We start from the raw sequence: 288,358 nt of genomic DNA on the forward strand, positions 1-288,358 counted from the left end.
TTATCAATGCTTTTTACAATTTTGAATGCTTGAATCAGATCACTGTGTAGTCTTCTTTGTTCAAGACTGAACAGATTCAAATGTTTTAGCCTGTTAGGGCATTTGAAAGTCTGAGAAGAAGATTTATTTGACATGTCTGAATTGGGGCTAGAAATGTAATACCATCAAGATTGTAACCTTTGTGTAAGTAGCAATTAGTTTGGTGATCTGAGTGAAAAGGGCACTGTGTCATTATTTGGTGCGTATACATTCAATATTATAATCGATTCATTACACAGTATACCTTTTATCAATACATGGTGACAACCTGTGTCTATGATAGTGTTCTGAAATGTAAAGGGAGTATTTTAATGCGTAAGTATTGCCACCCCTCTACTCCTACTGTTATAACAAGAATAAAATATTTGTCCCACCCATTTTTGTTTTAATTTCAAGGTTTTGCTTTCTGTAAATTTATCTCTTTTAATGCAATTTCTGCAGCCTGAGAAACTACAGGAGACTCCTCCTTCAAGAGCTCAACGTGGTTTACACAATTTATGCAAGTCACAGTGTACTCATGCACTCTCTTCACTTTTCTCCAGGAACTTGTCTTGCTTGGATCCCTGTTCATCATTTGAAAATACAGTACTCTATTTCAATTGAACAAAGTGGTGTCCCAATTAAACAACACAAATAGCATTGGTCTCCCAGAGTTGTATCCCATTTAAATAAAAATCCCTATTATCAGTATCCCGATTAGGCGGAGCCCACTATACTGCTCGCCTGCAATTCACATTCACTGGTTTGGTACACAAGTGAGGTATTTTTACAAATGTACAACATTTCCCCCTTGTGGTACAATATGCGCCATTGCATTTCTAAAAAGGTACATGCATTTTTTATTATAAATATAATGTTCCGGTATATTCTTGAAATATACGGTTTTAGAAGATACATTTTCCAAAAATATATTCCATAACATGCATTTTAAATATATTTTTGAAAATTATTATTTTTAATTTACAGAATGCTACAGTGTTTTTGTTAAATGCTTTAATATGTGTTTGGGTTGTTGGTTATTGTGCTTCGTAGTAGACAAAAATGAAACCCCACTATTTGTGAATATATTCTTATTATCACTGTTAAAAAAAAAAAAAACAGGTAAACTAGTCTACCCTTATACATGTTTATCATAGGGATAGGCATGGTAAAGCACAGGTAAACATTGTAAATGTGTGGTAAGCACAGATTAAAGATTTAGCAGAATTGACAGACTTAATAAACACGCCCTACAGAAAGATTGTGTGCACGCCATTAGTAGGGAGGAGAGATTCCAACCAGAAAGAGAGAGATAGATGGGTGACTGTTGGCCAAAACAGAAAGAAAGGACGTGCCCGCCGCACAGGGGCAACATCTCCAGAACTTGCTATGCCCATTCAGTACCAGCCTTTACTAGATATTGATCTGGACTCTGACAGTGCAGAGGAAACTGAAGGGAATGGGCCCTTGGTCACCCAGGAATTCACTACCCCCAGAAAATATGAGTCACTCTTAGAGGATGTTTCAGATGAAGTTAGGAAAAGATTTCAACCTCTTCGCCAACACGAGAACTGTGACACACCTAACAAAAAGATGCTCATAGTGGGAGATTTTACTATTAGAAATGTCAACATAACCTTTAGAAATTCTCAGGAGGTGGCAGTATGTTGCTTACCAGGAGCTGAAAATCACGTATCATTCATGCTGTAACAAATGATAGAAGATTCAGAGAATCCGAGATTCTAAAGAAAAAACACATTTCATTGTATCAAAAGGCTGAGTCATTATGTCAGAATGTACTTTTCTCTGGACCTTTTCCTTTTACTAACAGAGGATGTGAAGCATTTTGTCGACTATTTTCCCTAAATAGTTGGTTATCCAAACATTTGAGAGAACTGGGTTCTATCGATAATTGGGATAGTTTTTGGGAGAGGCTGGGGTTATACAAAAAAGATGGTATCCACCCAAATTGGAAAGGACTACTGAGATTAATAGAAAACACAGGCCGTTACTGTAACAATCTGTGACGTAGTGGACCATTGTTTGAGACTCAGTTACCAGAGCAGATTAAACAATCAGTGTACCCTATAAAAACAGTACCTGTCCCCCCCGTTACAGAAATGTTTTCTCTTTTACCCGGGGTGCATGTACTGAAAATGCAATTAGCATTAACACACAAGCAGGGAGTACACTGAAGAGTATTACACAAAACCTTTTATTTCAGCAACCTGATCATAGTGAGGTAGCTGTTGATGAGAGTAATAATAACATTGAAATCCTTATTGCAAGTTGTAGGGACTGTTCTGGTAGATCTAATCGAACCCGGGGGCGATTTCCAATAATCTTATTAAAGTTTATTTAAATACAGCTACTCCTTTATCACAGTGCAATAAAATGCATGTAGCTCTACTTAATGTGCGCTCCCTATCTAACAAAGCTCTTTTAATTAGTGATCTCATCACTGGCTACAAACTTGAATTTTTATTTCTGACTGAGACCTGGCATAGTGTGGATGATAATGCTTCTTTAATTGCAGCCTCACCCTTCAGCTATACGTTTATCCAGCAAGCACTTGCTGGAGGGCAGGGAGGTGGGCTAGCTAGCATTTTCCTTGATCTCTACAATTGTAAACAGAATAATTTGGGGGAATTTTTATCCTCTGAATCTTTATCCTTCATACTTGATAGTCGACTCCCTGTACTTATGGTAAATATTTATCGCCCACCTAAACCAACACAATCTTTCTTACCAGAATTTTCAGAATTCCTGTCTATAATTTCCATTAAGATAGGATTCTTATCCTTGGAGATTTGAATTTGCACACTGATATTATATCTGATTCGACAACCATGGACTTGTTAAGTCTATTCGATTCTTTTGAGTTTACTCAGCGTGTAACAGGGCCTACACAAAACCACGGTCATAGTTTAGATCTAGTCATATCTCAAGGACTAGAAATTATCATGTCCCCAACTATCGACCCTGCATTATCAGATCCTATCTTAATTTCATTTGAGGCTATTTTGCCTCAATGTAAAAAGACTGTAGTGAGTTCTGTTAAAAGGCGCATTATAAATCCTGCAGTTGTTCAAAAGTTTTCTGAAGTAGTTTGTCTGTGTCCATCTATCTCAACAAGTTCTCTATCAACTGATGAGTTAGTTGACAGAGACAACCATCAACTAAAAACTGCTCTTGATACTGTGGCTCCAGTAAAAATGAAAACAGTCTCTGTAAAACGTAGGACACTGTGTTATAATGATATACACCAAATAAAAAGAAATTGTGGCAAAGCAGAGCGTAAATGGAGAGATACAAAACTACAAATACATTGCGATATTTTAAAGCACTGCCTATCAAAAAATAATGCAGCATTAATGTCAGCACAAAGTGCTTACTTGTCCAGACTTATTGCAGAAAATAAGAACAATGCTAGAGTAAAAGCACTTGAAAAAGTCTTTTTTAAACAAATTAAGTTTCCTTGGAAATAATAACATCTTCATAGCGGTGGTAATCTAGAAGGAACATTCATCTCAAAACTTTGTCAAGTTGGGTCATAAAAGATCCAAGTGATTTTGCCTCAACAGCATGACTAGGTAACCAATTCCATACCCTCACCATTCTAGGTGAGAAGAAGTGTCTCCTTCCCTCTGTCCTAAGTCCATCGTAGTTATTTTATATGACACATAGAAGTTCAAACTGTGTTTTATTTTCGTGATAAACCATAGCGAGGCTGTGAAGCTTGGTCTCTTACTTCTTCGTCTCAACTTACTTTAGCTGGAGCAGCAACTCAACTCCACAGGGAGGCAGAGGCCTGCTGTCTTCCTTTCTTTTTTCTCCCTTACTGTACCTCCTTTCACCCCACCTCAGCAGAAGCAGCACCTTCACTGTTGAGCCTTGTTGGGCCTCTTGCTCACCAGTTGTCTTTCTTGTTTTGTTTTATTTTTATTTTACTCTATATCAGTAATTTTTTGGATATACAAAACTGAAGCTGCACCAGAGCCCAACAAGGAAGCGAGAACTTAGAAAATGGTAAAGTGGTGTTTGTTTACACTGATGAGACTTAGGGGCTGATGTAAGGTTACGTCCAAAGTGACCTTGCACCTCCTCTTACAAGGTGGAAACCATTGTAGAAGCAAGTAATTAAGAGCTGAATAAATCCACACACCTTCAGAGACCTGTCATTGGCCTCAGGATGGCTGCTGTGGTACACTTCCTGATGCGGCAACACTTGGCTCTTGTTGAGAACAGGCAGGAAAACCTTCGGAGGAGAAGAGTACGACAGAGAAGACCCTGCATATTCAAACCCAGGGTCACTTTATTTGGGGTGCTGGAGAATGCGGTGGTAAGGCATTAGCACCTCACTCTGCAGGTCATCCTAGACCTAATAGCTGAATTTCAGCTTTTCATTGCCTGGTTAACTGTCCTTCTGGTAACACCAACAGCACTGACTTTCTACACTATAGAGGATCACATGGCCTCTTTGGTAGCATAACTGATGTTGGCTGAGGCTTTTCCAAATAACTAAATTTCATGCTGAGTGACCTCAGCCGTAAGGACTCTCAGCTCTCCTAAGAAAACTTTTCTGTTCTTTTCCGTACACCAAGAGGACTTCGCTGCTTTTCCTCTGACACATTTTTTTGTTTGGTTTGGTTTTCGTGCTACACAAATCTCATAGAGAACCTACTGCTCTCTGCACCTCTGGGCTGTAAGTGCAACCGTTAAACAGCCTGACAGGCTCTCATTGCGACCCTCATTATCATGATTGCAGTGTGCACCCCCCTTGGACGTTTTAACAGTTTGTTGTGTTACAACCTGAAATCTTGATGCATTTAAATGGGTTTTTTTTTTCCTTTGATTTACACAACCTACTCAACACTTTCAATGTGTGAAAAAATTTTGGGGTGCGAGTAAAAAAACAAATCAATTAAAAATAAAAACCTGAAAAGTCTTCATTAGATAAGTATTCACACCCTTTGCTATGACTCTCCTAAATAAGCTCACATGCAACCAATTGTCTTCAGAATTCACACAATAAGTTAATTGGAGTCCATGTGTGCAATAAAAGTGGTTCTCATGATTTCAGACTAAATACACCTGTCTCTGTAAGGTCCCACAGTTGGGTAGTGCATTCTCTGAAAGACCTACAGCGTTCCATGGCTGAGATAGGAGAAACTGTGCATGTGTCAACAATGGCTGAGGTACTCCATAAATCTGGCCTGTATGGAAGAGTGGCAAGAAGGAAGCCATTTCTGAAAAAAGCCCATGTAAAATCCTGCTTGGAATTTGAAAAAAGTCATGTAGGAGACTCTGAAAAGATGTGGCAAAAGATTCTGTGGTCCGATGAAACAAAAATTGAACTATTTGGCCTAAATGCAAAGCGTTAAGTCTGGCACAAACCCAACACAGCACATCACCCAGGTAACACCATCCCTACTGTGAAGCATGGTGGTGGCAATCCTAACGAGAGAGCAATCCTTCAATAATCAATAATATGAGCAAGCACTTGGAGCGAAGCATTACACTCTTTAAAGCTTACTATACTTGCTGTATTTTTCACTATTAAATACCAACACTCAACATTGTGCCAGCTAGGTATTAACACATGTTAAAGCACTGGCCTATTAAAATATTTCAATCAAATCAAAGTGCAGTATGCCAAGCATGAATTTAGCCTGTGAAATACCTTACATAGTGCAGGTTAATAAAACTTATCAATTGTGTATTGGAGATGCATCATATAAGCCATATACAAACAGACATGAAATGCCAAAATGTTCCAATTTTTATTTCTCCAAAACAAAAAGTACTTGGACTTGTCCCCAGCTGAAGTGAACAAGTATCCCCACAATTCCAAGAAACGAGAGATGCACTATAAAGCACAGCTAAAAATGGAGGCAAATTAAATTATCGTTGTAAAAAAAAAAAAAAAAAAAAAAAAGATTTGCACTCAGTCAAATGGCCGTGCTAAAATCCTGGAATACAGACTTCAGCCACAAATTAATGAGTCTTCCTCTGACCACCCATACCATATTAACACCCATATTTTACATCACAGCCATGTTAGCGAATATATATATTTTTTAAAAAGCAAGTCTGAAACCCTCCACTATTCAGCTTGGTAATGGAGATTCAGGTTTTCAACAGGTCAAACCAGACGAGATCAGCCCCCTGGAAACAGGAGTCGACTTCGAGGCTTTGTGTTCATTTCTTTTTTGGTCCCGTCTCGAGGGGAAGCCCAATCTCCTTCCCACGAAGTTTGAGGCCTGGGGGGGGGGGGGGGGGACGGGGACGGGACACAAAAGAAAACTGTGACATCAGCACAACACTGTATACACAAGTGGAATTGGAGAAAAACACACAAAGCTATAGCCAAAAATATGTATAGCTTGCCTACACAAACCTGCTCAATAACTTTCAAAATGAACAAGCAAAACAGTTTTTCCATAATGTGTTTGTAGGCTGTATACTAAACCCCAAATACAGAGGTTCATTTGTCCGGTGCCTTTTCATAAACAGGTTTCCAAAAGATGAGCAATATATTAAAAACATTTTTTTTTTAAATGATAAATTAAAGCATAGCTTGGCAAAGCATGTAGCCACCGACACCAACAACAGGGCACCAAACCCAATCTGCAAGCAGATGTGAACATGAACTACTGTAAATCAAGGTCAGTACATATATAAACAAAAATGCTATCCACTCTCAATTAGAAGATCCAGTACCTTTTTAACCCCTGCCCAAATATACTCCCCGCCAGCCAGATGCGCTGTTTCTCAGCTTTCCAGATCACTTGAAATAACTTTCAGCACTTTTTTCCAGCATTATGAAGTGCTTCAGGCAACTCAGATCTATGCCAAGACATGGTGGTATTGTTTTCATTTTTGGAAAGTCTTAATTCTTTCCAGTCTGATGCCCCTATTCTCATTTGAGAGTAGCTGCTCAGATTGCCTTGATAAAGTCTGCCTGGCACCACATGGAGCAGTCACCTGGGATGAATGCCTATCAGAGTTACACACGTTTAACGATTACATTTTAGACATCTTTAAAACTTTTTTTAAATTTTGTAAAATGACACAGCAATGGTAATTGTATACTGTTAATTAAATACCACACTGGCTATGAACAGAGGCCAGAACCAGTGTTTGGTTGCCTTGTGCCCTTTTCCTTTAAGTTACGTTATTGTAATAGAAGAAAAGACTTACAAACATGTTTAAAATTACTAAAATAACAAATCTGAAAAACAGGCAACGCAAGTGTCGATCTCTTCCACCAACAAGGTGCAAGTATTTGAATGACAGGTCAGTTATGTCGCAGTGAGCAGGTAAATCTTGATTCCTGCAGCATATTGAAAATAAGTTGTGTTGTTTCAAGTTGCACTTTGCTGGCTGGAATTTAATTTCTAGGATGTAGATTTAAAAAATAAATAAATAAAAAATGCATAGATGTAAGCAGAGATGCTTATTGACAGTTACTCACCAAGGGCTCTCTCAATCTTGCCCATGACCTGATTGTTGGGAATGGCTCGCCCACACTCATAATCTGCAATGATCTGGGGCTTTTCATTGACTTTCTATCAAGAAAGGTAACAAAAAAAGAGATTACTACAAACGCAACTTAATATAAATGTTCAGTGCTCACGTAAAATCTTTAAATTGGTTTTAAGTTGACCGATAAAGCATATCAACCACCCCTTTAAATCAAACAAAGCCTGCTTAATCTCAAATTGTTATGACAAGAGATCTGATTATGAAAATATTGTTTAAAAGTTGTAACCCTGTGCACCCTACAAAACGCAGGGCTTGAAATGAACTTTTCCATGCAATAGCTCCCATATAGCTTCTGAGATGTGTTGGGCATCTTCCCTCTCCACAGACTATGCAGTTTGTGCACAGTCTGTCATACATATCCTAGCTCCTCTATGTACACACACTGAAAAATTGAGACATTAGTCTGGACAGTATGAGCTTGCCACTAGCCTGATATTCATTCACAAGTCTGAATTATTTTCTGCAGTTACCCCAAAAATGTGCAACATGGGAACAGTGATTCAAATGCTTTCTTTTTTTTGTTATAAAAAATAAAATGAGTGTACATTACAGATTGGAAAGATTCTAACAAGGTGTGGGCATAAAGAATGATTACTGTACCTAAAAAAAGATATGCAAGCCATACAAATAATGCAACAATACAAGAAAACCTTAGTTTATCTTCATTTGGTATATCTATAGAACAAATGATTACACTTGTATACAAGTTTTTTTTGTTAGTTGCTTTTTCGCAGCTGTTCCGTTCTCACACCACCCGTCTACTTTCAGGCTCGCTATTGTCGTTGGCAAATGGAAGACCAACAGCCTGCAGTGCAGTGTATTTTTTGCCACTCTAAAAATAAACAAGGAGTAATTCAAGACAAAAACAGAGAGCACTGCCAACTTTTTCTGTAGTTTTTTTTGCTGTTCTGTGGTTGAGTCACGGACAGAAAGGCAGTACTGTCCAAGACATCTTTGAGAGGGTTTGTTTCAAACCAGCGCCACTCAATCTGACAAGCTGCCTGCTATGCCCTTCACAGAGACATTTACCAAGTTATTTTCTTGATGGGATATCCACAAAAAATATTTTCCACATATTTTAATATTTGACTATTGTAAATCAATCAGAAAAATACATTTAAAATTTTGCTTCAACTAATTTGGCAGTAATCATTTACAAGTTCTCATTAACAGCAATTTACAAAGAATGACATATGATAATATTTATACTATCTTATTAACAGAAGCTGTTTATAAAAATCACTTTAGATTTAATTAAATATCCGAAACTAACCTCAATTCTTAAAAGTGATGTTGACAGACTCTACGGAAAACTAGTCCTATCACTTCACAGCGCAAGCACCGCCTGCTTCTCTGTTTGTTTGGTTGTCAGCAAGATCACTTTCATATGTGATTTGCTAAAAATAAATAAATAAATAAATAAATAAACTTGAATGACAGCATAAATAGACCAATCAAAAACAGAAGTTGTGGTGCTTATTGTGGTAACTTTTTTTCAAGTTTCTTGTTAGCCAACAGCTGTTCAACATGTTGCAGTCCTTTTATTTAGCGCCTGTCAGGCACATCCGGTCTAATTTATTTTCACACAAGCGGTTTATTTTGCACGCTCTGTTTAGAAGTAACTTTAGTCACAGTAAAACAGGTTTAAACATTTACTAAACAGAAAAGCGTGTCCCTCTGCCCGAGAAGCTTGTGGTTTGACACTGCCGTATACTCACAGTGGCCAGGTCTTTCTGTGTCATCCCTTTGTTCTGTCTTCCTTGCTGGATGACTTTCCCCACCTCTAATGGGACCCTCTGATGGTGAAGCTCTTCCGTTTCCCGGTCCAGCTTGGCTGTGTTTTTGGTCACCAGATGCTGTTTGTTTTGTCCTGCAGACCCTAAACATTAAGGTAATTTTAAATTACATGTACAAACAGCAAATCCTTCATGTAACAGAGGTTAGGAGTGCCCTCCCGCTATTACTTTGCCAGAATTCTCAGCGCCTTTCAGACTGCATTCACACTGGGTCACTTTCAAACCGACTCAGTCTGGTTCGTTTCGGTTGAAACAATGTATCAGTGTGCTTGCTGTTCACACTGCAAATGTAAACTAAAGTATGTTTTTTTGGTCCTTTTCCATTTCTTTTTCAGGACCGAGTCCGTTTATGTTCACAATGCAGTTTTCAAGCGCTTGTTGTCTGAACCAGATGTTTACAATATAGTGCAAGGCATATTGAAAGATGGCAGCTATTGATGTATTGCTCTAGCTTTTAATACAGCATGTTTTAGATTCTTACATATTGCTGTGAAAGAAAGCACTGGGGGAGCTCGTCACTAATTTAATTAATATTTATTAAATATGTATTAAATGCCAACAGTAGGAGAATAATGCAGTTTGCGCAATTCTGCATGGTCCAGTCGGCATTAAACGAAGTTATTTAAGAAACGACAAGTGTATTTTACTATTTTTGTCAAGTTCAGCTTGGATTTTGGTGACCAAGTAAATTTCTGTCAGAGCTTCAGTTTCTCCCACTGTCCAGATTTCCAGTGAAAAACTGAGACCTTTTTGTTTTTTCAATTCACGGATGCCGTAGCAACAATGAAACATGTTAAATGTACAAAACTCCAGATTACCATTTAAACATATGGCATGGTTAGAAACGAACAATATTGTGCTACTAGTCGAAAGGACTAGTACCTTTTGAAACTTGCTAAACCTGATGTAAATGTACTAGTCCTTACATGAACTGGAATCAACAACAGTTGGGGTCCCTAAAAATAGCTTACTTTTTTTTTTTTAACAAACGTTCATACAGATCGATCAATCGCCTGTTTGCACCTTGTTAATGAGCGACTACTGTACTGTGTGCTGAGAAACTGACACTGACTTTTTTCTAAACATCATTTGTGAATGCTTATTCACCACCCCTACACCCCATTAGAAAATGATTTTCCTACATGTTAACGCAAGACTGATTTAACAATCCCAGGAGGATTTAACAATTTTACATTTGACCGGGACTACAAATTAGGCTGAAACTGTGACAATCCCAGTTGTCACAGTATGTCTGGTAATCCCACTGTAGTTACTAAAGACATTTTTTGCTCTACTTGTTTCCTCCAACTATGAACTAAAACTACATGCAAAACATTTACTTCATAGTCAGGTTACCTTGTATAGTTTGTTTCCTATGTGCAGTGTCCAGCAGTTGTTCACATTGATGTTTAGCAAGCAAACCAGACTATGTGCATTTACCAAACAGATCGAAACCACCTCTTTTCGGTGGACTCAGTAAGATGTCTGCCCAAGTGGACCTGGTTGTTCAGACTTCAGAGCAAACCAGACTGAGTGCAGACCAAACCCTCTAAACGGACCCAGTGTGAACACACTCTTAAACTGCAAACTCTGCAAAGTGTTAAGCCAGAGGATCATTCATCAGCAAACTGTAAAACAAACAGCCTTACATGCAAGCCTTTTGAACACATGCCAGTGTCTAAAATAGGCAAGACAGGCTGCAGACAGTGACATTTTACTGTGTTAAGGTTAAAAATCCATTCAAACACTATTCCATATAGTAAGTATTTGTTCTTCTGCCTTTACAGAAAACAGGTCCCCCATTTATCCTGTTCTCATTTCATTCCGAATCCCTGGATGCAACAATATGCTACAGAATGTGTTTTCTTACACATGCTTTTAAAATGTATTAGTAAGATAGTCATGTAAGAAATAACCCAGGGCAGGGTGTAAGGTAAGACAATTCTTACTGCACGCCCTGGGTGCGTTGAGAGGCAGGAAGCCATTTCTCAGCTGGCTTTTGAATAAAGTGTTACTGCTACTGCTTACCTCAGTTCTTTGTTCTGTTCTGACTAAATACCACAGTATATTTGCCATTTTTTCTGCAATTCTTCATGACAGAGATTGAAAAAAAGGGGTTGGTGGGTGTTTTAAATGCTGTTTCAGTTGGATGTTGACATTTTTACCGGCACAAAAACTGTTTAGATAATTGTTACGATTAAAAGTGTAGTAATATTAACAGATCAAGTAAGTAAGCTGGTCTATAATGTCTTAGAATTGTCTTGATCTTGTTAAGCCAATCACAGCAATTTATTTATCCAAGCAATTTTATAAAACCCTGTGTAACTATGCTCACCAGTAATACTGGTAACACAGTAAATGTTTACAAACACAAAATGAACAGATACACAATCTTAATAAAAATATAGCCTGTAGTCATACTGGAGCAATTGTATTTCAGTCCTGGTAATGACTACCTAGTGTAACTAAACCCTTAAAAACTGTTTTTACAAAGCAATAATGTAGTAACCAGAGCAATTTACAACACTCAAATGATCTGGAAGCTTCTGTTTCCAGCACTGAAATGCATAATGCAACCCCATCCCTGTCTACGAGCTATTTCTGGGACAGGAAACCCCAATATAAACGTAATGACTAGTCCAAAGGATAAATTAGAAAAAAACAAAATCCAATTCAACACCAGAATAAATATTGACTAGACGCAACACAAGGTGTGCAATGCCAGTACTACTATGTGGCTGCTCTGTACACAGCACAATTTGAGAAGGGTAAGGCTGCAAATGCCAGACAGGCTCTCCACTACAGAGCAGCTTTATTTTAAACACTTATGTAACCATCTTTCAGCTTGAGTTCTGTCACCAAAATGAGGCTTTCTATGAAGGCAAGGTCAACTGTACACAATGTACAATTTATTGGTGTAAATACACTTGTTGTGAAAATATTAACCAATTGTTCATGTTAGCTGCTTTGTGATAGACCAATTTGTTTTGCAAACATCTGTTGTGGAGCTTGTATTTTACGTTAAATGTATAATTTCCGGTAGCTTTTCAGTTTTATTTTATTCAAAACTGTTAAACCTTTGCTGTACATATTTTTTATGCAATGCAGAGTGTGAATCCAACACTTAAGTACAGTAATGGGAAGGCTGCAGGTCCACCCTTTAACATATCCCCTTCAACTACAGTACATACATTTTTTGGTTGTTTCGAGTTCTTCCCCTCTTCGCTGTGCCGATGCGACTGCCTAAAAGAAAGGGAAAAGGGAATTACAAGAGTCCGCTAAATGCACATCCATGATGATCTTACTTCGCTTGTCTGGTTAAAGAAATCGTATTTAAAGAGTAGGCGTGTTAAAGTGTATTAAGGTCAGCTTTTCCAGGCCGTAGTTCTGGCCTTTATTTTGGGCATGTTTTGTGAACACTGCAATCAAATCAAACTGGTACGTAGCCAAGACTATGTCTGACTGTACGTGACGCAATATTAGCGACATGATAAATTTAAAAAAACGTAAATAGTCTGCTAAAAATGGCTCTCTACAATAGCGTACACACATATTTGCGATAGCACATGCTTAATTCTACATTCCACGGACTTTACGCCACCGCATTGCCACACGTAGGCCTTTATATTAATGTACAACTTGCAGTACTGCAGTAGTGTTTTGTTAACTCGTGTTATCAGTAAAGTTTTAACTGATCAAGTTGTCAACAACAACAACAAAAAAGATCTGGATTCTCAACCGACACATGCACTAACACAATCACCAACACAATGCATTGTAACTTCATTTGCTAAAGTCACGTCCCAAATATTCTGACATCGCCCACTGTATGGTCCCGAGGCCCACTTCTCCTATGAATCCCCGAGCTCCACTGAAACCTGGCAACCGAGCTAAGTGCAGTTTCCAAGCAGCGCATATTTTATTTTTTAAGTCACACTACCCTCATGTTTACCTGTTTGGACTTTGCCTGCGCTGCGGTCGGGCCTTTCTTCCTCAGGACGGTGACTGTATCCCAGTCGCTCTCTGCCATTGTATTGTATGGTTTTAATTCACTTTCGATTGTAAATGTGTATGTGTCTAACGTGACAAACTCATTCACAGCCGTTACCACCGATAGTTGGTACACGTTTCCTCCAGCTTTATTTAAACAATTTTCGTTAACACTACCAGACTACCTCAGGGGAGGGTCTTGTTTTATGCGTCATTTGGGGGAGGAACTAATAGAGTAGATATTATTGAGGTTGTTGAATCTACCAGAAACTTCGCAGCAGTGTACATATGGATGAAAAGTTCTAATCTACAGTCTGTACAAATGTGTGGAAAAAAATCTACCAAGTTATGCCATTATTGCTATCTGTCATTGTAAATTCTAATCTACAGCCTCTACAAAAGGCCCCCTAAATTATGGAACAATTTCTGTAAGGGAAGCACCACTCCTTGCAGCTTTTAAAATAAGACTGGACACACATTTTTATAATCTATCTTTTTTTATCTTAAAATGCTTGTTTTCTTTTATCGTCTATGGTTTTATTGTTAAGCTGATTGTTTGTATTTCCTTCTGTTTTATCTATTTATTTATGCATTTACTCTCCTGCTCATGTTTTCATTTACTGTGATTATTTTCTGTTTTAACCATGTAAAACGATTTGAGGCATTGCTTTTGTGAAAGGCGCTATATTAAATAAAGGTTGATTGACTGATTGATTGATTGATAATACTCCAGTGAAATGCAGCACACTGTTTAATACTACAATGATATGCATTGTGCAGCACAGTTTTGTGTAAATTGGCTGCCCCTCATATTTTTCTTACAGCCAGCTGCTCTCCAGCTTTGGCCACAATGAATAGGATTGCAATTGGTTGGCAAGATGACACAAATTACTGATATTTCATGAGAAACTAGCAACAGTGATGACTGGGGACCATTCTAGAGAACAGATTGCACTGTAAATCATTGAACAAAGGTCAAATATCATATCACTTACAAAATGTAAACACCTTGCAGACTTCAAATCAGTGCTGTTCCTTTATTTCTCTAGCAGAACATGCAATGTGAAGTTAACATCTAAACATTTACAGTTTTTTTTTTTTTTTTTTGGGGGGGGGGGGGGGGGGGGGGGTTAGCATATTTTCCTTTTTAAATTATTTTGCTGTTATAAATGACATGTATATTTGTTAACAAAAATAATTTGTTTAGGGGTCCACAAGTGGCTCATGTGTTAAAGGCAAGATTGCTTGGTGTGCAGAGTGAGTCATGTAGTCACATGTGCACAGGTTCATATCCTGGCTGTGTCAAACTGCAGATCATTGCTGGGGATACCACAGGGAATGTCGCATTGGCCTGGCACTCCCGTGTGTTGAGCAGACAACCAGTAAGGACAGTCTCACCTCACCATGCTACAGTGGCCCCCACTGGCCAAGTGGTTGGTGAGCTCAAGCAGCCATTTACAGGTTTGGCCTTTGTTCTCTTGGGAACAGTAGCTAGGAACCACATGTTGAGTTCTTGGGTGTAAAGAGGCGATTGGCTTGGCGGATCATCTTTAATTCTCCTGCTCTTATGTGGGGAGTTGCTACATAACTGGACATTCCATATTAGGCGATACACACAGGGGGAAATAAATGCACACTAAATTTTAATATATATTTTTAGAAATATTTTAATTGACATGAACTGCTAAAGCCCAACATTTTCTGCAGGAGTAGCTGAAAAAAGTTGTTTATTCGAGGCCGTACAGAAATTGGCTCCTGTACGATTCAGGATGGTAAGAGGCTGCTACCAGGCACAGGACATCTCGGAGGCCGTGTCACTGTTCCTGCGCGTGCGGACCGGAGACCAGCCCAATTCAGACTGCACATCATCCCCAAGGAGAGGCTTTGGCCAGCGGTTGTAACGCTTGGAGGTCTGCTTGGTGTTCCAGCTCCGGGGCTTGGTGTTCATCTGAAATGAAAACAGTAAGAACTGCATTAGCTTCTCCTCCACTTGGAGTCCCACTTTGGTTTGGGTTTGTTATGCCGGTTTTTACTCCAGGTTAGCTTGCAAAAGGAAAAGGTACAGCATTATAGAGCAGGCTTCTGACAAAGCTTTTTTTTTTTTTTTTTTTTTAAAATAGTGTCCCTTTCTTCAAAGAAGTGTTTATTACGCGGTGGACTAACGACGTGTGATTTTGACACCCTGCCCACTTAACTCAATGTAATTATGCTCTCTTTCTTTCTCTCTCTCTCTCTCTCTCTCTCTCTCTCTCTCTCTCTCTCTCTCTCTCTCTCTCTCTCTCTCTCTCTCTCTCTCTCTCTCTCTCTCTCTCTCTCTCTCTCTCTCTCTCTCTCTCTCTCTCTCTCTCTCTCTCTTTGATCCCTGGGAATTCTGATGGCCAATAAATATTTCCACAGAAAATAACACTGTTCAGCAAACAATCATTGGTGGAATTTGATACCTGCAGTCCAAAGATGATGAGACCAGTGAAGAGAGTACTGAAGCTTTAAGGGACTTACAGCTAATAATACATTTAAGTTCTCCTGAATTGCTATTTTATGCACACTATTTTATAAAACAATTTTTTATTATTAATAATAATAATAGTAGTGCTTGCAGTCAAGAATCTGATCCGAATCAGTACTCATTCGATGCCTAAACCACAAAGGGTGAGGTATCAGGACTCCTCAGACAGCTGTGCGTGTGTGTGCATGTTTTCAACATCTTATTGCACATCAAATGCAATAAGACAGGCATAACATAACACAGCTAGGAAAGAATGAAGTTCTTTAAGTCCTTCTAAATTAACATAAAAAAAGATAATAGCATTTAAGAACAAAAGACCTTTGCTCGACTGGTTCATAGCAGCTGATTGATCTGAAAACTGTCAAGTCAGATCTTACAGGATCCCAGTGATTCAACATCGACATGTCTAAGTAACCCATTTCATACCCTCACCACTCTCCTACCCTTGCACAGCTCTGATTTTCGGTTTCCAATCCAGACACGCAACCTGCTGCAACAATGTCTTCTTACCTGCGACCCGACCAGTTTTAATAAGACCCAAACCTATAACACAATGTAACACCATCTTCCTACCTGCAACCCAACACAACCAGACTCGACCAACTTTAATAAGACCTGCAACCTGACCCGAACTTGCAACCCGCTGCAACACCATCTTCTTACCTGCGACCTGACCCGACCAGCTTTAATAAGACCTGCAACCCAACCTTGACCCACAACCTGCTGCAACACCATCTTCTTACCTACAAGCCGACCCACCCTGCTTTAATAAGACCTGCAACCCGACAAGGGCCCGCACTGTTTGTCATTTAACTACTACCTGTGTCAACTGACTGACCATTCTCCACAGGTTGTATTTATACAATAGGCTATACAGCATGGTAGCTTTCTCAAGTGGTCTGCATATATTTTAACATTGTAACATATTAACTATCTCTACTTACTTTACTATAAAATATTTGTCTGTTTGTGACAGGCTGGCGAGTGGATAGAGGCCCAGAGACAGACTGCAGTTCCAAAAAAATACTACTTTTGTTATAAATAAACACAAAATAAATGGGCCAAAAGAAACACCAACACCAACACCAACACCAACACCAACACCAACACCAACACCAACACCAACACCCAACCACAACGCCAACCTGCTTCCTCAGCTCCCTCCTCTCAATGGGAAGCAGAGGCCTCCTTTTATGTCAGGTGGCTGGGCACTGATTGATCATTAATTATGCTAATTAACTAATCAACCCAAGCCACCTGAACACAATAAACCCAGGCATGTAGGGGAATTTAACCCCATAACTGACAATTTAAAAAGGGCAGAGCTGCTCGCTCTCGCCACGCATCTGCGGTGCGTAGGGGGGGGGCGGCGTATTGGCCAACTCCACCCCCACCCCGGGATTAGTCTGGTTGCACAAAGAAAGGCTGCTTGCCCTGTCCTTGCTATCAACTTTCTTACCTGGATGAAGACAGCGGTGTTCATTTGAAGGGTCTCCATTCTCTCGTTCAGCCTGGCCAGCCAATCCAGATGGTCTGCAATTGACAGCTTCAGGTCTGCATTGTTCTGCTGAATAAAATCAAACCCAGATTCACTGCTGGGAGACAGAGCCTGAAATTCAAAGGATGAAATGAGAGCTGTGCAAGTACAGTACAGACACAGCGGTTTACTTACTTGGCTTAAGTGGCACAGGTTTAATAACATTGTATATAGTAGCAACACAAATGTTACAATGACCATAGTAACACCACTAAAACTAAAGCACCTTGTTGTATATTGACCAGGCTTGAACACTGACGTGAATAATAAACAAGTAGTTGTATTTCTCCTAATAGAAACTACGTCAGATGCTATGCCTAATTTACTCTACTCTCTACATACATGCATTTGTATTGCACCCCGACAATCCCTCTCCTTCCCATAATCCCACTCTCTCTTAAAGGCAAACTGAACAATAAACTCCATCACCTTAAAGGCAACTACGGCAACAATAACATAACACACCTGTTAGCTGACAAAGGCTTTAACAAAAGCTTCAGACACTGAAAAAGACAGAAATGTTTACGAGATGAAGCAGTTTCTTCAGTTTTACTCCGATTTTATAACAGATTTTAAATGAGTTGCAAATAGGCCCTATTTTCGACAATGATATGTGATCACCTCGCAATAGTGATCGTATCGTATCGTTCCATGAATTGAATGACAAAAGTGTATATTTTAGGATACAACATCAACGGGTAAGAAAATTACCAAACCAAATGGTGAAACGTCAAAGAAATGTGTGCTTGTCACTCCTGTTCATTAGACCAGTCACCCTGCCACTGGTACTGTTCAAACCTGAAGATTATGTTAAAACATGACTAGGCAAAGGTGGGCATGCAGCTACCGACAGCAACAATAAGGCACGAAACCAACAAGCAGATGAGAACCTGAAGCATATATGGAAGCTGTAGCAAATCAAGGCCAGTACATTAGGTCTAGAAACAAAAATAGTGTCCCTCTTCCTGAATTATAAGATCTGGCACCTTTTTGTTTACAAATTAACCTCTGGGATAATGTATCACTAAACAACAAAATGCTCAGCTTGTCATCTTGTGTACAGGCCGCACTGTATTTGTTTCCAGTTAGAGGCCTGGGTTCTGCTATACAGTACAATTGGTTGAAAAGCAGGTAGATTCAAAGCTATAAGGATTATAGCTTTGAAAGGATTTTCCACTGCAGCCAAATAGCCCATGTCATACATTTATAATGGAAGGGGCTATTTATCTATACTGTAGTGGAAAATACAGACCACTGCATTCATACGAGTCTAATATAAACAAATGTAAGTACAGCCATACAGTACGTACGGATGTGATGTTGTCTTTCACTTCTGAGGCAGAAAGACGGAGGTGCTCGAGTTTATCAATCTGGCTTTTCAGGCGATCCTCCAGTTCCTTCATCAGGGCCAAATTATCGTCAACCTTTAACCCTTCCCTCAAGGACATTATGGGGTTCTGTAAAAAGGTAGGAAATTACTGATAGGTTTGCCTGACAGTTTTAAAAGACACTTACAGGACCATTTTTAGCCTTTCAATATTTCTGAAAGAAAAACAAATGCAAATATGAATTTGCTAGTGTTCATCAGCTACAGTGGGCCATGAATATCACATTAGATTTTCAGTAATTCTTAACAAGTCTGGACAGCTTGAGCTGTTTTCATTAAACCGTTTCAACGGAGCTGGTACATAACCTATAAATAAACTGAGTGTTCTGGATTAACATCTGAAGAAAGTGAAAGTTATATTTTATGATGTTAACTTTGAAGCAAGCAAAAGGGATGGTTTTATTGTATGTAATTATTTTCTTAAACTATATGTAATTGGAAAACAGCATCTGTTTGGTTTCCAGCTGCTAACATGTGCCAAGTTCTACCAATGCAACCAATGTTGCGATAATACTATAATATGAAATGTGTCTTTTTGTCTTTATATAATCATTTTTTATGCGTGTTCATTGCGTGGACCGCTCCATTCTTTGTGCTGTGTTCGAGTCATGCTGCGTTAGTTCTGCATGACTAGGCTGGCACTTAAAACTATGGGGCGCCATTTGTGACAAAATTATCCCGCCATTAATTTGTCAATTTGTTTGCCAACTCATGAATTGGTCCATTTGTCCAGAAATTCGTCCATAAATTTGGCAATTCATACAGTAATTCATAAGCTTATTTATTAACTAATCTAATCATTCACTCATTTGTCAATTCATTAATGCGAAAGGCTGTACAGACTTTAGTGTGAAGCGTTTGCTTGGCGCTTGGTGGACAAATGGGACCAATTCATGAACTGGCAAAACGATTGACAAATGAATTGACAAATGAATTGCTGGTTAGTTTTAGCAATAATGGCGCTCCATATAAAACACCAGGTTCTCTAAGTGACGTCTGCAGTGCCGACCTCTCATTTTAAATCATATAGTCTCGATGCATGAACTAAACCCAGTACACGCCACTGCTATACATAATACACTGTTTTAAAAATGTTGTACATATCGGTCAAAAACACGATAAACCAGAAAGCATACAAGCTATGTTCGCAAGGTTTATATATATATATATATATATAATATATATATACCGTCGATAACAAGAAACAGACCGATCTTCATAATGAACTCATACACTTATAGAAGCGATGTTGTTTCTTGCTCCTGCACCATAACCCACAACAATACGTTTATTTCTTCAGCAAACTTCTAATAACTTTCTCGGGGACTCAGAAACACAATACACAATATCCACATAGACTTACCAAATTACAATGCTTACTATAGTTTGGAGCTTGTAAATCAGTCCTGCTAATGAACAAGAGTTTGGGAAAGTTTTTTTTTTTTTTTCGTCTCACAAGAATCCTTGGAATCCCACTTTGTCCTGACGTCACCATCTGGGCTGCTTCCTGAGCCCGGCCTATAGAAAGTAGGCATATCTACTGTCAGAAGTACTGGCGTGAATCTTCTTGGAGCCCCGATTCAGTTTTCCTGAGGCCTTGGCACCGAGGCTTGTCAGGTACAGCATCGCGCTAAACCACCTGGCGGCGCACGTCAACACGGGGATGGAAGATAAGATTGTTGTTACAGGAGCCACGTATCTCCATGTTGAGAAGACTTCCAAACAGAGAAAACATTTTCCACAGTGACTGCCTATTTCTCTACAACTAACAAACACGTGGATATGTTGTTGTTTGTTTTTGTACGTTAAAAGAGTGATTCATTATATGCAGCAACAACAACAAAACTACACAACAGTTCTGTTACAGGAGTTGTGTGTGTGTGTGTTTTAACAATGGTACTATGTGTTTACCCTATATTACCCGCTAGTTTTGCCCCATTAGACGCCTTGCTCACTAAATATCTAGGTATCTCTAGATAGGTTATTGTCTCCTCTTTGCAAAAACACTAAATATTTTAGTGAACAAGTCGTACCCCACGAGCAGCAGCACCCCAAAGTGTAACCAATAAAGATGCATAGGAATCAGTTTGCTCTGACTTGTTGATAAACGGGGTCCAAAGTATGATGCTAAAGTTTGCTTATTTGCCAGCTTCGCTTTCCGCAAATGTACCACAAATTGAATAAGTAACTGGGGTATTTCAGGGGTTAAATCTTTTTTGGGCCACTTATTTCAAAGCTGATTCTCACACAGGGGGAACCAATGTATGTCTCCCATATGTTTGTAGCGTGCAAAGGAGCCGGCCCTTTATTACAGCGGTACAAAAGAGCGGTGTAGGGCGAGAGGTCCCTGGTTCGCGCCCGCCTCCTGAGGGGAACCGAGAACGCCAGAGAATACCTCCCAAATTAAATTAGCAGAATAAATACTTCGCAGACTGGTTCAGAAAATATACCTTTCGCATTAGGTTAATATACGCTAGCAAATGGACTGCAATAGGTGTGTATTTTTGGAGCAGGTGATGTTTTTGGACAACCACTACACTAACAGATTCTGGATGTGTTCACGACACACAGGGTGCGTTCACGGAGTATCATTCTGTGCAGAATCTGACCAATTTAGCCAACGGGTGCGTTCACGGAGATCATTCTTTAAAAAATCACTGACTAAATTGGTCAGCTATCTGCGCAGAATAATCTCCGTGAATGCACCTGCAGATTTTGCTAAATCTGCGCGGATTCTGCGCAAAACCTGTCCAAGACCTAAACCAGAAAAGACTTGACCAGGTCATGCATCAACGGGCTTCGGCGGCTGCACACCTGCGCAGCTTCTCAAGCGGTACTGCGCCGGAGAAGCCGCTGCTGCAAAATAATAGCGGTGCGTTAGCTGACAGAGAGGTGTGTTGCAATCATATACGACCCTCACTCCACATGCCACTGCCTAGGCAGGGAGTGTGAATCGCCTCTGAGTCATGCCATTTTCCTATGAATTACAAACTAGATATGGCAAAGTAATACATATACACAATTGTTTCAATTCTGAAACAGAACAACAATGAAATACTATGCGTAGATGTTTTAGTGATATATTTATGCATTATAACGTAATTATATTTACGTTGTATATGTTTTGTACCTGTTCTACTGTATACAGTTTTACAATGTAAACTCTGAATAGTTCATTGTGGGAAATCTGGAGCTGAGCCTTTGAGGAGAATGCAATGGAATATACACCAGAATGAAGATGCCAGGTCACTTTGTGCTTTAATTCAACTTCTAAAAGGAACACTTCTCAATAATCCCATGGATATTCTATTGTAAATAACACAGTAAAGACAAAATCGAATTTGCCTTAGCCTTGCTTATTATTACTCACACCAGCAATATATGCAGAAAGCGAGTGCGTCACTCATTACTTTATGTGACAGCACAACAAATACGTTGGTATTATTTCTTATAGCAATTACCATATTTTCGGACGATGGTGTAAATTATGAAGCAAGTGGAGCGCGAAGGAAGCTTCGATTGCATCCACTTCTGCAATTAGAATTTCTCTCATCTCCGTCTCCATGTGTGATTCGTCGACTGTCCACACACCGTCTGCACAGCCTGTGACGTAGGCTGCAGAGTTAAAAGTCTGCAATCTAGCTGTCGAAACAGTCTCATGAGCACACCCCTTGTGTCAACCTACCATCAACTGATCATTTATATCTGTTTAAACTGCAATAGCAGTCGTCTTGGGATATATATGTAATAATGCGTAATTTTTGTCAGCTGTTACGATAGTTGTTATTTGTTTAAAATATAAATTGATGTTGATTGGCGGGATAGTAGATTATGATTCGACCACCTGCACGGGATTAACATTTCAAACACTGACGGTCAAGCATGCCGTTTTAGCTGAACATTTTTATTACATGTGAAAAACATGTCTGGACCAAATGCAGATCCCAACGTTTCCATAGGAATAGACGAAGAAGAGGAGTTTAACAAAGAAGGTACATCTAAATTGTAGTTTTCTTTCTTGATATAATATATTCTATTGTAATATGATAAGGTTTATGGGTTATACCTTATTGATATTTATTGCTTTTGTTGAGAAATAGAAGGGCCTTGATTGGATTTAGGTCAGGGCTGACTGGGCCACTCAAGGACATTTACCTTTTTTTTCCTTAGCCACTCCAGTGTAGCTCTGGGTCATTGTCATGCTGAAAGGTGAACTTCTGTCCCAGTTTCAGCTTTCTTGCAGATGGCAGCAGGTTTTCCTCAAGGACTTCTCTGTACTTTGCTCCATTCATTTTCCCTTCTATCCTGACAAGTGTCCCAGTCCCTGCCGATGAGAAAAATCCCCACCACCATGCTTCACAGTAGGGATGGTGTTCTGTAGCTCTTGCAAAGTTGCCATTGGCCTCTTGGTAGCCTCTCTGACCACTCTCCTTGCTCGGTCATCCAGTTTGGAGGGACAGCCTGATCTAGGCAGGGTCTTGGAGGTGCCGTACACCTTCCACTTCTTAGTAATCGTCTTGACCATGCTCCAAGGGATATTCAAGGCCTTTGATATTTTTTTTATACCCATCCCCTGATCTGTGCCTTTCAACAACTTTGTCTCAGAGTTCTTTTGAAAGCGCCTTGGTGCTTATGGTTGAGTCTGGCCTTGAAATGCATTACCCAGCAGAGGGAACCTACAGGAACTGCTGAATTTATCCTGAAATTGGTTACACCCAAGCTAATTTAGGATTGCTATTATTTAAAAAAAAACTATTTTAATGCATTTTAATTCCAGGCTATAAGGCAACAAAAGGTGAACATTTTGAAAGTGGGTGTATACTTTCTATAGGCACTATAAATGTTTCTGAAGAAGCAAACCAAAATAAATATTATTTTTAGTTACCACTATGACCACTGTGGGCACCCAGTGACAAGGACATCAGTCATATAAAGATATAAACAAAAGATAAATATAATATATAATAAGGTGAAAACAACAATAGAACTCCACACACAAAAGGACAAAGAGAATATTCAAACTTTTATAAATTAAAATTCTTCAAATACAGCAAAATTAAAAATCCAAACTTTACAAACTGTTCTAAAAAACACACACACACATGCAAAATAAGTTATTTCCAGAAAATAAATTCTAAAAAAAGAACATTTTTTTTTTGTCAGCTTCTAAATTCTCATTCTTCTACATCCCCCCCCCCCCCCCCATCCTCTCTCCTGGCCATGTCTAGGGCAGTGGCTTAGCTTTTCTGTGGACCTCTCTACAGTCAAGTTTTACCACACCGTGCCTGACAATACAGTGCTTGTTTCAACATCAGAGCAGCACTTCAGCTGGCTCGCAGAGAAATAGGACCTCACTGCAATATACTGCATTCACTTGGACAATACACACTTTCAGAAGGTTCGTTTTCTCATTGGGGTTGTGATCACCAATTGTAGTAAACTAACAAATTGACAAATGTTTTTGTTTCAGACCCGCTATTTAAAATGCAGCACTTTCCTCACTATAGGAGGAATATAGCCATTATGACATTAGTTTGAGTAACACTACTTCTTGTAGCATATGCTACAAGAGTAAGGAACAGACATGGGAGAGGTTTCAAACATCACAAATAGGAACCGTTTACATTATCTTTTAGACTTGTCTAAAGGCCCTTTTATTAATTACAATTACAAAGAACCATCTGCTTAATTCAGAAGGTGAGTTTCTCACATGATAGTTTTCATTTTCAAAGTGTGTTTTCTCAGGCCAAAAGGAGTACTTTGGAACAGGATGCGAACATATAGAGAGCGAGATCAGTGGGGGGTTGGAGAGGAAACAGGCACCACTGGCAGTAAAGACATTAATTTCTATTATTTTGAGATATGCGCATGTGTGTTCCAGCATCAAGTGTTGCTAGCGAGGCTGCGTTTAGTATTGCCGCTCGCACAGTTGAGAATCAGCCACTTTTCTAGGAATAGCAATATGAAATGAAGAGCAAGAATATGGAACAAGGTTAATTTTGGTGCTCATGAAAGGTGTAGGATCGGCAGCAGTGGAGACTGGTTTCACAGACCCCTATCAGCACTAATCTTGGAGTACGCTATCTACAGTACAAGCATGCAGGGGCAGGGTTACTGTATCTACCCTACATTGCCTTGCAAGAATGGAGCAGTCTCCATATCGATCCAATTCCTGGCCTCCCTTATCTCAAAGGCTTACGAATTAACTGTACCATGTGAATGGTTTAAACCAGATGTTTTTCCAGATTTTTCAAACAAATTAAAAAACACCACCACTTTGGTGTTTTAACACTGATAAGATGCTTAAATGAGTACACTGTAGAAAGTGAACCCTGAAGTCTTGTGTGAGACGAGTGGAATATGATATGATGTGAAGCCATCATTCCAGCTGGAAATTAATTTGGTTTTAAAATATCTAGAAATGACCCCTTCACCTGCCTCCATTTTCACAGAATTTATCGAGATCTCCTAGTCCGTGTTGAGCGTCTCTTGCTAACGTTGGCTCCTGCTCCGCGGGGCTGCCACCCAGCTGGCCTCTCGCTCCCCTCCTCCTCCCCCTCTTTCTCTGCGCTGCTTCCCTCGCTTATCATGTTCCCTGGCTCCCCTGTTTCCCCTTCCTCCTCCACCTCAGCTTGGGGTCTGACCTGCTCTCCCTCTACATTGTCTTCATCTTGCTCCTGCACAGGCCACTCAGTCTGGGGAATGTCCTTGCACTGTTCAGGATTTCTATCCATTTGCTCCTCAAGCACTTCAGCTTCTTTGCTGATACAGTCATTAGGGGAGCTGCTCAAGTCTAAGGCTTGTTCCCCAAGTGCAGCATCCTCTTCCAACAGAAGGATGTTTTTTGTTTGAGAGAGCCCGTACAGACTGGCTGTACCAGGGCTTGGTCTCTTAGAGATTTTGACAGTGTTTGTGCTTTCACTATAACTTTTGACTGGATCTGGATTGTCAAAGACAATTTTGACAGGATTTGGGCTTTTAGAGCCTGTTCTATCGGAAGGCATGCTGTCTGAATTAGTAGTACCAGAGCCTTGCTCTCTATTGGTCCCACTGAAGTCTGCTGGGCCCATTTCCATTAGGTTGACTCCAGTCTCAGCTCCCAGTTCCTGCCCAGCCACCTGTATTTTGTTATCTGGATGCTCTTCCACTACAGTGCCAGGCTCCCGGGCTTCGGCTGCCTCAAGACTCCTGAATGCTCTATACTTCTGTCAGAAGAAATTAAAACCAGATTAGAAAACAAAAGAAAGAGATCTAACTCAGACTAGAAGAATCTCTTATAGAAAAGCTATAAGGTCAAAACTGCTATAAATCAAATAAGAACTGCAAAATTTCAAATCCTCCCTACATATAATACGGTTGATATTAAGTGAAAACAGACTTTTTTTTTTTTTTTTTTTTTTTTTTTTTTTGAGTATCAGGAGTTCAATTGCAGCACTAAAGCACTGCATTTGATATCAAAATAGAACAATTGCATGGAAAATAGTATAACAGGTCAAGCATTGAGGACTTTTCTTTGTGTACCACTGTTCAAGCTCAAAGCATAGAATAAAAAAGGTAGGAGGTTCTGACCTGCAGGTTCTGGAAATGCATCAGTGACTTGCAGTGAGAGAGCCTGGCCGTGGACTCGAAATGGTAGAATTTGTGGCACAACCTGCAGAGGAATCCAGCTACAGGGACCACGAAACTGGAGCCTGAGAAATGAGGGAAGGAAATTAAGCAACTTGTCAAATAGAATGAAAAAAAAAAGAGAAACCAAACCAAAAGCCATTTACGAGTCTATCCATTCTGTTACAAATAAAAAAACAACTCTACAGCTATGGCCAAATGTTTTGCATCACTATACAATTAACTCATTTTGCTTCATAAAGTCAAATTAGACCTGCTGAATAATGTTATGTTACCATATTGAATTACATACCACTTTGCAGTTTTCATAATATTCTTAATGGAAAAACTACAAGAAACTGAAATCTGACATTTCGAAATCTAAAATGAAGCACTGTGCTACTATTATGGCTTCCAGTAGATATTTACCATATCATTTTGTAGTTTCTTTGATTGCACAATGTTAAATAAAAAACACTATAAAAAGAACATAATTTAGATATTTTATTTATGGTTTAATTCTAAATTCAAGGAGATGCAAAACATTTGGCCACAGCAGTATCGTCTGATAGATACACAGGTAGTAAGGGGTATAGAAAACATCAGTTACTTTCTCCCAATTCCTGGATTCAGAATGCAGCCAGAGTTGCCTGGATCCAAAATGTGGTCATCCTCACTTCAGCACAGATGGCCACCAAAAATCTCTAAAATGGCACACCAGCTCATAGTTGTGGTATAAAGATCTGTTTGGTGTCCAAACGGGGGTTTTGAGGGTCAGGGATAATAAACATGTTCTTTTTTTAAGCCAAAGTTTTGTGTTTATATAATAATATATCCACAAAGGGAGCGGAGACTTGCACTAGTAAACAGTTAGCGTAGTGTTTTGTGTTTCAAAATTGTACTGCAGTTTTGCGCAGATCATTCTGTATCCTATGTGCCTCTCCTACAGTACAGTGTTGAATGTGGTGTAGCATTCCCATATCGATCAGCAAATGAAAAGCACCGAGCGCTACCAAGGTTACGTTTTGCGTACGGCATGGGACCCGAGGTTTCAGTCAAAACATTGTGTGCAGCCCGCCTTCCCACAGCGTCAACAACGGGATTTATAATTCCCCAAATAGTGCCATCCTTCCCAGTTTCCTAAATGCCTGTTCGTGCTGGCAATGCAGCTAGAGTCGCTGCCGTTGATACTGCTGTGGTTGAAGGAGTTGGCATGGCTGGCACGCCGGCAGCTGCTCCAGAAGAGGATACAGGCAAAGTGGCTGGCACAGCAGGGGTAAGCTCAGTGAGGGTAGAGATAACAGCAGGCTTCAAATTTAAAACACTGAATATTGTAGGTTATATTCAAAATAAAAACATGTACTGCAAAAAGGCTTTGGCGGTTCTAGGTGGGCGGGATTATAACTTTCTTATTTTCACAATCCTGCCTTTTAAATGCTGGCAATGAAACATCGTGTGACAGAGGAATGTCTGTCAATAGTCAATCCTAATGGAACTTGAGGCTTGCCACTCCTGCAGAGTATAGAGAAAAGCATGATGAGTCTGACTTCACATGGGCAGATTATGCTTACAAGCTTCCAAGATCGTCTTTGTGAATGATCCATATGACTTGCTGAAGCTTGGGCATCAAAATTAAGAAAAAGTCAACCCGAGAACACCCCCTGACTGTGATTCACATGATTTGAAGTGAGAGAACTGCCAGGTTGTGGCAGTGCGATTGCCCTGCACAGTGGTAAATTAGTGTTGGTGTGGTTTATATGTGGGAATGGGTTTATTTTGTGTCGTTTCGGGACTTGATTAGTTTGATTGTATTATTGTTTACAGACGGGCACTTGATTGAGACTTGCCACCTGCTATGCTTGGTTGGGGGAAGGGCAGCAAGTGATTGGCTGTGCTGGTTCTCAATCAGCAGATGGGCGGGTCTCGACAGAGTGTCCGTCAGTTTAAAAACATCCGCAGGAGATAGCTCGGGGCTGCTGCAAGGCCTGCCGTTTTCACGGCACCTTTTGAGTTATAGTTTGGGGTATTGGGTTTTATTTTGCACTTTTTGTAGTTTGCTGTATTTGTCCTCTGTGCGTTTCCATCGCTGGTAACGTCACATGACCGCCTTTATTTTACTTTCGTTTTTTGTTCGTTAATAAATCCTGCACGCCTGTGCCAGCGTTTCAACACCACCTCTGTCTCTCTGTATGCTTGAACAGCAGCTACCCACATGTGTGACCCAAGGAAGACCCTGTCACACAGATGTACATCTTCCTCATCTATGATGAACCCGATGCTCCACATGCTCTCCGATACACAAAGGCACTGCGACCAAAGTGCCTCACGGATATTGTAGCTCAGAGTATGTTACAACAGCAATAAGGCTTCGAACATTATGGACATTAGATAATTGTACAATCAGACCAATGTTACCAAACTAGAGCTTTTCAATTTTAAAAGTTACTAACTGTACAAACTAGATTTTGTAAATATAAAATATTTATTCTGATGGCTTATTCTGACACGCATTATATACTTAAGTTTGAAACACAAATTTCAAGTTTTGGGGGTGGGGGAATTTGGAATTAAGCAGCCATTATTCATTGTGTACATTTGAGAACATGTTGTCACAGTGTCTTTGGCTTCAAATAAGAACATTTGTATTATAAGAAATTCATTTCTTGACCCTCAAAACCATTTGGTGTCCATTTGGATACCAAACACGGCTTTACATGAGCTGAAATATGCCATCAGTTTTGACGGCCATTTTGAATTTGGCAATCTAGCAGCAACTGCTCACATTTGAGAGGGTCCCCACATACATCTTTTTTAGCACCATTTATTTATATAAAAACCAGCTTCAAACCTTTGTCCCCGAAAATTGGTCATAGAATCCTATTCTTTTTCCTTTACTTTAGCATTAATCCCGTTTACAGGGACACTCACCGTACTGTGTCTCCGAATCATACTGTTCATCCTCGGTCAGCTCCTCTAACATCACCTCCCTCTGCAGAGACACAATGAAACCCAGCATGCAGAGCACTCATTTAGGAATATTTTTGAACACATGTAAAACTGTATACAGGTTTTATTTTGGCCAGGAAGAAATCCCCCAAAGCATACTTTAACCCCCAATTAAGACTCTTAGAGGCTGTTATCTCATTTGCAGGATGAATGTTTCAATACCATTGTGACATAGAATCTGCAAAAACCTAACTTCAGTAACAACTGTATACTCAGAAGAGTCATATTACCCTGGTTATAACTTAACGTTTTACCCATGCTGATCCCAAAGAACACGGTATATAGTTTTAATGAAAATTATGACTAATCACTAAACAGAGACCCTTGCCTGCCGGCTGTATGCCCCGAGGGTCTCCATTGAAGATTCCTTCTCTTCCTCCTCCTCCTCACTGGGATCCTCCTCGTAGTCTTCCTCTCCCTCGAAGCAGCCGATAGCATCCACAGTGATCAGCTCCTCAGGGTTCTCGGGACCCCCGTGCTCCCGGGCCACGCTCCGCAGCTGCAGACAAGCACAGAGAACAGTCACAACCTGAGGAGCCCTTATTTATTGAATAACTTTACTACTTTGGTTGCTATATTCCTACTGGGCCTCTTAGTGTTGTCATCCAAGCATCACTCACTGTATAGTATATTGAGTATTGAGCAAAGACATACTTCACACACACACACACACACACACACACACACACACACACACACCACACACACACACACACACACACACACACACACACACACACACACACACATTCATTTTTGGGGGGTATGGAGTAACTTATTACATTAAAATCATGGTAACACTGGTGTTCCCTTTCAAGTACAAAACGTAACCTGCTGAAGACTCCTGAATACCAAATACTTTACCAATGCTACTCTTTGAGCCTGTGACACAATTTGTGACTGACACAATCAGTCACAGATCTCTGTGCCACACGGTACAAAGAAAGACCTACTCAGACAGACTTGTCTGAACTGAACAAGTAAATTCATGTAACTACGAAATATAATATATATATATAATATATATATATATATATATTATATATATAATATCTATATATAATATTTAATATTAATTTTTTTTGTATAAACATACATTTTGTATGTATAAGCAAATCGCTTATAAATTCGTTTAGCGCATATCTGTGTGCACAAAGGGTTTGTTATAACCCACTGCGACTTTGTGCACTGCGAGATGCCAGCGGCTTGAGTCGCTCCTTCCCAGGGGACTCAGCATATAAAATCAGCTGACTTTATGCTCTCCGCCCAGGCTGCATAGCTCTGGCTGAAGTTTATTTTCTCTCTCGTTTTTGTTAATTAGCGCGATAAGACATTTTATATTGTTTATGTAATTGTTACACAACAGTTTTTTGTTGAGAAAACCACCTTTTCTCAGTGTTATTTCTGTCTTTCAGATAATCACGCGCAGGCCTGTCAAACGTGGTGCTTGTACGCATATAGTAAGAGCTGCTGCTTGCTTCAGCAGCATTGCACAGGACCGAGATATTCGCTTCAGTGTTGTCGTTGGTTTGCATTACAACTACAGTATCTCAATGTCATTTTGGTGAACAGCTATTTTAGCATCACCCTTGCAAAGGCTGTCAGTCACTGACCCAGTGCAGAACTGAGCAATATCTGCGACCCGGTGGACAGCACCAAGGTCACAGACCCGTGCCGATCCCAACGCGGTACAGACCCGGTTAAAACTTGGTACCAATTCGGTATCAAAGCCACCAAACCAGTACTGAAGACGCCTGCAGTTCGCTTTTCAGGGAACCTTGTACTAGTTCATGTCTTGCCATTTGGCCTCTCCCTAGCTCCATGCGTCTTCCCCAAAGTGCATGGAAGCTATTTTGGCTGACACAAGAGTACTTAACTATCTGGATGACTGGCTAATCTGTGATGAGTCACCAGCACAGGTCGAGGCCCATATGGAATTCGTTACCGGCCACTCCATTTGGGCCTTACGGTAAATCAAGCGAAGAGCCAACTCACACCTTCCCAGACAGCATCCTATGGGGCAGTGTGCTCAGACTCCGGGTCCATACTGGCCACTCTGTTGGACAGCAGAGTGCAGAGAATAGCTGCCTGTTTGGAGCTCTTTCAGCTCAACGGAGCACTAACGGTAGTGACGTTCAAGAAACTTCTGGGCCCGATAGCAACAGCTTCACAGACCCTTCCATTGGGTCTCCTGTGCATGCGCCCTCTGCAGGCCTGGTTTAATCGCAGATCTTCCAGCCCACATTGAACCCCAACCAATGTGGGCTTCAAGGTTGCTGCGTTCATTAATTGCAGCAGGCTTGAAGGAAAAATGATACAGAGATCTGTGACTGCAATGCTTTTGATCCCTCAGTGGAGGTGTCAGGACTGTGTCACAGGTTCAAAGAGCAGCTTTGGTACAAAGTATTCAGGATTCAGAGATCAGTAATAGTTACACTTCTATTTCAGGGAACTAGGGTTACGATAATAGCCTAATGTTTTTTTTTTTTTCTTATGTGTGTGCAGATAGTATTGTTTATATCATGAGATGCACCCAATAAGAGAAAATCTCACATTCCAATACACAGGGTGTCGGTGGATGTTTAACTTGAACACTGGATGCAAAGAGTAGGCACTGCACTGAGTGTAGAAATGTTAAAACATATGCGCATTAGTCAGAATCATTGAGAAGTTAGACATGTGAACTTACACTAGAAATGTTGAGAGCTCCATCTACCCAGTTTTAAAACCCCAAAAGCTACAGTATGTCAATGAAGGCGAGTGTGAAACCCAAACATCAGACTGAGACTCAATCTGAAGATGCACTGGAATCATAAAGGAACTGTTCTGTGGGGCTATTTTGTGTTTTACAAGGAGCTTCGTAGGCAGTGATAATTCCCTCACAACACCCAGACAGATATCTCCTCACCTCCTCAACTTTGTGCTTGTGTTCCGGGGACTTCATGTGCTCCACGAACTTGCGTGGTGTCCTGAAGTGACACTTGCAGACCGTACAGAAGGGCCGGGACGAGTGCTTTGAAAGCTGGACACCAGAGGAAAACAACAATGGTTTATCAGAAAACGATACCGTCTGAATCTGTCTTGTCCCAATCAATGGGTTGTTTTTCATTATCATTAAGCAGTAGTCCTGGGACAATAACAAACTTACACTGCTTGAAATGTATTCAAAAATGACTATGTTCATATAACAGAATTAATAAATTACATTATAATGTCAAATTATAAATAATACACCAGTTCTACATTTTTTAGGTGGTTTACTGGGGTGCCACTGGGTTTATTACAGAAATGTATTTACTGTAATATGGTACATAGTTTAGAGTTAAATACAAAATAGGAAATGTTCAAACATAAAACATTATTATTAATACAACAAAAGAAAACCCAAAAATAGATCTATAGTCAAGAATCTTTCTGCTCCTGAAAGCTGATGGACAAATACATAGCAATTCCCCAAAACTGTTATTTGGTCTTTGGCTTTTTCAAGTTGGTAACAGTGTTGGACTGTGTGGTTCAGGGAACAACTGTTAACAGGTTTATAAAGACCACATGCAGATTTCACTTGTGATCCAATTTAAACCGAAGCCTCCAGATGTGTGTGACTAATGCATTACCCCAGCCTCTCTACACAGTCCCTGGTTACCTTGTGCTCCTTAGTTCTGCGATGTGCAATGAGATCTCCTGTGAAGTAAACCTGACAAGTGGTGCACCAGCGCTGCAGGGCATGTCTATTCTCTCTGAAACACAAGGTCAGGTGTTACTGCTGGGGGTGAAACAAAATGTCCTTGCATAGATGGTATTGTGATAGCTTTACTGCTTGCAGTCCATTAAATGCTTCTTGAATGGTGACTTAAAGTCAAGGTTTGACATTAAAAAGGCAATTTTTTTAGAAATTACTGCAACCGGGTCATAGTACTTCTCTACCACAGTTGCTAAACAAAAATAAAGTGAAACGAAAGAAAAGTAGATCACTGTGACCTACACTCATCCATTGAGATGCATCCATATACTAACACTTTTACATGCAGAATATGTAGAGAACTGCTTTATACAACTTTGTTTGGACACTCTTTAGAAAAGGTTATTGAGTGTATCAGAGTGTGGGTGTGCATGTAGGGTGTCTAAATGTCCAAATTACATTTTTACATGTGCACACAATGCATGCAGGCCATGGCGATGTGCCTTTTCCTACTTCATATCTGCCATACCAGGTGATAAATGTTACTGACAAATGTGTTTGACCAAGATTAAAATCACTTTTTATTACAAATACACTTAGGCATGTATTAATGCGTAGAGAAGTCGAGCACCAAAGAGATTGTCTACATATTAAAATAATTGCGAGTACTTGAGTAAACTCAGCACTAGTTTGCACATCTATAGATAAAACATTGATGTCAGTAGTCCTACAGTACCACACAGAAAGCTATATTACAGTTAATTACCCCTCGCATCCAGTTGCTGTCCACAAGCTTTTAATTAACAGCAATGATATTAAAATAATCACGTCTCTCAGAGTAAAAATGTATATGGATGATACAATCATTGATATTTTTTCGAATGATTATATTTTGTGTGCACAATTAAATCGATTGCTATCTGTAGGCTTAACTGACAGCCCCATTGCAGAACAGTTTGAGCAAGGTGAAGTTTCCTCTTTCTATAAACGTTATTCTTACCCATCTGTCTTGGACTGGCTGTGCCCCTGCAGTGACTCCTTCACTTTAGGCAGCAGGGTGACCAGGCAGGCGTTGCTCATGTGCTGGATCTCCATCATGCGCTGCTGGTGGGCTAGTCCATTCATGTGGCTCTGGAAATTCTGCAAGAGTACAAAGAGAACAAGGAATAATTGAATGGGGAATTTTGGTGCTGATAATTCATGCTGGCAGCACAGATATCTGATTTTGCCAGAGTTTCATCATTTTATAGTGACGCGTTCAAGGACTGTATTTTTGTAAGGCAATACAATTTTCATACATACACAGGGTTCGGAATTAACACCCACAAAACAGGGGTTAATTCGGTTTGTGGCAGGTAAATTTCACATACTTACATGCCACAGTGGCGGGTACATTTTTGTATACTTAACATCTCGACTGGCGATCACTGTTGTCATGTCGCCATGCAGTTTCTACTTTCTACCAGCAATCGATAGAGTCGATCATAAAGATCAGATGAAAAAGGAGAACGCATGGGTATCAATTGCTGAACAAATGCAATCAACTTGTGAGTACTTTAACCTTGCTGAAAGCAACCAGTGAAGTTTTAATTTTAATACAGTGACTGCTGTTTAAACATTTTGTATATTAAGAAGTGCCTCAGGTCCAACAGGTTATTATTATTATTATTATTACTGTGCTACAAGATTTTGATGTAGGATAGTACGTACAATATTTTTTGTTTTGCGTGCTACAAACTCTGAAAAAGGGACTCAAACGATTGCTAGTAAACTATAATGAAACCATGTTAAATGAAGCAAACTTATTTAATATTTACGATGAATAAGGATGCAATTGTGTCACAGAAAATGTGAATTTGAACAAGTGTGAAATCTTGGAAATGGATGTAAAAACACATTTGGTTTGGCACTGCCTTTATTTCCTTTAAAATGTAGTATGCCATGCATTGAAAATATAAATATGCGAGTGTCTGTAAATTGTTAGGTTGTGTAGCACACTGCATTTACGTGTAACTATGTAGGTCGGTGAATGAGATTTGTATCGGCTGAGCGAGCATGTAAATGAACAGATCGTAATTACTGTAAACTCTCGGTTGTACTCTTCACATGCATACAGCGCTTGTTCATTTATTTTTTAAACAAAAAGTGGGCTTGTATCTTCAAAAAATATAAATTAAATTTCGTGAAACTTCTTTTCATACAATGTAGCTAGTGTACCCAAGTATTCAGTTGACAATAAATACTTGCTTTCTCTAAAACTAAACATTTCTAAACAAAATACTTTAGATTACCGTTGAACATCTCTTATTTCCTGCAACCCGAGGTTTATCCGTTTCTGGTCTTTCTTCTGATCTTTGTGATGCCCTGTTTCTTAGACACATTGCTGCCTGTGTGATTTGACTTTTAAACTCTTTTTTGTTTTATGTTTATGCTGTTGGTTACTCAAACAACCAATTTAAAGTGTACCTTGAAGGTCAGACACACCAATACATTTCTGTTTAGATTTCATCAGTACAAATAAAACAAATTATGTGGTTACTTTATTAATAAACAAAGATACGATGGATTTTGTGTGGTGTATGGCCACACCCACTCAAAGTCACGCTGGCCGGAATAAAACCAGAAGTACGAAAAACACACATGGCGATTGCCGCTGAAAACACTGAAGATGAAATTGAAGTCCAATTCATTTTAGGGAACAATTATCACTCCTCCAGGTGTCACGGTGCGAGAGGCGCCGTTCCAGATCAGAGAAAGTCTGCGAGGTGGTGTTAGCAAAGAGGTACGGGCGATGCTCGAACTTGGGGTGATTGACCCTTCCTGGAGCGCGTGGTGCAGTCCGATTGTGATAGTCGCCAAAAAGGACGACACCAACCGCTTCTGCATTGATTTCCGGTAATCGCTATTGCTATCGCTATTACGTTTGATGCCTACCCTATGCCTTGGGTCGTCGAGCTTCTTGTTCATCTCAACTTTGGACCTGACAAAGGGATACTGGCAGATCCCATTAATCCCATTTTCTACTCCTGATGGTCTGTTCCATTTCATAACAATGCCGTTTGGGCTACATGATGTACCCACTGCCTTTCAGAGACTGATGGACCAGGTCTTACACCCACATCATGAGTATGCAGCAGCGTATATCGGTTACCTACAGCTCCACCTGGTGACAGCATCTGGCTACAATCACGGCCGTCCTTCAGTCTCTAAGGGTAGCCCGGCTGACAGCCAACTTCAGAAAATGTGCTTTTGTCAAAGCAGAAACTCAATATTTGGGATTTATTATGGGAAATGGCCAGTTGAAACCCGTTACCAACAAAGTCCAGGCTTTGATGAACGCGGCAAACCCCAAAACCAAGTCCCAGGTGAGGTCTGTATTTGGGTTGGCTAGTTATTACTAAAGATTCATCCCAGAGTATGCCACAGTGGTCAATCCCTTAGTCGACCTCACCAAAGAAATGACTCCACATTTGATTAAATGGTCAGGAGAAAGTCAGGGGGCATTTCACACTATCAAGCAGAGATTTTGCCAGGCTACCACCCTCATCACACCAGATTTTAACAAAAGATTCATCGTCCATACCAACGTTCGGATGTTGGCCTGGGAACGGTCTTGTCCCAAAAGGCAGACAGCGTAGAACATCCCATCATGTACCTCAGTAAAAAGATGCTCCCCCGGGAGTGCAACTACTCCGTGGTTGAAAAGAAGTGTTTGGCCATTAAATGGGTTACTCACTCTTTACGATATTACCTGCTGGGACATTCATTCGATCTCATCGCAGACCATGCCCCACTCATGTGGCTAAGCACAATAAAGGACAGCAATGTCCAGACAACTTGGTGGTATCTGGCATTGCAGCCCTTCATGTATCATATGATTCACCGTGCAGGGAAAGACCACCAAAATGCAGAGACCGATAGGAGCCGAGAAAAAAATAAAGGGGGAAGATCTGAGCAATACACATAGCCCCTGCATCACAGAGATAACATGGACATAAGCAAACAAAATAGCTGCTTCTGCATCACAGACATTTGCAGAGCTTTTTGACAGGTTATAGTAAGAAAATAATGACTTGAATCACATTATTGAGGACTTTCGTGGTAAAACCAGTGATCAGGAGTACTATGAAGAGGTATGTGATAAATACAGCAATCCCTACCTGCTGGTTGCAGCAAGTGATGTTGCAGATGTAACAGTAGTATTTGGATGATGCTTCTGCATCAGTGTCACTGTTCCTGACTGCACTCTCTGGTGACCTTGTGCTGATGGCTCGGCTTTCATTGCTCTGCTGGATTGTCACTTTGAGAGAGCCGCCAGCACTCAGGACCTGGGAGAGAAGGAGGGTGGAGTCATTATTACAATTATTACATTAAACAACATTAATATGAAGGTAAAATTAGACACTAGGTCTGGAACAAAAATCTGAATATTCAAACTGCTTGACCAGATCAAAAAGATATAAATGTATAGGAAACTAATGTTTAAATAAACCTACACATTTTGCAGTACAGAAGTGTTTCTCCTTCCTTTAATAGGGTTGTAACAGGTTTATTTTACAGTAAAGAGATTTTTACAATATGGTGAAAATTATACTTTTGTTTTTCAGCTAATTAAAAAATGAAAGAACATTCAAAGATTCGACTGTAAGAGTAAGTCAATAAACACTACTGTTCTCGTATACACAGTGCAAACATGTCTTGTTGTTTTAATGTTTATTACAAGCTTAGTATTTATGATGATTGTTTTCATTTACATTTTTTACTTGCATACATTTGGCATCTACATGAACTGATTTTATGGTTTAAAAATAGAATGCCAACGAAGCTTACCCCCATCTACATAATCTACCCCTAGACCCCTTTTCTCTTCCGTATGTCACCTCTCCTCTCTCCTCACCTCAGCAAACTCCACTGCCTCGGGTCCAGCTGCACCTACTCCATCTTCTGTAAGAATGCACTCTGTAGCCACTAGCAGTTTCAGAGGAAACAAGGCATGAGTTAATATAATGCAAAAGAGATAGGCTTTTGTTTCAAAAGGTTTTATTGTATTCATTTTAACTGAAGCGCAAAGTACGGTTCTTTCTGAAGTGGGTCAGGAAAGTGATGTTATCCATTTTCCTTTGGCATGCATCTTACATTGTATCTTGCAGGTGACATTATAAGATAGGGGTTGGAAGTAGATTAAGAGTTAAATACTATTACCAAATACATCTGCATAAGCACTTCTCACCTCCTGAATCCCTTTCTCCCTCTTCCCTGGAAGTTTCGTCTTCAGCATTCTGTGCATGCTGCTCATCAGCAACAGACTGCTCCCCTATTTGCTCTTCAGAGCTAGAAGATTAAATAACATGAAGCATCGACTTCTATTTGATTTTCTATCTAAATCACAGAACAGTGTAACAACTGTTTTATATGTAACATGAGATGCGAGAGACCCCCAGAGATGTATTGTGTATCACTGTACCTCTCTAGTCTTTGCTTTTTAAAAGCTGGTTCCTCTTGGTGTTCTGCTGAATGCTCAGCCTGGCTCTCTGGGTTTGCAGTCCTTTCATCTGTAGGCAGAGAAAACATAACTATGCCTGGGTTCACTCTTTTAAACTCTATTGAAGACAACAGAGGTCAGGCATAGAGAGGTCAAATATAGGTAAAAAGGATAAGTGCAAGATGAAGAATGAGAAATGGAGAGAAAAGGAGACTGAGGACAAGTCAGAATAGGAAACTTGAAAGAAAAGGAGACTGAGGATGGGTTTGACTGGGGCTTGGTAGATACCAATGGGATTTGCCTTTAACCTCTGATGCTGTTTTTTTGTAAAATGAGCCTTTACACTGCAAGAGCATGAAGTGTCCCAAAAGTGTGCTCCAGGACAGAGCTGAGTTACATCCCTTATAAAGGGCAGACAACTAGAACTGAACAGCAGCTCCTGAACATCTACTCTCTCTCTCTATGTGTAGAGTAGGTGGGGCTTGGCAGAGTCTATATTGGAGAAGCAACAGAATCCAGACCTACTGGATATGATTTCAAAACTCCATCAAATAGTAAAGGAGGGTAAATGTAAAACAAAACACTAAAATTACACAAAGCTACTTACAGGGAGTAAGGGATGAATGAGAGAGAGAGAGAGACTAAGTAAGCAGCACTATAAAGCACAGAGAGCTATGTTAAAAAGCATGGGGGGGGGGGGGGGGGGGGCTGCAAAATGACTGTGGTAAAACTTTATAAGGGATTAATGAAACAAAAAAATATTTTGCCAAGTATATAAACACATTACATACAGGGCATCGACACAACAGGGTGGGATGTCAGTGGGTGATTGGCTAGCACTGATTCAAGATAACATATTTCGGCTGACATAGCCTTTGGCACTAGAAGACCCGCGGCAGTCATTTTGGTGGTTTTTGGTTTTAAAATGTAACTTTCTCCAGTTGTGCAACACATATGGGGTTGTGCGTTCATGTACTTTTCTGTCCCTATGTATTAAATATTCTCACAAGGCATGAAAAGTGGGAGTGCAGAAATAAAGGAGATATATTACATTATACCTAAAAGCCCCGATAGCAGTCACATTGACGGCCACACCGAAAACAATTGTATTGTGATTATACAGAACGGTATTCTACTTTATTATTTTTATTTACTAGTCCACAACGTGCTTAGCTGTAATTGGATTAGTCTCTACTCTCTGCTCGAGTGAATGAATGACAGTCTATTGTTTTTCAAATCAGCCTTTTCAAAGGCTAGCACCTGCTAGCCAGCTGTGCTGTTTTGGTCAGTCGGTTAGTATAGGGATTAGTGAAAATAAATACCAGAGACCGTGGAGTTTTACAATGCACGAAAATATGGAGTTGATGTTCTGGATTATGGACTGCTGCAGGGCATCTAGTTATGTGTTTATCTCCAGTCCTTCTAGTGTTAGCCAATGAGTAGTTTCATCAAATATATGGATGCCTCCAATGTGTGCAAAACAGAAATGGTTCAGAACAGTCCCTCCTAAAACTAACTTCACAGCAGCAGGTACCTCGGTTTGCAGCTCTCTCGCTCTGCTCTCCCTCGGCTCCCCCTTCCTGCCTTGCATCACTGGCTCTGGCCTGGATCCTCAGATCCATCTCCCTCTTTCGGTCATGAGCTCTCGCAAAATCCTAGAGTCAATCAAACAGACACAATGTTAATTCAAATCTTAAATCTAGCTATCAGTCTAGGTGCTGTGGATCCCTTGACCAGATAAGATGGCGCCTTTTACATACCACAGTGGTTTACATGAATCCTGCATACTCTTCATCAAAAACTTCCTGCTTTTACTGCCACTCATACTGAAGCAAGCACGTATGTACCATACAACCCCCGCCCGCCCCCCCGCCACAGCTGTAACTGCAAAATCAGTGTGAGGAAAAAGATGATCATATATCAACCGTATGTGCAGAACAGTAAGAACCAGCAATAAAATGTCGATTGACAATATATTCAAATATTGAAGTGTACAACATATCACAATATGTACGAACAGACAGACCACCCCCCTATACCCACGCAATCTGATACTCTCAATAACGTAAACAAATGAATGTTAATATAAGTTTCATGAAAACTGGATAAGCGTTTCTCCAGATAAAGTTGCCACTGCTTAGAACGAGAGCGTTTGTGTGAACGTGATTCACCCACAGTAAGCGATGGACGGTATAAACACCCTCACGTAACGCGAGATTCAAAATGTCCCCAAATCGCCAGTACAGTAATCAAAACACACATGTATGCGGTTACAGAACTTTATTAAGACGTGCATTACCAGGGTTCTCCCCAGGCCGTTTTAGCTGGGCAGGCCGCCCGGATAAGTGACTGTTGATATTAGGAATGTCATGTTGTCATATTGACGGTATGGTAACAGTCAAAAAATACACCGCGGTTATCGTCATACCACTGTATAATGTCATTTTTTGTAATCCATTTTTAAATGGCTATTTAAAGAAATGCACCCCAGCCAATTCATTTTTTAACAAGAAAACTACGTTTATCAGTTTGGACAGCACCCTATTAGTTAAGAAAAGCAAAGTGTCACCTGGTAATAGCCAATCGAGCGTGTTTTAAGACATGCAGTGCCCGCCCACTGATCTTTCAGCAGAGTGAAAAACGTAATCATGAGATGACGGCGCCTGCAAACAGTTTTTTTCATTTGGAGTGCATGTTAACAGGAACGAACACAAAGGAAAGAAGAAAAGTTAAGGTGAGTATGACACCGCTGCAAAGATAAGCGGCATCTTGGGGACTTTTTTTGAAATGGGAATAAAACTGTATTAATTTTTTAATACATAAAGCCAAGGAGACGGCAACAATTTTACAATACCGTTTAAAATAAAAACAATAGAAATGCCTGTAGCATCTTAGACTTAGTTAAATAGTAGTAAACAGACCTTTTGATTATCTGCATTGGTGTGTGCTTACTGCGTTTCTCTTGACCAATACGACAGATAATAGCTACTGTTACTCCTTTGGTTTGGTAAATTAATAGGAAGGCAGTGATGAAAAGTTAGTAACTTATTCTTGCTGATATTTGAGTATTTGTGTTTCATTTACTGACAATCACGTTTGCTAGCAATCATTGTTTAGAAGGGCGGTTTATATTAAATAAGTGACTTATTTATAGCCTACTTGGATAATCTCATGCATGGCAGTTTTCAGACCTTGAGATGTCAGTTCATTAGTTAGTTCTAATGAACATAGTGGCTCACTGATGGACAAACTGTGAATACAAAAACACGTCCATATCAACTTTAACCATGTGAACTCAGTAATCATGGTTTAGAAAAATGGTTGCGGTTTCAAAACAGTGGCAGTTTATACTGTGGTTTACCGTAAAACCGGTATACTGTGACATCCCTAGTCATCACCCAGCTGAACAACCCCTACGCGCCTGTCTTAAAGATGCTACTGTGCCTTTAACGATAAGGACTGATCGCGCTGCTAGCAAACTAGATCACCTGCACGCATCTGTTTAGAGACAGGTTTCCTGTTGTCTGGCGAGTTGAAGGGGATAGAAAGTTACCCTGATGGTCTGCTACCGATGGTCCTGTGGATGTAGAAGCTTAGGGTTCTTCTGACATCTATAAGATGAAGTCAATCTGCTTCCTTTGATCTGTGAGGTTTTGCGTAGAAATCTGGAAATGTTATGGTTTGATTTATATGGAATTCAGTTACCACCTTTGGTAAGAACCGAGGATTAATCCTGCACACAATCTTGTTTTAGGACTGAAAATATGGCACGTCAATAACCAGAGCCTGGCGCTCGCTGATAGTTCTTGCCAATGTCACTGCCATCAAGAATGCCATTTTTCATGTCAGATTCCTCATGTCACAAGTTGCCATGGGCTCAAATGGTGGTCCGAAGAACTTATTAAGTACCAGACTGTGGCTCCATTGTGGAATAAGATGTTTACTCAGGGGTTTTAGATGGTTCACTCCCTTAATAAACCTGGTAACTACGGATGGTGATTATCACAGCCAGGTAAAATGCTGGAGATTGCAGCAACATGTACCTTAATAGAGGAATAAGTGGCTGAGGTAGGACAGAAATTCCGAAATGGGAATGTTTGAATGGTGCAAGGATTCTGATTTGCACCAGGAAACAAACTCCCTCCACTTACCTGTATAGGTTTGAAAGGTGGATGGTTTTCTTGAAGAGAGTAAGATGTTTACCACTTGTTCAGATAGCCCCCTATCCCTCAATTGTTGCCGCTGAATCTCCAATCAGCAAGTTTAAAAAGTGCTGGATTGTGGTGTAGTAGCCTCCCCCTCTTCTGAGATAACAGGTCAGGGTTTAGTGAAAAGTGCATGGGTCTTGTCTCGGTTAGTTGTAGAATCTCTGAGAACCAATACCTCTTGGGCCAGTAGTAGGCTACTAATATGAGACTCTCTTCTTACCTTCCTGAGTACCTCTGGGATTAGAGGTAAGGGCGGACATGCGTACATCAGGTAGTTTGACCATGAAATAGACAGACTGTCTGTTGTTACTGCTGCATCCTGGTGAACAAGGGAGCAAGAGTGGCAGCTGGGTATTTCCTGCTGTTGCAAACAGTTCTATTTTTGGGTGACCTAGTTCATTGGATACCCGCTCTAGGATGTTGAATCCTCCATTCGTGGGGTGCTATTACCCTGCTGAGTAGGTCTGCCACGCCGTTGTCGAGTCCTGGTAAATAAGTTGCCTTTATAGAGATGTCCTGTGTTCTGCACCAGTTCCAGATGCTCATGGCTACAGTCCACAAGTCCCATAATCTTGTGTTTTGCGATATGTCGGATTGTAGAAGCTCTTTCCTCTGTGAGGAAAACTCTTGCTGAGATTGTATTGAACTGTGCTGCCAGGAAGATTAGAGACTGTGTCGGGGTTAGAGACGACATCTCTGTTGACCAGCAAGCCCAAATCTTGAAAAAGGCAGAGTACCTTGTCTTTGTGTTCCAATGCCTTTTCTCTAGAAACTGCTGGAGCCTCTGCAATGTGGTCGCAGAATTCACAGATACGACTCTCTCCCTGCTGCTGTGGGAGTGTGTGGATTTTCTCATTCTTTCCTGGGAAGACAAAAACCTTTACCCTGTTCCCTGGGGCTGCCTTCTCTTTTAGAAGTAGAGGGTGTAGAAAAACCTTTATTGGAACAGTGGACCACCAAAGGGGAAGGAGCTTCCTTGTGAGTTGGAGTGACCGACATATCTACACACCTTAAACAAAATTGTGTTAGAAGATGGAGAAAGTGAGGAAGCACACTTAAAACAGATGGAAGGCACTGAAGCAGAAAATGGAGAAAAGGGGAAGAAAAAAAACCCTATAACTTTTTGTCCGAACAAAAATAAAGCACAACGCACATTAGTTCTTACCCAAACAATGCTGGAGAAATCTGGACGACCTGACTTGGATACGAGGTGCCTTTGTTATTGAAATCAAAGGGAATGGCAAATGCTATTTGCCCGATATAAACGCCTGCCTGCAATAACCCTGGACGGTGTAAGGGGTGTATACTATAAATATGCTAAAAAGTAAGCGTGACATACAGATGGGCCGATGTACAGACAGAAAGACACCCCCCTGTAATATTCCCCAGAATATTACTTACACTAAAAAATGTCATGACTATTTGACAGGCAGTTGACCAGATACATGGAAAAATGTGCGAGATATACATTACATACCAATACATCCCCGTTCGCAGGGGAATAATAAACCCTCACCTTGCTGAAGTTCCTGTTGTGTGGGTGGTAGTGGTGACCAGGAAAGCCCATACGTGGGGTCTTCACGGAGACTCCCATGGGAGCTGGTCCTAGAAGAGAGGGTCCTGCCCCAGTTGGGAAGAACTGCTGGAACTGCTGGAACTGTTGGAACTGCTGACCGTTGACGGCAAAACCGCGCAGGTTTCCTGGAAAACAGGGCACAGAGGAAGGGTGAGCAGGGCTGGTAAAATAGCGCACAGCACCAAACGCAGGTTCAACAGGGGTCAATGAGGATCGGAAAGTCAAAATGTCAGTACAACAAATCTAAAAACTATTTTGTATATTGATGCTACTATCTAACTTCACAAGTTCAAAAGATTCCTGCATGCTATACAGACAACCAACATGAATTATCCACCACAAACCCATTCATGCTAAAAACTTTTTTTTTTTTAAACTGATGTGTAAAGATTTGTAGACAAATACAACATTTTAAAAAGTCCTGCATAAAACTTGCTTCATGTGGCAATATATATACATATATATATATATACATATATACACATACACATATATATATATATATGTACATACACACATATATATATATACATATACACACATACATACATATATATATATATACATATATATACACATATATATATATATATATATATATATATACACATACATGTATATATATATATATATATATATATACATACATATATATATACATACATATATATACATACATAATATATATATACTACATATATATATATACATACATATATATATATTGATATATATATATATACACATACATATATATATATATATATATATACATACATATACATATATATATATATATATATACTCATATACATATATAAGATATATATATATATATACATATATTTATATATATATATATATATATATATATATATATATATATATATATTGTAAGTTATTAAAGTATGTGTGCATGATATGTACTCTACCAGCAAATTATGAGCTGGCAGATTGAGGGAAGAGACTAGAGGCGATGAGGTATCCTCTATGAAGGAATAGGAACTTCAAATGTTTCTGAACATGTAGCAGAAGATCAGGAGGTTGAGCCTTCCCTTAGCTATGATTTAATTATTTAATGTATTTGGTGCAATACATTGTTGGACAAAACCGTGCAACTACTGCATTACCATGGTGCGCAGTGTATGATGGTTTGAATTGTTCTTGCGGGATAAGTGAGCATTCTACAATGCTTAAAGGGTACCTGTAGTGGTAGTGACTATAGAATAACTTCACTAGAAAACACGTAGCTGAAAACCTAATAATTTAAAGCCCATGCTCAGCCACTTCACAATATAAAAACATTATAACAACTTTAAGCTTCTATGCATTGGGTCTCTCATACGGCGCACAGGATATGATCTCGGGTTGTTGATTTCTCCATTTCCAAACACTGCTAGTCTATAGCTGCAGCTAGCACGACAACTATTTGAGATGGCATTTATCGTATCACTATGGATGAAAAAAGTAAAATAGAAGGGTACTTATATGAACCGTTGAGGCCTGACTGCCACAGTTTAACTCTGTCAGGCAGCGATAGTGAATATTCAGACAAGGATAAGAGGACAAGTCTGCAACCAGCCTGCAGGGCAGGGTGTTTAAAAATAGTCTGGTAAAAAAAAAAAATGCACAGTGGAGCTTTCAGAGAGTAGTAACAGTGGTAACCCTATAGCCTCCATATTGACTCCGATTATCAAATTTAGACATGCGAATGTCAAGTATGGAGTAACATTATTTAATCTAATCATTTCTTTATATCTATGAAAAAAAAATTGCAGGTCTTCTGGCAAAATATTGGTATATGAATTATATGCAGTAAAAAGCACTGGTGAGTAAGGGTCAGTCACCACACGGATTTCCTATGGAGAAATAAGTTTTTAGGAATTTAGAAAAGTTCTCTACATCTGTGTACCTCAGTTACGCTGTGTTTTAAGCAGTGTCAGCCCAGGATGTCCATTTTTAACCACTTTTTTTACCAAGAACAAAGTATACAGAATGAGTACTTGAAACTTGCTGTTGAAGCTGACACCCTGGGATCCTTCAAGAAGCTGCTTGTTGAGAACCAAAACGAACAAGATAGGCCGAATGGCCTCCTCTCATTTGAAAACTTTCTTAAGCTGTTATATATTACTGCATTTTTTTTTTTTTTTTTACCTTTTCATAACCTCCTCAATGAAAATAATACTTAGTATCCATAGCTCCTTACAACGATATTATAACCTTTTTCGAGGGCTGCATAAGGCTTTTTTTTGGTAATATATATATATATATATATATATATATATATATATATATATATATATATCGATAGTGAAAAATTAGGCATTGCCCCAGCCTTACTTTTCAGTACAACAGATACTAACGAACAATAATATCACTCCAGTCAGAGTAAAATTGCAGCAGAGAGAAAACTACAATTTCTAGAGTGAAAACAGAGAAAACAGCATTTGAGCCTAAAGACATATGCAAAAACAGTGAAAAACTGGTGTAACAATTTAGTAAAATGGAAAATGATAATAAAGAGAAAGCAGAATACTTCTCTTTTTTCTAGAATTCATACAAGTGTTGTACTTTTTCAAGCTTTTGTAAACTTCTACAACTGACAAAAAATAAAGTAAATCAAAGTGTGCAATAAAAAGCCTCGCCCGGGGTTCTCAAACTCAGTCCCGGGGACCCCCTGTGTCTGCTGGTTTTCATTCCAACCCTTTGCTGTGTGACATTTTCTTCTTCTTATAAGCAAATATTGTTGGCATTGCATCAGGTTCAGCCTCGTCTTGCATTCATACCCCAGAAGCTCTGCCTACATGTTCCTTTCGTAGCATTCAGGTTCAAAGTAGTCCTCACAAACAAAAGAATTTCGACAGAATGGAAAGGTTGTCAGTGTATACCTCATTCTCAAATTACGTAGTCGTTTTTTTGTTCTTTTGCTACGATTGCCTGTTTTGAATTAATAAGCTTTGGCACACACAACAACTTTTTTTGTCTTGTTTTACACTTATTGTTCAAGCACCAGAAAGCTTTGCACTCCGCCATATCGTACGTTATGGGTTTTCACCGCTGTATCCCATCAACCCATGCACGCGACTTTTGGTTACCAGGGAAATCAATGACTTGACATGACGTCGCTGCCTGAAAGGCTCCAATATGTCAGCTGTCCCAAGTGTTACTTGACCCAGAAATTGGAGAAAAAAATTTAAAACATCGCTAAACACACGCCTTGTTAACCAAATCAGTGCAGAAAGAAGCACTTCTTGGACACACGAAGCACAAAGAGAGCTTTCTTATTTTTGGGTTCAGGTACCCTTTACGGTGAAGATGGAAATCTGCAGCAAAGCCTGTTCTCCGAAGAATCATTTCAGTAGTTTGTGTGCGCTCTTGCCTGCCAACTGAACGTCTACAAATCAGCCATCATAGCTACATAACACAGGCATTTAAAATGTGTACAGGGACAAATAGATATTTTATAAAAATAAAACTGTTACTGTATAGATGTGGTTGAGCAGACTAGGATCCTTATACAAACTAACAAGGCAGATGGACAGTACCTTGCATCTGCTGCATCAGCAGGGCACCCTGAAGCATGGGGTTAGCGCCGAGAAAGGCTGCCTGACTGGCAGAGCAGAGGTTCACCATGCGGGGGGGTGGAGGCTGATGCGGAGGCTGCATCGGCCTGAGAGAGACAAACCAGAAAGAAAGAATTAGAGAACCATCGACAGCAGAGCTGGAAGAAAATCCAAACTAAACAACTTTACTGCCCTCTGCACCTGCTTGGCTACCCTTGTACTGTGCCAAACGGTAGGGACATTGATAATGTCAGTCTGGATTAAATTTCATTATACCCCCTATAGTATATATATATATATAGGTAGATATATATATATTATATATGTATATATATATATATATGAATATATATATATTATATAATTAAAATTTTTAAAAACCTATGAGAACAAAAACAACAAAATTAAGTGAAACACCAAACTTGTCATAATTATAGCTTTATGTGTACATTATGTGTTCTCTGGGAACCTCTGTGAAATACACCCAAAACAAAATATGTGATTTAAGGCCTCTACACCCCCGGACGCGATGAAACAAACAAATGTGTCATACGACACACCGCACCACTACAACAAAATAAAAAGTATCCCTTTCTGCGATTTCAATCGGGCAGTGAGTGTGTGATGCCCGCTCTCAGGGGTGTTTTTTTTGCAACGCGATCTTCTCGAGAGAGATGAGACGATCGCATCGGGAAGTTTGTCCCCGGCTTTAATCTTGAACTTCAAAATCGGCCAGTTATATTGAATGTGTGGTGGAAGTGACTAGACAGAAGCAGGTTAATTAGTGATCCAATGGGTAAATGAGAAATACGTCAGTCTTACCGAATAATGAATTGAAACACAAATTGAAAAAACAAAAATCTGTACAGTAACTAACACCGACACGTTTGCTGTTTTTTTTTTTTTTTTAGCAATTACTAGGTATGCCACTGGTAAAACCAACAGGTCGTGTACAGCATAACTCTTCAAACAACAACAAACAAGCACACACTCACATCCAGTGTAGACCTCATAATATTTTATTATTTGTGTACAGCAGTAAGTACATCTCGCCAATCCACTTTTTTTTTTTTTTTTTTTTTTTTTTTTAATTTATTAAATTCCTGTTAAAGGCCTTGAATCCTGAGGCTGGATTTCGAGCTCTTCGTCTTACCGGCCTCCTTGGTGGTGGTGTTGGTGGTGATGCGGTGGTGGCTGTTGGAATAGATGCTGGAGCTGCCGCAGATGCTGCTGGTGATGGTTAAACATCTTTGTCTCTGTGTGCCAAGTTTTCCTTTAAAAAAAAACATTAAATTAACACGTTTTTAGTATATTATCCACAATAAAACTAAACACGCAATGTATGTTAGGTATCCTACACTCTTTAATTTGTTTTACAATTAACCACACATAGCTCAAGCCGGCTCCTTTCTTTAAACTGTAGCCCAGCAGTTTGTTGAATGGCACTTTCTATGAGCCAAACGAACACCCATTGCACAGAAGAATATATATTGAAAACAGCTGAGTAATATCTGATGTCAGGTCTGTATTAAAACTGCATATAAAATGACAAACAGCGTTGATTTAAAAACAATACGATTTCCCGTATATGGTCATTCATATACACTTCTTGCTTTATTTTTTCCATGCTTTCATTTTATACTCGATTAAATTACATGCATTTAAAGGGCTAGGTTTGTAACTTGCATTTCTCACGCATCAATATGCATTACATATTTTTAAAATTAACCTACGGCTGTGTCTCTCTTGTTGGTACCTTGTTCCTCGGGCTGCGACTTTGTTTGTACCTAAAAATACTGTAAAGACGACGTTTTCTAAGCGCTACAAACTTGCACACTGCCACCAGGAGGACTGGAGGAGGACTGAAGTCCTCTGGCCAGGTGCAGTGGACGAATTTCGTGAGGCTGGTTCGTACTTCTGTCGCAGGTGAACGTGCTACGTCAGGTGCAGACAGCTGTAAAAGCGACATTGTGGGTTCGTTTGTGTTCATCCATGTCTCACCCCACCCATTAGATAAGTAATGTAATTTGTTTTTAAATGTATTCTTTTTGTATGCTGTTGGCTGTAAAAAAATAAATAAGCAACTACTGTATTTGTTTTATTGATCTTGCCTTGTAATGCAAGTTACTATATTAGTTTTATTGATATTGCCTTGTAATGCATGTTTTACTTATCAGTATTAACTAACAGTAACACAGGGCAGTGGGGTCCAGTAATTTGTGTTGGTTGAAGGGTGTCACAGTACCACAGAGTTTGAGAAGCACTGTTGTAGAGACTGTTTGTTGCCTGGTTTAAAAAGTTCTGACAGCACATGTTTTTTTTTTTGGTTTTTTTTTTTTTCAGATGAGACTCACAATACAGTTAATATTAGATTTACAAATAATTATTTTCGAATGGAAGTTTTGGAAATTATTTTTCTAAAACAAAAAGAAAGCAATTAAGGTTGCAAAAATGTAAATAATCAGATTGTTTAAGACCTATGTTTTTCTTTTTAGTTTTGTATTATTTTTTGTTGTCAATCCAGTTTGTTTGTTTTGTCTATATTTTATGTTACATGTATTGTAAGGGAAACGGGTCACGCCGTTAGTTAGCACGGGAAGGGGGAGTGAATAAGTGTGTAAATGCATGCTGCTGCTGTCCGGGGAGGCACTGGCTGAGCCCATGCTTTATCTCTCCCAGTTTGTGGCAGGAAAAAGGGGGGCTGCAGAGCATGGGCTTGATTGATTGAGCTGGATAGCAAATGAGGAGAGGGTATATAAGGGGGTTCATGAGCCTGTGGGAAGAGCCAGTTAGAGAGACCAGCAAGAGTCTGTAGCGAAAGCAAGAGAGTGAGATCATAAAGGTTTATTATTTTTGGTGACGTGATTTCTGGCCCCGAACAGGAATTCTCTGTTGGTATCACAATAAACCTTGAATTCAAGAATTCACCACTGCCTCCCTGCTTTGGCCAAAAAAAAGTTACATTGGTGTACAGAAGCGGGATTATGGAGAACAAAGAGCCAAGATGGCTTGGATCTGGAGATCTGCCACGCACGCAGAGGATCAGTGCGTCATCAGCATCGATAGTGACAGTGAAGACAGAGCTGCACCGGAAATGTCACATTGGGGCAGAGTGGGACAGAGAACAGGGCACTAAACATGTCAAGGAGGACGTGACATCACCACGGGGCACAAGAGCGACAACAGCTGCAGGATCAACACCTCCACCTATGACGGTAAGGCCAACTGGCAAATGTTCCTAATTCATTTTGAATTGATGGCAAAAATAGAAGGATGGACAGATAAGGAAAAAGCCTTAGGCATTGTCACCAGCCTTACCATACCTCCTGTTTAATGATGTAGCTCACTGTGAACTCTATGAAAGCATGTTGACTAAGATGGGCTCTGCGCAATGACGGGATGCAGGGGGCAGGCCGAAGTATGGTAAAAGCAGGCCACTATGACGGGACATGGGATTACATGTCACACAATGCAACAAAGCCACACACCAAATGGTTTCCTTTTCCTGTATTTGCAATGGTGTTTTTTCCAGCAATTCGAACAAATTTAAAAAGCAAGAAGTCGTTTTCTTGTTGTATCCAGCAGCTGTGTTTGTTCCCTGAAGTTGGAATGTTGAGAGTATTGTTGTGTTGGTAGAGATTCAGTCCGATTGTTTACACATTGATGTTTTCGTGTAGCTTTTCCTATAAAGAGACAGCTTTCTTAAGATGTTTTAATTTTGAGATTCTTTTCTTTTAGAGAGTCAGCAATAGAGAGACTGTTTTCCCATGACTGCAAGTATTTAAATTAACTCAGAAAATGGGTAGCACAGTCATCGAACCACAGAAGAGTTCTCATTAGCATATTACTCATATTTAGTTCAATGATTGATTCTTTTAATTGCAAGCAGGATTACATCATAACTTCACTCTCATCTTCATTCAGACAAAGTGTCGTAAATCTTAGAAAATGCATTCAGTAACTTTTAAATCTTTTCCACCTCTGGGGTGCACCGTTTTTTTTTGTTTTTTTTTTGCAGTAGAAGGGGCCGTGACCCCAAATACCGACAGCGGTAAATGGGGTAGCACGCAGTGATTACCAACAATGGTATGTGTTTTTTTTTTCACAGCCTCAAATGCACTCGCAGGTGCTGAAAATAACAGATCAAAACCAGAAGGCGAAAGCAAAAAGGAAAATAAAACACAGCAACTAAACTACTAACAAAAGATGCTGCTCCTTGCAGTGTCTCGCAGCCTCCACTCTCTGGCACTTGTCAGGTTTCAGAGACACTTTGCTGGTCCCTCACTAACACTCATGGGATTGCCCAGACTTTCCCCCGCTAAACTAATAATGTGCCACTAGAGGTACGTAGAAACCAAGACACTGATTCTGTGCAGCGGCTGTATTCTTCCACCGGGCTTGCTTGCCCCTCTCTCTCTCTTCCAGACACTGACGTCCTGTTATGATTTGAAATCCAGGTTTCCAAACAGAGCTCCCACTATGGTTTCTCCTAGAAAGGGCAAGAGCGAGGGAACAGCAAAGCGTCACTTTTATTGGTCGAGCGACCCTCCCAAGAGCCGCCCCTCGACCACTCGGAGAGAGAGAGAGAGAGAGAGAGAGAGAGAGAGACGACATACCCTCACCACCCTCTTTCTGTCATTGCCACGATTGACAGGCATATCGCACAGGGCCCCCCCCCCCCCCCCCCCCCCCAAGCAGGATCATGTATGCGTCAGATAGCCAGCACAGACCTCCCCCTGCTACACTGCTAATGAAGGATAGATCCATTCATTAACTATTGTAGCACATTTCACGTCATTCCTGTAAATGGAAAAATCCCATCTCATTTTGTTTTTTACCTTGTATCATTTTGTACTGTCCATACTTTTACAATGCTATGCATTGAGTATGTTTTAGCATACAGTACTTGTTCTGATTGTTTTTGATTTCAGGACTCTGGACAGAGCCTAAAGACATGATACAGCACACAAATGCCATTTCAATTTCCTTATTACATTCCCTTTGCTGTTTTATGCTGTTTACAATCTGAGTGGATCTGGGATTTATTGCACCCATATTGAGATATTATAATTCTATTTCTCTAAATCTGCTTTTACCTGCTTTTACCTGCTTTGAGGGGCTTTGACCTAGTCTAGAGCAACAGAACCCAGAACCACGCGGAATTGCACACACATGAAATTGTGCAAGAAATTGAAAAGAAATTAAAATGACACTGGAAGCTAATGACTCTTTGAATATGTGTAAGATTTCGTTCAGCTCACTACCACATGCATTTTAACCTAAAGAAATTGTGTGTCAGTGACATGTAAACTCGATATGAGTGTTTCAGTGATTAAAAACAATCCACTAACATATTACAATGTCACTTCGGAATACTGGCGTAAATTTGTACCCTTGTGTCTCTTATAACACTGAAGTGCCCACGGGGAAGCCACATGACACATTTCAAGGTGTTTAAATTAAACTTTGTTATAACACGGCTCATGCTACAGCATATGATTAAAATGTAATATACTGCCATCACAGCTAAAACATTCAAAACTGTATTACGGTTAATACAGATTAATAACTATAAATAATTTATAAACGCCTGCATTTACTTATTGCAAGGGTAGTTTTCGTCAACAGACCTTATTTTGACGGAAGACTCCACCTAAAACTACAACTCCCAGAATGCTTTAAAGACTTAGGTGCATGCGTACTACTTGGACACCTCCTGGTGGCCAATGGCTTGGCTGCGCATTCACATCCATATCTGACAAGTACAGAGATCATCCCAATCCTAGGGAGACAGCAGAACCGTAGTGGAGTGGGAGGCAAGAAGCTGCATTTTACCGTGAGAGGATACTGTCAAAATATAATCAATGAAGGTGCTCACCAAAATCAAATAATCGTCGGCGCAAATAATTATAACAACCAGAGAAAAACATAGAACATAAGAAAGGCGTTTTGCAAGGGGTTTTCCCGTTAGTTTCACCACACACTGACAAAGAATAGGCTATTTTGCAAAGATGGGTAACCGAGGTATGGAAGATCTAATTCCCCTGGTAAATAAACTCCAGGATGCCTTTTCTGCAATCGGACAAAACGCCAATCTGGATCTCCCCCAGATTGCGGTGGTTGGGGGTCAAAGTGCTGGCAAAAGCTCCGTTCTGGAGAACTTCGTTGGGAAGTAAGTCATTGTTCTTATATATTTCAGTAACATTTTCACAAAGCAACAACCTTGTATCGTTTTTTCTAAATTGCGAATAATCATTAAAAAATAGCATTTTCAATTGATTAATAATAGAGGAAACAGCATTAACGTTATGGACTAATCTTGTTTTTGTCATAGGAATTATGATCATAAAAACACTTTATAGTGTTATAGACCAATAGAATTCGTGCTGAGATTAGTGCATAAACAATGTATCTTTACATTGGCATCTCCATTTTTGTAAATAATGTGGAGAATTAAATCACAAATATGTAAGTGTTTTCTGTTTGTGATTTTTATGTTATATGAAACTATATCTGACATTGGAATTATTTAGCTAGAAATTGCTATGCTTTATTGAGGGTTTATTTATTTATTTGTTTTTTAATACATTACCTTGCAATTGATTCAGAATCTGACTGTGCTGTAAGAGAATTCTGTTAGGATCTAAATGTATTCTCTTAGAATGACACTGGGTTATATAGCTTTGCAAATGGGAGCACGTAAGCGCCAATGGTGATTACCCGTATCTTTGATATCCTGTATTTTATGTGCTATACCGCCACCAAACAAAACAAATCCTTGTTTGTCCCCGATCCAATACAATCACAGGGGTACCATTTTCCATCTCAGGTACCCCCGAAACACGCACAGATAAAAGGACAAACCCCGAAGGGTAAACCGGATCATTTGGAATTGTGTACGTGGGCAGGTGGTCGAAACAATAATGGTCGAAATTAAGTCAACATGGTGTGTTTATATATGTTTGTCTTAAAATTGCACTGCACATTGTATTGATGCTATTCAGCATTTCTGTATGTCTTTATATAAAATGTCTATACGGCTCCTCAAATGCAATTACGCAGAAAAATAAACGTATGCAGAATTGGTTATGAAAAAAAGACGAGTAAAAAACATGAAGCAAGGTTTGTTTTTTCTTAACCTCGGATATCTGTATTAAGCATCACTTGTTATTGACATCGCCTCTGCTGTATACACTGCTATAACCTATTTAATGTATAGCTGCCATTTTGTTATATAATAGCAGACAGCTATTGAATTCCTTGTCCAGCTCTGACCTTCAGTGAATGGCAAGATGCGTAACAATTATCGTCGCGCTCTTGTTTAAAACGCGAATTGAAACGATTGTGTTCGTACATTTTCAGCAGCTGATTGCGGCAAACTGGCTGTGTTTGTTATTGGTATTATAACCGTAATGCCTCTGCATTCAGGGCTCCGTAACCTTGAATATCAGAGAGAGGGATGTTCCTGGCACTGTCACAGTGGACGTACCTTGCCGCAGCATCACGGAGTGTGTTGCTGTCTGCCAGAGTCACACAGGGGAGCTGTGTTTATGAGGCAGGAGCAGGAGAGCTCTCTAGTCCGTTAGCGAGAAAGGACAAAAAATACCTTTTTAAATGTTGCTCATAATTGTACACAAACGTGTGTTTATGTTTTGAATAAATATATCTTCGCTTAAACATGTAGCACTGAGTACCATATTGTGTTGCCTTTAATGGCATGTTATTGGTTTAGTGGTGTTTCTGTGCATTCTGTATGGTACTAAGGAATAGTGATACATTGCCAAATATACACCATACTATAACATAGCTATAAATCATTATTACCTAGTTATATACTGTTATATAAATACACAATCATAGCAGTGTCAAAAGAGATAGGGCCACTATGGCATTAGAGTCCTTTTGAAACTGAGAGCCTGCTGTATCCCCTCTCTCATCGTCTTATACAACACGCTGAGAGCCTGCTGTATCCCCTCTCTCATCGTCTTATACAACACGCTGAGAGCCTGCTGTATCCCCTCTCTCATCGTCTTATACAACACGCTGAGAGCCTGCTGTATCCCCTCTCTCATCGTCTTATACAACACGCTGAGAGCCTGCTGTATCCCCTCTCTCATCGTCTTATACAACACGCTGAGAGCCTGCTGTAACCCCTCTCTCATCGTCTTATACAACACACTGAGAGCCTGCTGTATCCCCTCTCTCATCGTCTTATACAACACACTGAGAGCCTGCTGTAACCCCTCTCTCATCGTCTTATACAACACACTGAGAGCCTGCTGTAACCCCTCTCTCATCGTCTTATACAACACACTGAGAGCCTGCTGTATCCCCTCTCTCATCGTCTTATACAACACACTGAGAGCCTGCTGTAATCCCCTCTCTCATCGTCTTATACAACACACTGAGAGCCTGCTGTATCCCCTCTCTCATCGTCTTATACAACACACTGAGAGCCTGCTGTATCCCCTCTCTCATCGTCTTATACAACACACTGAGAGCCTGCTGTATCCCCTCTCTCATCGTCTTATACAACACACTGAGAGCCTGCTGTAACCCCTCTCTCATTCTCTTATACAACACACTGAGAGCCTGCTGTAACCCCTCTCTCATCGTCTTATACAACACACTGAGAGCCTGCTGTAACCCCTCTCTCATCGTCTTATACAACACACTGAGAGCCTGCTGTATCCCCTCTCTCATCGTCTTATACAACACACTGAGAGCCTGCTGTAACCCCTCTCTCATCGTCTTATACAACACACTGAGAGCCTGCTGTAACCCCTCTCTCATCGTCTTATACAACACACTGAGAGCCTGCTGTATCCCCTCTCTCATCGTCTTATACAACACACTGAGAGCCTGCTGTATCCCCTCTCTCATCGTCTTATACAACACACTGAGAGCCTGCTGTATCCCCTCTCTCATCGTCTTATACAACACACTGAGAGCCTGCTGTAACCCCTCTCTCATCGTCTTATACAACACACTGAGAGCCTGCTGTATCCCCTCTCTCATCGTCTTATACAACACACTGAGAGCCTGCTGTAACCCCTCTCTCATCGTCTTATACAACACACTGAGAGCCTGCTGTAACCCCTCTCTCATCGTCTTATACAACACACTGAGAGCCTGCTGTAACCCCTCTCTCATCGTCTTATACAACACACTGAGAGCCTGCTGTATCCCCTCTCTCATCGTCTTATACAACACACTGAGAGCCTGCTGTATCCCCTCTCTCATCGTCTTATACAACACGCTGAGAGCCTGCTGTATCCCCTCTCTCATCGTCTTATACAACACACTGAGAGCCTGCTGTAACCCCTCTCTCATCGTCTTATGCAACACACTGAGAGCCTGCTGTAACCCCTTATTGGCACTGTAGTTAAACAGCATCGAGGAAGTGAATGTTTTCCTTAGTTAAGAACCATCAACCAAACACTGAAATGTTTTGAGAAAACATAAAAGGGTTCACCTGAGAGTGTTTTTTTGCTGTTGAAACAACAGACTGTGCTGTTGAGACACAGACACAGCTGCTTGTTACAGACAGGGGCACAGCCTGTTAGTAAACTGCAGTATCCAGGCTTTCACTATGCCACTCGAGCCTTTATGTACAATTTAACGTTAACCTTTCCAAAAAACTCAGTCACTGGCAACACAAAAGTTACGTAAAACATTTCTAAGATCGATAGAATCAGTCAGGTGTTTCTGAATATGGAGGAAGAGGAGGTGGTTTAAACGCTGTGCAGTTATATATTATATTTATATAGCGCTTTTCATACAAAAGTATCACAAAGCACTGTACGGTACATAACAGAAAAAAAGAACAAACCACAATACATTTGAATAGCATGTCACACATACAGCTGCCACAGTCAGACCATTTAAATAAGATTATACACATAATACAAAAGCAGCAATTTTAAACTTACATTAAAACCCTTAAAACCCACTAAGATAAGAAAGCAATTTTATAAAAGTGCTTTTTTAGTCTTGTCTTTTGTTGACCCTAGGAATAACCAGCAGCCCTGCATCTTTTGAAAAAAGGGTTAAGTAGTTTACATTTGGTATAGGAATACTATTTTGATGATATTTTCCACAGAGACTTATAAAGTAAGAACCATCTGAAATGGAAAAAATCATTTTAAAAAGGACGGGGTCCACGAGTGGCTGACATGGTAAAGTCATGCAATCAGATCATGTAATCAGAGTCATGCAATCAGTCATGCAATCAGTCATGCAATCAGGTGAGCACAGGTTTGCCACCCGGCTGTGCGAAGTCGTCGGTCTTCGCTGGGGATTCTGGAGGGAGCGTCACATTGGCTCTGGTGCTCCCGTGGGTAGGGAAGCAAAAACGTCAGGGACTGTTTCTCCTCGTCGCACTACAGCGGACTCTGCTGGCCAGGCATCTAGTAAGTTCAGACTGACACCTACAGGGCTGACCTTTGTCCTCCAGAGGCCAGTAGCTCGCTGACATCCGCTCTCGAGTTCCTGGGTGTAAAAGATGAAACTGACCTGGTCGTGGGATTGCATACAACCTCAGTAATTCATAATAACTGTTAATGAAGTAAGTTACTTGGTTACAGTGTGTGTTGATTCCCTATCAAGTACGAAATATAATCATTACTCATTTAACCCTTTTAGGACCGGGATCATGCTAACACGGTCAAACTGAAGTGAGCTTCTAGGACCACGATCGTGTAAACAAACAAAAAAAAACCCTTCGTTTTGATGATTTACAGGGCCACAGTACTTTGCAGTACAGGCTTGAAAGTTCACTTCCTGACATTTTTTTTTTTCGTGTGACGTCACTGAGAGGGGCACTTAGTGTTGAAAGGGCGGAGACAGTTTACAGCACCCAGTCAGGAACAAAAGCAGAAACAAAACATCAGAGGAACTTGTTTACAGTTAATAAAAGGGGAACAGATTCAGTTTTTTAAGCCTGTCTGCATATGACATGCCTTTTAAACATGGAGTAATTCTGGTCGCTCTTCTTTGCACTCTTTCTAGGCAGCAATATCTTTTTTGTATCGAGGTGACCAAAACCGAACACAGTATTCAAGATGAGGTCTTACTAATGCATTGTACAGTCTTAACATTACTTCCCTTGATTTAAATTCAACACTTTTCACTATATATCCAATGATCTTGGTGGCCTTTTTTATAGCTTCCCCACATTGTCTAGATGAAGACATTTCTGAGTCAACATAAACTATTGATAAACATAAAAGGTTCCCATCTATGAAACTTTTTCATAGATTCCTTCTTCAATTTCAGTATCTCCCATCTTTATAATGCACGTTTTTATCGCCTGCGTGCAGTACCTTACACTTTTCTCTATTAAATGTCATTTGCCATGTGTCTGCCCAGTTCTGAATGCTGTCTAGATCATTTTGAATGACCTTTGCTGCTGCTGCGGTGTTTGCCACTCCTCCTGTTTTTGTGTCTTCTGCAAATTGAACAAGTTTGCTTACTATACCAGAATCTAAGTCATTAATGTAAATTAGGAATAGCAGAGGACCTAATACTGATCCCTGTGGTTCTCCACTGGTTACCTCGCTCCATTTTTAGGTTTCTCCTCTAATCAGTACTTTGTTTTCTACACGTTAACCACTATCTAATCCATCTCCATGCATTTCCTTGGATCCCTACTGCGTTTGGTTTGAGAATTAATCTTTTATGCAGGACTTTGTCAAAAGCTTTCTGGAAATCTAAATAAACCATGTCATATGCTTTGCAGTTAAACATTGCCGATGTTGCATCCTCAAAAAAGTCAAGCAGGTTAGTTAGACACGATCTCCCTTTCCTAAAACCATGCTGACTGTCTCCCAGGATACTGTTACCATAAAGGTAATTTTCCATTTTGGATCTTATCCCAGGAGATTTATTTAAACTCCGAGGAACTCTGACAACATCCTGCAATATGAGAGATAAACATTTAACTGTTTGAAGCATAAGAAAAGATCAGAAAACAAATTCAAATACCAAATTAGCAATCAATTGAAACTCATTATCGAACAAGTATCAGTTAGGAAGAAATGTTTTTAGTGATAAACAACTCAAAGTGTGAATTGGTAAGATAATAATCCACAGTTTCTCCTGCCTAACAGCACTCGAAAACAGTGAATTCAACAACTATCAATTCAACATTGTTTATCATCCTTTACATAATTAATTACTTTAGGGCAGTATTTACCACTACAAGGTGATGACAATATTATTTTCCCATCTGCATTTTATAGTGCTGCAGTAAGCTATTGAAAGAGAAAAAAATCAATATGGCACACAAGTAATCCAAGACCATTGTTACAGTAGCCTTGGTATTGTTACAGCTCACCTCAAAAGAATCGGCAGTGATTGATTTAGATTGTGTTTTTTTTTTGTTGTGATGACCTTTTTACAGTGAAAATGAAGCCCTGAATCAGCTGTTTCCATGACAACAGGCCTGTTGAACAGGATGCAAAGACAGTACGGCAATCAGACCCCCTTCCGTTCTTATTCTCTCAAAGCTCCACTCTGGTAGTTGATCACTTGAACAGCTTCTAGAACCAGGAAAGTAAATCAGTGATAGAAAGAGAAGGGGGGGGGGGGGGCTGTACTCTTGATAGAATGAAGGAAGCCAAGTGTTGTCAAGCAGCGTATTATTGCACTGATACAGTAAAATTCCTAGAAGCTGCTTGATGAGAGTCTGGGATCAATAAGCTACTAACAACCAAATGAGCAAGATGGGCCGAATGGCCTCCTCCAGTTTGTAAACGTTCTTATCTGTGCAGGTTGTAATACTCTTAGCTGTTGAGATTGCTCCTGCTGTTCTTTCCATTTTATAATACAGGTATATGTTCAACAGCAGGTAAGATAGTTTGTGTAAATCCACTCATTTACATGAGATTAGAGCCAACATTCAAATAAAAACTGACAAGCTTTGCACAAATGAACCCAGGTTTTTAGCACATTTAGTCCATATACACCCTACCACCACTCTCACTCTCCCAAATCTTTTTATTTCCCCTCTCCCCCTCTCCACAACGTGGTTCACTTCATTGCAGACAGTAAGCACACATACTACATGGTGTTAAGCAGATATGATGAATGCAGGGCAAAAAGAGATCTTTTAAAAAGGAATTATCTCTGCACTGATAATTACTGCCGTGCTGAATGATGAAGAGGATTCAGACTGTGCTGAATATCTCCAAGTCAATTATTATCTGCGAGGTGGTGGTTTTATTCCTGGGAATGAAAGCTTGGCTCACACATGCTTTTGTTGAGCTGTATGAAATCAACCCAATTGTCAGTCAGTTTATTGGAGTTAAACATCAGTATCTGTGGCTGGGCACATGCCTAAGAGAATGTCTCAAACATCGTACAACAGTGTAGGTGGAATAAGTGAATCAGTTATTACATTGTGTGTAGACTCTCATTGTATAAGAGATGTCAGCTCATGCAGTTTGGGCGAGAGGACTACAAAGGGAAGCTGAGTGGTTCTGGCTGCTCAAACTGTGCAAGATAGCACAAGAAGCAAGGGATCGGCATTATCTGTGACAGCAGCTCTTCACCCTACACATTGCGCCCTGTTACATACACAGACTCACCTTGCTACCTTTTATACAGTCCCTCCCTTAACTCCCCAAACCACTTCCTGTCACTTCCCCGAACTTACCAGCTTCCTCTATTTAAAAAGCCTCCTAACCATTTGTTCAAATCAAAAGGGTTATTCAAATTAAGAACAAACAGAAGGGGGTTATTGACTTAATCCTTGTTGAGGTCTACTGTTGTTGTTCTAGGAATTTGGAGGGCTTTCAAAGAAAGAAATAGTAAAAAGTAAAACAGGCTGATTCCTTAACATTTCCTTTGCAATTGAATTGAATTCCAAGTTCCTGTTGTTCTAGCAGAACCTCTGAAGTCATTCTTCCAGAAGGAAGGCAATGTGCAGTGTGTCCGGCAAGCACAATTCAAAACTACAGAAAAGCAGCAAAGCAGAAAGCTTTATTTATTCAATTCACTTAATAGTTATTAATAAAAAAAATACTAAATTATATATAACTAAAACATTGGAAAGACTTCATTATTGTTTCTTGTATGGGCTGATCTTTGAATGGAGTGAGGTTGTAATAGTAAAGCAGCTGAAATGCAGTGCAATGTAGTGTAACATTAGGTTACTTACTGTAACCCTGGCTCCCTAAAAGTTAAGACCACCACCCACATATTTATGGGATATGCCTGCCTCTATATATCAGAGCTACCTTCCTGGGCCACAATCCAGTGCGAAAGATGCTGCTTCGAGAGGGCCTGTCCTAGAGTCTGTATACCATGACAGACAAAGAGCTGGTCAGGTGCAGAGCTCTTGTCCTATCCACATAACACCTCAATGCCTGCACCGGGCAGAGGAAGTTCAATCTCCTATCCTCCAGACTCCAGTTCCACAGACTGGTTCATGTGGAGGGCTGTGATCACCTTAGGAAGGTAAGCAGGATTTGGACGTAGTGACACCCTGCTGCCATCGTCCCAAATACGCATACAGGAGCTGTGCACTGACAGCACCTGCAGCTCACTGACCCTCTTTTGGAGGTGATAGCCAAGAGGAAGGCTGTCTTCATAGATAGATAGTTCAACTCTATGGAGTGTATGGGCTCAAGTGAGAGCCTCCAGTACAATATCAAGGGGGAGAACAACCGTTTTGGATGGAATAATAGCCAAGCAACCTTGAGAAAATGGGTTGCCAAGAAATGCACACCCTGAAATACAGAATCAGTGTAGAAGGTGACCTACCAGCATCAATCATTTCTTGCAGAAACTGCAAGATAACTGGCATAGGGCAAGAGACTGGGTTGTGACCCTTAGTCAGACACAAGTTCTGAAGATATCTCCATTTGTAGGCTTATAACCACTAGTGGAGCCTCCCCTAGCATTATGCAGCCTATCCACGAAGGGTCAGATAGCCCTAGAGCGCCACCACCTGAAGGAGTAGCTGCCACTGCGACGGATGAGTACCCTCCCTCAAGAGGAGGTTCGATGCCCAGTTTGCCACTCCAGGAAGATGCGTTGTCAGCAGGTTCCTTTGTGCCCAAGTCAGAAGCCGGAAGGCAATGCAATGTAACCCAGGGGACCGAAGGCCACCCTGGTGGTTGACATATGCCACTGCTGAATTGTTGTCCGTCCGGACCAACACATGTGCCCCATGTAGCACTGGGAGAAAGTGCTGGAGAGAAAGGTATACAGCCTGCAACTCCAGCATGTTTATGTGCAGGGATGTCCAACGGCCTGACCAGGTGCCGCAGACTCCTGTGCCTTATCAGACTGCCCCTGAACCCAAGTTGGAGTTATCTTCAGCGACAAGCCAGCTTTCAGCACAAAAGCAGGGGAACTACAGTTGACTTGGAGAAGGTCTTTCAAAAACACATTTAGTAACGCAAAGGTCTTACCTTACAGTAGGTGAGAGGCAAACGAGAAAATGGCTTCTGTTGGTTGACTGTTTAATTCCTCGGTAGACGGGACCGAGGACCTCACCCCAGGAAGGGGTCTATCGGCAGATCTGATATGAAGAGCTCAGTGAATACCTACCTAAGGCAGGCATATCCCATAAGTATGCTGGTATCGAATTGAAAGGGAACCTCTGCTTTCCACAGTACTCTGAGTTTGGTTAATTTTTTGACTGTCTGGTTTAACATCAACTGGATTATTACAGAGTTAAAGAATGATAATTTCGATCATTTAAAAGAGGTCCCTGTGCTTTCTCAGAGACTGAACCCTTGACTCACTGCCTGTCTTTCAAAGAGACTGAACTATTATTATTATTAATTTGTGTGGTGCCCCTTTGTATATTTTTATGATTTATAGTATTATTATTGCTTGTGCTGCAGATGAAAAGCCACCGCCATTATGTGTTATTGTTTTATTGTGATTTTAGAAATGCCGCTTCATAAATCTCATTTTAATATCACAGACTTCATTTACAAATGAGTCCCACCTACAATTTGCCCATGCAAATATAATTAAAGATTGACACACCTTAAAATGCATTAGTAATGTGTGGTGGAGCGCATTGCATGGTGCAGTGCATTTTGGTCGTGTTAACACAGCCTTAACTTGCCAAAGTGTCATGATACATACGGGGCAATTTTAAGGTTGGCGTAAACTCGGCGCTATGGCCTTAATGCCGTCACATACTCTTGATTCATGACCCTCAAAATACCTTGTGTGGGGGAAAGGGACTTAGGTGTGTGTAACTGTGTGTAAAACTGTGTCTAACTGTGTAAACTTTATAGTGAAGGCGAATGCCCAGCTTGTATTGTAGCCTGTATTGCATCACTTCCCTGCATCTTCTTGACTCTGAGTCTCTAATACCTGCTGGTAACAGCTTAGGCAGTGACGTCACCCTGTCACACAGACGCTTTTATCAAAAGAGTCTTACAGAGACCAGGGGGTTAACTAGCATCAACAACGGCTGCAGTCATTTACAATAGAACCTCCGTTTTACATCTCATCCGAAGGACGGTGCACAAGGAAGTTAAGTGACTTGCTCAGGGTCACACATAGCGAGTCAGTGGCTGGGTGGGGATTTGAACTGGGGACCAGATATCAAGCCCTTTTATTGAACCACTAGACCACCAAGTAGTTAAATAAAAGAATCCTTGACTCCTTATCTAATGTCATTCTCAGAGACTGAATCCTTGACTCCCTGTCTAATGTCTTTGTCTTCTGCAGGGACTTCCTTCCCCGTGGATCTGGCATCGTCACCCGACGTCCTCTTGTTCTGCAGCTCATTAACTGTCCCACAGGTAAATTTTATTAAGAAACAAAATAGTAGGATCCCTGAGTGGTAAAAGCTTGGCTGTGTGATGTGCAGAGTGAGTCAAACAGTCAAGGGAGCGCAGGTTTGTGTCCTGGCTGTGCCAAGTTGCTGGTTACTGCTGGGGATTCCAGATGGAACGTCACATTGGCTCTGGCGCTCTGCGGGTTAGGGAGGCAAAACCAGTTAAACTAATCTAGCATACAAAACCCTATATCAGTGTACAAACCCAAGCAGTGCTATCTGAAATACGGTCATTGTTCATTTCTTATTATTTTCAGCAAATATCAGCAGTTGCATAGTGGGTGGTAAAACTGTGACAGCTTTGCACATACGGCAAGCTCTATGAAGTTGCTTTGCCGTATGTGCAAAGTGGTACTGAATAGCTCAGAAGCAGAGCTTTCTAGCAGGGCTCTAACTCCAGGATACAGTTGTAAGCACTTGGGCTTACTTCTGTCTTCTTGGGTAGCAGTTTCAGATAAATGACTGCCCACTCAAGAGCTTGCCCTGTATAAATACCTTCACATAAAGTGGATGAAAGAGGTCAGTGCTCTATAGTTCATGAAGAATGGAGAGACACAGCGTCTCAGGAGACAACTCCAGAGTGGGGAGACACAGAGTCTTAGGAGACAGCTCCAGAGTGGAGAGACACAGCCCTGTTTTGTCGATTGTTGTCTGCCACTGAACTAACTGTTGATTTGGTGAAAGCAGAGGGCTGAGTTGCTCCCCGAGCGAGCCTATTTATCAGTTTATTCAGATATATTTACACAGGGAAAGCCCCCCACCCCACCCCCACTGTAGATGTTTGTGTGGATAGCTGCTATACAGTACACTTTTTTGATAAGTGAAAAAAAACATCTTTGAATTTGCAAGTGGGTTTCAAGAAGCAGCTTCTGTTTCATCTGCTAACAAGATGGAACAGAATTTAAATAGGACTGTCCAATCCTAAATAAATAATACATAACATTAGCAACTACATACAGTTCGCAAGGACACTGTCTGTTGTGTGCGCTGCTTATCAATCACCCTATTGTATCGTGGGGCATTGCTGGTACAGATTATGACCCCTTTCTCTAGAACCGCACTGCAGAAGAGCCAGACTTTAGACTCTGTGTGTTTATAGAGTTGATCTTTTTAACGTGTGTGTATCACATAGCACTGGGCAATGACAGCAATGTAATGAAATGGAGGCTGAGCGTGTACTGGCGTCAATGCATATTGCTAATGAACACCTGACTACTGTGTCGTCTACACTTGTGATCATAAAGCTTTAAACTAGGGCTGCCCAAATACATTTTCAGAGTAATTATGACTTCTTAAAAATGCATACATTTCACAACAAAAAAGCTCAATTTCCCTCATCTATTCAACTGAGTACTAATCAATGGCAATTCACTTTTTTACTGAGTGATTTAAAAGCTACTTGGAATAGAATTTTCCTTTCACCCAGGGCTGACATTTTTATTGCCGTTGTATTGTATACTGGGAGATGTTTTAGGTTGTCAAGTTTAATCAGAAGTTATATGTTAGCCAGGAAGGACTACAATCCCACAATTCACTGCAGATATGTTGCTCACAGTGGGAGATTGTAACATTTCTATCAAAATCTGAATAAAGATGAATATGGACTTAAACTGGAATATGGCAAAACCTACTGACACTGTTTCACAGCAGCTGGATTCATTAAGTCTCTCAAATTATAACAGAGCTTACTAGATATATCATGAAATCTCCTATGAAGGCAACACTTCTTGATGTTATTCTTACTAACACCCCTGCAAAATAGCAGTCTGCTGTCTTTTGCCAAGATCATTGTTTTATAGCATGCATATGAAGTGGATGTTCTGAAAAGCATCCTCTCATGATTATGTTTAAGCGTAATTTGAAAAAAATGAATGAACAGGCTTTCTTATACGATTTAGCATCAGTAAAATGGAGCAGAATTAAACTGATTCCCACTGTAGAAGATGCTTGGGTCTTTTATCACCAGTGAAAAAGTTTAGAACGAAAAATCGTTTTAGTCCCTGGTTTGATTCTGAGTTGTCTGTTCTAGCTCAGCAAAAGAATCTAGCTTGGCGTACAGGCAAGAGTTGACTTTTATAAGCAGCAATTTTCCTCTTTTAATCCTCTTTCTCTCAGTTACCCACATCTATTATTTCTGATTAAATTGTTGCTACAGAAAAATTGCGCATGGCTGATTTTTTTCAATCGTCGTTTCAAAGTAGGTTGCATATTTGATGCAGCTACAGTAAACACTATAGCTAGCCCCAATCTACCAAAACTTGATTATACTGATTCTGCTGTCTGTCCTTTTAGTGTTTCGTTACACACTATTACTGAAGCTGAAGTGTTGGAGGAGCGGTTCAGAGTTGACCCCAAAAAGTCAGCTGGGTCTGATGAGTTGGATCACTTCTTTTTAAAAACTTGTGCTTGTGTAATTTCTGCTCCTATAGCTCATTTGTTTAATCTTTCGATTCAGACAGCAGAGTTCCCTATGGCATGGAAATCTGCTGTCGTGATACCCCTTTTTAAAGGTGGCAGTAGATCTGATCCTAATAGCTATAGGCTAATCTCAATTTTGCCTTGTAAATAATCAGCTAATTAACTTTTTAGAGACTAATAATATTCTTTCTGATATGCAGTCTGGTTTTCGTTCTGGACATGGGTGTATTACAGCTACCTTGAAAGTACTGAATGATATAATAACTGCCTTCGACAACAAACAAGTTTGTGCAGCTATTTTCATAGACTTAGCTAAGGCATTTGACACTGTTGATAATTCTGTTTTATTAAATAGACTGAGTGACATTGATTTTGCTAAGGATTGTCTTGCCTGGTTTCAGAACTACTTTTCTGATTGGGTTCAGTGCGTGAAATCCGACAGATTTACTTCTCAACCACTAACTGTTACAAAGGGTGTGCCTCAAGGCTCTGTTTTGGGCCCTACCCTTTTCTCTATTTATATAAACAATGAGGCCCAAACAATAGGCAGCACCTTCATTCATCTTTATGCAGACAATGCAATTTTATCCTCAGTTGGCTCCTCCATCACTTCAGTAATGCACAATCTGCAGCTTAGTTTTGTTGATGTTCAACAGGCCTTTTCTGACCTTTGTCTTTTATTGAACTCTAATAAAACCAAATTTATGTTGTTTAATAGAAGGAACCCTGGTGGTGCAGGAAATCACAACATTGTAACTCGTGATGGGTCTGAACTAGAGCAAGTTCCATCCTAGAAGTATCTTGGAATCTGGGTGGATTATGTACTGACATTCAATATGCACATTAATAACTTCTATTAACAATCTGAAGTTCAGTCCAGACTTGGTTTCTTATACCCTGATAGGACTTGCTTTGCTCACTCGACTAAATATACTCCAGTTCAAATGACCATTCTTCCCTTTTTTGATTACAGTGATGTAATTTATAGAATGGCCCCTAGGAGCGCTCGCGGAAGACTTGACGTTCTTTACCATTCGGCCATTAGATTTGTTATTGGTGCACCATTTCATACACATCACTGCGATCTTTGTTCTTTCATTAATTGGCCTGCCCTGCACCCAAAGCATCTAACGCATTGGCATCTGTTAATTTACAGATGTAAGGTTAAGTTCCAACCAACTTGCATAATCTACTGCATGTTTATGTGCCTTCTTACAATTTACAATCATGTGACTTTACCGAGTTGGTAATAGCGAAGGTCTGTACAGTCTCGGTGTGGTTTGAGAATGTGCTTTGAACATTTTGCTTTGATACTGATTAATGCTGTGCAGCAATTCAGTTTTCACCAAATTTTATAACTAGATCTGTCTTTTATATTACTGATTTATTCCACATTTTTGTGCATGTCAAATTGTACTGAAACTCCAGCATTCTTTGGGTCTAGTTATAGAGAGTATGAAGCGTCTTGGGACATGTGGACTCCCCCTGTGTGTCCCTCCATATGTGTGAATGCCGTGCTTACACTTTTACATATATCACAGAACTGCTAATCCAGTTGACATGAAATTTAGTTCTTTGCAACTGATCTGTTGACATATAGTGATTTTCATGGTATCTGATAGCCTGGTATCTCTAATGTATATATTTATATGTATTGACTTAGTTTCTAATAAGTTTTCCCTTTCTATAACTTTCCAGTGCTTCTCCTTGTCTTCATGTGCAAGGCTTGATTACTTTGCATGCAGAATAAAGTACTAGAGGAGCCACGCTGTACAGGGGAGCACATCTACACCAGTATCATGTGTTTATGTTTAATCTCTCCCGTCCTTCCTTACAGAATATGCGGAGTTCCTGCACTGTAAAGGGAAGAAGTTTGTTGATTTTGAGGAGGTCCGGATGGAGATTGAGGCCGAGACTGACCGCATCACTGGGAGCAACAAAGGGATCTCCTCCGTCCCCATCAATCTGAGGGTCTCCTCACCCCACGGTAGGCCGGTTACCGAAATTATTTCCAAATAAGAAATTAAAAGGTGGAGGTCCACCTGGTAACGTCAGTGTGGTCTATAGGGTGAGTAATACAGTCAGGGGAGCGCAGGGGTCCCAGTGTCTTACCTGGTAAAGCACGGCAGTGTGGTGTGCAGGGTGAGTCATACAGTCAGGGGAGTGCAGGGGTCCCAGTGTCTTACCTGGTAAACCACGGCAGTGTGGTGTGCAGGGTGAGTCATACAGTCAGGGGAGCGCAGGGGTCCCAGTGTCTTACCTGGTAAAGCACTGCAATGTGGTGGGCAGAGGCCGGGAGCTCACTCACATCCGCTTTTGAGGTCTTGGGTGTAAAAGAGGCAACTGGCTTGGTCGTAGGATCGGAGGACAACCCACTGGACCTTCAGTCCTCCTGAGCTGTGTGGGGAATTTGCTGTGATGAGGGGAAAAAATGATTGGACATTTTAAATTGGGGAGAAAATCAGGGGTAAAATAATTGGGCACACAAAAAATAAATAAATAAATAAAATGAAAAGGCCTATAGATTAGGAGTCTATGAAAAGTTTGAAGATAAAAAAAATCATGTCAGTTCTATTTTTCATTTAAAAAATGATTCGCTGTAACATTATCAATACAGAAAGGCATTGACCTTCTGTCAATAGGTGGCAATGCTAAAACACAAACATACAGTACAGAGTTAGTTTAAATTGCTGTTTGATATCACAAAGTATTTAGTAATTTTACTACAGCATCCTTATTGAATTGAGGTCTGTGCGGAATGGAATTAACTTCTTTTACTCTTTGAAGGGTAAACAATTTGTCAAACTGATTTCTTAAAGATTTAAAAGGCCACTGAGCGGACGGGTGGATTTGATCATCAAAAAATATTTTGAGCTGCAGCCTGACCAAACTGAAAAAAATATCTCTGTAAAATGTAAACTGTGCCTGAGAATATAGTTTTCAAAGTAATCATTTTCTGCAATTAGTTACAATTAACTAGTAACTGTAACGGATTACTTTTCGAAAGTAACAACACTGGTGATAGAGAACTTTGGAGTAAGGTGTACTGCGTGGTTCTGGAGCTCTAGCACTTTGTCAGGGAAGCCATATTGCGTGCCAGGGGCCCGCAGCATTAAACACCTTAAGTTACCTTTCCCCTCAGTTTTCTTAAACTTTTTAATAAAGGTGTTGTATACAACCAGCCCCTGACTCTCAGAACCCTCATATATTCAGTGTGTGGATTTCACAGTGTCTGTCTGTTGTCCTGTCTCTCTCCCCTAGTCCTGAACCTGACCCTAGTGGATCTCCCTGGGATGACGAAGGTGCCGGTGGGTGACCAGCCACCCGACATTGAGCACCAGATCAGGGATATGATCATGCAGTTTGTCACCAAGGAAAACTGCCTCTGCCTCGCTGTGTCTCCCGCCAACTCGGATCTTGCCAACTCTGATGCTCTCAAGATTGCCAAAGAAGTTGACCCACAAGGTATGAAGGGAGAGGAGCTGGTACAGATGGGGTGTGTGTGTGGGGGAGAAAAAGTAATTAGAAGAGTGGGAGAGGAGGGGGAAAGAGGCATAGGGAGAGGAGTGGGGAAGAGGCATAGGGAGAGGTGACAGGGGGAAAAGCCCTCATTGGGAGGGGGGTGGGGTGGGAAGAGGCATTGGATGGCCCCCAGGAGGGGGAAGACATTTCTCCGGAACCCTCTACCCCCTCTCCTCACCCTTCTTCTCCGGGGGAAGAGGCATTGGGACTCCTAGGGATTCGTCCCCCCCCTTCTCCAGGATGGGGAAGAGCTTCCAAATTAGAGAGGGGAGAGGAAAGGGGAAGAGGCCCCTCTCCTCACCCCTCTAGGAGTGGGGTGAGAGCCCTCTGGGATGGTGCTGGGCATTAGGAGAGGGGGAGGGGAGGGGGGAAGAGGCACGGGGAGAGGAGGGGGAAGAGGCATTGGGAGAGGGGAAGAGGAGGGGGGAGGTATTGGGAGAAGGGGAGAGGAAGGGGGAAGAGGCATTAGGAGAGGGGGAGAGGAGGGGGAAGAGGCACGGGGAGAGGAGAGAGGAAGAGGCATTGGGAAGGGGGAAAAGCATTGAGAGAGGGAGAGGAGGGGGAAAGAGGTATTGTGAGAGGGGGAGAGGAGGAGGGAAGAGACATTGTCAGAGGGGGAGAGGAGTGGGAGAGGAGGGGGGAAGAGGCATTGCGAGAAGGGGAGAGGAGGAGGGGGAGAGGTATTGGGATAGGTGGGTGGTCAACAATTTCAGAAAAACATGGATAGTGCTGAAGAAGGCAAACGTTATACACAGAGGAGTGAGAGGGTGAGAAATTAGAGAAGGGAGAGATGATGTGGGAGAATATTTTAATAATAATTTAATTCCCAAATCAGATAGCTTTTACCATATGAGAGAGAGAGAGAGAGAGAGAGAGAGAGAGAGAGAGAGAGAGAGAGAGAGAGAGAGAGAGAGTTTATTTAAAAACAATCGCTACAGCGTGTTGGAAGTGCCAGTGCGATACTTGTTTAGTGTCCGTCCATGCCTCTTGTCTGTTTGTTTGGTCAACACGCCCTTTATTTTCAGTGTTGTGTGTTTTGTTTAAATCTTTTGTTTGTTTATTATTTAATAAAACGCTGGACGCCATAGTGTTTTGGTTTCTGTGTTCTTCCGGGTCTGACGTCACCACCACAGTCACCCTGGTCACATATGATGTCTGAAGAGGGATAAACCCAGCCTCCAAGTCAGACCAGGGAAGGACAGCGTTTTTTTGTGTGTTTTTCAAACAAAAAAAAAAACACTTTTTTGTGAGTGTGAAGTGTCCTTTTGAGGAAAAAAAAGGATTACAAATATTTTTCATAACAGTTCATGAGGTACTACTAGGAAATGGGAGGTGATGTGATAACAGTGGCCCTGTGGTGCAATAGATGAAGGTGTCTAACTGGAGTGTGTGTGTGCGTGTGCGTGTGTGTCGATCACAGGTCAGCGCACCATTGGTGTCATCACCAAACTGGATCTGATGGACGAGGGCACAGACGCTCGAGACATCCTGGAGAACAAGCTGCTGCCACTGCGGAGAGGTAGGTCCGGGACTCCCAATCCCCACGTCTCCCCTGCCCTGCAGGATTGCACTATACCAGACAACGAACCCTCTTCAAACAGGGGTTTGTTATCAAAAACCTGAAAGTGACTCGACTACTGTTGTAACGTTTGGAAAACAAGAAGCTCAACAGCGGAACAGCATTTTGTGACGTCAATCACCAGACACATACTGTTATAGAGGACCTTCTCAGGTGTCACCTATTACAGCATGTTTTATTATGCACCATGTTGTCATTCTCCAAGGATGAACAGATTCAGTGTAGAACGATGGCATGATTGGGCAGTTGTCTCCAGTGTAGCCCATTCAGCTCATTTTAAGAAAAAAACATAAAACAACATAAAAAAAAAAAGATAAATCGATTAAGACAGATCTTTTTCTTCTGAAGCTTCAACTGGATATTAAATGTGGTAATTAAAACTATGATAGCTGTGTGTGTTTTCCAGCTCAGGTTTGATGATTGGAAATATGTTTTAAAAACTTGTTGATTTCATAAAACTAGAAGTTCAATCCGGAAATTTTAATAATATTTAATTATAAGTACAGTTATATGTACACAAGAATTTGAGTGCAAATCCAATTAAAAAAAAAAAACAAACAAAAAAACATGAACCACAGTTTTCAGAATGTTATTTTTTGATTAACTATTAACAGATAACTAGAGGGCTGCCCTTTACAAGGGATCCCTTTGTGCCTCGGAGCAGGTTGCAGCATGGTCAGGGCTCCCATTTGCCCCACTTACATTTTTGTTTTAAGACAGATTACAAACCGAACTCCTGTACGAGCACTTCTCCTTGGTTTCCATTCATTGTTTGTTTATTAGTGTTTTCTCACTGAACACACAACAGCCCCCCCCCCCCCCCCCCCCCCCCAGCTGAGCCACTAATTATCCCACACAAGTGGATAAAGTAAAATTCCTGCTTAGTTTCAGTCACACATCTGGAATAAATGAACTGCTTTTATTTTGGTCTGTAAAATAAAATTGCTGAGCTGTGCAATAAATATTCTTGTGGGAAGCCATTTCATGAAAGGGTTTAAGGTTTTCCATTCTACCCAGGAACACTTCGTCATTCATGGTTTGTCCCCTTTCCATTTCAATCCATACTATATCCCCACATTCGGGTTCCTGTTTCTCAGTGGAAGAGTGTGGTATGTGTAAAGCTCTGATGAATGGAGCTCCCTGGATCACTGTGGTACTCAAGGGCTGTGTGTGCACGGTGAGCCTGACTGTGCTGCCTCCTGTCAGGGTACATCGGCGTGGTGAACCGCAGTCAGAAGGACATTGATGGGAAGAAGGATATCCAGGCGGCGCTGTCAGCGGAGAGGAAGTTCTTCCTGTCCCACCCAAGTTACCGACACATGGCCGATCGCATGGGCACCCCTTATCTGCAGAAAGTGCTCAACCAGGTAAATGACTAAACAGCAATATCAATTCAGTCCTGCAGTTTTGCTTTCATAGTATAGTATAGTATAGAAGCAGGTTGAGTCATTTCAATTAAGGGAGTCTGTAACAATGGTTTTGTGCTTCTCTCCCCCCCTCCCACAGCAACTGACCAATCACATCCGGGACACGCTGCCCGGGCTGCGCAACAAGCTGCAGAGCCAGCTGCTGTCCATCGAGAAGGAAGTGGAGGAGTACAAGAACTTCCGCCCAGACGACCCCTCACGCAAGACCAAGGCACTGCTGCAGTGAGTCCACACTGCTCCCTGGGGCAGCTTCATTCGCTCAAAACACCCTTCAAAACAATGAGCTTTCAATCTGGTTTCACAGGTGTAGCTATATGAGTTTTCAAAATGTTTTATGTCATGAAAGATTATTTTGCTTAATAACAGAGCTTAAATGAATCATTTATAACCCTGTAGGCTGTCGTGTATGTACAACAACAGTTTCTTTAGTGTGGGGCTGATGTTTTAGCCAAAATAGAGAAACTTCTCTTTTCTAAGCCATGAGGGGTCATTCAGAAGTCAATAAATAGGATAAAGGGTATGTTAGCTGGAGTATGCACTGTATCTTATTGCTGCCTGAGTTTCTCTCTGTATCTCCACTTCAATCTCCCTCTGCCCCTCTCCCAGGATGGTGCAGCAGTTTGCGGTGGATTTTGAGAAGAGAATCGAGGGATCAGGAGATCAGATCGACACCTATGAGCTTTCAGGGGGAGCCCGGATCAACCGCATCTTCCATGAGCGATTCCCCTTTGAGCTGGTCAAGGTATGACATCATTTACTGTGTTTCCACATCCCAAACCAGAGCTGGAAACCATTTTCAATGGACATTATCCAGTTCAGCGCTCTGGCTGCGCGCACGGTGCTGGCTGTGACTGTGACAGTGGAGCAGATTGTTGCTTTCGATCAGTTTGGTATCAGATCTGAGGCATGGGTGCAGGGCGAGTGGATTACCCTGATAGCTTGTGTTTCTCTTCTCTTTCAGATGGAGTTTAATGAGAAGGAGCTGCGCAGGGAGATCAGCTATGCCATTAAGAACATCCACGGTATCAGGCACGTATCCCAGGCTTCTTGGTCTCTCCCTGCCCCTCCTTGTCTTTCTATCTGGCTGTGAAAGAGTTCCCAAGGCTTTGTCACCAACTACAGGGCCATGTAGATAAAACTAATACAAGCTGGCCTCCAACCCCCTTTTGAGCATTGTTGTGCCTGGTCTGTATTTATATGGGATGCCTATAAGGAACAGAGAGTGATGTTGATAGCTCAGTAGAGGGCACCCTCTATTCCCTTACCCTGCATGTTTATTTGTTATTTTTAACCTTATGATTTAAATATTTTGAAACGAGGATCACCATGCCCTTCATGCGCATGTACGTTTGTAATGCCTCTCTATATACCCCCAGACTCTGATACTCACTATGCTAAACAATGCCCAAACCAAGCTTCTTTACAAATACGTGAGCGCTCCTCTAGATATGTATACAATGTAAGACAGACAAGACACAGACACAGGTCTATGCCAGTCCTATTCAGTACATCATGATAGTTCTGTATCCCCAAGCAGGCAATAGGAATAATAATAATAATAATAATAATAATAATAATAATAATAATAATAATAATAATAATAATAATAATTTTATATGGCTTTCAGTCTAGTTTCAGTGAATATTGAAAAGCAAAAGATTTCAAAGATCTCATATAACACCAGTTATTTTAGTTATTGTATTGGTTGGTAAAACCAGGGGAAAGCTTAGACAGGTTTTACTGTACAAAGTCATGTACAAAAGCAAATATACAAATCTACATATTCACATATTTCCATTCGTAATATTGGAAAATTGATCTTGCCTTTAGTCAGTTGTCAAGCAGGAATACACAGTTTAAACTTTACATAAATAAAAGCTACCATGTTGAATAAGATTGGGGTTATCATGAATTGGTGGTTATGCTATTCCAATTAAATAAGAAATATTCTTGTGTTCAATTGATTCTAAACTTATTATGAAACCCTATTGTAAAGTCTTTCCTTAATACTGCGACAAGCTAATGGTGGATCAGCGGGGTGTCCCTCCTGTCTCAGGGCTGTGTCTGGGGCTCCTCTAGCCCTACTGAACTCGATCTCTTGTAATGCATTCCAGTGAGTCATGGTGACATCACTGCACAGATTGGCCAGGTCCTCTGCTAGGGATTAGTGACAGGGATCAGCACAGTCATGAGCACGCTAACTATTAAACACCCAGTTTGGAATGTCCAATTATTATTCAACCTGGCTCATTGCTGCAGCCCCCAAAATCACTCGGGAGACACGGTCCGCTTCTTTCCACTCTACATGCCCAGCACAATACAATGCATTTGCTTTGAAAAGATCAAATTACAGCTCACTTTTTCGTATTTATTTATTTATTTTTGTTGGCCCCTACATTAATATGAACTTTCATGTTTATAACTCATTTTATATTCTAATTAAGTGATTAGTATTTCTTGGCTTATGACAGTATGTGCTTGGATAGTACATAATGCATACCCAAGGTTCTAATTACCAATCTCTGTAACAGTTCTACCGTACACATGGAATAATCCCATGACTATTTATTGAAACATTTCCGGCAATTTGTGGTGGAATAGACACAGGATATCAAACAGCCCTCTATAAACCTCCTCTTTGAAACACTGAGTGTGTATACAACTACAGTAAACCATGTCACTGTGGTTCTTCACCTGCCAGTTGACCTAGAATACAATGTGTTCCAATGCAAATGGAACAGGGCAGAGGCTGGGTGTGAACCAGAAACCTCACACATCACAAATGAGAGTTATAGAGTTTTTAACCTCATCACTTCAAGAGAGCCTCTTCACCACTGTGCAAGAGAGCCTCTTCAATGCTAAGCCGGGCTTGTTTCTTGTCTTGCTGACACAGGACAGAATCTGTAACAGTGCATCACACAACACTGCCATTTACAGAAAAGAGCAGCAACCTTGAATAAACAGCCATCTGTCCAAATGAGTTCCTTTGGTGACCAGTTAATTCAGTTTTCATTGCACATAGTCGGCCTTGCTTTATCAGGACGCATCAGGAGATGTAAAAATATCCTGAATATGCTGCTGTCCCAATTAAACGAGAGACACCTGAGATGACCTTAGTCACATTTTTTTGTTTCTAAATGAAAAGAAAAAGAATGAAATTATGATAAAATGTTAAATACATAATTTAAAATAGGAGTCAATAGTTTTTTTTTTTTATTTCTAACAAAACTAAGTGTTTTTTATTTCTACATGAAATGAAAAAAAAACAGAATCACATCTTAGCATAAGGAGAGACCCACGATGTTGACACGCCAACTTTCTTTGCAGCAGCAGCCTGATAAACCACAGGAGACTCCAATTGCTTCAAGACTTCAACCTACACACACCATAGCATAGTCACACACGCACAACACTGCGATACGCAAACCTGTCATGCTCTGAAACGCGATCTCCGGTCATCATTTGAAAATACTGTATCCCAATTAAACGAAGTGACATCCCAATTAAACGACATAAATAACACTGGGGGAAAAAGTCTCCCAGAGTTGTATATAAATAAATAAGGGTTAATCAACCATATGTAGGAGTCATTTGCACCATTTTGGGTGATGAAATTTGCCAATAAAGTGATATTCATGGTCATCACCTTTATAAAGGTATGCAGTGCCTCTAACATGGATGCACATTATGCTTCCTGACGCCCCCAAGTGGTACAGAAGTAGAGTCTTTAAACCTCAGCAGATGTTTCATCTGTGTTAGGTCTTAGGCCCCAGTGCTCCCCCTAGTGGATGACTTGGTTTTACTCCTAAAGCCCCCACCTAATTCTTCAGTCAATGCCTTATTTAAATTAAAATGCTGTACAAAGTTAAGAAATTAGAAGGAAGTGGTTCTCCTGTTATACTTTAAGTATTATAGTATTTATTTCACACTGTATATATTTAGTTCCACTCTAATAGAAGATCATTAATTAGAGATTAAAAGTAATTAGATGTTTTAAATATCAACTGTCTCTGCACTTCCAAAAGAACCTGATTAAGAATCACAAAGTAAGTGGGCACGGGAGTGGAACACCCGGGCAGCATAGCGGTTCAGCCCAGTTCTTACCACCCTCCTCGGCTGATATCAAAGAATGCACTTGGACAGGATGCAAGAAACATACTCAAAATCAAATCAGCAGGACCTGAAACCAGGGGCGGCCTTTTAAATAAGGAGTACAAAAATCAATTGGAGAATTGGTTTGAGTCGGTGTGGTATGTGTTAGTATTCTAGCTGTACCTTCACTTAACATAAACCATCGTCCAAAGACGAAAGACTTACATATTATTACTTTTTAAAAAAAGCAATTAATTAATGACCCGTATAAAAATATGACTGTGATTTTGACAGCAATAGGAATAGAGCAGCAACAGGGAGTTTCTGTTCTGCAGCACTTGAGGGTACATGGACCGTGATGAGGAGAAACAGTCCCTGCTGATTTTGCCTCTATAACTCGCAGGAGTGCCAGAGCCAATGAGGCACACCCTGTGGAATCCCCAGTGAAGACCGGTGACTTCACACAGCCAGGACACAATCTGTAGCGTGTTCTTCAATGTTTTAACCTTTTAGGCTGGTGTTAAAAGCTGCATATGCTATGTGTTTCCTTAAACAATTGATCTAAGAGATTGATCTAAGGAAAGTCTTTCTTGGATGTCAGATTTTTTATATAAGTTTAAATATCCCCCCACAGAACCAGCGAATGTTGTTAATAACCTCCAGATGCTGCAGGTGGTAGCAGTAACATGCCTATTTACTTCACAGAGTGACAGCATGGCAAAGGGCTTCAAAATAACATACTGTTGCCTGCAGCTGAAACTACTTATAGATAACATAAGTACACTGCAAAGATCTAGTTTCTAATGAATGTGCAGAAGATTAATTCAGACAGAACCTTCAAAATTTAAGAACTTGAACTGTAAAATTAACTGTAATTGTCTACAAGAAGTCTTGGTCAGCGTTTCTTTAAAATGTAAAACATTTGCCAAACTAAAGCAGGGGTAATCCTGCAGATAGCCCTCATAGTCTCCAAATCTAAATTCCTCCATTCTGATTCATCTTTCTTTATTTAATACAATTATGATGCCCATTATTCTTCCATCAGATAAGTCCATAGGTGCCAACCGTCCCTCATCAGGTAGAATTCTTGAGGGCGAGACAGTCCCTCGTTTTTTGTTTAGCATTATATTGGAGTGAATAGGGGATTTTTATAACCAAAAACCCAGTGAAATGTTCTCTTTGGTGGCTGCAGGGATTCTACATGAATATTTTGTTTTTGATTGAAACTCCATGATTTCATGCAAACACAGTTCTCACTTTGCAGTACCATGGAGATACTATAACCTTGTCGTGACACAACAGTTTTTGTTTTATTAAACTCTATATTTAAGTCGTTGTATAATTATCTGAATTCCCAACATTCTTTAGGAAATGTACCCCTACCGTGGAAGGCAAACAAAAAACAATTTTTGTGATGTTGAAGACAACGCCAGATTATAATTTAAATGACTACTAACCTTTCCTTTGATATTTCAGTAGCCTAATAAAGCGAAGAATACTGGAAGACTATTTAAATATGATTTAAAGTTTCCTCTTGATATCCTCGTCCTTGGGAAATGCAATTATCATGCTGCCATTTACACGTTGCTTTGTGTTGTTTTTCTGTTTTCACGTTTTCAAGTAACATCTTTCTTTTCCCTGGCCCTTCCTCCTGGCGATGCTAGAACCGGCCTCTTCACTCCGGACATGGCCTTTGAGACCATTGTGAAAAAACAGATTAAGAAGATAAAAGAGCCTTGCCAGAAATGTGTGGACATGGTCATTTCTGAGCTAGTCGATACCGTTAGGCAGTGTACCAAGAAGGTAACCCCCCCCCGCGTACACACCCAGTCTCCACCTGGAGTGCATGGGAGAGCGGCATGGCCTGTGTGTGCTGCCACAGGGACCATGTGAAAACTCCTTGCTTCACATGACGAGACGGGGACTGGACACTGCACTCATGTGGCGGCTGAATCTTACACATAAATTCATGAGGAGATTGTTTTTTTAAGTATAGTATGTAAGTCTTTCATCTTTGGATGAGGATTTATGTTAGCTAAAGGTATAATGTTGCTTCCTTATTTCACTAACTTAAAAATGTGAAATATTGGAAACAGAGAATAAGTCAGAAAATATAGGACTTTTACAATTTGCTGTCATCATGGCCTAACTGTGAATTGACCAGATTAATGTAGATGAAATTTCGAGGGAACCGGACTACCAGGGCAGTCCAGTTAGAGATAAGCAGTTGTTCAAAGATGCAGTGTGTGTGTTCTGTGGTTTTTAAAGCCAAACACATGAAAAGATATTCCTCACTGAGCTTTTAGTGTTACCCCTGCTACTGGTGTAGAAGGGGGGTCTGGGTCAACTCCAGATGGAAGAGGATGGCAGCCACATTAACAGCCACTGTCCAGTCACCATCTCCAGGAAGGACCACTGCTGCACCCCGAACGGGCAGCCCAATGGGCTAGAACCAGTCTGTGAATTCAAGCACAATTTCTGTATCCACATACATCTTAGAAAGACTGTAGGAAGTGTATTTGGGAGTTACATATGTAGCAGCTTAGCAGGGCAAAAGATCCAAGGAAGAAGCAAATCCTAAAATAAATTATAGCAGATTTTGGAGCATATGTCAAATCTGTAAGTGCAAATTGTGTCACAGACAGGATCAATAGCCCATTGGCTGTTTTTGTTTTTGAGTGACAGCACATATCTCTGGGCTCACAGCTTCCCGCTGTTGGCATCCAAAATAGGGGGAGCACAGGGTCACGATTTAAAGAAGGGGTAACCTTTGCCTCCCATTGAATAGCTTTTGGAGAAACCAATGTCTCACTTGCCTTTTTTTCTTTGTACTGTCTTTCCCTCTCTGTGTCTTCCCCTCTCTCTTTCTGTCTTTCCCTGTCTTCCTCCCTATATTGACACTGTGCTTCCCCCTTTCCTTTCTCTCTCTCCTGCTCTCCTGTGCCTCTCTCTCTTTCTGCCTGACTCCCCCTGCAGGACGGGACTCTTTACCCCAGACTTGGCCTTTGAAGCCATAGTGAAAAAGCAGATCCAAAAGCTGAAGGAACCCAGCTTGAAGTGTATAGATATGGTAGTGAGCGAGCTCACCTCTACCATCCGAAAGTGTAGCGAAAAGGTAACGACAAGGATGGGAGCCCTGTGCGTCCCTCTTAGGGTAGGGGTAGACCAATAGCAGGACATTCAGAGAGGGGGCACTCATTACACCCACCCCAGAGGCACAGACAACAGACCTGCAGCCAGAATGTCCCTTTAAAAGTTTCCCACAGGAAAAGCATAGTGTGGTATAGGATAGTGAAAGCATAGGTAAGCACTGTAAATCACAGAGGTGTATGGTAAAGACATTAAAAAACATGGCAAACCAGGGTAAGCTATGCTCAGTGCATTGTATAACCAGAGAAAAAGCATTGTAAAACTGCAAAATTACCATGCTATACTTTTATAAGGGGTCCCACACATCACAGCTATGGATTAGCATCAAATCAGAGTACCAGTTTAACACCTGTTATAAATATGCTTGGATTGCCACTTTGTAATTGTTTAATAGTAGCTGCCTTCCTCTTGTGATTGGTTCTTAATTTTAAAATTTTAATGTATTGCCTTTATAAAATAACTTATAAGCAATGTTTAGTATCTAAACAAGTAAAACACATTTACAACAAAATCATAATAATAAGTATATTCTTAATGTGTCTGTCTTTAGATCTATCTATCTATCTATCTGTCTATTCTATTCATAGTTAAATGTTGTTTAGAAGCTTTCTGTCTATCTATCTATCTATCTATCTATCTATCTATCTATCTATCTATCTATCTATCTATCTGTCTATCTATCTGTCTGTCTGTCTATCTATCCTCGTATCTGTCTGTCTAGCTTTCTAGTCTTTTACCATTTCTATCTCCCTTTCTTTATCTGTTGTGATATCAGTGGTCTATTCAATACTCATTTGTCAGATGAGAGACATATTGCATGAAATTATTTCATTTGTTTTCTTCCTGCTAAGGCACACCAATAACACACCTGATTATTATTGATAATGGGCTACATTCTCAAAGCTATTTATTTTAATATGTCATAGCTCAATTTTTCAGGAAAAATACTCCAAGTAATGTTAACAAACTAGAAAAAAACAACTAAGACACTTCTATTAAGAACATGTATGAACATGAGGTCGTTATTCAGCTAATCAAAGCTCGTCCAGCTCCTAGCGGCTGATTGATCTCAAAACTTTGTCAAATTGAACCAACAACAAGACAAGGAACCCCTGCCATTGCCACTTCTACCCTAATTCAGGGGCTTGTAAGTAGGTTGTTTCTTCTTAGTTATTTGTTATGCTAATGGAAATTGGGAATTACCTGCTTTGAGAATCTAGCCGCCTCTCTGACTAGTATTATTTTGAGCCAATCATGAGCGACCAGGGCAGGATTCAGTTTTCATTAATGAAGAGGATGTTCTTTTACACATTGCTTCTCATCTACATCACCAGAACAAAAGCCAGAACTTAGAATAGTGAATTATGCTAACTTTACTTTATTAGCCAATCGCCCATTGTTGTGGTGCACATCAGCCTAGTGGAACAAGATAGTCTGGGCATCTCCGTAGACAGCTATAGGTAAAAAAAAACAAATCCACACAGAGATTCATTTCATTGTACTTTGGTGTAACAATTTATACATCTCAGCCAATGTGAGTGTAAAGCTCAGAAAGCAATGCCCATGTTGGTACAGTATATACTGCCCTTCTGAAGATGGTGCATCTACTTGGCAATCTGACATTTAAAAAATCATGAAATAAAGAGAACAGTGAATTGGCTTAGGGCCCTTTTACTGGAACATACAGGATTTGTACAGCTTACTATCTAAAAGAGAGTTCACCAAATTAATGGATTATCAATAGTCAAATAGCGCTATACTTGATTTCCAATATAGAATACAAATACAGTGCCACTATTGCAGGTTCCCATATTCCTAAGCTACATCGCAGTGACCCCAACGCAGTTGTGTAGCTCAGACCCCAACTGAGAAGCAAGCCCAGGGGATTACAGTTCAAACACAGCTGCTATTGGTCTATCCCTACCACAAACTTATCTTTAGTTGTCATTTTACTTTACTGTTTCTTTTAAAACGAACACATATACTCAAACCCTTAAGCATTTTATTTTGCAGTTACTAAACATGCAGTTTTCTTTTGCTAAACTTTTTTTTTTTTACCCATTTCTGTCCATATCTATTCATTTATTGACGTTCTGGGAGATTAGTTTATCTCACGTTGACTAACAGAGGCATTTTATACACTATTGCTTCTTCACTGGGTAAAAGGAGTCATGTGATATCCTGTGGATTTTGATGAGAATGGCATTTGGCTACTGCTCATTAGTTAGGTACAAGGTGACAGCACAAGAGAAGGGAGTGTTTAGACTAGTTGCTTACCTTAATTAAGAACATGCAGACTCTTTCTGGTACACTTTTACTTCCTGTGTCAACCTCACGTACTTAAAACCTTGGTTAGCGCTCCTTTAAGGTGCAGTGTGACAGAGCTGGAGAGCTGAGATTGCAGTGTTTAGACTAGTACTAGTTATCAGGGTGCAGGGCTGGAGAGCTGAGATTGCAGTGTTTAGACTAGTTCTAGTTATCAGGGTGCAGGGCTGGAGAGCTGAGATTGCAGTGTTTAGACTAGTACTAGTTATCAGGGTGCAGGGCTGGAGAGCTGAGATTGCAGTGTTTAGACTAGTGCTCATTATCAGGGTGCAGTGCTGGAGAGTGGAAGATGGAGTAATTAGTACTTATATTTAAAGTGCAAAGTGACAGTGCTGGAAAGCTGTTTTACTGTTAATTGCAGTATTACAGTATCTTATCCATGCAAACCTCACTGCTGTTTAGATACTTACAGTAGCTACTCTGGACCCCTAACCCTTCTCAGGAGGAGGAAAGATCCTGACTCCCTGGGTGGCTGGAGTGTGGGTGTGGGTACCTATTTATTTATTTATTATGAATCTAAAATCCACAGGAGACCACATGTCCAGAAGTTCTGTCCCGTCCCATCCTGTCTCCTGTCTCCGTGTTGGTCTCTCCTCTCCTGTGCCTGCCTGCCTGCCTGCCTGCCTGCCTTTCTGTCTATACAGTTTATTCAGATTGTAACCTAATAACCTGTTACCCTTTTGATTTGTGCATGAAAAGCATTGGTGTGCAAGGCTATGGCTACTTTACACTGGCTGCTGGATGTTTAATGAAGGATCTGCACTGAAGCTGCAATGCCTCTCCTCACTGTGCTTCATTCAGCACTTTAGCTTTGGTTTGGCTTTGATGAGACTTAAGGAGAAAGAACCACAGCTGTATTTGTTTTACTATTAGCAATGGTCTTAACACAGACTTGTTAAGCACAATACAATAGGTAAAGTTTAAACCTCTGCTTCTTGATATATCACTTCCTGTGCTAAAGGTCAACTCCGTGGTCTGGCCACACTTGTAGCCGTGGGAGTAAAGCTGACACAGGAAGTGATTCTGTATCAGGAAGCTGTAGTTTGGTAATTAGTTAATATAAACAGCAAGAAACAAAGAACAAAAAATATTTAACACAACAATCAGGGGAATAGTGATAATTGCTAATGCTTATGAGAATCAAGAAAGTATGAAAGTGTGCCTTTGCAGGTATCGTGAGTGCAGGAGTGTTATATAATAGCTGTAAGACCCCACAATGCATGTTATTAATGAGAGAGAGAGCTGTTATATAACAGCTGTAAGACCCCACAATGCATGTTATTGATGAGAGAGAGAGCTGTTATATAAAAGCACTATAAAAGTGCGGTATATATAGTGGCTGTTGGACTAAGGACCCAGTTTATTACCTTTGATGTGGACGCTTTTGGGAAAGAGAGAGAACAAGTGTAGAGAAGATGACAACTTGACTACAATCCAAATAAATATACACTTGTGCTGTCAGATTTCCCAAAAACATAATGTCCCATCTAAAGATAATTGAATTTGAAAAATGGTTGTTGTATTTCTTCTGTGGAAATGCTGCAGTAAATTAACTGCAAAGTGTGGTTAAATTGCATGCTTTAGCAGAGTGCAATCCATTTCAGAAATGTTAGAGCACACAATTCCGAGTGAGGTTTCAGAAAGGGTTTGTGAGATTCCATTGTGATTCCAGTGTGTCTTTACTATGCTAAAAGGGTTAAGTGCACATGCAGTAAAATGTGTTTTTTAGATGTACTTTTCATAGATCCTTAGGGGTTAAAGCACAATTAAAAGCACTTCCATGAGTTCATACTGTTGTCATATACAGTAGGTCAGTGGAGGCATTGCAGCTTTCAGCATTTCGCATGGTATAACAATTTGATGCTGTGTTTGCCACTCAGGGTTTACTATCTCTGTCTAAATGTTCCACTAATATACTACATGTATTTAGATTGCTGAATGTGTTAGGTATACCATAGGCATTAACATGTTAACCTCACTAATCAGATCTCTTAATACCTATGTTGGTACCTCTGGATAGGTAATCATCAGATATGAGCAAAACATTTTAATGAGCAAAATCTTACCCCTGTTTTTGGTCAAATTAAGAACAAATGTCTCACCCATTGGTTCGCATTAGTGGTATAAATATAATATTTGGGATAGCACTGCATCAGATCAGTCACTATGTAAGTGGGTTTGTCTGAAGTGCCACAATGTGATGGTACTCGTCCCAGCTGAGCAGAGCTCAAGCAATACAGAACGCTGGTGATAAGCAGGGCCAGTGTTCTGTCTTGCTTTGAGCAGCAGTAGTCAGCCAGGGATTGTGCGCCTGGCTCCCTGTAGCACCCCCCGACTCCCCTGGTTTTCCACGGGTCTGCCCTTCTCTGTCTTTCAGCTGGGACAGTACCCCCTCCTTCGAGAAGAGATGGAGCGCATTGTCACCACACACATCCGAGACCGCGAGAGCAGAACCAAGAACCAGGTGAGTCACCCAGTCCCACCATGAAGTCTGGATAACTGTGTGGCTGAGGGACTGGGAGGGAGGAAGCAATGTGATCTAGTGGTTAGAGCTAAGAGAGGGGGAGGGAAGCACTGTAGGTAAATTCGTGTTAATGAAAAGTAAACTAGAACAGTTCTTTAAAAATCCAATTTTGAAATAACTTTGCACACAGAAACAGGCCCACGCATTGCATAAAACAAAGAAATGTAAGTCTACTGGTATTCTTAATATTACAGTGATTTGCTTATTTTTCAGTAAGCTATACTGTTATTGTTTGGTCCGCCGAGATTAAAAAACAAACAAAAATCAAGCAGTCCGTGAACAAAAAAGATTGAAAAGCACTGGTCTAGTGGTTCAAGCTGAGAGTCTTGAAGGGATGTGGTATAAGCTAGTGGTAAAATCTGAAGGACTAGGAGAGAGGCAGTGTGGTCTAGTTGTTAGAGGTGAGGGACTGGGAGTTGTTGCGTTGTGGTTAGAGCTACAATTCAAGTGAAAGTGGTTTAATATTGAGGACAATAAAGCAGCGCCCTCTGTCCTGTGTTTTCTCCCATGAGTTAATAAAGATGTCTGTCTGTTGTTGCTATGTTGCTAGGTGATGTTGCTGATAGATATTGAACTGGCTTACATGAACACAAACCACGAGGATTTCATTGGATTTGCCAAGTAAGAGAATTTATTTAAGTATGTACTAAGTCATTATTTCTCAATATTACATTCTAACAAATACAATAATATTTAACAATATTATAATAATAACTCGTACCTAGCGCAACTTCACTGATCCCTTATTATTCAACGATAACTTTTCATTTCCAATACATGTAGGATTTTTTATTATTTACTCATTTATTTGTACTTAAATAAGAATTTGAGTTTTCAGTGTTTTTTGTCTGTTTTATTCATGCTCAGTGCCCAACAGAGGAGCAGCCAGATGAGTAAGAAGAAAGCTGCCGGCAATCAGGTAAGTAGGAGTTGAGTAGATCGCCCCCTACAGGCCTGGGGTATTTTATAAGCTCAATAACTGTTGTACAATTTGTTGTGCCCTGTTGTGTATTATGGATTTCTTATCAAGTTAATGAACCTGGAGACCCAGCCTGGGAAGTCAGTGCCTGGCTCCTCACCAGTAAGGGTGGCCTCATGTGGTCAACTAGCACCAGCCAATGGGCCACCCTAACCTTGTGGGAGCGCAAAAGCCAACGCAGGCCTTCTGTCCTAAGTGGGCCCTCAGCCAAGATTGGCAACTTGGCGCAAGCGGGAACCTTACTGGCAATGCTCACTCCAAACCGCAGTGCCTTTACTAGGGGACTCACTGGGATACCGATGCAAAAAAGGTGCCACCGTTTATTACAGTCTCCTGGTTTACCTGATGCATTCTCTACCAAACCGCAGGGTTACCCTTGTTTTGCATTCAAAGTCCAGCAAGACTGATCTTCTACTGCTTCGTTCTTTTGCTTTTTCTAATAACTCTCTTACCCCTTCTCTTTGCTTTGCTGCTGTTGCCATGGCAACCCCCTCCAGGATGAGATCATGGTAAGTAGGCGGAGCTTGTGCAGTGTGTGTGTGTGTGTGTGTGTGTGTGTTGTGTGGAGAGTTTCTGTGCTCTGTCACTAATGTAGTTGAGAGACTGCTTTTGAGTTAGTCATCTTATCCTTGATAACTTTCTCCCTTTCCTCTTTCATAATATTGAAGCATTGTTGAAAATCATTTTCACTAGTCAGGGAGTGGACTTCTTTCTTTAGCTCAGTTATAGTAGTAAAGTGCTTTGAAGCTGTGACAACTGCAGCCTTGTCTTAGTTCTGTTAAAAATAACAACATTACAGCTACCACTTGATTACCCAAACCCTGTATTATCCAAACACATGTCATACAGTGTGGTATACAGTATAAAGATATTTAATGCTACTTACATAGTCTAAAACTCTGGACTATCACAACAAAATGAATACCAGACATGATCATATAGTGTCTCCCGTCTTGCCATTGTGCATTCCCAAACTTTTTTTTTAATTTTATTTCGGAAAATCAATAATCACCAAGCTAAATTCATAAAAAAAAAAAAAAAAAACATTTGTCAGATTAACTTTTGTGACATTTTTGGAGGTATAAGCAGGTTATTTGAAATATCTACAAATATAAAATTAAAGATAGCATCAGTTTTAATTGAGTGTGGGAGAAATTATGAATTGGAGTTTGCAGTATGTATTAAGTGAAGTCAAATTAAAAGGCGGAACAGTCTAGCATCTCAAAGTGTAAAGTGTAATAAGAAGCACATCTGATTCCATTCAAAACATCTAGCTTGATACTGGATTTATGCTCACATAAAAGAGAATCACATGTTAGTAGGATGGGAATATTTGAGACTAATAGAAATCTAAAGACTACAATACAGACTAGAATACATCTGTAAGTGAGATGTGAAATTCCCTGTGTTTTTAAATAGTTATACACACATGAAAGAGAAATATATCAGAAAAATATGTGTTTACCACTCTGTGATCTCTTAGTGTTCCTAGTGAGATATCAGTGCAGAATGTGCGATCACCTTCCAGCCAAGGGGATCTGCAGCAATTATATATTACACAATTTATCTCACAGATTGTTTTGCATTACAATGTATCAACTATATGGTAGAATATATTATCTTACATGGTGGTGTTTAAACCCAGAAGCCCCAGAATTCCTTACTCATAACACAATGTACACAATGCCACGCTGCATCAGTGCAAATCCCAAATCTCTATAACGTGTCTTTAAACAGCTCCCTTAGAGATTCCCAACGCCCCCTGCTATATGCAAGTCGCTGCTGCCACGCGTCATATTTGGTTTATTAATGAATGCTTTGATTTATTTATGATTTACATTGTTTACTCACCAGCCGAGTGGACCTATAGGGTTCAGATATGCAGAGGTAATTAAAAAAAAAATCTTATTTGACTTTATTTGAAAAAAAAAAAAAAAAAAAAAAGTTTTCATGTATTAAGGTCCATAGTCCAGAAATTCCACAAAGTTTTTAAAAAGTGGGACTTGTCATGGACTTGCACTGATGGCTTCGATTGCAATCAGAAGCATCACGAGAATGCTTATTTGGGGAGTCAGATAACATCTCTTTCTACCAGTGGTCATTATGGTGAAAGCTGTACCCATTGACAAATCCTAAGCTTTCCATACATTACAGTGCAATGCAGTTATTAACTACGCTGATTTTGCTTGTACGGTGATCCCTCGTTATAGCTGGCCCTTTAGTTATAAGATGGTATGGTAATGACTTTCATTTCCCCGATACTGCTATTACACTAGCACTTGCATTCTTGTTATAAGGTGGAATACAGATTGCACAGTCTCTTACCTATGGCTCCCAACTACAGCAGTCTAGAGGAAACAGAATACTACAGATATGGGCATATGTTTTGCATCACCCTGTAGAATTAACAGATTCTGTTTTATAACGTTACATAAAAAATGTGGCATTTCTAAATCTAACTTGAATTACTATTATGGCTTCCGGTAGACTTTTGCTATATAATTTTATAGTTTCTGTTATTACATGAATATCTAAAATATGTTCATATTTTTAAATTTTTAAATTTTTATTATGTCTCAATCCTGAAATTCCAGGTGCTGCAATACATTTGACCATCGCTGTACATTTTGACTACAATTTCCTTTTATATGAGAATATCAACGAAGAAAGGCAATTAGGGTTGGGAGGGGATGGTTGGAGAAGTATACCCCCCCCCCCCGGGAGCTCCCATCCACGGTCGACAGTGCAATAGTCTGGACTCCAACCTGGTGACGTCCAGGCTATAGGGCGCATCCTGCACTCCACGCGGAGCGCCTTTACTGGATGCGCCACTCAGGATCCCTCAATTCCTTTTTTAATGTCTTATTTTGCCCTTAGTTCTTTTGTGTTGTATAAACGTGATCAAATTGCTTTTTGGTGGTAATTTGCAATATGTATTGTCAGTCATGTGTTCTTTGTTTAACTCAGGGTCACATGTGCTTGCTTTCTAGACACAAATGGCCTTCAAACGCCCTTCCAAACTTTGATTTCCCCCTGATCTGAACCAGGGTTCACAAGCCACCAGAGGGGCTGGCAGCAGCTAATTGTTTGTATAGCAGTGGTTTACCTGTGTATTGCAAAGATGCCAGTTCCTCCCCTTACAAAAGTCTACTGTGTTATACTATAGTAAAAGCATAGCTGAAGCAAAGTAAAGCACATGCAATCAAAGAAAAACAGCTTGTTTGACCATGATAAAACACTGTCTAATAAGGGATTAAAGCAGACTTAAAGGTTCACATATTTACTAGCACTGTCAGACAGGTGCTTGCAAAAATGAAAGACAGATGACCAAAACAAACTGACCTCACTAGACATGGAAGGATTTGTAAACTATATAACTGTCTCTCTACATTCTGTTCTGCTTCCTGGTCTGGCCTATTTCAACCAACAGATTAGAGACGGGGAGAATATTAGATGTGAAATGGAGATCACTGATATTGAGGAGTGGGTGAGAGCTGTGTCTTGTGTCTCAATATGTCTAATGCCAACTCTTACCCTCTACAGGTGATCAGGAAAGGCTGGCTTACCATCAACAACATTGGCATCATGAAGGGAGGTGCCAAGGAGTACTGGTTTGTGCTGACGGCCGAGACTCTATCCTGGTACAAGGATGATGAGGTCAGTGCATATCTAACAGATCTAAATTATAGTTGTGTTTTCTTTATGTGACAACATTCGTTTTTCATATACTGTACATTTGCATTCACGCAGTTTTACCGAATTCATGTGATGTGCATTAAAGAGGTTGTCTACAGCTATGGCCAAAGGTTTTGCCTCGCTATAGAATTGACAAATTTTGCTTCATAAAGTTGAATGAAACCTGCTGTATAATGTTAAATTAACGTATTGATGTTAATGTTCAGGTTGTTTGAAAACAGTCTGTAATTTGGGATGTTTTATAGACTTCACACAAGTGGAAGGTTGATGTCATTCTGAGAAGCCGTGGAAATTGTGCGGCTTTCCAGTTTGACGTTTCTCTTACACAGCATCAAATCAAGCAATTCCTGAAATGTAAGGTTCTGCAGAACGTGAAGGGAGATACAACACAGGGATGTTTTAGCTTTTGGGAGGGAACTGAAGTAACAATTTCCACGAACTGTACTGTTACTGAAATAAAACAAGGGGCTTAAACCACACACACACACACACACACGCATATAGATGTATATAAGCCGTTTTTTGAAAAAATGTAAAAAACATCAATGAATTTTCTCAGAAGTTTTGTGTATAGTCTACAGTTGTGTTTGGTGTACTTTGTGCGCCTATTTTGTATTTCATTTGTATGTTGTGTTAATGTTTTTTAAATGTGAATTTGTAAGCACGCTGTATAAGAGCAACTTCTAAGTTTAAAAAAAGACCAATGTTACCTAATGCAAGTTCTACAGCCCTTGAATGAATGTGTTTTTATACCATGTTAAAATGACACAGCCCCTACAATTTTGGGCGGCATTTGAGTGGCACTGTGAATTTTTGTTTTACTACCAACATGTATCCAAATGTGGCAAACAGCATTTAGATTTAATCTGCCCGCAACTGCAGTACCAGATATTATTATTATTATTATTATTATTATTATTATTATTATTATTATTATTATTTTATTTATTATTATTATTTTGTTTATTTAGCAGACACCTTTATCAAAGGCGACTTACAGAGACTAGGGTATTTGAACCATGCATCAGCTGCAGAGTCACTTACAACAATGTCTCACCCAAAAGATGGAGCACAAGGTTAAGTGACTTGCTCAGGGTCACACAATGTCAGTGAGCTGGGATTTGAACTGGGGACCTCCTGGTTACAAGCCCTTTCCTTTAACCACTAAAACACATGCTTACTACAATATATATTTATTTCATAATGGCACATTACAGACATATGTAGCAAATGAAAGTGCATGAAATGTAAGATTTATTAGCTTTTGTGGTCAGCTACAACCACATAGGGATATTAACAGCATCAGATTTAAATACCATCGCTATTTAGCCCTAAATCTATATTAATACCATCACTGTTTAACGCTATTTATCCTGCTTGTGTGGACCTAGTCAATCTGACAACACAGGGGAAGAGGTCGTCAATAAAGCAGCTTTACAAGCTGTAGGGCTCAAGATCGTTGCTGTGTGATACTTAAAGCAGACCGCCTACTATTCAAATAACATGAAAGAATTTAGTAAAAGACTAACATTTAAAAGATTAACAACTGGTGTAGTCTTCAGAGACGTTCTAAAGAAAAAACAAGACTTTTATTTGTCTTATGCCCTATTATTGAAATCAATCTATTTTCTTAGCTCTATTAACAACATTATCACTGGTCCCCTAATCATTATGAGGACTACTATTTTGACGTGATAGTTTTGTACTTTCATTTGAGTGTATACAGATTCAAGATAGGGTTGCCACCTGTCCAGATTTGACCTGGACAGTCCGGGAATTGTGCCTGCTGTGCACCCCCACACTTTGACGTGATTTGACCAAGTTTCTTTTTTGCTTTTAAGAAAACTTACTTACATGTTACCAGTTAAGAAAATGTACATTTTCAATAGTTTGTTTCAAAATGCAGTACTAATAAGACGTATATACAGTATTTTTATGTTGTTTGCATATACATGTTTAACATGTTTCATTAAATAGACTTGCAGTTAAACAGTGTATATGACATATTTGGTATAGAAGAGTATCGTAACTTTGTATGGGGATTTAAAAAAAAAAAGCTTTTGTTCTACGATGCGTTAGTAACTTGACTAAAGGACTATGCTGTGTAAAAAAGAGCACAGCATTAAAAGTATGCTAGGTACATGCATAACGATTTTTGTTCAGTTTTCAAGTAGCCTAAAATTGCAGGAAGGTGAATGTAGTTTGCACTATTGTGCATTTAAATATGTTCCGTGATTTCATATTGAAGTTCAGTAAAATAAATAATGTAGCATAATTCAATTCAATTAAAAAAATAAAATAATAATAATAATAATAATAATAATAATAATAATAATAATAATAAATAAAAAATAGTGGGAACAATATAGGGGCAAGAGGATATCGGGTCATCTGGATGAAAATGCCAGGCTATAGAAATGGGTTTTTAGTCTAGACTTGATGACATTGACTGAAGGGGGTTCTCTAATTGTGAGGGGCAAGTTGTTCTATAATTTAGGTGCCATATAACTAAAAGATCTACCACCTGACGTTTTTTTCTGAATAACAGGTACAGATATTAAGCCAGCATCCAGTGATTGGAGCGGGCGATTAGAGACATAGGGTTCCAAAAGATATTTACGGTATGGAGATGCGAGACCATTTAAAGCCTTATAAATTAGTGGCAACACCTTAAAATCTATTCTAAAACTAAGTGGTAGCCAATTCAAAGATGCCAGCACAGGGGTCATATGCTCTCGCCACTTGACACAAGTTAAAGTTCTAGCTGCAGGGTTACAAGTTGAAGCAAATAATGTTGTGGTTAGTCCCGATGAAAAGACCATTGCTATAGTCAATCCCAGAGGATATAAAAGCATGCATTAATCTCTCTGCATCCCGTCTGGAAACAATACCTCTCAACCTTGCAATATTTCTTAAATGAAAAAAGGACATTTTTGTGACGTTTTTAATGTGTGCTTCGAAAGAAAGTATCAAATATAGCACCTAGGTTTTTTACTTCTGTCCTAAAATCTGTACAGTCCATCAGTTAAAACATCAATCAAATGTGTATCTTCATTTTTTCTCTGAGGCCCCAGAATCATCAGTTCTGTTTTGTCTGTATTTAACATTAACAAATGATATTAAACTTGATGTCATTAAGACAGGTATTCAAAATGTTAGCAACCGATACATAGTCCTGTTTGAGGGACAGGTAAAGCTGAGTATCATCAGCATAACAGTGGAAATTACCTCCATGTCTACAAATAATGTCACCCAAGGGTAGCATATAATATTGTATGTAAGGACTAGGAATCACCAACCCACTTAAGTGTGATCTCTGTTTTAGTGTAGAAATATTTCTGAAAATTTGGTTATTATTATTATTAGTATTATTATTATTATGTGTAACATGCTTTATTGTTTTTAACTGATTTTTCAGAAATATTTATGTGAAATCACTGAACCGTCAGTTTATAACATATTTAAATACACAATAATGAAAACTATATTCATCTACATGGGATTTTAAGCTACTTGAAAACTGAACAGAAATCAGTATCGAGTTTGATTGCAAGTTCCAGTGCTAGAAGTATCAAGAGCACAATACTGTGTATACTGCATGATTATTGATTTGTACTGCGATCTGGTGGTATTGTGTTAAACTGTATTACAGTATACTGTAGTTTTGAGTCTGGGTTTGGTCTGTGGAAAAGGTGGCAACCCTAATTCAAGACCACCGCTGTTCCTGGTTTACCAAACTGAGGTCTTTGGAGGCTGAAAGTGAAGCTGTGGAAAATGACCCTCGCCAAAGGAAGTGGTTGGTACTGTACCCGGAAGAAGAACGTGAACATTTGCTTTTGCTACAGTATGGTGCTTGAAAAAAATGTATATCCCCAATGAGAGTAAAAAAAAGATTTTGAACATTAAGGGCACCTGTAACAATGTTGCTAACACGATTTTCAACCCTTAGTTGTGACTTCTTTAAGAATACGTATTTTATACCAAAGCTGTCGGGTGCTAAGCCCAAGATCCCCACTAAAGGAAGGGAAATAACGAAAAGTGGCCTGACATCTGCGCTCCAGAAGCTGCCAGTCTCCGCTCTCTCCTTCAGTTAAATATGAGGACTGGTTTTCATAACCTGATTTAGTTTTAAGAGGGGTGTCTGGTTCAAAGGTTGGTTTGTTAATGAACTCCATGTGGCGAGTAGGGGGTGCTTTTTGTTGGTCACTTTCATCTCCCTGTTAACAAAAGCCTCTCTGAAAGCCCCCTTTCTAAATGAGTAACACACGCGGTTAGGCAGGAACCTCGCTTTCCCCTCCTGGGCTTTTAACCTCCACGGCTATTTATTTTTAAAGCTGGCCAGGATTGCAGCTGTGGGGTGCTGGGGGACCCAAAACTAACAAGGCACGACTGAGGAAAAATGGGCCATTGTTTCTCAAGCAGCTCTTTTAATGGGAATGTTTTTCCCTTGTTGTGTCAGGCCTTGTCACCTTGAACACTCCTGGTCCTTTACATATAAACACAGACAAACACACATACTCAGACATGCACATCAACTAATACAGATTAATAACTTTTGTAGATCTCGCACTACATTTTCACTTTATTAGTTTAAAAAAAATGTAAAATATTTAGTACATTTAATAGAATATTGGCTAGGATGTCAATATTTTTATAATGCCTCTACACATTCACACACTTGATTGTATTCAATTCTGGTGCATTATGTTGATTCTTGGTATATTATCATTTGCTATTTCTAAATGTTCATGTTTTAGCATGTTTTGAAGAAACAATTCATTTGAAAGATTCAGACAAGAATATTGGTGTTTCAGAATCCCTTTAAAGTGCTTATTGGATTGGTATGTTTGTATTTAAAATATTAGCCAATGGAAACTGCCTGAGGTTTATCAGAAGTAGTTTTGGGTTGAACCTGGCAGAAGAGTTGTTGATTTGTCACAGTGAACAGGCCCTTCTTCTCAGCATAGACAGGCCGGCCACAGTGCGTATTGAAACCACAGTCCCACCACCAACACAAGGCAGCAGGGAAATGCCCTGCCCAGACAGTAATGATAACCTTCAGTGCAGTGATTGGGGGTGGAGGGAATGGCATCTGCTTTCCATTACCAGGCATACCAGCCATTTGAATCAGGCTGCTGGATCCTCACAAAGACAAGTACAAGGATGAAGTGCTGTCTGCATTAAGGGGGGCTTTGAGTGCTTCTTTACAGATCAGGCGATTCGAATCCTTGGATGTGATAAGGAACTGTCTCAACAACAGGGGTCCTGACTTTCAGAGAATGGAAACTTTAACACACACACACACACACACACACACACACATATTCACATGTCTAAAACATAAACACAAAAATAATGTATTGTTCTGGAAAAAGTCTGTGAGTCAGTGTTCTGCCATTCATTACTAACACGTGGCTCCACCCTTTGGCTTGTGCAATCATTCCTGTGGTTTATAGTCAGCCCAATTTAATATAGCTGCTGCTGTTGTGACCCACTTCTTAATGTCATTCAATTGAAATTCCCTGGGGCTAGAATGTCTTACTCAGTGTCTTCAATCTTTTTTATATTGATTTTCGTATTACTAGATAAGTTATCATTTACTGGTTTTGAAGCTTTCCTTTCTCATTCAAAGATGACAAAGGTTAATTTTACATCATTTAAATTCTGATTAGCTTTCCTGTCAAATAGAAGATCTATACTGCTATTCAAAAGTTTTAATCATGTTGCATTTTTCAACTTTGATGCATTATGAGCGTCAAAAATGTACTCAAAGCCTCCACTAGTGTTTTCTACTATTATAACAACCTCGACTTGCATAAAGAAGGAAAAACATTGAGTGAAATAGCTCGCATCACTTGATTTTCAAGGTGTGGTATCCGAAGCATAATGAACAAGTACAGAGAAACATCATCTGTAATTGACAAACCCAGGACTGGAAGACACAAAAAGCTGACAAACAAGGATGAGCAATATCCTTAAGGAATAGAAAGATGACAAGTGTTGAATTGACAACAGAATTGGCAGAAGGCACAGGTGTCGTTGTCCATCAAATGAACAGTACGAAAGGGGAACAAGGGGCTCCCGAGTGGCGTGGAGTGCAGGATGCGCCCTATAGCCTGGAAATTGCAGGTTCGAATCTAGGCTTATTGCCGACAGTGACCGGGGGTTCCCAGGGAGCAGCGCACAATTGGCCGAGCGCCACCCGGGCAGGGAGGGCTTAGGTCAGCAGGGCAATCCATGGTTCACCGTGCACCAGCGACCCCTGTGGCTGCCTGCGGGTCTGCAGTGGAGTCATTCAGATCTGTGTTGTCCTCCGGCACTATAGGTCTGGTAGCGTCTCTGTGGATCCGCAGTACGAAAAATCGAGTGATGCGAGCTATTTTACTCAATGTTTTTCCTTCTTTATGCAAGTCAAGGTTGTTATAATAGTAGAAAACACTAGTGGAGGCTTTGAGTAAATTGTTGATGCTCATAATGCATCAGAGTGGAAAAATGCAACACGTCTAAGACTTTTACGCAGCAGTGTATTTTTTTTTCATTTAAAAATATCTTTCTATGTAAGAATCCAGCTTAACTTTGAGGACGATTCCATCAGCTGTTATCATTTCATCCTTGATTTTGGCAGCATTTTATTGCTGTTTCTTCTATTGATCTATAGCTGCAGTGCCTCCACTGGGCAGATCCAAACACGCAGCCTGTGGAGCCTGAATCGCTGTTAAAAAACGTCTTGTGAAGTGAAAAGCTGAAGCTGGAAGTTTTGGGGTTAAAAAAAAAATGGTGACTGTGTTAAATGTGAGTTGTGTATACATAAAAAATGAATGATGCCAAACCCTTTAAACAGCAAAATGCAAAAATATAGAAAGAAAATAAACACTTGTTGAAGTTCCAAGCTTGAGTGAAACTCGAATAAGCAGTGAAGTGGACAAAGCTGCGAAATAAGTGAAGGGGCAGCTACAGGCATGGGATCCCTCATCCAGACCAACTTGATAGTAATTTGAAGAAGAGTGCTTACTACCCGGTTCCAAAATGAGTAAAAAAAGCCCCTGGATTCAGAGGGGCACTGTGGCATACCGCCTGGAGTCTTAGTGTAAATACCTGGAAGCTGCTTTAAATTAGAGGCTTCATTTACTCTTTTAAGATGAATGACTACTACTGTAAATACTGAATGCACGATCATTTTGCAGTTTGAGTTTACGATACCTTTACCATGCTTATATCACGTATTTACCATGCTTACCATACATGTGCTTGTACTACGGTTTAACTTATATGGCTAACTGTTGGGGGATAACCCGCTACATGTAATGGGTTACTGTAATTGGATTACATGTTGTAGCTGTAATGATTCCAGGTAGCATAATTTAGGAGCATTTATGTGAAGAAATAACGTAGTTACTTTAAAAAAAAAAAAAGGTCTACAGCTAATTCCAAATGCAGAAATTAAAAAAGCACCTCAACAGTACAAGGCACACCTCTGCATGTGACATCAACACTCTTCGTATCGTCTCGGTAGAAAATGGTGTTGGAGGATAGCTGGATCTTAAAAGAATATTTTGAGCTGCAGCCTGACCAAAAAACTATATCTGTAAATTGTAAACTGTGCCTGAGAAGTAACTGTTGGTAACTGTAACTACTGTAGTTACATTTTTTTCCCAAAGTTAGAATTTTGTTGAAGTTACTGTAATGGATTACTTCCCCAGCACTGGCTAACCCAAATGTCTTCCTCTTCAGTGAGGGCAGTGCTGAATAGGGTAACAAGGAGATTTCACAGGCCTTGCTTGAACTCTGAGGCACTTTATTATTGTATGCAACGCTATACAATAAAACCTGGCAGTCCTGCTTGACTCGTAGTGACCTGCCAGACAGCCAGCTAGTCTGATCCCAGCTTTACCGTAGAACTACCGGAAAGCCAGTTATGTCAGCCCCATAAATAACTTCAAGGAAAAGTGGATACAGTTTCAGCAAGTTGATTAAGAGCTGTAGAGGAATGTTCTGAAGTGCTGTTTTTATTAACCATTTTTTGTGTGTGTGTTTATATACGGTTAGAAATATACACAAATGATATACAATTAAAATGGGCTATTTCTCACATTTAAACTCCAAGCAGGAGCACAAACATAAGCATATTTTGAAAGCCAAATTGACCCCAAACCCTAGAGAGTGTCAGACTAGAATGTTAGAACTGAAGCAGGATGTAGAGAGAGGGAGGCTGGAACATAACAAGGGGCCAATACGGTAAGGAAGTAATAAAACAGGAGATGCCTCCGTATAGAGCCATTCAGGGCAACTTTGTTGGAGGTGAGAATGGTTGCGAATCTTAGCCGACCAGTAATAGAAAATAAAATTTGACCTCTGGAGGTAAGACCTTCGTATGCAAGTTTTTTTTTTTTTTTATTATTATTATTATTATTATTATTATTATTATTATTATTATTATTATTATTATTATTATTATTCCAAATGAAGGAAGAAATTAATTGATCTAGGGTGTAAAAGAAGGATTTGGGGATGAAGATAGGGGTGCACTGAAAAAAATACAACAATTTTTACTGAATTTGTACGTTCAATGAGGGAGAGGCAGAACAGACCGTCGTGTCAAGTCTTGTTTTGAGCGCTCCACTAGGTTGACGTTGGGTTTGAAGAGATTAGTATATGACAGTGTGGCTGAGACCCCTAAGTTTGTAAAGCAATAGGTAGCAAGTTGAAATAAAGGATATTGTTAGGCAGCAGGATTAACATGAAATAGCTCACTTTTATTGAGGTTTAGTTTATAGCCAGAAAAATTGCCAGATTCATTGAGGATTGAAAAAACCTGAGGGATTAATGAGGTGGGGGTCAAAGAAGAAGGCATCTGCATACAGAGAGACCTTTTGTTCCTGGCCTTCCCAAACCACACCCTGGACAGTCTGGTCATTGTGTAAGCAGATTGTGAGGGGGTTCAATAGCGATAGCAAATAAAAGCGGAGAAAGAGCGCAGCCCTGCTGAATGTTGCGATGTAGAGGGAAGTAAGTAGAACTGGAGGCGTTTGTACAAACTGAAGCTAATGGATGTATATAACAGTTTGACCCAGGCAATGAAATAACCACCTCTGGAGTGGGAGAGGTTGACTGTGTATAAATCATATTGAAAAGGCGTCTGAGGTTATAAAGGGAATGTCTCTCCTGTATAAAACCAGTTCGGTCAAAATCCTTGTTTGACATGAAAAGAGGATCCAAGCACAAGGACCTGCGTGGTGAAATCTGGTTTGGTATGGTGGTTAATTCTAGGATAGAATATATTACAATGCTATTGTATGTACAAGAACGGATAGAGTGGAGTAATTTATTGACAATGAAAAAACAGTCAATGCGGGAGTAGGTGTGATGAACAGGTGAGAAAAATGAATACTGTCTTGCAGGAGAAAATAGAAAACACCATTGGTCAGAGACCCCATAGGTATCCACGAGGGAGCAGACGGCAAGAGAAAATTTGAAAAGTGGTGAAAGCTTAGGAGAGGAGCGGTCCAAAGCTGGGTTCAAAACGCAATTAAAGTCTCCACCTAAGATAAGATGATGAGAGTCAAGATCTGGAAATGAAGACAACAGGTTAGAAATAAACTGGTTATCATCAAAATTGGGAGCGTAAACATTGGCCAAAATTAAAGGCGTAGTTTCCTGTTACAGTAACATAGCAGCCGTTTGGATCAGATATTACTTTATCTGCCAGAAAAGGTGTAGATTTATTAACCAAGATAGCTGCTCCCCTGGCCGTGCCATTAAAATTGGAGTGAAAGAGCTGCCCCACCCATCCCTGTCAGATAGGAAACTGATCAGAGTTACCGAGGTGAGTCTGCTGAAGGAAAGCAATGCCAACCCTTAGCTGCTGGAGATAGGATTTTATTACGCTTAACTGGGTGATTTTTAAAGGACATCCACCTCCGCTGAACGACCTGCTGGTATTCACCATCGTGAAATAGATACGTTAAATAATATCCCATGTACAGAGACCAGAGCTGAGTCCTCAATCCCCAAAACAGAGAGAAAAGATGCAACTCCAAAAAGCAAGATAAGACAAAGGTAGAAAGAGAAAAAGAAAAAAGTAAAGAAACAAAAAGAAAGGAGAAGTGTCACAACGCCCTCCCCCCAACCCCCAATATCACCTTCCCAATCAGGGTGAAAGCTTTCTAACTTGTCTATAAAACTTACGCTCTGACTGTATCTCCATGTGCACCCTAACATACAACTGTGTAAGCGCTCCAGCACAACCAACGGAGATATTGAGGTAAACAATAAGGCATCGATACCACCACCAGGCCTAGGGAAAGGCCAGGCTTGCAGTGATGAACTCAGCAACAAACTGCAAGAACACCCTGAGAGAAAAGATTCATGGAATAAAACACTGTCAAGAACCAATATTAATACCTTCTTTCTGTATTTAAGGGATTATTTTCAAAGCTTGGTAAATTGTGTTGAGTAAATCTTTGTTTATAAATCTCCACTGAAATGCAACCTGCATTCTGTGTTCAATTTACAGAAACAGCATCACTAATTCACCAAAACAGAACATTGATTTAAAATACAAAAGCAAAACAGATTATTCTTACAACACTGACATGCAAATCCTCTCAATCCTTCAACGAAGTTTTGAAAAAGCCCTGTCGCTAGTTTTTGTAGTTTTGCAATGTTTATTTCTCTTAGAAAATGTGCTGTTGACTTACTCACTCAAAAAGTTCAAAGTAATTTAACACGAAAAAAATGTGGCTTTGATTTTCTGTTCTTTTGATCCGTGAAAGCTAGCGGACATGTGACAAAGAAATTGAACAATAGGCTCTATTCATAAAATGAAAATTTCTAGTTTTGGTACTCTTACGTTTTGATTACATTTTTTTAAAGCGTTTTGAATAATGAAATACTTTTTGTAAACTTTTTGTATCTTTTCTCGTTTTAAAAAGGGGTTGGGTTTTAACATTCTGTGTTTTCCTGTGCTTGGAGAAAGTTGACCATTTTAAGTCATTCCACAAGTGGTGTGCAGGGGTCTGAATAGCTGTGTATGACCAGCATTAACAAGGACATGCTGTAAGAGGGGACTGGACAGATTGATTTATAAAATGCATCTGTAAAATGTTCCAAGTACACAACTAAATAGATTTTAAAAGCAGCGAAACAATCAGAAAACGTAGAACAATAATCATCTATTTCAAACCATTGCAATCCTTTGAGAAAGTAACTGGCATAATGATAACTAACAATGAAACATGTACTTTAGATTGTTAATATCATGTCAGGAATGCAGTTAGTTTCAGAACACTTAAACTGCATTGAAGTATTTAAACACATCAAATACAGACACTTACCAATAAAAGGGGAAATTATGGAAAAGTTAATGTGTGAAGCTGTGACTGAAACTGTATTCTTCCTTTTTAAAGACTTAAAAATGAAGGGTCTGAAGTACAGATGGGGTTCAAGTGGAACTTTATTATTGAAAAAGGGACAAATCAGGAAGAGATGACTTAAAGAAAATATTCATAAATAATAATAAACGCCATTTCAGAACAACAAAAGTCTGTATACAGTCTGTACCATGAATCTCAATTGAAGGGGATAAAACAAACTTAAGTTCTACTGCAGTAGAAAAACGCCAGAATAGCGTATAAGGATGTGAGTAAGCAGGAGTGTGACCCTCTATAAATGTGGGGGCCAGGGCACGCACAGATCTGAAGAAAGACAGCACTGGGGCTCCTTGCAACACTTTCAGGTATGCAAGAACTTTTTCTAAGCATAAGCCTTATGAAATACTACTACTGCAGGTACAGTAATACCTGTTTGGCTCACAGTGGTTTTCACAGAGCTGCAGCAAGGAAGAGGCTCTCTTTGATACATTTAGAGGGAAATAAATAAGTAACAGTATAACAACTATTGTCCATTGGAACTAACAAAATGAAAGAAAATGAATGAATCTGATCACACAATTGCATTACACAGTATACAACAGCAGCTAATGTGTTGCCTACTGCAGTATATTGGATGGAGATATATAAAAAGGTTTTGCTTGTTTCAAAATAGGGCTCAGAATATTTCATATCCTGGGTTTAGAAATTAGTGGTACATTTAATTCTATACATAGAAAAAAAAGTACAGTGCGCCATTGATATTTCATATTTCAATAATTCACGAATTCCTTTGATTCTCTGTTTCAGTTCAATTAATTTTATTTATAATATGCCTTTCATACCACAGTATCAGGAAATAGTAACAAATACAAAATAACAGTAAATAAGTATAATAATTATATAAATAATAACAGCAACAAAATTAAACAATAAAAAATAAATTAAATAAGATAAAGCACAATGTGACTACTTTGACATTTTTTGGTGCATTTTTAACTGGCATCTACCTGTTATTTAAATGTTCTCTTTAACTATATTGTTATGATAACTTACTATAAGTGTAGTAAGGGTAAATGTAATGGTAATTCTGCAAACACAGCTCTTCAGCTGCTTTTATGATGCCTCAATATAAAATAAGAAACTGAAGCCTAAAAAATTATACATTTCTTAGTGTTTTTCTTCCCCACTGTGATGATAAAGCAGCTCCATTCTCTGTGTGTTGAGCTTCATAGTCTCCGTGAAATTTATGGGCTCGTCTAACACAGCAGTTTGTAATGAAGACAAAGGATTACAATTTGTTTTTGTCATAAATATTGATTTAGAATGTATCAAATTACATAAATACAGCTTATACTCTGATTAAAAAAAAAAAAAAAAAAAAGTGGTACTTAATGAGTAAATCAGATAGTGATCAGTGGTCTTGAAAAGCAACCTGCATTATTGAAACCTTTCCAGTTGTATGTGATGAGAGGCAGGGTGTGCGTCGGGCGTCCTTTTCGCTTCCCCCTCGAGCTCCCCCACACAGCCTAACCAATGTGCAGACTACTGTACAACCAGAACTTCCTGAACAGGTAGTCTGAACACTGGGCAGGCGGGGCGGGCCGGTGTGCTGCCTCCAGGGATCGGGCGTATGGAGAGTCCGGGCGGAGGAGAGCACACACAGCCGCTTCACTGTAACAATTGGGATATGGAGACTGCCCCCCCCCCCCCCCCCCCCCCAAAAAAAAAAAAAAAAAAAAAAAAAAAAAAACTTAAAAAGAGGGCCAGATTACATTAGAAAACAACAATATCATTTAAGAACTATATAAAAGCTGTAAGAATCACAAATAACTTGTTTATAAATTATATGTTCTCAAACTAAAAAAAAAAAAAAAGCATGACAATAAAATACTATCTGACAACAGAACAAGATTATGATATTCATACAGGTGCAATTTTTCTTATTAAGAAAAAAAATTTTTTTTTTTTTTACTTTTTGCTTTGAAAGTAATATTGGTATAATTCTCAAACAGCCCTGTCCTGCTGGAAAAAAACAATGACTTTTCAAGGGAAACAAATGTCCCAGATTTGGCTGAGCCTCATTTTTAGGGCTCTGTCAAGCAGACGGAACCCGTTTTGAAGATGCAGCACCCTTAGTGTTTGCTATGTACTCCAGGATATAGCCATGGTAAAGCTTAGAATACCTAGCAAAGCACATGCAACACTAAGGTATCTAAAAATGCGCAAAATGTGCTTGATCAATTTACAGGGCAAATGTACCATGGAAACCGTTTCTATGGGATTTTTATACTTTGTAAATGAGAAACACTGTTATATATACCATGTTTTTTCAAGATTACTCAAAATATTATCTTTATATTATACTTTACATTTTTTTTCAGTTTTTTTTTTTTTTTGGTGCGCAAAATTCAATTTAAACTCAAATCAAGAAATATAGGCCACCAATTATAGTTTTTTTTTATTACGTTAAAAAATAGATAAGTTATCACATAATTTTTAGTATGGGTTACGGCAAGGCTATGTTTATTCCATACAATTCAAGAAGAGTCAAGTTAGGTCCACAATGGTATTACCTGTCAATTCCCCCTAAATAAATAAATAAATAGAAAGAAAGAAAGAAAGAAAGAAAGAAAGAAAAAATCTATATAACTTGTGCTGAAAATAACAAAAACCTCCATTAAGGTGTCCTTCTGGAGCATACTTTAGTGGTATAGACCACCAGCTTCCTTTCTTACCCAGTCCCCAACCCAGAAGAGTGTCTTCACAACCTGAAGGAGAGATGTTTCAAGCCAGAGAGGCATCTACCTTTCCTCCTTATCTGAAGCTGTAGATGTCCGTCTTTCCTAGTTTTCTTTAAGCCATTCTAAAAATTTAAATTAAGTAAATAAAAAAAACACTGTGTTACAACTAGTTCAAAACCAGAAAACCTTGTGGAGATAAAAATGAAGTTGCCCAAGCAGAGGGGAGAAGTCAGTCTCCATCCCTCCTTAGCAGCAGCCCTGAGCAGATTCCGGATTGACGTGGCAGGGTACTGTAACGAGCTCTGCTGGGTGAGGAGGAGTTGCTTTCTTCTTTTTTTGGGGGGAGGCTTCAGGAAGCGAGGGTCAGAGGTGAACAGGAAGTGAGACGTATTAAGTTGCCCTGTAGGGGGGGCGTTGGTGTGTGTGTGTGTGTGTGTGGTGATTGGGGGGGGGGGGACATATAAGGGGTTCCAAGACTAGCCGGTTGAGGAATGTCAGACTTTCTTGGCTCATATGGACGGTTGTAATGGTTCCAGATGTACAGCCCCATGGTGTGCTGCCTTGTCTCCTGTATTTTTTTTACTTGTTTTTTTTTTTTGTAGGGGGTGTTTAACGTTTATTTCCTTTCCCTGTCCTGCGGCAGGCTGAATAAAGAAGCCTTTATCTAGGCGATGACTCTGAGCCTTCAACTTTCTGGGAATGGGAGAGGGAAGCACTTTAGAAGTAGACACAAAGACTTCCTTCGCAGGTTTCAGGAGGAGATGAATAAGGCCTTCCTACAGGAGATATTGTTGCATGTGGATGTTTTAAAAGAGGACTACCTTGTTAGTGGGCATTGACAGTGATGAGTTTTGGGTTTGGTAAGAGCTCGTATTGTACATGGTTAAGAACTAGCCAAGACTTCAAATCCCAGCCGACCGACTCCTTGATGTCGTTTGGTTATTGGTCAGTTAGTCTGTGGTCCAGTACAAATGCCCTTGTCAAGGACACGTCATTCAGTCTGATTACTTCTGCTCCTCACCATAAAACTACCCTCACCAGTCCTGAACAAATGACCACTGCTGTATATGAGTACAGTGCAGCTGTTGGCCTCCCTATACCTTATTCTGTCACGCACTCTAATTCAGTGTAAAGAACAATGAAAGTAAGAGCCTACAGATATTCCATCGATGTGGAAATCTATTCCACAACTCAAACATGAAGCACGTCCTTTTGGTCCAAACCGTACACGTTTCCTATCAGTCGTTAGGGTGTGTGATTTGTGACGATTGCAGCAAAGGCTGCAGCTAGCTACAGTACTGTTGTGAGCGAGGGCTATTAGTCTGTTTTACTACACATAGACAAAGCTAGTTGTCTTCTTGGCTGATCTCCATTTCCTGATTCAGAACACAGTTGTTCTTGCTTTTGCAATGTCAGATGTACAGTTTATATACCGGCCAACATTTTGAAAACAAATAAATGCTGTATATAATTTTAAAATGAATAAAGTTTGATTGTAATAAATGCAGACATATTTTTCCACGCTGGCAGCAGACATTGAGGATCGTTCTGGATGTTGTAGAAAAAACGTGTGTGTGTGTGTGTGTGTGTGTGTGTGTGTGTGTGTGTGTGTGTGTGTGTATAACAACAACAAACAGATATAAACTGGGAAACCTTCTCACGTGCATTCTTTCTCAGCTGGGGATGTTGGGAAATGGAGTTTATATATATATATATATATATATATATATATATATAGTTTCTGATTTTGAGGGAAGTGGCAAGCCGGCTTCCAGCAATGAATTTGCAAGGGAACTGCAGAAAAATTCCCTCTCTATCGGCAGCTTTCATGTAAAATGCTCAGTACATCCCAAAAGTATTGTTTTGGTGTTCATCTTCAAATTTAAAAAGGGTGCACAGGATTACAGCACTTCTACTGGAACAAGCAAACAGCCCCTCTCACCAAGGGTATCAAAATCAACGTTTCAGTCAGGGTGCCTGTTGTCATGGGAGGGCCTTGAGCCACGGAAGTTTTGGAAACCCTGGGCTCACAAATGCATTCAGTTGGACATACTGGCCCAGACTATAATGTTTATCTTACGATATCAGTTTATCAGCACCTGAAACGCTTTATGAAAATGATTTTGCTGCCACTGAATTTTTGTTCTTTTTGAGGAACAACATGTTACAGACAAGCCAGACAGAAAACTCTATAAGAGCTTCCCATCACAGCTCCAAGAGAGAAACTCAATGCTGACCTGAACACCCTCTGCCTGCTGTCCTGTCCTGGGACTCTCTGAAGCCAACTTGTGAATTGGTGATGAAAGGCACATGGATTAACATGCTGTGCCTCTTGTAAAAGTTTAACATTGTAAAAGCATAACAGAGTATAGTAAAGTACAGTTAAAGCATGGTAAAGAATAGGTAAACCCAGAAACAGTAACGCATATTGAAAAACAAGGGAAACCATAGTAAATTTTGGTATGTTATAACCACAGGAAAACTGCAAAAGATTGTGCAAATCTACTATGGTAAACTTTTATAAGGGCAATCTACTGCCTCAATTAAAGCAGGAGTCATTTTTTAGATGTTTGTTGGAGATGTAATTCTCATGATCTGGCTATTGATTGTTGGAGAACAAATTTGCTTTGGAAAGCCAACACACGCAGGATATCAGATTATCCATAAAGATGAATTGATCCAGTCCACCCAGAGAGCCTCTTACACAATCATTTTCAGTCTTATTTTGGGCCCCAGTGTTTGCAGGGGCCGGGCGAGGATGAGGAGGAAGGTATGGCAGGGTGTGCAGGGGTCTTGCGCCACCTCAGCAGTTTCTGGCAAACAGAATTTTGTTGAAAACAACACCCTGGGGTTAAAGGCATCCTGGAGAAACTATTGCAGGCGGTCACAGGTAGAATGGAGAGCAGTTTTTTTAGCCCCAATTTCTCTCATTTTCAAAGTTGGGTTATAGGAGCCGTTCTGCAGGTGGATAAAGTTTACAAAAAATGTTCATATTCTGGTATTTTGTAGTTTCTGTAGCAAGTCTGTCTTCCCTTCAGTATCATGTTTTTTCACGGCATCTTCAATTAAAAAACTGAAGGCAGGGTTAAAGACTGTTTCAGTGTTACCGTAGTAAAAGGGTATGGTAAAGCCCAGAGAGGTGTAGTAAATCATAACAGCAAACATGGCAAGCCATGAAAAACTATGGTAAATTTGAAGCATGAACTGCTAAATTACAGTGCAGATGTACTGTGGTAAACTTTTATAAGGGTTTTAGCTTGAACATTTTCAAATGAGGAGGATAAGCTTCGTCATGATTGGCTGTAGTTGTTTTTCTCTGAGTGTTTAGGTTACGTCATTGGTGAGTTTAAATGTATTCTTTTTTTAATAGTACAGTCTTTGGGGTAGGTTTATTATAGTGTTGCGCCTGTCGCCATAGTCTCAAACCAGCTGCAAACGAGCCGGAAGTCTTAAGTGAAATGTACAAAACAGACGCCATGCTATTTGTGCCTTTTTAGGGAACGCTTTGCGGCAACAGTTCTTCTTTGTGGTTCAACCTTAGATGAATATGTAATTGTGGGCGTTCCTGCATAAATTGACAAAAGGGGACGGAGATAGTGCAAATCAGGGTTCTCAAATATTATAATGAGATATACTAAAGCTGCCGGCAATTGTGACACTTACAATTGCATCAATTTGTTAAGAACCTTTGAAAGCACGTTTCTTGGCTTGTTTTTTGAGTCGCTGGTTGTAATTTGCATAAACACCCACTCTAACATGGGTTGCGCTTGTTTTGGGCTTGTTGTGAAAGACACTCGCTTTTTTTTCTCGTGAGACTGTAACCTTCCCCTTCTGCTCAGTACAAATCAGGGTTCTCAAATATTATAATGAGATGTATGAAAGCTACAGGCAATTGAGACACACCTATCTTTTTGAATTTTTGAAAGCATGTTTTAAACAGTGGCAATTAGTGCTGGCATTTCCCAGTCTGCCTTTTCTCATGCATTGCCAGTTGTGCTCAATGCATTTTTGAGGCAAACAGCGAAATACCTATTTTTCCCTAAAACCAGGGAGCAATAGACTGCAGAAATGCATCCCGCTAACCCCTCCAGTTCATTCTGAGCATCTGTAAGGAATAGAAAACACACCTATTAACGTGCAGATGGTTTGTAATTGTGCACAATTTAGCACTGCACCCCTGTCTAATTAAATAGAAACAGACAGTATACATTTGGCTTATAGGCTACTCATGATAATACGAATTAGTGGTATAATGCAAAATGTGTTGCTAGTCCCTTGAAATTCGTATTAACGAGAATTGACTGTCCTCCTGAAAGTATTATAACTTGTCAATGCGACAATTTTGTGTTAATTGTCTAGACTGCCAAGTTAATAATAATAATAATAATAATAATAATAATAATAATAATAATAATAATTTAAAAAAACGCTAAAATCATTTAGTTTCAATTTGAAATAATCTTTTATTCTCATTGTACACCAATGTGTGTAATGCAGCAGCATGATTTATTTTGTGTTACCATAGCGGTAGCTTACAGGCTAAAGTAAAAAGAAAGTGCTCAAGGTGCTGATTTGATTTTACTACTGTACTGTATCAGTATAGGCGTTCTGTACATTTTTTCACAATGTAATATGTAGCCTATCCAAAACAGATTAGTGTTATTTCAGCACGATGATTTACACATTTAAAATACATTGAGCACTATAAATGTATGTGTGTGCAATTTTTTTTTTTTTTATTAATCCTGACACCTAATGTCAGACAAACATATATGGTTTTTATTTGGAGGTGAAGATGAGGGCCCAACTTCAGAGGCTGTGTGTTGCACTGGTTAAAGAAAAGGGCTCCTAACTAGAAGGTTCAAATCCTGGCTCACCCAGTGTGACTCTGCAGCTGATGCATAATTGCCTCGGATAAAGGCATCTGCTAAATAAACAAATAATAATATAGATTAGGAAGCCTCTTATTTTTATATTTTTGTAGAATAGGTACATCTTAGTACACCTACCTTTAGTGTAAAACTTAAGTCACTATGTCAGACTGAACAAACTAGAGGAGAACTAGAAGACACAAAAGTATGTTCAGAACGGAAGTGAGAGGCCCATTTTCAGAGTAATCAAGGTGTAGAGAAGTTTATGACTTCAGCATGCTGAAGGCAAGGTAATGGCCAGGGACCACATAAAATACACTTCTATAGAAAGAAAATGTGCTGAACTATACGTACACAAGGTTGTTCACAAGCAGCCTTGAGAAATCCTTGGCACAGTTACTATCTGCAATCAGTGTCCTTGCTATAGCTAAAGACCTGATACAAAACTAAAATGCTAAAGCAGACTGTATCAGGACATGACACTAAGTAATGAGTTTGTAAAAAAAAAAAAAAAAAGGAAAGACAATGGCCAGTCATTTTTACTCGATTGCACAATTTTGGTAAGTTAAAAAATACAGCATGTAAAGTGAGAAGTCATTAAAACTGCAATCCACCTACATGGTTGCTTGTTGGTTTTGTAACGATGCTAATGTCTTTTAAAATTAGATTTTACAGCTAGAAAAAGTATTGCTTCATGGATTTCAATATATTTTATTTATCCATGACTATTAAATGACTTAAATACTAAAAGAAACGTAATACTTTTTTCAATGAAGACGTGTTGTCAAAATGTTTTTCAATATACTTAAGAAGTTTCTTCAAGTAAATTATGCATCATACAATATCCCATTTCCAGTTTTATTTCAGTCTTTGGGGGGTTCTCCATGTGAGTCCAAATGCAAAAGGGCTGTCTTAGAGAGAGAAAAAGGTTAAAAAAAAAAAAAATCAAATTTTAGAGTTTGTACGGAGGATTTTGAGACGAAAAAGAGAGAAAGTCGAAATGTGCCACTGGCCTCATCCCAACACAAAGGCGTTTCGATAATGAGGGGTTAGCAGTGAGCTTATTGTTTCCAGATGTTGCCTGCATTAGAAGGAGCCTTTGAAGCAAACCCCAGTTACCAGCACTTTTCAATCAAGCTTTACTGAAAGAGAAACCGAGGCAGGCATTTAAAGAAACAGCACCCTTTCACTCATAGCTCTGTATCAGAAATTTTACAAACTCCTTAAACATGCAGTGCTTCAGTGAATCTAATATAAGAATCGCTATCAGTCTTTGATTGGGATTGATTTTATTAATTACAAATGGATTCTTCAGTTCAAAGGAAAATGGTTTCATGTGAGAAATTCATGAGTCAATTAAGAAATTCTTTAAGACTATTTTGTATTAGACATTAAACAAGGGGTTGTGCACGAGAAACTTTTTACTTTTGGGATATTTCCCTGGGATGAATGACTCAGTCCTGATTTAAAACTAAATAAGACTTCTCTTTATTCACAACTCAGTACTAGTAAGCAAAATGCAGTATTCCGATCAACCCTGAAAACATCCAGTAGTTGGGAAATGATATAAACATCACTGTTACTCGTGAAGCAAAAAATAGAAATGTTGCTGCAACCTGTTGCTACCCCAAGCATCAACTGCAGTACTACCCATGTCCCTCTGCAGTGAACATGCTGCTTTCTTGGAGGGATGTACCTTAATAAAGGATTCATTACAATGCCTATTTGTATCTGTCAATGAGTTTGGCAATCAGTGGCAATATAACATTCATGTACTGAGGGGCGACAGCAGCACAAATTGATTTGACAAATCAGTATAAAATGATATGAACCCATCATCAGTCAGTCATTAGCTGCAGTACCATTATACTATATCAACTCCAGAGACTGTGTGATGTGCAACCGTTATGGATTCTGTCCCATCGGTGAGATGAAGTGAGGTTAAAAGCTCTATAATCACAATTGTACACGAGCCCGGCTCTTTTGCGTAGTGGTTAGTGAAACTAAATTCATTTATTACATTCTGGAATGAAAACAATATTCCAGATTTTGTTTATCGGCTAATAACGTTTGTTTTTTTTCGTTCCCTTTCAGCCAATTCTAGCTGTCTCTTTCCACTGTTTTCAAACATATAATAACTTGAAAAAAGCGCACTTCCCTTGGTCTTACACCTCAGTGGTCAACGACAAAGCATTACATCACAGCCAGCCAATGAAATTCAATGTTACATTTAACTTTCTTTTTCGGAGCAGCCAGCAAGTCAAATAGCCCTATATTTGCCTTCAGTTCAGGCTTCCACCTTGAATTCATTACGTGATCAGTCTTGTATTCACTCAAAATAAACAGGTACTGTTATTAACTTAATTATTAAGTTATGTACACAAAAAACAAGCTGTAAAAGTATGTGTGGCAAGTGAAGTGTTAATAATTAGGGGTTTGCTGGTTATATTCCTGGATATTAAAAGATTAACGATTCATGATTTAATTGTTCAGTGTTTCATTTACATTGTTATATCCAAAAGAAGTATGTAGAAAAGTTGCACGTGTGTGCATGCTACAATTGTTGTATGACTTACTGTGAAATGTGCATACCGACGATAGCAACGTTCCCCTGAGTGCATTGATGTTCAATGTAGGCATCACCTTGGTGTTTGGGTTTTTCCCACTGACCAGTGGCCATGCATTTTTTCACATCAGCATTTTGAGACTAATTTGCATGTGTATATGTATAAGTACATGTAGAAGGTAAAGTATTTATATAGCATACCTAACAAACGGATTCCTGGGCTTCAGTCTTCAAGGAATGTTGTCATTTTATGCATTGAAAGTTGCTGATGGCAAAGTTCCTATTTCTTTTGTTTAAAATTGTTTATTTTTTTTTAAATTCTTAATGCTTTGTAGATAAGTAGCATCACAATTTTGCAGGTTTAAGAGACAAATAATGCACTGGGGCTTTGGTCGTCCTCAGATCCAGTAAATGTAAATGCCAGTACTGGTCCCCCGCAACCGTTACCTCGTGCAGCAAATTAATTGATGCATTTCTAACTCAATTTATTGCACTCGCCCGGTCGCCAACTTCACTCGATCTACATATAAAAAGGGGGTCCAGGGGGTCAGCCTCAGTGGTACAAGCACTGTCCAGTTTCTTGTTGGAAGCGATACAAAAGTTTGCTCTACAATGTCTTATTGTGGCAATTTGACTTTGCTTTTGTTATCAAAGTCAGCAATGTCAGCCATCATGTCTTTTTCAGTTGATAACATGGCTAAAGCATTTAATTGTTCGGTTTTCATACTGTTTCTCATGAAGGTTTGTATCCACTTCAGTGTTGAGAAACACCTTTCTGCCTTTGCTATAGTCATCGGAGTGGTAATAACTATCTTCAGTAGCTTTGTAATCTCTGGAAATGTTCTGTCCAAGTTGTTATATATCATGGGTTATACTTAAGAAACACAACTTGGACCCTAAAGGCTTCAATAATTAAAGGCCAAGCTCCAACCTACCAGTCTTAGATAAGGTTCTAGAGAGAGCTGTTGCAATTCAATTACAAAAATGTCTAACTCTTAATGGTACGTTCGAGAAGTTTCAGTCTGGTTTTCTTGCTGCACATAGCACCAAGACAGCCCTTGTGAAAGTTGTGATCTGCTGATCAGCTCTGACTCTGGCTTTCCATCAGTTTTAATTCTTCTAGATCTAAGTGCAGGTAAATCTAGGTTTTAAGGTGTTTTTTTTAAAGAAAACAATGGTAAAAACAATTTTTTAATATCGATAGCGCCCTGTCGATGATGGCTCTACCATGTGATTGTTGACCTTGACTTTCGTTAGTGGCCTCGCCTTCGCTCGGGATGCATAACTCGCAGTCATCTATCATACGGTAGAGCCAACATCGACAGGCACTATCACTTAAATACTTAATGCATTTTCAGTATTTTTAAATCTTCTGTTTATGCACTGTTTTGTAAGTCAATACATAAGGAAGTCTTACTAAGCATTGGATTGAAGCTAATTGGATCAAAGCTATCTGATATTCATCAAAACAGTCACTCTGCAGCAATTTTGCAAAGGCAAGGTGTTTCTGAAGGGAACATTCCTTTGCGTGAGAGATGATTATCAAAGATGATCACAAATTTGCAAGGCAGCTGTGTCATAGTCTTCTGTGGCATTTGGGCCCCTTTATCTTTTTGTCATTGGTGGCAGGGAGGCTGGATTCCAGTGTTGTAACAGATGCTTGGATGTCCTGAATGCTTTGAACAAATTGAGTTACCACTTCATTTGCATCAACAGGTGTAATATTCCTTGCCTGGAGTTTCCCATACGAAATATCCACCTTCATCATTATCTTTTGGAACAAGTACAGGAATTACAGAAACTCTCTGTCCACGAGGCTCTGGCAAAAACCATTAGCTTCTCTAACTGTGACACTGTCAACGTTGAACAGAACAGAGAAAAAAAAAGCAAGTGGCATATTTAGTGGAGCATTAAGTTATTACGTTGAATGTGAGAATATTAACACACCGAGAATGTTGACAAATGTTTTCAGAGTATACACTGTTACCCAGGGAAAGAAGTCTGCAGAGTATACACTGTACCCAGATAAGGAAGTCTGAAGAGTATACACTGTACCCAGATAAGGAAGTCTGTAGAGTATACACTGTACCCAGATAAGGAAGTCAGCAGAGTATACAATGTTACCAGGTAAAGAATTCTGCAGAGTACACAATGTTACTACCCAGGTAAAGAATTCTGCAGAGTGTACACTGTTACCAGGTAAAGACTTCTGCAGAGCATACAGTGTTGGAGCAAAAGTGGTAAAAGTACATTTGGCATGGTTTTGAGTAACAGCTCAAGAATGGTTTGGACTATAGCCACACTTCACAAATAGAATGCAATGTACTATACTGTAAATTTGGCAGTCTGGATTTAGGGGTGAGATTTGAAAAAAGAGATTCGACACACAAAAAGTCTGAATATGTATTTCTTTTTTAAGTAACCTTTTTTTGAGCTCTTTCATGCACAAGACCACTTTATTTTCAGAGCTTCCGAGATACTGGTATTGTTTATGTGTTTATGGATACGGATTGTTTATAGATAAATAAGAGTGCTGGGTGGGGGATGGCTGGCTGCTTGAACGTGTGCAGACTTGCTTTGGGATTCGCTCCCCCACTCCTGGCCAGACAGGAAATTCATAGCCCTCCTCTGCAGCTGTGAAGCGGTCCCTGTTGAACACACAGTGCCAGCAGCACACGTCTCAGCTCCTTTCCAGTCCTCTTCTTCTTACGAGTTATGTAACATTAAAAGGTAGATTCAAATAATATTTTCTTTGGGTTTTTGACACAGGGAGGTTACCGTTACTTTTAACCCTTTCATGCATGAAATATTGAAAATAGCTCAACAAAAAATAGTTTTGAACACATAATAAATGTATTTTTAATTGAAAACATTTTCTATTTTTTTCATTGCTTTCTATGAGGAAAAATGACATCCTCATATGAGGCTGGCATGCATTTATCTCCCCATATAAATACAAAAGATGTATCCATCACCGTATGAGATCGCATGAAAGGGTTAAACATTCAATAGTGCTAAATATAGAAATAGTTGAAGAAACTTAATAAATTCAATGACAATTGACCCCATAAGTGGGAATTCTGTTGTGGTGCAGGGGTGTGACACAGATAGCTTGTGTGGTGACGTCAGACCAAGAAGACAGACACAAAGGACTGGGGTATGGAAGCGCTGAGGCGCACGTTTAAAAATAAATAAACAAAAAGGTTTAACAAAAAAAATAAAACACTGAACAAAACAAAAGGCACGCTGGCCAAAACAGACAGAGGGTCTCAGCACGCGTAGCAGTTGTTATTTTTAAGTGTTCTTTTCCTTTACTTCCCGACTCTCGTTCCGTCTCTGAACACACTACCCTGAGTGAGTGATTTGTGACTGCTTTTGTCTACAGCTGTGCTGGGACTCCACTGCTAATCAATCATTCACTTGAATCCCAGCACAGTCTGCATGTGAATTCATTGTCAAACATCCGTGCCCAACTACAAATATACATCTCAAATCACCCGTGCTACACAACCCAAATTATATCCTCTGCACGAATGCGCAGTTACTAATACTCACACATCAAATAAAACAAAAAATACACACAGCGGCAGGGTACCCTGCCTCAGCGTGCTATTTTGTTAACTTGCTAGTAGTGCTGTTGCTTGTTGCTCTCTTGTTTTGGTAGCGTGTAACACTGATATACACGCCTGCAGTTTGAAACCGCGGTCGTGTTGTTAAAGTGCAAGAATACTGGATCTGGACGCTCAAAGCTTGAATCATATCTATTGTGCAAATCTGGCTACCGATTTGATAGTCTTGCCAATATACTGAGCTGTCTTTATGATGGTTGTAATGTTGTTTGTTTGTTTTTAAGTCTGTGTTAAAGTGCTTTCAGCTGTATTCAGGAGCTGATCTTCAGTTTGTTGCCAGCCATACACATACACAGGCAAGATCAGCCAAGGTGTCTTTATATATGTCAGCACCACCTAGTGGTCAGCTGTTTTTGATCCTTTTACTGTGCTGGTGATGTGTCTATGACAGGCAACTACAACTGAAGACCAGCTACTGAACTCATATTCAAAGGACGTTAACGCAGAAAAATTAAAATACAATATTTGAATAATTGCAAAAACAAACACTCAGAATTATTGCAAACACGTTAAGAGACTTAAAAAAAATAGGCTTTATAAACAGTTTGTTATGAAACTTGGACAAACGTTCTTCCTGAGGGTTTCCCAATCTAGTGATGTACAGTATGGAGGAGCCTGTCTGTACGTCACGTCCTGTACATTTTTATATGCTGTACATCTGCTAGATGTAGGGCATGGTAAACTTTTACAGCTGTGTCACGGGTGACTTTACTGACATACTGCTTAATGTGGTCTGGTGTTTTAAAAAAAAAAAAAAAACTACTCAGATTGCTAATTTAATCTGTATTCCAGTTTTCCTAGCAAAGAAAATGGTAAACTTTTCTCATAGAAAGAGAAGCGTGTCACCCTTTAGTACAAAGTGACTGCACTATAATAACATTGTTATACTTTTAGCAGTATGCAGCGCTGAGCTATTGACACTATTCTTGTTCTAGGTAGTGTCTTTGTTCTTTAAGTATCACTTGGTGAATTATCTAAAGAGCCCAATGACTTTTATAACACTGTATAATGTTGCCATTTCTTTTTTTAAACATCATAATTGAGATCATTTCTATTCACGTGGTCTGGGCCATTGTGGAATTGGAGGATGAATATTACCATGGTATCATTTCCTTGCATAATTTACGCATTTAGGAACATATTTAAGCCAATATAATAATAAAAAAAGTGTGATTAGCTCTATACTCTGAGTAGCGCTTCCTCTAGTGACACAGTCTAGTACTGCACATATACATGAATAACAATTTGGCCCATCTTGCTTGTTTGGTTGTTAGTAGCTTATTGATCCCAAAATCTCATCAAGCAGCTTCTTGAAGGATCCCAGGGTGTCAGCTTCAACAACATTACTGGGGAGTTGGTTCCACACTGTCACAATTCTCTGTGTAAAAAAGTACCTCCTATTTTCTCTTCTGAATGCGACCTGCACTCCACAGCTCTTTTGCTGCTCCTGCTCTGCCTGTCTGACATGTCTTTTGCTCCCCCTACAGGAGAAAGAGAAGAAGTACATGCTCCCTGTGGATAACCTGAAGCTGAGAGATGTTGAGAAGGGATTCATGTCCAGCAAGCACATCTTTGCTCTCTTCAACACGGAGCAGAGGTCAGTCACTGTTTACATTGTTGACCATGATTCCCAGGCTGAACTGGCTGGCCCCTCTCTGATTCGAATATATGACATTACCAGCATATTGCCGACAATCGCAACACAATGGATTTAAAAGAGGTATTGTTGCACAGTGGTCGTGGTGTTGTGCTGTGGTATCAGAGTCAATGCCTTCATTGTAGTGTCACTGCTGCATTGGCATTGCAGATTATTTGGTAAGGGCAGATAGCCACACCTGGTGCCCTTCTCCTCCACTATCCTTATTGGGTTGATTTGAAAATGTGTATCCGCCTTTATAATTATGGGTGAATGAAACGCAAAGCAGTTTTAGATGTCTGTTTCTTCAATGTGCAGTATGGGTTGTCTTTGTAGTTATATTAGGTGGGTATCGATGTGTCTAGGTTATGTAACCTTGCTCGGGACAGGTACACTAAGGGTTTCTTCAGGTTGCTAAGGGAGAACCTGCATCAAACAGTCATGACGTCAGCACTTCAGTAGATGAAAGGCACTCTGTTGCGTTATGATAGAACAAAGCTCATGAAAGTTTCCCCTAGTTAAAGCATAACAAAGTGTAATGAAGCATAGCGAAATGGGAACTTCAAATGTTTTTAACTCATGATGAATTAACAGGGCTGAATTAAAAATGAGTTACTTCAGCACTCAGAGGAAGTGCGATAGATATTCAGGAATTATTCCTGTAGCATACAGCCGGAATTCATTATTATTATTTTAAAGAGTTACCTCTTACATTAATAAAATAGAACAGCTGTACAGTAATGAATTAACTGTACAAACGGGATGGGGAAAAAGAAGGCTAAATATCAGTTAATATGCAGTACGTGTGCGCTGTGTGTGAGCCTCCTTCCCACTCCTCTCTCTCCTCAGGAACGTGTACAAGGACTACCGGCAGCTGGAGCTGGCCTGTGAGACACAGGAGGACATTGAAAGCTGGAAGGCCTCGTTCCTTCGCGCCGGGGTCTACCCGGAGCGCATCACGGTATGGCCGAATTGGGGGAGCTGTATATCTTGATATCTTGCTGAAGTGATAATACAGTACAGTTATTTCTTGAGGGTAAATTTTAAAGCAAACATGCCTTTCTGAAAGAAAAACAACATCGATATTATAAAACTAGCCATAAACAACAAAGTTGTTGATATGAGGAATTGAATTAATGTTTTTGATAGTTTCATATGCTAATTGTATTCCTTTCAGAAAAATGGGGGAACGTTTACACTGTTGATGGTGGCCCTTATCAGGTTTAGAAACTAACAATATTGTGCACGCTGGTAACCACAATAAGCAGTTAAAGGGATACTTCATATCATCTAGACATATTTAATGTGGTATATCTTTAATATCCAAGTATATGTGTTCTGTATGGTTCTCTGTTATTTCTACATAGATTATTATTTGCAATGAAAAAAGATTCCTTAAGGTTGATTTACAGAAGGGAGGTAGGGAAGCATATTAGCATTGCACAGTGCACTGAAATATTGTGTAACACTGATTTCCTTCCCATTAAAAATAGTGATCTAAGAAAACATGACAAAAGAGAAATGCCACTAGACACATCTACACGTATATTAAACAAGCAAGAAATTAAATATTAGGAACATGTCGATAATTTAAAGTATCCCTTAAATTTAACTTTCTTTGGAAAAAAAAATCATTAGCACCAGAACTGAGCATTTCGTTCTTTACTAGACCTACCATTCATGGTCCAGTAGTATTAACAGAGCTTCAAGGACTGTTTTAAGGAACATGTACAAACATTTGTTTTTATCATATTTGCAATTCATGAAACCATTTCTGACTACAGAGAAGATTATAGGAGCTATGTGGGTCAGTGGTTAAAGAAAAGGGCTTGTAACCAGGAGGTCCCCAGTTCAACTCCCTGACTCCCCGTGTGACCCCAAGCAAGTCACTTAACCTCTTTGTGCCCCGTCTTTCGGGTGAGATATTGTTGTAAGTGACTCCTCAGCTGATCCATAGCTCACACTGTAAGTCGTCTTGGATAAAGGCATCTTCTAAAACAAAGAAATAATAATTATTCTCAACTTTTTTTTTAATCTAAGATAATTTTCATAAGCACTCTCTAAAAAAGTCCCTAGAAATCTTTAAAACAGTCTTTTGTAAGAGCTGATAACAGGCAGGATCACAAGTTCACAAGTGTTGTGCTTAGTCTTAGTGACTATTACTGTAATGAACAGGGCAGTATGTACAGTACTAAACTGACATACTGTTTGACCCTATTGTTGATCTCTGATGTCATTTTTATTTTATTTTTTTTACTTAAACCAACTAAAAACCAACTTTTTTTTATGCCACTTGGAAATTGACAGGATAAGGATAAAGTAAGTGTTTTTCTCCTCAACGAGTGACAGTAAATTAGCCAGCTATGGCAGTAAAGAATTTCCCTGCTGTATTTTGTTTTTTTTGTACCTTCTTTTTAAAGTTACAGTAAATGGGTTGATCCATTCCCACTCTCTCTCTCTCTCTCTCTCTCTCTCTCTCTCCTCTCTCTCTCTCTCTCTCTCTCTCTCTCTCTCTCTCTCTCTCTCTCTCTCTCTCTCAGTAAATGGGTTGTTCCATTTCTCTCTCTCTCTCTCTCTCTCTCTCTCTCTCTCTCTCTCTGTCATTCATTTTCTGTGCATTTTCTTTTCCATAAAGATATATTTGTTTAACCTTTTGCCTGCACGTTGCTTTCTGCATGCCTTTCCTGCACCTGGAGTCTATGTGTTTATGGTGTGCATGAAAAGCTTCGTGATTGATCTAGGAAGCAAAAAACAAACAGTTGATGTCAGCTGTGGATATATGAGAGACCCAGTAGTGGGCTGTAGTCTTATGATTTAGTAACACTCAGAACGTTTTAAATAACCCTGTCTAGAACATCCACTTGAGGGACCATGGAAAGAACTTTTCAGAGCATGGATTTTAAACATGTGTAACCAGGGATTTCAAAAACAGTTTCCTGACCCTTTATCATTATTTTTTTTTTTTGTCTACCTGACTTTTTTCCTTCTTAAGTGAGCAGCTGTTCTGCCAATAGGAATGTTATTTCTGAAACACAGGAAGTGAATGGGGAAACCAACAACTCCCATCAAACATACAGTGCTGCACTGTAAATAAGGATTTTTTTTTTTCAATAAAGTAAAAACAGGCAAAAATGCACAGCCTGTAGACAGGGGGCCACATATATTCAGGGAGCCAAAAGGTTCAGTGTTTGTTTTTTGTAACCCAGTTATATTCCACTGGTTTTGTAAAATTGACAGTTCCAAACTTTTCACTGTAGAAGAAGCTTACTAAACGCACTGTACCTGCAAATGCACATCACTGTAACATTCATAGTGCAACTAAAGTATAGTGCAAACTACTTGCTATTTTTACCAACTGATAAGAGCTGGCATCTAGAGGCAGGCTGCACCCTTCTAGTCTACAGCAGAGTCTGCAGCTGTCGTAGCAGTGGTGCTGTTTCACACTGGTTGTCTCAATGTGTGTCCTCTCCAGCAAAGCGAGTCGGAAGAGAACGACTCAGACAACTTCATGCACTCCATGGACCCCCAGCTGGAACGCCAGGTCGAGACCATCCGTAACCTGGTGGACTCCTACATGGGCATTGTGAACAAGACTGTGCGGGACCTCATGCCCAAGACCATCATGCACCTCATGATCAACAGTGTAAGTGTAGAGCTTCGGCTGGATGGTATCCTGCTATGGACAACTCAAGGAACAGGAGAGCGTCATTATTATGGGGTCGACCATCCCCCCAAGACCCACCCCTCAAACAATCAACGAGGTCTGAGCCTCACACCCTCGCTCAACCTCTTTGTGTCAGTGCCATGCAAAACAGGGCTTCCAACGCCCCCCCCCCCGCACGATCACACATGCGCCCTATAGCCGGAAAGCCACTTATTAAATTATGATGAAACTTAATATTATTTAAGTTATTGGGAGTTATTGTCAAACTTGCATTTTTTCAAGTATCCTGAGAACACAATAAGTTATTCCACACACTGTAAAATCAGTCATTTTAATATACTTTACCATGATAATAACATCTAACTTTCTTACATAATGACATCTAGGTCTTAAAGAGTAAGCAGCGGGGTTCCGAAAAACAGCGTTATACACCCCCACGTGTTTCTACAACTGTTTAAATAACGTACCTGTGATTTTTTTTCAATGTTAACATCTTGACAACTTTTTATGCTTATAAATTTAAAGTCTGTTTCAAATCTCTTTTCAAAATGTCCGCTCTAGTGCGCTGGGGTTTGAGATCTGTCCTCTAAATCACTGCAGGAGGAACGATTTAAAAGAAAAATAGCAAGTGCTCTGGTTTTTCTGTTCCGCACCACATCGTGGATCGTTATTGCTGTGTTACCTGTTTGACAATGTGGGCAATAATGCTTACACTATCAGTGCTCTAGAGCGGACATTTTGAAAAACGCTTTGAAACAGACTTTAGAGTTATATGTGTCAAATATTGTCAGGATGTTAACAATGGAAAGAGAAATTACAGGTACGTTATTTAAACCGTTGTAGCAACACGTGAGGGCGTGTAACGCTATGTTTTTTGGAACCCCACTACTCTCTCTTTCAGTACCACTTGTCCAATGTCCATTAAATTATTCTTTGCCATTTGAATGTACAACCGTGATGTAGGATGTATGTTACTCACAATTTATTTAAGCTACTGGCATCATCCTGGGAGTTTTCCCATATAAAAAAATATATAGAATATACCTGTACTGTAGTATGTACTTTAGTATGTTCTATAGTATACATCTATAGAATTAAAAGCATTATTTAAATAAACTGCCAAAGTCTGCAATACAGTACAGAAAACTGTATGTATACATGTTTGTTATGAAAAAGATACCTTGGTACATGTTAACGAAGTCATGTGATACATAGCGATATTATACAATAATACTGTAGTATATTGTCATAGGGACAGTACTATGGTAATTGTAAGTTTACTTTTGTATACTGTAATGTGTACTACAATATATTACAAGGTAATACAGTAAATAAAGCCTGTGTCACCCTGTGTGTGTTTTTCCTCCAGACCAAGGAGTTTATCCACGCTGAGCTGCTGGCATCCCTGTATTCCTGCGGAGACCAGAACACTCTGATGGAGGAGTCAGCCGAGCAGGCCCAGCACCGTGACGAGATGCTGCGCATGTACCACGCTCTGCGGGAGGCACTGAGCATCATTGGGGATATCAACACCACCACCACCAGCACCCCCACACCCCCGCCCGTCGACGACTCCTGGCTGCAGGTGCAGTCGCAGCAGTCTGGCAGGAGGTAGGCCAGAGTCTGATGGTTTCCCTAAAAGTCTTCGGCTAGCTATAGGAAAACCACAACAAAAGACCTGGGTCAGATTCCGCACACTTCTTTTATTGCTCTGAGCACACTCTTAAACTCAGGGGAGACCCTTAAAGAGGACAGAGATGTTTGGGATCCTGTAGTGGATTGTTCTGCACTGGGCATGCTGTATGTCTAAATAACTTTTAAATAATCAAGAAACCCACACTTACTCATGCAATTTGAAGTTTTAACTAATCAGAGCAGTATTAGTACTCCTTTGGTTTATTAAATGCTTAATAATGGATCGAGTGTCACTTTTGATCCCTGTTAATAGGAAACTAGCGTGTTTCCAGCGCACTATAACAGGGCGCGTTATATCTATTTATCTATATAAAATGAACGAAAAAAGTGGAGGGGGAAAATATGTAGTTTTACCCTTCTGCCCCATGGATTAGGCGCCTATGTATGGTGCTGCAAACTAGGAAACGATCCAATCTGCTCAATAATTGCTCATGGATCATTAAAGAGAACTGTAAAGAGGTTCAAGATATATTTTCTTAGGGGTTTTGCTGTCTCCTTTTTATGTATGGTGTTTGTAACCGTTCTATGTCGTTCTTATCACAATTACTCAACTATTGTGTTTTTTAACTGTTTAGAATGATGTGCTAAAGAGTTGACTAGGATTTCAGGTGCTGCATTTCTGTTCTGCTGTAGTTGCCTTCCATTGAGATATGTATCGTAGGCTAGGTCAGCCAAAGTGTCTTTAAATGAGTTGTGCCAGCCCAATCTAGAGCACTGCTGTGTGAACGGCCACACAGAAGGAAAGTTGAGTCCAAGTGGAAGAGGAGCGTTTCACCCAGGGAAAGCATGATGTATTGAAGTGACCCCTCCCTGTGTTTGTTTGTGTTGCAGGTCTCCCACCTCCAGCCCCACTCCACAGAGGAGAGCCCCAGCGGTGCCCCCTGCCCGGGCTGGCTCCAGAGGCCCTGCCCCCGGACCACCCCCCGCAGGGGCCCCACCTGTCCCCTCCCGCCCCGGAGCATCCCCTGACCCCTTTGGTGGCGCCCCTCCTCAAGTCCCCTCACGACCCAACCGCGCTCCTCCTGGCGTCCCCAGGTAAGAGTCTGGGGCTGCGGCCTGTACTGTATCTGTGATGCTCCCCTCAGCGATCTCCAGCCTCAGTCAGGGCCACGGCAGTACATCTTGGCAAGGCTCAGAGACAGTTTTGCTAAATATTTCCTCGAACTCCAGCCTTTAATAAAAGTTATAGCCCCTTCACACACCTAAAACATCCTGAATTTAAACGATTAATGACACAAGAGCAGTGCAATTCTCACACAAAAATGTTGATTGGACCAACTTCTGATGAGAAAAACTGGTGAATTACATAATGGTTGCTTCCAGTAAAGACACTACATTCGACCCTCCTATCCCTAATATATTGAGCTAGTTACCTTGGTTACAGTCATGCAATAGCCAGGGTCTTAATGCCTGCAGTCAAACCAGGCAGATTTATTTAATCAAAAACTGCAATACGATATCTTCTGCCTTCAAATGAAGGTGTTCAAGCATCATGTGAAGAGGTTTGTCGTGTATTAGAAGAGAGATTCTATTAAAGATGGAACACCTGGAAAAGGCTGTTTATAGAAAGTGCAAACTGCTCGTACATAAAATAATTCATTATATTACAGTTCTTATGTTACCATTAACTTCCTAATTCAATGAGCTTTTATAACGGAATAATGATTGTTCTGAATGTAAACAGGGACTTTATAATGCTCCCTTTTTAACAGAGTTCAAATGCAAGTCCTAGTTGAGAAAGGTCAGGGGCCCTGGTTTGGTACAGTACACTCCGGCAATGAGAACACCCTTGGGGAAGCAAGCAAAGTGTTCTTTTAGCCGAAGTGTTCTCTAAGACGGAGTTAGCCACCAGACACAATATGAATCAATAAATATATAGATACATATGTATTATTTGTCATGACGCACTTGCATCAACATATGAAATGAACTGAATAAGTAAAAAGCAGAACAACAGGCACGTGATTGTTAAACAATTTTAATAAAGAGACAAACTAACATTAATAAACCTAAGGCAAAACAACACAATCAAAAAGCTTAAATCGCTGTACTATGAAATTAGCTGGCGTGTTTCAAGCTGTCACCGTGGCAGAGGCAAACATAATGGGAGTTACTTAGTGGTAACTTAACATTAATAAACTAAGTGTTGCAGTACTCGCAAAGCAGTTACAAACGACTCTGACTTCTTGGGTGAAATGCACTAAACAGGCGCAATGCTGTTAGCGACTTTTTAGGGAACGCTTTACGGCAGCAGTTTTTCTTTGCGGTTCAACCTTAGATGAATATGTAATTGTGGGCGTTCCTGCATAAATTGACAAAAGGGGACGGAGATAGTGCAAATCAGGGTTCTCAAATATTATAATGAGATATACTAAAGCTGACGGCAATTGTGACACTTACAATTGCATCAGTTTGTTAAGAACCTTTGAAAGCATGTTTTAAACAGTCGTGTACCTGTAATTGGGCTTGTTTTTTGAGAGTCTCGGGTTGTAATTTGCATAAACACCCACTCTAACGTGGGTTGCGCTTGTTTTGGGCTTGTTGTGAAAGGCAGTGCTGTTTTTTTTTTTTTATTGTGAGACTGTAACCTTCCCCGTCTGTCTCACAGGCAGCCACTGATTCCTGAGCACCTCATTTTTGTGGGATACAGCAGGCAGTGACAATTTTGGGAACTAACTAATGCTGCATTTCAGTCCATTTCATCAGTATCAGCCAGCTCACTTTCAAGTGCCCACTACCCGTATTTGCCCAAGTGTGGCGTGAATGCTCCTCAGCAGCTGTCAGCCGTCTGGGCGGGTAGGGTCTCTAATCCAAGGTAGTACAAGCAGCATCACCTGATCCCCTAAATGCTGTATTGCCTGAATGAAAGGGATATAATGGATCTCCACTGGTTTTCAGCCATGATGATATGCAATACCTGTTGGTCAGTTTAATTTTATACCTCCGAGTTTATTTTGAATTAATGAGTCGTCAGATAAATTAGTTGAAACAGTATTCGCTGCTATTGACATTTGAAAAACAATCTGGGCAAGAGCAGTTGTTATTGTGGATTCCAAGATGGCAGAAAGTAGTGGCTGATGAGCAATTTTATGGTTAGCAGTGGTGTAGTTCATCTTAATGGTAGTGCGGGAGGCTTTTTTTGTTATTGTTTTTTGCTGTGTCTGGCCTGTCATGTTGTATATGTCTTGTGGGTTTACAGTTCTGTATAAAACCACATAGTATTAACTGCAGATGCCCTTGCTATGTATTAAAGCAGCTGTTTGAGAATACCCTTGCTGTAAAAACTACGCTAAAGTTAAACACGAAGAGCAAGTGAGCTGCTTAAATGTAACTGAATTAATTCCTGTCCTTTTTCTGATCCCAGCTACGTCCAAAGACAACGCGTGTCTGCCTTCCACGTTACTAAAAATAGCTGGTGAACTGGATGTCATGAGCCAGCTCGTTCACCCAATACAGAGCAACAAACATCCAAGCTGTTGTTGCTGCCCTCTCAGAACTGAACAATTAAAATTGCAAATGAAAGTATTGACTGTGTTTTATTTGTTTGCATCATTAATATTTAACACAACAGTAAATCCAACACAACGTAAAATGAAGCAGAGAATCTCTGACAGCATGAGACTCCTTAGATCGCTGCTGTCCAATTGAAACTCACAGCGGAGGTAACCTTTACAGTTGCCAGGTCCGCTTATAATAAGCGGAACTGGGCTTGTTTTTTGAGAGTTGTAATTTGCATAAACACCCACTGTGACATGGGTTTTGCTTGTTTTGGGCTTGTTGTGAAAGGCACTATCGTTTCTTTTTTCTCGTGAGACTGTAACCTTCCCCTTCTGTCTCACAGGCAGCCACTGATTCCTGAACACCTCATTTTGTTGTTGACAAGAGTTTGTGCAGGATACAGCTGGCAGTGTCAATTTTGGGAATGAATTAATGCACTTCAGTCTGTTTCATCAGTGTCTGCCACCTCCCAGTGAAGTGCCCACTACCCGTATTTGCCCAAGTGTGGCGGAATGCTCTTCAGCAGCTGTCAGCCATCCGGGTGGGTAGGGTTTCTAAGCCAGGGTAGTACACTCAGCATCACCTGATCCCCTATATGCCTGATTTGCCTGAATGAAAGGGATATAAGGGATGGCCACCAGTTTACATCCATGGTGATCTGCAATACCTGTTGGTCAGTTTAATTTTATACCTCCAAGTTTATTTTTAATTGAGTCATAAGATAAATTAGTTGAAACAGTATTCACTACTTACGACATGACACGCCACTAATGACATTTGAAAAACAATTTGGGCAAGAGCAGTAAAACACATTATTAACCAGCCAGGCTCAAGGTATTTTGCTTTATTACAGCAGCTTCGATTCACTCGTGTACCAGTTCTCTGCGCACGGAAACCACATTTTCACAAAATTTCACTAGTAGTCTTCAGCACGAGTACTTTACGCATAGCTAATTTACATATCAGCCCCCACCTATCCCATTCATTTGCATGACGTCGGGTGAAAAGCCCGGTTTACTCGAGTAAAATAAACTGAGCAAACGGAAACACAAAAAAGCATTCTACACGAGACATTTTTCTCGTTTAAATGTCTCGAGCTAAAAAAAATAAAACTTGCATGGAAACCCCATGAATATTTTTATTAAGATAAAATATGTTTTTCGCATTTACAAAAATAGAATATATCAAATGGATTTTTTCTTCAGAGCATCATAAAAAACAGAGGCATATTAGTTACCAGCTACAAGTCAGCATCACAGCTTGTAAAGCACTGAAAGGCACCTAAACAGAATAAAACAATCCAGTGAGTTATCATCTTGTTATCATCTGCAATAAATTAATCCGATGTTTAATTTTTAAACTATTTATTTTTGGCTTCAGAGTTGCTACAGCGTCAGTAAATTAAACTCCCCGTTTTTCACGGTGGAAATCCGGTAATCCTAAACTACAGGGAAGGTGCAAGAAACTGAAGCTCTGCTAAAAAATTTTGTCAGACACCAAAATCTTGCCGAACTGGAGAAAACTAAAAAAAATAATAAAATATATTTTGTCTTTTCTCAAATTACTTTGGTTAAAAAAAAAGTACTTTAGCTGTCATGCAAACAAACTTGGTCCCTTTGCTCGCAGATAAGTGTGAACATCAAGCACATTGATATTGTTTCAAACTAAACGAACCAGACCAAGTCCGTTTGAAGCAGACCCAGTGTGAATGCAGCCTAATTGTTTAAAAAAATTGATTTAAAAAAAAAAAAAAGTGAAATAATTGTTCATAGTGTTTTATGAAGCTGGTCAGGAGTTTGGGGAAATAAAAATCAATATTAACAAATTCCAGAAAATTCATAATGCACTGTATTGGAAAAAGAAAACATGTAACACCAACATCACGCTTTGCAGTCAGGTAACTCTGCTCTGAATTGATAATGCTTTACAGTTTTACAATGGTGTGGGCCTGTAAAAAGCACGGTTTGAACAGTGTGTGTTTCTCTTTAACTGTAACCCTGCCCAACGCCACAATATTGATTCAACGTTATTTTTTCAGAATTACTGTCAGTGACCCATGAGGACTAACGCTAATGGTACGTCTTGTGCTTTCATACTGTGGGTACTTACCGTCATGTTGATGCATGGTTCATGCTTCGGGTGACCAGACATCCCAATTTCACCGGGACAACCTCTTTTCCCATCAACTGTCCCGATGTCCCGACATTTTTCTCCCAAAACTTAAAGTCCCGGTTTGCAAGATTGCAGTCCTGCCACTAGCTGTCACTCCTTATGCTAATAAGGCAAACTGTCATCAAGCATATTAAATGTGTTCCACAGTTAGATTATTCACCCAAGTTACTACACTAAATTAAAAGTATGCAGAATGATAGAAATGAAGGTTGGAAATCAATGCGTAGGTTGTAACATCTAGTTAAACATGGCCTCGAATTAGCAAGGGAAGGTGCAGTCGCTGTGCAGCAATCAGAGGTTGTTGTTGTTTGTTAGTTTAATGTGAAAACAGGAATAGTGATAAAAGCACCAGATTCAAATAAGAAGCATGCTTTAAAAAAAAAAAAAAAAAAAACTTTAATCTTTGTGTGCCGGTTCGAGCTTTGGAGATCTGGTCACCCTGTTCATACTTCTCTTCCATATCTCCAGCCCCCATGCCCCCTCCTTTTGTGGCCTGTTTTACTTTCTCTTTAGTGGTGTTTAGTGGGAGTCTATGTTACGATGCTGTAACTGTGTAGGCTTTTCTATGGCCTGTGCATACAGTGTAAATGGAGGTGTGTGTTCCAGGTTGTCTCCAAGCATTAGCATCAGCCCTGGCTGTTGCTACAGGCATCTTAATATTGGCCAACACTTTGAAAATGAAAGCACAATAATATAGAGCAAGGAAGTAACAGTAAATGAATTTAGCATGAAGTGAAAATGGCAAAGGGATGAAACTGCGTTGTGGATTCAAGTTCTTGACATGACTGGCCAGTGCTGTGTCCCATTAACCCTTATCCTGGTTAAGTGGATGTCTAGTGCTGGATTCTCATTTGGTCATTTTTTTTTTTTTTTAAACAATCATAACTACAAGTCGTTCCCACTACGGTTGTATCCAGGGTAACCATTTTAATACATCTGCTATACAAACAATGCTTAAGGGCAATGCTCACGAGCAACAACTGCATGAAATCTGCCTGAGACCAAACCAGGTCAGACAGCACTCTGGGTAATTGCCAAACCAAATGCTTTGCAGGTGACAGTTGTCCTAAACAGTTGCCAGTGTATCCAATGCTTAACAGTAACTGTGTAAATTTCCATACTGCCAGCTTTGTACACAAGCACCGTGACTTAGAGGCTAAGGGCTGGAGCATGCTTTGCGACTCAATTTAGTCTTTAAACTAAAAAAAAAAAAAAGAAAAATGCTAAACTTTCATTGGCTAAAAAAGTCTCAAATGTTCAGTTTTGTAAGAAACACATGGTATAGCAAACATATATTTTAATTTAAACACATATCTGGTCAGTAGTCTTGAGATTTGTTTATTCTTACATCATAGCTAAATAAACTAGGGAATTACTTTTTTTCAACGTTTACTCAGGGAAGCTAGCAGGAGAAAATATGTTTTTCTTTTAAACATCGCAGTGTATCCAGGTCATTCTTCCTCTTGCAACAATTTCTTGTAAACTTTGCAGGGTGTTCTGTACATTTTAAAAGGCGGAGACAAAAATTTTTGCATGTACACTGTGCAATCCTTTTTAAACCTCAAAAGACAAAAAGGTGACGGCTGGATCGGACTCGAGACCAAATAATACCTCACTTAACACAATGCATGCAACCAACTAACTGAAGAGTAAATGTACTGTGCAGCCCATAGCCTTCTCATCGCTCTCGTGCCAGCAGCTCCCATGTATGTTTGTTTGTGTTGCTGGTCTCTGCCAATGACTGGCCACTTCCTTCATTTCCTTCCATTTCATCTCACCTGTTTGTCATTTCTTGACTCTTTCTGAAGGGGAAGTCTGTCCTAAAAGAACAGATATCCTGTTTCTAATTGTAATATGAAATGCTTTGGACTTGTCACTGGTAAGCTCCTAATGTCCTTTAATGCCAATAATGACATTCCCCTTCACAAGGATACATATTCAGGTGAATCTCTTCTCCACTTCTTTAAAGCTCTAGTTACTATCTGGCTGCTAAAGTAACTCTGAAATTAGTGGATGCTTTGTCCTGAAGGTGCCTGGTTATTGAGTCATTCCTGTTTGTTTGGGATCATGTGCAGATTACATGAATATCTATTACCTGTATATGCATTGGAAAATCACTCACTACTGCTGTGGAAAAGTGTTCCTAAGCATATTGAAGGATGCCATCTGTCAAGAAGTGTTGCAGACCCCTTGAGCCTGCTACAGGCATGTTACAGGCATCTGATACTCTACCCTCTTTAACATGTGGTGGCACAAGAATATTGGTGCCATTATTTGGTGTGCTTGAATCTAAAAAATATCTTTGTTCTGTGGTTAATGATAGTGGCAAATTTACTCTATAATAACTGTTTAACTTCTTAAGGTCCTGCCTTATCTTAATGTTGTGTTTTCAAATATGCTGTTGGAAATCACTCAGCAACCTCACAAGACTCCTGTCAAAGCCTGTGAATGTAAAGTTATGTTCAGAAAAACCTTTTTAACATGGCCTCCAAATTGAGTCAGTTGAAGTTTATTTTTTTTATTTAGTAGTTGCCAATTGATTTTACCCTGTTTTTCTCCCAATTTGAAACGGCCAGTTGTATTTAGGCTCAGCTCAGTGCTACCACCTCTGTGCTGACTTGAGTGGCGAAGACAAACACACGCAGTCCTCTGAAACGTGTGCTGTCAGCTGACTGCTTTTTTTCACTCAGCAGGCCTGCCATGCAGCCAACCCAAAGCATCAGAGGGCAATGCAGCTCTGGGCAGCTTTCAGGCAAGCCTGCAGGTGCCTGGCCAGTCTACAGGGGTTGCTGGTGTGTGGTGAGCTGAGGACACCCTAGCAGACCTAAGCTCTCCTCCCCAGGGTGGTGCTTGGTAAATTGTCTGGGAACTCCTGTCCACAGTTGGCAGTGGACTTGAACCGTTGACCTCCAGGCAACACGTGGAGCGCCTTTACTGGATGTGCCACTTGGGAGCCCCCCTAATTCAGAGTATATCTAATACAAAGCATTACAGCCTTAAGACCTCCACCCCCCCTCACTTATACATAACAATGTAATACAGTAGAACCCCAGAGTTACGAACACCAAACTTACGATCTGACCGGTCTACCAAACCCGGAAGTATGCAGTCATTCAACCATGTGTGCAATGCAACCAGATAGGCAGTCCTGCATAAGCGGTGTGCTGATCTAATGTATTCAGAAAGGTAAGTCAGAAGTATGGGTAATTTTACTGGGAACATTTTAGTTTTAAACAGAGCACAGGTTTTTGTTTCAAGCCAAAGAAGGCTGAAGGACTGAGCGAGCTGCACAAATGCATTTTGCTTAAAAACAAGCACAGCATTAACCCAGGTTTTCCTGGACGTTGCAAAGTTTTTGCTACAGCTACGATTTCAGTGATAACTTCAGTTTAGCCTTTTTCCATTTATAGTACAGTTTTAAAGACTTTAGAGCCGAAACAATATGAGTATTGCATTACAGTGCTGTATCCTTGTATTGTTTTTCAGATTGAGGCTGTAGATAGCAGGTGTGCACATTTATTAAAACCACCATTTCAGACTTACAAACAACTGCCATTCCCAAGGGGTTTGTAACTCTGAGGTTGTACTGTAATTGGGTAGGAAATACAGATTTAAGGTGGTCCACAAGGTTCTCACTCAAGATTCTAAAGTCATTCGCTCACATAATTTTCTCGTGAATGGACAAGAAACTGCACTTCACGGATATGCCAGTGAAACAGTGTAAAACCGGACAGGTATACTGCACAGCAAGCCAAGGGAAGATGATGTCATACTTTGGAGCTCCTGGGTGTGAAAAGGCAAACAGCTTGAGCATGGGTCCTTCACTTCTTCTGAGTTGTGGGTAATTGCTGCGAAGAGGGAACATAATTGGACATGTTAAATTGGGGAGAAAATCAGGGGTAAAAAAAATATTATAGTTTTAAAAATATATATTTTTGTTATCTATTAGTTTTAAAGTGTAACTGTGGAAATCTTTTATAAATAAAAAAAAAAAAAGTAAAAAAGGGTGCTCCTCATCTTGAAAAAATCTGAGAACCATCATCACAATTACATTAACAATATTAACAATCCATGTATATTTGAGAAGTTAAAAAATAAATTGAAAAAAACGGATTACAAAGTATTGCAGGAGCTTGTTGTAGATCCTTGGCATACTGATGTTAGAGGAAACAGTTCTCTGTTAGATCCCTTCTCCTGTTGTGGCTGTATTGCACAGAGGAGCTTAGAAGTTAATCTGATTCCCGAGGGGCTCACTTGGTGAAAGCACAGCCACGTGGTTTGCAGGGCGAGTCATACAGCTCAGGTTTGCGTCCTTGCTGTTTGAAGTAGCCGGTCACTGGAGATTCCGAGGGAGCATCGCATTGGCTCTGGCGCTCCTGTTGGTAAAGAAGGTAAAAATGGCAGGGACTGTTTCTCCTCATCGCACTACAGCGGACTCTGCTGGCTAGATGCCAAGTGAGCTCAGGCGGACACCTGCAGGGCTGGCCTACAGAGTCTGGTAGCTGTCTGACATCTGCTGTCGAGTTTCTGGTTGTAAAAGAGGAAGCTGGCTCGGTTGTGGGATCGGAGGATGCCCACAGAACCTTCAGTTCTCCTGAGCTGTGTGGGGAATCACTGCGGTGAGGGGAATAATAATTCCAAATTGGAGAAAAAATCAGGGGTAAAATAATTGGGCACATTAAATCACATTCATTTCGAGAAATTCAATGACACGCACTCAACTAAAGACTGAAGAAACTGAAAAAGACTTTGTCGAAATGTTAGTCATTGAAGTGAATACATTTCTGTTTGCAATAGGAGATGTACTGTCACACTGCTGAGTAAGAAAAGCAAAGTGTTATAAAGCCAAAACATGACAAATGTGTAACATAACTGTGAAAGCTTGGTAAAGTGACTGTGCTAACGTAACCTGGAAAACTTTTCTAAGGGTTATAGTTATGGATGAAACATTTTCAATAATGTGCAAGTCTTTCATATTGGAAAATGGCAATACCTACAATGTAATGGTTTGATAGCTAAACAGCTGGACAAACCTACCCAGCAGCCGTGAACCCAGCCAGAGCTTTGCCTAAAGTCTTTGTAAGCGTGCTGTGATGTAATTTCCTGTAATGTGTTTTGTGTTTTCTGTCTGTTTCCTGTGCTTCTCCACAGCCGGAGGGCCCCTGCATCACCTACCCAACCCACAGTTTCCCGGACAACAGAGTCCCCCCTCTTAGACCTCTAACTGCGGGCATCCGCCTGTCCCCTATGGGCTGTAATAGATGCCCTTAGCCCTACGCCCTGACTGTGATGTGCAGTTCAACCCACCTACCGTTTCCCCAGCACACACAAACTAACAAGTGTGATACATTCTCGTCTAGTGTAGAGTAGATAGTGTTTACAGCGTGTCTCCTGATACTAGCCAAGTGTTTGTATTTTGTAGAGTAGATTAATTGACTCCTATCTGATGAAAAAGGTATAGTGTGAATTACGTCCAGACTATAGTATATATATATATATATATATATATATATATATATATATATATATATATATATATATATATATATTGATGCATCTTTATGTGTCTATAATTCCAAGGGCACCTACTCTGTCAGTATGCCAAGCTCGTGTCGGAGTAGATAGCTTTTCAGACTGACTGTTTCAACAACTGAAAAATGACATGTTAAATAAATACATTTAAAAATGTAACTTTTTGTGTTTGTATTGTCTAGTTTCAAGAGGAACAAATTGTGTACTGCATATCGTTCTCTTGGGGATTGTGCAATGAAGTCATGTGTGTGTGTGTGTGAGGGTGTACTCGCTTTTTACAGCTATCTGTGTGGCAGAATTTGACCCTCTCCCCTCGCTGCCCCTCCCCGGTTGCCTGGATCATTTATTGCAGTTTAAAATAAATGCAGACTCTGCACACTTACCCTTGAGATTAAAGGCAGACAGTAATTTCATGCACTAGTTCTACAACCAAGCTTGTTCTACCCCTTTAGAATCTGTTTTTGTTTCTTGTTTTTATCTTAACCTCTTTGTTTTTCCAACCCAAAGATGCAGTGTTTCCTTTGTATATAATAAATAAATAAATAAATAAATAATCTTTATTTTTAATATTGCTCTTTTCACAATAGCAATTGCCGCAAAGCGCTTCATATGAATACTACTAGAGCGCTACTGCAGTTTTAAGTTCTCTTTTCTAGACCTGTATACAGCTCTGCAGTGTTAAAGATGTATGGCTGGTTTCACAGCCCCTGATCAGCACTAATCTTGCAATACCTATTGTAATGTTAACTACTGAGATATTTGTCAGGATCTGTGAACCAGCCATATTTTTTTCTGAATTGCAGTTGATGTTTAGTTAAAATGATCACACTAAAGTTAAACACGCAATGATTCTACACACAGCCCAATACAACCAGTTAAACCAGTGGCTTCAAGCCCCGACAGTTCTAGATGGGTCATTTGGACTGCTATTTGGGATATAAGCAAAAGGAACACTGCATCTTTGTATTTTATAATAATCCTTTATGTTATGCCCTGTCCTTAATTCACATACCAGCAAATCACCCCATTGGCACTAACTTATACTCTTTGTGAAGACAGTAATGATTGGTAAAGCAATCTAATGGGGCTTTAGTTCAGCTAAATACCACTACCAGCCTTGCTTTTTGCAGTGTGAACAATCAAATATTCTAGATGTCATTAATCATGTTATTTGGGTTTATAAGAGGAAATGACAGCTTCAGTCTACAAAGAACTGCATTTGTCATAAACTATTTAGGCCAAAGAATAGCACAATTATGCTACACTTAAACCTTGGCCTGGACTGCAATAGCGATCAGCCCATCTCAAATCTTACAATACGCTATAGCATGTCAATTAGTCAAGTTTTATTTCTAAGGGAAAAGCACAATTCTCAATGTGAGCGTAATTCCTGCATAATAAATCCATGTTAACATGGAAATCTCTGTGCACAACAGACAAATCCAGTTACTTCTGTAGGCAAACCGACGAAGGGTTAGAAAAAGTGGTCTAGTGGCTCCTGAGTGGCGCATCCAGTAAAGGCACTCTGTCCAGAGTGCAGGATGCGCCCTATAGTTTGGAGATCGCCAATTTGAATGCAGGCTATGCCACATGGCTGGGAGTTCCCAGTCGCAGCGCACAATTGGCCAAGCGCTGCCAAGGCAGGGAGGGTTTAGTTCGGCTGGAGTCCTTGGCTCACCACGCACCAGCAACCCCTGTGGCTGGCAGGACGCCTGCAGGCCTGCCTGTATGCAATTCAGAACAGCGTGGTCCTCCAACGCTGTAGTTGTATAATGGCTTTGTCTTTGTCTCTCCCGCGTTAGTGCAGTGAGCTGGTTTGAATAATTGGGCATTCCGAATTGGGAGAAAAACACTGTAGAATAACAGGCAATCCAAATTTATATTAAAAAAAGAAAAAGTGGTCTACCGGTTGCATTGAGTAAAACTGCTCCTAATTACAAAACAACAGTGTAACAGTTCAAGACAATAACATTCCTTCTATATTTGTATATCAACAAAACAGAAAGTAACTGTTTCATCTAAAAGCACCCTCTAAAAACATCTATACAGAGATATCTAAAACACTGAAAGTGAATGCTGGCAGTGCGATATTAAGGACACTTGTTTTTCATTTGTTTCTTTTTTTGCACCAATTGTCTTTATTTCTTCCTGCTTTTCTTTTACTGTGTTCTTTTTTCTTTTCTCCTTTCCTCTTGTTGTTTTTTCCTGTTTGCAGCCGACCAAGCAAGGGCAGCTCATCCCGTCCAGAGAGCCCCCTGCCTCCACTCGAGTCTTAATGCAGCTCCGCCCCCCCGCCCTGTCTCTTTCTCTCTCTGCCTTTGTCTCTCCATGCAGAAAGGGGGGCGGCACCACCAACTACCAGCCTAGCGGAGTGCTTTCAAACCAGCTCACCCTGCGACTTATCCCGTGTCCTTTTCAGTGATGTACCAGCCCTCGACACATTTCTAAATAAAATGTTGATAAAAAACATGCTGAAGTTTCAAGCTGGACACCACTGACAAGGAAGCGATTTCTTTCACCACACGGGAAATGTCATTTTGGACGGCAGGACTGTGTTATTTGTGTAGGTGCTGGGATCTGTTTTGTGGAAGTGTTGTACATTTATAACAAATTGCGTAACCTTATCATACTGTCTCAATAGTGTATCATTGCCATTGCACAGAAAACTGCTTTAACCCTATGTGTGTCATCCAGACCAGCGTATCAACAAATACGGTTGCATTCCCCCTGTTAGGAGACTGAATGAATTACCAGATTTAAATAAAATGCACAATATCCACCTAGATCATCAAATTAAACGTCCAATGTGCTGGACGCAGTCAAACAAAGGGTTAAGCTGATGTTGTTGTAGGCTTGGGCAATACTAACTGTTCAAAGATTTTTATTCTGCTGCTTTCAAATGTTAGCATGGCTGTCAAATGCTTGGGGACCATTTTAATCTCCCAGTGCGATGTTCTCTGAAAACCGTATGATTCAGTGTTTACAGTGGCAGAGATTTAAAGATTCATTATGTAAAAGTCTAGAAACTTTTGATACACTTTCCTTTAGCAGCCTTAGTTAAAATAGAAATGAAATGCTTGGTTATTGCTAAACAACCACATGATATCTGTCAAATGTGGCTTTGATTTTAAAACAAACTACAGTAATATCATTGGACGACACAAGAAGGTAATACTAAGTTTTATTAAAGAAAGAAGCCACAATGATTGGTAATGTTAATGGTTTTAAAGGGTTTTGCACAGACATACCTTAGTCTTAAGTGAGTACAAACAGGAGCTCAATGAACAGCATGGGCGATCCATTGAGAATCACACTGTCATCACACTGGAATATCAAGAGCCGAGAACACTTTTAGCAATGCCTCAAATAGGCATCACCTATCAGCTATAAACATCTGCAAACATATAATACCTTGCCTTCATATAAAGCATTGGGTCCTCATTTAAAAAAACTTCAATACTGGGTGGTGATTATGGGGAGAGTGTCTATCCAACACTGAGCTGAACAAACCAGCATGTCTTGTTAACTGTTGTACCCTATTCCCCTTCCAAACTTAGAAACAACATGAACGTAGTTTAACAAGGACACATCTCAATTGTGTTGTGTATCTTCGTGGTGCATTTACTGGCATTGTGCTTCCATTGTTTCGAGTTTAGTAAGATATAATGAAGTGATTGTGTTGAATTAAATAAACGGAATAAAAAACTACATGTTACATAAAATTGGGATGACTTTTTATTCTGTGTATTATAACTATTGTTTCTGACACAGTGCAGAGATGCAAGGAGTTTGGATTTCTCCTTAATGAAAGTGAATGTGTGCTTCTCTGGTGCAGAATGTATGTTGTCTTATTGCTGCTGATTATCATATCTTTAATACACAGAACTCCTTTGTAAAGAAATACAATTTTGTCAGTCGATGCTGTACCAGGCCAACAGTCTGTTTGTTTAGATTGTTTTAATGGTGATTACTGCCATGCACTATTCAGTCTTTAATATACTGACACTTATCCTGGAGGAAAGGGAAATGTTTCTGTAAGAAATCATATACATGGGGCACAATACAGACATATTCATTTAATCCACAATACTCCACTATTGCTCAGTAAATTCCCCTCCATACTTCTCCTCCAAGGAAAAAAGTTCATTGAGGATCTAGTAGGATCTCCATCCATCTTGGTGTTGCAGGACTCCTCTGTCAGCAGCCAGACTGTGGGGAAGCAAACAAAAAGGCAAGCAATGCTGCAGTACACAGGCTTTATAACGTTTTTCTGATACAAATTTCAAGGACCATTTTGACAAGTTTCAAAAGACTTAATTTAAGTAGTTTGACACCATTTTCAACGTTAATAACTAATAACCAAGTGTAAAAATAAAGCTTTTGCATTTTTTTATTTAACTGTATAAGCTCTGGACTAGTAAACCTTCAATAACAGAATCAGTTTTAGTACCTATACCTGTTTCTTTGTGACAGCAGTACAACAATCCAGTGTTTTAATCAATGTCAAATACATTGATTATTTACAACTAAGAAACTCTAAAGAAACCAAGCCAACAGTTTGAGTAATTGCAAGCCAACAAAATTGGGCAGGTTTTTCAGCATAACATGTTCAATATGTACTAACTGAGCACACATTAATTACAGATACATGCCAAGTAGCATCAAATGCACAACCAATATCAATGGCATCTCTGCACAGTGCTGCACCTAGAATTCACACATGAAGATTATTAAAGGAAACTGTTAAACAAAGACAAGCAACTACTGTTCTTTTGAAGGTAAGTATTCCCTAATTAAAGCAATTCAAAATACTGGCCATGTCAGTATTTCGAAAGAGTGCAAAGAAAACCGACCAGAATTATTCCATTCAGAACAGAAAATAGGAGGCACTTTTTTTACACAGAGAATAGTGAGGGTCTGGAACCAACTCCCCTGTAATGTTGTTGAAGTTGACACCCTGGGATCCTTCAAGAAGCTGCTTGATGAGATTCTGGGATCAATAAGCTAGTAGCAACCAAAATGAGCAAGATAGGCCGAATGGCCTCCTGTCGTTTGTAAATTAATTATAAATATATATATATATACACACACACACACATATATATATATATATATATATAATATATATATATATATATATAGCTTAATAAATCAGTTTCAACAGTATACATTTAACAATATAAACTTAGTTGCAGGAAGGGCCAGTGAATAATTGTTTCTTATTTTATAACCATTAAAATGGTCTTATTCCTCTAAGAAATTGTCTTTCCCTTTTGTGCTTGCTTCTAAATATGGTCCATTGAGTTAGAGGGCAAAGTTTGCCCATAATAAAATAAGTTCAAACAGTAATGGAACTGCTGCTAGCTAATTTTGGGACAAGTTTTGAACTTGTTTTTTCCGATAAAAAAACAAAACACAACATTCTAGCCTACTTCAAAGATGGGCGTTTGTTATTTTGAAATATCAAGGCTTCAGATTATTAAGTGCTTAAAAACAGTAACATTTTATTTAAAAGCTAGTGCTGAACTTAAACCCAATCATGGTCCCACAGCAACACAAAACTACAAACTTCTTCATTATTATAAATATTTTTTTTCTTTTTTTTTTTTTTAAAGTCTGGTTCTCTCATCTTCCCTTTTTTAAATGAATACAATTTAACTCATAATAAAAAACAAACTAAACTACCACCTAGCCTATACTATTTCATTAATTTTTTTTTTTTTTTGTAGTCTCTAAACTGCCCAGCACCTTCCTGCAGACGCGCTGCTGCTAGCGTTAGCTGTAGTAAACAGTGCAGTTCGGACTATGGCTCAAACCAATGCATGTACGAAAGTTTTATTGTGTTTTGTTTTCTTCTTTTAATTAATGGCGGACTTCTGGCATCTTCCGTTTATTTCATTTTAACCTTTCAAAAAGGTCACAACAATCAAGTGCCTACGAAAACATTTTTCTTGTGTTGGCATTTTGAGTTTTTCACCAATGCGTGCTGCACATCCTAGTGCTGCCCTTTGCAAAGGTTAAGTAAGGACATGTGTGTTTACATTGCCAAGTTCGTTACTTATAATAATTCAGCAGAACCAGCCAAGGAAACGGAGACAGAAAACACAATCGTAGTCTTTAACAACAAAGTGCTGTTCAAATAATATAAACACTCAGCAAATATGACTTTTACCCAAGACTATTTAAATGTATTTTTTTCCAGGTCCGAAAACCGGTGATTTCCAGGTTACATGACACTTCCAGGATTACCATGACAGTACAAACCCTGAATATATATCCAGAAATGTAGAATACAGATCAAAGGAGGGAATGATGAGGTTGTACAACGAATGCACAGATGAGACCGAACTTTGAATTTCACACTAGAATTCAGAAAAACAGAATGTTGCAAATGAAAAAGAACAAAAAAACAACTCAGATTTAACAGATTTGCTGGATCAGTTTTATTCAGAAAAGGAACTCTAAACAGGATTAATCACTTCAGGAATATAGCAGACAATTGCTTTTTCCATATTATTGCATTTGTCTTCACATTCTCTTAAAACTGATGCGTATATTTATTGCAAATAAATATGAGTAACCCTCAATATTAAATCACATCCCCACCCACCTCTCATTAGATTTACAGGTAAGTAATGCCATAGCAGCCGAAAAGGATGCAAACCTTTTTTTTTTTTTTTTCTACTACTACTCAATGAATATACAATATGTTACACAGATACAGTATTTACAGAATTCTTTTACAGAAGACATCCTTCCCCTTAATTATTTTAATAACAGAACTAGGGCCAGGATCCAGTTGCATCACTTCTTACACACATGTATATAAAACAGCCAGAAAGTTCATAATAGTTTTGGAACCAAGGTCTTAAATCTTCCAAAAATAAAAATAAGACCCTCAAACAATTTAGTCCATTGGAATTTTGCGATGGCACCTTAAATCTTTTCAGACACTAAAAGATTAATTGCAGTTGGGAGCATTACAGGAATATTGGGCGCCTTGTGGAAACAAAGTTTAAACTAATTTCCTTAATCGCACCCTAAGATCAGAGGCTGGAGAACCCATAGTTCGTATCAGCTAAGCCTCTATTTTTAGACAGCAAAATGCAGTCGTGTTTGGAGCAACTGAGAGTCTATAAAATAAAGATAGCCCAACACAAGACACTAAAAAGGCTATGAAACAACAGAAATGTAAATTAGGGTAATTATAGGCAATGGCTAGTCAATGGAAACACAGTTTGTAAGAATGACTCCAAATAATCACAGGCTAAACAGATAACAACACAGCCTACAATTGGGTTATTTATCAAGGTCTTCAGCTTTCCCATGGCATTCTACAAATGACCCCAAAAAGGAGCATGAGCAAAGTGAGACTGTCCATTATAGGAAAAATGCAGATTAGTCTTCTGCATAAAAACACAAAACATTTACAGCTACTTATCACATGCCTGTAAGAATCTTCAGTTCCAGTGCTCTTTGGACTCGTGAAGAAACCAAAAAAAAACCACAACATCCATTATTTCCTTACACCGTGATCATTACTTCTAACATACCTTCAGTAACCGAAATACAAATATTTCAGTCTTTTCCCCATGAAAGAAAAAATGTTTCATCTAATCCCAGTGCCAATCTTCACAAAAAGTACACGGTAAAGCAGCACTGAGTGCTACGCCAACCCTCATTATCTGTTACTCTCTTCATCGTCTGCTGTTGAAGTCAAGTACTGGGTAAATTAAATCTTACCCAACACCTGACAAGATCTGCATTATCAGAACAGAAGTTACATTTTCTTTTTCACTACACTTGCATAATTTTTCAGACTTTTCTCAAACACTACTGAAATCATGAATTCTAAAGTTTAAACAATTTAGATATCCACATAGCACGTATTTTTAAAAGGGGTACAAAAAATGTGATAATACTTTTAAATAAATGTAGTATTTAAAACAGTAGAGACAATGAAGGCTTTTAAATAAAATGCTGTACCTCTTTTAGGACTGCCTTGACCAGTGACCAGTGTAAGACCATCGACAATTGATTCTGCTCATAAATCATACAAATTTGAGTATTAACGTCTTGGTAATCCCATCTTTAAATGCCATATTAACACTCAAATTTCTTCAATAGAGTTCATAATTCATTACATCAATGAATAAGACAAAAGCAAAGCCCATAGTCTCCTCATTGTTCAAAATGGAATCTTCATTGTCACCAGCAACCTCTGACCGGTAGTGTCATCATTCCTTCTCACCCAAGTTCAGAGTTTATGCACCCTACCCCATCAAAACTTATTACAATTTAAAAGATTTCATGTTTGTTACCCTAGATTTTTTTTTTTTTTTTTTTTTTTTTTTTTTTAAACACAAAAAACAAAAAAGGAAATATTCTTGCTATACCCCTCTCATTTTATTCAACAATCCTTTAAATAAATCTTTCAAACACAAACTATTTATGGTGGACCTCTTCACTAGTACAAAGTGCATTTCTTATTTCCTAATAACACAAGGCAATTTGTCTGCAAGCAAGGAACCCCGAAGTAACCTGCAGAATTACGTGCAGGACAATCTTAGTTATTTTGCTATTTCAGGTCCCAGTAATTTATGATTAAGTTGCAGTAATCAGCATGTTTTTTTTTTTTTTTTTTTTTTGTTTTTTTTTTTTTAAATGTGCAAGATATAATTCTAAATTCTGAACAAACTATCCTGTCAACAGGCAGAAATTGACAGTGGTCATAAGTCAGTGTTTATGGTTCCTATTCTGAGACTAATGTCGACCAGCTGTAGTTTGCAGTGATATTAATTTCCTAGTCCAAATACATAGTGCTTGAATACAACAGAGGGTTCATGACTTTGCAATTCACCAATATCAAGCTGCAGAGAAAATATAGTAAAACATGGAAGCCTTAGCAGTGTTTTGGGGTCATTTTCTGAGAACACTGCTTTTCATACTGCCATTGTGCACAATTTGATAACTTATTCATTCTATTTTATGTCTCCTGAAGAATGTAGAACGCTGCACATAAAAACATTTTAAATCGGTTTTATTATCTAGCTGGGAATAGCTGCAATTTTTGCCTTTTCTTCATGCTTCTTTTAAACTGATGGTACAGAGCTAAAACTTTAATGGCAGAAATCGGAAAATTGTATAATTTATTGGTTTAAAACAACAAAACCGCCCAAGTTATGAAACAGTCAGAAAGGATTCAGATTTGTTGTTATTTTTAGAGTTTGTTGGGTTCCTACACTGCTATGCAAACTGCAGACCGTTTTCAGCTCAGACGATCCTGATTTTAACCTCGTCATTGTCATCGGCCCGGTAGAAGAAGGGGATGCAGGGGTTCTCCCCGAAGATGGAACTGGCCCGGGCCTGAGGGTTCTGGATCTCCTGCAGCAGCTGCATGATCTGACGGGTGGTCCTGTCTTCCTGGTGTCCGGGCTTCCCCTCCTGGGGGGCTGAACTCTGCTCTGACTTGCCTCCAGCCACCTCATCTGACAAACTTACTTCTGCCATTTCTACAACAGGGAGGGGGAGGAGAAGAAGAACAGAAGAAACGAAACAACCCTTTACTGTCCATATTCTCAGTTCCCCAGTATCTTTTTACCTACTGGCTATATGAATATTGGCACCACAAGTAAAATGTAGCCCCAGATCATAAATTCTGAAAGAATACAACTTCAAGTCAAGCTGAAAGCTCTGAAGTGGTTGTTAAGCTAGAGGAACAGACTGATCTGTACTTAAGTAAGCCAGTCATAGATCCAAAAGTGGCAAGCCGCTGGAGTGGTGGAAAGTAAACGGTGAGCGATACAAAGTTCTATCACCACTGGCAAGAAAATCTCTCTGTGCTCCACCATCTTCAGCACTGTCGGCAACATATATGATGACAAAAGCAGTAGTATGCAAGGCGAGAATGCTGAGAAATGAACCTTTCTGTATTACAACCTGTAGCTCTTAAACTGGAACTATCAGAAGTCAGAAAAACAAAAAAAGAGATACGTCTTACGAGGTGTGGCTTATGTGAAAAAATATAACATCCCACAACCAAACATATGATATAACTGGAAAAGTCTACTAAATGCCTTTAATGCCCTTTTCTTCAGCAATTCCCTAAATAATTCCGCACTTAAGCAAATACTACAAAAGAGCGCGGAAATATACAGGACGACATACTTATCAACTCTCTGATGTTAATTAGGTTAGGCTGAAAGGAAAATGGCGATACTTTCAGAGTGTGTAGTGGCTTTATGCCTGCAGGAGCAGAACACCACTACGTCGCCCTCCTCCAACGAGTAAATAAACAACAAATAATATTGAATTGTGAGCGCATACCTTCTCCGTCAGTGGCATTTAACTCGATGCGCCTCTCAGCAGGGACACTGGGCTCTATGTTGCTGGCAATCACATCAGGGTTCTGTACTGAACTGACATATTTGCTGTACCATTCATTCCTCTCTCCAACCAACCGCATCACCAGATCTTGTAACTCCCCAAGCTTCACCTGCAAAGACAATACAGGAAACGCATGTTTAGAGTGAGGTAAAGCCCATGAAACCAGATCAAAAAGACAGAAAAGTACAATGATTGTAATTATTTTAACTTTGTTTTTTACTGATTAATAATAATGCAATCAAAAGCTGGGAGCACATTACAACTAGGCTTTGAACAATGTGATGCATATTTCTATACCCTAATAAGCAACTCACCTTTATATGAGATTAGTTGCATTTAAATGCAGTTTATAAGACACAGAGTAAATAGAAAGTTCTCATAAAAAATCCGCAGATTTAACAGACTTCATGATATTATAATGAAGAACCATCTCAAATCAAATATGCTAGGTGAGGAGGTGAGGTGTTTAAAAAATATACCTCAAAGTCCACAGCCGTTATTATAATACATAAAAGTTTATCAAAATGAGATAGATGAGCTACTACACCTTCATCTCTTCTTTGTCCTTGGCCAGCATACTGATATACTCCTCCTTCTCGGTGTTCCTCTGCTTCATGATGGCTCTCTGATTCTGATACAGGGCGATGTACTCCCCTGGAGCACAGAGGAAGGGACGGTCAGGGGAAGCAACTTGCCACTCACCCTAAACATAACTCTACGCTTACTGGAGAAAATGTTACGTTATTATCATAACCATGGTTCCCTGAAATAGGAATGTAACCATTACCGTATGGGTATTAAACTCTTAAAGACCTGAAACCTGAATAAGATGTAACAAAGCTGCTCGCAGGCCCTGTCATGTCCCACCCCCGAGGACATAAATGAATGGCACTCGTAGATCTCATCATCCTTCTTCCTTCAAGCCTGCTTGAATCATGGTCGCAGACCTTGAAGGTTAATGGTTACATTTCTATTACAAGAAACCAGGGTTATGATAATAACCCAACGTTCCTTATCAAGTACGAAATGTAACCATTACTGTGCGGGTAAGGATTCCCAAGCCGTCACAAAGGCAAGACTGCTACACCAATGGAATGCTACAAGGCTAAAGGCTGCTACCCACCAAACACAATGCGACAAGCAAAACTGTGCAGTGATGCGACAAAAGGAATAGAACCTATGCTTTTGATAAGTATCGTCCATTGAATTCTATTTTTCATTTTTTGTGCGACAACTAGGGAATTAACCAATCAGAGAACAGCTTCAATGCACATGGTCCAGCAGGGTGAAGCAGTATCCAAAATGACAGAGGAAACAATAAAAATTGCCATTGACAAAATACCCAGAGCTTTGACAAATGTCACAACAATTACAGAGATACAGATTTCAAAAGGAAATACATGGGACTCTATTTCGAAGGAACAGGATAAGCCTGGTGTGCATGATTTATTGCCATATATGTTAAAATACCAGAGAAGACACTCATAATTCCAACATCATGTTGATGAATATGTATCAGTCTTGATCATAGTTCTGTCAAACGCACTTTAATAGTTTTATAGTTTTCAAACCTGTCGTATTGCCTATGTGTTACGTCTGGTGTGTATGGTCACGTTGCTGCTATCTTGTCGGCCAATGAAAAAAATTGTGTGTCTGGTGTGCGGCAGCATTCAGCCAAGGATGCCTTGTGCATTACCACATGGAATCCCAGGAACAAGTAGCTAGGGCTAAAAAAACTGAGGGAGAAACTCGCCTCTATGCCTGTGTTGTAAGTGTCGACTCAGAAGCCACCCTTACCACTCTAGTTCCAAAACCAGGGTTTTGAGAATCCACAACCTAAGTTTGAAGGATCTAGCAAAGGTATGGGAAGTAGCCCACACTGCTGCATTGCAAATGTCTTTGACAGATGCACCCTGGAATAAAGTTGCCATGCCACTTAAGGAATGGGCAGGGAGCTTTCTGGAGGGGGCAAGTAGGCAGTCCTGAATGTGCCTGCTATTCATGCGGTGAGAGTACTGCCCCGGTTTTGCAAGAGGGGGAACCAACAGTGGCGCTCTGTCCCAGATAAGGTTTCTACCCACCGCCTGTCTGGTCAGTTTAGACAGACAGAGCAGGTTTTTATTAACCAGGCGCAGCTCATCCAGCTGTAGTGGCGATGGCCTGTGGAAGGGAACACAGCAAATGTGACTGGTAGGGTATCGGAATGCTATTAAAGTTGTCCAGCTGTGCGGCGAACACACTGGCTGAATAGGTATGCTTAACCCTTTGCGGTCCTATGTCGGACATTCCAATTTTCCCTTTCCAGTCCAATGTCAGACCCTGCCGATATCAAAAAGACGTAAAGCACAGGTCTCTATTCGTTTTTTCTCCGGAAAAAGCCGAGAAAACCTTTCAATGGCCGAGTGAGACCGATAGGAGGCGAATGAAGCTGAAAAAAAAAGGGGCGTATCTTATAGCCCCATGCACCACAGAGATAACACAGACATAACAAAGGACATAGCTGCTTCTGCATTCCAGCGCTCAAAGAATATCACGGACATTCGCAGAGCTTTTTGAGATATTACAGTAAGAAAATAATGACTTGGATCACATTATTGAGGCGTTTGGTGATAAAACGAGTGATCAGGAGAGCATTTACCTGTATGCACGTCTATAAAGAGATATGTGAAAAATACAGCGAAGAAGGGGTGGGGCTTGGCTGGAGATACAGTATTGAGTGTCCTTTTGTGATTCTTTGCCTTTTAACCTTGTTTATTCTGAATTATTTTTAATTTTTTTTTAAAACAGCACGTGTAAAATAAACAGTGCCTGTGAAAATAAATTGAACCTGACGCGCCTGACAAGTGCTGAATAAATGGACCGCAAAGGGTTAAGGAACATCTCCGACATCCGACACTGCTTGCTGAGGCGACCTTGGACAGAAGCACTAAATTAGGCGCCTGTACCAACATTGCAAAAGAACAGCAAGACTGCAGTGGTCCTCCTGATCAATGGTATAAGCTCAGCTGATAGGGAGAATCTAACCACAGGAGATATGCTGTCTGATCCTCTGAGAGGAATACCAGCTCCTGCTTGTCCACATCCTCAGAGGCGGCTATGACGAACACATAATGCTGCTGCTAATCTGCACTCGTAGTCCCCTGGGACCCCATAGGGACAGGCAGGGCAGGCAGTGCCTGGTGGGAAACTGCTGCCCAGAGCTTCTCCATTTGCTCGGTCTGCCGATCACTTGGACCAGTAACTCTTCTTCCTCAGGGGAGAAGGACAGGCAGAAGAGGGTGAAGACCATGAGGATGGCTTCCTGCGTGGGCTGCGATCACGGGTGTGTCGTCCACTTTCCCTTGGCACGGGGGACGGGACGGGACGCAGCCACCTCTCCAACAGAGGGCGATGGGGAAAGAGCACTGTGCAGGAGTGAAGGACGCAGAGCACTCTGTAGAGCTGTGAAGGAGACGATACTCAGCATACACCTTGTCCTCCACAGGCAGGCTGGCCTTATATGCGTCACAGGGATAAACCCAGGCATGATGCAAGAAACAAGCAATGTACAATAATAATGTACAGTTGTTGCCTCAACTGCTAAATACAGCAACTGGACTATCAAGAAGCTTGGTACCAGACTGGGAATTGAAGCACTAGTCGGTAGCGGGTCGGAACCAGGACATTACTGGTTAGGTTCGGCATCCGTAACATTGGGCTGGTACTGTCCCAGTGCGGTTTATTCTGCACCGTACCGGTGTGGTAACCTCGGTCCCAGTACTTGGTTTGCAGTTACCACAGGTAGCAATGTACAGGGATGCCCACCTGTGCAAGCTACTGGCAAAACCACTCAGTCAGTACCCACTGGAGACTAAGGAAGCCAGCTTGTTAGCAAACTAACAGCCCTCGTAATGGTGATGTGAAAGCGGTCACCAAAATGGCATCAAGATGCTGTGGAAGGGATTCCCGAAGCAGCTTCTTGGTCCTGCGCAGAGCTGCTGAGCCCAGCAGCTGCTCTCAATACATGAGTGCTGCAGCAGGCAATGCAGACAAGCCTGCACGTAGTATCTGTAAGAACAGAAAAATAACGAGAAAAGAAAACATTCGGCACATATAATAATACAATTGCTTAAATTATACAAACCGTCTTGTAATTTTGGCAGAAGCCAAAACAAGAATACAATAGTTCCAACCATAGCTATTTCACCCGGGGGGGGGGAGAAAGTCAGCCGACTTACATTGCTTGATCCCTGGGAAGAGGCCACGTGGGGCACAAGGCCACAGCGAGATGTAACGAAACAGGCTGTTATGCACAATGTACACGTAATTAATTTTTAAAAATTCATGTATGCTGTAATAGTTTATATCACATAAATTATGTAAAACATTTATAAGCAAAAATGATACAGGTCATAAGCAACAAGTGCTCATCTGATAAGCTCCTCCTGTCAGGTCAGTCTTAAAGGAAAAATGTTATTGAGGGCATGAAATGATTGTCACAGGCTCTGTGAGCAGCTTTGTTATATCTTATTCAGGTCTTAAAGAGGTTAACACCCATACGGTAATGGTTACATTTCATACTTGAAAGGGAAATAATGTTACATGCTCAAATATAATTTGAAAAGGTCATTGTATAATAAATATTTTTAGTCATGTACAGCAGTGGCAATGTTAAAATGGCACCTGCTTTTACCAAAACAATTCTATACTTGTGCTCTTTGAAAACATTCAGTTTGCTATAATAGCAGACTCTCATCTATGTAGTGTTCTGCCGTTACCTATTGTGTCTGTTTCTCCTGAAAGCTGTATACAGCGATGCTCTAGCTGCTCCACTCTCTCCTTCAGGTCTACCTTCTCCTGCATCAGCGCTGTGAATCGAGACTGGGAAGAAACACAGAGGGAGAGCAGACAGTCAGTGAGCAGTAGTGCATCCTAACAGAATGCCTGTTGGAAGTAAAATTCAGTTGGCTCTCTCTTATATGGAGCCAGTGACCTCTTCTGCTAACTACAAAGCTCTTAAAGTAAGCACAGCGTCGTGGCTGCAGGGGTACATTCAGCTGGTCTAGTCACAGTTCACTCTCACGTCTGCCTCAGTGTGTTCTACAGATACAATGCACATCAAAGCATGCAGCAATTTCAAACTACTGTACTTTGTCAAAACCTCACCTCTCCTGCATGCTACAGTAAAATGAAGAACTTGAACTGTGCTGATAGAAAATCCCTTTAACTCCCTCAAGGTGGCATTGTATTTTACAATATTAAGCATCCTTTTTTTTCATTGCCAACCTGCAGTTTTTCCATTGCTGCTCTCAGTGCTTCATGTACCTCCACTGGAACTCCATCCCCACCTGAGCCTGCAGAGACCAAACAATAAACAGCGGTAACAGCCTACACTGGAACGGGTAAAACTTGAAGCAGTCACCCCCTCCCCAAATCTTGTAATACAGTTAAAATATTGTGTGTTCTTAATAACATTTAATAATATCCTCTTTACATTTTTATGATTACAACCAGCTGATTGATTGTTTTCTTAAATGTAGTTTGTTTCTCAGTTTTGCATGGGATAACATTGAAAATATCAAGTTGCCATTTTAAATGTTTAAGATATTGGAAGTCAAAAAGGTTGTGGCAGTGAATTACAGAAACATTACACAGAGGGGATGCTTAAGTAATAATAATAAAAAAACTTTTAAATTACATTTTAATTTAACTAGGTGTAGGGCTAAACAGCCACCAGCCACAATGTGCGTTTCAACAGGATGGAAACCTGATTTTGTCTTGGTAAAAACAAACCTGTAGGAATTATGATTCTCTTGCGTTTTATTTTTGTGTTCACCCAACTGCTCAAACTCATTTTTTACATTTCCTTTTTGGCCCCCTCCACAATTTTTAAAACACAGGAACACACCTTTCCAGGACTAATGAAAATGTAAAAACATTGGCTCCTGAAACTCGGGTCACAGAGTTCTCGGTACGCTTGCCTACCTGCAGCCGCTATAGTGTGATGCTGATGCTCGCTCCTTAGCGATGTCATCTGCTGGATGACAGCCTGGTGCTGCCTTTTCAGCTCCCCATACTGCTGGCTTATCTCATCTCTCTCATTCTCCAGCAGAGACAGGGCAGACTTCAGGAAGGCAGCCTGCAAATAAAAGCAGTGCAGTCAGACTGTGCACAGAGTCCCTCTCAGAGCGCAGCCTCCCTTGTTGTAAATAGTACTTTTGCTTTCAAATTACAGTCTGCATCTGCTGTGTACTGTCCTATTCCAGAGACACAGCTTTAAACTACACCGTCCATTACCTTCTCAATCAGAACTAAAGGCATGTGTATTTAAGGTAAATAGTCAGTTGTAAGAAACCTGTGCAGGTGTTGTATTTTCCAGTACATTTAAAAATGATATACCTGTAGTAACATAATTCTAAGGCACCTAACTACAGTCTGAGTTTGTCCTATGTGCGCCTTGAAATTTGACTGTCACACTCTACACCGACTGCCTCCATGGTATGCTCAATTGCGTAATATGAAAACAATTATAATTTAGGTTTTCATTGTAAAACAATCAGTTTTTGTAAACTGGTGTCACAATGCAAGAGAAATCCTACCATTTCTTCTTTGCTCTCGAAGTCTTCGGGGATTGCAATAGGCATTTTCTCAAATCCTTCAGGTAAAGCTTTACTCTCAACACCGTCACCTAGATGACCACACATATGAAGTGAATTATACCACTGGTCTAACATACATTCAGTTTATAAGGGCCACTCACAAAACACCATCTAAAAATGGCCTTTAATAAAAGGTGTGATTGCTCTTAGCCCCAGTTTCCATCTCTTAAGGCACAGCTAAGGAAAGGTCACAAAACGTGACAAATCATCCAGTTTTGCTAATTTGCATACGTTTTCTGTCATGTTTTGTATCCTTTACGGCACTTCTGACAGCGTATGAAGATGTCAGCGCCCATTCTGTTTAGAAAAACTTCCTCGATCACACATGTGCCAGCAGAGGAAGTTGAAGTGATTACAACGAGAGATCATATACCATATATGCAAAAAAAAGAAACTGGGGGAAAAAAATGTAATAAAATCTACAGCAGGCAGTTCTCAGAAATCCTGCTAAGATGTCAAGATGAAAGGTGCTGCATGCAAGTGCAAAAAGCGATAAAGGATAGACTGAATTGGCTAACACTGCTTCTAAAACACATGAACTATGACTGAATGGACCACAGTCAGGACTTAGACTGTTTTAAAGTAAGCAGGCTTCCATTTAGATGTTGGTTTTATTGGTACAATACTATATCTTCAACAGAAGTAGTATCTTAATTCAGCATGACAAGATTCTGAAAATGTAATATGATTCTGAAAAGATAAGTGGACTGTAATATATAGTGCATACTATACTGGGGGGAAGGCGACCTGATTATGGACTGGGGAAGGGGATGGGAGTACTCTGTAAATAATGTGTGTTTGTAAACTGTTATTCTTGTTCAGATCTGTTAGCATTGTCTGTGTGTTTTAGTGCTTATGCGACAGCTGAGACTGCCTGTGTGTGAGTATGTCACCGAGGGGGGTGGGATGAGCAGGTCTGACACGAAGTGTTGGACCAATGAGTGAGGAACTTGGGGGTGGGAGAACACAGAGTGAGTTGAGACAAGAGGAATGACCCAGAACAGCGTAAAAAGTAAAAGGCAATGCAATTTAACAAAAAGATTTAAAAAAAACATCAGTTTCTAGAAGTCAGTATTCAAAATTGCAGAATATAGTGCTCGATAAATCCCTAATGTCACAGCTCACTTGCAAATGAAAATGCACAAAAGCAACTAAAGATAACAGATTTAAAGAAAAAAAAAATCACGGTATCTAAAACTGTTTAATGATATATTTTTTTTAACATCACGGTAGCTTGTCTTGATCGCTTTGCTTTTGATGCATTTTCATCATGTGAAATTGGAGAAAGTGCTGTGTAACTGCACAATCGAGACAGACTGATCTGGCATGCAATAAAAAATCAAATGCGGGCTGTGATGGATAAAGAAGTACACTTTCCATCAGAAAACTAGTAATGGAGTTGAAAATCACGTGTGAGGGGTAAGTGCATTAATATATATAAAAATGGGGATTGATTTCATTCTTAATACAAGGGGTGGTAAAACATGACTGATGTGTATCTGGTTAACGGATATCCGAGTGCTGACTAACACTGTTTCTAAAACACAGTAACTGTGACTGAATGAGCTAACACTTTCTAAAAATGTGAACCGACAAGGGAAGAGGAGGGATATACCACAAACACGTGAACCTACACAGGAAGAGGAGGGATATACTACAAACACGTGAACCGACACAGGAAGAGGAGGGATATACCACAAACACGTGAACCGACACAGGAAGAGGAGGGATATACCACAAACACGTGAACCGACACAGGAAGAGGAGGGATATACCACAAACACGTGAACCGACACAGGAAGAGGAGGGATATACCACAAACACGTGAACCGACACAGGAAGAGGAGGGATATACCACAAACACGTGAACCGACACAGGAAGAGGAGGGATATACCACAAACACGTGAACCTACACAGGAAGAGGAGGGATATACCACAAACACGTGAACCGACACAGGAAGAGGAGGGATATACCACAAACACGTGAACCGACACAGGAAGAGGAGGGATATACCACAAACACCTGAACCGACACAGGAAGAGGAGGGATATACTCCCCCACTTCCAAAACTGTAATTATTAAAAAAGTATCCGTGGCTTACTGGTAGCTGTCAATTAAAATAATACCTGCGGGAACTGGTCTTTTGTTCATATGGAACAGCACTGGCTACAGCAAATCTAACAAAGTCAGCACAAAAAAACGAGCGTTCCCAAAGTCTTGCGAGCCACTGTTACACTCAAAACTTTTGGAAAAACCAGGATTGATGTTCAAATAGATAAGCAGAAACACAGGAATACAAGACATCACAATGACCAAGAACTGGCTTTCAGAGGCACAATGAAGGCACCAATTCCTTAAATAGAGGTAATTATGTGGAATTACTTTCTCTGATACTTTCTATGACAGCATGATAAGCAATCGCTTGTCAATAGCCACAGCATTCTCAGGTACCGCTAACAAGATTCAGAATGACTTGTTACAATCTTTGGTGTCTCAGGTTTTGCTAGATGCAATAAAAAGGAGAAGGAAGCCAAGTATGCAGCTGTAATGGTAAATGCAGCTCAGCTGTCTCGTGTTTTCATGTATGTGACTGAAAGTGTTGTGAATGAATGGTTGTTTTGTGAAAATTAGGTAGATTTACTAAAAAAAAAAAAAAAAATATATATATATATATATATATATATATATATATATATATATATATATATATATATATATATATATATTTTTAAAAAAAATAATACAAAGACCAAATTCTCATTAGTCTTTATTTTTAGATTATATTGATCTAGAAGTATTACTATGCAGGACAGCTGCAATAAGATTGTTAGCTTTACAAAACATATGGACGGATTAATCTACCAATTAAACAACTAATGCCCATAGATTAACCAATCAATTATTTTTTTTAATCGAGTGACAGCCCCAATAGAAATGTTTTAAAGCTAGAAAATTGAAATGTATGCCACACAAAGCTAAAAAAAAAAGCAGACGTGTGTATTACTTTTTGACCATGCGTGTTTTTCTTGGCTGTGTATACTAAAAAGAATACATTTTACTATGGGCTGGTCTTGTTCAAATGCATTACCCAGAACTTTGGCCTTGTTTTGGTCCCAAAATGCATATAAAATTACCCAACCTTCATTAATTGTTGGTAATTTACTTTAGACATTTTAAATACATGGTGAGAAAAATAAATAAATAATCTATCTTAATTTTTAAAGCTTTTCCTTCATGTGATGCTTGGCCCTACTTTAACACACAGCAACTCATCCTGTGGTCAACTGCTGTATTCATATACAGTCAAACCTGATTCAAGCAACCACTTAAAACACCATTGAAAAGCAGTCTTGATATAAAAGGCTATAAACATTAAGTTATTATCATAACACTAGTAGTTCCCTAATATAGAAATGCAACCATTAACAAATGGGTATTAACCTCTTTAAAAGACCTGCAACCGGAATAAATAGATCAAAGCAGCTCAGCAGCCTCTGTGTCACAGTCATGCCCGGCCGAGTGCACAGAAGGACTGCACACACAGAACCCAGCGCCAGTTAAGGCTACATTCCTATTTCAGGAAACCAGGGTTATGATAATAATCACAATCCAATAATAGTATTGGGACCAAGGGACTTTATTCTGGAGGGTCTAGAATAGATAGATGAGGGATTGTCGTTCGAAAGAAAAAGGATGTAAAACCTCCCCCTCTTCCGCACCCTCTTGACCCCCTCCTTGATGAGGAGGAGGGGGGGGGGGGGGGGGGGGGGGGAAGGGGGGGGGGGGGGGGGTGGGGGGGGGGGGGGGGGGGGGGGGGGGGGGGGGGGGGGGGGGGGGGGGGGGGGGGGGGGGGGGGGTGGGGGGGGGGGGGGGGGGGGGGGGGAAAGCTCCCCCATGGCTTCTCGACTGTGACGCTCCCCTTCCCTTGACACAGAGCCATGGGAGGAGGGTACAGTCTCAATGACCGAGTGTGGCGATGCCGATCGCTGATCATAAGCGATGAAGCGTTTTCTACTTGTTGGGGCAGATAACGTCCATGGACAGGAGAGCTAAATTAGACACCAGTACCAACACCGCAATAGAAGCATCCACTGGCAGAAACTGGGCCATTGTGCACCCTATATAGGGTGTCCATAGACCTGGACTCCATGGCAACTGGATCTCAAAAGAGAAAATCCGGGTGCACTGGGGGGCGGGGGGGCAGGGACGCAGGAGAGGTGGCAGGCTTGTCATCGAAGATTGACTGCCTTGCCTCTCCTTCTGTAGACCAGGGCACCTGCAACACTGCAGCGGCCCTCCTAATCAATGGCATAAGCTCTATTGACAGGGAGAGCTTAACCGCAGGGGCCGTGCTGTCCGACTTCACGTCCTGAAGACGTGAACGCCAGCTGCTGTACGCCAACCTCCTGAGGAGGCAGCGAGTGAGAGCATGTCATCCTGCTACCAATCTGCACTCATACTCTCACTACACATGTGCCCCGGCACGCAATGCAGACACGCCTGCTCGTAGTCTCTCTGAAAACATAATGAGAAAAGAAAATATTTCTCTCACACAATAATATAATTACTTAAATTATACAAAACATCTCATAATATTGGCCAAAGCCCAAGCGAGAATAAATTAACTCCAGCCGGAGCTATTGCAGCCTGGGGTGAGAGCACAATGTCAGCCGACTTACGATGCTTGATCCCTGGGAAGGGGCAACTCACCCTGCCGGCTTCATGCGGGGCACAAGGCCACAGCAGGCTGTAACAAACAGGCTGTGGTGCACAAATACGTGTATATAGGAAAACTAATTGATTATTTCTAATATCACAACATGAAAGACATTATCTGTCAAGCATAAGAAACCAAGCACTTTTTTTTTTTTGCAAGACTAAGTTTAAATAGAGTAATTCAAAACAGTACTATGCATTTCTTGTTTAAAGCTATACAGAGGTTGTAACATGGTAGACATTTAGGGAGACATATGTCAGAGTTAACTTTTGAAATAAGAATGCAGACTAATATTACTTTCACATAAAAGCATGTACCTTGATCTCTTGGCAATGTGCTGAGCCCTGTATTTGTATGTAATTCTTGGACCTCTGCTTTCAATTCCTCATTCTCTTTGAACAGTTGGCTCAGGTTCTCCTGAAATACAAACCAGTTAGATAGTCATTCTATCCCTTGCACTGCTGACATGTATGTATGTATGTATGTATGTATATATACAGGGCGATTAGGAAACAAGTTTACGGCATCAACACATTGTGGTTAGATGTGGTAAACTTACTTTCTAATCACCTTGTTTTTGACAGATGCATACTTCGTTATATGTGTGTGTGGGCCGCAGGCGGTAAGTCTACATTGGCAATGAGATGAAACTTGTCAGGGAGCTGCGTACAACTGAACTTGTACATATATTAGGTTCTACTGTGATAGACAGATAAATAGACAGAGATAGAGAGATAACTGTTTTTGAAGTTCATACTCCATACAGTAGGTCTACGTTTTTTTGGCGTCCAGCTCTCCGTGTGGCTTGCTAACTGCTGCACAATCCAGTTTATATCCCCGCCTTCATATTTGTTTACATCGTCAAGTCAGAAAACAGTGACGTTTTAACCACCATTTTAGTGTTTGGAGCACCATTCTTACGTAGTATGTTTTGCAATTTATGTTCTGTTAAAATCACAGAATTGGTGTACAGCCATTTTCTCATGTTGCCAGTGAGGGGAGAAGCACGTTCCTTTGAAAAGGGGCGGGCTGACAGTGATGTGAACCAATCACATGACAGATGGAGACTATAGCCTGGCGGTGTAAGGATGCGAGGGCAATAGTTCAATCTGTTTTTGCCATACATGCATGCACATGGTACAACCAAAGCGTTTAGGAAAGAGAACTGTCTGGTGGATACTGATGCTGGGGAAAGATGAACGTCGGTCAGTATTTCAACACACATCTGGGAACTGGATTTGGATGCATCTAAGTGAATCTACCAGTTATAAAAATCAGTACAGCTCAGAGAGGAGCAGTGAGTAACCCCTTGCTCACAGAGAGAATGAGCCCCACCTTGGCCTGATTCAGCTCTTTCTGGGTGACCTGCAGCTGCACCTTGCCCTGGACCTCTTCATGCTGCAGCCGGTCCATCAGCTGTGTCTGAAGCAGGTACTGTTTGTGCAATTCCTCTCTCTCAACCACCAGCTGCTGGTATGCGGCTGTGTACTGCTGCAGGTGTGTGAAGTACTGATCCCTCTGCTCCAGGAGAGTTGTGGCCTCCTGCACTTTGACTTCCATCTGGGGATACAGAGACAGGCACACTGGTTACTACACTTCAGCTCCTGGTCCCACACCACAGGCAGGAAATTCAGATGAACAGTTTGCAAGGTTTCTAATGTTTTGATTAGCCTAAACTATAAATCACTGCTTTGATTATTTGGATAATTAGCGAAGTATTACTCAATTCCAAGTTTTCTGTTTTTTTTTTTTTTTTTTGTAAGGCAGGCTGTTTATTTGTATTTATTTATTTTTATTTGGAATCGGCAATTGTATTTTACCCCATTTTCTCCCCAATTTGAAATGCCCAATTCGTAAGCTTGGCTCACTGCTGCAACCCCCGCACTGACTAGGGAGAGACGAAGACGAACACATGCGTCCTCCGAAACATGTGCCATCAGCCGTCTCTTCTTTTCACTCTGCAGCCCCACCAGGCAGCTACCCCGGAGGTACAGTGTAGGAGGACCACACAGCTCTGCACCGCTTGTAGGCAGGCACCCGGCCAGTCTACAGGGGTCACTGGTGTGCGGTGAGCCGGGGACACCCTGGCCAACCTAAGCCCTCCCCACTCTGGGCGGCACTCTGCAAATTGTGCGCCACCCCTTTACCCTGAGCCCCTAGGATGTTTATTCTATGTTTAAATCTGCTTTACTAGTTTAGTATAACCCCAGATGTTTTACTTAAATGATCACTAATGTGCAGCACTGAACCACATATGCAGCACAAATGCATTGATAACTGTACAATCTTTTACAAAACAATTTCATCCCAAGGATCCCAAAGCACTTTACACACAGACACACACACAAAAAAAACAAAAAAACCAAACAGGGTCATTCCGTGTCAAATCAACCAAAATCCAGGAAAATCCCTGTCTCAAGATTTTGATTTTGTTTACATATTGTGTAGTGGAAGACACAGGTCAGGTATGAAACCAGGCCAGGTATGCCTTCTGTAGAATTCATGCAAAATAAGTACCACCGCTTCAGTATTTCTGTGTTGCTGGGGGCCTTAAATGAAAAATTGTTCAACTGTCAAATTCCTGAGTGATTTTTAAATGCATGTTCCTTCTAAAAGCAGAATAGATATCACTTTCAAATTGCTTAGGTGTGCTCATAATTGAACTGACTTTCTATATGCAGCTCTGTTGCCGTCTGCCTACTTTACTGTCTGATTTAATGACCATACAAAAAGGCTTCAGAATGAAAGTATCGAAAACGGCCCCTTCTTTGAAGGGCTGAAACCCCTTGTGGGACACAAGTTAACAAACTGACCTTTGGTAGACTTATAAATGTACAAACATGAACACCACACATTTATGTTGTTTTGGGTTGCAGTGTACAATATTAGCAAATAGTTTGAGTTTAAACTAAGAGAAACCATAAAAACGTGTAGAAGTAAATAAATCCATATAACTAAAACCATAAAATGTGTATAATCTTTACATGCAAGTGGTTTGTCACAGGGCTACAGGAGGTATTGTTGACCTCTTATTTCTTCTTTGATGTCATCTTTAAAAATGGATTCTTGAAACACGCATTCATGGGTTATAGATGAGCGTTTGAAGGACTTGTGGTGAAATAATTGAATAGGTATGGTGGGGACCGGGTTGGTGACTTTGCACCGAGTTGGAACGGTAAGTAACCAAGATGAAGCCGAGCGGTACCAGAACAGTGCCGCAGTTCAGTACCGGTAGGTCAGTATAGTATGGTGCAAGTGCAGTGACTTGCACTGGGTCAGTATGGTATATATATTATATTATATATATAATTTTATTTTAACTCCATTCTACATCTTGCAACGTGACTATAGATTTTTCCAAGAAAAAACATGAATCGATCGACATATTGCTTCAGAGTCACATATTAAAATGGAAACCTACTGCAGAAGCTACTGCCCAAAATAAAAAGCAAGCGAGTTACATTGGTGTTTAAAAACAGCAACTGAAAGCAGTTCAGCAAGAAGAGAAGCAACATTCAAGCTAGTGGAGGCCCTCACTGCTGCCAACATACCTTTGGAAAAAATTGATTATCCGAAACTAAGGGAGTACTTCAACAAACACGTAGCAAACGCTGGAAGTTTTCCGTGTGCAAACAAACTTAGCCAAGACTATTTACCAAAATTAATTGCTTTGCACATTGTGTCTGTTAAATCTGCACTGGGGGAATGCGATTCCGTTTCAGTTGTAGCCGACAAAGCAACAGACGCAAAGGATAAACTACATACTCCACATTTTATTTGTACCTGGCAGCTGGAACGACAATCACATGACCGTGTTTTTAACAGAGCCTGTTCAGCTTGAGTCTGTAAATTTCTCAACTGTAGCGCAAGCCACTGTAAAGGCTGTTGTAAACTATGGCTTAGAATTCAACAAGGTCTCTGCATTTCTCTCTGACAATGCGATGTACATGAATAAAGCGTTTTCTGATGTGCTGCATGGAATGATGCCGAATGCAATTAACCTTACCTGCAATGCACATATTCTTTCCATGGCTAGTGATGTCTGGCATAAGAGTTTCCCTGTTGTGGATATCCTGGTTTCTTTAAAAAAAACATTTAAGCATTGTCCAAATCGTAAATTACAATCCCGGGAGTCAATTGCTAATCAAAGTGACAAAGTTCCTGCAGCAGTGTCACTTCCACCAGAACCAGAGATTACGAGGTGGAATTCGTGGTTTAATGCAGCGAGTTATCATGCAAAGAATATTCAGTGCTACCAGCAATTTGTTTGTGATGAGCTTGAAGTCATGCCAGGCACACAGTCTTTGCCTAAAATCCGTGATCTTTTAAAACAGAGTGACATTGCTGACCAAGTGAAATTTGTGACTGAAAATGCAAGCAGGTTCGTGCAGCTTCTGACTTGGTTTGAAAGTCGAAAGGTTTCTATCCACCAAGCATACAAAGTGATTGATCTGATCAGCTGGGTCGAGGATATGGCATCACAACAACTTTCAGGCTGCCAAGCCGAAAACCACCGCAGACAACAAGTGTTCCAGTCAATCACATCAAAGTCAAATAGAGCACTACAAGTACGACCAGTTAAAGCCATCTCGATTTAAACAGCCTGCTGACTACTTTTTAAGCGCTGTTAACATTTTTGACCTAAGTTAGGCATCTTTTCTGTGTTTTGATGCCAGTCTACTTAAAGCAATACCTGGATGGCAGAAAGAATATGACTATGAACGTGTTGCGTACTTGAACTATGTCAAAGAATTGCAGATGCCAGTAAAAGTGACTGAGTTTTGGAACTCGCTTTGACCGCTTTCCATGTCTCTAAAAGTTGGCAAAGCGCTGCCTTACAATTCCGGTGAATTCAGTGAATGCCAAACGTGCCATACCAATGTATGGGCAAGTGTTCACACCCCAGAGACAGAGGATGTCAGCTGCAACTGCTGGTGGATGCTGTATGCTGCCATTTAACAAATAAGACGGCCTGTTTTATGAAGGCAAGCATAAATGTCTATTCCTGAGCCTTGGAGGCAAATATATATATATGTGTGTGTGTGTGTGTGTATATATATATATATATATATATATATATATATATATGTATATGTATATATATATATATATACATACATATATATATATATAGTTTCCTATATTATATGAAAATTCCGCAAATTTTGCTATTTATGACGTTAGAGCCACGAAAAATTTAAAATTTCTCCGCGATTTAAGTAGACCCCTAATTATAATGTGCAGCTGCAATCACATTGATGGTTAAATACAGTTTGAAACTCTTGTGCAAATTCCATGGTCAAGCATGCATTTAACAAAAATAAAACTGCGGTCAGTTCTTCTCAGTGCTGTGAAAGGAGAGGGCTGGAAATATCCGCTCAAGCAAATCTGCTCCAGCATCTACCCCGCTCCACTCCCCCACTCAATATACAATTGGCTCGCTCTGCTCTGTTCACACTCGCTGGTATCCATTTTGCAGGAGGTTCAGGGGAGACACACACAGACAAGTGTCAGGGGAGACACACACTACCGTGGCACCCTGTATAACCACCACCCCCCCCCCCCCCCCCCCCCCCCCCCCCCCCCCCCACCCCCTTCCCCCCCCATTGCTCTCTCTATCTCTATTCCTCCTCTCACCGCGGGCAGTACACCTGCCCGGGGCGATAAACTGGGCCGTGGACCTCTCAAGGAGAGCTCCCAGCACCTCAGAATGGAGGCTTCACCCCGAGGTGGTCAATCTCTTGGCTGGTGCACAGCTCTTCAGACACCACCAGTAGTGTCACGGTCTAGCTGGAAGAATGGAGTCATAACCCACCTGTTCCTTTACTTGATGTAGATCCTCCTGCAGCTGCCCCATCTTCTTGGCTATTTCCTTCTTCACATGCTGCTCTGACTGCAGCCCACTGGCCAGCTCCATGTTCTCATTGGTCTGCAGGGAACATAGCACCCTCAGTAAAACTGTACAGCACTAACATTTAACAATAAATGTACAGTTTACACTAGCAAACATTTACATTTGCAGGTTAATCTACAGATTTACCGATTGAAATAAATTAAACTACAGTCCCCCCTCTCTAACACGGATCACGGGGGAAATACACAATATGAGCATTATAACTGAAGAGTGGTATAAAACAGGGGAGGGGGGGGGGAAGCGAAGCAAAAGACAATGCAACCAAGTCCAAGAAGGAGAGCGGGTCAGGCTAGGGGAAGAGGGAATGGGCTCTCCCCAGGTGCGGCTGCCGGAGCGGAGCTGAAGCGTCTCGTCTCCCAGAGAAAGCCACAGCTCCTCTCACAGCAAAAAAGGAAATACATTAGGAAAGAACAACGTCATAGGCCTAATAATTATTTAGTCATAAAATGAATGCTGAAAAAGATGTCTATATTAAAGTGCCAGTGCAGCTTTTATTCAGTTCAGAAATTATATCAAAAGGGAGAGACAGAAACAGAAGTTAGACTGAGAAGTTGTTTACAGTTTGAACACCGGTACTGCATTTACTGTAGAAATATTGCATGAATCACTAGTATAGGGAATTGGGGGACATGCTGTAGAAGCGTTATATCCGAGACGTGTTACAACCGACAGCCTTATAGAAGGAGCACTATATAACACATATAGTACTAGCTTTAGGTCCAAAAGGCACTTTACTTTTAAACAAAGGACTGTGTTGCCTCCTAGAAGGAAATCATTTGACTTACGAAATGCTTTATTTTTAAAATCGTGTCAATCAATAGTATCGTGATTCATTGATCGAATATGGCAAATAAAAACTTGAGTTCTGGGAGGGAGAATATACACAACTGAAAGTTGCAGATGTTTCTTTTTAGCTACTAAACGCATGAGTTTCTCTTTTGTTGAACAGTCTTTTTTATGAGTAAGAAAATAAACAGAATTATACTTTTTACATTTACATATGAGTTGTCAGGCTGATGTGTAAATGTACACCTGTTTCTTTAAATGTCCAATATGCAAGTTTTCAGTGCTTCACTCCATGTCTGATGAAAAAATTAAATCTTAAATCAGCATGGAACAACCACCTTGAAGTAGAAACACACAGAAGTGTGCTGGGATGAGGAAATGTCTTCAAGCAAGGGGTGGTCGATAGGTGTTATCGGGCACTACCATTCAGGGGCTATGCATGCTCCTATGCAGCCAGAGCCAGCCTGGATCAATGCTAAATGTAAACCGGTGGCTCAAATGATTACAATATTTTTATCTGATCGATCCAAAGCCATAGTTGTAATTGTAAAACGCAATAAGTCTTTATCCAGGATCTCTAACTTCTGCTTTCGCAACTAGGAAGCAGTTTCTCCAACTCTCTCAACCACTAGATTAGCCTGTCACCCAGTCCCTTAGCTCTAACCTTATGGCCACATAGCTTTCCTGTCGCCGAGCTCAAGCCACAAGCCTACCTTGTCTCTAGGAACCATCTCTCTAACCTCTAGTCCACAGCTCTAAACAGACCCACAGACTAATGAACCCTGTCCTCCCACATATTGCACTCAGGGCTTCCAATATAAAAGAGAGAGCTTGGGATCGTACCAGTTTGACAAATCCATTTTGCAACTCCGCTAGCTGCTCTTTGAGCTCTCTGTTCTGTGCCAGGGCCCGACTGATGGTGGCCTTGTCGCTCTGCATGTCCTCCAGGATCCGCTGATGGTCCACTGAGCTGTCATTGAAGCGCTGAACCATGCATTCCAGCTCCAGCATGCGCTCCTCCTTCTCCTGACACAGTCGGCTCAGCTGCTCGTTGTCTCGTACCTGCACACAAATCGGAGGAAGCTTGGTAACTGGCAGCAGCTAAACACTATCATGAGTGTCTGAAAAAAATTGTTTCCTCAAAGCAACCCAGAAATCCACCCACTGGCTGAGATTGTAAGGGTTGCTTAGCTAGGAGCCTGGGGTAACTTAGGCAAGAAGAAATCAGCAGACAATGTAATCATTTCTTGTTGAACACATCCAAAACAGAGAATACGTAAACTAGATTTGATTGACTGGAACAAAACAACAAACTATCAGAGTCTAACTATTAACCAGCTAGACTCTATAATTTAGCTGTAGTATGAAGTAACTAATAGCTAGTACTCCAGACCTGCATCTCACTGGTTACCTGGAGCAGAGACTGCACTTCAACCCTCTCACTCCTGAATGAGCCACAGAGGGGTATACATACCTGATCCTGTAGGAAGCTCCTCCCCCTGAAACAATCTAACCTCACACATAAATCTAACTCTAACAAAAGGTTATTTTAGATCGCAATTACTATGGTTATATAAAATAACATTCAAATTCAACTAGCCTTTCACTTCCCCTTTAATACTAACTGTAAAACTGTACAGCTCCTTCATTTTCATATGAATGTAAAGTCACCCAGACTAACATAATGCACGCCATGCTCAAACGTGACGTTTTCTCTCATGCACTGCAATCTGTTCCTCTCTGTTTAACTTTTTTTACCCACATTTATATATATATATATATATATATATATATATATATATATATATATATATATATATATATATATATATATATATACACACACACACACACACAATACATTTTTATTATTAAAACACAAATAAATTCTTCCTCTAACAGGATTCGACCCGGACTCCTCCCACCTGTTCACACAAGTACAAAGTTTAATTTTGTTACAGAAACAGTTTTCAATAGGTCGTCGAGTCTAGCCTCCAGTTTGCGTTTATATATTTTTTTTTTAGTCATATTTTTAAGAAGCTAATTATTTTCTATAAAACCACACAACTGTTGTAAGCATGTATTAAAAAAATACTAACATTTCAAACTAAAGTACTTATATAAGGGAGTTTGTCGGTAATGTCCATGGATTATTCTCCAGTTCTTTTGTATGCTTTATTAGTCAAGGTGTCAAATTTCTAAAGCATTCCTTAATGTATTTTATTTGCACAAGAGACCCAAACCCACTGAGGATCTAAGCCCAGCTTAACACAACAACGAAGAAACAAAATTGCTACAACCTAATGTGTTTGGTTCATCATTAAGTGAAGTTAATGGACCCATATGATTGCCTCCACCTTCACAGCAATAATTTTATTTCCTTGTATAATCATATGATCTTTTCTCACCGAGTTACATGGTAATGAACCATTTTCTTTTAGAAACGGGTTAGCCTGAATTAGAATTACCTGGGCATGGAGTTGGTTGCCGAGGGCTTCCTTCTCCTGTTGCAGTGAGTTCACAGCCTCCTGCAGAGCAGCCTCACTCTCAGTAGGTCCCTCAGGTTGAGGGGCAGCCTGGGGCACACTCTCTTGGGATACCTGGGCTGCAGAAACATCAAGCACGAGATGTTATTAATACTGAGGGAACCAGTGCAGTGCTAAACTGCAGTATGCAATATTGGAGGAGCTCATTGGTTCTGCAATGCAGAAAGTTAGAGCACATTTCAAGGAAGCTCACAAATTGCTGATATCATAATGCTAGGGTGCCTTCAAGTAAAAAAACTGTCAACTAAATTCTTATCAGTCAGCAGGCAGTAGTGGTTTGGCTTTAGTAGATATTTATAAAAGTTTAACAGTAAAGGAAGAAATTAATGAGTATTACCGGGGGTGTTCTGCAACTCTGTAACTAAAGCTTCTAGCTCTTGGGTCTTGACCAGGCTCTTCTCCCTCTCCTCTGAAAGTATGTTCACCTGCCGAGAGACACGTGGCCTTAATCAAAACATTTTTTTAAATTAGAAAATCAATGATACTATCCTGCAGACCAGTCAGCCACCTACTCCTGTAATAATTGAATATGAGGGCCAAACTGATCAACCACTGCGGGTAGCAGCCTCCTCCTTTAGGCTGTACAGATCATGGAAAATAGTAGTCTGGTTTATCGTTTCATCCTAACACTACACTGACCAAACACAACAGTAGTATTCATTAACTGGTTTTGAGGGCTACATCACCTCAGAAAAGAAACAGGTTTCTATTTTAACTGACTGCAAAGCTCATAAAATTTTTTTAAAAAAAACTGAGTCCTTGTGCACATACCTGACCAACCAGCTGTTCCACCCTCTCCTTCCAGGTGTTACCCTCCTCTTTTAGCTGTGCTGCATACTGATCTCTCTCTGCTTTAAGCTGCTGTATGGATTCAATCACCTGCAATACAGATAGCACTGAATCAAGCGTTTCATAATGAATACTAGAAATATCTGAAATCAGGTATAAAAAACCTTCTAGTTTAATATTCAGGGTTTACAGTGTTCCTTTTGTTGTTTCCATTGTAGCCACCCATACTCAAATACAGCGACAAAAGGTTGCTCTCACTCTCAATCCCTGGACATCCAGAACTCCAAAAACTCAAAAATAAAATAAAAAATACATAGTAAAACTTATCAGTAAAAAAAGTAGAAAGCCCAAGCCAAAATGAGGACTTGTATATCCAATACAAGTGGACAGGGAGAACTTGGGTTTTTTAAACTAAAAACTCAAGCATTTTTTGACCACCCTTTTAATTTGAAGGCTGTTACCTAGTCATAGAATGTTTCTCTGGATCCAGTCCACCCTTGATCTAACCCTCATTCTAAATGAAGGCATCTGTCTTTAACCAAAGCAGAAGCAAAACCAGAAAACCCTGTGGTTCCTCTTATCTCATAAGAACATACAGCCCATAGATACCTGTCCCAGCTGTGCCTCAAGCTGCAGCTTCTCCTCCATCACCATATGAAGTTGATGGTTGGCATCTGGAGGTCCTGACTGGTTGGAGAACTAAGCAGAAAAAATAAGGGGGACTTAAGACATGGAAACAACCCAAGACTCAAACCAAATAAGGCTGATTATATGGCTCCATTTCATACCACATGGGTTCATGCATGTATTCCAAGACCTGTTTAACTAGTGAACACAAGGACCCTTAAGCTGAATTTAACACAGCATGCCTCATATTCTGGGTTGCAAAATCTTTAAGTGTATCTGTGACAGGGAGAGAAGGGATCTGAACTGTAAATCTCCCTCCCGGCAAGAGAAGGCACAGTGCAAGAATGGGAAAGTGTATAACCAGGATGAGGTCAGACTGACGGGATGGGGGTGGAAGACACCGAAAGTCAGCCATCTTGGGGAGGTCGCGTAGCAACAGGGCTGCTAAACAAATCCACTGCAATCAGCTGTGGGGTCCACGGTGAGTGGACAAACCGGGGAGTCGAGCTGATTGTGGGGAGGAGTTGGGCAGTATTACGGGGCTGCAGCTACGTGAGCACGGCCCCTTACACTGATGACTAACAAACCGGAGCGCCATGTTTCTGCTTCGTTTTGTTTTTGCTTATTGTTGCAGCGTGCGAGTAGCATGGAAGCAGTCGCCACGGAGCCACCTGTTGATCACCGCGCGCACAACCCTCACCACTCTACACAGGACACTTGTACAGCACCGGACCGTGACCGGACGCAAACGTGCGGATACTTACAATGTGTTTTTTACCGTTTCTGGAACTGTGATCCTTTTGTGTGCTCCCTACCACTGCTGGTAGTGGAGCTGATTATTTAAGTGCGGAACTATAACCCTTTTTGTATACACTCCTTACCATTGCAGGTAGAGGGGTGTATTAGTTGTTCATTGTTTTGGGGAAAATAAAAATACCCCAAGGTTTAATAATTGCAAGTGCTGGCTGGACACTGACTCCTTAACCCTTACGCACCACTCACATCCAGACAGTATGTTACAGATGCTTGGATTGCGGAAGACTCCAGAAAGACTCCTCACTCCTTGTGGAAGGTATGAGCCACAATCCCAATTGCTCACCTGCTGGATCATGAGATCGGCCATCTCCAGCTTCTTGCGCAAGTCCTCAACGTCCAGTTTCATGGCAGAGTTCTCACTCACTCTCAATCGCAGCTGCTCTGACAGCTCTGAGCTCTCCTGTTTAACCTCCTCGCTTGCTTTACTGTAGACACAAAGAGCAGGCAGTGATTCAAGTAAATAAGCATATATAAAAACATGTGTGAAGTGTGAAGTAGCAAACATCTGGCATAGGTGTAGAAAGACCAGGCCAGCTGCAAGAATTTTAATACTGTTCTTAAGATTTAAATTATTTCTTAATTTGGGTTAGGGTCACAAGAACATGCAACGACTCCAAGAGAATGTTTCATGTGTTTGAAAGAATGTGGTGCAGTGCTGCATTGGCCTGCTTTGCACCAGGTAAAGAGCATGGCCGGACATTTTTTGCACCTATGCCAAACACCTCTACTTGGAGAATTAAATAAGTTTATATTTCAGGTGTCATAGATGAAGCATTTTAGGGAAGGAGAAAATAATTCTGGTTTTCAACATAGTACATACTTTAGTTTTAAACTACAGAAAACATAAGAACATAAGAAATTGTAGAACGAGAAAATGGCCAATTGGCCCACCTATGCTCGCTCGCTTTGATGCAAGCATGGTCCGTCAGCACTCAGAAGAAGAAAAACAAACCCCCATAACCAAGTTAGTAGGGGAAATAAAACAACTATAGCATTTGGCACACTCAGTGTATGTAATATTGTTTAGCAAAATTACCTGTTTTTAAGTTTTGACTCCTACTTCTGTGCCCTGTGGATATCATCCTATCTGAATATATTTATAAAATGAACCCTGATGCTTCAAATCTTGTTTTTCAATCACTTACCTCAATCTGTAAACTTCAAGCTTAAGGCTGTCCCGTTCCCTTTCCAGTTCTTTATTATGCTGTGGGGGAAAAAGATGAATAGTTGCCTTCAGTGAAAGTTGGTGGTGTTGAACAAGCCTCTTTCTATTGTTAATTGTATTTAAGCTTCGATGTGATGTATATTGTTTGCAATGTATGCAAATCCAGGTTCAGGATATCATTTATACTGTATTTATATGTTGCATTCTGTATGTATTAATGTTAAAGAAGTAGACTTTCTGGTTTTCTTTTTTAATTATTTTAAAAGTAGTACATAGCGTTTCAGCTGGTCAAAATAAATTTTAAAAAGTTATAAAAAGTAACAAAGCCTAAATTAACAAGTTTGTAGGAGAATTGAGTCAGCTTGTTGCTCAAAAAGGTAAGTGATTTACTAAAGTATTTTGTGCTCCACCCAATCAAATCTTGTGGGGGCTAGATAATTATTTATTTACTGCATATGGCAAATGCCTTTATCCAAGAGGAGTTCCAGGTCTTACAGAGCAGTAAAGGGTTACAAGCAAGCTTAGTATTTAAATACAGTGTAGTTTACAGCAAGTGCAAATGATACTACTAAAATACGATATGAACTAGGATGCAACAAGTTAAGATTACAGTTAGGTGAGGATCCAGTAATGTGGTGCATAGGTCAGGCAAGTCCAGTGCATAATAGGACCAGTGGAGCAAGATATCTGCAAGTGCAGTCTAGCTGGTGCCACCACAGAGGGGCTAGGGAAGAGAAGGAGCAGGCACAGGAGGAGTAGTGGAGAGGGCGACAGGGGGTGTAGGGGGACATGGGGATTGGAGCTAGGAGGGGGGCAGTGTTGAAGACCGGTTAACAAGGGTCTTGAATTGAATTGTGAGCAGAGATAGGTAGCCAGAGGAAGGTGCGAAGCAGAGGGGTAGCATGGTAGATCACTGAAAGACTTCACTCTGTACCTTTTCAAACTGTTTCTGCTGCGTGGACACAGAGGACAGGGTTCTTTCCAGCTCTCCCATTCGTTGTCTGGTCGACTGAAGCCTGTTGCCAAGTTCCTCTGCCTCCACTGGAAGAAAGAGAGGCAGTCGCATAAGAGTTCATTTTCCAAACAAACAAGTAAAAATGTATTACTACATTGCATATTCACTACTTGCCCAAAAATAAACAAAATAACACATATAGAATAACAGATGGGCTTCAGGGAGTTACAGGAAAATAATTCCATCTAGGGTTTATGTGACGCCATAAACTACGAGACCGTTCAGTTGAGTAGTTTATAAACTGTCACAGAAACCCGAGATGGAATTGTTTTCCTTCAACTCACTGAAGCCCCTCTTATTTTTTATAATACACCACCCCTCGTTATATCGCCCCTCGCTATACTGCGGATTCGGATATATCGTGGTCCTGGAGTTGACTCCCCATTTTTACAAACAAATAAAACAAAGAATTAATACATTACTGTTATCATATACGCACACATTGCACAATAACACAAAGCAAATACCTACTTGCTGAAGTGGTTTTTACTTTAGCCAAGGCAGTGATGTCAACTCCCTAATAACAAGCCTCCTATGTTTGGAATGTAATGAGAAGGAATCTATGAAAAAGATCCAGGAGTTTGTTGACTCAGAAATGTCTTCATCTAGACTATCTAATGTAGGAAAGCTATAAAAAGGCCAACACAATGCTAGGATATATAGTGAAAAGTGTTGAATTTAAATCAAGGGAAGTAATGTTAAAACTTTACAATGCATTAGTAAGACCTCATCTAGAATATTGTGTTCAGTTCTGGTCACCACGCTACAAAAAGGATATTGCTGCTCTAGAAAGAGTGCAAAGAAGAGCGACCAGAATTATTCCTGGTTTAAAAAGCATGTCATATGCAAACAGGCTAAAATAATTGAATCTATTCAGTCTTGAACAAAGAAGACTACATGTCGATCTGATTAAAGCATTCAAAATTCTAAAAAGGTATTGACAGTGTCGACCCAGGGAACATTTTCAAGCTGAAAAAAGAAACGAGGACCAGGGGTCATAAATGGAGATTAGATAAAGGGGCATTCAGAACAGAAAATAGGAGTCTGGAATCAACTCCGCAGTCATGTTGTTGAAGCTGCTTGATGAGATTCTGGGATCAACAACCTACTACCATATGAATGGCCTCCTCTCGTTTGTAACCTCACATGTTCTTATAATCTAGATGAATATGCCATTTTGACATCACTACTGTGGTATTATGCCTTTTTTAATAGCTCAGGATGCAAATATTGCCTTCATCCATGTATTGCATTTTATTATTATTATTATAACAACAACAAAATCCCATATGACACAGCCTAAAGGGAAAGGCATCTCAGATAGAACAGGTTGTAAACCTGAAATAAAACAAATACTGTATGTGGAAAGCAGGAAAATGCTGGCTGTGAGCAGGAACATTGAAATTAATTAAGTCATATTTTTAATATATTGGCATTTCAAGTTTTTTCCTCCATTCATGGAAGGTAGGTCTCCTCTGTAATTCAATAATAAGAGTTTCTGTATTATTGTACCTGCTTTCTGCCTTGCAGCCTGCTGTGTGTGGGAAAGTGCTGTTTGTAGCTCTGATTTCTCAGACACCAGGATTCCAATCGTCTGGATATGAACCTGCAAGGGGGATAGCAAGACTTGTTGAAATGATACATCTGTGTGTGTTGGTGAATCTTAGCGTGCGTTTGCGAGCTTGTGGCAACATGTATAAATTAATCTCTGGTTTATTTTAGAAGGGTGCATGTAGTACAATTATATCTAAATGTAAAAAAACGAGTACATTTTAGGATTCAACCAATGTGTGACCTTTATGTGCGATAGACTTGGCAGTTCATGAGAGGATTTACAATAAAAAAAATGTGTTTGTAGATCCACTAATTCTAGGGCAATATTTAAAAATGCACTAAAAACATGCTTGTTCCTAATAGCCCTATATTACTCTAGTTTTGGGCATGTACAAATCTGGATCAGCCATGGCCATTGTTAGGTTCATGACAATGGGAAATATGTGTCTTTTGGGAAACAAAAACAAAAAAACACCCAAGTGCTTATGAAAAATATAAATAAATATCAGGAGCGAGACCCTTAGGATTGAAATTGATAAGAAAGAACTCTCTACTACAGTGTGTCAAGACAGCTGAAGTACAAAAGAACTGCTTTACTTCCAGTATAAACATCAAAATGTTTCTCTTGTCCCCATACTTTTTTTTTTAGTCATGCGCAGGTGAAATTCAATTGAATGAGCTGCTGTCTGATCCAGGAGTTAGTGTGCAAGCAAATTCATTTTATTGTGAAGGAGCAGTGTTGGAGAAGTTAATACCAGAGACTCACCTGTAGCTGCTCACGCATAGCTCCCTGCTCTTTTAAGAGCTTCTGTTCAAATTCCTTATGTGCCTATAAGAGAGAAAAAAGTGTTTAATATAAAAGACCAAGGGTGATCTTTATTAATGAATACATTAAACAGTTTACACACAGTTTACCAACATCTCTCTAGACAGTGTCACAGGCACATCATTTTATTTTGTGCCTTTGTCAATTTGAGATTTTCAAGGATTCCACAAAAACAATTAGCCATGTAAAACATGGGGGAAAACACAACTAAAGGCATCTGAATAACACTTCTCCAATAGGCACAAGATAAACTATTCCCACCATGTGAGTTATAGGTGGCAGACTTACCAGTTCATAAAAAATATATTTAAATATTTATATATATACACATACATACACACACACGTTTGTAGATTAATTAAACTAGGCAACACTTTAAAAAAAGCACTGAAAACAAGCACTGCTTGTTCTTAATATCCCCCATTTTTATAACACAATTTTGGCCATGTAAAAATCTATATAGGCACCGACACTTTTTGGGGGAACGTCATTCTGGGTGGCAACTTGGGAGGAGTCTGAAATGATTTTCTGCAGTAATCCCACTTGGTAAATACAGTAATGGCCACTGCTGAAATAAATATTACCTTCTGCATTTGGTCTGCGAGTTCCTGGGATTGCTGCTTCTAAACAAACAACAGAAAAATGCATAGAACTCAGGCCACGTCACCTTCCATCTGCTTTATTTACATATTGATACTGGTGTGAAGCAGCTAGCAGTGTGTTATCAAGGAGAATTACTTTGCACATCAATACAATTAACATAAAGAGCACCAAAAGAAACTCAGCACTTATTTCAACAAAATTCACGAGATGTGATCGAAAATTTACAAACACTGTTTTAGAGCAGGTAGTGACTTTTTATTGTGCTGATTAACAACTGACATCACGAAGATGCTGAAAAATGATCTGTTGATCTTGGGCAGGTGTTGTGACTCTTGGTCTTCCAGTCTTCACTGACAGAATGTGTCTGGTTATATCATCTCGCCAGGTTTGAAATTGCTGGCTATGAGCACCCAATACGGTTAGACCCAGTACGCTCCCCTAGTCTAGCCTCTAACATGCCGATTGCACGAAGGCGCTGCTCTCTTGACAGACGTGGCATATTGTTTTTTTTTTTTTTTTATGTGATTTTCTTTATTGCTTTTACTCAAGCTTGCAATTCAACAGCTGAAATCACTCATAGCCAGTGCTCAGTATAGTTTCATAATAAAATGAATTAATGCAACAAAGAAGCATCATTCATTTGAGAGATTAGAGTGTAAGATTCAAATGTTATTTTCACAAAGTATATTTTTAATTTAACAAAACTATACCCATTTCACAAACATACTTGTTATCCATATTAAAATGTCAAATTATTGAAAAATAAATTAAATAAATAAATAGTCAACAAAACAGAAAATACATGCATTACTAGCCTGGCCCTTGAAGACTTGCAAGCCACACAGAGAGCCTGTCAGAGCAGCAGCAGAGGCTGCACTGTGCTGAGGAATCTTACCAGTTCATTTATCTTTGTACTGAGCTGTGTGTTTGTTAGATTGCTGGAGTCTAGGGCAGCTGCCAGCTCCTGGTTTCGTGTCTGATGTGCAAGCATGCAGAGAGAGGAGGGAATTGGAGAAAGTGAAAGGAGAAAAGGGAGAGGAACACAACAAAATGTTTAAATATTCTAACTAGCCAGATTGACTGCTTGTATTCATTTTCTTAATAGTTTTTATATTTACAGAAAACCTGCCATGTGTTCTTTTGCTATTTCAGAACTCAAACAGAATTGCATATCCCCACAATTGGAGACCGTGACTACCAAGATTGTGCAAAACCTAGAGTGGGACCTGTATTAGCTGCTTGCTCTGGAGTACCAAGAGTAAGGTGTATCACGACTACTGTGAAGGTCATTGAGTCACAAATCTCTGAATTAGCAAACACTCCTCACAAGTCTCCACAAGGTACAAGAGCCAATCAAAGTGATTTAGTACCTACACCAGCTGTCAAGTAGTTGTTTTATGGTAGGATACTGAGAAGTCTTGTTTTTCAGTTAGTCAAACTGTTTTGGTTCTAATGTGCCATTGAACGGCCACATTTGACGTTGAATGGTAACAATGAAAAATATTTTGTCGTACCTCCAGCTCCTTTTCATTGGCAGTTGTTATTGCACTATCCCCGTTGACATAGGATGAAGAGGACTGTAATACAAAGTAGCAAACTATAGGACTGCAGTAAAAATGAAATTTAAAAAAAGTTAAAAATATATTTAACAGTAAACGTAAAGCTACACTTACCTCGGAGAGCAGGCCGTTCAGCTGCTGGGAGAGCTGCCGCAGGCTTTCCGTGGACGAGACAGGAGGCCTGCACAACAAGCAAACACACGCTTTAAAATAAGATCAGCAGCCACCAGTCATTTCTGGGGAATTCTTGTGTGTTTAATTGTTTTTAAAAGTAGCGTATGAATGTGCTGGTACAAAATACTTAACACACAGCTTGAAAGTCACATTCATAATGTACACTGTAGCAGGACAAACACTAAAATAATATACAGCACTTTGTCATTAAGCAATTTACTTTCCAATTTAGACACTATGCCAGTCAAATGTTTTTTGGACGCGTAAAATGCAACATTACCTTGAAGTCCTGAGCAAGGCCATAGCCAGCTATGAGAGACCCGAGACACTGGCCTCGGTTAAAATCATACTAACAATTATTTATTTAGGCCCTTTTACACATTGCTTAGCAGCAAAATAAAATGCATTTCACCCCTCATTATATGCATACATTAAAAGTCCTGCTGATATCTATAGCCTCTGTGCTCTTCAAAATCTTTACTGTCATTGCAGACTACAGCAACACCGTGCAGCTCTGTTCACACCACCACAGCTGCGTGAGTTAAACGTGTTCAAATAGCTTCAAAATGACTAAGGCCATTGCACACTGGACCCGTTCTGTCCTTTAGCGTCCGTCAACTGAAAAGTCATGTGTCAATCCATTGCACACAAGATGTGTTAATATCATACCTCAGAGCACTGATGTGCATTGGAGGCTTTGTAGTAAATATACCTAGTTTCAGTATTTTAATAAATGATTTCCATTACATGAGAGTACATGTTAAAACTTCATGCTGATTTGAACTCGTCTCTCGCAAATATAAGCACCAACTTAGACATAGCTTTACAGTAAACTAATGTGATCCATCTGCATCTCCATCCATTTGTGTTTCTTTCCATCTGAATATGTAGATATCCTTATGCCTGGTGTTGATGGCTGAAGTTTAACGCTGGCTCCAAGGATCATCTTATTTTGCCTCCCCAACGCATCAGGATGACAACCGTCTGGATTGAGCCAAGTAGGGTACATCTCTGGGGACTTCAAGTGGGCACCTTCCATCCTCTGTGTTTCATCGACTAGCACACGACACCTCGAGGGCTCGACAGTGATTCTGGTGTCAGCTTACTTACCCGTACATCAGCGTTAATTTGCCCAATAACCGATCAGAGCAGGCTTCTGTTGCAGTCATGGTTGTCATGTCATCCCCCTATGCTTGAATTTGAGATAGTCGCATTCGAGAAGCCAAGGACTCTCCTCCCACTACCCATTTTGATGCCCTAATAATTACTTCCATTGCCATGGCAAAATCCAGCGGAGAAATGGTGCATCCTGCCATTATTCCAATTTCTAGGTATTGCCATGTAGTACTGAATTCTGAAGTTGAAAAACTAAATTGCAAATTTCCAAAAGTAGGTTTTCACTAAATTTGTTATTGTCATTGGTATGCTGAAAAAATCAAATGCTGGCCAAAGTAGTTCATGTGGCTCTGAACCGTATGCATTAGCCAAATCCAGGAATGTCACATGGAGCTCCTTTCTCTTTCCCCTTTTTAGCTGACTGAATTTGTTGCCAGATTACACCAACGTGTTTTAAGCATCCTGGGAAACCTGGAATGCCCGCTTTTTGTCTTGAAGTGTCAATGAAGCAGTTCTTTAATAGATAAGTTGACAATCTCTGAGCTATGACTGCTGAAGAAAATATTGCCTTCTACGTTTAATACGGAAATAGGGCGAAATTGACTGATGCTTGTAGAATCTTTTTCTTTTGGTATAAAGACTCCACCTGTTCATTGGTACAACCTGTTTTTCCCATGCCACTTCCATCAATTTCCACAGGATTTGTAGAACACATGAAGCACTCTTGTATAGTTTGTATGGAACTCCATTAGGCCCTGGAGATGATGACGCCCTTGCTTTTTTCACAGCTTGCTCTACTACTTTCCACTTAGGTGCACAGTCCTCCATTTGGTATTCAGGTGCATTGATAGGTGGGATGTCTGAAGGAATTGACATAGGCTCCTGCCTTTTTAAACCTGTATGTGTTTCCTCCAAATATCTCTCCAGCTCAACTTAGATGATTTTAGTATGCCACTTTTCTCACTAGTGAATAACTTATTTACAAATCTGAATGGATCTTTACAAAAGATTATAAAAAATAAATACAATTCTGTTATTAATTCTTAAAACATAACTTAACACAAAAAATGTTAAATGTAACAAACTTAAATGATCACCAAACGCTGATCATAAACCACTTTATTCTTTAGTTAAAACGGTTGCTAATTACTACGTTTCTACTAGATCTACAATAATGTTATGCAATACATAATAAATAAATAAAAACATGATATTACACAACTGCTTACAGTTGTCATAGCATCAGAAACCATATGACCAATATTTTACTTCAAAAACTCACTCAGATAGTAAACATATCTAAAAGTTGGGGAGCTAGCAATGCAATACCAGAATGACCCCTCTATTCTGTGTTGGAGCCAGAAATTCCATCTCTTATGTACTGCCTCTCTTTGACTGTTCAGCCCTGAAGCTCCTACTCTGTCACGCTTATTTCTCTGATGTGGCTCCGGGTTATGCTATTCTTTCTTCATTTACTCGACTACAATTGAAATAAAAACGTATAAGCTTGTAATAACCTATCCTGCACAAAATCCATGTGTTTATGTATATTATCAGTTCATAATTGTATGTTTTATAATGCGTATCATTCAGGCCGAAGTCCACGGCAATGTCTTTCCCAATGTTTTTTTTTTTTTTTTTTTTACAAAATCTTTGTTGGATTTATCAAAGTAATTTGTTTGGCGACACACACAATTCATTTTTCCATTTTGTTCAGGGAACTCTTGGGATCCTAACATATACACTGACCTGTTTGCACATACCATGTGGTTAGTTTTTTTTTTTTTTTTTAACAGTAAGCTTTGTGAAATTTGCAACTAACAAGGTTCACATACAGGCACACAACAGCATTCACTGTTGTAATAAAACTGTTACTGTGCAAATTGGAGATTATTGATTATTTTGTTAACTTTAAATTATGCATTTCACAGAATGCACAATATTGTCTGACCATCGAGCTCATAGTTCTGCAGTTTGCAAGGAGCCTTGCAGTTGGCCAATCACATTAATAGCAGTAATTAATACAAATGCATATTCATAAGTACAAGTCAGAAGATGCACAGCTAAACTCTCTCCACCTAGTCAACCTGCTTAAGATCATTCTACTGCTGAATGTGATTTTATAATTAATATCACACAAAACTTTATGTATGCAAGCACTCATCTTCTTGGTATTTGGATAATGGCATTACTGTTAAATTAGATTTTGATAGATTAGGATTTAGAACTAAGTACGTGTCTACAATAAATATTCTGGCATTGTTACATTTCTTATTTTCTTTTATATTAAATTTGAATGGTGCAAAGAAAGAGCTACTTATTTGCACTGTACAAACCGCACAGGTCCTGCAAATTTAGAACCTCAGATACTCAAAATTCTATTGTCTTAGCTCAGAAAACAAACCTGTAAACTTTTGTATTTAAATACATAACATATAACAAATACCCTCATCTTTTTTTTCTTCTGGTGGGGGGGGGGGGGGGGGGGGGGGGGTGCATGGGCAAGTGCCTCAGATTTTTCATGGCTGGCCACTACACTGATGAATACTTTCAATAAATAATCTACATACGTTAATGCTAACTTGTGGAGGATGCAATAACTACAAATTACATTTTATCTGTAATGTTAATTTGAACTACTGTACAAAAACCTGGTCTTACAATAAAAACAATTATTCTTATTTGCTTTATTGACCACAAACAATATGACTGTGAAGCAAATACATAGAAACATTTATATATCCCCATATATTTGCTTCACAGCCATATTTTTTATTCCAACACTGCAGATGGAAAATATTTAAAAGGCAAATTGGTAGGGTAGGTTGAGGAGCACTAAGACGCCTCCGAGAAACCCCTATTTATTTATTTATTTTTTACTTGAGAACCCGGACTTATTGGTCACGTGTTTCTGGCCATTCCCAGGCAGGCCACAAGTACCTGTCCCAGCATTCCTATGATCCATTCTGCAGTTATGCATGCAGTTTATTCACAATTGACCATTGAGATGCAAAGAACTAACGAAGTACAAGAAGCTTGATAACATGCAAACTAAAGCTGTGCAGTGAAATTACCATGTGTATTCTTTACACATCACATTAAAATATCATGCATAATTCTAATTTTTTTCAATGTGTAAAACACCCATTATGCAACTTACCTGGAGCGCTGAGAACATACATTTCAATACATCTAAGTGTTCACAGCATGGCAACACTCACCCAAATCACACAAAGCATTGATATGTTCCTTTTATGCATGTTCCAATCAGACATCCTTTCTTCAGATTTGTACAATGGGTTTTGCTCATGCTTTATTAATATAGACTTCTAAACTGGTCTAAAGAACAGACCACGACAGCTGTGAAAGGATGTGTAAAAACGGTTGCTTACCTGCTTTCATCCTGTGAGTTTTCATTGCAGTATGCACTGGGGTTCTGTTAAAAGAGTCAAAATTGTTATGAAGAGCTATTATCAACCATTTGAAAACAAGCGTTTAGCCACAAGACAAACAAAACCAAACAAACATAACAGCAATACAAAAAGACGCACGAATATCAGGTCAGCTTGATTACATCTAAAACCATCAATTTTCTGTACTGCACGCTAGTCCATTCAAAACCAGTACACTGTTGCTACAAATGCACATCAATCTATAAAATAGTTATGGAAATGCAAGAATTCCAGAAAAAAAATATATATATATATATTATATATTTAGCGCCTGTTTTTTCTTTTGGGAATAAGAGCCAAATTGGCAAGGATTTGGGAATTAATATATTCCAAATAGCCTGAATCAGTTCTAAAATAGGCTGGATCATCAGCACTTTAAGCAGCAGACAGACACAGACAAACCTGCAAGGTGGGTTCACAGTGAAGCGACGAGGTTACACACTCAAAGTTAGTAGCACTAGTGCTGCTGTTAGACACAATGGAGGAGTGAATCAACACGCCAGGCGTGTCCTCAGCCAGCTGTCCGCTGGGCGGGCTGCCCACTTCACCATCAGTGTAGGCCTGCCAGGGAAACATAGCACAAACATTCACAACCACTCACAAGCTGCTGGCCAACAAGAGGAGCACATTTTAGCAATGGATAGACAATTCACATAACAGAACATTTTCCTATCTTACTTTCCTGTTTTATATTTTATCACTGATTGGAACCTTCTTATTTGACATTAAAGAATAATAAGTCCCTAAGTGATGGTTAAAGGGTATATTGTAGAGAGAGAGAGAGAGAGAGAGAGAGAGAGAGAGAGAGAGAGAGAGAGAGAGAGAGAGAGAGATTGTCGTTCTGATGGCACAGGCCCCCAAGTTTTAATTTACAAGTTAAGGCAAGCCTAGCTGCAATTGCAGGTGGCTGCCACAAGGGTAGCAGCAATGGTATCAACCAGGTGGCTGTACCAAGAATGGTATACCATGCAGGCGCAGCCACACAGGCAGAGTGGAAACAAAAATAAACACAAAAAAGCAAACACAGTGGGGTAAAAAGCAGCTAAGTTAGTCAAAGTTCTAGAACAAGCTGCTCAACGCTGCTCCCAGTAAAAGGGAGGTCCCGCTGCAAGAGCCTTCTCCCTGACACGAAACTCTATTCAAAAGTTGTGCAGACCCTGGTTAAACACATGGGGCCATATAGTTAGTAGAATACTCGCGTCCCCTGTACCACACGCTACTCTCAAAATTAGCTTACTCACCAAACCCAAGGTTACTGCCGTCTTTCACAACAAATCTATTGGCCAAGCATTTTATTATTCATCTAGTGCGATTGACAACCACCACTTCTTGCACAGTTTTAAGTGGTGCAAGACACGGTATTGATCCTACCATTTGAATATGCGTCACCCCACCCCACCCCACACCCACCCTCTATTGGCTCTGAACTGTAGGTCTAACCATCTTCATAACAGAAGAGATCACAGCATCTGTTCCCAAGCCTCCCAGCTAAAGGCTTTGATAAAATCGTAGTGTCAAATGCTGAAAAGGTAGATTTTTGCATTTTTGGGAACCTTACATCCTTAAGACAAAATATGCAGGGGTCTGACTGTGCCACTAAAAAGCATCAAAAACAGGGGGAGGGGGGAGCCTTCCATAATAAGGATTTGTGATCATGTGCCATTTCTAATTCATTTGCCACTCCCAGTCTCTTTTAGCAAAGAGGAAAGCATTTAATTCATATTGTATGTGAGGCTGCACTGTATTATTCAGCCCAGCCCTTTTGAATGGAATGAGTAAAAAAAGGAAATAAATTCCAGACCAGTTAATGCAATATCAATAGCTCAACACCCTATCCACAAAATACCCTTAAATGTACAGTGGTTGTGTGAACTGCACCACATCACATAGCTGCAATGACCATTTGCTGCAACATATTTATTTCTTTCCCCTGGGAAATATTTATATTTCAGTTCCTTCCAAGAGGAATTAAGCAGGCTGCCACCACCTGTTATATTGCCCCAAGAAGTAAGGGGTTAGAAACTGAGTTAAAGATAGCAGAGGGAAGCATTTGGACACAAGACTAACGGCTAGGCAAAAATGTAGTGATAGTGATTTAAAAAATAATAATTATAACACACCTCCCTCTTGATTACCTAAACCAGCCAGAAGCAGCTCAAAGAAACTGCACTTTTCCAGTGTCAAAGTAACCACATAATTGCAACCACATTATTTAAATGAGTAGGCTGCTAAATATTAGCAATGTTTGAATTTGTGAATATTGTTGTAGTTGAAGGAACAGCCAGGGTGGTTTGTTTAAGATTCCATCAATACAGATTTCCTGTACATCCTATATCTTCTTCCCAGTTTTAAATCTGTGGTGTGACTGGAGGACAGGGAGGATAATTATTAGGAGGGTATGGCAAGTCTCAGTCCTACTAACTGTTTATCTTCAAAATATTATGCAGGAAGAAACCCTCAGGAGTCTGAACCCAAGGCATAATGCTCACAAACCATGCAAGACAAACAAAACAGCAAACGTATTGTAAAATACTCACTAAACACACAGCACCAGTTAGAAAAAATAAATACAATTCCAAGCCAAAAAGGTGAACCTGAGCAAAAACACAGGCTACCCAAAAAAGTTCTAGCAATCCAGTTAGTCACCTGAAGAAATGTAAGCATGCAGTGGGCAAGAGAAATCCAGCTAGAGAGACCTCACCTGGCCTTCACCCAATGGAGGTAGTGTTACCCCATTAGAGAGACAAAGATCAGACACCAACACCTTCAGAATGTTCTGAATCTGGAAGAGGGTAAGAAAATGAAGAGAAATGAAAGAGCTCAGAAAGAGTGTTAGGAAGGGACAAGCCAAAGTGCTGGGAGAGATATGCTGCAGTGCACTCTCATTCCTATTTGCAGAGGATCAGCAAATCAATTCAGTCACCGGATCCATGTGTTTTAGTAACAGAACATGCATTAAAAACTGAAAACAGTTCCACTTTCTCTCCTTTAAACACAAGGTTAGCTGCAGATCCAGATAGCTGGAATTCATTATTGCATTGTGTAATTCCTCATTCAAGGGGCATACGTGTCATCTACAGAGGTATCCAAGCACCCTGAAGTGATTGATCCCTCCCATATCTGATACAAGGACAAGGCAGGTCAGTATTTTATACATCACCCGTGATAATAATCTCTCCTGTAGCCAATTTGATACTGTTGTCACTTTTTAACTTATTTTTTTTATTATTATTTCTGTAGTTCTATTTTTACTAAATAACTATCTATAAAAATATATATTTTCTAACACTTTAGTAGTAGGCTACTTGCTGTTAGCAATGTATTGTGTGTTTCTTTGCCAAGTCGATTGCTCATTTCATACACCTGCACATAGATCAGTGGTGGGCAAAGTGGGGGACGCGGAGAGTCAGTAAGGGGGGGGGCGCGACTATGACTAAACTTCTGATTTTTTGGTTTTGCCCAATTTAACCCAATTTCTCCCCCTCGAATACTTTTTTTTTTTGCATTCAGGTTAAACCCGAAAACTCCACGAAAAGGCACATAAAGTGCATGAATAAAACGCATGTGCAGTTGTCTGCGATTTAAATGCAACAGAGCAGAACTGGCACAGAGGACAGTAAGCTGATTTACCTATTAGAAAAATGTGGCTTCTTAAGGGGTGTTCACACCAAAAATCTTCGGGGTCATTGTCATGCTGAAAGTTGAACTTCCGTCCCAGTTTCAGCTTTCTTGCAGAGGGCAGCAGGTTTGACTCAAGGACTTCTCTGTACTATGCTCCATTCATTTTCTCTTCTATCCTGACAAGTGCCCCAGTCCCTGCTGATGACAAACATCCCCATAACATGATGCTGCCACCACCATGCTTCACAGTAGGGATAGTGTTCTATGGGTGATGCACTGTGTTGTGTTTGTGCCAAACATAACACTGCATTTAGGCCAAAAAGTTCCATTCTAGTTTCGTCAGACCACAAAACTTTTTGCTACATGGTTAGAGAGTCTACAGAGTGTTTTTTTGCATACTTCAAAACGGGATTCAAGGTGGGCTTTCTTGAGTAATGGCTTCCTTCTTTCCACCCTATCATACAGGCCAGATTTGTGGAGTGCTTGGGATATTGTTGTCATATGCACACTTTGACCAGTCTTGGCCATAAAGGCTTGTAGCTCTTGCAAAGTTGCCAAAGACCAGCCTCTCCGATCAGTCTCCTTCTTGCTCGGTCATCCAGTTTGGAGGGACGGCCTGATCTATGCAGGGTCTTGGTAGTGCCATACACCTTCCACTTCTTAATAATCGTCTTGACCGTGCTCCAAGGAATATTCAAGGCCTTTGATATTTATCCAACCAAGCTATTTCAGTTTTTATTTTTAATTAATTTTCTACAAATTTCTAGAATTTTTTTTACACTTGGAAGTTGTCGGGTAGGATGTGTAGATGAATGAAAAATAAAATGATAAAAATGAAAAAACACTTAATTCCAGGCTATAAGGCAACAAAAGATGAAAATTTTGAAAGGGGGTGTAGACTTTCTATAGGCACTGTATATATTAAACACGTGACAGAATAAATGCTTATATAATTGAACTGTAATTTTTTGTATACAACTGTAAGCCACTCTGGGTAAGGGAGTCTGCTAAGAAACAACAACAACAATAATTAGTATTATTACAAATACACCAGATTTACAGTGGTTACCCTTTTTTATTAGCGCTAAACAAGTTCCTGAGATGTTTTGTTTCTGCCGGGCTGCTGTAAACTGTCTCCGGCCTTTAGACACCAAGTACCCCTCTCAGTGACGTCACACACACAAAAAAAAAAATTTTTAAAAACTGCCAGGAAGTGAACGTCAGCCCCTCCCGTATCCACTGATACGGGTTCAAGCCTGTACTATAAAAGTACGGTGGCCCTAAAAGTCATCAAAACAAAGTGCTTTTTTATCGTCTTTACACGATCGCGGTCCTAGAAGCTCACTTTAGTATGATCGTGTTAACACAATCCCAGTCCTTGTACGCTTCAATTAAGTTTCTCGAATACCATTTGAAATGATCGCTCACATATCAGTAATCACATTTTTAGTCATAGCAAGTTATTTTAGTTAAGTCAGGAAACAATTGTGCAAAGTCTTTTTCTTCCTCATACTGAGGTAAGAGACCAATAACAAACACTTGATTGTCAACACTGAAAACAGGGAGCTGGTACAGCAGTAATGCAAGCTACCAACGAAAACCCCATCAAAGAACCTTGCCCTGGGGTGTAAACCCTCCTTGGGTACAACAGTACTGACCTCTCCATGAAATTACCATGAAAATTCATTTCATACAGGCCCTTCAGCACTGAGATTATATTATTTGAATCATGAATATTGTTTCACCTTCAAATTTCTCAGTCTTACCAGCAATGTGGTATTACAAAAATATTTTAAAAATATGGGCTACCACTTTGATCACAACATTTTTGTAGACATACAATTTAGAGTTAAACGCTTTGTGTATTTTAGGCAAGATGTCATCACATTTTCTAATAAAATCATTTATAAATAAATACGTAACGTACAGTATTTAGATCGGAGAGGCTGCCAAATAGACTACAAATTTATTTTTAGTGTAATATTGGCAAGGTCCACCCATGTGATAACAGACTGTGCCGCAGTGTCCCTTACCTCCAAAAAATAAACAGCAGCTTGCATTTCGGAAGTTGTGCCTGTACAAGGAATGCATGTGTACAGTACACCATTTTATGGGAGAAAAACATTTTCACTCAAACAGTTTATGTGCTGCTATTTCAAATGCCAAATTTCACTGTCCGTTACTTTGAAATGTTATGAAGATCTATTTCAGCTCATGCAAAAGCAAAATGTTCTAGGCCTAACAAGGACGTGGTTACCTGTATATAAGTGTTCAATTGTAAAACCCAGACATATTACAATGCAAAATGTAATGAAACAGACAGGACAGAAATTTAAAAAAGAGAGTGAATAAAACAGAAATTAGCAAAGTACTTTAATAAAAGACACGCAGAGGCATTTTATTTAAAGAGCATGGCAAGATAAGCTATTGCTCATAAGGAATTCCTACTTGACTCACGTTGTCAGGAGAGTGTCTGTCATTGGAGGGGGTGTCTGGACGGCTCCCGTCTCGCACCTTCCTCTTTTTCTTGGTCCCAGCATTTGATATTGGGGTGGTTTTCTGCTGATACTCCTTCAGCTGTTGGGAAGCAAAAGGAAAATAGCATAAAGGAAAATGCAAGGAGCATGACACGAAAACAACAACCTGGGGTGCGTTCAATAGCAGAGAGCTCTCTCTTGGCGCCCCATAACATGTTAGCAGTTATTGAGCGGTCTGTTAGGAGCAAGCAGTTTCACAATAGCACCAATACATCACTGTGTATTAAAACAGTTGCTTTAACTTTTTAGGGTCTGTCCAATGTTACATATCCCGCCAGCGACCTGGCTCCAACTCTTTTTACGCAGGCCTGTGAGGGAGGGTTTTCAAACAAGGTCCCCCTTGTGTATTTCCAGTAGATGACCATAGTAGGAGACAGGCTTGAATGCAAGTGTTTTAGAATGTTGCTGCGGCACAGAAACCGACCTACCTCGTGTAGTAAACAAACATTTTCACACAAAATCTATACTGAATAAGAGAAATGGCGACAGCGAAGGCACAAGGACCTATTTTCCAATAAATTGGTATTTGTTTTTCGTGTTTGTGGATCAGATGCACGAGACAAGGGGTATGTAGCCCTGGTTGCCACCTTGCTGGCCATTCCAGCCACAGTGAACTGCCCCATCTTGTGCCACATGATCAGGATGCCTGGGGCGAATAATTTGAATGGGTTTTTGTTTCTTTTTTGTTTTCTTTTCCACATTTTCAACTAATCTTTTTTTTTTTGGTTGTTTTTGGTCTCTTGTATATATGACCATAATTCTCTTATTTATTATTCAATTTGTTCAATTTTTTTTCCATGTTCCCTACGTGTCGAAGTTTCATTGTGTACTGTCAGATTTGAAATGGCCATGCTAAAATATTTTTTACAAACAATGAATGTATTTTTTCTAAAAACTTTCTTTTTCTGTGATTTTTGTTAGTTACAGCCACAAATCTAAAGGTAAAAAAAAGGCGAAAATGTCTTGGAGCCTAAGCAAGTTTTGCAATTTTTGTATTTTTTTTAATGCAATTACTACTACTGTCTTTTTGTAATGTAAAGTTACTGAAACTTTTTTTTGGTTTAGCATCTTGAAGCACGAATCACATTTCTCAAGTTAATAAATAGTCCATGCTTCCATTTCTAAAATAAATCATCATTTATAAAAAAAAAATACCATAATCAGTTTTAAAAAGCCAAAATGACTACAAAAATATTACTTCTCACACAAGTGTTCAGCATACAAATCCATATTTGAAAAAATCAATTTGCAGCCACTGCACTGTTAATGCAGGTCAGCCATTTTGGACCTCCAACGAGGCAGCTCTGAGCTTTACTCGCTACTCTTAGGAAGCGCTCACGGCGTGCAGGTCATTCAATAGAAAGAGCCTGAACCTGGTGTACAAACAAGTACAAAATACAAAATCTGTATTTAATGAATCTGAATTACTAAAAATGAAGAAAAACAACCAAGGTCATTCCAAAAGTTGTATCTTTGGTCAGAAGTATTAAGCATCTCGGCAACGTCAGTCCCTAGTGAGCAGGTATTCAGTAATGCTGGGCAGACTGTAAGCAAATGCCAGTCATCGCTTAAATGAAAGCAAAATGTGGACACGATCATGTTCCTTAACACAATTGAGAGGAAGAGCAGTTCCTCACACCAAGTTAACAGCGAAGCGCGAGAGCTGCCAGACTCTATACAGCAAGGACAGTTTATGTGTTTTCAGGATAGGGAATGCATTTATTTTAACCCTGTATCATTTACATTAAACGATTTACTGATATTTTAAAATGCACTAGCCGCATGAACCCCAGGGAGTTTTATCCAGGCACATGTATGTTACAGGACATGCGAGTTTAATGACAATTAACTTGTTCTGTCAACATGGATAACTACCAAATGCACTTATTGTGACATCTATATATTGTTATAAATGTTAAAAAAAAGTCTGACATGCAGTCTGCAAGCGTGTTGTGTTACTGTCAGTGCTACACCATTAGTTGAGACAAGCAGTATTTTGAAAGATGAAGTCAGCCAGCTGAGTTTGAGTCATCATTCATCATCATTCTGAGATTTTGAACTTGAGCTCTGAACAATGTTGGTGTCCTGTCAGTATAACGCTCATTGTGGTCCCTATTGGCACTAGAAATTACGGTTCCTCTCAATACTGGTTGATGAGAGTAATGCTATTTGTTGTCCACACTAGGCAAAAAGGAACATACATTTTTCTGAGAATTAGCAACGTTGAAGGACAGCCTATATATTTGGTAAAATAAACAATAAATACATATTTCAATATATAGACATTTTCTTTCTTTATCTTGATTTTGTTCTCACTATCATATAAACACTGCCATTTAATCCTGTATGAAACAAATAAATACTCAGTTCTTGTTCAATTGTATATTAGATTTTTTTACATAAAGGTTGTCATGCTTACATATATTTTTACTTTCAAATTAAATAGATCGTAACGACCCAGATGATTGCTTTGTTGCAGGCCTTGTTGTCTGTTCAGTTTGTTTCACCTGTCTTATGTTACATGCATTGTTACGCGCTTTCTGGAAATCTAAATAAACCATGTCATATGCTTTGCAATTATCCACTGTCGATGTTGCATCCTCAAAAAAAAAATCAAGCAGGTTAGTTAGACACAATCTCTGTTTCCTAAAACCATGTTGACTGTCTCCCAGGATACTGTTACCATATAGGTCATTTTTCATTTTGGATCTTAATAGTTTCCATAAGTTTACATATAATAGAAGTCAGGCTTATTGGTCTATAGTTACCAGGTTCGGTTTTGTTTCCCCTTTTGTGGATCAGTATTACATTTGCAATTCTCCAGTCGGTCAGTACAACTCCTGTGTCAAGAGACTGTTGCATGATCTTGGTTGGTGGTTTGTAAATAATATTAGCAGAGGATCTAATACTGATCCCTGTGGTACTCCACTGGTTACCTCGCTCCATTTTGAGGCTTTTCCTCTAATCAGTACTTTCTGTTTTCTACATGATAACCACTCCCTAATCCATGTGCATGCATTTCCTTGAATACCTACTGCGTTCAGTTTGAGAATTAATCTTGTCAAAATTATTGGCTGAGCCAAGGGTAAGATGTTCTAATACCAGGGACGTGTGCAGTGCTATATGAGATACTTAGACCTTCAGGATGGAGGGAGCAGAGGAAGCATTTTTATACATTGCATTGCATTAAACTACTTTGTTAAATAGAAACAATATTGGATAGGGATGAAAAGGGGAAGGTTGTCTTTTACATCTGCATTTAAGAAACGTGCTGCTGTTATTGTTTTGCGTTTTATTAAAATGTCTGGTAACTGCCTCTTGTTCGGTGAATTGTTATGACTAGTTAGAACTATATTAACACCAGGGAAAAATGACAACTGACGTAACAAAACGCAACCACAACATTCCTTCCTGGTCGTAGCTCCGGCTGGGTTGGGCTCGTGGGCCGGTAAATAAATTACAAACATACACAACTTTATTAAATAAAAGGCTATATCTTTATATATAAGAACACAAAGTAATAAATACGCGTCACGTTATTAAATGTAAACCACGATACTGCTCATAGCACCCACAGTACACGCCAAACAATAAAGCTGTACACGTCAAACAATAAACCTGCAAACGGGTCGACATTCTCAGTTTTGCTTTTAAATATATTTAAAAACACAAATATTGATAAGTGCTATGCTAATTAACGTCACTAACTTGATAAGGATCCAAATTAAAACACAGTGCATGGCATACCTAACATTACAAGAAAAGACACTCATAACATGAACGCCCCGTCGTTTCTCTGCCGAAATATCAAGATGACATATTTTATCTTTTAAATAAAACAGTTATTCTGCCTAAACCTCACTTATAGGGCCGACACGAAACCCCGGTCTTTCCAGCTGCAATGCTGCTCCGAGACAGCGCTCCAGTGTCGGGTCAGCAGCCGGAGAGAAGCCGGTATACGTGGAAGTCCTTGTGATTTCTGTCCGAGACACCTTACCAAGTTCATATTTTGGATAAATAAAACCAAGGTCCCTTCCCCCTTTACAGTATGCAGTTTATTTATCTAAGACATTTGTACCTTTTTCTTTGCAGCTGCTAGTTTGATTTGCCTGTTTTCGTCAGCCATTCTGTATCAACCTGGACGTAAACGAACGGAACACGTCATCAATAAGAGATCTGCAGAGCTATTTCACAAACCACCGCCAGGCAACTGCTTTACAAAAGACAGTATGAAGGCAGCGAGAGGCAGGCGGGTTCTCCCGTTGTCCCGTTATTGTCAGTGGTTTGCCACGTATCGCCGGTCACAGATTAATCAAACCCTAAATAGCAACAAGGTAACTTTTAGAAAGAATATCGATTGGCAGTAGTGCCATTGGAATATTTTTTAAATGTCCTACATTCAGTTCTGGACACTTTAAAACGTGTTAAAAATTATTGACTATCCCGTTTGTTTACATGATCAGGGTAGTTTGCTAGGGACATCCTGCCCCTCCCACTGCTAATGCATTGTAAAGTTTTCACATTATTTCCTTGATTTAAATTCAACACTTTTCACAATATATCCAAGCATCTTGTTGGCCTTTTTCCCCCCATTCTCTAGATGAAGGCTTTTCTGAGTCAACATAAATTCCTAGAAGTTGAAGATTCCTTCTTCAATTTCAGTATCTCCCATATAATATTTATAATGCACATTTGTATTGCCTGCATGTAGTACCTTACTTTTCTCTATTAAATGTCATTTGCCATGTGTCTGCCCAGTTCTGAATGCTGTCTAGATCATTTGGAATGACCTTTGCTGCTGCAACAGTGTTTGCCACTGATCCTATTTTTGTGTCATCTGCAAATTTAACAAGTTTGCTTACTATACCAGAATCTAAATCATTAATGTAGATTAGGAATAGCAGAGGACCTAATACCTCCACTGGTTACCTCACTCCAATTTTAGGTTTCTCCTCTAATCAGTACTTTCTGTTTTCTACACTTTAACCTATCTAATCCATGTCCATGCATTTCCTTGGATCCCCACTGCGTTCGGTTTGAGAATTAATCTTTTATGCGGGACTTTGTCTGACCATTGTCGATGCTGCATCCTCAAAAAAATCAGTTTGACATGTAACTGTACAGGTAAATAAACTCGTGTGTGAATTATATATATATATATATATATATATATATATATATATATATATATATATATATATATATACACACACACACACACACACATATACATATATGGTAATAAAAATGACATATTCGAGTTTATTAACAAGTTTTATTACACATAAGAAATACCAGAGTTGATTATTATTACTTTACAGATTAAACTTTGCAGCAGCAGCCTCCAGATAGTACAACATACAGTAAATGAGGTGACACCCATGTCAAACAGGTTGCTGCTTCTTAAAATTAGTGATCATTTATAAATACATCCACAAGTGAAAAACCTAAAAATCCATATTCCACATCACTTTTGTTTATTTTGTTAAACCATATTCCTCAAAAAGGCTTAAAATGAATGGCAGCACTTTCCGCTGGTGAGGCTAAATGTCCATTCCGCAGTGGATTATTCTTTTACAGCTGCTAACTAGAGGACTATATCTGTGGTGTATAGAGGAGGGAGGTATCTGTCTGGCACTGGTGCCAGTTCAGTGGTTGTACTGGGAGAATTCCTGCAGGGCCCACTTCTTGTTCGTTATTTCCTGTCGGAGGCGGGAGTATTCCTTCACCAGTGCTTCAAAGTCCTGCCCCAAAATCTCAAATGACGACAACATTCTTTCAGATGACTGCCGCTCAACTTGCTCTGATTTCAGGGCTGATTCCAGAGTGTCTCTATAAGAGAGGGACAGAGAGAGGTTCAAGCATTGCAGCTGTTGCTGCTGGCAAAGGAAAAAACAAGGAAAAAAAAAAAGAACCAGAGTATATTAATTATACAACTACTGGACATTTCTCTCCCACTGTTGTCTTTGGTGGTCAGCCACTCTTATTAGTCAAGGAAGGAAACGATGACAGTAATTAACGACACCTGGTCTAAAACCACTGCTTACTGATGATGAAACACTTCACACGGAGGCATCACCCCACTCTCAATACTCTTTCACTGGACTACAATGGTTATATCACACAGAGGCAGATAAATAAAGAATTAAAACACTTGTAGCACAGCAGTGAAAATGACATTGCTGTGGCATGTTCCTCGTTAATAATAAACTTCCTCATTGACTCAGGAATTACATTATTACATTGTAACGTCTTTATTGTGTTCCACATACGAAAATTGGTACGGTGTCATGCATCTGAAAAGTAGATCAACCACTCAACTCACAACTGACCGACTTAAAAAACATACCAATTACAGCACGAGGCAAGAGAATTGTGGTGTAGATTGCTATGGCGGTTCATACATATTCTAGTGAGCTTTTGCTTAATTGCACAAGAACCCTCTCACTAACCTGATTGTGCGATGCACAGCTATCTTCTTCGGTGTGTAGGTGTCTAACTGAACCTGCAACATCTCCATCCTGCAGAAAAAAAGGATAGTTAGCTATGGTTGTTATGCAATTAAGAGCCTGTACACATCGCTCCCAAGGTAATTTTCCAATAATATGTCTTTTTATGGGTAAAGCAGTCTTATGGCTGTCTGACCTGATCTTAAGAATGATGATTTGACATTTGGCCTCCATATACTGGGTTTTCTTTCGATCTAGATCATTCTGAGCCCTCAGTCGGTGATCCAAGATGAGCGACTGCAAGATCTGTATACAGCCCAGTAGCTCCTGCATGGAGAGAGATACGGGGATGGTAAGAAATCTACATCACAGCCTTACACGTTCTTACAAATACAATCATAAATGGAGATACAGGAAATCTCCTCAATACCATCACATAAGTTACAATCACCTCTTCCCAAAACCAACTCACCGCCTTCTGGACAAAGCGGAGTGCACTGAGGGCTAAACTATTAAAAAATGCAGTGAATATATACTGTATTGTACAACTGGACAAGACTGTGGACCACAACAGTTTTAAATTCAATTTCCTCTTACTAGAACTACAATATTATAACTGGTCCCTCTTTTGCTCAGTTGAAGCACCTTTGATTCTTTGCTTGTATTTTATACTTTCATTTGTTCAAACACAACACAATAGATGAAAAGCTGCTTAAACTCTCTAGCTGCAATCAGACCTTGTGACTTAAAGCATGGGTATCAAGATGCAGCTGTTTGTCTATAAGACTGCATCTGAAATATTTGCAAAGACCAAAAGATTCTTAGCACACCAAAAGGGTGACTGATAATAATATAAAACTAAAGCTAATAACAAGTACGAAAATGTAATTCCTTTAGACTCTACACAACCAACTGGAGCTCACAGTGAGGTAGCAGTGAGTCTGCCTGTGCAGCAGAAGGGCACTCTCTCTTTCTTTTGCTCGTTGGCTCTCTAGTCTCTTGCTTTCATTCTCCAGGCTCTCTGGCAGTCTTGAGAGCTTCAAGGTCTTCAGACCCTCACTTTCTCCCTCTGGTGGTGGAAGGATAAATGAGCACTTCTTTAGAATCAAAACAAACACAAGTGCATGATTGAACATGAACACTTGCTGTGAACACATAATTCCTTTTCAACATTCAAGCTTGCAATCAGGTATGGGGTCAATTCCAATTTCTTTTTAAAATCAATTCAAATTCCCATTCCTTTGTAATCAATTCAAATTCCAAGGCCTCTAGGACGTGGGAATTGGAATTGGAAATTAATTTTAAAAAGGAATTGGTAACTGAATTGGAATTGAAAAAATAAATCAATTGCCCCAACCCTGCTTGCAATACTGTACATCAAACAGGAGATGTACACTGTGGCTTTTAAAGTCTAGGCCCAGCGGTGTAGCGAAGGGTATACGCAGGTAAATGTCACTTGCCCAGTTTTCATTTGGGCAATATAGCACTTACCCACTTCCACATAAGGGATACAGAGTTTACTCACTTCTACTCTCCTATGATATGCAAATCCTGGGTTAAAGACAATATATTTTAACAGTGTCTGTGTTGTGTTGCTGTACGCAAGACTGACAGCTGAGAGCTCTCAGTCCGAACTGTGACGGGAGCAGGGGGTGTGGCCACTGGACTGTGTGTTCCCTTTGTGTGTGTGTGTTCTGTGATTGGTATGTATGGGGGGCTCTGGTTGGCTGAGGGCCAATAACAATGTATGTGTTCCTGCTTACCTGTTCAATCTATCTGTTCAACTCCACCAAACAGGGGCGTTTAACTACTTTTTTATTTACCACCACACCACTGGCTAGGCCTTGTGGCTTCGATGTCTCGGGATGGGGTATCATGACTGGACAGGGTGAGATTGAGCCTTTGGGTTTTGATGGGTCCCATTGTTTTATTCTTTTAATGTTTTTATTGTAAAGTGCTTTCAGATCACTAGTGATAAAAGGGGCTCTATAAAAGTTGTATTTTTCTTAGTACTGCACAAATGGTGCAATTACCCCAGTCTGGCTGGTAGTACGAGAGGATGGTAAAACATTTCTTCTTCAACCTGTCTTCAAACTCTCTCACCAATCGCTGCCTCATTCGCTTGGCATCCTGTTAAAAAAAAATAATAATAACTTGATTTTTCAATATACAGTACAGAGTAATTATTACAGTGCTAGTTAGCCACTTTGCAAGAAAACTTTAATTGCTCCGTGGCAAAGAAATTTACACATCAAAATATTTGACAATGTTCTCTCTTCAGGTAAAACTTACTAGTTATTAAACAATACGTAAACATTTTACATCAGTGTTTGAAGTTATGGATTTAAAAAAAAAAGTAAACATGATTTGTGGTTTTCTTGTGGCTTTTGTTTGTGTCCCTACCTGATCAGGTGGCATGCGATCGAGAACATTCTGCTTGCTGAGGCCCAGAAGCTGTGGTTTGTCTTCCGCTGTGGTTGAACTGGGATCCAGTTCCCTCACACACTGTGTCACCAGTAAGCACTGTTCAAGAGTCTCATAGAACTAAAAAAGACAGAGAAAGAGAGATTTGTTATTTTTATCCAGTGTAAAACAATTAATTCTGTGTTTCCAATAATTGATAACTTTTTAAACCTGAGGCAGAAATAACATAAAGCTTAGCATAACTAACTTTAAAAAAAAAAACTGACTTTCAGATGACAATCTAAATAGCCATGCGCACTATTCGAGTCACACTTCATACACGTGTGAAAAGTGCTACATATTGTATAGGTTATCTTTGACCTTCTTGTAACATTTAGTCTCAAATGAAACCGGCAGCTGCCAAGATAAATTATACCCAAAAATAATAGAGAAGAAAACTATGTCCCTCCCCCTCGTCAAGTTATAAAGCCACCCATACTCTTGGCTAAAACCTTCCATGAAATTCCCCTCTTGATTAGCCCCCTGCAGTTTGAGGGCTTGAACAAATGCTGATTGGTTCCTTCTTTACAGTGAACTTTTATGAGAACCTTTTAGCCTGTTTTCCTGGCTAGTCATAAAAGTGAATATTATATTATAGCACCCCTAATAGTGTAGACAATAAACATGGACAGAAAGAAGCCACAGAAAGCAGTAAGGATATGTTTTATGAAGTTCCTGAGAGAAAACTGGGATGGCTTCAGAACACTAGCCCTTTGTTTTTCTACCTTTGTACCTTGCAATCCTCGTGCAACAGTTGTGAATCCTGTTTTCTGATGTGATATTCCTGAATCATCTCCTGAATTAAACAAAACAAACTCTCTGATCTCAGCCAGGACAGCTTCTGTAACTGAACCTCCCGCTCAGCCTGCAAAGAAATTCAGTTTAAATTCCTTTCAACCAGACCAATAAAAAAACAAATTCAAGACCAATAGAACATTTCACTGAATGATTTAAATATCTAATTATCATTAACATCATGTTTTTTTTTTTTTTTTTTTTGTTTTTTTTTTTACAGTAGAAACAAACTCAATGCAGCTTCAAACCAGAAACCACTTTAGTCTTGTATCTTGTAAGGCGCTTTGTGGTGGTCCACGATGAAAGGCGTCATATAAAAATAAAGTTTATTATTATTATTATTATTATTATTATTATTAGTCATTATAAGGATCAAGCTTTTCATCATTTTAACAGTCCTTATTTGTCAATCTACATTGTATTGGTTTGGATGGTATTGTTTTATTAGTAATATCTTCCTGTGACCTGATACAAAACAAGAAAAATAAATAACATTATTTTGCTTACCTACATTTATAGAATGTGGCATCACTGAAACCAATGCCCATGCAGTTTCATCACATAACTATACCAGCAGGTGAACACCCTCTCGTGTACCTGCATCACAGGGCATCACTCTGTTGTTTGAACCTGCACTGCTCATGTACAACTCTTACCTTCTGTAGTTTTTTCTTCAGTTGTATGGTCAGTCCGGTTTCATCCATGCGTTGTGAGAGTGCAGACAGCAGTTTGGAGAACTGAGGATTCTGGGAAAGGTCATCTTCACTCAAGTGACACATGGGTAAAGACGTCAACACTGTGGGAGTAGAGACCAGTCTCAGTTACTAAACCTCTAAAGTGTGAAGTACATACACACACACCAGCCTGAACTATCCCCTGGCTTGGATATGCATCCCCAGCACAGGAAAGGTGTTCCAAACCAAGGCTGAACAAACATGATTTAGCCCAGTACAATTCTGAGTAGTACTGCGAGACGTCTCTACTGTACTGTATTATAACCACCAAAGGAGTATCAATATTTTCTTTTGAATTTATTTTTAATACCTTATTATGCATGACCTCTACAACTCTCTGTTGTCCTTGATTGGATAGTTATTTACCAGGATTACTAACTAGAGGTATGTTCCTTTACAACCTCTACCATGTCAATCAATCATCGTTACGATAGATTGGGTTTGTTCCTAGAAATATGAAAAAACACAAGGGACGTAACTTTCATTTCTGCACTCTCTGTACTCTGGCAACCGTAACTTAACAAACAGAAAATTTCAGAAACTGATTTTTGTTTATCATTTTTTTCCTGTAAAATAACTAGCAGCCATTTTACAAGCCAACTCACTTCAGGCTAAACTGTGTATGACATCTATGTAAAAGACAGGGATAAAGGCAGGAAGAAAGGTCTCCCCAGCTATGAGGTAGAGACACAACTGGTCAGTATTCCTACAATGCCCTGCCTAGATTAAATACTATGAAAGCGCCCTCCTGGCTAATCAAAGCACACCATTCACAAACATGGGGCTACAGGAAAATGATTGTGGAATTGAATGTTATTTGTTAACCAAACACATCTTTTATTTTAACTGAATTGTAAATGAGCTTAGTAGGGACCCAGTGTTTGTATGAGAAGATGTAAGAGCCAGGGTTGAAGGTAGGACAGGCTTCCCACCTTGCTCGTGCAGGCCATCTCCCCTGGCCAGCGAGGGAACAGAGGCAGGGTCCGGACACACAGACATCCAGGCAGACATCCAGAGACGAGTCTTCAAAATCCTGGAGAGGATGCAAACACAAATGTGAGATATTGTCAAATAGAGATTGGGAATGTAAGGCAAAACCCAATGGTACAGCACGCAGTCTTCAAATAGTCTATGGGCCATTTAGGGCCATTCCATCTCTATAGTTGCTGGCATGCAATAGTTCAAAACTCATGTAGAATGGTATCGATGGGAAATGGGAAAATGCAGTTCAGTGCAGTGAAGTAGGTTAGGGTTAGTGTTAAAAGTTCTGGAAACTAGAACTGAAAAGCTTAATTCATGTGGTCATAAAACATGATATTTTTGGTTATGATCCCACTCCATGTAATTGGGAATTCTAATTGTAATGTGCAGTTGTGGACTGATGAAGACTGTGAGTTTCATTTTCAGAAGACTTACTGGAATATAGTACCACACTGAAGTCTTATTTGTGTTTTAAATAGTGCCCATGTGGTCAATGAAAAAAAAAAAAAACAGCACCGAATGTTTCGAAAGTAACCATTTCTTGTAGCGCTGAATTTTGCATTACTGTGTGATATGCACATGCATCAGCAGTTCGTTTAATTTTGTCCATGTGATTACTTACGTGGTTCATTGTTGTGGTTTAACATAACAAAGGAAATGCACTTTTTTGGCATCAAGCAGTATAAAAACACAAAATACCACCGTTTTAATGCTGCTGTCTGCAGTGTCCAAAAGGGCATGTTAAAAACATAATTAGCTTTGTCTCGAGGAACAGACAAAAACATTCCACTTTTTGTGTAGTTCATATATGTCATATCAAAAGACCACAGTATACAGTTCTACCTGCAGCTCAAATTATGCAGGGCAGATAACTTAAAAGCCTTCCGCGCAACATACTGTTGACATTCCAGTTTGTTTACACTATCTAAAACATATAAGATGTTTACGTTATATCAACAACATTTTACAAAAATTACATTTTACTGTAAACATAATGTAACGACAAGTAACAAATTGCTTTATCGCACGTATTTGCGTATAACAACACTACTAGCGTTGAAAGCTTGAGACTTATTTTATCATTTGCACAGTAAATAGTAATAATTGTTTGCTCCGTACCAGATCAGATATCTACTTCAAACGTGTCAGAAAACAAATAAACAGCCAAAAGGTAAAATATATGTACTTGTGTTACCGGACTTAGTCTCACTTTCCAGTCCCGGACCGCGCTCGTTTGCAGTCAGAATAGACCGCACCACTGGCGAAATATACAGAAGAGAAGGGGTAACGTCTAATCATCAAAATAAAAAATATATTTTTTAGTTTAACAGTGTTCCTTGGCAATGATTTAGATTACAATTTAGGTAATAATATAACAATAATTGATTTATAAGCACGTATTACTTATTTAAATTCTCCCCCTTTTGTTGTATTTGGTCTTTCCCAGCTTGCCGTTGATTATTATTTTCTTTTACTTTGGGGGTAGTTAATAATTAAAACGGGGGACGACGACGACGACCAATACGTTAATTATTACAAATATGCGGATTTTACAAATATTAAAACAAAATGTGTAAGTTATCTCAGCGCTTATTATAATTATAGCTTAATACTAAAGATATTCCAGACAAGATAGTCACTCCGCCTTTTCTTCTGTCCCGGTCGAAGCGGTGAGTCATGGGAACTCAAAGCGTTCTGGTAGCGACTTATGCCCTGTCTGTACAATTTAAAATGTGCCTCATTTCCTATTCTGAGCATTATGATTTTAAAACGACTACATTTTTAAACAAGTTCACCTCAGATTATTTAGAGACACTCTCCTTAAGACATACGTGTTATTATTTCTAGGATCGATGTTTTCACCCGGCAAGAGCTAGTACTACAGTAATGCCTCAGAGGTTGCCGGCAATATATATATATCAATATCTCCCTTTTCATTTTTCCGTGGGATAATCTTTAGATATCCGTAAATCAATTATAAACTTTAAGAGGATATAAGTAAAAAAATACATAAAATACATTAACTGCTACTGTTAGATTCAAATTGCAACTGAGCTAAGAATATAAATACAAGCAGATAATTTTAAAGAGACCTAGATTTACATATTTTTAAATGAAGCGGTTGCTTAATTAATAACACATAAATATACAAAGTATTTTTTAATAATTATCGCAATTTTCAATAATACACATTGTATTTTTTATAATATACACTTATTAATGCATAATGGATCATACTTCGGGGGTAAAGATTCACCCCCCTGAGTCAATACTTGGTAGAACCACCTTTGGTAGCAGTTACAGCTGTGAGTCTTTTGGGTAAGTCTCTACCAGGTTTGCACATCTGGATCGTGCAATATTCGCCCATTCTTCTTGGCAAAATTGTTCAAGCTCCGTCATGTTGGATGGTGATCATTGGTGGACAGCAATCTTCAAGTCTTGCCACAGATTCTCAATCGGATTGAAGTCCAGGCTTTGACTGGGCCACTCTAGGACATTCACTTTCTTTTTTTAAGCTACTGCAGTGTCGCTTTGGTTGTGTGCTTGGGGTCATTGTCCTGCTGAAAGGTGATTCTACATCCCAGTCTTAAGTCTTTTGCAGACTGTAGCAGGTTTTCCTCAAGGATTTGCCTGTATTTAGCTCCATCCATTTTGCCCTCTACCCTGACAAGCTTCCCAGTCCCTGCTGATGAAAAGCATCCCCATAGCATGATGCTGCCACCACTATGATTCACAGACGGGATGGTGTTACCTGGGTGATGTGCTGTGTTGGGTATAGATATATATATTTTAAATTATTTTAAAATGGTTAAAGAGATCTAACAGTGGAAGTGTATTTCATATGTGGCTGGTTTAAGTTCTGTCATAAATATTGTTCTTTTGAAAAGTAAGACAAATAAAGTAGAACAGCTAAGTTATTACAGCTCAACTGAAATGTAACTTCAAATAAAAAATGCTGATTTCCATTACATGAGAGTAGATGTTAAAACTTTATGCTGATTTGAACTCGGCTCTCGCCAAGATAAGAACCAACTAAGACGTAGCTTTACAGTAAACTAATGTGATCCATCTGCATCTCCATCCATTTGTGTTTCTTTCCATCTGAGGATGTAGATATCCTTCTGCCTGCTGTTGATCATTGAAGTGTAATGCTGGCTCTAAGGATCGGCTTATTTTGTCTCCCCAGCGCATCAGCACACACCACGGCTGTGAACCTGGCTCCGGGGATCAACCCAGTGCTGTCTCCCCAGCGCATCAGCATGACAACCATCTGGATTGAGCTAAGTAGGGTACATCTCAGTTTTTCTCCCCAATATTGTATGCCCAATAATTGTCTGTATCCTTGACACTGCAACTCGGGAAATGGCGGCTGGAACATGCATCCTCCGAAACGTGCTCCTGCTAATCCGTCATTTTTCACACTGTGGATCCACAGCGAGGCCACCAGACTTATAGCGCCGGAGGACAACACAGATCTGAATGGCTCCACTGTAGACCTGCAGGCGCCCTATCAGCCACAGGGGTCGCTGATGCGCGGTGAACCATGGATTCCCCTGCCGACGTAAGCACTCCCTACCCAGGCAGCACTTGGCCAATTGTGCGCCGATGATGGCACACCCTTCGGAGGACAGCGTGTGTCCACCCTAGCCGCTCCCGAGTCAGCACAGGGGTGGTAGCGGTGAGCTGAGCCTGAAATTAAAAAAACAATTGGCGATTACTGCATACAAAAAAAAAGAAATGTCTTCATGTAGACAATGTGGGGCAGCTATAACAAAGGCCAACAAGATGCTCAGGTATATTGTGAAAAGTGTTGAATTTAAATTAAGGGAAATAATGTTAAAACTGTACAATGCATCAGTAAGACCACACTAGAATATCGTGTTCAGTTCTGGTCACCTCGCTACAAAAAGGATATTGCTGCTAGAGAAAAAGTGTAAAGAAGAGCGACCAGAATTATCCCGGTTAAAAGGCAAGTCATATGCAGACAGGCTAAAACATTTTAATTTATTCAGTCTTGAACAAAGAAGACTACGCTGTGATCTGATTCAAGCATTCAAAATTCTAAAAGTTATTGACAATCAGGATGAGAGCATTGTGTACAATCAGGATGAGAGTATTGTAGTATTGTGCTTTAGTGCACAGAGGGCGCTGAAGCACCAAGTTACCGAGGACCCGAGGGTACCGTGGGCATCGAGGCCTAGACACTAGAGTGCCGAAGAACCGAGCACCAAGTGCCGAGGGCAAGCACAACGTACGTATTATTATTTTGTATTTATTTATTTTTTTGTTATTATTTTTTAACTGCAATGCAGTGGTACACACAGACACTGGACACTAAACTGGACTGTGAGGATTTTTTAAATTTAGAGACAAATTTAGTAACCAAAAAACAGTAGTAATCAACAAGCTATAGGGGCGCACAGTGAGTGTGCATGCTGAGATTGTCCAGAGCCCTCAAGTCAACAGTGGCTGCACAAGGTAACGGCGGCGGGGACGAGCACTGGTATTTACATTTACTGGATCCGGGGACGACCCAAGCCCCAGTGCATTATTTGTCAGGTTTTGTTAAACAAAAACTCTTAATCTTGCAAAATTGAGACCGTTTATCTACAAAGCATTCAGAATGTGAAACAAATTACTTTTTTGAACAAAAGAAACAGGAACTTTGCCATCAGCAACTTTCAATGCCTAAAATGACAACATTCCTTGAAGACTGAAGCCCAGGAATCCGTTTGTTAGGTATGCTATATAAATACTTTACCTTTTACATGTACTTATACATATACACATGCAAATTAGTCTCAAAATGCTGATGTGAAAAAATGCATGGCCACTGGTCCGTGGGAAAAATCAAAACACCAAGATATGGTGACCAAGGTGGTCCCTACATTGAAAAAGCCAGAGGGGAATGTGCTACACTATTATTATTATTATTATTATTATTATTATTAGTAGTAGTAGTTATAGTAGTAGTAGTAGTGAGAACAACAACAATGCACAGAAATAATACAGCTTGCAATACATAGAAAAGAACAGTAGAGGACCAGCTTCTGCCCCTGGGTCTGCAGCCAGACCTGATACATCACCTCAGAAAGATGGCGATAAACCTCACAGGACCCCTGTCACTGGCTGGTCAGTTTAGGGCTCAATCCTGTCTTACGCTGGCTGGAAGTCTTGCCCCCTGCTCCGCACAACGTAGACTCGCTTCTGCCTCAGTCCAGTGCCTGCTAGCTGCTCCTGAGCTTTGGTGGGCCTGGCCCAGTCGGTCTTGCAGGTCGTGCACATAGTGAGGGTCCACCAGAGTGGGGTCGTCCTCTGCTCTAGGCGATGGGCCGAAGAGTAGGTCCACAAATAGAGCCATGGGTAAGTGGTGGCCCCAGTCCCGTTGATCTTGGCTGGTCTGGATGGCCAATTGCATTGCCAAGGTGTGGTTAAACCGCAAAACTAGCCCGTCGCCCTGGGGATGGAGGTGGTGCGCGTATTCCCTATCCGCTTGCACACCTCAGTGAAGACCCTGGACTCAAAATTGCGCCCCTGATCGTCGTGGAGCTTCACAGGCACCCCAAAGTGACTGAAAATGCCCCGAGGAGGGCATTGGCAATGGTGGGTGCGCTCTGATCTGGTAGAGCGTACGCCTCAGGCCATTTGGTAAAATAGTCCAATGCCACCAGTACAAACTGGTTCCCGTGTTCGGACCTTGGAAAGGGCCCAAGGACATCAGCCACGCGCTCCATTGGGGCCGCCACCTGGTAGCTCTGTAGGGGCACTCGTGACTGCCCTAGTGGTCGTTTCCGGGCCTAGCAGGTGTCGCACCGGCAGCAATGGGTCTCTACATTGCGCCTACGGCCCCATTAGAACTGGTCCTGCAGTCGGTGCAATGTTTTTGCCAGGAGAGTAACTTGTGAGAAGTATACAAATACTGAGTTAAAACTTTTTTTAACATTTTATTTTAAACGTTTGGGTTTTTTTTGTTTTACTAAATTAGCAGTTCAATATAATTGAAACAACACTGTATAAATTAAGACTGAAAAGATAAAGGCATGTACAAAACAAAATGGTCTTAATAAATGTTGAACACACTCAGTAACTAAGCACACTCACAGGAACATAAGGAAATACTGGTATACTGTTTCAAACACAGCATAACGCGTATTACTTTTGAATTGGATTAGATTATGAAACTTCCAGAAATCATACAAAACGAGGCAAATTCAGAAAAAATGCCATTAAAGATTAGATCGGCAGTCTTGGCAGCCAATTACAATAAGATATTGCACCACGGCTTTCACATGATTGGGTCGAGGTACCTTTTGTCTAGCCAATGAGTAAAATAAATACCATGACTATCAAAACGTCATGAAGCCCCGTACGTGTCCGAATCCGGAGCAGCCAGCGTGCCTCTCCCAGCCAATCACCTCGTTCCAACGAGTTACTAACCGGCCAATCGCTGCCCTCCACGATGGGGAAGCGGCGAAGGGTTATATAGAGACAGATCAGACCTGCACGACATTACACTTGAAACAGGCAAAGCAGAGGAAGGGAGCTATTGCATTGGTATTTAAAAAAAAAAAGAACATTTAATTCCGAATTTAATACAGTAGAGGTATGTAGATTTTCTTTCTTTCCTTCAAAGCATGTAAAAAGCTGTTATGTCTGTTGCCGGCAATATTGTACGCTAATATGAGCAAGAAATGCATCTTTAGAAAAATGCTACATTTTAGTCAGCGATTTAAGCCTGTCTCTTTATTAAAAATAATACATGTGATGTGCTGGGCGGAACAATGCAGATAGATTACTACTTGTGTGGAATTAGAAGGGAATTACGAAGCGTTGTTGAATTAATAATGTTTATTGCGTTATTAAGTCTAGTTTGTGAGAGTGTATTTGCAGCTGGGTAGTGATAGGAGCGCTTCCACTGTTATTTCGTGTGGCTGTATGAATGCCATTATCGTGCGCACCTTCATTACCGGCAAGCAAGCGTGCAACGAACATGAGGACTGTTTTGTGTTGGCCGTGTTTTCGTCTGCAGGTTTTTGTAGAATTTAGTAATTTTTTTAATATGAAATAAAGCACAAAACTTTGCCATCAGTGATTTTTAATTTTGATTTTTTTTAAGGTGTCTGTGCTATGTGCTTTTTGTTAGGCCTGGCTTACTCTGACTGTAATTGTTTTTTTTAGTGCATAATTTAATTGTTGGCACATATACCGGTACGTTTAATCGTCGTTGAATCTGCTACAGTCTTAATGTACTCTGTATATTGTGGTATTTACATAATCGTCACCAAATTTTGTTTATGAATAGCGTGATTACATATTTCTAAAACGTTCTCGGTGATCAAGGGTTTAATTTGTGTTCAGGTATCGCTCGTGTGATGGCTAGTTGCTGTTCTTCAAGGTGTTCTTGGTTGATAAACGTCAGGGCGTTGGAATTGACGTTGCAGTTCAGACCATGCAGAGTGCTCCCCCAGCTGTCATCTCAACGAGCACTAACTTCTTGATTTCAGTTTTAGGTCCAATCATAATTTACCTCCAAATTTTAAAAACGCAAATCTCAAGATCGTTATGTAAAAATATACCTCGGCTGAGTTTGAACAAATGGCCTTTTATCACGTGGCCAGTATGCCACCTAGTGGTACTAAAAGGGAATACTTCCATGCATTAAAAGGTTTGCTGCATTTTAATGGCTGAATTCAGTGACCGCCCAAGTTGCAGTAGATTAAGACCGCGTCAGTGGCAGAAACAAAAACGTGTTTAATACTGTATGTATAACTGACAAATTGGTGTAATATCCGTGGAAGCTAGGAAAGTACAATGATTTTAAAGGAAGCCATGATTTTGAAGATGCCAATTATGTATGTATATTTTGAAAGATTGCTACCTATACCTTGCAATAAGTCTAAAGTGTAAATGTTATTTACAATATGCAGCAAACTTAACAGTAAAGTTGTGGGTACATGGTATTGTTGCACTTGTTTTAAAAATGAACTGTCTTGTCCAACAGCAGTTTAATTGAGCAGCGCCTTGTGAACTACACTACTCATCATGAAGCTGTGCTTTCTTGTTCTGCTGGCCATCAGCAGTGTCTTTGCTGATGAAGATGACAAGAAGGAGAGTGTCGGTACTGTAGTTGGCATTGACCTGGGTACCACTTATTCTTGGTAAGTCTGGCTGATTTTACTTGTCTTTCTGGTTCCAATTGAAGTGGTCTATTACACTTGATATTTAACGCTATGCATTGATCAGACCCGTGAGTGACCTCTAAGCATGAGACTGGCAACATTGTGGAATACTAAACTGTTGACCGTGTTTTAATTGGTGTTTTTACAGTGTTGGTGTCTTCAAGAATGGACGTGTGGAAATCATCGCTAACGATCAGGGTAACCGAATCACTCCATCTTATGTGGCCTTCACTGTTGAGGGAGAACGTTTGATCGGTGATGCTGCTAAAAACCAGCTGACCTCCAACCCAGAGAACACTGTCTTTGACGCAAAGCGCCTGATTGGTCGTACGTGGACTGACCCCACTGTTCAACAGGATATTAAATACTTCCCTTTTAAGGTAAATGGGTTGCATTTACAGGTAACTTTAAACATCTAGGTAGTTTTGGCTAGTGTGTACGCAAGACTCAGAAGGGGTGAATTTACCACCAAAGTAGCACAATAGTGTTAAATGTCCAGTATGAAAATATGCCTGAGTTACAAGCGCTTTCAGTGTCAAAATATGGATTGTAGCGTAACAGGAAAGGGTAATCGGACTGCGTATCTGATTCGAAACCGCCAAACTGCATGTCTTTGTCATCTGATTCTTCGTTATTGATGATGCAAGCAATTGTCTGAATCATTAATGCACGGAGCAACTCCTACAGTTTTTTTTTCTATTCACGTGAGCCTTGATATTCCCCCTCGGGCATTATTTGCACATGGTCATTAACCACCCAGCTGACCATTTATTTTGGCAATTTCCATGTTAATGTTTTTTTTGTTTGCAGATTTCATTCTTGACCCCCTCCAATAAGCAATTTGGACAGTTTTCAAAACAATTTGCTATTTAATACACTTTTTTATTGTGATTATGAAAAATGGAAATACAGTATTCCAATAGACCTTAATGTGTTTACAATTGTAGCATTATAATAGATAACACTTTTCCAGTGGTAGCATTATAATTAACATACTTGTTCTGGTATAACTTTTTAGAAATGTATTTTGTGTGATAGATTTCAAAGCAGATGCACTTCAAGCCCTCAGTGCTAACGTCTTTATCTAGCACATATACAACAGAAAACTTGCTTCACAATTTCATCTTCCCCAGTTTCAGGCATGGGTGTATAGTGCTGTTATTATGCATTCTTACCTGAGGTGTAGGTACAATAAATAAATAGGTACCAAACCTGACTAGGCTTCCTTACAACTTGTAATGCCAACAAATAAAGAAATCTCCTCCATATTTGCTACACAGGTGTCCATTTTTCACTGTCAGCTGTGTATATGGAGATGACCTGGTCTGTCAAGCACATTTCTTAGGGACTGCTGCCATCTGACAGTGAAAAACAAAAAAAACAGCATTGTTCAACCAGGGTGTTGATTTGGCAGAATCAGATGTGTTCTCTCTTGGATTCTGTGAACTCACTTAGTTTTTTTGCTTTTTTTCACCCCTCCTATTAATCTAATTACTTTTTCTTTCAGGTTGTTGAGAAGAAGAGCAAGCCTCATATCCAGGTTGATATTGGAGGTCAAATCAAAACCTTTGCTCCTGAAGAAATTTCTGCCATGGTGCTCACAAAGATGAAGGAAACCGCTGAAGCCTACCTGGGCAAAAAGGTAGTTTAACATATTGCGTCACATTATTTGATGTATTGGAATGTTAAGATTTCTGGGTTTAACTTTAGTTTTTCCATTACTTTCCATCTTCAATAGGTTACTCATGCTGTGGTTACTGTGCCAGCCTACTTCAACGACGCCCAGCGTCAGGCCACAAAGGATGCTGGAGTCATTGCCGGACTGAATGTGATGAGGATTATCAATGAGCCGTAAGTGGGGTGTTTAATTTTGTTTAATTTGATCTTCTACATAGTTTTTTTGGATGAAGGCTTAAATGTCAGATCCAGCTTTCCTTATCTCTGTACTGTCCATGAACTCGTTGCTTAGTATACATGGGTTTTGTTAATTTGACATCCTAATCTCATGGCCTTATCCATCAAATTGAGTGGGCTAAAAGATCTAGCTTGGTGTGACATGCTTGTATGTGGATATCTACACTACAATCTGCACTGTAACATTTCAATATAGCTTCATGTAAGTAAACCAGTTTAAATGGTCAGTTTGAGTTGAGTATTCATTGAGTCTTCTTTTGATGCAGAACTGCTGCTGCTATTGCCTATGGCTTGGATAAGAAGGACGGCGAGAAGAACATCCTTGTGTTTGATCTAGGCGGGGGTACTTTTGATGTTTCTCTGCTCACCATTGACAATGGTGTCTTTGAAGTAGTGGCTACCAATGGAGATACTCATCTGGGAGGTGAAGACTTTGACCAGCGTGTCATGGAGCACTTCATCAAGCTGTACAAGAAGAAGACTGGCAAAGATGTGCGGAAGGACAACCGTGCCGTGCAGAAGCTGCGTCGTGAAGTGGAGAAGGCCAAGCGGGCTCTGTCTGCCCAGCACCAGGCCAGAATTGAGATTGAGTCTTTCTTTGAGGGAGAAGATTTCTCTGAAACTCTTACCAGGGCAAAGTTTGAGGAGCTCAACATGGTAAGTGGATTAACATGGACTGTTAAAACTGTTAACTGTGAAACTTGATTATAACCAGGGTCATCTAAAAATGATAGTTAAATCAAGGTCATTAGCCATTGAGGGAGAATATAGACATGTCTTACTTCCGTACAGGAGTTTTATAAAGATGCATTTGGGGATGACCAATAAAGAAGATTGGCATGGTCAGGTATGATGACACAATTGCATTCCAATGTCTTTTTTTCTCTTTCCTTCATAGGATCTCTTCCGGTCAACTATGAAGCCAGTCCAGAAAGTCCTGGAGGACTCGGACTTGAAGAAAGCTGACATAGATGAAATTGTCCTGGTCGGCGGCTCCACTCGAATCCCAAAGATTCAGCAGCTGGTGAAGGAACACTTCAATGGCAAGGAGCCTTCGCGTGGCATCAACCCTGATGAGGCTGTGGCTTATGGTGCTGCTGTGCAGGCTGGGGTGCTGTCTGGGGAAGAGGATACTGGTAGGTGTATTGGGACAACCTGACTATACAATCATTCTGATCTGGAATGTAATTCAGGTAGCTAATGAGCTCTATCTTAACAGGTGATTTGGTTCTTCTTGATGTGTGCCCCCTGACCCTTGGTATTGAGACTGTTGGAGGCGTCATGACAAAGTTGATTCCACGAAATACTGTTGTGCCAACAAAGAAATCCCAGATCTTCTCCACTGCATCTGACAACCAGCCCACTGTTACCATTAAGGTTTATGAAGGTGAGGGGAACTCATTCTGTCTCAGTTATTTGTTTCTTTACTGCTGTTGGTAAACTGATTTAGAGCATATGTGTGTTCTACCAGATGCACAACACAATATTCTTGAATGGTTGCTAAGAATAATTTTATAAAGTTTGAGGAGCAGATGAATTATGTATCAAATTGTAAACTGAAACTAAAATTTCTGCCACTTTTTTTTTTTAGGTGAACGACCTCTGACAAAAGACAACCATCTGCTGGGCACATTTGACCTGACTGGCATCCCTCCTGCTCCTCGTGGTGTCCCCCAGATCGAAGTCACCTTTGAAATCGACGTCAATGGCATTCTCCGTGTGACCGCCGAAGACAAGGGCACCGGAAACAAGAACAAGATCACCATCACAAACGACCAGAACCGCCTGACCCCTGAAGACATTGAGAGGATGGTGAACGACGCAGAGAGGTTTGCTGAAGAGGACAAGAAGCTGAAGGAACGCATAGACGCCAGGAACGAGTTGGAGAGCTACGCCTACTCACTGAAGAACCAGATCGGAGACAAGGAGAAACTGGGGGGCAAGCTGTCCTCTGAAGACAAGGAGACCATTGAGAAAGCAGTTGAGGAGAAGATCGAATGGCTCGAAAGCCACCAGGATGCTGAAATTGAAGATTTCCAGGCTAAAAAGAAAGAACTGGAGGAGATTGTGCAGCCCATTGTCAGTAAACTGTACGGCAGTGCGGGAGGACCACCACCAGAGGGTGGCGAGGAGGAACAGGCAGAGAAGGATGAGTTGTAGAGCTCCCCCTTCCTTCACATAGGTGTATATATTGGACTCCTTGAGAACTGTAATGTGTTTGAGGAAATCAATATTTTGAATGGTGGAAAACTCATTCACGAATGTAAATGTGGTATCTTCACAGCAAGGTGGAGTGAAGTTATAGCCGGGTTGGCTCTGCTGCTGTTCTTTGGCAGTTTCAGTTGTGGAGGCGGCTTTTTTTTTTTTCTTGGAGAGGGGGTGGGGGGCAGATTAAATAGGGAATGGGAACAAATCCAATGTGTTGATGAGATGTTTAGAAAATTGTTTACTATTTATTTGAAATTTGGTCATTCTGGATATTGTAGAAAAATGTTTTCTACTGTAAATTGACCTTGAATAAATGTTAAGTTTGATACTACTACCTGTCTGAAGTTCATTGCATGATTGCTCATGTACTTGCTATGTTTGACATTCATCAACATTACAGGGCACCTGTGGGTTTCAAAATTATCTAATGGAGTAATTTACTGAGTGGCACATGTTATAGGGAGCCAAGCAATGTTCTTTAAATCATTAGTTTTAATGATTAGTGGTCCCCCTGTTAACTTTGTTCACTTTCATGAAATGCAAATATTTAGAATAGAACACTATAGACAAACGGCTGTAATCTGATACTTCTGTATTCACAGAATATGTAAATTTGTTAAATGTCTAATGGGCTCAATTGAGCTAATTATGCAACAGTATCACTAGTACATAACAAGTGGTATAATAAATTCAGTTTTAGCCACAGCAGGCTTTATTGTATGGGCCTTTAACTATAACCAGCAATGTCTCAGTTTTGTAAGTTTGTCCTTGTAGTTTATATAAGCCTTTATTTCAAACACACACCAGTAGTCTACAATTGAGAAAAATAACCACTACTTACAGGTAGTGTGCCTTTTATGCTTAAGTGCACATTTTAGCTTGCACACAAGTGTTCTACCAAAAACATCTCTGTCTAAACAAGTGTTTAATAAAATAAACCCACATTTATATGCTCAAGGAATTTGGACATGCCATATTCTAAATACTTTTGCAATGTATTATAGATGCATTAACCTTTATCAAATACGTACTTCAAAAGACATTCCCTTTTTGAAGTTATGGCTACCAAGCTGGGTTTTTTTTTTTTTTTTTTTTTTTTAAAAGAACAGCCCTGTATACGTGTAAATCTGTTTGGAACTGCCCATGTTGCTAGGGTGGGAACATTCTTCTAGCTGTTTTGGTAAAATCCTGTTGTGTTCTATTCTTGATTCTGGGGGAGGTTTGTTATGGGATTTTTTTCACAGGGTGTTCAGGTCAGGATTGAGGTACACTTGCAGTGCTGTGTGTGACTTTTACAAGAAAAGAAAAACCCTATATCTCTTACAAAGAAACAATATAAGACACAGGGAATGTAATGTTAATTATCTGTATGTCTACAGAGCTCTGAGGTATGATCCCTTTCTCTGAGGTCCTCCGCTCTGAACGCTCTGTTACACTGCCTTAAAGAGCAACTTGGTGCAGTACTAACATGTTGGTTGTCTGATCTAATGCATTCCTGTTTAGAATCGGGTTATCACTTTGTTTTAGTCATTACATTCAGGTGACTTTTTAAAACTCAGAAGTTGAAAGCCACCTTCACCATTAAAGAGCTCTCAAATGTGCACATTGTTCTGTACAGCTGGTATACCAGAGTGTAAACAGGAAACTGTACCCCTGCAAGTTCAATGTAATATTTCTTGCATCCACTGGATGTGGCAGGGGGACATGCTACCTGTTACACTATGATGTACCGGCTGTACTTAAACAGAAAACATGTTTGAGAGCCTACTGGCTACAACATTAAAAACATGATGTTATTTCTGAGACAGAAAATGATATACAAAGTGAATCTAAACAAGACATTCATTAGGATAACTGCCATCCATATTAAAGTGTTTAACACTTAGCTGGGCAACATAAGTGAATATCATCATTCTACTGACAGCAGGGAAGAATGACTAGAACATATACTTGTGTACCCCACAGTCTAGGGGCTTTTATATTTACACTTGGTGTTAGTAGACAGTTCAGCATGAAATACATTATATTATCGGTATACAAAAAAATATCAGTCCATTTACAATAAGCATAAAAACAGGGTAGTAAATAAGACCGCCCCACTGCATATCAGTTTAAGCCATTTGATGTTTTACGACAATTGAATACGCAGTACGTTTCAATTACGGCACGTCTATGTGAATGTCCTTAAAACAGATTAGCCAAAATGAAAGGCTTCATTTTTTTCTGTGAAGAAATATTGACAGACTGTATCAAATAACATAAATACAGCTTGTGTTATGATTTTTTTCCAAGAAAAATTAATTTGTTACTTACTGAGTTAATAACCAAAGACACCAAGATACAAATTTCACACAACCGTGATTCCAATTAAAAATGAAGGGGTGTTTGTAACACTTCAATTTGTGTTAACAGGCAACAAGGCATACCACGGCGGTTCTCACAGTAAAACCATGAATAGCTTAAACTGCTATGTATCGAGAATGGCACATTACACCCTGTAAAATGATTAGTTTTCTTGTTAATCAAGAAGAGTGACAATACAGTCATTATAAAGGCTTCCCTCAGTGTCCATGCCACCAAATACAAAGCAGAGGTGCACTGGTGCGCTTCGGGAGGCACTGCTGCTCTTCTCTTCTGCATTGTCGGCTGCTTGCTGGGCCGAATCCTTACACTCTTGGTCCCCACAAGCTGCTTGTGGACAGGATGCTTTGGGATCAGCCCAGGGAATGACACACATGGAGTGGTCAAGTCTTTTGGCGGGCGGACATTCAAACTTTAAGAGTGTCCAGCGCTGTTTCTCTGTTTGAGAATATAAAAAGAAGGGATTCAGCTTTACAATATACTAGAAAGAAATATTTCTTGGCAAGACCCTGATATTTGAAAATATATGTTTGTTTCAAGAAAGATTTTTTTAAAAACTACACATCAGACGATGTGGAAAATGCACGGAAGTATTTTGTAGCTTCACTAACTTCAGTTAGGAGGGAAAGCTGGGAGGAATTAAAAGCTGCCTTTTTCACAGTGAAAATGGATTATTTCATGGTCTAAAAACAGGTATTTCATGATATTTCACATAAGATCACATAACATTCACAAATATTAAACAATATTTACTAACACAGAAAAAACAGCATTGTCACATTCATTTTCTCTGGAATTATTATACAAGAAATGTCTAAATATTTAAATTTTTACCTGAAAAACAGGAAATGCTAAATTGTAGAACATTACATTTTTTTATGTCCACCTTATAAAGACATTCTACCATCAGTGAATTATCAAACATACATAAATGTAAACATAACAACAGACATATGAAATGTCCCCTTTTTGTACGATCTTTAGCAGAAATATTTCTGATCTTTGATGCAGCTGGTGTCTTTTTAGTTGAAGACGTTTTAAAGAAATTGTGCAGCTTTATGCAGTGTGTTCATTTATTACCCGGAAGCAAACTAAACTGGCTGCCAGATTCCTAAATGTGACAGGTAGTGCATCAGTAATGCAAACATCAGCAATACTGACATTACGTACAGGATAAACAACGACAAGTGTTGAATCAGTAAAAATAATTCACTGTTTTGAGTGCCGTTAGGCATGAGAAACTGGACTATTTTCTTCCGATTTAGCACTTGTTTTGTAACCATGGGTTGTTGTCTGGTGGTGAGGAACAGGGGCTCCTTCCTAGTTCATCCAGCCAGTCTATCAATTAACCTCCCTATTAAGCCCTCGGTCAAACACTCATTCTCAGTCTTGCATTGTGTATTGTGACGCAGCGCTGCAGACCCCACTTCTCATTTTTCATTCTGCAGTCTGTGCTTTGCCAAGCTTTTGCTTATACTGTTACATTTTTCTGTGCTTTTGGTTGTGAGAAAGTTTTATAGGAATGGTCCCCCTGGTTTGTCTATGTATGTTTTGTTTGGAGGTGTGCTTTGTTTGCTGGGCTTTGCCATGCCCCTCTCATCTTCACAGTGCACTTATGCTCAGCAGTGCTCTGTGTTTGACAGCCCTGCTCTGTGTTTGTCAGCCCTCCTCCTGTGTTTCAGTCCTATTCTGTGTTCAGCCCTGCACTGTGTTCGGCCCTGCCGTGTTTGTCAGCCCTGCTCTGGGTTTGTCAGCCCTGCTATGTGTTCAGCCCTGCTATGTGTTTGTCAGCCCTGCTGCTATGTGTTTGTCAGCCCTGCTATGTGTTCAGCCCTGCTCTTTTTCAGCCCTGCTCTGCGTTTGTCAGCCCTGCTATTTATTCAGCCCTGCTCTGTGTTTGTCAGCCCTGCTCTGTGTTTGTCAGCCCTGCTCTGTGTTTGTCAGCCCTGCTATGTGTTTGTCAGCCCTGCTCTGTGTTTGTCAGCCCTGCTCTGTGTTTGTCAGCCCTGCTATGTGTTTGTCAGCCCTGCTATGTGTTTGTCAGCCCTGCTATGTGTTTGTCAGCCCTGCATGTGTTTGTCAGCCCTGCTCTGTGTTTGTCAGCCCTGCTATGTATTCAGCCCTGCTCTGTGTTTGTCAGCCCTGCTATGTGTTTGTCAGCCCTGCTATGTGTTTGTCAGCCCTGCTATGTGTTTGTCAGCCCTGCTATGTGTTGTCAGCCCTGCTATGTGTTTGTCAGCCCTGCTATGTGTTTGTCAGCCCTGCTATGTGTTTGTCACCCCTGCTCTGTTTGCAAGCCCTGCTCTTTGTTTCGTTGGGCTTTTACTTGTTTGTACAATCCTGAGCTGCCATCCGCTGATCCATTCAGGCTCCACAATTAGTAGCAACACATTCATGCTTACTAAAATATTTCATTACCACTTCCAGTGGTCCAGTAAATGTAACTTGGTTCTGTATTTTCTTACCCGTGTGGTATTTATACATAGTGTTTAATGCTCCTGATGCGTCCATTCCTCCGGAGATGTAGATGCATTTCCCCAGAGACACTGCAGAGTGTGCAGCGCAGCCGGGCGGGGCGCCTCCTTTCACCTTCACTCTCTCCCACTGCAGATCAGCTGGAATAACAGAAAGGAAACGATTTCAAATCAAACACCTAAATGTTTTCTATTTATCAGTAAAAGTCCCATTCAGTATCGCAGGTTCGACTGCACCAATGTGGATTAAAAACTAACCCAGATTAAATCAGGAATTATTTTTTAATCATGTTGCACAAAACCTTAAAACAGGTTTTATATTTAAACCTTGTTTAAAATCAATCCAAAATTAAACATTTCTTAATCCAAGATTAAGATATAATTACATTGCAGCAGCATTCATTTTAATCCAGGTTTAAATGTGAAAGGTGGATTCAACTTAAACCTTCCTTAGAGGTGGATTAAACTTGGACGTAATAGCAGCATACCTTCACAGAACGTACCTTTCTGTAAAACAAACAAGGGCACAATCCGTCTCAATTTGAGAACATGAAATGGTAGTCAGGGCAAATCTCACCCGATGAATATTCAGTAAAACACATGAGTTACAAACAAATAAACTGTAAGCATGCGTATAATAATAACAACAATAATAACCTGGTTTCACATTATGACTGTGTATCCTATATTGTATATCTGAGTAAATAGGAAAAAAAACAGAGACGGAAATTATGTGTCGTGTTTACATATCATGTTGTACAATTACAAAAGCAACATTTTTTGTTTTTTAACAGTATGCATTCATGAGTGCCGATCGCAGCGGATCCAAGATCCTGTACCTTTTTGTCTGATAGGTGAGAATTAAGCACTTTGGGATGGTGGTCCACTATGAAAGGCGCTATATAAAATTAAAATTGATTGATTGATTATACAGTTTGCAATGAACTGTATAAAAAAATATATATATTTTGTTGCAAAAAAGAACTCTAGGTACATAACATGTACAAAAAAAAAGCTTTCTATTCCATGAATTAATTGACAAAAGTGTTCTGTAACGATGTATTTTAGGACGTGACATCAATGGGTAAGAACACAACCCAAATGGAAAAACAGCAAAAAACCGCTGGTATTGAGAAGCTATTGTAAATCAAGGGCAGTGGATATGGTAGAAATGCTCCCTCTTAATTAATTATAAGAATCAGTAAGCTATTCTTACAGTTACTTGATATTTGGAATGAATGCAGGGCGACTCGGACAGCAGAACTGGAGGTTGTAGGAAAGCCACAGGCTGTGTTGTCGCTTTTTGATAATGAATTTAAAACATCATTGGAGTAGAGAAACAGTATACAATGAGTAGAATTAATAGAACAGAGTGTTTTGTTATGCTTGAACTCTTCTTTTTTGATTACATTTGCTTGTACGTTTACATTTGCTGAATACAGTGTATACAAGTAATGACTGATAGCTAATCAGAAATGCAGGGTTACCGGCTCAACCCAAGATTCACTAATCCTGGTTTAAATGTTTGTGGTGAAGTGTAACTGTGACTAAAACATAACCCCAGAGCGTCTATCCCTATTTAATCCACGTTGGTGCATTCCACCCTAAATGTCTTGTTTCTCATTAAGCACTGACAATATCTTTAACTGTCATCCATACTTACTTGTATTTATGCAATACAGATCACTGTAAAATTTGTCTCCAGCCAACCCACCATGGATATACAGTTTGAGTCCTACAGCCACTATCACATGACCATGTCTAGGAGATGGGGCTTTGCCTTGTGTATCTGGCTGTGACCAAGTTAGAGTAGCTGAAAAAACAAACAAAAAAATAGGCTTGGGGATTAGGATAGTGCAGTTTGTGTCGAGGTCCAAACGAAAATAAGGAAGATACAGGATGTAAAACAAGCCATTTTCAGTAAACTAACAGACTAAAACATGCAATTGTTTTATAAGGGGGAGCCGCTGTTTAACGGCACCACTAACATGACATCCAGTTGAAGAGCTCTACAATCTGAGTTTCTACAAATGTATTTGTTTGGTTATATGTGAATTATTACCCAGGGTATATATTTAATAAAATACCAAATCAAATCAAGTATGTTGAAATAAATATTGTAGGAGCAGCACAGGAGATAGCAGTGGTAAGTTATGCATGTGTACCAGCCACACATTCTTATTTTATTACCTCCTGATGTCCTTTAGATTCTGCTGATGAACAAACAGACATTGCTAAAAGAATCACCTGCATCAAAGACATGAAGCTTTGCATCATCAACAGGCTGTGCTCCCGTATCACCTCCCCCAAACACGTACAGCTTGTCCCCTATAGACGCCGTACATGTGTGATAGGTTCGTGCTGAAGGTGGGGTCCCACGAACAGTTACACTTCTCCATGTACCTGTATCTATGGGGGGGACATGGTAAATATACTAGTTATCTTCTTTATGATGGGATATATTTTCTTTCAGAAATGGGAATTGTCACATTAATGGGTAGATTTCACAAAAATCATGAAAAAAATACAGCCTTATTCATTATTAATAGAACTTTATTATTCTGCAATAAAACACCCTTACCTAAATTTAGAACCTGTATGCAGTTACGATTGCCAGACTGCTCTGCACCACCAAAAACCCAGAGGCTATTGGGACTGCAATCAGGGACAAAGCTGGTGTGTTCATACCTGGGCAGCAAACCCTCCCACTCCGGGATAGCCCACTCATGAGTGTCTGTGCAGGAGCAACACAAAACAGCTTGGCAAGTGCACCTCTCACAGTACAAACCACTGAACTGAATGAAAAGGCAAGGGCTGCAGGTGAACCGCAAACCATACAGTTCAAAGACAAACGTCTCAACATCCAACTAACAAGCCAGCTCTAGTCAGAGGCAAGCACGGGCGTTATAAATAACATTAACTCATCGGCCACTAGCAAGAGATCCTTTACAACGTGTCACATTTAACAATTGTTTAGAAACATTTGTATTAAAGTTAATCAGAAATACTGAAATTCTGTCCCATACAGTTGGCAACAAGATTAAGAAAGACAAAAAAAAGATTATTTATCATACTAGCAAGAAACATAGGTGTTTCATTATAGTTTTAATACCTTTATGATGTTACACTGAAAACCTAACCCACTGACTAATAATAGTTGGATAATTGGGAAAGTATTATGGATTAATCAGGTATGGTCACATCTGGTCTTGGAGAGCCATTCTATACCTGGTTAGAAAGTATATTTAAACGGTTAACTAGTTCAGAATCTGGATGGAAGGTTCTGTGGTACAATTATACAAGTAAGAACATGGTTGGAACAATGATCAGGTCAGGAAGGGACAGAGTTGCCCGTCCCTAATTTAAATGAAAGGTATTGTCCTCTTACCAAGGTCTATAATGTGTGAATCGGAGAAGCTTCCATTAGGGTTTGCACCTCCTACAATAAGAATCTTCCCTTTGCCCTGGTTGTCCGTAATGCTGGGAAGGTAGGTGCATGTGTGACCCACTCGAACCCCAGGACTCTCCCCTCGTGGCACAAGGGCATACCTGAAAAACAGGCCAGCAAGGAACATGCTGTAGAACATCCCCATACATCACACCAAGCACAGAGCACACAATAACATTACCTGGGAAGCACGTAAAGAGATCCATTCACAAAACTTCAACTTCAAGTGTTTTTATGAATACCATCTTGAAACAGTAGTCCAGAACAGTTTCAGGAATATCAAATTCGGTTTTATCCACAAAAACACTTTGAAATTATTCTTTAAAATAACAAATGTGTTAATGCTTCAAGAACTTAACCCAATATTTCATGAGGTTAGCTTAAACGTTGCTTATGAATTGTGTTTACTTCTTCGACTTATGCACATTTTCTATCAAAGTCGGGTTTCAAATTTAGACAGTGCTAACCCAAATACAGGGTGTATGCCATATTCAATTCACTGTGAGGCCATGTTGCCAGTAAATTGTAAAAGTCGTCAGTAACTATTGAACCCTCCGTGGTGCTGATGTAAGAACTGTTATAAATCCAATCAGAAGTTTTGAATAGAAGTCTGTGGCGGCCTGGAGTGTGTGGTGACATCACAGACCCGGAAGGAGACAGACACAAACAGGACTGGGGTATGAAACGCGCTAATGGGCGCATTTATTAAATAAAAGGTTTTTAAAACAGGAACAAAAGACTTTCACAAAACACACAAAAAACGTCGCGTTGGCCAAAATAATCAAACAAAACACTGACCCAAACAAGTACTGTGCTGAGGTGGTTTAGCACCAGTAGCAATTGTTATTATTCTGAATTATTTCTCCTCTCTCGCTCTCCACTCACCGAACACCCAGCCCCATGTACATGAAACACTGGATCTTTTATGTAGGTGTACCGAGACTCAACTGCTAATCATTCAATTGGAATCTCTGTACATGAGGGGAGGTAAATTAATAAAATAAAATTTAAAAATCACAAAATTAGGTTTTCTTCTATCTAATTGATTGCAGCTTCAATACGAAATGATTTGGATCTGTCATAAACATCCGAAGAGTTTATGTGATGTTTTGTGGAGCTTATTTTTTCACATTTGTAAATCTATTACATGTTGTAGTACCGGTCTGGATACCACCATGACTCAATGCAGCAGGCTGGCCCTTCCACTCCCGCACATTGTTCCAGCCCTGCTCTAAATGGGTTAACTGAACCAATTAGACCTCCATCCAGACCCTGAAGTAGTGGAAAGGCCCTCCACACCGCAGCGAGACACCCCTTGCAATGCAGTATGGTGCTATTTCACAAAGGCAATATACTATATATAAAATAACTGCATGAAAAAAGATCCGGGTGGCTTACCAAGTTCCCTTTTGCAGAGAGTGTTCTGGTTCTAGTACTTGAAGCAGCCCCATAATACTTGAAACACAGAATAAAAATTGGGTTAATTATGCCTGGAACAAAACTCAAAATACAGTAATGAGTGTAGTTATATTGGAGATTCACTATGGGCAATTCTGTAAGCAATAATAGTGTGACCATGTTTTTACTGTGCTTAATATAAGTGTGTTTACAATGCTATACCACAGCCGATTTCCTTGCCTGTTTTACCATACTAGATTTGCTGATTTCTATATCAATAAATCGCCCCTAGGGAAAACATCAGCTGGATTAGTATATCAATAAGAGAAAGCATTCATTAAACAGGTCATATCAATTTTTGCTTAAAAACATATTCATTATAATTGGCTCGGATCAACCATGTATCTAAAAACAAAAATACACGTTACAGCAATACCATCACAACATACCACGACGATCGGAACAGAAATGTGAAATGGTTCAGCAAAAGAATTACTAATATACTGTTAATACTGTATTATTTTCCTAATAAAAAAGCCAACTATATTAATTTACTTTTTCACCAGCGCAACTGTGCTTATTCCAGTATATCTGACACTGTTGCTAACCCACGCCGTTCACTTTAACCTTTCCCCTTTGTTCTCTCACAATGGACCAATGAAATTAGACGTTATGTGCTGCCAAGGAAACGAATGTTGCTGTCATAGAGACCGGCATGCGTTAAATGGGCAGAGCGCTCCGCCGTGACGCTACGTAACACAGCTCTTATTGGACAGTGTGTTATGAAGAGAGAGCTTGCAAGAGGGCAGAAAACGCAATTGCTGTTTTTGGATGAACTGACAGAAGATTTTGCAGAAAAATCTGCAGTTCAGTGCCTCTATTGCACATGTATCAAGAGCCAACACCATGGCTTTATCGGCAGTGAATTCAAACACATGCGAGAGTCCTGTACGAATTGAAAACTACGCTCAGAGCATTGTTCCTCAGTACTGTGATTGTTGCATTTTGCATGTTTTATTTACAGTGGCTACAGTGCAGTTTAAACTTGCAATTAAGATGGTTCTATTATATGTAAGTATTATTGTACAGCAAAATAAAAATTAAGAAAGTCCAAAAACACAACAATTATTTTTTTTCAACAATTATTTAACCTAGTAACATTTTTATACAGCAAAAAAAAAAAAAAAAAAAAAAAAAAACTTTACAAATGAATGATTTCTTTGAATACATCTGTGAATGACTTTAGCAGTTAGTTTCTTTGTTTTGCAACCACCTTACAATTGTACTAGTTTTTTTTTTTTTTTTCTCTCCAGTATGATTTAAGTCTTTAAATCAGGCGGTGGGTGGGCTGGCTAGAGACCCGGCGTGTGTAGCGACCCCCCAGTGCTTCGGTACCATGGTGCACACATAGCCCTTTCGGTTCTTAGAATACTGGTAGGTCCTAGTGCCACGTGCCTCAGTTCACGAGTACCGTATGTCAGTGTCCACGGTCACGCAGTTGCACAGACATAGTGCCTCTGTACTCACGAGAGCACGCGAGTGCACACGTGCTGGTACGTGTGCTACACGTGACCATGAGTGACTCAATACGACTCGTGTCACGAGTTATGCGTACCAGTGTGCCACGGTGTTCAGTACCCTCTGTGCCAGCACTAGTGGGAGAGCGCAATGCCAAAGCACCCACTCCGTGCGGTTTCGTGAAGTGGCAAGAGTGTTTCATTGTCCACCCGTCACAACACCAGAATTTTCCCATGCTGGGTACGTGTTGTGGTCCAGGTACAGTCCCTTCAGTCCCGTAATGTGAATACGTACCGGATTGACGGCATACACTGATAGGCCACCGATGACGAGGTCCTGCGAGTAGGGTACAGTGGAACATCTGTGAGGCTTTTCCTGCCCCGTGGTGAAAGACACTCCGAAAAGTCGAGCCCACTTTCTTTGTCCAACCTCTTCCTCCTGCTACGAGGGCGAGCTCTAACATGGTCGATAGCAGACACCATCAGCGGCGTACTGTACAGCCCTCCAGAGCCCCTGGTAGGGACTACCGTCCTGCTGGGCATCCAGACCTGAGGTAAGCGTCCGCTCTTCGCCTCTTCGTAAGGTGCCGTCCGTACAAGAAAGTTCCAGTGCAGGCCGGGTCTCCATGGACCTCGAGTAGAACACGATGGTCCACTCGGGACCAGAGCATGTCCGGGTCAACGTAAGGGGTTCTGTACATCCCCAGCAAGGCCCACTGTTCTACCCCTCTCCGCAGGGTCGACCAGGTGTGGATGTGCTGGGAGATATTCCCCGGAGGGAGAAGAGACTGTCCATCCGCTCGGGGACACGACTCCTTTCTTGGACCGAGACTCCATCGGAGCCCTAGGCACGGGGAGAACCTGGATCTGACCAAGCCTCGGAATCCTGCGCCCCTCGCGAAGGACGTCTAGTTTGACCTACGATCACGACTAAGACGCGCCTCCTGCTACGTCCCCTGGATGCCTAGCTAGGAGTTACCATGCCAGTCCGTTTTCCCTGGATGCATGAGAATGTAACTGTATAGAAACGTCTCTCACGCAGGCGTTTGCAGCAGTGGCTCAGGCAACTTGCCTCTCCAACACTGCAAGTGTGCTCACAGCCTATATGGAGGGTGCACTGCGCGAGGCCCTGCTCCCTGAGCCGGTGGCCATGGAGTTACGTCTCCTGTCCAGCACGCTGCTGCAGATGTCCGGTCTCCAAGGGCAAGCTCTTGGCCGGAGCCTGGCTAGCTTGATTGTGGCTCGTAGACAGCTATGGCTGTCACAAGCCAGAGTTCCTAGTACGGATAAGGCAGCGTCACTTAGTTTCTGGTACGTCACCTTTCACTTTGAAGGTGTATTTAGCGGCTATCTCTCCATGTCCCCGTACATTCAGAGCCTCCAGACGTGCATTTTTTGGCTACCCGTTTTCTTAAAAGCGCTCTGCGATTATGCCCTCCCAGGAGGACTGTTCTCCCCGAATGGAGCATTAATACTGTACCGGAGGCTCTCACAAAGGCCCTGTTTGAGCCCATACACTCTATACAGTTGAAGTACCTGTCTAGGAAGACAGCCTTCCTCATGGCCATCACCTCCGCTAAGCGGGTCAGTGAGCTGCAGGCGCTGTCTGTGCACAGCTCCTGTATGTGTATTTGGGAGGATGGCAGCAGGGTGTCTCTGCACACCAACCCTGCTATCCTCCCCAAGGTGAGCACAGCCTTCCACATTAATCAGTCTGTGGAACTGGAGTCCTTCCATCCACCTCTGTTTGCTTCAACAGAGGATGATAAATTGAATTTCCTCTGCCCAGTGCGGGCATTGAGATGCTACGTGCATAGGACAAGAGCTCTGAGTCAATCTCACCAGCTCTTCGTCTGTCACGGGACACTGTCTTTCCTACACACATCTGGACTTGCATACAGTCATCGCGTCTTTAGATCGATGAACAGGACAGTGCTCGGAAAATAACATTAATAGAAAAAATTCCGCCGAGGTCTCTGTGCATATACCACAATGCTTTGCGCATACACATCTTCACAGAGCGCTTGCCTGTGTAAAGGGAAGTGACGTTTCGATCCTCCCTTTGCAGTAACACGGTTGTTGTTTTTAAAATGGCGCCGCTAGATCTAGACAAGTATGTGGAGATCGCAAGACAGTGTAAATACCTCCCAGAAAACGACTTAAAGGTAAGAAGGAACACACATAGAAATAAATGAAACCATGCTGCGGTTGCAATAATTTGGTGCAAATTTGGTAAAACTGCGCTTAGACGAGTTGTGGACAACCCGGATCGTGGAGCGCTACAGCGGAACCTAGTCGTGAAACGGCGCAAATCTGTTTTAAAACAACAATTTAAAGACAAATATATGTAAAAAGATATTGTTTACAATTGAAATTACATAGTGGAGAACGGTTATTAATCGCCACGGCTCTGAAAGTGGGCTGTGCACGGGACTGTGTGCATTGACATATAAATTAATCTGTATATCCCTAATTTTCGTTAGTCAGGTGTTGCTGGTTAATACTTTTAATATTTTGGGCGAAGAAGCAATAGTAAACTAGTTAATACCACTTTGTATACATACACGTTTAAGGAGGTGTATAAATTGCAATGCACGTTAGCTCATATTTTATAAGTAGAATCCACAAAGTGTGTTAATAAAGTACAATCAAAACCTTCACACTGTGTAAGGAACTTTTTCTGTGTGTGTTGACAGTGTGGTTTAGTATAATATAAGCCTGTGTTTCACGGTAGGCTACATACATTGGTGCGAACAGTCGAGGGGTAATATTTGAGACTACATTTTCTGTCCCAGCCGGCTGCAATTACAAAAATAAATAGCCTAATCGTTAGTACTCATTTCCAATGTGTGGGGCTTGATTTGTGCTGCTTCACAACAATACAGTTGATTGTGGCTGACTAGATAAACAAGTGTGTTAGTAACACATCCTCGCCACCACTGTGAATTCAAAAAAGCGATCGGTGTGACATCCAAAGTGTGTATAGCATAGTGTGGAATAAGACATGGTAATGACTAGTTTTAATGTAAATTGGTTATGCTATTTAAGACCTAGATGTTATTGGGTAAGCAGCTAAGGTGTTCGTATGAAGTATAATAAAGGGACTGATTTACAGTATGTGGAATAACGTCTTGTGTTTAAGGTACATAAAAATGTAAGTGTGAAGTACAGTGGATGTACATGCAAAGGCATAGGTCTACATACTAGGGGTTTTGATACACTTTTATGAACGTTTAGATGTTATGCAGGTGTCAGCGTAACATGTCTCCATACACTCACACTGTTTATATTACATTATGATGTATACTGACAGGCCTGGTTAGTATTTTCTAAGCAAAGAAACAACTTTTGAACATAGCAAAGACTTAACTGTGTGTGTGTGTGTATGTGTGTATATATATATTAGTAAATGTCTCGCTTTGTATTTGTACTGCACTGTTGAGATGTACCTTTGCGTGGGCACAAAGTGAATAAACTAAACTCTATTTTTTAACATTAACGTAGAAGAACAAAAGTAATAATAATAATTTAAGAAAAGTTACAAAATCTATGAAATGCACAGATTCCAATACATTGTTATATTAACTCTACTGTTCAGGGATCGGTGCCACAAACGGGATATCCTTTATTTATTTATTTCTTTATTTGAAATAAATATCCCTTTCTGTTGACAAATTACATAGCTATTAAAGCCTCTACATAATTTATTTACAATTGTGCTTTCAAATGGTGAAGAACTGAACTTATTGAACTACGGCAGTTTTGTTTGGCATAATTATTTACATACCACGGTTTTCTCGTCCGGTTCTTTAAAGTACGTTTTTAGTTTAGCAATGACATTTATAACAAACGGCGGATAAAATGCTTGTCATTAACTTTCTTACCCCATGCACTCTACGCCATACCACACCTACTACAGCATGAACACACCAATGAAGCGCCAGATCGACCGAGAATATAACCTGCCCCAGTGTCAATCTTTGTTTCACCAGTTAGATAAACTACTTGGAGTGCTGTATGATAAAATTAATACATAAAATATGCGTTTGGTGAAATTTGTCATGTGAACGGTCTAGGATATTAGTCAACGTTTAACCATTTTTTTAAAGTTTAAAATTCCCATCCATACTACGGACACTCAATCTTCTATCCCAGTGACTTCTAATAAGTAACATAGAATGAAGCAAGATGAGTGTAAACTATCTCTTTTAACTTTTACCAGCTCACACTGCTTATTTGGGAAACAAAAAAATAAAATAAACTTTTACCAAACTATGTACCAACCTATTTTTTCCCCACACATTTTTGTTTGCCTTGTTGTTTAGCAGCTGCTAGTAATTAAAAAAAAAAAAAAAAAAAAAAAAAGCTGCTTTTCTCGTATAATTACTGTAAGTATTTTTCTCTCACAGAATGGTCAGTCAACTTCAGAATTAACCAACTGGACTTATGAAGAGTTTAATTTAAGACAAAACTTTACTTAGCTAGCGTGGACACGAGCATGACTTTTAATTTTTATCTTCAAGGGAGTAACATTCAAAAACTCAAACCTACTTGTTTCATTGTGTACTGTATTAAGAAAACAAGGATGTATTATTTCTCTGTAGAACAGTTCCCAGAATTCATTGATACTCATGGATTTTATTTTACATGCCCAGAAAACGCCTGTATTTTCTAAATTCCGTTATATTCACTGTTTTGAAGGTTTGAAAGGAAAACTGAACTATTAATTGGGAGATTAAATTTAAACATTTCATAACAGTTCAATGAACAACCATTTTACTTTCCATTTCTTGAAGAATTAGTAATCGATCAGGGGAGGGTACCGGCAGTGTTATTGACCAGTCATGTAAGTCCGTAGGCCAGGGGTTTTCAACCTTTTGTTGACACTGTACCCCTTCTGTCGGGAGGTTTCAGCTACAGTACCCTTTACAATTTCCCTTACTGAATGGTACCACAGTTGTAATGAAAAGCAGAATACTCTGACACATGTTTTCCTGTTTTATTTAATATACCGTCTGGGGCTGACTAACAGCTGGTTCAAGACAGAATACCAAACAGTAGGGTTAATTCTTAAAACTTAATTACATATCTTAGCCTCATAGGAGTCTGTATGGTCCAGTGGTTAAAGAAACAGGCTTGCAACCAGGAGGTACCCTGTCCAAATCCTAGCTCAGCCACTGACTCATTGTGAAGCAAGTCACTTAACCACCTTGTGCTCCGTCTGTCAGGTGAGACGTTCTTGTAAGCGACTCTGCAGCTGATGCGTAGTTCACACACCCTAGTCTCATATCTTGTAAGGTGCTTTATGATGGTGGTCCACTAAGAAAAGCGCTATATAAAAATAAAGATTATTATCCTCTTTGGATGCACAGAATTAAGACAGTATTTAGGAATCTCTTTGTAAACACTTGTGAGCTGCTAAACAAAGATTAAATAATGATATAGTGTTTTAGAGAATATATAATACCTTTTAAAAAAAGTCATTATTTTTTTTACTTTACTTTCATTTTTGTTTGTGCATTTCTGAGTCATCCTGCTTACCTCCTATGACCCTTAGAAGTACTCCCGGTTGAAAAACCCTGCCAGAGGCGGATGAGACTGACCGATTGGTTTAATAATGATTGGCACCAAAGCTGCCAAATAACTTCTCCTTATGAGCCTGCTGCCATGAACTTGCTGCATTTCGAGAATAGTTTAATGATTGTTTAGTTTCTGTGGTGAGACTGTTTGTTTGTTTTCTAACAGAACTCTAGTGGACTGTGTAAAATAAATAACTGCTAGAGTGGATGGCATGCAAGCACATTTGATGAAAAGCAGATACAATAAGTCCTGGTACCCAGTACCGGCAGTATTTCACCCCCGAGTAAAAGGTTGATTAAAGTTAGGGGGGTGCCCATCATGGAATGATCTAGTGCTTGTTTTTGGTCTTTTAAAGTGCATTGGAATTTTAAAATGTGTCATTTTATTTCCCAGCGATTATGTGACTATGTCTGTGACCTGTTACTTGAAGAGTCAAATGTTCAACCAGTATCTACTCCTGTTACAGTTTGTGGAGACATACATGGCCAGGTGAGAAACTGTCAGGAAAGCCACGTTTGCTAAATGTTAAATCAGCACATGGTACTTGCCTATATACATTTAGTTGATTCTTGCAACTATTTTAACATTATAATTAAAGACGTGAAGAAGCTGGACTTGGAAAGCTGTATGAAACACTTATTCAGGAGTTTTGCTGTATTTCTAAAAAATGCAAACAGTTTAATTGTAGGTTACAAATGCTGTACATTACTAATTTGCATTTCCTTATATTGAAGAGTTGAGCTGAGCCTTTAACACCAACTCTAAAAACAAAAATGAGTTAAGTGTTGGGTTGCTGCCTTTGAGGTTTCATAGTCTTATTCTGGAACTGAAACTATTAAAATAGACATTAACAGAAAGCTGCATTCAGTTGACCTTTAATTGCCATTACTCTGTCATGTGGTCAGTTTTATAGTTGCTAAACTCTATTGGTTTATGTATAGTGGTCGCTAAGCTACACATGTGATTTAACACATTAATTCTCTCTTCTCTTCCAGTTTTATGACTTATGTGAGCTCTTCAGAACAGGAGGCCAGGTCCCAGACACAAACTACATTTTTATGGTAAGTAAAGAGAGTGCTGCAGTCCCAGCACTGGGCTACATGGGATTATTGTATTCTAGGCAATACCACCAGAGGATGCTTTGTATTTCAGCAGGTATCTCCTAGCATTGGGTGCACTTCTGTAGTCTTTGAAAGCTTGGTTCCACATCAAAAAGACAAAAGTTTTGGATCGTCCCCACCTCAATGGAAGTGTTTTAGGAATAATACTAAAATATTAGTTCTCCTTATTTTATGTTTTGGGTCTATAATTGGGTGTTGCCCATGATGATGAAAAAGAGCATGGAAAGGGGACAATGTGTGAGAGTTCAGATCTACCTTGATACTCTGAACACACAGAACACCAATTGATGACCATGGATGGTAATATGATGAAGGCAAGTATGTGGTAAATGGGTGGGTAGCTTTAAAATGACTGCTGTGGTAGAGACCTTGAAGTAAACTATGCGAGATACCAGAGCTGAGTCAGAAATGGTCTGACCAGATTAAAGAAGCATATATTTGATCTTTGTATGTAAATAAATAATAGGATTCAATGTCCAGATCCTTTTTTTGTTAAATGTAACAGCTGGTAAGCCTGTTGATTCTCTATTTGGGTAGAGTGACACGTGACTGGCAACATTTTGTTTTTCATTTGGGTAAGTGTGAACTGTAAATCTTTAACTCGCTCATAAAAATCAGTGCTGCCCAGGTCAATATGACTGTCCTTATAAATGAACGTAAACTATTTTATGTTCTTTATAATTGGAGCATGTGTTTATTAATCCTGTTTACCTTTTCTGTTTTTTTTTTTAAATTTTTTAATTTATTTTTGCAGGGTGATTTTGTAGACAGAGGGTATTACAGCCTTGAAACATTCACCTACCTCCTTGCCTTAAAGGCGAAGTGGCCCGACCGTATCACACTGCTGAGAGGCAATCATGAAAGCAGGCAGATCACACAGGTGTATGGCTTTTATGGTAAGTTTCATCATTTAGCCAGAAGTAATTTATTATTGACAAGTAACATTAAAGCGTGTTGGTGCAGTGCTAAACTACAGTGATGCCTGTAAGGGTGAAACCCTGTAGGTTTCTGAATACACTGTTACTAGTTTATGTAAATGCATAATAACCTTTAAATTACACTGGCTTTAACAGCAGAGCTGCCCAGTAGGAATGAGTCGCTATACCGGTTTACCACGGTTTAGATGCATTACGGTATTGACACCGTTCCTGTTATACAACACCACAAATATCATAATTTCGGTACACAGCGGTTAAAGCTATGTTTTTGTTTCTATGAACAAGTGAAGGAAATACCATTTTGATTTGAACAACTTTTTTATTCAACATCCTGCACAAAACAAGTCTCGGTACTGCTTGGCTTTCTTACCCATCCTGACACTTGAACATGCAGTCAGTCGCCATCTTTACCACCGTTTTGCCTTTGCACTTTTCTATTGCAACATTGCTTCTAAACCAAGCGATGATACTTCCAGCCTTAACAAATTGTCAGGAATATCTTTTTGTGAACTGATTATACTGAATTTTGCTAATGGTTTTGAAGGCAACATGGAGTACAAGTTTCAATTAGCAGAGACAAGTGGCTGCAGTGGCAGACTACCGATACTTGCTCTCAACGTAGATTTGTTTTAAACAAGTTATTTACAATATTTCATTTTTTTTAGGTGAGTGAAGACATCCTTTGATGTACAAACTCCATGTGTAACATTGTGAACTGCAGATAAAAATCCAGTAATATACATCTTAAATACATCTTTATTGCTATATGGATTGGGGCCTGTGCCAAAATAAAGATCTCTTCTCTGCTCTTAGATAATAACCTGCATTAGTAAATGTTTTCTGTTTTAGCAGTATGACCCATTTTTGTTTTTTTGTATATTAGAATTTTTATAACAAACTGCTGCACCTCATTGTTTCAAGCAAAGGCTATATCTTAAAATAGTATTTAAAAATAGAATAATGCAGTGGCAGTGTAACTTATTCTACAACTTTAGGGTGGTGTTTTCAAGTAAAAAAAATTCTGATTTATTAAAAAAAAAGGTTATTTTTAGATTCGTTGTTTTCATTTAATAATCCGGAGATTTTTTTTTTTTTTATTTTGCCATGCTTCTTTTTTACCACTAACGCAAAGTGTATGGTGTACCCATTTGTTACACTATGGTTGACTGGCTGCTGAAAAAGTATTGATAGTATTGAGCCCTATCACAAGGCTGCTTTGTGTATGCTTTCTCTTTGCTCCCGCTATTTCATGATTTGACAATGTCGAGGTTGTTTGTGGAGCGAGACCAATATGTCAGTATAAAAGAGATTGACAAAAGTGTTAAGTGGTGGAGTTGGAAGTGGCTAGACACAGATAGATGGGGGGGGTTGTTGGGAAGCATGTTCAAAAGCTGCATGTTGAGTGCAAGGTGTACTGCCTTCGTGAGATGGAGATCAAGTATGGCAGTCGAGGAAAACAATCTCTAGATGATCACTTCAAAACACCGAAACATAAAAACAAAGAAGCTGTAAATCAGCGGAACCAATTACAAACTCCCAGGTACGTTATACTTGTATTTAGTTTGATCTGCTTAATTATTAATATTAAATGTGTACGGGTAACCTACCCTTTTTTTTTTTTTTTTTTTTTTTTTTTGCATCTGTCTTTACAACAATGTGTTGAAATTACTGAGTGTCCCGTTTTGACTTTTTTTAAACCCACATTTGAACAGGGGAATTTTTGCTGTTTTTAAGCCTTGGGAATGCAAATTGACAGTTTACAGACAAAATACAGATAAAAAGTACGACCACATACACACACGCACGTACAAATAAGCATAAACACATACTGTCATTGTCTGTTTAAATAGGCATGGTACTAAAGACAAAAGTTGGTTATTTTGCAGGAGAATATCAATTAAATTTAAGAAGTTCAAGTCGAACGGAAATGTATGTTCAAACTGCTGTACAGTAGGGTTTTCTTCCTCCTCCTCTTCTGTTGTCACACTTTCCATGTCTTCCCAGAACTGACGTCTTTTATTTGAGGCAAGAGTAACAGTCGGGAGGGAGGGTATTTTCGCGCTAAAGGGAATTGAAGCTTGGGTATGGTTGCGCATGCTGGTGTGGCACTGTCTACAGCGTGTTAAAAAAACAAAAAATGAAGCGCTGGTGTGTCCAGACCTTTAGGGTGCTAAAAGGCATGGTGTAAACATAGATACAGTATAAAAATGTAGGCATTAATTACGCTTAATAGTATGAAATGCCCCCTGACACTCAGCTGACCACTTAATTACATTTGGAGCACTCTATTCGGTGAGGTTCATTAAAGGGTCAACCACTGTGGCATACTCAGGGATAAAGCGGCGGTAATAACCAGCAAATCCCAGTAGGGATCCATTTCCTTTTCCCATTAAAAATCCCAAATATATACAGTAATTGCCCCTTGATACTGAAGTGTGGATATACTAGCGCCCCAGTGCCATCAACATCTTTACCTTCAATGGACCGGACTTGCCCCCAAGCGTGCACTAGTGACGGGTCATTATGTTGGTCTCGCACTATGTCCGCGCTTGAGTATCACATTTCTGGTATATTGAGAGGGGCTGGAGTAGCATCTGCCCCTAGATGGCCCAGTAACCTCCCCCCCCTCGGTCACACTGTTCCGACTCCCATTGACTGACGTTTGTTACCATCCGAGCACTCTCCCACCAGACCCCGGCCTTTTCTCAGTGATGCTCCCTCGTATTTTGTGGTCTTTCTCGCATTATTCATTTTTCTAGGATGGAAAATAGGAGAAAACAGCTGGGCTTGAAAAGGAAACGCATCACCAATTCGTTCCTTTTTCTTTTTTCTGCCATGTTTACGTGTCTGGCTAAGTGCCGTTATTTGCATTAATTCTTTGAGTTTTGTCCAGTCTCGGTCCAGAATAACTGATGGCTTTCACATGGTTGTTGCTGAATAGTCACACAAAACTTCCCCAGCCCCAAGTCTATAGGATGACATGACCTTATACATTTGCATGCATTACAGACTCAATATTTTTTTTAAATTCCTTGGCTGTCAGCATTGAAATGCCTTTTTCTTTTTCTTAACAGATGAGTGCCAAACCAAGTATGGAAATGCAAATGCTTGGAGATACTGTACCAAAGTTTTTGACATGCTTACAGTAGCAGCAGTGAGTAGATTTTATATTAACAATTTCATTTCTTTTGTGCAGTTGTCCTAATACTGAACTCACCTGCACAATTTGCCAGTTTATTCCATATTATATTTGCATTATCTTTGGCTGCAGACATTTCAGTAGCATTGGTAATGTTCTTTTATGTCCACTGTATTTTTATGTATTGTCTTTTTTCCCCCCATATACAAACATTTGAAAAACCTGATGTTCTTGCTATAGCAACAGATCAATCAGCAAAGCCATGAAGCAAGGACTGAGCATTTTGTTTTCTCCACTAGATGTCTCTCATACATTCATTACAAACATTTTGACCAGTGGAGGTTGGTGGCCAAAATATATGGGGAGGCAGAATAAAGACAGGGGGCTTAGGTACCCCTTAAGCAGTAAAATCTTATTTTAATCAGACTAACACTTTTCATCATCATAATAATAGTAATAATAATATTTGAGGTGACTTACAGGTGTGTAATTACAGTATAATTTACTGTAAGTGCAAATAATACTACTAGAATACAGTATGAAATGGGGTGCAACAAGTTAGGATTCTTACCTTGTCTGAACTCCACACAGAGTTAACTCCTGGTCTCTCTCTTGTTTGGGTCAGGAGAACAAACATCTCTAACCCAGAGATCATTACAGTCCTTTTTGGCACCAGAGTTGTTGGTATCCTTTCCCCATAAAACCCTGTTCCAGATGAGCATTGTTGTCGTCCACATTTCTTCTATAGATGTTCATTTGTGCTGTGTTTTTTTTTTTTTTTTAAGTAAAAAAATATGGTTAATATTTAGATCATTTTTCTAACCGCATTGCCTCTTTTGCTGGCTTTCTTCTGGTTTTTCTTTTTTTGTAAATGTATTTTCTTTGTTTGTCTTCCTCCATCCCCTCTCTTTTTACTGTGTGTGGTACCCTACTATCCCCGTCTTGCAGTAGGGATTTTGTCTAATGTGCATTGACATGTTGGATACTCCAACACAGAGGGAGAGCTCCAGCGCCCCTGCCTCAGCAGTCTGATAGACTCCTCTTCGAGGGCTACAAAAAGACCGAGCAGTCTGAAGGAACAAAAGCTCCACGTTTCTCCCTCTAAGAAGCACTTCAGTAAGTCTGCATGGGCGTGGCAGCAGGGAGAGAGAGAGACGTCTGTAAACCAGCAGCAGCCCCTGAGGAAACTTGAACCAGCGCTGTGCAGCTGTCTCCCTCACAGGTCACGATCCCTCTTATGACTAGGGATCGGTTCTTCCAGTGGATGGGAGAATTCGAAAACCTTAAACATTCTCAACCTCCTCGTGCCTGTAACCTGTGCGGCAGGTTCTGGTACTCCAACACAGTCCACGTTACTCAGTGGAGGCGCCGGACCTGGAGGATGAAGTCATGAACTCCACCTCTGGCAATGACGAGGAGGAGTATGCAGATGGTGTTGAGGATTTCATCTGCTTTCAATATAAAAAAAGGTTATTGCTGCTTTAGAAAGAGTGCGATCTGATTCAAGCATTTAAAATTCTAAAAGGTATAGACAATGTCGACCCAGAGGACTTTTTCGACCTGAAAAAAGAAAGAACGACCAGGGGTCACAAATGGAGATTAGATAAAGGGACATTCAAAACAGAAAATAGGATGTACATTTTTACACAGGGAATTGTGTGAGTCTGGAACCAACTCCCCAGTAATGTTGTTGAAGCGGACACCCTGGGATCCTTCAAGAAGCTGCTTGATGAGATTCTGGGATCAATAAGCTACTAACAACGAAATGAGCAAGATGGGCCGAATGGCCACCTCTCTTTTTGTAACCTTTCTTATATTCTTATAAATATCCAGACCACTACAAAGGAAGATGATTTCTTGAGCATCATAGATTACAAGCTAGCAGAGGAAGGCAGGAATGTATCCAAGATACAACTTCAGGCTTGCTATGATGCTATTGATACCAATGCCAGGGCTGTTGCAAATGTGGCTGCTAGGAGGTGTGTCCAAATGAAAACATTGGCACCAACTCCCAGATACACAACAGCTATACTGGAGTTACCCTTCCAGGGTGACTTGCTCATCGCAGCGGACTCAAAGACTTTATCCCAGATGAAGGCAGCAAGACAGGCTGTTCGGTCCAGTTCAACAGGGAATGGAGGCACACCATTCAATAGGGGTTCTTTCAACAGATACATGTCTTTTAGACATCACCCACACCAATTTTCTTTTGGGAGACAGCCATGTTTTCAGTGTGGTCAAGGAACCATGCCATACAAACCCTCACATTGCAATTTCAAAGAAGGCAGTAAGACTTCTACTTCCTGACAATTCCTACCATCCATCGGTACCGGAGTCCTGGGGCTTATACAGTACGGTTACAAAATACCATTCCAATCTCCATCCTCCATTAACGGACATTATCAGAACACAGATGGGACTGGTCATGCCCTCAAGGAAACTTCCGCTAGAAGTCAAGTCTATGCTCCATTCCTGTACCATAGCAAAGGTTCCCTTTATCTTCTCAAAGCAGGGCCATTACTCAAAATACTTTCATTCAGAAAAAGAACAGGAAATTCAGGCCCATTCTAAACCTCGGGGCTCTGAACAGATACATACTGTCAGAAAAGTTCAAGATGGTAACCCTAACCACCATTACTTAGTCAGTCCAACCAGTGGACTGGTTGATTTCTATAGATTTGAAGGAGCGCATCTTCCATCTTCCTATACACAACTACAGGAGCTATCTCCGTTTCTCCGTCCAGGACCGTCTGTACCAGTGCAGAGTGCTTCCTTTAAGGATTTCCACTGCCACCAGGGTGTTCACCAAGATGATGGTAGAGGTATGGGCATCCACATCTATCACTGTCTAGACAATTGGTTGCTGAGGGCTTCCTCCAGGGAAAAGCCACAGAACAAAGGGACAAGACTGCTTTTTCAGAATCTGGGCCTACTGTTCAATCACAAGTAATCCTCACTCGACCAGCTCAATCTCTTGTTTTTCTGGGGGCCCAGTTGAATGCACGAGCAGGAATGTTCCTCATGGAGGAGAGGGTGATTACAGTTTGTCAACTGGAAAGTCACTTTAAAATAGGCGCACATGGCAGCAGCAGTTTCCCTTGTAAGGGACACAAGATTGCACATGAGGCATACTCAAAAATGTCTAGCTTTTGTGAAACCCCTCCCTTCCAGATTCCCTTTACATCAAGGCCACCCTGAGAGCTGCCTGACTTTCACCCCAGGTGAGTATGTTGCTGCCACTATCTCCAAATCCCCCTACACTGCGTCTTCATACAGGCACCTTCCTAATAGGGTGGGGAGCACTCTTGCCGGAGGTGCAGTTCTGGGCACCCAGACAAAGACACCTCCACATAAGTCATCTGGAGCTCCTGGCAATCATTAGCACTGGGATGCTTCAGCCCAGTTTTAATAGGAAGGGAGAAGTTTTTACCGATGATACCACAGCGGTAAAATACATCAACCACCAGGGGAGCACAGAGTCTTGGGAGCTTTGCCTCCTATCCATGAAGATCTGGAATTGGTACAGAGCACAGGCCATTACAATTCTTTCATATGAACCTTGCTCTTCCTCCAGGGTTTATATTGCTGCAATTTCCAGCATTCTACCTGGCTGGGAAGGCTATCCGGTAGGTTTTGATCCTATGATATCGAGATTTATTAGGAGGGTTAACCATGTAAGACCCCCAGAAAACACATTGTTTCGTAATGGAACCTCAGCCCAATACTAAGGAAACTAATTAACCCATTGTCACATGGAAGACAACGTTTTTAGTTGCTGTAACATCAGCAAGAAGTGTAGGCGAACTTAAAGCCCTGGTCATCAATGCACCATATTTCCAGTCTTTTAAGGATAGGATCATCTACAGACCTAACCCTCAGTTTCTACCAAATGTGCAACTGAGTTTCATTTAGAACAAGTGATAACGTTTCTGAATTTCAACCTAAAACCTCACAATTTTAAAGAATTGGCCAGATTTCTCCTTATTATTCAATGTCAACTGCAGAAGTAAAACAACACTCTATTTTCAGCAAATAAGCTTACTTTCAGTAGTTATTTTCAGAACTGATAGATTACTGTATGCTGTCTCTTGTGCCATGGCATATGCAGTAGTAAGTCAGTGCTTTGGCACGCTGTGTTTGATCAATCGCTTCTGACATTTTAGCATATGTGTGGGAGGGTTTAGTCTCTCAAAACGTGTGAATGGTGGATTGATCACGTCAGTCAAATGGTGAATGATTGATGCCGAAACTGGCCTATAGGATTTGTCCGTGTTCAGTCTGGAATGCAGTAAGTCAAATAAACAAACTAAACCGTTTTATATTTCAGATCGTTGTTTGATTTGAGCAAATCCTGACGGCTACAATATTTAGGAGACCCACAGGAGATATTTTTGTCATTTTTTATTGTATTTTCAACAGTTCTTTTCAGAACTAATCAATCATTATTGATTGCTGTATACTGTCCCAGGCTATGCTGCACCATCCACAGTAATAATATTAGAAAATGTCGGTGCCTAAAGGCATTGGGATGTGTAGGAGGATTTAGTCTTTCAAAATTATATTTTGAATTTTAGTTTTTGTCTACATTCAAAAATATGTATAGTTTTCATATTGACACAATGATTTTCTGTTTTTAAATGTTTATTATTTATTAATACAAATGCTGACGCAGCCATAACAGAAACATACTAACTCCTATAGTTTTCTCCATAGTTAATGTATTAGCAATGCAAGACACATGCAATTTGTCTAATTACCATGTTAGAAAATTACTTTTTTAGGGCTTTAAAGTGACACAGAAAATGTCATTTTTCTGCACTGATTGGGACCCATGTGTTTTGCTAAAATTGTAACGTGGTAATTGAAAACTAAATGTTAACCTCTGTCTGTCTTTTGTTTTTTTATCTGTAGTTAATTGATGAGCAGATCTTGTGTGTGCATGGAGGGCTTTCCCCAGATATCAAGACCCTTGATCAGATCCGTACCATAGAGCGCAATCAGGAGATCCCACACAAGGGGGCGTTCTGTGACCTGGTGTGGTCCGACCCCGAGGACGTGGACACCTGGGCCATCAGCCCTCGAGGGGCAGGCTGGCTGTTTGGAGCCAAGGTTACTAATGAGGTAACCTAAACACGTTGCTTCCACTCAAATTGTATTTGCAATGAAATGTTGTTTATTGTGGTCCATACATTTCTGAACCGGTTGCATCACAAAAAGACCACCTTCCTTTTACAGCAAACCAGATGCAAAACTGATTTGATGGACATTCCAGCTGTAACCAGCTTGTTAATTTTTTCTATTTTTTCTGTTTGCAGTTTGTTCACATCAACAACCTAAAACTGATCTGCCGAGCGCATCAGCTGGTGCATGAAGGTTATAAATTCATGTTTGACGAGAAGCTGGTGACAGTGTGGTCTGCTCCTAATTATTGCTATCGCTGTGGAAACATTGCATCAATCATGGTCTTCAAAGATGTGAACACGAGGGAGCCGAAGCTGTTCCGCGCAGTGCCAGATTCAGAACGGGTTATTCCACCCCGAACAACGACACCGTATTTTCTTTGAGACCCTCCCACCCCCCCTCCTTCTCTACTTTTATGTATGACCTTTTTTATTGCCTCCTTCGCTGCTGAAATTGCATTGTTACCCGCTTTTTGTTTTGTGTGTGTGTGAAATGTTTAGGTTATATAAGTTCCCATTGTTTAAAAAATATTTAATTAAGTTTTTTTTTTTAATTTGATTTGACATAATCCTGCCCCCTGCATATCCTAATTACTAATGATATTTACAATGAAAGATTAAGTGACACTGAACACTATGCAGAGTTTAATACTAACATGTTACTTCCTGTCTTCTCTGTTGTATGTATCCCTGCAATGTCTCATTCAACACAACCGTTTTGATACTTTTAGCGTGAGCTCCTGATAAACTGGGGAATGCAGCCAAACCATGGATATGTAGAGGAGCTTGTAGTTACTGACCAGAGGCTTTGAACAGAACGTTCCCTGCTATTGCATCCAAGTAAAAGGTCTCACCTCTAACCTCCATTAAACAATAAACATTAGAAGGTAGAATTTCCTTGGATACACTACCGGGGGTGTTTTAAATTGATTAATAACCCATATGAAACACTAGTGATCATGTTGATACAATATTACAGGGATACATAGGAGACACCAAACTAAGTAATGGATTTGTTTTAAACTCTTCAGTTTTCAATATTGCTTCATTGTGTGTGTAAAGTTCAGCAGCAAAGTAAGTACATGGTGCACGCAAGGACTATAAACCTAGTTTGTGTTGTGTAGAGACATCCAAGATGTAAAACTGTCAAATATTTTAAATGGATAATAAAGTGGTCTAAAGGCTGCAATTTTGTTATTTTAACAAGGGGACAGAAGCAGTGACTGTTCTCACTGTTTGTATGTTTAAATGATTGTATTGATCCTTTTTTTTTCCAGATTCGTTGTATTTTATTATAGTAATATAGTATCTGCAATCCACCCAGAGGTTAAATATTGAAATAAACTGCTTTATTATTGACTTTAGATGTCTTCCATTTGTATATTATTTCAGTAGCCAGTACTTCTGCCAGCAGATAAACCTGAACATCAGCTGAAGATGTTGCTAAATAGAAAACGTTTTGAAAGCTGGTATGTCCAATTTATCTCTTACATTAAAGATAATAATACTTTTTGGTTGACCATCTATTGTCAGTTCAATAATCTTTATTAATATATATTTTAAATATTTATTTTAGTTTTTGCACGAGCATGTATACTTGCCTTCTAGAGATCAGTCCTGTATAGTAATTTGCAGCCATGACGCAGAACCACAGTGTTAGAGATTCTGAGAGATTCAAAATAATGATTTTAATACAGGTTCACAGTCTGATGACTATTGTAGAAGACTGGTTTCTGCAATATGTTTTAATGTGGAAAAACATACCTTTCTGTAAATGTTCTTGTATCGCAGACCATTCAGGAAGTGACTTTATATTTGCAGCGGTATAATAAGCTATATGATAAATGTGGTGACCATGTAGGGAGTATTTTTTTGTTATTTTTATAAAAGTATAGATGTTTTTTGTTTTACTGCACAACGGGCCATATTAATGATACAGGTCTTCAGAGTCAGAGCTATCACTGTGATGAAAAAGGTGTTTCTTAATGACATATGTCAACAGTTTGAAATATGACATGTATCAACAGTCATTAATGTAGATTAAGAATAGCAGAGGACCCAATATCAATCCCTGTGGTACACCACTAGTTACCTCACTCTATTTTGAGGTTTCTCCTCTAATCAATACCTTCTGTTTTCTTTATGTTAACCACTCCCTAATCCATGTGCATGCATTTCCTTGAATCCCTACTGGGTTCAGTTTGAGAATTAATCTTTTATGCAGGACTTTGTCAAAAGCTTTCTGAGAACCTAAGTAAACCATGTCATATGCTTTGCGATTATACATTGTCGATATTGCATCCTCAAAAAAAATCAAGCAGGTTAGTTAGACACGATCTCCCTTTCCTAAAACCATGCTGACTGTCTCCCAGGATTCTGTTATCATCCGACCCCCTTTGACTACCGTTTGTCACCATTGTAGCAGGCTCCCACCAGACCCCAGCCTTGTCTCATGAATGCTCTCCCATTTTCTTATCTGTCTCTCTTTATTTGTTTTTCTTGGACTAAAAAGGGGGAAAACATTTCAGTATGAAAGGGAAAAACATTACCAATTATTTCACTTTCATTCTTTTCTGCCACGTTTACGTGTGCTGTCGAGACTGCCATTTCACCAATTCTTCATAGTTTGGCCAGTCTTTGCCTAGAATTACTGGGTGTGTAGTCTTTACGCCACCCCAACTACTAGGTGATGTTTTATCGGTCCAACCGATAAGTATACTTTGACTGTGGGGTATGTTGCCGTGTCTCCATGTATACAGGAGATAGCCACCTGACCTTGTGGCTGCCACAACACACTGCCCAAGAGAGATATCCTAATTAAGGTCTGACCACATCCTGTGTCTACTAACGCATAGGTTTTCATATTTCCCAAAATTACATTTACAATCCAAGGCCCCTCCCGACCATTTCCCTCTTGCTTACTCAATTCTGATGCCAGATTGCATGCTGCTACGTCACACTCCATTGCAGATGGGCATGACTTGGTCTAATTTCCCGGCTGGTGGCATCTAAAACAGGTAGGGAGGAAGGAGGGAACAGTGGTGGGGCAGCACCTCTACCCCAGTTGGGGGTCGACCTTGGTCTCCATGGAGGGGAGGCGAGGTTGTCCATTGGGGCCAGTGGTCGCAGTGGTGGTGGAGCATGGAAGTTCTCTGTTGGACCGGAGTGGTGAGTAGGCCGCTCTGAGCAGAAACCAGGGAGTCCTCAGGGAGTTTCAATGCCTCTTTTAGGGTGGCGGGGTTGTGGCGCCGTATCTGTGCTTGGGTATCGGCGCCGACCACATGGCAAAACTGCTCAATCACAATCGCCTCTCCCATCTGCAGGCTTGTCTTCTGGGTGGGATTGAGCCAGTGTACCATGTGATTGCACAGTTTTTGTGCGACTACCCTGGGGTGTGTATCCAGGGACCTCTTGTACTCCAGGAGCCTTACATGGTGGGTTTCTTCCATAATGTTAAGACGACTCAGCCATGGTCCGGTAGGTTGTCTGTGCCTCCTCAATCAGATAGGGTCCCAGTTGGCTTGCCCAGAACTCTTTGGGCCATAATGCAGTGGTAGCCAGCTGCTCAAATGCAACCAGGTAAGCTTCTGGGTCATCCTCCACCATCATCTTGCGCGTCCTCCCCTTTGGGGCCAACATTACGGATCCTGTTGGTGTCGTGGGTGGTATTACCAGCCCGACCCTCTCGATCAATGCCGTGTACCGCTCCTCTCTCCGTCTTTCTTCTGCTTATGCCTCCCATCTGTTGTCCAGCTGCTCCAACAGCACAGACAACAATGCATTGTCCATCCCAGTTCTGACAACCACGTGTGATAAAGTGGGTAAGTGTGTGCAGGTGAAGGTAATACAACAGTGCAGAAGAAACAGACAGACAATGATATCCAGGTGCAAAGGTGTTCATTGATTGTTATATGTCCAGAGCCTGACAAACAGTAAACAATAATGAATTAAAGTGAAACAGCGGCGTGTATCACTTTATTTGTAATCCCCTGGTTTGTCCCTTAAACAAAAGTCCTTTCCTTTATACACCCACACGTAACACAAAACACATACACAGGACCTTTAAACAGTGAATTAGCGCTCGTAGTGCAAATACAGTTCTCTGTGAAACAAGGGAAGTGCTGATGTCCGGTTTTGGTACTGGCCTTTGGCCTTCGTGTTAGTAGTCTAAATAACAGACAAACAGTTTTTACTTATGACAATAGAAACACAACATCACTTTTTTCACAGGTTCTCCTTTTAGATAGTTTCTAAACAATTACAAAGGAACAGATGACTTTACTACCTCCCCTATTTATACCCTCACTCATAACCCCTTGGTTAATGAGTGCATCCGCTCCTCCAATCTGCAATGCCTAATAAATGCCCGATCTTCAATAAACTGTGATGACCTTTAGTCCAGGATTCCCTTTACACAGCGCCCTCGCAGTTTGGGAGGGAGATCTAACACCAAGAATCATTCAATCTCTGTCACACTCAATTACGCTAAAGTTATTTAAAACAGAATAGGAACAGGTTGACATGTGGGGCATGTTGTCTGTATCCTCCTTTGTAAAAACTTGTGAAAAGTAATAGTTTAACATATTTGCTATTTTTTTCTCTTTGTCTATGATTTTGCCATTTGTATGTCTTAGACATTCTCTTGCTGTTATAATATTGGAAAAAACTTTTTGGAATTGGTTTTAGCCCCTTAGCTATGTTCATTTCTATCTCTCTCTGGCCTTTCTAACTTTCTTTTTGACTTGCGTTTGCAGTTCTGTGTACTCTTTCTGTGTACTGTGTTTTTGGTCTCTCTTAAACACTGTATCGAGCCTTTCTTCGCTGATTTGTTTTTTAAAATTGATCTATTAAACCATGTTGGCCATTTTGTTTTAGATTTTGATTTGTCTACTTTTGGGATGTAACTGTTTTGCGCCTCTAGTACTACATTTAAAACAAACAAACAAACAAACAGCTATCCTCTTTCCGTGGATGTTTTCTCCATTTTACTCCAATCTACTTACGTTAGTCTGTTTCAAACCTTCATAGTTTGCCTTTTTAAAATTATAAACCTTAGCTTTAGTCATTACTTTTTGGGTTTTAAAAAGCACTTCAAATGAGGCCAATGGTTCTCTGTTTTAGTTATTCTGTCTTCATTATTTGAAAAGACTAAATCAAGGCATGCCTCCCCTCTAGTCGGTTCCTTGACAAATTGTGTTAGGAAGCAGTCATTTGTCATTTCCACCATTTAAATTTCATCTGTAGTGCTCCCCACCAGGTTTTCCCATTTTATATGGTGGAAGTTGAAATCCCCCATTAGTATGGCTTCTCCTTTGTTACATGCATTTCTAATGTCCTTGTGTAACAGATTATTTTGCTCAGTGCTTGAATGTGGCGGTCTATAGCATGCTCCTATTATTATGCCCTCTGAATTTGTGTCCATTATTCTGACCCACATTGATTCGGCGTTGTTCAGTATATATAATTATATATAGAATAACAGATGGGCTTCAGTGAGCTACAGGAAAATAATTTCATCTAAGGTTTCTGAGGCGTCATAAATTACAAGACCGAAGGTCAAGTTTATAAACTGTCACAGAAACCCGAGATGGAATTGTTTTTCTGTAACTCACTGAAGAGGCCCATCTATTATTTTTTATAATACATGGATACCCTTGTGATGCTTGTGATTAAAGACTATGTTCAGCAGTACAGTTCAGTCTTTTTAAACATAGTGTTTCAGTGCTGTAAAGACGTTCTATGTCATTTGTTTCTCTGGTTTCTTTGAGATACGAATGTACCAGCTTTACATCTACATCTTTATATATATATATATATATATATATATATATATATATATATGTGTGTGTGTGTGTGTGTGTGCTGTCCATGTGTGCCCTGATCTACCTGTGCCTCACCTGCATGTTGTCTGTCTGTCTTCCCAAAGCATACTTGTCTGCGCCTGTGATGACGCCTCTCCCATTCCCTGTCTGTCTTTCTCTCTGTAGTAGTGCTTGTAAGGATAACCAAGAACACTTCAGTCTGTGTTGAGCACTTTCCTTGGCACATATGTGTCTCAGCATCTTTATTCTGGTTACAACCCAGCTGATAAGGGAATGAGCATTTCAATGTAAAGTGGAGGGATGAAAAAAAGAAGCCAAGTTAAAAGCAACAATTGTGTGAATGTTGGGCCCCAGCACTTTTCCATTTGTGCCTATTTGCTTGATGCTTGAAAAGGTTGACCCAGTAGCTTCTCTTAACTTGGGCTTTTGTGTTTGATATCACCACTTTAAACAGCTGTTGTGTTTTTCTAACTTGTTTTTTTACATTGACAATGTTTTTGTTATAGATTGTATATATGCACAATGACTTTGAAGCAAGCGGGGGGGGGGGGTGGAATAAAGGGAAAATATTTTCCTTTTAACAGAGCTTAATCAGTATATCATTATTACATAATTATTATTATCGTTGTATTTTCTCATACACTTGTGTTCGAAGGAGAAAAATATGTACACATAGGATTCGCTGTTACTGTACTTTATGACCCTTAACTAGTTTTCATTTTCTGTACTGTGGATGGGATGCTATTGTTATTGCATTTACTTATTCAGGACAGTGGTGTTTGCTGTCCTTACTGGTAGTGTTAGCTATGGTGGCTAAGTTTTATAGGAACGAGAGCAGGTTAGCAGCCTCATGTTTAGGGGGAGGGAGGATTGGGGGTTGGGGGTCTGTTCTAGGTTTTCTTTGTGATCTCTCATAGTACTTTTTGCTAGGAGACGAGGGACTGTTGATTTTTATTGACAGTCTGGGTGCCTGTGGCAAAGTATTGCGTGAAGAATCACACAGACAATAATTAACAGGTGCAAGGGTGTCTATTGAAATTCCGTCAATGTCCAGAGCCTTATGGCAAACACCTGTAAATAATAAATGATGGAAGTGAGTACAGCGGCGTGTATCACTTCGTTTGTAAAAATCCCACGGGTTTGACCCGCAACAGAAAGTCCAATTTAACACACCAACACTAAACACAAAACACAGTTCCTAGTGACTGTGAATAAGTGCTTGTGGTGTATTACAGTTCTCTGTGAAAATGCAGAGGTGAAAGTGATGTCCAAGTTTATGCTGGCTTTCGTTAGACCTCCGGATCGTGCTACTGGTAGTCTATTAAAAAACAGACAACAGTTAAAAAACACTAACAGACACAAGACAAAAACTCACCATTCACAGTACGGCAACACAGACTCCTTGTAGGTTTAAAACACTAACCATTTACCAAGAAACAGATCACTTACACTACATCCCCTATTTATACCCTCGCTCATAACCCCTTGGTTAAGGAGCCCATCAGCTCCTCCAATCCTCAGATGCCACGCCGTCTGCCGTCCGAGTCATTGAGCTTGAGTGCCGTAGCTCAGTCCCCTTCCTAAATGACCGACTTCCACCAACCCTAAGGAATACATTGTCATGCCATTTAGTTAAGGGTATTCTGTTCCTTTTACATAGTGCATTTTGTACATTAACATTTTGTTTTATTTCTGCATCAGTAAAAACTTTTCTATGACGTGCCGATATACACAATGCTTCGATGTTTTGCAACCGAGGTAGAAATTTTGGCTACTAGTACTACAACAGGTGGATATTTTCCATTAAAATCCGCATGGTCATATAATGCCGTCCCAAATTGCTGCTTTTAATATCGAGGCAGGTTTTTTTTTTTTTTTTGCACACCAAGCAAAATGTTTTGTTTTTTTTTCCCCCAAATTCTCCGTTAAAAACACCAAAAAAAAAAAAAAAAAAAAAATCTGGCTCTGCCGTGTGATAGAGATGACCTCGACTGGAGTTGTGTCCCAAGCATCAAGGTCATCTACCACACGATAAGAGCCCGCATCGAGAGGGCTGTACCGTTATTAGAAAACGATTTATGTGTTTATTTTCTCTTAAAGAAAAACATTAAAACATATATTTACCATGAACTTCTGATATTTAACCTTCCACTAAGGGACATAGTCTCTAACGTAATTAGAATAGAAAACGACTGCAGCATACACGTAGAGAAAATATGGCTAACATATGTATATATTTATTAATTTACTTATGTTAATTTTGGGGTCTTACTCTTTCTTTAATTGTGCTGGGCATCTGTGTAGTAGAGTTCGAACTTGCGGTTGGAGGCGGGGTGTCAATCAAGCTGTCGGAGTGATTGTAGATTAGAATGTTAAGGGGGAAAGTCACAAAAAGTAAATAATATAACGAAAATTTATCAAATAAACATGAGACTCGTCAAATGAAAAAGAATATCTGTAACAAATATAAATAACAGTTAACAAGTGCATGCATCTAGTGGATAAAAGGCGCATGGCGTGTATAAAGCTCATATTTAATATTGAATGCTAGTATTGATGCTAAAATTCAATATTCGATGCTTGCTTAAATTTAACGTTTAATTAATTGTCATGCATTATTTAACTTGTGCTACTTTCACCTTCCGTACTCAAAAGAGATGCAAGCTTCACAGTTCCTCTTTTTTTGCAGTTCATTCACATTGCCTTCTGCGTTTTGGCCACGTGGTAGCACTGTAGCGTTCCTTTTACTCCATGACAACCAATTAGTGTTCAGGAGCAACAGCCCGCCAGCAGTCATGTTTGTCGTCACCGTTCAACGCAGACAGGCAATCCGATCCTCAAATCAAAAAGCTCGTATAGTCACCGGGTTACAATCAAAGACGAGGGGGAGGGACCGGCTTCTGTTTCAAGGTAGGTCGCGCCGTGCTTCACAACAGAGCACAACTCAAGCCTGAAGCTGCACCATAATCAGCAGGCAATTACATGCTGCTAGAAAATCGTGGTTTTTTTTGTTTTGTTTTGCTTTGCAGAGAGGCACATTGGGCTTTAAAAACGTAAATAGGTAATGACGGCGCGACATTGCGTTTAAATGCATTTGTTGTGGAAGTCTACGTACAGCAGCGCATTTGCAGGCTGCGAATGTCGATTCTAATTTTGACTTATCGAATAATTTGTGGGACAAAAAATTAAACGTAAGGATTTGTGTTCGTCTTCAGGTGCTTGACGAGTATTATATCTAACGCAAAAACAACAAAGCATATCGTTATTAACTGTAATGCATCTGTTCGCGCTGTAGGGTAAATGCTAAAAATATACATAATTTTGGCGCTCCTTGATGGCTTGTTTTGCTTTTCGCGGCAGGTTGGCACGGCAAGGTCTAATTGCAAACCTTGTTTTGGGAATATACGAAAAATACGGTGAGTAGTAGATATTTTTAAATGATTTTTTAAATGCATCTTCCTGGTCATTTTACATATGTCGGTGTTTTGTTTAATTTGTTGTTTTATTCTATATATAAACGGGTTTAATTGAACGCAGTAGTGCTGCAGTTGCACATCACAATAAAAGCAGAACGGTGAATACGTTATGTATCACTACGAACCTTGCACTGTACCTGTACGCGTTATTAGTTGAACCGATCGATGGGAAGCCAGCTTGAACATGCTTGCAAGGCAGGTCAGTTTCCATCAAGTCTCTCGTTTTAACTAGCGCAGGACCGATCGCACTTCGGTACGGCAATGAGCCTGGTCTGAGTTTATCTATCTAACAGTTCATTACAGCAGCACGCATTTATCATTCGAAAAGAATAACATAATATAATCAGAGCTGGCACAGATCTGTTGACATTTTACAGGATTTTGGATAGTTTTTCCTGTTCACTGCACTATAATGATAGTCAAGACGTCTCATTAGTAGTTTTAATAGTCTTGACCCTGGCTGTGCTGCGGGGGATCTTGTACTGCCACACAAAAGGACTAAGCTCTATAAGATGGCAATGTTGCCTACAAATGATGACAAAATGAAATATTTGCTATGGAACTACCATAGGGTATAGACTTATTTGTGGAAATTAACTTGTCTATCGAAAGACTAATGCATGCCTTTGTTTAATCTAAATTGATTATTGTAATGCACTTTTTTTCTGGTATAACAAAACATGTGGTGTCTCAGGGCAGGAAGTTAAGGTCATGAAGGGCAAGGTAATGTTGCCTCCGTTGGGCGTGAAGATTCATGGGCACCAAGGCAGCTTAGGGGGCAGGAAGGCAAAATGTAAATCCAACCCAAGGGCATCAAGGCGATTTCATACTCATTCATAAAACAACAAAAGAGAAACGCAGAGAGCCTAGTACGTTGAAATTTGAATTCAGACAAACACAAACCAATGTTTTCTGAGTGATTCACACACTAATTGTTACAGAAATAAAATACAGGTCACTTTTCCCTTGCAAAAAAATAAAATTGCCTACAAAATCAAATTTAAGAAGTTTTATTAAGTTTTATAATGAAAAAATACAAAGGGTAATTTGACACGAATAAACATTCAGGGTATTTTTTTTACTAAAGTCTGTCACCCCGTTAACAAGAACCAAATAATATAGCGCTTGTCTGTGTGTAATTGAAGCTTTTTTAAAACCCTCTCTGCCGTGTGCTTCAACAGTTAGGGTAAGCAAGTTTAACTGGATTCAATGTAACAAGTTGTCCGGGGGTGCAGGGAATGTTTAATCATTGTGAGTTTTAAATGTTAAAAATAGTATTCTTTCAGAAATGTAGGTTTTCACAGAGAATTGGATATTGTTATTACCCGGCGGTGGTTCTGATTCATGGGAATCGTGAAATCCATGCTCACTGTGAAAATACAGCCTTAGTGATACAACAGCACAAACAAGCGTTTTCCGTGAAGGGAAAGTTAAAGATTTTCAGGAAGACTGGCTGAAGATTTACGCATGGATGGAGTTTAATAACGGTATTAGTTGTTCGGCCTGCAGTGTCTGCGCAACAGTAGTTGCTAACCACGGTAACCTGTACAAACAATGTGGCTTTGAAAAACAAAACAAAAAAAACTTGAAATATAAACTTGGTCAGGCAATAGAGAGTGATCTGCATCACAATGACGAAGAGCCTGCATGTACATAACGTTGAATGTTTACTCGTGAGAGCCTCTGTAGTTACAGTTCTTGAAAGGTACAGTTTTACTAGTTAAAAGCAGAACTGTAAGGTAGAGAGACTGTGTTACACAAAAATAAATGAAAACAAAAATCGATGTGCTTCTCAAGATTGTGTTTCGTTCACTATTATATAATCGCTCCTACTCGTTTCATAACACAGGGAGCTGCTACTTGAACCATATCTTAGCTAGTTGCTCGTTTTTGGGGTTTTTTTTGGGTGTAAGACATAGGTGCGCAACCAAATTTTTATCATGGGCCGCATCGTCAGAAAACTAGTTTAACCTAATATGTATAGAGGGCTGCGCATTACTAAAGAATAATCAGTTTATAATAAAAAATAACACCTAGTTTCTGTTTTGTCACATTTTGTGTTAGACTGTTTTTAATGTAATGTTTTGATTGTTAATGTTCTTTGTGTGTGAAGTACTTTGGGATCCTTGTGATGAAAGGCGATATAGAAATGTGTGAATTGTTTGATCCTTGTGTATTGAATTCTATGTAGACCCACTTGTGCAAGTTTGCAAATTATAAGGTATTTTTCAACTTGCATTGTATTTATATAGGTCTCAAATGTGCAGTTTTGAAAGAAATGCATGTTTTAGCAAAAGTGTGTTTTTATTTTAAACTGTGATATCTGGTACTACACTAGGTTAAAACGATCTGTTTACAAGCCATGCTATTGGTCTTGTACTTCCTGGGTCCTGGAGGGTGAAATTGTCTTTCTGGCAATAACCAATCAGCAGCCTCCCCTATGGATTTGACATGCTTTCAGCCAGTAACATGCCTTTACCCAGAAGACACTGCCAAGTTGAAATGACTCAAGGAAGCAAGCTGTAAAAAGACATTAGCCAAGGCGAGAGTGGCCTGCAGATCCTTGGATGTTACTCTTGTGTTCTTTGTGACTTCCTTGATGATTTTCCAGGTTGTTCTTGGAGAGATTTTGGTAGGACGACCACTCCTGGATAGAGTGACTGTGATCTTGAACTTTCTTTATTTGTGGACTCTGTCTGTCTGACAGTGGATTGGTGGAGCCCCAAATCCTTAGAAATGGTTTTGTAACCCTTTCTAGACTGAGGAGCATCAATAACTGTTCACCCATGTAGTCAGATAATGCCCTCTAACAGTTAATGAACCTGCATATCGCATTGACTTCACTTTACCACGGAGTGTACCAGAGTACCGCGCCATCTTTCGACATTTTCATGGCTGAATGTGGCTACCAATGTATCTTGAATAGAAAAAGCTTTTCCAGATACATTTTAATATACTTCACTGTGATACTAACACTTCATTTGCTTACCTAATGAGGTTTTAAATAACAGCTTTTTACAATTTTACATTAAACTGTTCTCCATGGATGCCATGTTTATCAACTGTGTTGTCATACTGATAGCTGCCACCCATTTATTACCTTGTTTGTTTACATGGTTGTGTGTTCCGTAATCTACCAAATATTTTTACGTTAGTTTTGATTTATTGTCACAATCAAGCTGCCTTAGGCCTGAAACTGGCTGTTTTATTTCAGGAGTGACCTGTGTTTAGGAGCTGTCATGTCAGCTGGGGGAGCTGAGGAAGACATCCCTCTGGGAGAGAGGAAGACTGTCACAGACTTCTGCTACCTCTTGGACAAATCCAAACAGCTCTTCAACGGCTTGAGGTCAGGACTTCTTCTATGCTCAAATACTACGGCCAGGCCTTTGACCAGTCACCTGATTAATAGGGTGCTGTCATGGCAGTGCCGGGTGGGGGGGTGTTAGGTGGCAGTGCCAGGGGGGTTAGGTGGCTGCGCCCCCCCCAGTTTAGATCTGATGATCTCCACCCCGCCCCAGTTCAGATCCCAGCTTGAGATACAAGTATATGGCAAATCCAGAATAAAAGTAAAGTTAAACACAAAGATCAAACTATAGTATGCATTATTTCTGGAAAATTTCTTCTATGGTTGTATGTTTTTTTTTTACAAATTAATTACCAGTAATACCCCCCATTAGCCAGCCCCTTTGTCAGGTCCCCTTTCCTCACAGTGTGTGACGTTTTCTAATCCCCGCATATCAATTACTGTATAACAACCAGGACCTGCTTGCCTGGGGTCCTAGGTTTGGAGACTGCAGCATTTCAAATACTGAGATGCCACATGAAAGGTTGCAGGAATTGACCACTTTTAAATGTGATGTCAGTGGTGAGATAACAGGAATTTGGAGAGACTGTAACATAAATGCATTTGGGAATGCAAACATAATATATGAACATAATTTATTCATGTTTTATTTAACGTCATGTAAATTAAAGAAATTATAAAATTATGTTGCAAGTGTCTACTGGAAGCCATAATAGTAGTGTAGTATTTCATGTTCGATTTTAGAAATGTCCCTTTTCAGTTTTTGTCAGTTTTTCTTTAAGTATATGGAAAACTACAAAGCATATTTAAGTTAACATATTGAATTTAACATTTAGCGGATTTCATTAGACTTTATGAAGCAAAAATAGTTCATTTTATAGGGTGATGCAAAACTTTTGGCCATATCTGTACATTTTCATATTTATTTTCTTATCTGTCAATACCCTATTATGTACAGTCCCTATCATTCTGTATTGTTGGAAAGTGTTTTACGAAGCTTACTAACTATTTCCTTTTCACCCAGGAGAGGTGGCTTTCAGTCCCTCAAACTTTTTATTGTTCTGGATGTTTACAGGCAAGGGGAGCTATTTCAGTTTCTGGAGACTCTAAAGACAACTACACGGCTTTCTCAAAGCACAGTTCAACCAGGTATTAATAAATATAGACGAAATCACAAAGAGTGGAAGAATTGCTTTAGCGAGTTATTGGATTGGGTTTCCTGCCTGCCAAAGTGTTCAAAAGAAAAGAGAATCTGCCAGCCAAGTGTCACCAAAGAGGAGCGTTCCCCAAGCTGCAGGGAACCGGGTTGTTATAGGGGCAGTTCTGTTTCATTGTTGGTTTTAATTAAACTCATTAGGAATGCATGGTGACACAATGTGACAGTCTGTATGAAGTGTTGGAATAAGACTGTGTAGCAGGGTGATTGCCCTGCACAGGGGAGATTAGTGTTGCTGTCATTTTATATGTGTTAACGGATTTGGTTTGTGTGCCTTTTGGAGCTCGCTGCACGTGTAACTGCACGTGTAACTTGCATCTCTAATTCATGTTCTCTGTAGACATTTGAAGTTATGCCTAGACTTACCGAGGCTCAACGGAATAATGCTGTTGGACGTTTGGAAGCGAATCTCAGTCCACCGAGGCACGGTGTCTGAATGTTTCCCAGAGCACTATAGGACGAATTTAGCACTGATACGAGCAACGTGGAACACTTGACCACCCAAGATCCGGTAGACTACGTGTGATGAATGCAGCCCAGGACAGATTTTTAAGCCTACGTCATTTACGTGACAGGTTCACCACTGCAACCTCAACAACCTCTGCAGTACCAGGAGTCAGAAACCGGCTATGGGAGGCAGGTATTCCAGCAAAAAGACCAGTTAGAGGAGTGATTCTTGCACCGCAACCGACTACAACTTCAGTGGTGTATTAATCACAGAGTATGGCCCATACAAAGATGGAGAAACGTGGGGTTAAGTGATGAATCGAGATTTCTGCTTAGACGTGCAGATGGAAGAGCCTGGGTATACAGGCGACGTCATGAATGTTTGTCTGCCAACTGTGTGCGACAGCTTGACAGATTTGGTGGTGACAGTGTCATGGTGTGGGTGGCAATCTCAGACAGTGTCAGAACCAACTTTGTTCACGTTCAAGGCAACCTGACCGCTCAGTGCTATTGTCGTGAGATCATACAGCCTTGTGATCCCATTCATGAACCACCTTCACGTCATTTTCCAGCATGACAATGCACGACCGCACACAGCCCAGGCCACCACAGCTTTCCTCACTCAGAACAATGTTGAAGTGCTTCCCTGGCCGTCTCAATCACCAGATCTGAATCCCATTGAGCATTTGTGGGACAAGCTTGATCGACGTGTGCGGCGACGACCCCGAGTCACCCCGAGCCACGGACCTTTACAAGGACTTTTCCAGGCTCTGATTTGATCCATGGGCAGGAGATGTCAGGTCGTTATCGATGCCAATGGCGGGCGTACCCATCACGTGATTTCTGTTGACCTTGAATTTAGTTTGACATTTGAAACTTCTTTGAAACTGTCCATTTTACTATGCAAACTGCCATACTAATGCTGTATGCGTTTTTTTTTTTTTTTGAAGAGTTAATTGGATTATTCTACCTTTTATTGCAACTGGTACTATGCAGTAGAGGCAACATTGTAAAGAGCTGAAACTGCCAGAGAAAAGTTAAAAAAAAAAAAAAAAAAAAGGTTGAAAACCACTGGTCCAGGTGACGAATTAAACTGGTTCAGATGAGCAATTATCTTGGATTTACTAGCACACATATTACTACCCCCTTGTGACAGGGTGCTTGTGTCACGTGTGTGGGTAACCGCTGCTTAAGCAATACAGAGAGACATGGGAGGTGGAGTTGAAACCCCAGCACAGGAGCGCAAGATTTATTAAACACAGAAGTAAATAAACAAAGGGGTTAGGGTTAAAAAAAAAAAAAAGATGTTGTTGTAAGTGACTCTGCAGCTGGTCATAGATCACACACCCTAGTCTCGTATCTTGCAAAGCGCTTTGTGATGGTGGTCCACTATGAAAGGCGCTATATAAAAATATAAATTACTTACTATTAAATGCATTTGAGTCAGTATTACAGATTTCAATTGGAAGATTGTTCCATAATGAAAGTGTAGATCTCAACTGGCATCCAGGGACATAAGGTAAAAGCATATCATTAATGTAAGCAGGGCCATTTCCAGAAACAGCCTTAAATGTTATTAATAACATTTTAAAAATAACTCTGTGCTTCACCAGAAGCCAATGCAAGTGGGCAAGAACAGGTGTAAAATGTTCCAATCTTTTTGTACCTGTCAGAATTCGTGCAGCTGTATATTGAACCTGCTGTAAGTGATTAGTTTTTAAGGTAGACCAGCCAATAAGGAGTTACAGTAGTCTAGACAGGATGAAACAAATGCATGAATTAAAATTTCTATGTCCAGATTGTGCAAGATACAAATGGACTTGAGATATATTCCAGAAATGATAATAAGCAAACTTCACTACAGTTGAAATGTGATGCTGAAAACTAAGAGTAGAATTAAATTAGACTCCAAGACTTTTCATAGCCTGAGAAGGGCTGGGGGGGGGGAGGGGCTGCCAAAGGTCATTGGTTGTGGGATTTTATTTAATTATGTTTTAGAGCCAAATTCAGTCGTATTTGCATTTAACTGCAAAAACAATTTTGACATCCAAGCCCTTGTTTTGTCAAGGCAAGTTAATAATCTGGAGTTTACATTTACATCATCGGAACTCATTTTAAAATAAATCTGGGTGCCTTCGGCATAACAGTGGAAATTAAAACCATGTTGTCTGATCACGTTACCCAGCGATTGCATATACAAATTAAAAAGTCAAAGGACCAAGAACAGCCCTGTGGAACGCCAGGAACAACAAGAACACTTGTCGATTTTGATCCTCTAAAGGATACCAGTTGATGTCGGGATGTTAAGTAGGAACGCAGCCAGGAGAGTACTGTGCTAGCAATGCCAATGGTTTTCTCAAGGCGATCAAGAAGAATTGTGTGATCAATGGTGTCAAATAACAACGCCAGATAACAGCCCCTCATCTGCATTCAGCAGGATGCCATTAACAACTTTTATGAGTGCAGACTTTACTGTGTTTACGAAAGCCAGATTGAAATTTTTCAAAGAGATTATTAGCAGAGTGATTTGCAGACAACTGAACAACAACAGCCTTTTCCATATTTTTGCAAGGAAAGGTAAATTAGGAATTGGACAATAATTACACTTCAGGGTCCAATGTAGATTTTTCAAGTACTGGCTTTACAATAGGTAAATATAACAAACTAATTCTATAACTTAACAGTATTAAACAAATTGGTTTATTCTTAAAAGAAAGGAATTAAATTAGTAATGTAAATATTTCAGTTTTGTTTTGTAAAGTGTGTGGTTTATTTATTTATTTAAGTTTATTTATTTCAAGTTGAATTGCACGTTTCCTGTGACAGTGCAGTTTTGAAACATAGCAGGTATGTTCGTGGCTGAGATTTGAGGGTAGAGGAAAGCATTGGTCTTTGGTTTTTGAATGTGCTTTTGCAGGTTTGCAGTTTGTTGGAAGGTTTGCTGCTGATTTTCAACTATTGATGGCTCGTGTACATTAATAATTGCATTAGTTAAGACATTGGAAAGATATGAAGACCTTTCTTGTTTGTTAGATAGGGATGGAGCCAGTAGTTTTTATAGGGGACTCATTTTTGTGACTTGTTATAGCCATTATGTCATGGATTTGTTGTGGTCCTGACAGTTCTGATGTTCTTTTTGGCAGATTGATACCTTACTGCACTTTATCAGTGATGGTTGTGTGGACATTCTGAGGCCATTTCCTGGCCATTGTTGCCCTCTGCAGCAACCAATCAGAAGACAGCATTCCCAGTCTATTCATTTGACAGGCTTATAATACACAATATCCACAACAATTATATCAAAGTTCCTCAACTTACATTAATGTAGTGGTTGAGCTTGGTGCGATGAGCATGAATGTTCAGTCTTTGGAGACATCACTAAGGAAAGACTGAGGTTATGTTCTGGTCGACAGCGGTGTGGTTTTCAGAGCAGTCAAGGAAGAGAAGCCAGTTTCACATAGGTACGTTGTTTGCAAATGGTAAGGCAACTTGAGGCTTTTGCTGTAAGCTGGGAATTCATTTCGAATTCTAATATAAAATCTAGCAAGACATCACTTGTGATATTGATTCTTGCACACACTGTCACTGGAAAGCTGTGTGAGCTGGTCCTCTTCCTTATCTGTCAAACTTAAACCACTGCTAGTGTTGTCTGAAAAAGGAAACTGAATCCACATTTTGGCAAATTATTCACCAAACTGCTGTTGCAGGACTTTGAAATGGGCACAAATGTCATTCACTGCAATGCAATTCAGAAATGCGGTTCAGAACAGCATCGCCAGATAGCTGCCTTCAGAATGATAAAGAAAAGATCATGACCAGCTCCCGTTTCTTCACATAGCACAGCAAATGTCTCCGTTTCCTCCCAAAACAATATTGAAATATCTATTGCTGCAGACAAAACATCTCATTTCGAATGCAGTTTCTTACACTTGGCAAAGCAAAGAGCTACTTGTTGGGAAGCTTTCAGTGCATTGGAGCTGCCTTTGTTGCATTTTTTAAAAAATACTTTAATGGTGGGATGTTTCATTTCTAGATGTCTGATTCATTTTGACTGGATAACACGGCTGAATAAATAGTAGTTGTTTTATTTCTGGGCCAGCATGTTTTGCAATTTAAAACCACATTTCAAATACTCGTCTGCATATATTCTCACCTTTTTCTGTCTCTTTCCCTGTTGGGCAGATTCACTTTCTCGCTTGATCTAATATCGATCCATGGTCAATTTCGAACTTTTAATTTTTGCAAGCCACCGAGTTGCTTCCTAATCATAACTGTGCACAGCCGGAATGCTGTTTCCCTGCCAACAGCCCTTTGACCTTTAACATTGATCGCTTCCTGAAACCATAGTGCATGGTATTTTGCTTAAGTCGTAAACCTATTTTTTTTTTTTGTTTAGTTAATTTAAATTATTTGATCTGTTAATCAATCAGAAAATGAACACAATGTTTATCCTTAGTAATTTTATATTAAATGTTTTCTGAACTTGCTTCGTGGACCCCCCCTCCCCCCCAAGTAAAGTGGCCACAGTTCAAAAATGCTGCATTAAAGCATTACATTTTGTGAAAAAATAACTTGGTTACATTTAAAAAGGACTGTAGCTGATGCAGAACATGGGGATGAGAAAGCACTTCAGCAGTGCAAGTCAAACCTTCCATTCACATGAGCGTGCTTTTTATATCATCTAGCTAGAAAACTGAATCGGAGGAGGGAACCAGTGGACCTGCAGCCTGACCAAACTGAAAATAATCTCTGAAAAATGGAACCTGTGCCTGCGAACTAATCATTTTGTATTCCGATAACTTGTAACTGTAACAGATTACTTTAAGAAGCAACTTTCCCAACACTGTGGAAATGTAACTTGTATTGGAACAAAGGTTGTTTGCATTGTATTCAAAGGCAAAACTGACCGTGGTTGTATTCACTGCTATAACGCAGTATACTATGCAGAACAGTTTTTCTCTCCTTTTGAATAGGTCATTTGATGGGGTAATTGGGTTTATTGTACTCCTGAGAGATTTCTTTACCGTAGTACAATACTTAATGCAAACTTGCCAATTTCAAGCACGACAAAGTTGTAATTGATAGGATATTTTCAAGTTGGGCAATTGTTTTCCACAAAGGGAAAACTGTCAGCCCTGCTCACTATGTTGACTGGGTGTGAAAAGATGAGCAATGCATACAATGCTATTTAATGTCTCAAGTTGTGTTTTCAACACTGCATTATGTGGCAGATTTGGTGGTTTGCATTTTCCAGGATGCATTCTATAAAACGGTGGAAATTCAATGGCAAAAACTTTGTTAAAGTAACGTTAAGGTTTGGTTGCAAAAGCCTAAAAGGTTAAAGTGTAAGTTAAGGTAGCCATGAAACCTTAACTCTACACCCTACAGACCCATTAAGCCTGACTTCTATTATATGTAAACTTATGGAAACTATAATAAGATCCAAAAATGGAAAATTACCTATATGGTAATAGTATCCTGGGAGACAGTCAGCATGGGTTTAGAAAAGGGAGATCGTGTCTCACTAACCTGCTTGAAAATGTTATTTATTTTTTTGAGGATGCAACATCGACAATGGATAATTGCAAAGCATATGACATGGTTTATTTAGATTTCGAGAAAGCTTTTGATAAAGTCCTGCATAAAAGATAATTCTCAAACTGAACGCAGTAGGGATTCAAGGAAATGCACGCTGAGTGGTTTACATGTAAACCTCAAAATGGAGCAAGGTAACCAACCAGTGGAGTACCACAGGGATCAATACTGGGTCCTCTGCTATTCCTAATCTACATTAATGACTTAATTCTGGCAGAGTAAGGAAATTTGTTCAGTTTGCAGACGATACAAAAATAGGAGGAGTATCAAACACCGTTGCACCGTTGCAGATCATTCAAAATGATCTAGACAGCATTCAGAACTGGGCAGACACATGGCAAATTACATTTAATAGAGAAAAGTGTAAGGTACTGCACGCAGGTAATACAAATGTGCATTATAAATAGCATATGAGAGAAATTTAAATTGATGAAGGAATCTATGAAAAAGACCTAAACGTTTATGTTTATGAAATGACTTGAGCTATTCAATGTGGGGAAGCTATAAAAAAGGCCAAGAAGATGCTCAGATGTATAGTGAAAAGTGTTGAATTTAAATCAAGGGAAGTGATGTTAAAACTTTACAATGCATTAGTAATACCGCCTCTAGAATCAGTTCTGGTCACCTTGCTACAAAAAGGATATTGCTGCTCTAGAAAGAGTGAAAAGAAGAGTGACCAGAATTATTTCTGGTTTAAAAGGCATGTCATATGCAGACAGGCTAAAATAGTTGAATCTGTTCAGTCTTGAACAAAGACTATGCAGCGATCTGATTTAAGCATTCAAAATTCTAAAAGGTATTGACAATGTCAACCCAAGGGACTTTTCCAACCTAAAAAAAAGAAACAAGGACCAGGGGTCACAAATGGAGATTAGACAAAGGAGCATTCAGAACAGAAAATAGGCAGTTGTTTACACTGAGATTTGTGAGGGTCTGGAACCAACTCCCCAGTAGTGTTGTTGAAGCTGACACCCTGGGATCCTTCAAGAAGCTGCTTGATGAGATTCTGGGATCAATGAGCTACTAACAGCCAATCGAGAAAGATGGGCCAAATGGCCTCATTTGTAAACGTTCTTATGTTTTTGTGTGTATGTTTCCCGTCACACTTGACATCACATTTGACTTCACTAAGCACATGACAAATTCTCCTTGAAGACTGGCCATATAGCACTGGGAAATCATAGTTCTTGTATTTGGTAACATGTTCCGTAACTGCATTAGCATTGTTTGCTGTCAATGTGTTCTTTAATGAACAACACAATTCCATGTACTCAGAAATGTGTCATTCATGTTGAGGTATGCAGTGAGGAGTATTAGATTTTTGGAAAGGAGTACCTGAAAATGAATGGGACATGCAATATGTCAAACCCTACATGTAAGTTAATACTTTTCATTACAGTTAGTACTATATGATATACTGTTGATACATGTATGCTGTGGTACACAAAGCAGTGTTTTATGTCTCTTGTAAGCATAACATCCACGTATTACAATCCACCTCTTGCTTATGTACTTAATTGAGTACCGTTACATTTTCACAATGCTGAACTGCAGAAATCTGCAAATGCATCTAAACATTTGAATCTCATAATTGGCTTCCAGCATAACAGTATGTTAGCAAGCACTCCTAGTGAACTGCAAAGTCTGAATGAAGAATGGTTAATCACAGTGCAAACATACTCACACTGCAGAGAATGCAGCGACTCCTTTTACCACGTGAAACACTGCAGTGTTACAAGAAAACCAATGTTGCAGATTCTAGATAAATAAAATATTGTTTGTATGAATATTGCTAAGAGCGCTTGGAGAAATATGACTTGTTCAACATTAGTTCCAGTAATACATGGAAGGTCCTTACAATTCTATAGCACTACTGTATTTTGGGTTTATTGGTTTTAATTAGATATTGGTGAAATAATTAGCTTGCCAACAAACATTGTTGAAATGCTAATGCAGTTACTGAACATGTTACCAATTACAAGGACTATGATTTCCCAGTGTTATTTACATATGGCCAGTCTTCAGGGAGAATTTGTCATGTGCTTAGTGATGTCACTGCTGATGTCGTTGATGATGTCAAGTGTGACGAGAAACATGCACATAAGGTGCAGAGTTAATGTTGTGTGGCTGCCTTAGTTTCCAATTTCCTTAGCATTACTTTAACAAAGTTTTTGCCATTGAATATTAAATGTGTACTGCAGACTCAGCTCATAGTGGAAAATTAAATGCCCCTTGGGAAGACTTGTTAACTTCTATGGTGCAATGCCCTTAGCCTGTGGCTTCGGCAACAATTTTCCAGTATAGCCCTCCTCTCCAGACCATAGTTATTATATATTATATTCAACAATGACCAATCTGATTAAACTTTCTGTTTCACAGAGATTTACCTCAATATGGACACAAGCAGTGGCAGTCTTACTTTGGACGTACCTTTGACGTTTACACCAAACTCTGGAAGTTCCAGCAGCAGCACAGGTAAAGACAGCGCCCTTGTATGCAATTCATACAACTACAGCACTAATGAGGATGCTATATTTGGTATAAAAATAAAGATAGCAGTGCATCTTTAATAGCAGGAGCCTCTTCATATCGCTGTTATGCAATTCTTGCAGGTGGCTGAGGTAGCTGTTCCTCCTTACGGTCCTGGCACAGATTGTGCAGGACACAGCAGGCAGTAATAATTTGGGGAACAAGCTTGTGGTTCATTTCAGTACGCTTCAGTAGCATCCACCCCGTCCCTTTTCAAAAGCCCAAATGTCTGTTCATCGACCGCTCGGATTTGGCCCAGTTTATTATTAATAAAGATCTAACAACCCCCCCCCCTACACACACACACACACACACACACACACACACACACACACACGATCTGTGAAAAGCAGTCTGGGTGACAGCACTAAAACATAGTATTAAAAAAGCAGGCCCTATCCATCAGCAAATCAGATCCTTAATAACCATTTACGTCAAACATGATGACGTGGTTTCTTTCTCGTGAAATTTTTCTCTGCTCATGTAAACAGTATTTTGGGGACTTTCATGGTTAACAGCACAAGACTCTAAGTGGGCCGTCAGCATGGCTAATTTAAATCTGACTCCCCCCTCCCCCTCTCCTTCATTTGCGTAGCGTTCGGGGAAAGGTAGGCGTTCCAAAGGGAATTGAGAGGCACCATGTCCACATTTATTTCAGGAGAAACCGATGTCTTGAGAAAAACAAACACTCAAGTAAGGTGACCCATTGATAATTTCTGGTTCCTGCTGTTGGGATATGAAAGAACTCCAAACTTAGACAATACTGTATAGAAACTTAATATAAAAGCATATCAAAGCAACTGAATTAGTAAGCACATTAAAACGACTGTAAAAGCACGTTCACACACATTTTAAACATAATGATTAAAAACAACAGCTATAAAAGACACCCACACACAATGCAAAACTTATAATCAATAACATGATTAATACCTCATGCAGAAAGCCATTACTTAATGGGGTAATGGGTTCTTTAGCTTCTGGGAGATTACTGTAATATGTTACTAATTAGACATTTTTACAGCTATTTCAACATTTTAAAATGAACAGTTTTTTGGTGTTCAGTTGTGCAGGATGGTGGGTCACTGTAGCTTTAAGCCACCCTCCTGAACAGGAAGGAGGCAGGCTGGTCAGAAATGATTAATGATCCAGTGAACCTATCTCCCCAGTGGTCGTGATGCAGCAACGTTCCGCAAGGAGAACAGTTTCACTTTAATGGAACTACCATAGGGCATGTTTGCAGAAATGACCTTGTCCGTTACCACATTCTTATTTTATTCCATGGGTTTTGAAGTTAAAAAAAGTTCTTCTACCTTATATGGATACGAAAGGGTGTGGCATGTTTCCAAACAGTTACAACACTGGAACCATTCAAGATCAGGTACTGTAAGCACTTTTCTGGGAATGGAGATTACAAAGGAACTAATACAGCCTTCTTGTTGTTTAGAGTCATTTTATATGTCATTTTGTTTCTTTCGTCACATCCAGTGGCGGGGCTAGCTGATTAGGGCCATAAACGGCAATATTTTTGGGCTCAACCCCCCCTTTTCGGTTTTTATTTTTTTGGTTGTAATTGATTTCTAATTAACCCGACTCGGATTCTTAATTAAAACATTGATAAACCTGTAAATTGTGAAATTAATTTACTAGTACGGTAACACAGGGATTTTCAAATTTGCTACTGATTTTCTGAAAGCAATTGTAAAAGTTTAAATGTAGGGGTGTAAAGAGAACGTGATAGTGTTCATCCCCAATGGGAAGGATTGTATGCTGCAGCAGTTTTGACATTTTTTTTAAATTCTCAGTAATCATCAATTAAACACATATATTAAACTTTTTGTCCACTACACGTCTGTCTTAAAATATACCACACTTTGGTATCCATAAGGTATAATACTTTTTTTAACCTTCTTTGTACTGACAATTGTAGCTCAATAGGACATGCCAAGAGATCAGTGCCTATATTTTTGTGAAGATTTCTAGACAGATAATAAATGGAGTTATCTTTGGAATACCTTTAGCACAATAAAGGCAAACAGTGCAATGCCATTGTGAAATAAACAAAGCTGTTGTTTCTAAATTTAGTAACGGAATGGTACAGGATCTCCAGTTATAGATGACTACTGCATATAGTTTCAGAAATAACCTTCTATTATTAAAATGGCATCAAAGTGTGGTTATTTTAATGCAGACCTCCATTTATCAGTTGATAGTAACTATCCTAAAATGACAGAGCCTCAGTGCACCATCTCCAGTAGCGTTTCACAGGAAACTATCCGTGATTACGTGAAGCATGTCTGCATTATCACTTTAATCATTCAGTATCCTTTGAGTCACGCATTTAAAAAAAAAAAACAACAAAAAAAAAAAGTCTCTCTCTGATGGTGATAAGCAATTGTAAATTAAACAGCACTGGTAAAGACCCAGAACAGCTAACAGAACTCTATATTTCAAAACAGACAGGTGCTGGATAACCGATATGGCCTGAAGAGGTGGCAGATCGGAGAAATTGCTTCGAAGATTGGACAGCTGTACTACCACTACTAGTAAGTGATCCTGGATGAAGCTGTACTAATGTTTGTCTGAATAAAGCATGAACAGCACTTAGAAATATATCAGTGCCCTACATTGTGTTACAAACCTGTAATTAAGCATTTAAAAAACAGTGTACTATTATGCAATAAGATCCATAAAGAGAAAAGTTTTATTTGCTACCCTATATTTCTTTACTAATTTACACTGCAGTATATAGAACCATTAACAAGTGCATATACATTATTAAAGGGGTTGACTATAAAATAAATAAATAAGAATTTACCATTTATAATGTTTCCAAAAATGACTGTGGTGTTTGTGGTTCTTGGGGATGGGACATTTGTTGCCTGTTGTACCCTAACACACTGCTTATATACTAAACGTCTTGGTAGCCCTGAATAGATAATATTTAACATTACAAAATTCACATTTGTATTCTTTCTGTTTTTGTTTTCCTATTTCCTACTTTTGTTGTAGCCTACGCACTTCTGAAACCAGCTATTTGAATGAAGCCTTTTCTTTCTATTCTGCAATAAGACAAAGATCCTATTACTCTCAAGTCAATAAAGAAGATAGGTATGACTGTTTACAGCTGTTCATTGTTAACTGCAATTTCTATGGTCCTGGTTTGGTGGTTTGTTGTGAATCAGTTCAAATATAGTAAAGGGGCACCCGATATATTGTGCTAGCCATGAACAGAGCATCTTCACCTTTTCATATTTGTGTTTCAGAAATACATATGACATCTTTACATGAACAGTTTTCTTTCAATGACAAAGATTCAGTTAATTGATTGTCTGTATTGATTAAACAGTAGTGAAAAGTAGTAATTTATTTCAATACAGAATCAGTGCATTTGCCTTGTGCAGCTTTGCAATTAAGAATCAATTAAACAGAACATTTGAAGATGCTCCATAAGGTTGAAATGCCACTGATGTTTTGGTGCCTCCTCTCTTGACCTTGGTCTCTGTGAGGCCTGGTCTCAGATGCAGTGAGATCTGGATACTGTCTATGCCCAGGTATTGATGCTGTCATAATCAAGCCAGAGCCTTCTGTACAGTATCCGTTTTAGGACATCCTCAGACATCACCCTTACTGGAGTCAAGTATCGCACATCCCCCACTCAAGTCTCACACATAAATAACTTCCTCTATTGCTCCTCCATGAGTCAGTCATCACCCCTCCTTGAGTCAGGTATCGCTCCTCGAGTATTTTTTTTTTTTTTAGGGGGGGGGGGGGGGGGGGGGGGGGGGGGGAAGAGTGAGGGATTCATCGGAATTGTGCAATCAAACAAGCTTTTCACGGAAGACATCGCAAAGGGCTTCAACAAAATTGCAAAGAGCTTCACAACAAAATAAAATAAAATAAAAATACATCAACTGTTTAAAAAAAAAAAAAAAAAAAAAGTTATGTCTGATGCCATACGCTGAGAAGATTTGCCTTCTTCCAATTTAAATCCAAACGAATTCAAATATTGAAATTGCACATTGTAACTTTTAAAGTATTTTTGAAAACGCTTGAAACATACATATGAAATGGTAAAGAAAGGTAAAAACGCATGCACCAATCAGCAGCTACACTGACATCTGTGTCATCCAATGGAAGCACTGAAAGTTTTTTTGCTCTTGTTTGATTGGGTGATTCAGAAGACTTCGTCCAACCCCTCACTCTCGCCGAAAAAAAAGTTACCTGGTGCCTGACGACTGCCTCGAGGAGGGCTGATGACTTATTTTGCTGCATGTATTAAATACTTTTGAGAGCTTTGTGGATGACAAATAAACTGTATTTATTTTGAGAGGGATTACAGTACCTGCTCATGATGAGAAGTAACATATGTAAATATTCATTTTAGACCTGCAATATAACGTTTAAACATACATTCTCTAGTCTAGCGACAACACTCCCAATTTTATAAAAAGATTAATTTCTCTGATAAGGAGGTTTGGCACGAGCAGTATTCCGTGCTTGCCGTATAACTAAATAGCCATTAAATCCACTTTATTGAATGATGTAAGGAGCATCTGCCCTAAGGAGAATATTCAGGTGAAAATGTGTTCTGATTTATGTCATTGTGATGTTTGAGCTAGCACGTCTTGGTTTGCTTAGTGCCATTGTCTCCATGAAACAAACAAGTGCTTAATTCAAAATTCACTTTCAGCTGCACATCCCGCTTTCACTCCGTGATCGAAATACGCATGTGCAAAAAATAAATAATAAACTCATGTTTATTTTTACTTTCTCTCTCTTCGTATATTATTCTTTCTACCGTTCATTGGAGCTGAAAAGTGTGCGTCAGCCAGCATTCCAGCAGGAGCCGCACTTGAACTGCCTGGGAGCCGCGGTTTGGCCACCTCTGTTCTAGACTATGCACACAAGCCTCTCGGATCCCTGTTACCTTGTATACAAACAGGGCACTTCATTTCCCTTCAGTTTCCACTCTGTATTGTTTGACCGCTGACCTCAGGGGCTGCGTTGCACCGGAGAAGATTCGGAAGCAGCACCTTTGTCTCAGAGACGCAGATGCACTGGATCCCATTCTATAAGCTTAACCTCAATGCCACAGATACAGAACTCTACTCCCATTGATGTGCCCCTGTGGCGGAGTGTCCCGCTCCTATATATATGTGCACGGTTTTATTGTTATTTGTTGTCTTATTGTTTGTTATTGTTTAGTATTTTTTTTTTAAAACCTTGTGAGGATGCGTGACTGATCAGCTACTGATTATTTAACTAGCTGTCAGTCATGCATCCTTATTAAACTCGTGCAGACTATGACCGAGGGGTAGTGAGGCCATTAATTAATAGCTAGTTAACCCCTCGGCCAGAATATAAAAGCCTGCAGAGAGAGAGAGAGAGAGAGAGAGAGAGAGAGAGAGAGGTGTACAGAAGTAGAGAATGGGGCGAGGAGGTATATTATAAGAAAAAATTATAAACATTGCTACGCGTGCTGGTTTAAACACCAACACGATACTTGTTTGTTACTTGTTTATTTGCGCCTTTTGTTTTGTGGTGTTTTGTTTAAATCTTTATTTTGTTTATGATTTAATAAAATATTGAGTGCCGGAGCGTTACAGTTTTGCCCTGCTATTCGTTGTTGTGGTTTCTGTTCTGGTCTGACGTCACCCCTGCAAAGCCATCCTGATCACAGTTGGTGTCAGAACCGGGACGACAGCGCCACCAAGCGTCAGACCAGGAATACTGCAAGTTTTTTTGGGGGGGAAAATAAATAAATAAATAAATATAAATAAATAATAAAGCTGCGTATATACATATATAGGGGCGGGACACTCCGCCACAGGCCCCAAGCAAATTGCAAGGTTATACATAGACTTTGTTTTTCTCAATTAAAATAAACAACAAGTATCAATCAAAAGCAAATAGCAGTTTGTTTATGGATGATAAAAAGGAAAGCCGTTCACATCCCGACCTGCTTTTCCATGTCACCCACGGGCACCTGACCCAATGCAGGACTCTAGCACAGTGCTCTAATCACATTCCTGGACACCGCTAGGAAGAAGCTAGAGTAACGTGTGATTTGATGCATCTTTCTGAAGCCTGTCTTTTTTTTTTTTTTTTTCTTCCATTTCTAGGCCTGAACTGGTTGTCAAAAAGCTTCGTTATTATGCACGATATATTGTAGTCTGTCTTCTGCTCAATAAAATGGATCTTGTGAAAGATCTAGTTAAGGTAGGTCCCAGATTAACATTGACAAATCTTACACAGAGAATTGATCATCCTGCTCCTGTGAAGTGTTATAATGCTAAACTTCGATTTACCCAACTTACGATAAGCTGGTTTACATGAGGCTCCTCTTCCTCAGGCTGTTCCTCATAATTATGATATTCAGGTTCTTCAACACTCTTTTATTATTATTTTCTCCCCAGTTTATAATGTACAACCGAGGTCTTCACGAGATCAACAGATCAGGAGAATTGAAGGTCAGGGGGCGTCCTCCGATCCCACGACAAAAGCCAGTTGCCTGTTTTTACACCTAGGAGTTTGATAGTGGATGTCGGTGAGCTAGCGGCACGTGGAGGACAAAGTCCAGCCCTGCAGTTGTCTGCTTGAGCTCACCAGGCACCTGGCCAATAGGGGCCGCTGTAGCGTGGCGAGCCAAAACAGGCCCAGAGCCCATGTGACGCTCCTTGTGGAATTCCCAGCGAGGGATAGTAGTTTCACACAGTTGGGTTGTGAACCTGTGCTCCCCTGTCTGTACGACTCCCCCTGCATGCCACGCGGTTCTGCCTTTACCAGTTGAATCATTATGACAATGCATTCCTTAGTCGTTCTTAGACATTCTGTGTTTCTTAAACAGGATTTATCAGACGAGATTGAAGATTACACCCATCGCTTCAACACGGAGGACCAGCTGGAGTGGAACCTGGTCCTGCAGGAGGTGGCAGCCTTCGTTGAGGTGAGACCCATTGGAGTATGTTGGGTTCACTGTGGAAGTGGGAGAAACAGGCTTGGGATGAACATCCCCTTTACAATGTTTCCTACAGTAGAACTCCCCTTATAAACATTTACTGTGGTACATTTGCAAGGTAGTTTTGCGGTTTTCGCATGCTTTTCTCATGATTGTATTGGCAAACCATGTAAATGCATGTTTTTTTTGTTGTGCTTTACCAAATGTTGACAATTCTTAAGCTTTAGCAAGCTTTTGTCATGCTCATTTAAACCAGGGGTTTTCAACTGGAGTATCTAAGGGTCATAGGGGGTACATGGGATGACTCAAAAATGCACAATTTTTTTTTCATGGTATTATATATTCTCTAAACCATGATGTATACTTATTTAATCTTTGTCTAGCAGCTCAAAGTTAACCGCTAATGAAAAAATAAAACAAAACACAGAATCTATCGCGTCCACATTTTCCACCTGTGCGCGATTTTGATTGCTTGGATTTCCACTCTGATATATAGGTGAATCAGGCGTCTGGCGATTGAGCCTAGAGAGCGGTCTCTGCTGCTCATGATCTTTGCTGTTTTCAACTTGTCGTATCAGTGAAGCGCAGTGTTTCTGCATTTCTTTTTAATTGTGACGGCACACGCTTCGGAGGACAGCGTGTGTTCGTCTTCGCCACTCCCTAGTCAGTGCAGGGGTGGTAGTGGCACCTAGGGTAATTTGAAATACAGTTTAAGGTATGCTGCTTTTTGTCCTTGAAGTGTTTTGTTAATAATTTGCATTATATTATTTACTTTGTTACTTTCACCTCTCATATGTACCAGTTATGTGAATCCCTGACTATGGATCAAGAGGGTACAAGGTGTTAGAAACCCATATTCTCTGCAGAAAACATGCAGACCTAATAAATACTCATTGCAGTTACTACAGCCTGTCATCTGCAAACATGGTGATCCAGCGAGTTACAAAATACACCCCATATTTAAACAGTTATCTTTTATTCTATCTAGACGTTTGCCAGAAATTTGATTCCTGTAGAAGACCGAGTGAAAAATCAGGCCATTTAAACATTTCTATTAACAGAACATTAAGGTTTTTTTTTTTTTTTTTTTTAAGCTGTACACAGACTCTAAGTTGAATTTTTTTTTTTTTTTTTTTATTAAACCTACATGAAATAAGCAATTTACTGTTTGTTTTTATTAGCACTATAGTCTCTTACATTTGTTTCCATGGAAACATAAAATGAAGCAGAAAATGTCAACTTTGTGGTTTTAAAATAAACATTTACAATATTAAATGCTTAGTATTGCAAATAAGCCCAGACTAGTGGATGATTAGCTCAAGTTCAAGAACTCTTGCCTTGTGTGTGCCCGCGCTGAAAGTATTTTGTGTGGCTTTTGTAGATTCAATGTTTAGGATTATTATTATTATTATTATTATTATTATTATTAAAGCTTAAAAACAGGAGTGAAAGGAAGGTGCCACAAAAATAGAAATTAACAAGAACAATTGAAAGTGTACATTGTTCTTTTTTGACCTTTAACAATTAATAGGGAGTGACTTTCTGATCTAAACAAGTTGCATTTGAGATCCAAAGAAACAAGAACATTAAAAGACATGCTGTACCGTATTTAATTCAGCCCTTGTGCACAGGTAAGAAAAAAATAGATTTCACTTGAAACTAAATATATATTTTACCTCAGCTTTATTTGACTGGGTACTTGCAGTTTCACAGACCCTATTTTACTGTCCTGACTGTTAAATAGAATAAAACATTTAGCTAATTTTGCTTGGCAGGTGCTGTTTTGTTCACTCTCAAGTAATGGCATGTCTGGGTTTGTGAAACAGCAGTTAAAGTTCACTTATTATTTGGTATACATTCTAATTTCCAGTGTAATCTGAATCTTCATTCAATTTGGGTTCCTGAGCAAAAAATCCAACACAGCAGTGGATCCCAGATTCCTGCCACTTTCAGCTTTTTTTTAATTTTTAAATTTTTTTTTTACTTCTCCTCACTTTCATCTGAGTACAGTTGAGAGTTGTGAGGATTACAGATGCTGTCTGAACAGGTGTGTCTTGAGGAGGTGCTGGAAGGGGATCAGAGACTATTATAGTCCAGTATAGTGGAGAGTTTAGGTTTACAGGTGTGTCTTGAGGAGGCGCTGGTGGGGAGTCAGGGACTGAGCAGTCCTGAGGTCAAATTCCCACAATGTTTACAGAATGGTAACAAAAAAAAAAAAACCTTCAGGACTTTCTGTGCTTGTTTGTTCCTTGTTGTTTTTTTGGGTTCCAGGCAGACCCAGTGATGGTGCTGAACAATGACAACACTGTGGTGGTCACATCGAAGCGGCTGGTGGAGGGGGGGGTCCCCCAGCTGGAGCAGGGCATGATCGTGGGGCAGCTTACACTAGCTGACGCGTTAATCATTGGGAACTGCAATAATCAGGTATATTACTACACTCTTCCGTTGTCCAAATGTTGGTCATTCTGAAGCCCGGTCTACTTGTTATTGTTGGTATATTCCCTTCAGTCACTGCCTGTGTAATTGTACTATGTATAGGTTTCCAATCTTTCCAATTCTTTACAAAGCGTGTATGTTTTTTCAAAGCCTTTTGGGGCAAATTTTGTACACCATAGAGTTTTATTATTCAAACAAATGTGCCTGGCACCTGATTTCCTGCCTTGTGTAGTTCCCCAAAATTATATTCCCTTTCCTAATCAACTACCTGATTTAGTTATTTTTCACAGTTTCATTTAATGGAACAAGAAAGAGGAGCAGCAGTGAGGATCAAAATTGAGATGTATTATCCTAATAGTATTTATTTATTTATTTAGTTTAGACCAGCTCTTGAAAATAAAAACAACACACAACAAACTTGAGAATGTAGTCCTTAGTTCTGTAACACTGGTTGTGTACTAGCTGGTACAGTATTATCTGCAGATAATTTTCTTACTGTTCATTATATATTTGTGTATAATTATTATAGTACACTTCTTAAAAGGAATGTACGTTTTCAAATAAAGCATCGTTTAAAAGATGATATTACATGGCCCTTTCACACTGAAGAGAGTAGGATCTGTAGCAAGGTCTCCATTACATTTCTAGAACACTCAATGCAGAGACACTTAGCACTCCAAGCTGAAAAGTACAGTTACCAGAAGTCAGAAACACTCCTAATTATAGTCAAACATGTGCTTTAATTTGATAACTCTTTTTAGTGCTAGTCAGTGAAATTCAGCAGACAATCTTCAGTGTAAGGTGTAACCTTTTCATTATGTAACAATTCTTAATTCATTGTTTTAAGGTAACAGCAGTTACAATGGATGAAATTTAAACTGAAGTGAATGTAGAATTCTGTTCAGCTCAATGCTTTATTCTTTTAAGTAACCACTTTGTTTAATATTTTGCAAATTCATATCAAGGGGGTTCTGTTCATACAACTAGTTAGTACAGCTCTTAATTTATCTAGAGACAATCCATTTGATGCAATTGAAATTATCCTGCAGACTGTCATTAGTACCGACCACAGGACCATCCACACTTAGTACTCTATTTTAGTTAATTGTAATTGACCCAACTGTGTTTGTCATCTAGGTTTCGGTAAGTAACTTTAGTAAGTTTATGTATTTATATAGTGATTTTCATACAAAAGTATCTCAAAGCGCTTTACATGTTAATAATAACAAAAAACAATAGCAAATATAGCAGAAGTCTGTACTCCAGCCTGTATTGGTGTAGCTTCGATATGAGGGGATCAAGGAAGGGTTAACTCATTTATCAATAGTGAAAAGGACCCTGGGATTATCTCTGTTTGCATTAATAAATTTTGAAAAATGGGAGTGTTGAGCTTCTCTCAAAGCACAAAGCATTGTTGTACTCCAGCCTGTGCTGTTTCCCGATATCATAATTCATAATGAATATACAATTTTGTAGTCCTTTATCTGCGTTCTAGTTTACAACCTTCCCTTTTCTTTCGGTGTATGTCAGCAGTTAACCAAGGTGAGGTTAGTTTAGAAGAAACTTTGAGTTCTAACCGGGGCCACTGTATCAAAAGTATTTGATAAAAGACAATTGTAACGATCAACTAACCAAAATCTAAAGTATGGGCATGATTGTGCATAGGCCCTGTAACATGGGGATTGTAATCAAAAGAATCTAAAAGTCTTAAGAAATTCCACAGATTTCAGATCAGATTCAACATCACATGTACATTAAAATCTCCAAGTAAAAGGATCCTACTGTGTTTAGCAGAAATTGATGAACTTGGCAAATTCTGTCAGAAAAGATTAAATTTAGGTGGAGGGTATATGACTACAGTAAGAACAGGTGCTGGCATATTAAACATTAATGTCAGCGATTGAAATGAAGAACAGACTTTACTGTATTTGTTCTCCCTCCCCCAGTACTGTGCTGTTCTTCTGTAGAACTGGCTGCTGCTTTATCTTGGTCTTCACTGTAATAGCATTTGTATCTAAGAGGTGATGCATTATTTCTTCTGAGCCTGGCCACTGCTCTGTGATAGATCCACGGCTAACCCATGACTCTGTGCATGAAGACGCTTGAAAGCACTCGGGGTAATAAACTAGCTGCTCCAGTAGAGATCTCATCCTGTACAGCAGGGTGCTAGTGTGTAGAAAACAGGCAATTCATTGATTCCCCTACAGCCCCATTGACGTAATAATCAAGCAGGCTGATAATCAATTCATGCGTTAGTCACTGTTGTGTAGTTCTTAGTTAGCATTCATAGCAGGGTCCTGCTGTAGTATTCCAAATCAATTTTCTCCATTAAACAAACACTTGATGTATTGGCTCTATTGTATTGGCATAAGTATTTGCTTGCCGACTGGACATGACATAATAGATAGGGCTTACTGAGGTCTAACCCTTTGCAGTCCATTTATTCAGCGCTTGTCAGGCGCGTCAGGTCCAATTTAGTCCAATGCGTAAAACAGGTTTGAAAGGCATTGAATCGCAAAAGGACACTCAGTACTGTATCTACAGCCAAGCCCCACCCCTTGTTCGCTGTATTTCACGTACCTCTTTATAGATGTGCATACTGATAAATCCTGTCCTCCTCAAACTCCTCAATAATGCAATCTAAGTCATTATTTTATTACTATAACATCTCAAAAAGCTCTGCAAATGTCTGTGATATTCTTTGAGCGCTGGATGCAGAAGCAGCTATCTCCTTTATGTCCTGCAGTGCATGGGTGCTATGAGATACGCCCTTTTTTTTCGGCTCCTATCGATCTCACTTGGCCATTGAAAGGTTTACTCAGATTTTTTCGGGGAAAAAACGACTAGAGACCTGTGCTTTATGTCTTTTTGATGATATCGGACTGGAAAGGGAAAATTGTAATGTCGGACCTGGTCCAACACAAGACCGCAGAGTTTTAATGAGGTCGCTCCGAACAGTTCTACATCTGTTTATATTTGACTTATCCAGTGGTTTCTTGACTGTCGTCAGGGGTTCCCGTCTGCCTGTGTTGTGATTCTTGTCATCTCAAACACCTTTCAGTGTTTGCATTAGGTTTTATTTGACAGTATTTTTGTTTTAAGCAGGTATGGCACTGTAGCAAGGACACTATGAACATGATTGTGGGACACTGCAGTTTTCGATGCTCAAACACTCAAGCATGTGTTGTTCCATAGCCTAGGTATGCAGTGCCTTCTGATTGTGTAATGAGTCTTTCTTGTCCTGCAGGTCAAGTTTAGCGAGTTGACAATAGATATGTTTAGAATGCTCCAAGCTCTTGAGAGGGAACCAGTGAACTTGGCAACACAGATGAATAAACCTGGAATGCTGGTAAGTAAGCAAAATCCACTTTGAGTAGCAGTGACTAAATATCCTGCTGACACTTGAGTAACTTGAAGGAGCTGTGCTGGTATGGGATGAGTGTAATGAAGCACTGATGGTTGTATAATTGTAACCCTGTGGTATGCATGATATCATTTTTTATTTTGTCAGCTTTTTTTACTTGTAATTCTTTAACAGCATGGATATTGGTATTTGTAGTGCTGAGTAATTACATTTACACTTTTAAGTCTTAAATACTGTATTTAGGCATAGGATATGAAATCAATCTAGAATTGTCTGTTGGTTCCCTTATAAAAGTTTACCACCATGAAACTTGGTTTCAACATTCTGTACCAAGTGAGAATATCAGAATATGTAATGGAATGTAGCTTATGCTGACCTGTTGCTGACCGATTTCTAAAGGTTTTCAGTCAGTTTCAGTATTGACAGACACTCAATACTTTGGAACATTAACTAACTGTGCTCTTGAAATGCTCAGCATAGCCTTACTAAGAAAATGCAGTTGTATTTTTGTGATGCAAGTTTGAGTAAAACAAAATTTGAAAATGAAAGTGTTTAATTTCTTAATGTTATTGTTTAACTTAACAACCTTAACTCTTCAAGGTACAAGGGACCTATGTGCAAATAAAACGATGCTTAATAACTTTCTTATTATTATTATTGGCAATGAGGTACACAAAACAGGGTTTAAAATGTACTGACAGGATGGTTCTAGTCATCCAATTATGAAGTCACTCTCAATGTATTTTAAGAAACTGTTTCTTCCAGATATTTTACACAGATGTTCTGAAAACAAGAAGTGAATCTTCATATATAATCCATATCAAATTTCCAAAGTGGTAATACCATCAAAGTGAATTGGAGCATTTGACATTGAATATATGAAAGTGGATCAATAGTTTTGGGCACCACATTAAATATATGTGTTGCAACAAATAAAAATCCTCACCAGTTTGTAATAAATGTTTAGTGCTGACAGACATTCAATTCTTTACTGTGTGTTTAGCTTGTGGAATTCTATTCCAACAGCGTCTTCAGGTGCAGTTTTGTGCTGTGAGTCGATGCTGTGGCGCTACTGCTGAACAGCATGGCTGTGTGCGGTGTACTGGCTTCATGATAGATGGTGTGACAAGGAAGCAAAAATCACAGGGAAAAAAAGAAAGACATTTTAAGCTTGACTGAGGATGTTTCCTGGTTCTGATTTTCTTCCAGGAGCCGAGCGAGAAGCCTGCCAAGCGCGAGAATCCCCACAAGTACTTGCTGTACAAGCCCACCTTCAGCCAACTCTACACATTCCTCTCCGCAGCGTTTAAGGTTTGATGTGCTCCTGCGTTTTAAGCTTTGATGTGCGCCTGCGTTTAAGGTTTGATATGTGCTTGCTGTTTTATTTTGCAGTGCATTAACAGTGGATCAGTTTGAATTGTCAAGAATGATACATTCACTGCATGTTGATTTGCTGAAATTGACAAGAGTGTTTGATCATTTGAAATTGCAGCTAACAAAATAAATGGCATGCATGTTTTGTTTATGCGCTTGTATTAGCTCAATCGGTCTCTGTGCAGTTTTTTGGAGAGAGTTAAAGGATGCTCTCTGTTTCTAGGCTGAGGTTGTCTGTTTGCACTTCCTGGGTCATTTCATCTCAGCAGTGTCTTTAAGGTCTGTGACGGTAGCGTCACGGCCCGGGCAGAAAAGAGACCCCGAAACAGAAGCTGCAGTTCAAGCACTAAAGCGCACATTTATTAAACAGTCACAAAACAGGAACAAGATAAACATGGCACGAGGGCCAACATAAAAGGTTCAGCAAAAGAACAAATTACTTGTAGGCTGGGCATTAGCGTTCACTACACTGTTACAAAACAATACAAAAATCACAACACAAACAGTGACCCCCAAACTCCTCCCACAGAGGATTTTGATTCCTTTTATACACATGGCCACTCCCCAGTTACCATAAATTACTTAATTGGGAATGGTCACACCTGTGATTTGCTGGCAGGGACAGATTTAACCAAATCCCTGCCAACCTTGCATTCCCCCCCACACACACACTGTTTATATTCCCTCCCCACCTCCCCCCCAACACACACACACAAACACACACACACACACACACACACACACTAACATGTCAGTCAATAGGGTAAGCAGCTGGTTGATTAATGACAGGAAAGAAGCCATTGAAAAGGTGGAGACAATTTCATCCTCCAGGCCCAATGACCTAGGAAGTGCACTAGCTTGCAAACAGAGGTGTTCTTACCTTAGTGCAGCACCAGAGATCCTGTTCTAGTGAAATGCTTTTGCTAAAACAGGTGGTTCTTTCGAAACTGCACATTTGAGACCTATGTGATAAATGGATGTGCATGGTGGAGAATATGTATGGAACTATTGTGTTAGATCGGTTACTATAGTGAACCACCAATGGGCCTTATTTAAAGAACTCTGAATCCGTTTTTCCATAGCGTTCACATACAGAGTTCTTTAAATTTAATACAGCACCTTGGTAGATATAGGGCTCCTACTGTACCATTTTAAATGATAGTAGCTAACAACATAATTCCATAAAGCTGTTGTACACTTACACTTGTTATATGGGTCTCAGATGTGCTGAAGAAAATGTATATAATAGTATACATGTAAACAAGAACATATTTGTTTGCTATAACATGTTTTTGTTGTTTTTTTAAACTGCATGTTTTGAAACCTACATACCTAATGAAAGTGCAAAACATGTTTTGGTGAATTGAAGCCATTTTCTTTTTGTTGGATTATTAAGTCCATGCAAACATTACTGTGCCTGCCCTGGTTCACAGGGGTTGAGAAACAGAATCTTTAAAATACAGAAGTGATTCCATCCAGACCTGCAAATCACTCAGTGGTACTAACTTAAAGGCATAACAAGAGAAACCAAATACATGCAATGACAAGCATTTTGACTAGAAGCCTTTTTCAGGGTGAGTGGAATTTTCTTTGCCTTCAATTTAAAGGAGAGACGTTTCTGATCTTGAAAGCTAGTTTATATATTTTGTGTACATATTTTAGCTGATCTTATTAAAAAAAAAAAAAAAAAAGGTATCACCATAAAAATATTGTTCATATGTCTTGTGATGATATTGAAAAAGACTTGACATGGTAATGTTTGGCATTGAATGTATTTACTTTTTAGTTATTAAAATATATAAGTGGTCCTTTTATGTCCGCAGGTGTCTTGACAAACCTCTGCAAAGTGTAATTTTGAAAAGACAGTATAGATTTTGTTTTCTGTATATTTTATTTGTACGTGGTGTCTTTATCTTTAGGAACTTCCTGCCAACAGCGTGCTGCTGATGTATCTGTCTGCGACGGGCGTCTTTCCTGCGGGCCGCTCTGATTATGAAGGTACAACAATGGAATGCATTCAGATAATCTGCTTCCCAATACATTATTACTTAATCATTGCATTTTAATCCTAACCTTTTTATTTAAAAGAGAGTAACTTCAGATCTGATGTTTGAAACGGTCTCACTCTGCCATTGAAAGGTTTTCTTGGCTTTTTCTGGAGAAAAAACGACTAGAGACCTGTGCTTGATGTTTTTTTGGTGATGTCGGACAAGCATTTTGCAGTGAAGGAGTAGGAGGGGGAGGTCAAAATAGACATTTTATTTAGTCAGTCATTTGTAATTTACTGTACTACGGTAATTTTTCTAGTGTTGTCTCACAAATGGCAACCATACGTAGAGATTCATTCTTGCAACATTGTCATTTGTCAAACTTGTCCAAAAATGTCATCAAATTACCATTGATCATACTGTCAATGCATCCCCTGCATTCCTACTGTTTGCATGTATTTTTGGATAGGCATGTTTCCCTGCTTCCGGCTATATTACATCTGTCTGTTTGCTGGTTTTACAGATTTGATTAGCACTAATCCTGGACTACCTAATGTTACCATGGGTAAGGTAGTCCAAGCCTAGTGTTAATCAAGGTCTGCGAAAGCAGCCGTTAATCTGTATTTTAAGAACCGAATGTAATTATGTAACATTGATAAAAAGAAAAATGTATGACAATTCGATATAGTAAATACTTAAATCACTCTCCTAAAGATGAGTGATCCTCATGCCTACAATCACCTTTTCAATGTGTTAATTGCTTTAACAGGTACTGTGAATAGGGTAGCAGTCTGTGACAATTAGGATATGTTTAAGCTTGGATGTCAGTAATTAATATCATAGTTGCACTTCCCTTTAGATGCATCTATTTAAAATGAGGTGTGACTAATTAAGATCCTAGTTGCAGTGGAGTGATGGTAGCCTTTAGCTTAATGAATACTTTTGATTGGTTTAATTACGATTGCTTTTATTTATGTTTAGACACCCATTAATTATGGTGGTTCGTCTCTCTCACTCTTTCTTAGTTTCTTTTTGCTTGTTAAAATAAAGCCATACCACTGTTTTCTCTCTATACATCTCTGCCCAGTTTCCTTGCATGGCACTTAAACTGTCTCTATAAATAATAGATGTCTGCAGCAAAAGAGAAATCAACCATCATGGTAGCAGTGGCACAGAAATGTTTTAGCTTTAGGATACATTAATGTTACAGTAGTTGTTGTTGTCAGTTTTTTTTTTTTTTTTTTTTAATTTCAGTGACACAATATTAAACATAATTTTCCCAAAGTTCACACCACCTACCAATACTGCACAGTTCATTTTATTCCCCAAATGCTGTTGCTATGTCATAGCATAGTACATGATTCAGTAATTCTGTGCAGCGTCACCAAAGAATCCTACCTTTGTTGATCACCTAGTTTCCTATCAAGTGCAAGGTACCTAATGGGTGTCTAACCTGAATAGATTTATCAAAGCTGCACACAGTGCCTGTGATGCAGGGTATAAAAACACTGCTGACACACATTGCCATCCTTTCACAGACCTGAAGCAAGGAGAGAGATCTATGAACAGATAAGTGACATACTTAACTGACATACATAACTGACTTATCGCTTGTGTATTACAGTTATTGCGATTTATGTGTTTATGGTAATTTTACTTGCATGTATTGTGCACTCAACCGTGGTTTTCATGTAAGTTCCTTAGCAGCCTTTTGCCCTGCGTGAAGCCAGCAGCTCCGCTGACCCTTCCTTAAGTCAGCTACTTGTGCTTTCTCTTGAGCTGCTACATTTGGCTTCGTACCGTGTGCACTGCACAATACTATTTGCAGTGTACCGTGTACTGTGCACCGTACTGGGTGCATTGTGCACCGCACCGCACCGTACCATACCATGTGCATTAAGCATCGTACTGTACCGTGTGCACCGTACCATACCGTTTGCACCGTACCATGTACACAGTGCATTGTGCACCGCACCGTACCATAGTTTGCATCGCACCGTACTGTTTGCATTGTGCTCTATGCCGTACCTTTCCATGTGCACTGTGCATTGTGCACTGTACCGTACCGGTAGAGCAACAAGGAGTAGCACACATAGAATAGGCAGCAATAAGATCTGCTATCTATTGCTACCTCTGAGGATGTCATTAATCAAGAGTTTCCCTTTGAGGAGGGAGGCTTACATAGTGCAACACTAGTAGTGCATATGTTATTGTCAACAGAGCTAATGCTGCTGATTAAGAGGGCCACTAACGTATTACAAGTCCTGTGGCATGTTGACAGCTTACATGAGGCAGAAAAACTTGGCTTGGCTAATTTTCCCAAAGTAGATGCCACTATTGCATCACTGGTGCAAGCTCCAAAGCTGGCGCTTTTGAACAGACCTGCCTGAATAAACAATGCAAGGTTTCAGAGACTATTCTCAAGGCGGCTTACTCAGCCAGTACGTTCACCACACGACTGGGCAACTACAAAAGTACCTTGGTAGCTTACAAGAACTGTAAGTTTCTCTGAGAGCCACAGACCCACAACACAGCAACTTGAGAAGCTACAGTTGGTGAATAAGAACCTGCTCCGTATATCTAAGTTGAAAGGGCAGGCGGTGGGCAGGAATCTTGCTGTGTTAGTAGCCGCAAGGAGACAGCTCTGGCTGTCCCAAGCATGAACAGCTGATGGGGACAAGACACCTTTGATGGATGCTCCCATTACTCCAAGACACACTTTTGGCCCAACAGTAGATGACATACTGCAGCATTCGCACTGTGTGTGAGAGTCTACAAAAGAACGGATACGCCTGCTTCCCAAACGGCCTCCTCCAGTACACAGACCAGCACCAAACTGGCGGCCAAGGTTCCGGCAGCCTCAGAGACCGGTACAGACGGCCTCTGCTAAAGCCAGAGGGGTTTTTCACAACCGATCCGGGGCTGCGTAAAGGGGAAACTTTTTAAAGTTCCTCCATCAAATGCAAATGCCTCGGGCTAAGCCTCAAGTGCTAAATGGCAGGGGCCATATGAAGTGATTCGGGCAATAGGAAAGGTGAATTAGGAAATTGAACAGCCCGATTGCCATAATGAACGTGAAATTTACCTTGTAAATTTATTAAAGCCCTGGCAGGCAAGGGAGGTCTTATTTACAGCCCCTGTCAATGTAGAGGATGATTTTGGCCCATCCAGAGACTCCTAGCACAAAAATCATTTTGATGGGGGAACAATTGGTTCCAGATCAGCAACGGGAGCTGTGTAAGCTTATTGAGGAGTTTTGTTTGTAATTTATTAGACAGCTAACGTGTTCCGAAGCTGTCGCTAAGGGCCAGCACCCGGAACAGCACTTTTGTCACGAATAAACTTGTATCACCCACCACGAGCTCTGCGGCACGCACACAGAACTGGTGACCATGTTTGTACATTGTGGGAAAGATACGTGTGTTTATTATTTGGGACTGCAACCCGTTTGTTTGTTTCCAGTGCATTACACGTTGTGTATCGCATGGAATTATTGCTTGGTCACCAGACCAGGATTATAATAAATAAAACTCCTTTTCCAACTGGATTACAGATCTCTGTCTGTTCATTGCACACTGCATCACTCCAGCACCTGTACACAATCAGCCACTTTGCCACAGGAAGTCGTAAGTAAAAATTGAAAATGCTAATAAGAACAGGTCATTTCATTTGGCTAGAGCATTTCGTTTGAGATTACTTTAATTGTCACACATACTAGAGTATAGGGCAGGGAGTTGGTTGTTGCTATGGTAACTTAAGACAAGACGCAACCTACTGTGCATTTTTCTTTTTTTCTTTTTCTGAAAGGCTTTTTACATCTGGACAGTCCACAGCTAAAAGGCTTAGAAATGTAAAATGTTGTCTACCGTTGCAAATAAGTCAGTTAATTCCCTGTTGTAGGCATTTTTTTTGTTATTATTTTTTACCGAAATGACTGATGTCTAATACAGAGAAACAAAAAAAAATCATTTGTTTTGTTGGAGTGGAAAAAGAAAAAAAATAGTGTGTTTTTTTTTCTTTTTTAACTTATAGAACCCGTTTTTAAAGTTAACAATGCTATTTTTTTTCAATACAATTCAATAAAACATGACTTGCCCCAATGCAGACGAACTCAAACCGAATGGAAATTTAGAAGCCTAGATTTAGACTGTAGATTTACACTTTTGTGGTGTTCGCCGCGCCTGCGGTGTATATAACTTCACTGAAATCAACTTAATTACATTTTTTTAAAAAAACGGTGAAAACTGAAATCAGAAAATAATAAAATGGATTTCATAGGGCCCTAACTTATTCATGAACCTGTTGTTACTTTAACTCACTGTCCAATGTTAATTTGTGATGTTAAAGCTGAAAATCATGTTAGAAATCACGTTCAAAATCCCAATTTCTGTAATGCTAATAATACTGAGTACTGATGTTTTCTTTAAATGTTCATTATTATTGCAAATGTTATCCCTTTACAAGAGATTACTTATCATTGTAGAATGCTATGGGTAAGGGGAAAAAATAGATACATTGCATTTGTGTCTCCCCTTGTTCACCAGAGTACCAGTGCCTCTGATACTCCTCTATGCCCAGTGTTGTTTGAAAATCCTATACAGTACTGCAGATGCTGCAGAACTCATGTCTGGGCAGAGAAAACGGCCTCTTATTGTCTCCTTTTCCCCGCACAGGTCCCTATGATTTTGGCGGAGTGCTCACTAACAGTAATCGTGATATTTTAAATGGGGAGACGGTGCACAAGCGGAATCAGGCCCACAAGGAAATGCACTGGTAAGATGTGAATTAATGAAGTGATTGAAAAGCTGCTGCTCAGCAGTTCGTCATCCCTGGCTGCCGACAAGCAAGAAAACGTTTTTACGTTGCCATCTGCTCATTGGTGACTGAAATGTATGTACAAAAACAGCCAAGTGAGATCAGCCTTATAATGAAGTTACAGCTACAAAGGGTTAGTTATAAATGAGCTGTGTGAGACACCATGCGGTACCCATGGGTATCACTGTATCCCGGCCCCTCTCGTTCATTTTACATCATGAGAATATTCCTCATGGCTGGGAAGGCCCCTTTAACCAGTAAAACTAAAACTAGCTTTGTACACAGGCGGATTCTCGCAGCTAAAACATAAACGAAATACAATTTACCAGTGACATTAAGAAAAAATAGAAATGGCTGTGCAAAGAGCAGAAAGACAGATAACCAGGGTTAGCAGCATAGCTTGTACTAGGGTATTATCTTCACTGTCGGTAAGTATCATTTGTATTCATATTGACATTTTATTATGATTTTTTTTATATACATATTGTGTCTTGGTAAAAGTTCCGTTTTGTAACTCTTTGTAAATATCACAGCATGCCACACAGTTTGGTCCTCACACATATCTAGAGAACTGCACATCCAATTGGCATTAAACTTGCTCAGGAAGTTTGTGAGCCCAAATGATTCAGTATAATCTGGTGATATATGGAGGCTGTCTATTTAGCTCTGTTTCTGACTTACAGTTGTACATATACCAGCATGAGAGAACTGCTTGTCCAGTTGTGGTGATATGCTTTAAATCTGGGTGAGCGGTCCATGCAGCCTATTGAATTTGATTAAGTACACTAAACACTTACTCAGACTCCATGAACTATATCCTGTGAACAGCTCACCCATTTTAATTACATTTACAATGACATTTGTTAGAAGACGTCATTCCACAAGCTGTGACTGTAGGTACTACAGTTTCCCAATACTAATGCCTGATTGTAAGAGCCATTGAAGGCTATATCTAGAGAACTGCTCGTCCTGAATAAGACTTGTGATATTCCACTGTACCTATAGTGAATGTAGCTGTAATGTAGTGTTAATATCCTTAACGAAAGCCTTTCCTAACTCTCTTATTTCTCTTAGTCTTCATCCAGGTGACTTGTATCCCTTCACGCGAAAGCCTTTGTTCGTAGTCGTAGATTCCTCCAATAGTGTTGCATACAAGGTAAGCTGCTCTCTGTTTGGTTTCTGTCCACTTGCTTTTGTGAAAAGTACAATCAAACAACCCAGCTAGAATTCTGCTGGCAGATTTGAAGTTATACATAAGGTGTACTAATCATTGTGTATCGATGCATCGTGATACGCTCTTTAAATGATACATCAGAACGTAATAGAGGCACCTGTGTTTGTACTTTGATGCATTCAGATATGCACAACTTTGCTCATTGTAGTTCACCAAATGGTTCTTGAATGAATAAAGCCCAGTACAAGTTGCCCAACTTTGACCAGTCTTGGCCATAAAAGCCTGTAGCTCTTGCAAAGTTGCCTCTTGGTAGCCTCTCTGATCAGTCTCCTTCTTGCTTGGTCATCCAGTTTGGAGGGACAGCCTGATCTAGCCAGGGTCTTGGTGGTGCCATACAGCTTTTCAATTTATTGAAATGTATTTATTATTTTTCAATAATTTTCCACTATAGCCCTCCTCTCCAGTTCATATTTAATTATATATATATATATATATTTAAATACAAGTGGCCTGTCGAAATGAAGGCATTTTTCCCACTGAATTTCTTGAGATTATTAATGGAAAATCCAGTGCAGAACAGAACCAAGTGGATTTGTAGTTGCAATCGTAGTAATGTACGAATCTGGCTTGCTAAAGGTGCCAGCTCCTGCAGTACATCAACATCCTGGCTTCTAGATTCCAAATATAGTAGCGGTATGAATTGCTCAGATCATTCTGTTGTACTGTGTGCTGCACAAGCATGACCATCATTGTAATCACTGCCTCTGGCCAAAACCCATTACACCTGGTCTGCTCTGATACTCTTAAAAAGAACTGGCGTATAAATTGATGCAGATTTACAATAGCATAATTTTTCTATAAAAATGCAGTCAGGAAGCTTTCACTGTAGGATCCTGCTTCAGATGGTTTGAATTAGGGTATCCCCTAGTGGAGTACAGCATATGCTGCACCTAATGCTACTAACATACACAGTAGAATCACTGTTGCATTTATCGTGGGATTTTGTAAAATTATTCAAGAAACTACAAGCTAGGTTTGTGTTAAGAACAATACAAAATATAATACAAAAGCATGCTTACATGATTTAAAAGGCATCTTGTTTGAATAAAGAAAATGTAACTTCTAATGGTTTTGCTATTTTCTTTCCTCTTTCTAGAATTTCACAAACTTATTTGGACAGCCAGTAGTTTGCCTACTTTCTCCAACAGTCTATCCTAAGAACATGCAAGGTATGTGTTTGGTATTTGAGTTGAGTTAAAATTGCCAAAATTAGTTGATTTAAGAATCTGTATAAATAGCCATTCGAAAAGACATGATTTTAATTAACGCAAGAACAGCGAAAGATTTGACCATGCCGCGCTTGAGTAATGAAGATCGCCTGGTTGCTATCGGCATGATTAAAGGCGGTCTGTCTGTGAGAGAAGTTGCCAGGAGACTGAGATGTTCTGCTTCAGCGATCAGCAGACTAGTCCAGAGAAACCGGCTCTGTGAGGAATAGGCCACATCCTGGAAGGCAGAGGGTCACCACACCGGCCCACCACATCATGGTGAGCGTTATGTTGACTGTTGTGTTGTTCAAGCCAGCCGGTGGGGCGGTGGAAGTGTGATGTGGGGAGGAATCTCCTTTAACACAAGCACACCTTTGGTGCAGATTGAGGGCAACCACACAGTGCTAGGATTACAATTGCACGACTTCAAGGAAACAATGTCGAGGTCTTGCCGTGGCCAGCATTTTCTCCTGACCTGAGTCTAGTAGAACATCTGTGGGACCAAATCGGCAGTGCCATCCACAGGAGACAACCGCGACCAGCCAACCATCGCCAACTGGCTGCAGCTGCACAGGGAGAGTGGAACATCCCACAGAGAATGGAACATCCCGCAGCAGTCTATCCAGAGGCTGATCAGGTCTATGCGCCAGGATTGTGTTAATGCTTAGGGAGGTCATACCCGATACTAACTTTGTAGTTTTTTCCTTTTTACAGTGTGTCACATTTCATACTGAATTGTTTTTTGTTAACTGTGATTTTGTTTGAGATCTATGTTTAAAATATTTGATTAAATCTATTAGACCTGAGTGTTTCTTTTGTACATCAGTATATAAAGTAAAACTAATCAAGTGGACACATGTTTTAGCTACTGCTTATAAAGACACTATCCAAAACATTTGTCTGATCTTGTACTGTTACTCTCTGTTCTGTTCACACTAGGAAATAACCCCTGATTTGATGCAGGAGTAGGAGTAGCAGGACTATGCTCTCTGAATTTTAGTTTACAGTATTTGTCCTTCCAACAAATAGAAGTTACTGAAACACTATTTTGAAAATCTACTCCCTCAGTATCCCGACTACAGTGGGTATTTTTAAAACAGGCCAGTTATATCCCGACGATGATAAAATGTGGGGAACAAAGATTTGTTAACGAAAAAAGATTTCCTGGTCTTCATTAATGAAGTGTTTGTGGCGATGCTTGTGATGTATCTCAGATCAGTCCCAGCAAGGAAGCCTCTTCACGCTCTTCCTCTACAACCCCCTCATGGCATTCCTTTATGTCTGCGGGCTGTCCAGCATGCGCAGTGGATTGTGGGACAAGTGCCAGGAGTTCCTGAGGAAGGTGAACCGTGACCTGGGCCAGCTGATATCGCGCTCCCGCTCCATAGGTAAATATCAGGCTCAGGTACTCCAGTGTATGAGCATTGTGTGTGTGCTAACTACACCAGTCTTTGTAGATACTGGCAGATTAACCTCAAAAAGAATGGCAAGATGATTAGAAATAGTACAATCTAGGGCTATGACGTTCTTAACAGCTAAGCCACGAGAAATGACCAGATCTAAAGTGTGGTCACGGTTATGCGTAGGACCTTTGACATGCAGGATATAATCTAAGAAATCCAGTAGCCTTAAAAATTCCAACGCGGGATAGCTAGGATAAATACAGATAACCAGCAGCAGCCTCTTGCAGGCTAGGTAGGACAAATACAGATAACCAGCAGCAGCAAATCCTTTGTTTTAGTTTTAAGATTACAGGGTTTCACAATCATGTTAAACTACAATACAATGTACTACTTTATTCAATTGTTTAGCTGTCTGTTTACATTCCCCAAAGTTGGTTACATTCCCCAAAGATATGTGTAGCTGTTACTGGTTTTGCCTCCCTTACCTGCGGGAGAGCCAGAGCAACGCTCCTTGTGGAATTACCAGCGAAGATGAAGAACTGTAGTCAGGAAGCTGCACTCCACTGACCGTATGACTCACCTGCAGGTGATGCTACTTCAAATGGACTGGCCTCTGACAGTAAAGTAACCATGAAAATTCAGCCCCCATGCTTGTGTATTGTGCATGCAGTACAGGTATTTGTTATCTAGTCTTTTAATCAAACATTCCTTTTCTTTTTTTCAGATCAAGCTTTTCTCCAATTCTTTGGGGATGAATTTCTTCGGCTACTCTTGGTTCGGTTTGTCTTTTGTTCAGCGACTATGAGGTTGCACAAGGTTTTCAGGGTAACTAGCTACACTTCTGAGCCATGAATGTTGCATGTTACATTTTACAGTAATTAACAAATGAGTTGGCAAAAAATATAACCTGTGATTCACAAAATATTCCCTGTAGATTCGCAAGATATCCAAGCCCCAATCATACTTAATTTTAAACTCCTCTGGCAAAATTAACTTACATTACCTATATTATAAATAAATACAGTCAATTAGCTTTATACCCCCTTGATAATGGCAAAGCACCCACATGGGTTTGGTATTATGTTTCATAACTAATAAAATACACCAACACAGAACATACACGACTGTAATTCCCTATCAGTGGAAACAAGCTTTATTATGCAAAGTCGGGTTCACGTCATTTGGTCTAATGATTGTTAGAGTGCTTATAGCTAACACAATCTTACCTGCTGTGCACTTCCATTTACTATAAAGGTCTCACATGTGCAGTTTTGAAAGAAATGCATGGGATGGCAAGCATGTATTTTAATTTTAAAACACGTTATCTGATGTTACATTAGGTAAACAGAAGTTCTCAGTTTGCTTGCCGTGCTTTCCAGGAAATCGGTTACTGCTTTACTTTCTAGGTCATTTCACCCCAGCAGTGTCAAAGAATCTTACAGGCCAAAGCATGCCGTTCATTTGGGGAGCATGCTGATTGGTTACTGACAGGGAAGGCTGTATGAAGGTGCTTGGACAATGCCACTCTCCAAACTCCAAACAAAGCTTTCTTTAACTTGATGTAGTACCAGCTGTTTTGAAAGGAAAATACATGTTTGCTGAAACAGGTTTCTATTAAAAACAACATCTGAGACCTTGTTTTAGTGAATGGATGTGCTTGGCGTGGGAAGTGTTTGCAATTATTTTGTTAGCTACAATCACTTTAAATACAGGCGCTCCTTCCAATCCTTGCACTGACACAGAGTTTTTTGTTTTTGTTTCAGGAGACAAGGAATTACCCTGAAACCTATCCGCAGCTTCCAAAAGAAGAGACTGTCGAGAACCCCATGGTTCAAAAGCACGTCCTGGAGCTGGCTTCTATTCTGGACGTTCAGAATCTCTTCTGCGACAACACCCTTGACGATTACTAGTGAACACACTTGCTTAGTTTCAAGACCTATTGTTTTATAAGATAAATAATTTTTGAAATGTCTGGTTTTCCTATGTGATGTCTGATATATTAGTGTGTCTCTTTCTACTTTTTAGAGGTCACTGGAGTAATGTTTTTAAAGTGTATATAAACACCATGGTGCAGCTATGTCTGTTAGTGATGTCATAACTCTGAGGGCTTTTTAAAGAACATGACTGCCTGTTTTAACACATTTAGATATTTCAAAGGCACCCGATGCATCAGTTTGAAATCCAAAACTGAAGCTGGATTTTTCTGTTAGCTAGCGGAAAAAGGCCCTTATTTTGAATGGTGCAAGCTAGGTTTCCAGGTTCCTGTGGTGGACTGCAGTGTGACAGTTCTGCATGTGTACATTAAGTACTGCTTTCTACAGATATGCGTAGCTTGCAATGTGCATTTGTTCCAAACCACTTACTTTTTTAATTATTCCTCACCTCTAAGAGGTCTGCTGTCTGTGCAGTGATGAGTGTTTCTTTAACACCTGCATGAACAGTTCAGCCTGGGGCAGTTTATCCTTTTGACAGACCACCGTTCTGACCTACTGTTCTTCAGTAAGGGGACCGTTCTTCCAATGCAGTCATCCCCAATGCAAATCTCATATTGTACAACCATGTCCTGGATTCATTCGCAGGTCTGGATCTGTGGGATCATTTGTAGTCCTACACCACCGCCCTCAAAACTTCATACCAAACGGTTTCCACCCTATTCGGTGCAATAAAACCTCCATCCCTGGTCGAGCACCACAAAAGTGGTGCTTTGTTGAGTTCATGCTACCTTTCAGCATGTTTGTGAATAGTGTTTGATGTAAATTGTATTGATTGGATTGTCTGTTCTGTGTGGTAAAAATCTGTATTGAGATAGTTTTAAAAAAAAAAAATGTAAGTGATGCAACTTCATTTACTTGTCGTATGTTTGGATTGTTAATGTTGAAAATGTTATATAAAATCCTTCTCTATAAATGTCCTATGGATACTGTTCCATGTTAACCAGATAGAGCAGACTCAAGTAGATATGTCTATACATTCCAGAAACAAAGTGGCGGAGGGTTTTTCTTATTAGGAAATATAATATTATTTGTTAAGCTGTTTATTTGCACTTTACCGCACATTGACAGCATGTGCTTGTTACTTCTGTGAGCTCAAAAAGGGATGATTAATTCAGTTTCCCATAGTAAAAGCATAGCAAAGTGTAATAAGGCACAGTGAAATAAAGGTGAAGCACAGATAAGCATTGTAAAGATAATGAAAAACATGGTAAACTATGGTAAATGCGTGGTATCACCATGGGGAAAACTGCAAAATTACTCTGGTAAACTTTTATAAGGGTTCTGTTACCGCTTTTTGTGTTGATACTAAAGTTTGCTTTGGTATTGGTGAACAAAGGTGATAAATAGACCAGCAATGGTCGTTTCTACCTGGACAGGAGACCAGTCACCTTTTATCACACATTGCCATCACAAAACAAATAAATGCCTATAGATTAAATCAAAAGTACTGCATTGCTTTGAGCTATAGCTGTGTTTTATGACTGTATTTAATGAACAATCCATTTATAAGAGGAAACCACCCAAGCATCCCAGTTAGAAAAGGAGTCCAAATACAGTCAAAAAACTGTAGCCCTTAATTTAAAATACATGTATATTGTGCCTCTAAGTGTGATTGAATGCCATCATAGAACAATGAAATAATACATGGTTTGATTGAATGCCATCATAGAACAATGAAATAATACATGGTTTAATTGAATGCCATCATAGAACAATGAAATAATACATGGTTTCATTGAATCCCCCTCTAGTCAAGCTTGCCAACATTATAACATCTGATTTGTTTTATCAACTTTATGTTCTTATTACAAAACTTAAGAAGGAATTATCTGAAATGTAATTATGTTTGAGTACGGAGCAACTTGTATCTGTTGTCTGCTAAAACAAGATAGGCAGAATGAGTTATTAACCTTGCATTGCAAAGCGTCTATATTTACCATAAGTGTCGCCTCATCAAATGATTTGCTGCAACACAAACCATTTTCCAAGATTAACAGTAGAAATATTTTGGGTGAAAAACTTCAGATTTTCACTGCTTGAACTGTGGGTGACTACTAACACATAGATAGTGGTCTGAACAAGAAGACACACAACGTGGTTGATTTGATAATCCTGTATCAGATGGGATAAGCCACAGCTGGATTTAGAACTGATTAACATTACTAAACAAAAGAAAAATAGTGAAGTGAGGAACAATATAGTTTGTGTGCATTAAGACCAGCCACTGTTAAACATTAAAATAGGGTCAGCTGAACTTAACTGCTTACAGGACTTTGTTATATTAATACACGGTGGGAGGATCATGTTTAGTAATTTTGCACTGCAACAAATCATTTTTGCTTCGGTCAGAGCGTGCTCTTGTTTTGTCCAGTAGGTGTCACTAGTTGTAATTCTGTTGCGGTCTACACTTTAAGGGAATAATAATATTACACTGAAAGAAATAGCCACGTGAATATGAGGTAGAACACAGGCTCTACTAGTAATGAGCATGTGCTGTGGGCTTCCTGATTTCTTATTGATTGCCTGAATGTTCATGGTTGCAAAATATTTTTATTGTAGGTTATTATTATAAAGGATATGCGATAAACCAAAATAAGTATTTGTATTGTTTTAGTAGCTCGAATAAAAGCAAGTATGTTTAGTTTTTACTGTGTAGTTGAATATTGGATTATACAATTCTGTCGTAATGAAGAACCCAAATAAAGAAATTCTTTGTTTCAGAGTCATCCGTTTCTTTGAGAGCACATTTTTTTTGAGATTTTATAACTCAAAGCACGAGTCAGTACACATCTATAAAGTGAACAGACCTTAAAGTTTGTCATACCAATATCTTGCATTTATTACTATGCATTACAAAAACCTTGATATATACACACACACACACACACACACAGTACCAGTCAAAAGTTTGAGTACATTTGCTGGAAACTAGGTTTTCTTCATAATTGACAATGATTTACGTTGTATATGTTTCTGTAAATACTTGAAAATGAAAACAAATGTTACAATAAAACAATTCATAAGGAGTATCAAAGCAATGTTCAAGAAAATTGAAAATTGTCTCTAAATCTTGGATTTCTCAAAATAGCCACCCTTTGCCTTAATAACAGCCTCACAAACACGAGGCATTCGGTTAACAAGTTTCAGCAGGAAATTACCAGACCTCTTCCCAGGTCTTCTGCAGCAGTTCCCAGAGATGTAGGGCACTTGTGGGTAGCTTTACTTTGACTCTTCTGTCCAGTTCGTCCCATACAAGTTCTATGGGATTGAGGTCTGGAGACTGGGCAGGCCAGGTCATTAGATTGAGTTGTCCTTCACTTTCCTTCTTTGCCAGATAGTTCTTGCACAACTTTGAGGTGTGTTTTGGGTCATTATCTTGCTGAAGAATGAAAGACTGCCCAACTAGCTGTAATCCTGATGGAATGGCATGCCTCTGAAGTATGCTATGTTAGCCATGCTGGTTTACCTTGCCATGGACTTGGTAAAGATCACCAACTCTGTCACCAGCAAAGCAACCACAGACCATGTCACTGCCTCCACCATGCTTGGCAGTGGGAACCACACATGCAGAACTCAGGCGTTCACCCTCTCTGCGTCTTACAAATACTCGACGGTTGGACCCAAATATTTCAAATTTTGACTCCATAAGACCGACTTCTGCTCCTCAAATGTC

The 288,358-nt window shown here is 39.8% G+C and overlaps 9 protein-coding genes across 30 annotated transcripts; 4 read left to right on the forward strand and 5 right to left on the reverse strand.

Annotated features, from left to right (window-relative positions):
• Positions 1–5,782: 5,782 nt before the first annotated feature.
• Positions 5,783–13,539, reverse strand: LOC121303591 (endothelial differentiation-related factor 1 homolog). Its single transcript, XM_041234381.1, has 5 exons — positions 13,315–13,539; positions 12,554–12,605; positions 9,285–9,445; positions 7,496–7,589; positions 5,783–6,281 (listed from the first exon to the last, which is right to left on the reverse strand). Exons 1-5 carry the CDS (start codon positions 13,390–13,392, stop codon positions 6,220–6,222), a joined length of 447 nt encoding a protein of 148 aa, XP_041090315.1. The 5' UTR covers positions 13,393–13,539; the 3' UTR covers positions 5,783–6,219.
• Positions 13,540–23,946: 10,407 nt separating this feature from the next.
• LOC121303569 (cip1-interacting zinc finger protein-like) lies at positions 23,947–49,716 on the reverse strand. Of its 2 annotated transcripts, none has more exons than XM_041234358.1 (16): positions 49,635–49,716; positions 49,055–49,174; positions 47,884–48,008; positions 44,279–44,463; positions 40,089–40,209; positions 38,537–38,624; positions 38,303–38,403; positions 37,970–38,040; positions 37,233–37,400; positions 34,073–34,212; positions 33,037–33,130; positions 32,302–32,415; positions 29,722–29,892; positions 29,316–29,376; positions 26,352–26,473; positions 23,947–25,987 (listed from the first exon to the last, which is right to left on the reverse strand). In XM_041234358.1, the coding sequence occupies exons 2-16, from the start codon at positions 49,147–49,149 to the stop codon at positions 25,238–25,240; spliced, it is 2,406 nt and encodes an 801-aa protein (XP_041090292.1). In that variant the 5' UTR covers positions 49,150–49,174; positions 49,635–49,716; the 3' UTR covers positions 23,947–25,237. The 2 variants fall into 2 exon arrangements, with proteins under 2 accessions (XP_041090292.1, XP_041090291.1); XM_041234357.1 differs by having other exon boundaries at positions 29,716–29,892.
• A 3,946-nt stretch (positions 49,717–53,662) lies between these two features.
• Positions 53,663–137,519, forward strand: LOC121303525 (dynamin-1). 12 transcript variants are annotated; one of them, XM_041234279.1, is made up of 23 exons: positions 53,663–54,073; positions 64,603–64,676; positions 68,967–69,116; positions 70,391–70,594; positions 72,072–72,170; positions 73,437–73,597; positions 73,737–73,879; positions 74,264–74,399; positions 74,619–74,686; positions 80,726–80,864; positions 85,602–85,688; positions 86,299–86,369; positions 86,616–86,667; positions 87,225–87,236; positions 90,271–90,384; positions 117,087–117,196; positions 118,085–118,196; positions 119,543–119,554; positions 120,708–120,878; positions 122,269–122,510; positions 123,426–123,629; positions 128,131–128,167; positions 136,012–137,519. In XM_041234279.1, the coding sequence occupies exons 1-22, from the start codon at positions 53,913–53,915 to the stop codon at positions 128,150–128,152; spliced, it is 2,544 nt and encodes an 847-aa protein (XP_041090213.1). In that variant the 5' UTR covers positions 53,663–53,912; the 3' UTR covers positions 128,153–128,167; positions 136,012–137,519. The 12 variants fall into 12 exon arrangements, with proteins under 12 accessions (XP_041090213.1, XP_041090211.1, XP_041090210.1 ...); XM_041234277.1 differs by lacking the exons at positions 80,726–80,864; positions 136,012–137,519 and adding exons at positions 79,414–79,552; positions 133,416–135,967; XM_041234276.1 differs by lacking the exon at positions 136,012–137,519 and adding an exon at positions 133,416–135,966.
• Positions 137,520–140,215: 2,696 nt separating this feature from the next.
• LOC121303514 (golgin subfamily A member 2-like) lies at positions 140,216–188,823 on the reverse strand. Of its 4 annotated transcripts, XM_041234242.1 has the most exons (29): positions 188,718–188,823; positions 184,560–184,679; positions 181,183–181,263; positions 178,884–179,042; positions 178,422–178,465; positions 173,854–173,920; positions 173,695–173,757; positions 173,076–173,156; positions 172,162–172,200; positions 171,518–171,580; positions 170,710–170,803; positions 169,117–169,223; positions 168,163–168,221; positions 167,301–167,442; positions 166,184–166,273; positions 165,557–165,664; positions 165,123–165,210; positions 164,708–164,844; positions 163,083–163,301; positions 161,355–161,468; positions 156,875–157,099; positions 155,857–155,956; positions 150,761–150,849; positions 150,147–150,300; positions 149,448–149,515; positions 148,940–149,042; positions 144,730–144,836; positions 144,123–144,291; positions 140,216–143,308 (listed from the first exon to the last, which is right to left on the reverse strand). In XM_041234242.1, the coding sequence occupies exons 1-29, from the start codon at positions 188,763–188,765 to the stop codon at positions 143,070–143,072; spliced, it is 3,177 nt and encodes a 1,058-aa protein (XP_041090176.1). In that variant the 5' UTR covers positions 188,766–188,823; the 3' UTR covers positions 140,216–143,069. The 4 variants fall into 4 exon arrangements, with proteins under 4 accessions (XP_041090176.1, XP_041090177.1, XP_041090178.1 ...); XM_041234243.1 differs by lacking the exon at positions 181,183–181,263; XM_041234244.1 differs by lacking the exon at positions 178,884–179,042.
• Positions 188,824–189,900: 1,077 nt separating this feature from the next.
• On the reverse strand, positions 189,901–197,752 carry LOC121303502 (HAUS augmin-like complex subunit 4). 4 transcript variants are annotated; one of them, XM_041234224.1, is made up of 11 exons: positions 197,466–197,752; positions 197,257–197,352; positions 196,013–196,113; positions 195,003–195,142; positions 194,285–194,416; positions 193,492–193,632; positions 193,122–193,218; positions 192,012–192,157; positions 191,285–191,415; positions 191,092–191,160; positions 189,901–190,471 (listed from the first exon to the last, which is right to left on the reverse strand). In XM_041234224.1, exons 3-11 carry the CDS (start codon positions 196,089–196,091, stop codon positions 190,288–190,290), a joined length of 1,119 nt encoding a protein of 372 aa, XP_041090158.1. In that variant the 5' UTR covers positions 196,092–196,113; positions 197,257–197,352; positions 197,466–197,752; the 3' UTR covers positions 189,901–190,287. The 4 variants fall into 4 exon arrangements, with proteins under 4 accessions (XP_041090158.1, XP_041090156.1, XP_041090157.1 ...); XM_041234222.1 differs by having other exon boundaries at positions 197,257–197,752; XM_041234223.1 differs by having other exon boundaries at positions 197,248–197,752.
• Positions 197,753–202,559: 4,807 nt separating this feature from the next.
• Positions 202,560–208,694, forward strand: LOC121303532 (endoplasmic reticulum chaperone BiP). The gene is made up of 9 exons (XM_041234287.1): positions 202,560–202,665; positions 204,064–204,220; positions 204,390–204,621; positions 205,749–205,883; positions 205,980–206,092; positions 206,422–206,812; positions 207,054–207,291; positions 207,375–207,542; positions 207,747–208,694. The coding sequence occupies exons 2-9, from the start codon at positions 204,105–204,107 to the stop codon at positions 208,313–208,315; spliced, it is 1,962 nt and encodes a 653-aa protein (XP_041090221.1). The 5' UTR covers positions 202,560–202,665; positions 204,064–204,104; the 3' UTR covers positions 208,316–208,694.
• Positions 208,695–209,131: 437 nt separating this feature from the next.
• On the reverse strand, positions 209,132–218,678 carry LOC121303533 (rab9 effector protein with kelch motifs-like). Of its 3 annotated transcripts, none has more exons than XM_041234288.1 (8): positions 218,600–218,678; positions 218,045–218,101; positions 216,587–216,747; positions 215,780–215,932; positions 215,446–215,607; positions 214,862–215,011; positions 213,190–213,339; positions 209,132–211,162 (listed from the first exon to the last, which is right to left on the reverse strand). In XM_041234288.1, exons 2-8 carry the CDS (start codon positions 218,095–218,097, stop codon positions 210,882–210,884), a joined length of 1,110 nt encoding a protein of 369 aa, XP_041090222.1. In that variant the 5' UTR covers positions 218,098–218,101; positions 218,600–218,678; the 3' UTR covers positions 209,132–210,881. The 3 variants fall into 3 exon arrangements, with proteins under 3 accessions (XP_041090222.1, XP_041090223.1, XP_041090224.1); XM_041234289.1 differs by lacking the exon at positions 218,600–218,678 and adding an exon at positions 218,494–218,591; XM_041234290.1 differs by lacking the exon at positions 215,780–215,932.
• A 2,943-nt stretch (positions 218,679–221,621) lies between these two features.
• Positions 221,622–236,878, forward strand: LOC121303553 (serine/threonine-protein phosphatase 6 catalytic subunit). Its single transcript, XM_041234319.1, has 7 exons — positions 221,622–221,726; positions 225,535–225,630; positions 226,137–226,202; positions 227,017–227,158; positions 230,275–230,354; positions 235,251–235,460; positions 235,655–236,878. Exons 1-7 carry the CDS (start codon positions 221,652–221,654, stop codon positions 235,901–235,903), a joined length of 918 nt encoding a protein of 305 aa, XP_041090253.1. The 5' UTR covers positions 221,622–221,651; the 3' UTR covers positions 235,904–236,878.
• Positions 236,879–244,267: 7,389 nt separating this feature from the next.
• LOC121303573 (protein SCAI-like) lies at positions 244,268–286,353 on the forward strand. 2 transcript variants are annotated; one of them, XM_041234362.1, is made up of 18 exons: positions 244,268–244,402; positions 244,702–244,757; positions 248,032–248,163; positions 257,759–257,854; positions 260,368–260,454; positions 260,921–261,019; positions 264,034–264,130; positions 264,759–264,857; positions 267,141–267,293; positions 270,553–270,654; positions 271,879–271,980; positions 273,963–274,041; positions 278,705–278,804; positions 279,921–280,002; positions 281,177–281,249; positions 282,503–282,676; positions 283,416–283,516; positions 284,455–286,353. In XM_041234362.1, the coding sequence occupies exons 3-18, from the start codon at positions 248,057–248,059 to the stop codon at positions 284,599–284,601; spliced, it is 1,698 nt and encodes a 565-aa protein (XP_041090296.1). In that variant the 5' UTR covers positions 244,268–244,402; positions 244,702–244,757; positions 248,032–248,056; the 3' UTR covers positions 284,602–286,353. The 2 variants fall into 2 exon arrangements, with proteins under 2 accessions (XP_041090296.1, XP_041090297.1); XM_041234363.1 differs by lacking the exon at positions 244,268–244,402 and adding an exon at positions 244,414–244,532.
• The last annotated feature ends 2,005 nt before the right edge of the window (positions 286,354–288,358 follow it).

The sequence above is a fragment of the Polyodon spathula genome, chromosome 33, assembly GCF_017654505.1.
Source record: "Polyodon spathula isolate WHYD16114869_AA chromosome 33, ASM1765450v1, whole genome shotgun sequence".
Classification (NCBI taxonomy): domain Eukaryota; kingdom Metazoa; phylum Chordata; class Actinopteri; order Acipenseriformes; family Polyodontidae; genus Polyodon; species Polyodon spathula.

Excerpts from the sequence above, each read along its gene's own strand:
- LOC121303533 (XM_041234288.1), bottom strand. The coding sequence starts at position 218,097 with ATGGGGCTGCTTCAAGTACTAGAACCAGAACACTCTCTGCAAAAGGGA. Across the intron at positions 216,748-218,044 it reads TCTCTGCAAAAGGGAACTTG|GTATGCCCTTGTGCCACGAG; the intron begins GTAAGCCACCCG and ends CCTGTTTTTCAG. Across the intron at positions 215,012-215,445 it reads GCTTCATGTCTTTGATGCAG|CTACTCTAACTTGGTCACAG; the intron begins GTGATTCTTTTA and ends TTGTTTTTTCAG.
- LOC121303525 (XM_041234268.1), top strand. The coding sequence starts at position 53,913 with ATGGGTAACCGAGGTATGGAAGATCTAATTCCCCTGGTAAATAAACTC. Across the intron at positions 69,117-70,390 it reads GAGGGTCTCCTCACCCCACG|TCCTGAACCTGACCCTAGTG; the intron begins GTAGGCCGGTTA and ends TCTCTCCCCTAG. Across the intron at positions 120,879-122,268 it reads TGCACCTCATGATCAACAGT|ACCAAGGAGTTTATCCACGC; the intron begins GTAAGTGTAGAG and ends TTTTTCCTCCAG.
- LOC121303553 (XM_041234319.1), top strand. The coding sequence starts at position 221,652 with ATGGCGCCGCTAGATCTAGACAAGTATGTGGAGATCGCAAGACAGTGT. Across the intron at positions 221,727-225,534 it reads TCCCAGAAAACGACTTAAAG|CGATTATGTGACTATGTCTG; the intron begins GTAAGAAGGAAC and ends TTTATTTCCCAG. Across the intron at positions 230,355-235,250 it reads ACATGCTTACAGTAGCAGCA|TTAATTGATGAGCAGATCTT; the intron begins GTGAGTAGATTT and ends TTTTATCTGTAG.
- LOC121303569 (XM_041234357.1), bottom strand. The coding sequence starts at position 49,149 with ATGTTTAACCATCACCAGCAGCATCTGCGGCAGCTCCAGCATCTATTC. Across the intron at positions 38,041-38,302 it reads GGGAGAAAGGGATTCAGGAG|TGGCTACAGAGTGCATTCTT; the intron begins GTGAGAAGTGCT and ends TGAAACTGCTAG. Across the intron at positions 37,401-37,969 it reads AGGCAGTGGAGTTTGCTGAG|GTCCTGAGTGCTGGCGGCTC; the intron begins GTGAGGAGAGAG and ends CTTCTCTCCCAG.
- LOC121303591 (XM_041234381.1), bottom strand. The coding sequence starts at position 13,392 with ATGGCAGAGAGCGACTGGGATACAGTCACCGTCCTGAGGAAGAAAGGC. Across the intron at positions 9,446-12,553 it reads ACTCGAAACAACCAAAAAAT|GGTCTGCAGGACAAAACAAA; the intron begins GTATGTACTGTA and ends CTTAATGTTTAG. Across the intron at positions 6,282-7,495 it reads CAAGATTGAGAGAGCCCTTG|GCCTCAAACTTCGTGGGAAG; the intron begins GTGAGTAACTGT and ends CCCCCCCCCCAG.
- LOC121303514 (XM_041234242.1), bottom strand. The coding sequence starts at position 188,765 with ATGGCTGACGAAAACAGGCAAATCAAACTAGCAGCTGCAAAGAAAAAG. Across the intron at positions 178,466-178,883 it reads ACTGTGAACCCACCTTGCAG|AACCCCAGTGCATACTGCAA; the intron begins GTTTGTCTGTGT and ends CTCTTTTAACAG. Across the intron at positions 173,157-173,694 it reads CCAATGAAAAGGAGCTGGAG|ACACGAAACCAGGAGCTGGC; the intron begins GTACGACAAAAT and ends CTTGCACATCAG.
- LOC121303573 (XM_041234362.1), top strand. The coding sequence starts at position 248,057 with ATGTCAGCTGGGGGAGCTGAGGAAGACATCCCTCTGGGAGAGAGGAAG. Across the intron at positions 264,131-264,758 it reads TTGTGAAAGATCTAGTTAAG|GATTTATCAGACGAGATTGA; the intron begins GTAGGTCCCAGA and ends TTTCTTAAACAG. Across the intron at positions 264,858-267,140 it reads AGGTGGCAGCCTTCGTTGAG|GCAGACCCAGTGATGGTGCT; the intron begins GTGAGACCCATT and ends TTTGGGTTCCAG.
- LOC121303502 (XM_041234224.1), bottom strand. The coding sequence starts at position 196,091 with ATGTCTGCCTGGATGTCTGTGTGTCCGGACCCTGCCTCTGTTCCCTCG. Across the intron at positions 193,219-193,491 it reads ATCGCATGCCACCTGATCAG|GATGCCAAGCGAATGAGGCA; the intron begins GTAGGGACACAA and ends TTTTTTTAACAG. Across the intron at positions 192,158-193,121 it reads GTACTACCAGCCAGACTGGG|AGGGAGAAAGTGAGGGTCTG; the intron begins GTAATTGCACCA and ends TTCCACCACCAG.
- LOC121303532 (XM_041234287.1), top strand. The coding sequence starts at position 204,105 with ATGAAGCTGTGCTTTCTTGTTCTGCTGGCCATCAGCAGTGTCTTTGCT. Across the intron at positions 205,884-205,979 it reads AAGCCTACCTGGGCAAAAAG|GTTACTCATGCTGTGGTTAC; the intron begins GTAGTTTAACAT and ends CATCTTCAATAG. Across the intron at positions 207,292-207,374 it reads GTCTGGGGAAGAGGATACTG|GTGATTTGGTTCTTCTTGAT; the intron begins GTAGGTGTATTG and ends CTATCTTAACAG.